Source organism: Nycticebus coucang, chromosome 6, assembly GCF_027406575.1.
Source record: "Nycticebus coucang isolate mNycCou1 chromosome 6, mNycCou1.pri, whole genome shotgun sequence".
Lineage (NCBI taxonomy): Eukaryota > Metazoa > Chordata > Mammalia > Primates > Lorisidae > Nycticebus > Nycticebus coucang.
The window spans coordinates 67,880,256-68,100,368 of record NC_069785.1 but is presented as its reverse complement, the minus strand read 5'-3'; the positions used below and the strand labels follow the sequence as shown (position 1 = coordinate 68,100,368).

At 45.7% G+C, this 220,113-nt stretch overlaps 3 protein-coding genes, 1 long non-coding RNA gene, 1 other non-coding gene and 1 pseudogene across 16 annotated transcripts; 4 read left to right on the top strand and 2 right to left on the bottom strand.

Annotated features, from left to right (window-relative positions):
* Positions 1 to 10,774: 10,774 nt before the first annotated feature.
* Positions 10,775 to 82,681, top strand: DPP8 (dipeptidyl peptidase 8). Of its 2 annotated transcripts, XM_053595402.1 has the most exons (20): positions 10,775 to 10,981; positions 15,250 to 15,519; positions 21,269 to 21,381; positions 24,314 to 24,487; positions 26,448 to 26,616; positions 35,781 to 35,891; positions 36,416 to 36,544; positions 37,679 to 37,740; positions 39,735 to 39,835; positions 41,509 to 41,686; positions 42,561 to 42,720; positions 48,783 to 48,862; positions 51,961 to 52,113; positions 52,538 to 52,673; positions 53,780 to 53,925; positions 61,194 to 61,340; positions 62,490 to 62,642; positions 74,248 to 74,390; positions 74,916 to 75,027; positions 78,214 to 82,681. In XM_053595402.1, exons 2-20 carry the CDS (start codon positions 15,261 to 15,263, stop codon positions 78,334 to 78,336), a joined length of 2,649 nt encoding a protein of 882 aa, XP_053451377.1. In that variant the 5' UTR covers positions 10,775 to 10,981; positions 15,250 to 15,260; the 3' UTR covers positions 78,337 to 82,681. The 2 variants fall into 2 exon arrangements, with proteins under 2 accessions (XP_053451377.1, XP_053451378.1); XM_053595403.1 differs by lacking the exons at positions 62,490 to 62,642; positions 74,248 to 74,390; positions 74,916 to 75,027; positions 78,214 to 82,681 and adding an exon at positions 61,743 to 61,917 and having other exon boundaries at positions 10,783 to 10,981.
* Positions 82,682 to 86,260: 3,579 nt separating this feature from the next.
* On the top strand, positions 86,261 to 93,755 carry LOC128588532 (uncharacterized). The gene is made up of 3 exons (XR_008380795.1): positions 86,261 to 87,261; positions 88,011 to 88,153; positions 93,016 to 93,755. It is a non-coding gene; the product is annotated as an uncharacterized LOC128588532 (long non-coding RNA).
* Positions 93,756 to 99,683: 5,928 nt separating this feature from the next.
* On the top strand, positions 99,684 to 146,214 carry IGDCC4 (immunoglobulin superfamily DCC subclass member 4). 5 transcript variants are annotated; one of them, XM_053595398.1, is made up of 21 exons: positions 99,684 to 100,240; positions 111,383 to 111,733; positions 112,398 to 112,539; positions 124,629 to 124,765; positions 126,294 to 126,434; positions 127,590 to 127,619; positions 129,989 to 130,144; positions 130,690 to 131,103; positions 131,637 to 131,801; positions 132,340 to 132,477; positions 133,293 to 133,463; positions 135,285 to 135,521; positions 135,672 to 135,773; positions 137,682 to 137,865; positions 138,680 to 138,807; positions 139,138 to 139,308; positions 139,554 to 139,691; positions 141,033 to 141,138; positions 141,554 to 141,782; positions 142,540 to 142,701; positions 143,356 to 146,214. In XM_053595398.1, the coding sequence occupies exons 1-21, from the start codon at positions 99,994 to 99,996 to the stop codon at positions 143,749 to 143,751; spliced, it is 3,945 nt and encodes a 1,314-aa protein (XP_053451373.1). In that variant the 5' UTR covers positions 99,684 to 99,993; the 3' UTR covers positions 143,752 to 146,214. The 5 variants fall into 5 exon arrangements, with proteins under 5 accessions (XP_053451373.1, XP_053451372.1, XP_053451375.1 ...); XM_053595397.1 differs by having other exon boundaries at positions 138,677 to 138,807; XM_053595401.1 differs by lacking the exon at positions 99,684 to 100,240 and adding an exon at positions 100,574 to 100,750 and having other exon boundaries at positions 138,677 to 138,807.
* Positions 119,414 to 120,680, bottom strand: LOC128588531 (60S ribosomal protein L17-like; annotated as a pseudogene).
* A 2,891-nt stretch (positions 146,215 to 149,105) lies between the features above and the next one.
* On the top strand, positions 149,106 to 195,063 carry IGDCC3 (immunoglobulin superfamily DCC subclass member 3). Of its 7 annotated transcripts, none has more exons than XM_053595409.1 (14): positions 149,106 to 149,470; positions 151,985 to 152,290; positions 185,925 to 186,069; positions 186,463 to 186,593; positions 187,000 to 187,137; positions 188,363 to 188,521; positions 189,715 to 189,880; positions 190,159 to 190,406; positions 190,593 to 190,757; positions 191,044 to 191,235; positions 191,395 to 191,499; positions 192,319 to 192,457; positions 192,616 to 192,823; positions 193,054 to 195,063. In XM_053595409.1, the coding sequence occupies exons 1-14, from the start codon at positions 149,365 to 149,367 to the stop codon at positions 193,252 to 193,254; spliced, it is 2,409 nt and encodes an 802-aa protein (XP_053451384.1). In that variant the 5' UTR covers positions 149,106 to 149,364; the 3' UTR covers positions 193,255 to 195,063. The 7 variants fall into 7 exon arrangements, with proteins under 7 accessions (XP_053451384.1, XP_053451379.1, XP_053451385.1 ...); XM_053595410.1 differs by having other exon boundaries at positions 149,169 to 149,470; positions 193,057 to 195,063; XM_053595404.1 differs by having other exon boundaries at positions 191,044 to 191,499.
* A 20,952-nt stretch (positions 195,064 to 216,015) lies between these two features.
* LOC128589296 (U5 spliceosomal RNA) lies at positions 216,016 to 216,131 on the bottom strand. The gene has a single exon (XR_008380892.1). It is a non-coding gene; the product is annotated as a U5 spliceosomal RNA (small nuclear RNA).
* Positions 216,132 to 220,113: the final 3,982 nt, after the last annotated feature.

The window sequence follows — 220,113 nt, the reverse complement described above, 5'->3', positions numbered from 1 at the left end:
AATTTCGTTTACGTCTAATTGAATAGGCACATGATTGACGGCTACCTGATGGATAGTGCAGCAGACCTGTCTCTGGTGAAATAGGAAGCTCTAACGAGAGACACTAATTTACGTCTTAAACTCTCTTGTCTGTATCCACAGTCATCCCCAAGTTCTTCTGCGATGAAGAACTTAGTAGGAAGCAACATTTCTATGAAAACCAGAACTCTGGGACAAAAGTGAAACGTGTAACTCAGTTCTGTTAGCATCCAGGTATTTACCATACGAATCCAGCGCTGAAGAGAAACGATGTCAGCTCTTGGGAAAGCTTTAGCTCAAGGGTGGATCTGATCGTATAAAATGTAGATAGTTTCAATACCACGAATGTGCTGAGCTCAAAAAGAGGTGGGAACGTGGGAGCTGAGGGTTGTAGGAACCTTGACCAGACATTTGAGAGCCAATCTTGGAGAGCTAGATGGTGACATGTGAGGAGGAATTTGACCCAGGAAGAAGCAGGTAGGGCAATAAAAGCACAGAGCACACGACCAAAGGTGGAAGATTCTGCATGTTAGGTATTAAAGCAGTGGTTCTCAACCTTTCTAATACCGCGACCCTTTAATACAGTTCCTCCTGTTGTGGTGACCCCCAATCATAAAATTAAAGTAATTATTTAATTAAAGTAATAACTTTTAGTGGATATGTGCACTTAATTCTCTTGAGTAAGTATCTTGGGAGGCAATTGCGAGATGATATAGATGTCGGTTTAGCTTTAGTAGACACTGCTGAGCAGTTTTAGAAATTAAAGTAATTTTATGGTTGGGGGTCACCACAACACGAGGAACTGTATTACGGCATTAGGAAGGTTGAGAACCACTGGATTAAAGGCATGGGAGAAGAGATGTTGCCCTGAATCTGGAAAAGCAAGGTAGTGAATTAGGCAACTCTTTGCTTGCTTCACGGAAGTGCTTATACTGTATCCCACACACATATGGGAGCTAAGGAAGTTTGTTAAACTGGAAATCAGCAAAATCAAATATGTAGTTAGCAAAACAACCTGCCTGCCAGTGGAGGAGAAATTTGTAGTAGGCAAACGAGTTAGAGACTGATGCAATCTGCCAGCTTTAAGATAATGTAAGCAAAAATCTTGACAGCCTTAAGTTTTAAAAAAGTATTTTTAAATGATAAAAGTATTTCTATTGCGTAATGTTTACTACATACAATGCACATGCAATATAGGGCACTTTTTTAAAAAATGAAGTATATCTTACATATAGGAAAAGGGCAAATCTTAAATGTTCAGCTCCAGCTGAATTTTTATATACATATATTTTATATCTGTGTAACTATCAAGATCTGAAACATTTCCAGCATCTCATAGATTGCCTCGTGTCAGAATACCTTTGCCTCCCATCCCTCCCTCCCCTCAAGAATTACTATCCTGGGCGGCGTCTATGGCTCAAAGGAGTAGGGCCCTGGCTCCTTATACCGGAGGTGGCAGGTTCAAACCCAACCCCAGCCAAAAAAAAAAACCTAAAATAAATAAATAAATAAATAAAATAAAAATAATTACTATCCTGGCATATCACCATAGAGTAGTTTTTGTCTGTTCTTGAATTTCATATACATAAATGGAATCTACAGTGCCTGGCTTTTCTCATTCAACGTAATGTGTAGGAGATTCATTCATGTTGCTAAGTGAGTTGGTAGTTCATTCTTTTTTCTGTTTTGTTTATTTTTGCTATGTCAGGTACTATACGAATGTACCACAAATTATCCATTCTCCTGTTGATAGATGTTTGCAATGTTTCTTGTTTTTTGTCTTGGCTTTTTTATTTTTTTTGAGACAGTCTTTTTTTTTTTTTTATTGTTGGGGATTCATTGAGGGTACAATAAGCCAGGTTACACTGATTGCAATTGTTAGGTAAAGTCCCTCTTGCAATCATGTCTTGCCCTTGAGACAGTCTTAAGCTGTTGCCTTGGGTAGAATGCTGTGTCATCATGGCTCACAGCAACCTCCAACATTTGGGCTTAAGCAACCCTCTTGCCTCAGTTTTTCTAGCTTTGGTAGAGATAGAGACAGGGTCTCCCTTTTACATAGGGTGGTCTCGAACTTGTGAGCTCAAGCTGTCCACCTGCCTTGGCCTCCCAGAGTGCTAGGATTACAGGTGTGAGCCACCTCTCCCAGCCTGTTTCTTGTTTTTAACTAGCTGCTATGAACATTTGTATACCTTTCAGTGGATATATGCACTTAATTCTCTTGAGTAAGTATCTTGGGAGGGAATTGTGAGATGTCTATTTAGCTTTAGTAGACACTGCTGAGCAGTTTTACAAATTATTTCAATTAATGTTCCCACAGCAATGTTTGAAAGTTCTAGTTGCTCTATATTCTTGATATTTTCAGTCTTTTTAATTTTAGCCATTTGGATAGGTGGATAATAAAAAATAAAATAGACCAGGCATATATAAAAATATACCTGTAATCCTAGCACTTTTGGAAGCTGAAGCAAGTAGATCGCTTGAGCTCAGGAGTTTGAGAACAGCCTGAGCAAGAGCAAGACCCCGTATCTACTAAAAATAGAAAAAACTAGCCAGGTGTGGTGGCACAGTGCACCTGTAGTCCCAGCTACTCAGGAGGCTGCGGCAAGAGGATCACTTGAGCCCAGGAGTTTGAGGTTGCTATGAGCTGTGATGCCATGGCACTCTAGCCTGGGGCAACAGAGTAAGACTGTGTCTCAATGAATAAACAAATAAATAAAAATAATTTTAATCTAGAATATCTGAAGCCTGAGGTTTATTAATTGACCTCTATCCAAGGTGAAAGCTACTAAATACACATGAAGATTGAATCTTGATGTATTGCCTCAGATGTTCCTAAGAGAGAGCCAGTGGAAGGTGGGGACTGGTCCAGCCTGACTTGACCACTACTACTGTACTATAAAACGACTTCTCCAGGACTGAGTTTCCATATCCATCAAATGAGAGAGTTAGATTGATTCAGTCCCCTGCAATGTTCTTTTTTTTTTTGAGACAGAGTCTCACTATGTTGCCCTTGGTAGAGTGCCATGGCATCACAGCTCACAGCAACCTCAAACTCTTGAGCTTAAATGATTCTCTTGCCTCAGCCTCTCAAGTAACTGGAATTACAGGCGCCCACCACAATGCCCGACTACCCTCCGTTGTTCTTAACAGCTGATTAAAAATTTTTCCGCAATGAGGCCTAGTTATTAGAGGTTCCTCTCTCCAGGGGAAATCCAGTAAGAAAAACATGAAAATGGAGAGGGGAAAAAGTATCTTCCAGGTGAACTATAAACTGGAAGATGGGTAGGGGGAGATACAAAGGCAGAGCCAAGTGGCAGTGCTACCCTGAAGTAGGTAGGGTTAAGGGTTAAGGTTTTTATGGTAATACCAATCAAATGAAAATGCAAATTAAGGGCAGCACCTGTGGCTCAGTGAGTAGGGTACTGGCCCCATGGACCCAGGGTGGCGGGTTCAAACCCATCCCTGGCCAAACTGCAATAACAACAACAAAAATAGCCGGGCATTGTGGCAGTCACCTGTAGTCCCAGCTACTCGGGAGGCTGAGGCAAGAGAATCGCCTGAGCCCAAGAACTGGAGGTTGCTGTGAGCTGTGATGCCACAGCACTGTACTGAGGGTGACAAAGTGAGATTCTGTCTCTAAAAAAAAAGAAAATGCAAATTAAACACTGTTTTTGTGTTGTGTCCTACCTTCTAGATGCGGACTTCCCAGCCTCGTTTGGCCCAGGGCCATCTCTGATTTCTCAGAATGCAGTAACCATCAGCCACAAGAACGATTTGCTGAGTGCTTGTCATGGATGAAGTTCCCAATGCTTTCAGCTAGTTTCCCGCCTTTGACAAGTGATCACATACTTCCTTGTTACTCACTTGTCACAGAATCTTCTATTCCCAGAAGAATTTTTAGAAAATGAGCTATAGAGTTCAGCTGTTTGATACCTCACCCAGCATCACCCAACCAGTTTGCCGTGACCAAAATCAGGTTTCACTATCCAGAAAGTGTAAAGCTAAGGGTAGAAAGAGAGAGTGACGAGCCCAGGCTAATCTAAAAAGGAATCCTGCACAACTAGATCCTCCACCTGTAACTCCTACCAACTATGCCGGGGGTGGAACTTGCAGCCAATTTTTACTGAAAAAGCTTTTCCCTCTGTCAGTCCGTGGTTTGGATTTCAGAAGAATATACAAAGATGTTCCCACCTTAGCCTCAAGTGGGAACCTGAGCCTGCCTTGGGTATGACCAGCGGCCTTTTCACAGTATTCAGTTGACCCCACCTGCTAATTCCTGGATCTGTGGGTTGCTTATGTGGTTGTCAGGTGCAGGCAGAGGTCATTATGCTGCCACTAGTGTAAATAAAGTGAAGTAGCAGGAGGAATTTTATATACATAAATATATATATACACACATATATATGCATTTCTTTATATATCATAAAATATTACTGGAAGTAAATGCAAGAAAGTAATAACATTTGTTTCTTCAGGGAAAGAAAACTAGGTACGTGGAGGAACGAGATGGGGCAAAAAAATTTGTATATTAAAATTTTTGAATCACGTGGCAGTATTGCCTATTCAAAAACTTAAATATGGGGCGGCGCCTGTGGCTTAAGGAGTAGGGCACCGGTCCCATATGCCAGAGGTGGTGGGTTCAAACCCAGCCCCAGCCAAAAACCACAAAAAAAAAAAAACTGAAATATGAAAAAGAAAGAGGGAAAGAGCTTTTTTGGTTATTGCAGTGTTTTGAACTATGCCTTAAAAGGGGGCAAAGTATGGGGGGAAGTGGAAAAACAAACCCTAGGCCACCAGATCCTGTAATAAACTACTGCTGGTGTATTGCGTGCTTATGATCTCTTTCTCCACCTAGGTTATAAATCTCCCTGGAGCACAGATAGCCTCCTTTTGGTATCCTCCAGCATCTCACCCAATGTGCTCCAGAAAGTAGATGCTTAAAATATACTTATGGATGATAACATCCAGCTCTAGAAACGGAAGGCTTTGCATCAATCCAGCCTTGCTATCCCATTCACACCTCATGTGCAAGACAACTTACCTTTTCCTTTTTTTTTTGTGATTTTTGGCCGGGGCTGGGTTTGAACCCGCCACCTCCAGCATATGGGTCTGGCGCCCTACTCCTTGAGCCACAGGCGTCGCCCAACTTACCTTTTCCTAATGGATCCCTCAAGTGCAGGGCAGCAGAAAGCAAGCCAGGCTTGGTCAAGTGCACATAGGAGACCGACTCAGCCAGTAAAGATACAATGAGCCCACTTCTCAATTCAGATAGTTTATTACTTACATAAACAACAAAAGGAAAAATGCACAAAGTTGCCAGCTGCCTGTAGTCCTTGTCCCATACACCAAAAAGGACAACGCTATAGGCCCGCCATATCTGCAAGTTCCACATCTGTGGATTCAACCTACTTTGGAAAATATTCAGGAAAAAAAAATTTTTTTTTTTTTGAGAGCTTTAAACCATCGCCCTCAGTAGAGGGCTGTGGCATCACAGCTCATAGCAACCTCCAACTCCTGGGCTCAAGCGATTCTCCTGCCTCTGCCTCCCAAGTAGCTGGGACTACAGGTGCCTGCCACAATGCTGGGCTATTTTTTGGTTGTAGCCATCATTGTTGTTTGTCGGGCCCAGGCTGGATTCAGGCTGGATTCGAACCTGCCAGCTCAGGTGTATGTGGCTGGTGCCCCAGCCACTTGAGCCATGGGCGCTGAGTCAGAAAAAAAAATTTTTTTAAATACAAATAACCAATACAGTATAACAATTATTTACATAGCATTTATATTGCATCAGTTATAATAAGTAATCTAGAGATGATTTAAAGTACTACATGTATGTGGTCCTAAGACACAAAGACTTAGAAACAAAAAATCAACATAGTACTATTTGGGAAGAGGATATGGTGGGTTTTATGCAAATATGATACCATTTTGTATCAGGGACTTGAATATCTGCTAATTTTGGAATCTGCCAGAGGTCCTAGAACCAATCTCTCACAAATACCTAGGGAAAGTCATACCGAAACAAAATGGGCCAGATGACTGCAACATGAGCTGTAGGATACCCCATTGAGGAAAAGCTAATTCTAGACTGTTGCCAAATAGTTTTTATATTCTGTGGTGCTCTTCTCATACCTCATCAGAAACTGGGAAGAGGCCAGGTGCTCATATCTGTAATCCCAGCAATTTTGGGAGCTGGAAGCAGGAGGATTTCTTTTTTTTTTTTTTTTGTAGAGACAGAGTCTCACTTTACCACCCTTGGTAGAGTGCCATGATGTCACAGGACTCACAGCAACCTCCAGCTCTTGGGCTTTTGCGATTCTCCTGCCTCAGCCTCCCGAGCAGCTGGGACTACAGGCGCCCGCCACAATGCACGGCTATTTTTTTTTTTTTTTTTTTTTGGTTGCAGTTCAGCAGGGGCTGGGTTTTGAACCCACCACCCTCCGTATATGGGGCCGGCACCCTACTCACTGAGCCACAGGCGCCACCTGCAGGAGGATTTCTTTAGGCCAGGAGTTTGAGACCAGCCTGGATGACACCTCATCTCTACAAAAAAATTTTAAAACTTAGCTGGGCATGTAGCGTACCTATGGTGCTAGCTATGTGCAGGGATCACTTGAATCCAGGAGTTCAAGGTTACAATAAGCTAGGATAGTGCCACTGCACATTCCAGCCTGTGCAACAGACCAGACCCTGAGAGAGAGAGAGAGAAACTGGGAGGAGAATAGAAACTGTCCCCTGACCTCCAGATCCTTATCAGCCTCCTATTCCTATGCTGGGAAGTTCACACAGCATTCTGCTAAAACTCAGATAAGCTTCAGTTCAAGCCTTTGCCTATGTGGCTTATGTGGATACATGCAACCTTACCAGGGTGCTATAGTAGAGTTATTCCCATACAGCTTTCTCAGAGTTTAAGGTTACCCAGAGGAGAAAAAATGACTGAAAACAAAACCAAGAAATCTGAATTCCAATCTCTACTTTGTGGCTTTTTTTTTTTTTTTTGAGACAGTGTCACTATGTCGCTTTGGTAGAGTGCTGTGGTGTCACAGCTCACAGCAATCTCAGACTCTTGGGTTTAGCTTCCTCAGTTTCCCCAAGTAGCTGGGACTACTACATGTGCCCACCACCACAATGCCTGGCTATTTTTTGTGGCAGTTGTTATTGTTGTTTAGCCGGCCTGGGCCGGGTTTGAACTCTCCAGCCTCTGTATATGTGGCTGGTGCCATAAACCACTGTGCTACAGGCACCGAGCCTGTGGCTCTTTTTTTCAATCTGTGAAATAATTTATATTTTTTGTTTGTGTGCTTTGGTGCTGGAGGATGGTAGGGTTCTATCTCCTCTTATTCAGATGTTAAGGGCACAAGAACAGGGATTTTGTCTATTTTGTCCACTATTGTAGTCTGAGAGCTGAGATCAGTGACAAGCACATGGTGTGGTGGTATAGGAGGTGGACTTTACCTGCCTGAGCCTTGAGCCAAAGCTTAACTCTGTTTACAATACTGACAGCTTTGAAAATAACATAGCAACCACTGCGACCATTGGAGAAGGAGTCCACCAGCCACAGTCAAAGCCAGCATAAACTGGTTACCACCAAGATAAGCCCACAGTAGATACTCAGAGGCCGGGCGCTGTGGCTCATGTCTGTAATTCTAGCCCTTTGGGAGGCTGAGGTGGATGGATTGCCTAAGCTCAGGAGTTTGAGACCAGCCTGAGCAAGAGCAAGACCCTGTTTGTACTAAAAATAGAAAAACCATGCAGGCGTCCTGGCAGGCACCTATAGTCCCAGCTACTTGGGAGGCTGAAGCAAGAGGATGTCTTTAGCTCAAGAGTTTGAGGTTGCTGTGGGCTATGATGATGCCACAGCACTCTACCCAGGGCAATGGAGTGAGACTCCTGTCTCAGAAAAAAAAATGCATGTTTATAGACCTTTTGCCTCATTTTGATATTAAAAATCATGCCCAATGGTGGAGATTTACATGCTAATGAGATATGCGATGTATGAAGAAGCATGATGCTGGATGGGCACCTGCCAAAAAAACTCTGCCTCTACGTGCTACTCCGATTTCAATGCTAGCATCAAACTTTCTGCCCTTTAAAAGTTCCCCATGGCCGGGTATGATGGCTCATGCCTGTAATCCTAGCACTCTGGGAGGCTTAGGCAGGTGGATTGCCTAAGCTCAGGAGTTTAAGAGCAGCCTAAGCAAGAGCAAGACACTCATCTCCAAAAAAAAAAAAATAATAACCAGGCATTGTGGTATATGCCTTAGTCCCAGCTACTTGGGAGGTTGAGGCAAGAGAATCGCTTGAGTGCAAGAGTTGGAGATTACTGTGAGCTATGACAACACAGCACTCTAGCCTGGAGCAACAGAGTGAAACTCTTTCTCAAAACAAAAAAAGGTTCTCCATCCCTTTGTTTGGAGAGCCAGTCTGGTTGTTCTTTAATCAATATTGTCTCTGTTTTGTTACATCCAGCAAACCCCTCCCTCACCCAAAGCCTTGCCTGTATAAATTCTTTTTCTGTTCTCCTGCCAATTTCTATTGACTTGGGGGGCAAGAACCGGGTGATTGGTAACAATAGTGAAGATTCAGTAAACTCTTGGATAAATGAAATGAAGTGCAAGGTATTTTAATGCATTTTGTTAGTATGTGTGTGTGCTTTTATAGACTTAAAATCTGCTCTCAGATCATTTGCAGAAAACTCATACAGGAGATGCAAAGAAAATGACTTTACCTTTTATTTAGGGAACTCAATTAAAACAGCTTGTGATAAGGCTCACTTAACCGCAGAGTGAATAATTACATGCTCTGGAGTAGAACCAAAATGGGCCTTTTATTAGTGGTATTATAATAAACCCTAGTGACACACAGCTTTGACATATGATTCTTTGTAATAACAGAAAACAGGGGGTCCAACTTTTCCACTGTTTTGGTCTATACCTACTAGTTTCCCAGTGATCTCCCTGGGCTCACTTTTTCTCAGGCAATGAGAAAATATAATGTAGAGTAGGAAAGAAACTGCAGGTCAAGGGAACTACCCCTGGTTCTGATCATAATAAGTCATTAATTTCTCTCTCTTGGGTCCGTTTCTTCATTTTTATATGTTAGTGTGTAAATGACATGTGCCATTATAGCCCTTTTATAAAGAGAACATGGCTCAAAGGGATGGAGTAAATTGCTGAAGATCACTAACTAACATTTAGAGCCTGTGACTTTGAGCAAGTCTGACTCCAAGTTCTACAACAACAATGAGCTGCTCAGATCTCCACGTCCTAGTCCCTTCCCTCTCTTTATCATCTCCTTGAACTGGCAGGTATTTTTGCCTGGTTTGCTCTAATCTCAGCGTCTACAACTTTGCCTGGGATATTGACAGGAATTTTGCCTACTTTGAAAAGTGTTCTGAGAGGTTTAGGGATAGAATTCTGTCAGAGTCCACAAGAAAGAGAGGAGACCAGTCCAGGGATGGAGCTTTCTTTTAAAGGAGCTCACCATAAGTCAGCTCAGTTCACTCAGTCTCAGGGCAATCTTATTAGTGCAGTTGGAATGTGGGACGGGGTCATGAGAGATGAGGGAAGTCAACTTTCTGAAGAGTGAAAGATGCTATGCCCAGACTGATTTTAGAATTACTGCCTTTACGGGCGGCGCCTGTGGCTCAGTGAGTAGGGCGCCAGCCCCATATGCCGAGGGTGGCGGGTTCAAACCCAGCCCCGGCCAAACTGCAACAAAAAATAGCCGGGCGTTGTGGCGGACGCCTGTAGTCCCAGCTGCTCGGGAGGCTGAGGCAAGAGAATCGCGTAAGCCCAAGAGTTAGAGGTTGCTGTGAGCCGTGTGACACCACGGCACTCTACCCGAGGGCGGTACAGTGAGACTCTGTCTCTACCAAAAAAAAAAAAAAAAAAGAATTACTGCCTTTACAAAAGGTGTTAATCTTACACAAAGACCTTATGTCTAGTTCCAGCCAGGACCTTGGTAGGAGATCCTGATGTTTCCCAGGAACACCTGCCCTAAAGCTTTTCAGAACGGTGGGGAGGGGGTGCTGTGACCATGCCATTTGGTCTCTGACCTGCTTTCTATCACTAGCTGTCTTCCCAGCATGGCCATACGCTTGTCAGGGTCATGAGGATTTACAGGTATGTGGGAACGGGGTTGCTGTAGTCATGCAGTTTGTTTTCTGGCCTGCTTTCTTTCTCTACCTGTCTCCCAAATAGCTGTACTTTTGTCAGATTCCCGAGCATTTCTTCCCCACATATTCAAAATAGAATTTTTTTTAAAAAAAAGTAGAGGCTCAGCGCTTGTAGCTCAGTGGCTAGAACGCCGGCCACATACATGGGGGCTGGTGGGTTCGAACCTGCCCCGGCCTGCCAAACAATGACAACTACAACAACAACAACAACAAATAGCCGGGCGTTGTGTCAGGCACCTGTAGTCCCAGCTACTTGGGAGGCTGAGACAAGAGAATCGCTTAAGCCCAAGAGTTTGAAGTTGCTGTGAGCTGTGATTCCAAGGCACTCTACCGAGGGCGACACAGTGAGACTCTGTCTCAAAAAATAAAACCAAGTAGAGCCGTGCCACAATTCGCCTTGTGACTTTGGGCAAGTCGCTGCTCTTTTCTGCATTTCATCTTTATTCCCCTCCCCAGCCAGGTCTCCGTCCCGCTTCTCCTTCGCTCCTCCCGCCACTCGGGGGCACTGTGGTATTGGATCCCGCCCAGCAGAGACAGCCGCCCTTCTTGGGCCGCCTGCGCCTTCCCCAGTCGGAAGGCCAGTCGCGAGGGACCGGAAGTGCCGTCTCTGCCGAGGCTGAGGCCGCCGCTGCTGCCTTTAAGTGGCCTGTTCACCGCCTGGGTTGCCGCTGGCGCCGCCGCCGAGGAAGCTGCTGCGTCCGGGACGGGAGTGGAGGCGGCGCGGCATGAAGCGGCGCAGGCCCGCTCCGTAGCGCGCGTCGGGACGGTCCGAGTGGGGCCGGGGGGAAGGTGCAGTATCCACCCCCTTCTCCTCCCTTTGGCCCGTAAGGTCTAGGGCCCAGCTCACGGGGCCCCTCAGCTCAAGGAGGAACCTCCCGGCACATTCTCCCGGTCAGCCCGCTCTGTAGTTCACCGGGCGCGCCGCCGTGCTCGGGGCAAAGCCGGTGGCAAGATCCCGCTTGCCGGAAGAGGAAGCCGGGGCTCCGAGATTACAAGTCAGCCAACGTTCACTGGGCGCCCCTTTAGAGCTAGACGCTGGCCTCTAGACTTTAACGTCCATTATCTTAATTGAGCCTCGCTGGGGTTGGGAGGCCTGGTATTGTCCTGACTTATTGATGAGGAAACGGAAGCCCACAGAGGCGAACGGATTTGCCTGATCCGACTGCAGCAGATGGGATCCCGACACATATTTTCTGGTTTTCCAGCTGGTGTTTTCTCCCGCCTGCTCCCTGTCTCCCTCCCATTCAGTTTCGCCCACCTGCAGCAGGATATTTTTCCTTTCCTGTCAGACCTCTTCCTCACACGCTTTTCTCTTAAGACTTGGCATCTCTCCAGTCCCCCTTCTCAGCTTTCTGTACTGTACTTCTCTTCTTCCTCATTCATAGTCTTAAGATCTTTTCCCCTCGGTGATAAAGAACTTCCCAACAATTTGTGGACCCCTGAAGAACGAAAAGCTAGGCTTCAGTGAGGCTTGGGCTTTTTAACGACTGTTTGGCCCTTAAATTAAAAAATTATGGAATGTCGTTTGAATGGGTCCAGACTATTTTCTAAGCATCTAACATGTTCTTTTCTGAGTTGAGAAGCCTAGGGCTATGAAAAGGTGTCTTGACAACTTAGTTTATTGTTGCCATGTTAGCATAATTTCACTATTTTTTCCTCCACTTGCCACTTAGCTTTTCTCCTCACATCCCCCAGCCCACCTACTTTATGAGAGCCCAGAATTAAAACTGGTAACAAAGTAAAAGGTATAATCACAGATCCTCTTTTCTTTTAAGCCAGAGTTTCAGCAAGCTTAATGCTTCTTTTTCCGTGAAAGTTACCTATTTCAGATAATTCTCAGGGTAATGCAGCAAGAAAAGAAGCGAAAATGGAACACACTTAAAATGAATAGAATGTTCTTTGTCTTGTGAAAAATCTTCAATTACGAAATTCAAGTTCTCTTTGCAAAAGGGGGCTGAGCTGTAGTTCTTACTGGTTATCCTACTGAGTTGAAGAACAGGAATAGGTATATAAACATAAATTTCATTAGTCTGCTGTTTTTGAGGATTTGCAGTAGCCACTGAGTAATATCAAATTTGTATGCCTTTTATAATTTTAAAGCTTTTCTGTAGTTTTCCTTTTAATGTGTGTCTGGACTTCAGGATTTACACTGTTTTTAGGGTATTATTTTGAGTCAATTGGGCTACACATTGCTGAAATAAAATAATTTTATAATTTTTATAATGTAAAATGCAGATGGAGAATAATTTAGGCATTATGTATTACCCCCAAAGAATGGTATTAACGTATCAGTTTATTTTGGGACTTTTTAGAGTTAATTTCAATAGTCTTCTATCTGATTATCATGGTAAGCAGAATTGTATAGTGAGAAAAAGAAAGATTCCTGTGAGGAGAGAATAGGATGAGCAGAAGGATCTATGCTTGTAATCGACTCACTTGAAAAAGAGCTCTTTGAATGAGGTAGGCACCGGGAAGGTCCTTAAGTGAAGAGGTAGGTGGGGCAGTGAAGTAAATGCATGTATTGTGCTGAGAATGTATGCTGACCCTGTTTTTGTATTTTTGAAATTAGAAAATTTAGGTCACATACTTGGTTGGATGATGTTAGGAAACTCTGGGAATTAATCTTTTTTTTTTTTTTTTTTGCAGTTTTTGTCTGGGGCTGGATTTGAACCCGCCACCTCTGGCTTATGGGGCTGGCGCCCTCCTCTGTTGAGCCACAGGCGCTGCCCGGAAATTAATCTTTTAGTTATACATTTGTACAAGTTACTAATATTGTATAATATCAGGTCTGTCCTAGATAATGCAGGAAATATATTTACTATAAATATGCAGAGTAGCAGAGTGTCATTTGAATTGTGTAATGTGAGCATGTGTAAGCACATGTACATGTGTTTAAGTGTATGTGAATAGAGAGAGATTGGGTAATAGTTCAGGGACATCGTATGATTCAGGAATACCAGATAATTTTTTTTTTTTCTTTTTGGCTGGGGCTGGGTTTGAACCCGCCACCTCTGGCATATGGGACCGGCGCCCTACTCCTTGAGCCACAGGCGCCGCCCGAATACCAGATAATTTTACTTAAATGTAAGCTGATGGATCTTTTACCAGGAGAGATGTGAAGTGTATGTTGGATCAAGAAGCTGGGCAGTAAGGCTTAGGAGGTCTTTCTGTTGAATTTCTCTGTTCTATTAGATGTAACTTGTTCCAGATGTAACAAGTGAATTTAGGAATAATGAGGCCAATTATGTGCATTCTTCTTTCACTTATCATTCACTCTATTAAATGTAAAATCAGGTCCATTGACATAACTGGTAGAAAGTGGGCCCCTAGTAACTTTTTGTCCCAAGAGCAATTACCACTCTCTCATTCTGTTATTTAATATCACAGTGTTGAGTACCAGTTGAGCTAAATAACTTAAATCTCTGCCAAGCTTCTTTGGATTTTAACCATTGAAATTGAATGCCTGGTTGTAATAATATTACATATATACTTTATATAACTGTCCAATTGGGTTTCTGGCCACTTTTGCTACTGTTACGTTGAAAATGATAGCATGAAAAAGGACATAATATGCTGGGCACTGGGTTCATTCAACTTATTTGCATGCCAGTATTGCATGCTTGATGGACTAATTCACAGCCTACACCTGCTAATGGCTTTTTCTCTGTAGTTACTTACCATGAATCCATGTTAACATGCAAAACAGCTTTAAAAAAGACCTTACATTGGGCGGCACCTGTGGCTCAAGGAGTAGGGCACCGGCCCCATATACCGAAGGTGGCAGGTTCAAACCCAGCCCCGGCCAAAAACTGCAAAAAAAAAAAAAGAAAGAAAAGAAAAAGAGCAGATTGCCCTAGAATTTTTATGTTGCTTCTTTTGGCAGTGTCATGAATAATGCATGTCAGAATACACACTGGTTATGGTAAAACTTTTATTTTTTCCACTGATGCTTTGTCCATGTTACATTTAAATTTTGGAAAAAATAAAGGAAGAAGTCTTTTGGATTTGTAAAATGAAAAGAGACATTATCAGCAGATATTAACAAATATTGGGGTGTAAACTTGTAAATTACATTCATACTTTCATCAAAATACTGTTAGTACAAATACACCCTTCTGCATCAACTGCTTCTCCTTAAAGCCACTTGAAGATACTATCTTTTTTCTATTATTTAATCAGTATAAGTAGTATAATCAGTAATAGTAGTCACGTAAGTTCCCTTAACATATAGAATTACCATAAGTGGTCATATAAAAGTGATGTCTAGGCAGGCCTCAAAAATACTAGCGAGTTAAGTGTTTTGTTGTTTGGTGTTCTATTTAAAAGGAAACTATATTATTTTGTGTAAGTGTCTTAAAAGTTATTACAAGTACTTTGTTTTCGACAATTTTATTCTGTTCTAATTGGTTATAATTATTTCTGTTAGGTGAAAAAATACACATTTATCAGATGTGTTGCTTTTTTAAATACAGAAACTTTTATTATTATTAAATCATAGCTGTGTACATTAATGTGATCATGGGGCATACACTAAATACAGAAACTCTTAACTCCCTTGGCACATTTAGCTTCACTGTTGACATGCTCTTGGGTGGAACATAGCAGCCAACTGGCAAATGGCCTGTTTCCTTCCAGTGTGGGAAAGAAAAAGGAATTTTGGCAAGAGATGCCTAAGGAGAGCCTTTTGTAAAAGTTCCCAAAGGGGGTTATAGTCACTGTGAAATAGGCATGACCTCAATTTCTTAAAAATCTCATTTTTAAGCTGAACACAAGAGAAGGGGAAGCTATTGCTTTTCTTACTAGGTTTCATTGCAGCTGTGTGAAACAGCATTTTTTTTTCTTGCCCATGTCCCACCCCCCTTTTTTTTTGGCCCTATCAGACTATCATTCTGATAATTTAAGAGAAGACAGGCCTGGGTGGTGCCTGTGGCTCAAAGGAGCAGGGCGCCGGCCCCATATGCCGGAGGTGGCGGGTTCAAACCCAGCCCTGGCCAGAAACGGCAAAAAAAAAAAGAAAAAAGACAGGCTTGTGAACAGCTTCATTTGCCTTTTTCTAGGAAAATGCAACATGGCAGCAGCAATGGAAACAGAACAGCTGGGTGTTGAAATATTTGAAACTGCAGAGTGTGAGGAGAATATTGAATCAGAGGATCAGCCTAAATTGGAGCCATTTTATGTTGAGCGATATTCCTGGAGTCAGCTTAAAAAACTACTTGCTGATACCAGAAAATATCATGGCTACATGATGGCTAAGGCACCACATGATTTTATGTTTGTGAAGAGGAATGATCCAGATGGGCCTCATTCAGACCGGATTTATTACCTTGGTGAGTATGAAGTTACAGTTTCTGCCAGAAAATGTTTTAAGTCAAACTTAAAAGCTGGAAATAATTGACACTCAACTTTTGGTGAATAAATAGTGAATCAGCAACTTTGGGTTCCATTAAAAGGGGGAAAAAAAGCTTTTAGTTTGAAAAACTTGGTTTTGGTTGCCCCATTAACTTTATTTTTACTTACAGGTTAAAAAAAAAAATCACTAGTTAATCATGATCTTTTTGCAAAGTCAGAATTAAAGATGTCAGAAATCACTTTATCTGAAAGTTTGAAATGCTTTTCCTTAGAAATGGTGCAGTTAGGAAAACAAACAACAAAACTATTAGTTTGTTCCCACTCAACAACTGCTGCTGTTACTTTCTTAAACTAAGGCTGGTTTTGGTCTCCTCTTCCTTAGTCCATTCCATTCGCTCCAGATGTAAGATCTGTCTAAATTAAATATATTAATGCACTGATTAACATTTTTATTAATTTTTTTTCTTTTTTTTTAGAGACAAGGTCTTGCTTTGGCTCAGGCTGGTCTTGAACCTGTGAGCTCAGGCAATCCACCTGCCTCAGCCTCCCAGAGTGCTAGAATTACAGGCATGAGCCACCATGCCCAGTCAATTTATTAAATTTTTAAAAACCATTTCCTTCCTTTCTAAAGCTGTTTCCAATATAAGTTTTATTTATTCTTATGTTAAGAATATGTTATTCTTATTCTTTCTTTCTTTTAGAAATCTTTTGTGGTATATTCTATGTATGAATCCATATCATAGTTATAGGTTGATTCTTTGTTAAGAACTTCAGAATGTCCGTTATGTAATTGTGCCATATTTTACTTAACCATCCTGCTTAATGACATTCAGGATTTTCTAATCTGCTATTACAAAAGATGAGGGAGGTAATATCGCTATATCAGATTATTATACACATTTGTGAACATACCTGTAGAACTAATTTCTAAGAGCAGAATCACAGGGACAATGGACCTATATATTCTGAATTTTAATTGATATTGCTTAATTCACCCTCCACAGAGGTTATGGGATTTATATTACCCTGAGCATTGTTTCAGTATCTTTTTCTCCACACTTATACCAATAGTGAGCAAACTTTGTGATCTTTCCCAGTCTAATTAGTGAACAAGCCTCTTGTTGTGGTTTTTATTTCTCTTACTATGAGTGAGATTGAGCATCTTTTCACATGTCTAAAAGCCATTTGTACTTTTGTAACCAGTATATTTATAATTTTTATCCTTTGGGCAGGGATAGGTTTCTCTTTCTTTCTTTCTTTCCTTTCTTTCCTTTCTTTCTTTTCTTTCTTTCTTTCTTACAAGAGTCTTACTTTGTTGCCCTCACTAGAGTGCTGTGGTGTCACAGCTCACAGCAACCGCCAGCTCCTGGGCTTAGGTGATACTCTTGCCTCAGACTCCTGAGTAGCTGGGACTATAGGTGCCCACCACAACGCCTGGCTGGTTTTTTGTTGTAGTTTTGCTTGGCCAGGTGAACCCACCACCATCGGTACATGGGCCCGTGCTCTACTCACTGAGCCACAGGCACCGCCCTCTTTTTTTTTTTTTTTTTTTAAAGATCCAGTCTCACTCTGTTGCAGTCATCACAGCTCACTGCAACTTAGAACTCCTGGACTCACGAAGTCCTCCCATCTTAGCCTCCCAAGTAGCTAAGACCACATACATGTGCTGCTATGCCTGGCTAAATATTTTTATTTCTTGTAGAGACAGGGTCTTGTTATGTTGCTCAGGCTGTGGTCTTCAAGTCCTGATCTCAGGTGACCCTGCCAGTTTGGCCTCCCAAAGTATTGGGATTATAGGCACAAGCTGCTGTGCTTAGCCAGGTTTCTTTTTTTTTTTGAGACAGAGTCTCACTGTGTCACCCTCAGTAGAGTGCTGTGGCATCTACTGAGCTCACAGCAACCTCAAACTCTTGGGCTTAAGTGATTCTCTTGCCTCAGCCTCCCAAGTAGCTGGGACTATAGGTGCCTCCCACAGCACCTGGCTATTTTTCGGTTGCAGTTGTCATTGTTGTTCAGTTGGTCTGGACCCGCCAGGCTCAGTGTATGTGGCTGGTGCCATAACCACTGTGCTATGAACGCTGAGCCAGCCAGGTTTCTTTCTATTAAAGATTGAAACATTTTATATTATGTATAATGAGGGAATTAACCCTTTCTGGTATTTTTCCCCAAGTTTTAATTTTTGCCCATAATGCCTTTTTTTTAGTGCCATTTGCTATGCAGAAATTTGTGATTTTTGGTAGATAAAGTTTTACTTTTCTATAGTTTTGTAACATACCTAAAAAAGCTCTCTCAACTCCAAGATTGTATTTTTAAAAATCTTTAGTGTTTCTTCTGTAAGTTTTTCATTTAATCTTTGTATCACTTAAAATTTACTTTTCTAAAGATAAGATGTAGAGAAATTATTTGTTCTCTGGATGGCTATCCCTTTTTTTAATGACATATTTTGAATAATTACCTTTCTTATGAATAATCAGCAGTGCCTTCTTTCTCATATGTAATGTACACAAGTATTTGGGTCTATTTTTGGACTTTCTGTTTTTTTTTTCCATCAATTTATCTGTTAAATCAAATTCCAATACTTTCTTGCTGTTATTACTATAGCTATATGTATTTTACTATTTGATCACTTTTTCATACTTTTCTTGACTATTTTTTGTTAGCTTGGTTTTTTTTTTTATTAGAACTTAAGTTTAGTTTGTGTAATTCTCCTCCCCATCCTATTCATACTACTTTAAAAGTATATTTATTGATAAGTTTAGGAGAAATTTGACATTTTTAAGATGTTGAGTTTTTCAAGAAAATTGTGTGCCTTTTCATTTGTTCAAGTCTTCTGTATCCATCCAAATTTGAAAGTTTTTGTCCATGTAAGTCTGTTGTTTTTAAACTTTTAATATATGTTAGACTTTTTCTGAGAGCCAAACTTTAATATATGTTAGACTTTTTCTGAGAGCCAGAAAGAAATCTTTTATAGGAAATTGTACATTTTTAAGAACCCTCATTTCAAATGCAGCATGCTTAGAAAAGGCCCTATTATTCAGTAACAAACATTTCTTACATTACCATTTTACTTTTTCACATGCTGAGTTTTGCCTCCTGTTCTTTATCATGCTATCCTAGAGCAGCAGTTCTCAACCTGTTGGTCGCAACCACAGGAACTGTATTAAAGGGCCGTGGCATTAGGAAGGTTGAGAACCACTTTCCTAGAGAAAAGACTCATTGATACTGTTTTCCTGAAGCCATTAACCCAAAGACACTATTGTGGCCCTGAATGCCAATAAATATTATTAGGTAAAAATGGGAGAAGCCCCCACTGGTGTGTCTGAACATAGAATGCATTAGGAAAAATGCGTTGGTCATAGATAAAACCAAGGAAGACATTATGGAACTAGGACTATATAGAAAAGGGCAACTGAAATGATTGTGGAGAATGGCTGTCTTTGAAGGTAGAAGAAAACCAGATTTTTTAATATTTGAGGGCTGAAGGGTCTTAGAAGAATGCTTATGGCAATGGTTCTCAACCTTCCTAATGCCTCCTAATGTTGCAACCCTTTAATACATACAGTCCCTCATGTTGTGGTGACCCCCAACCTTCATAACTGTAACTTTGCTACTGTTATGAATTGTAATGTAAATACCTGATATGCAGGATGTATTTTCTTTTTTTTTTTTTTTTGTAGAGACTGTCTCACTGTACCGTCCTCGGGTAGAGTGCTATGACGTCACACGGCTCACAGCAACCTCTAACTCCTGGGCTTACGCGATTCTCTTGTCTCAGCCTCCCAAGCAGCTGGGACTACAGGCGCCTGCCACAACACCCGGCTATTTTTTTGTTGCAGTTTGGCCGGGGCTGGGTTTGAACCCACCACCCTTGGCATATGGGGCCGGTGCCCTACTCACTGAGCTGCAGGATGTATTTTCATTGTTACAAAGGTGTCATGACCCATAGGTTGCGAACCACTGGCTTAAGGGAAGGATATGATCACATTTTGTAAAATTATAAATGGTATGGATACATGACCACAGTCTATAGGAAGCTGGGCACAGTAGCTCGCAGTTGTAATCCCAGCACTTTGAAAGACCAAGGCAGGAGGATCACCCGAGGCCAGGAGTTTTCTGAGACCAGCCTGAGAAACATAGTGAGACCCTATCTCTGCAAAAAAATTAAAACATACAGGTATGGCAGCTTCTGCCTGTAGTCCCAGCTACTTGGGAGACTGAGGTGGGAGGTGGGAGGATTGCTTAAGCCCAGCAGTCATTGAGCTATGATTATACCATTGTACTCTGGTCTGGGCAACAGAGTGAGTCCCTGTCTCAAGAAAAAATAAAAAAGAATTCTTTATCAGCCTTCATGCAGTGGATCATGCCTATAATCTCAGCACTGTGGGAAGCAAGGTAGGAGGATCATTTGCAGCTATGACTTTAAGATACAGTCTGATCAATATGGTGAGACCCTTTCTACACACACACACACACACACACACACACACACACACACACACAATTATCTGGAGCTGGGCTTGGTGGTACATGTCTATACTCCCATCTACTAAAGAGGCTGAAGTGGAAAGATTGCTTGAGCCCAGGAGTTCCAGGATACAGTAAGCTATGAGGCCACCTCTTTCCAGCCTGGTTAACAGAGCAAGACCTTGTTTCTTTAAAAGAAAAAATCCATACGAAACAATTTTGGAATATGCAAAATACGTTTTAGTCAAAATCAAGTGCTGAAGTAAATGTCAGCATGTCAGCTCATGTCTAACTTTTTGTTTTAAAGGCAACACAAACTTAAAAAGGTTTTTTAAAAAGGGGGAATAAAGTAAGATAGGGATAGTCAAGGGCTCATCCTCAACCTTTGCAAGGGTTAGCATGGAAATTGTCATGCCTTTCCACAAATTACCTTTTGCTACCCTTATCAGAAACATCGGGCTGAAGATCTGTCTCATTTGAGAGAAAATTTCTTGTTCTTTCTTTGTGATTTATTTTCTCCTTCCATCACTCTCCCCTGGATTTTTCAAAGTGATAACCTTTTTAGCACCTTTTAGAACAGAAGGACTTTGTTTTATTTTGTTCAAGTTTCCATTGGTTCAGTTTTTCATAACCATAGTGTCTGTTACTCGTTTTCTAAGGGACTAACAATTTTCAAAAAATCCTAAAAATGATATTGTCTTAACTTTCCTTACGTTGTCATACATATTTTTATATTTGCTTTGAGAGAGATAAATATCTGAATATTAAAATAAACCTCAGCATTTTTCTATAAGGCCTTATTTTTTTAATTTGTTTTAGTTTCTGGCCTATGCTAGAGAGTGCCTTGGTGTCATAGCTCACATCAACCTGCAACTCCTGGCTCAAGTGAATCCTCCTGCCTCAGCCTCTTGAGTAGTTGGGATGACGGGTGCCCAGTACAATGCCTGGCTAATTTTTCTATGTTTAGTAGAGACGCTGTTGCTCAGGCTGGTCTTGAACTCCTGAGCTCAAGTGATCCACCAGACTCAGCCTCCCAGAGTGTTAGGATTATAGGCGTGAGCCACTGTGTCTGGCCTAAAGCCTTAACTTTATTGAAGAAAAATTTCTATGGCATATAGCATGTGCATATCCTACTTGTTAGCATTCATTATAGATCCCATAGAGTACAAAATATTGCAACATATATAGAAGGCATTATATACTTACTATTATAATTGTAGTGAGAGTACTGTTTGAAAAAATAATAATTGTTTTCTTTTATAGCCATGTCTGGTGAGAACAGAGAAAATACACTGTTTTATTCTGAAATTCCCAAAACCGTCAACAGAGCAGCAGTCTTAATGCTCTCTTGGAAGCCTCTTCTGGATCTTTTTCAGGTAGAATTGTTATTCCTGTGCTTTGGTGTGTTTTCAGATCTTTTATTTAGAAGTAGAAATTTGAATGGTATTTTACATTTGGAGTAGATATGAAACAAAAGGAATTAAGACATTTTTATGTTTTTTTGCAATATGTGAATCTTAAATTGTATTTAATTTCCCATATCTAAAACTAAGGAATATAACAATTCTATTTTTAATTGCCTTTTCCCAGTATAACTGCCTTTCCTTTGCAACAATTTTCTAGTTATGTGCATTCTTAGTTTTATGGAGGGGTTATTCACAGGGTGTCCATAAAGTTTGTGTACAGTTTACTATGTTAAACTATTTTAATTTGCCCATGAACTTTATGTCCACCCTGTATTTTTAGAAAGGTTTTTTGTTTCTTTGTTTTGTTTTGTTTTTGAGACAGAGTCTCAACTCTGCTGTCCCAGAGACATTATAGCTCATAGCAACCTCAAACTCTTAAGCTGAAGTGATACTCTTGCCTCAGCCTCCTGAGTAGCTGGGACTACAGACACCTGCCCAATGCCCTGCTAGTTTTTGTATTTTTAGTAGAGATGAGTTCTTGCTCTTGCTCTTGCTCTTGTTCAAGCTGGTTTCAAACTCCTGAGCTCAGGTCATTTACCTGCCTTGGCCTCCTAGATTGCTAGGATTACAGGTGTGAGCCACAGGCCCAGCCTCAGAAAGGTTTTTATTTAAATCTTTAAGTTTAATTGGCAATTCGGAAGCTTAGTCATAGCACTAATTAATGAAGGAACTAAGTTCAGTTTTTGCTTCTAAATAGTATAATTTATATAATATTAAGGTATAGGGTTTTTTTCCTCTGCGATATTTTATCTTTAGACAAAACAGTCATACCAAGGACAAGGTGATAGTTTGGGTACAATTTTTTTGTTTTTTTAGTTCTCATTATTTTTACACTGAGTGGTTTTTTTTTTTTTACTGTGTAGCATGTGTGGGCTCAAGTGAACTAAAATGTGTGTAATAGGAATTTTAAAAATATAACTTTCAAGCCAGGCATGGTGGCTCGCACCTATAATCCTAGCACTCTGGGAAGCCGAGACAGGTGGATTGCCTGAGCTCACAGGTTTGAGACCAGCCTGAGCCAGAGTGAGCATCTCTAAAAATAGCTGTGCATTGTGGTGGGCACCTATAGTTCCAGCTACTCAGGAGGCTGAGGCAAGGGATCACTTGAGTCCAAGAGTTTGAGATTGCTATGAGCTATGAAGCCATGGCACTCTACCAAGGGTGACAAAGTGAGACTCTGTCTCAAAAACAAAATATATATATGTATATATTTATAGTTATATATAACTGTCATGGCAAGCAATCATTTTGATTGTTAACTATCTTATGATGTTATCCTTTTACATAGGTGTGTAATTTTTCTTTAAAAGTCTTTATTCTTTTATAACATTCTTTATTCTAAGAGCAGTTAAATAAACTGAAATGATGGTAATTTTCTCATAGAAAAAGTTTACAAATTAACCTCCGGTGCCTATAGTCCCAGCTTCTCAGGAGGCTGAGGCAAGAGGATCACTTCAGCCCAAGAGTTTGAGGTTGCTGTGAGCTGTAATGCCAAGGCACTCTACCTGGGGCAACAGAGTGAGACTCTGTCTCCAAAACAAAACAAATTAGTCACTAATTACAAATTAATTAGTCACTTTCTAAAACTTTTATTATGTGAATTTTCTTTTCTTTTTTTTTTTTTTTGGTAGAGACTGAGTCTTACTTTATCACCCTTGGTAGCGTGCTGAGAGGCACACAGCTCTTAGCAACCTCCAACTCCTAGGCTCAGGTGATTCTCTTGCCTCAGCCTCCCAAGTAGGTGGGACTACAGGCACACTATTTTTTTGTTGCAGTTCGGCCAGGGGTGGGTTTGAACCCACCACCTTCAGTATATGGGGCCTGTGCCCTACTCAATGAGTCATAGGTGCTGCCCTCTTTTTTTTTTTTTTCTTTTTTATGTATTTATTTATTTATTTATTTTTGAGACAGAGTGTTACTATGTTGTCCTCAGTAGAGTACCCTGACATCATAACTTACAGCAACCTCAAACTCCCGGGCTCAAGTGATTCTCTGGTCTCAGCCTCCTAAGTAGCTGGGACTACAGGTGCCTGCCACAATGCCCGGCTTTTTTTAGAGATGGGATCTCGTCTTGTTCAGGCTGGTCTCAAACTCCTGAGTTCAATCAATCCGCCCATCTCAGCCTCCCAAAGTGCTAGGATTACAGGTGTGAGCCACTACGCCTGGCTATGGAAATTTTCAAAACAGACAAAAATAGAATAATACGTGTACCATTTTCAACAGTTATTAAATCTTTACCATCAGTGTTTCATTGTAGCCCTACCAACTCCCTCTTGCAACCCTCACTGCTACTGTATGTGATATATATTATATATGCAGACAATATTCTGTGGAGAAAGAAGAAAGAAAATAGAAAATATAAGTTCAAGGAGAAAGAGAATAAAATAAAAATTTTCAACTATTAAAAAAAGTCTAAGTTCAGGCTTGGTGGCTCACTCCTATAATCCTGGCACTCTGGGGAAGCCGAAGCAGAAGGATCGCTTGAGGTTAGGAGTTTGAGACCACCCTGAAGGAGAGACCCTGTCTTTACCAAAAATAGAAAAAAATAGCCAGATATCTTGGTAGTCCACCTATAATCCCAGCTACTCAGGAGTCTGAGGCAGGAGGACCACTTGAGCCCAGGAATTAGGGGTTGCAGTGAGCTATAATGATGCCACTGTACTCTACCCCCAGGGTGACAGAGTGAGACTCTGTTTCGAGAAAAAAGATTAGAAAACCAAAAAGCTTAAAGGGAAATGTAGACTCATTAATGTTGGAGAGTCTAGGATTTCAGTGCTAAAAGCAAAACTTCAAAGGGAAGTTTTCAAAAGACTAGAATGTGCAACTTTTCCTTTTCCATTAGGCAACCCTGGACTATGGAATGTATTCCCGAGAAGAAGAACTATTGAGAGAAAGAAAACGCATTGGAACAGTTGGAATTGCTTCTTATGATTATCACCAAGGAAGTGGGACATTTCTGTTTCAAGCTGGTAGTGGGATTTATCATGTAAAAGATGGAGGGCCACAAGGATTTACAGTAAGTTGGAGTTACTACTGGTTCAATCTGTTTTAAGATCCAAAAGGTTATTTTTACCCAATCAGAAAGGTCATAAACAAATCAGAAACTTCAGTTTATCTACCAACTAAGAAATTAAAAGCAATGAAAGCAAGAAATATGGATATTGATCTCCAGTTTTAAAGGTTATTTTTTCTGGCAACATTAAGAGACATTTTTTTTTTTTTTTTTTTTGTGGTTTTTGGCCGGGGCTGGGTTTGAACCCGCCACCTCCAGAATATGGGACTGGCGCCCTACTCCTTGAGCCACAGGCACCGCCCAAGAGACAATTTTTTAAATACTAAAAATACTTGGCACATGGGAAGATAGAGTAAAGGGCATCAATTTCTATTTTCTGTGTAAACACCAAGGGGGATTTTGAAGGATAATGTTATCACAAGAAAATTCATTTTGGGGTTTCCTGAAAGCTGATTCATCTTAATTAATGATTGTATATGTTTAGTTTTAAATTTTAGGCAGTTCATTATGAGCTATTAGAACTATTCTTTCTTTTTTGAGACAGAGTCTCACTCTGTCACCTTGAGTAAGTACCATCATAGCTCACAGCAACCTCACACTCTTGGGTTCAGGTGATCCTCTTTTTTTTTTTTGGCCAGGGCTGGGTTTGAACCCGCCACCTCCAGCATGTGGGACCGGCGCCCTACTCCTTGAGCCACAGGCGCCACCCCAGGTGATCCTCTTTACTCAGCCTCCCAAGTAGCTGGGACTATAGGTGTGCATCACCATGCCTGGCTAATTTTTCTATTTTTAGTAGAGACAGGGGTCTTGCTCTTGCTCAGGATGGTCTTGCACTCCTGAACTCAAGCATTCCACCTGCTTTGCCCTCCCAGAGTGTTAGGATTATAGGTGTGAGCCCCTGCACCAGGCCTGAAACTATTTTTTTTTTTAGAGATAGAGTCTCACTTTATCGCCCTTGGTACAGTGCCGTGGTGTCACAGCTCACAGCAGCCTCTCTACTCCTGGGCTTAGGCGATTCCTCAGCCTCCCAAGTAGCTGGGACTACAGACGCCCGCCAGAACGCCCAGCTGTATTTTTTTGTTGCAGTTTGGCTGGGGCGGGGTTTGAACCCACCACCCTCAGTATATGGGGCTGGTGCCCTACCCACTGAGCCACACAGTTGCCGCCCCCTGAAACTATTCTTTTTTTTTTTTTTTTTTTTTTTTTGGCCGGGGCTGGGTTTGAACCCGCCACCTCCGGCATATGGGACCGGCGCCCTACCCGCTGAGCCACAGGAGCCGCCCGAAACTATTCTTTTGATAGAATTGCGATGATCCTCGCTTTCGTTATATTGTAATGAATGAGCTATTTTATATTGGTAAAATTAATTTTAAAATAGTTAATAAATAATAAAAATATTTAATTAACAATTTTCTGTTAAATAGGTTAAGGCAACAACATTTATGAAGTGCTATTTTATTTTTATTTGTTTTTTATTGAGACGGAGTCTCACTTTGTCACCCTTTATAGAGCACTGTGGCGTCACAGCTCACAGCAAGCTCAAACTCTTGGGCTTAAGCAATTATCTTGCCTGAGCCTCCTAAGTAGCTGGGACCACAGGTGCCCGCCACAATGCCTGGCTATTTTTTGTTGTTGTTGTTGCAGTTGTCATTGTTGTTTAGCAGGCCCAGACTGGGCTCGAACCCAACAGTCTCAGTATATGTGGCTGGCATCCTATTTGCTGAGCCATGGGCACTGCGCTGAAGTGCCGTTTTGTTGTCTTTATTTCCTCTCATATTACCCTTAGCTTTTTCATTCAGATTAAATAAATGAGTCCCTTATAATTGAAGGCAGTTGAAAGTATATTTTTGGCAGTTATCGTACTTGACATTATACTATTGTTCATCTTATGGGAAGGATGTTGGCAATATATCAGGATACGGTATATATCAGCCTGATACTTACTTAAAATGTTGTTTTCTAGCAACAACCTTTACGGCCCAATTTAGTGGAAACTAGTTGTCCCAACATACGAATGGATCCAAAATTATGCCCTGCTGATCCAGACTGGATTGCTTTTATACACAGCAATGATATTTGGATATCCAATATTGTAACCAGAGAAGAAAGGAGGCTTACTTATGTGCATAATGGTAAGGTATAGTTGTTCACATCTACTTTTCTGAAAAGTGTTTTTAAATTTGAATTTACTTTTGCTTACATTTTGAAATTTAAACATGCTTAGTTATCTTCATATTTGAAATTCAGGTCTTTAAAAAAATAGAAAAATATAGACAATAATTAATATGTACATATGTACTACCTGTATAATGCTTCCTTTTGAGATTGTGGGTGGTGGGGGGTCTCACTATGTTGTCCAAGCTGGATTCAAACTCTTGGGCCCAAGCAGTCCTCCCACCTCAGTCTCCCAAGTGCTGAGACTATAGGCACACCTCACTGTACCTAGCTAATAGTACTCACTAGTTTTTTTTTTTTTTTGTAGAGACAGAGTCTCACCTTATCACCCTCGGTAGAGTGCCGTGGCCTCACACAGCTCACAGCAACCTCCAACTTCTGGGCTTAAGCGATTCTCTTGGCTCAGCCTCCCGAGTAGCTGGGACTACAGGCGCCCGCCACAACTCCCGGCTAGTACTCACTAGTTTTAATGTTCATTTTTAAACAGCACAACAATAGTAGCTCTGACATGATTGTTCTTTCAGCCTAATAAGACTGTCAGAATTTTCCCAAAACTGTTCTCATTTTTGAAAACTTTTCATTTAAAAAAATTAGTCTTTGTTAGGGATACAAATAGAAAAAACAATTACACTCTATAAGAAACTATCTGAAAATTTGTCTTTCCATTTGGGAGTGCCTGCTTAGTTATTATTATCATAATAGGAAAAACAGAACTTTGTAGAACTATGTGTATTATGAAAATATTTAATTACGTTTTATTGAAGTGGCTATAATAGTACTGAACACTGCTCAAAGCCCAGAAAAGATGTGAGTGGTTTCCTCTAAAGATTTTGTAAATGAAAGATGGGAAATAGTGTATTGCTTTTTTTCTAAGCCTGTGAAACAGAGTTAAAGATTAAGCTACATAATGAAGGCTGGTAACTCTGAAAATTGATTTGTGCAACTTTTGCTCAATCTAATGTTCACAAAGCTGATTTGCTGATCATCTTCCTAAGTTATCATCCCCTCATTATCATCAATCATTAGTTATAAACATCCTTTGAGAGACATTGTAACAGGTAAGTTATAGATAGGAAAACAAGGTAAATTCTGTTCTCAAATTGTTTTTCATCAGGCTAGGAAATACTATATTGAAAAAGTGAAAAATAGGCTGGGCGCAGTGGCTCATGCCTGTAATCCCAGCACTTGGGAGGCCAAGGCAGGTGGAATGCCTGAGGTCACGGGTTTGAGACCAGCCTGAGCCAGAGTGAGACCTCGTCTCTAAACATGTCCAGGCATTGTGGTAGGCGCCTGTAGTCCCAGCTACTTGGTAGTTTGAGGCAAGAGAATTGCTTAAGCCCAGGAGTTTGAGGTTGCTGTGAGAGGGTGACAAAGTGAGACTCTGTCTCAAAAAAAAAAAAGTGAAAAATAACCACAGCTGCCCAGGAGTTGGAGGTTGCTATGAGCTGTGTGACGCCATGGCACTCTACCAAGGGCAATAAAGTGAGATCCTGTCTCTAAAAAAAAAAAAAAAAAAAAAAAAAAAAGAAAAATAACCACAGCCAAATAAGTGAAAGAAACTACTATAAAAATTTTGATCACAGTATACTATAGAGGATCAGGAAACTTTAATGTCTGTAGTTAAATTTAAGTTGAATTATTTAATTTTTTTAAGCTGTATTATTTTATTAAACAATAGTGTATTCATAGCAAACATGTTTTCATTATGACCATAATCAGCATTGTGGAAGCCTTTATCCAATAGAAAGAACACTAAATTAGGAGTCAAGAAATAAGTTCTGGTGGGCATAGTGGCTCTTTGCTGTAGTCTCAGCTTTTTGGGAGGCTGAGGTGGGAGGATCACTTGACGCCCAGAGTTCATGCCTGGGCTACATAGCAAGACCCCATCTGTTTAAAAAAAAAAAAAAAAGATAAAGAAGAAATCTGTTCTGACTTTTTAATCAGTTAACCACAACTCATTAAATTCTGGTGTGCCTGGCAGCATGTCAGATATTAAAGATACTGAATTAATGTTTATACTGATGTAGTCTTGACCCTCAAGGAAACTACATAAACAAATAACTGTAAAACAGAATGAGAAGAGATAAACATAGGACAATGAGGGACATTGGTGAGAGAAGGCTTCCAAGAAAAGATAACACCTAAACTGATCCTAAATAATTTCTGTAAGCCAGTACACTCTGGAAAAGGGGACTATGTGAAAAGGGTCTGGATCTAAAAGACAACATGGTGTATGTGAGAAATTAGAAAGTAGTGTGCTAATCGTAAAGCCTTAGAGTACAAGTCAAGAAGTAGCAAGCGGCTGGGGCAAAATAAGATGAACCAGGACACAGACAGGCTGTATCTCATGTAAATGAATATGAACTTTATCATGATACAGGGATCCATTGAAAAGATTTCAGCAGTTGAGTGGTATGGTCATAATTATATTATAGATAAATTGTTCTGGATACTTTATGGAAGTTATATTTCAGAAGCACGAGGCTAGATAGAGGGAACCAAAGTTTAACTGTTAGAATTTTCCAAGTTATGTGGCCTAAAACTAGAGTATAGGATAGAGAAAAAGACATGGAGTAGGGAAAAATCTTAAGTAAAAAGTTCAAGTTTGGCCTGGTACAGTGACTCACACCCATAATCTTAGCATTCTGGAAGGCCAGGGTGAGAGGATCACTGAAGGTCAGGAGTTGAAGACCAGCCTGAACAAGAGCAAGACCCCTTCTCAGCAAAAAATAGAGAAATTAGCTGGTTAGCTGGGCGAGGTTGCTCATGCATATCATCCTAGCACTCTGGGAGGCCAAGGCAGGAGGATCTCTTGTGCTCAGAAATTTGAGTTCAAGCCGAGCAAGAATAAGACCCTGTCTCTGTGCTCAGCTCCTGTATCTCAGTGGCTAGGGTGCCAGCCACATACACCTGAGGTGGCAGGTTTGAACCTAGCCCAGGCCTGCCAAACAACAATAACAACTACAACCAAAAAATAGCCAGGCATTGTGGCGGGCACCTGTAGTCCCAGCTACTTGGGGGGCTGAGGCAAGAGAATCGCTTAAGGCCCGGAGCTGGGGGTTGCTGTGAGCTGTGATGCCATGGCACTCTACCAAGGGTGACATAGTGAGACTCTGTCTAAAAAAAAAAAAAGGACCCTGTCTCTACTAGAATTAGAAACAATCAGCCAGGTGTGGTGATGGCTGCTTGTAGTCCCAGCTACTTATGAGGCTAAGGCAGAAAGGATCTTTTGAGTCTAGATGTTTGATGTTGCAGTGAGTTATGATGATGTTACTGCACCCTAGCCAGGGTGATAGAAGAAGACCTTGTCTCAAAAAAAAAAAATGCAGAGTTGGTGTTCAATGGATCTCCCTTTGAAGTGAGGAGATCAGAACAGATACTAATGGCAATAGAAAGATTATTGGTAGTTAGTAAATCTGTTTGGAAATGGTAACCTTATGCTTTCAACGAACATTAGACTCTTAGTATGTACCAGTTATTGAATCCAAGGCTTCGACTGCAAAGCTCTGACATAACTGTCACAGTTAACATATTTTTTTAAGTATTTTTTTCTTTTGTAAAATTATTTTCTGCACAGGATTTGCAAAGATTGGCAGAATTTAAAATTGAAAGCAGCGGAACTCTATAGGATGTTATAATAGTAATTTTTTTGTTTTGTTTTGTTTGAGAGAGTCTTACTATGTCACCTTCGGTGGAGGGCTGTGGTGTTACAGCTCACAGCAACCTCAAACTCTTGGGCTTAAGCGAGTCTCTTGCCTCAGCTTCCCAAGTAGCTGGGACTACAGGCACCTGCCACAATGCCTGTCTATTTTTGTTGTTGTTGTTATTCATTGTTGTTGTTGTTGTTGTTGTTGTTTTTTAATTTTTTTGTAGAGACAAGAGTTTCACTTTATCGCCCTCGGTAGAGTGCCGTGGTGTCACACAGCTCACAGCAACCTCCAACTCCTGGGCCTAGGCAATTCTCCTGCCTCAGCCTACCGAGTAGCTGGGACTACAGGCGCCCACCACAACGCCCGGCTATTTTTTTGTTGCAGTTTGGCCGGGGCCGGATTTAAACCCGCCACCCTCGGTATATGGGGCTGGCGCCCTGCTCACTGAGCCACAGGCACCGCCATAATCATTGTTGTTTTAGCAGGCCTAGGCGGGGTTCAAACCCACCAGCCCTAGTGCATGGGGCCAGCACTCTAACCACTGAGCTACGAGCACCAAGCCTATAATAGTGTTTTTACTGTGTTTTTTGCCATGCACGTAGGTACGTGATACATTTTCAGGATTAGTGTGGTGCTTGAGAATACAGTTAGATTACACTTGAATATTTATAGCAGCTCAATTCCTAATTGAATAGATAAACTGTGATATGTGTATGCCATGGAATACTGTTCAGCCATAAAGAAAGATGGAAACTACATCTTTTATATTTATCTGGAAGGATTTGGAGAACATCTTCCTAAGTAAAGTATCACAAGAATGGAAAAACAAGCATCCAGTGTAAATATATATGTATATATATATTTTTGAGACAGGGTTTCACTTTGTCACTTTCAGTAGAGTGCTGTGGCATAGCTCACAGCAACTTCAAACTCTTGAGCTCAAGCAATTCTCTTGCCTCAGCCTCCTGAGTAGCTGGCACTACAGGCACCTACCACAGTGCCTGGCTAGTTTTAGAGCCAGGATCTCTTGCTCAGGCTGGTCTCAAACCCTTAAGCTCTGGGCAGTCCACCTGCCTCAGCCTCCCAGAGTGCTACGATTATAGACGTGGACCACCGTGCCTGGGACAGTGTAAATATTATTATGAAAGTAGATGAACAACTTAATGTCCATACAAGACAAAAGCACTTAAATTCAAGAAGGGGCTACAGGGATTGGTAAGCTCTCACCTATCGGGTACAGTGTAGGGGTAGGTAGCATACCTCCTGGGTGAAGGGCTCAACTGCAACTTGGACATTACCTAACAAAGGTAAAAAAATGTAACCTAATGGTATATACTCTTATATTAATCTGAAATTTTAAAAAAGGAATATGGAGCGGCACCTGTGGCTCAAGGAGTAGGGCGCTGCCCCCACATACCAGAGGTGGCGGGTTCAAACCTGACCTCAGCCAAAAACTGCAACAATAACGACAAAACAAAAAAAAAGGAATATGGATAGAGAATATAGAATATTATTATATAATTAGTCGACTGGATTTGAGTCCCAGATGTACTGTTAATTAACTTCATAACCTTGAGCACATTATTTAACAAATCTTAGTTTCTACATCTGTAAAAATGTTAACTAATAGCATATCAAGATGAGTTTGATGTGAGGCTTTAATGAGTCAGTATTACAAAGTATTTAGGACACTGCCTGAAACACAGGAAATGCTATGTGCTTGTTTAATCAGAAAGATAGGTAGGGAGTGAGCATCATCAACATATTCCACTTTGTTACAGTACGGTTCTAAGAGAAAGTCCACTTTAGATGGGTTTAGTCAATCCCCATGTGCATGTTTTTCTTCTTTGCCTAGTATGATAGAGGAATTTAAAGTAATAAAATCCAAACTTTTGCTTTCAGTGACTTATTGGGAAAACAAGATGATAGCATTTATTTAATAAATAATTTAATTGACATCTGTAATAAGTGAAGAGCATATACGAATGAGTGGTACCTATCCTCATATCTAAAAGAGAACAAAATATAAATAGTATAGGGCATTTAATTTAAGGGGGTAGTTGATAGGTCCAAGAAAACTGAGCTTGGCTCTATTGTTAACTTCAAAATTCAAAACACTCTGAAAAATGAGTTTAGTTTTCATTCGTTTGGTGCTAAAGTTAATTTGGCAGTAAAACTTGACCTGCACTGACCTGAGGATATTTATAATCTTAATCCTACTTAGAGTGCCTATTCATAAGTGTGTTACAGGAATATTGGCGTATTTGATTACCGGGTATTTGGTTACCCTGCTGGAGATGTTATATAATATTTATATTTTTGGGTAAGGGATCATTGGTTCATATTGCTGTACTTCCATGTCAAACAGTATAGAAAATACAGATAAGCCAAAATAATAAATTAAAATTTGCCTATAAAATTAAAATCATAGCTGGGTGCAGAGGCTCACTCCTATAATCTTAGCACTTTGGGAGGCCAAGCCAGGTGAATTGCTTGAACTTAGGAGTTCAATATCAGTCTGTGTGGGTGGCGCCTGTGGCTCAAGGAGTAGGGCGCTGGTCCCATATGCCGGAGGTGGCGGGTTCAAACCCAGCCCCGGCCAAAAAAACAAAAAAACAAACAAAAAAAAAGATCAGTCTGTGCAAGAGCAAGACCCCATCTCTACTAAAAATAGAAAAAGCTAGCTGATCGTGGTGGCACATGTCTATAGTCCCAGCTACTCTGGAGGCTGAGGCAGGAGGATCATTTGAGCCCACAAGTTTGAGGTTGCTGTGAGCTATGATGTCACATCACTCTAGCCTGCGGCAACAGAATGAGATTCTGCCTCAAAAAATAAATAAGTAAAAATAAAATGATTTTAATCTAGTGTATTTGAAACGTGAGACTTATCAAATGACCTCTATTTAAGGTGAAAGGCAGGAGGATCACTTGAGGCCAAGAATTTGAGACCCACCTGAGCAACATAGTAAGACCCTGCTTTTACAAGAAATTAAAAAGAAAAATTAGCCAGGTGTAGTGGTCAATGCTCATAGTCCTAGTTACTTAAGAGGCTAAAGCAAGAGGATATTTTGAGCCCTGAAGTTTGAGGTTATAGTGAACTATGATTGTCATTGCACTCTAGCCTGGGCAACAAAGGAAGACACTATCTCTGAAAAAAAAAAATTTTTTTTAATTGCTAAAGAAATGTAGTATACAGTGGAACACTACTCAGCACTTAAGAGGAATGAACCTGACACATATAATTACAACATTGGTGAGTTTCAAGAAGCAGCTGATCATAAAGTACCTACTGTATTATTCATTTACATGAAATTCTGCAATATGTGGAACTAATCTGTGGTGATGAAATTCCGATCAGTGATTGTTTCTGAGGCAGGAGTGGGCATTGACTGGGAAGGAGAATGAGAAAACATTCTTAGATATTAGAAATTTTGTGTGTCTTGATAGAGTCTGGTCATACAAGTATATGTGTTTTTTAAAAATAGTACATTTAAGATTTGTAAATTATAAAGCACAAATAACTTTATAATTTTACTAGTTGGAGATAACTATATTTTGGTCTATATCTCAGAACTTTTTATTTTTCTTATTTTTGGGACAGACTCTCACTTATTTTATTTATTTATTTATTTTTTTGTAGAGACAGAGTCTCACTTTATGGCCCTCGATAGAGTGCCGTGGCCTCACACAGCTCATAGCAACCTCCAACTCCTGGGCTTTAGCGATTCTCTTGCCTCAGCCTCCCGAGTAGCTGGGACTACAGGCGCCCAACACAATGCCCGGCTATTTTTTGGTTGCAGTTTGGCCGGGGCCGGGTCCGAACCCGCCACCCTCGGTATATGGGGCCAGCGCCCTACCGACTGAGCCACAGGCGCCGCCCCAGACTCTCACTTATTAACCTTCGGTAGAGTGCTGTGGTGTCACAGCAACCTCCAGATCCTTGGGTTTAGGTGATTCTCTTGCCTCAGATATCTCAGAACTTTTTTACAAATATTTTTATATAACATTTTTATAAATGGGATCATACTGTACATACTATTTAGTAATGTGTTTTCTTTTACTCAAGTATATTGTAAATATTTCCCCGTGACATAAAATCTTATGTAATTAAAGCTTTCTGATTTTTTTTTTTAATTTTTATTTATTATTATTTTTTTTAGAGACAGAGTCTCACTTTGTCACTCTTGGTAGAGTGCCATGGGCACAGCAACTTCCACCTCTTGGGCTTAAGTGATTCTCTTGCCTCAGCCTCCTGAATAGCTGGGACTACAGGTGCCCGCCACAAGGCCTATTTTTTTGTTGCAGTTTGGTTGGAGCGGGGTTCGAACCTGCCACCCTCGTTATATGGGGCCAGCACCCTACTCCCTGAGCCACAGGCACAGCCCCCCCCCCCTCCTTTTTTTTTTTTTTTTTTTAAAGCAAGAGTTCCCTTTAAGCTATTTGCTGGAAACGTAAGTGTAGAACAGATAAAAGCTTAGGTTAGGGCTCCAGCCACATACACCAGGGCTGGTGGGTTCAAACCTGGCCAGGCCTCCTAAAAACAACAATGACAACTACAACAAAAAAATAGCCGGGCATCATGGCGGGCACCTATAGTCTCAGCTACTTCTCTTAAGCAAGAGAATCGCTTAAGCCCAACAGTTTGATGCCGCAGCACTCTGCGAAGGGCAACATAGTGAGACTCTGTCTCAAAAAAAAGAAAAAGCTTTGGTTAGGTGGGAAGGAAGGATGGTTGCAATATAGGACATGGCAGATTCATTCTAGGTCTAAAGATGTACTTCTCTGTGTAGGAGAGTTACAAGTTTCTCCTATATCACCATCCTTTACATGCATTCTTTTTTCATGGTCATAGCTAAATGGTAAAATAATAACTTTTATATGGAGCATGTACGGTGGTCCAGGCTTTGTTCTAAGTGTTTTATGTGAATTAATTAACTTAATGCTCGTAATAGCCTTATGAGGTAGGTAGGCTGTTATTCCCATTTACAAATGGCACACTGCAGTGGAGTAAGATCGGAAGATTTACCCAAGGTGATACAGTAGATAATGATGTAGCCCAGAACTGAACTCAGTTCATTTGGCTCCAGAGTTCTCCACCATACTCCAGCTATCTTTCCTTTTTCTTTTCTTTCTTTTTTTTTTTCCAGACAAAGTCTCAAGCTGTCACCCTGGGTAGAGGGGCTGTGGTGTCATAGCTCACAGTACCCTCCCTCCTACTTGGGCTTAAGCAATCCTCTTGCCTCAGTTTTTCTAGTTTTTAGTAGAGACGGGGTCTTACTCTTGCTCAGGTTGGTCTCAAACTTGTGAGCTCAAGCAATCCATCCATCTTGGACTCCCAGAGTTCTAGGATTACAGGTTTGAGCCACCGTATCCAGCCTCCAGCTATCTTTCAGAATAAACCGAATCATTTTACTTTGTATTAAAAGGATAGAGAGCTTTCTGTGATAATTCTGCCTTTTATATTTTACTAGAGCTGGCCAACATGGAGGAGGATCCCAGATCAGCTGGAGTTGCTACCTTCGTTCTTCAAGAAGAATTTGACAGATATTCTGGCTATTGGTGGTGTCCAGAAGCTGAAACAAGTAAGGAGGTTCAAAATAATGTATTATAGGTCAGTTAAGGTATTATTAGATTATACTGTCAATTAAGTGCACAGATGTTAAATCTTGGATAATAGATTGGATCTTATTGGTAGTTATTTAAAGTAGATAGCCTCATCATAATGAAGTAAGTAAATATACATTATATCCCTCCAAAAGGAATAACCTTTAACTAGTAAAAGTGGCTTAGCAGTAAGTTACCTTGCTATTGCATAGGCTACTAATAGTTTCATACTTAAAGGCAACATAGTTTATATATAAATTATTATATTTGGTAATGACTTTTTTTGTTTGGGATTCATTGAGAGTACAAAGAATTAGGATACACTGATTGCATTTGTTAGGTTACCATCCCCCTTATAATTGTGTCCCACTCCCAAGAGGTATGCCATACTATATATAAATTGTTTTTCACTATGAGAAATCTAATACTAAAGGGAATGGTCACTTATGATTATTCTCTGGGATAATTCTTCTACATTTTCAGTGTTTAAATTCTTTTTAAGCTCCCAGTGGTGGCAAAATTCTTAGAATTCTATATGAAGAAAATGATGAATCTGAGGTGGAAATTATTCATGTTACATCCCCTATGTTGGAAACAAGGAGGGCAGATTCATTTCGTTACCCTAAAACAGGTACTGTATCTCATTGGCATTTATATTCATTTATTCCTCCATTAAATAAGATTCTTTTAGCAGTCACCCAAAGACAGTCAGCATTGGTCATTTACAGCCTTAGTAAGAACAGTTTGTTCATAAAGTGTCACTGAAATAGATTCTTAATTAAAGTCTGGTCCTTTTTAATTATTTTATTTTCTTTTTTTGAGACAGAGCCTCAAGCTGTTGCCCTGGGTAGAGTGCTGTGGCATCACAGCTCACGGCAACCTCCAACTCCTGGGCTCAAGTGATTCTCCTGCCTCTGCCTCCCAAGTAGCTGGGACTGTCACCTGCCAAAACGCTTAGCTTTTTTTTTTGCATTTTTTTTGCATTTTTTGGCCGGGGCCAGGTTTGAACCCATCACCTCCAGTAGTATATGGGGCTGGCGCCCTACTCCTTTGCACCAGAGGTGCCGCCCTCTTTTTTTTTTTTTTTTTTGTAGAGACAGAATTTCACTTTATTGCCCTCAGTAGAGTGCCGTGGCGTCACACAGCTCACAGAAACCTCCAGCTCCTGGGCTTAGGCGATTCTCCTGCCTCAGCCTCCCTAGTAGCTGGGACTACAGGCGCCCGCCACAACGCCCGGCTATTTTTTTGTTGCAGTTTGGCCGGGGCTGGGTTTGAACCCGCCACCCTCAGTATATGGGGCTGGCGCCCTGCTCACTGAGCCACAGGCGCCACCCACAGGTGCCGCCCTCTTTTTAATTACTTTCAAAAGTGGGGATGTCCACAAAACTAGTTACTTCAAGGAATGAGTGAGAAGGCATTTTTGCTAACAAAGATTAAGTGATTTTATTCATAATAAGTTGGTAATTTTTCTTTCATTTTGCTGTTTACAGCATTTCAATTGTAAAAATGTACAAAATTTCTCTTCTTTATTTCATACTGACTCTCTGTTTTTCTGTTTCTTATATTTTGATACCTATATTAAAAAGTGTAAATTTGAGATGGGGCACTGAGATTTTTGTGCAGTAAGCTCTTGACTGTATACAATATTGCTGTCTTTTTTTGTTTTTGTTTTTGTTTTGCTGTCTTAACTAATGTGTAAGGAAGTTCGAAATTAGTCTGAGTGATTTTAGATATTCATTATATTCATTTATGTCTCATTCTAAAGGCACAGCAAATCCTAAAGTCACTTTTAAGATGTCAGAAATAATGATTGACTCTGAAGGAAGGGTAAGTATAAAATGTGGAGTTGACTTTCTGTGTCAATTGACTAGCCAGTCTAGTAGAAGTCTTTTTTTTTTTTTTCCTAAGGAGTTTTTATGCACTTTTTTTTTGTTTGTTTTGTTTGAGACAGAGTCTCAAGCTGTCACCCTGGATAGAGTGCCATGGTGTCACAGCTCACAGCAGCCTCCAACTAATGGGCTTAAGCGATTCTCTTGCCTCAGCCTCCCAAGTAGCTGGGACTACAGGCACCTGACACTTTAATGCACTTTTTAAATTCTTGGTTTGGTTAAACTTGCTGAATTATCTGTGGATCATCATTTTAGGTTGACCTAATTTTCTACTTAAAAAACTTCCTGCTAGTTCTCAAGATAGGAATATGAGATATGCATATTTATGACTCCTTTCCAACAGTTTTTTCTCTTTGCCAAAAAAAAAAAAAGTGGTTATTGACTGGGAAGTTACCTTTTGTGTTGGTTAGATGTCTGTGGTGGATTAAATATCCCACATTGTCTCGCACTCTGTTTTCCATTTGGACAAATGCTCTTAAGCTGTATTACAAGATTAATTACAAAGCGGTCTTTTCTGCTAGACTATTTTTTAATAGCTTTACTGAGATATAATTCACATACAATATGATTCATTCATTTAGAATTCAAAATTCAAGGGTTTTTTAGTGTATTTAGAGGTGTAAGACCATCACTACAATAAATTTTAGAACATTGTCATCACCTCAAAAAAAAAAAAAAAAAACAAAGAAAAGCCATAACCCTTCACCATTATCCTCCAACCTCCCCATCCCTATGTGACCACTAATCTACTTTCTGTTTCTATAGATTTGCCTATTCTGGACACTACATATAAACGGAATCATACATATGGTTCGCTTCCTTCACTTAGATTAATGTTTTCAAGGCCTATCCATGTTGCATCATGTATTGGTACTTCATTTCTTTTTATTGCCAGATAATATTTTATTATATAGATATATTACATTTTATTTATCCATTTATCAGCCAGTGGACATTTGAGTTGTTTCTACTTTTGGCTACTATGAAAAATGCTGCCATGAACATATGTGTACAAGCTTTTATATGGGCTTACCTTTTCATTTCCCTGAAGTATATAGTTAGGAGTATGAGTCATATGATAGCTCTATTTTTAACCTTTTGTGGAACTGCCAAATTGTTTTCCAAAGTAGCTGCACTATTTTATATTCCCACCAGCAGTTTATGAGGTCTCCAATTTTTCCACATTGTCACCAGCACTTGTTATTGTCCGTCTTCTCTATTATAGCCATCCTAGTGAGTTTGAGATGGTATCTCACTGTAGTTTTATATTTTCTGATGGCTGGTAATGTTGAGCATCTTTTCCTGCGTTTATTAGCCATTTGTGTATCTTCTTTGTAAGACTTTATTCTGATCCTTTGTGCATTTAAAATTTTTTATTTTTTAAATTGTGCTTGCTAGATTTTTAAAGGAAAAAAGTTTGCTTACCCAAGGCTATTCAATTGTTATTAATATATTACATAAATATATTTCAGGCTAAAATTCAGAGAACAAGGGCCTATTTTTCTCAGATACTAGTGTCTAATGTTACTAAAACTTGATTTTTGCCAGTTATTATCAAGGGTTCTATTAGTATAAACTCAGAGGAAATGACTTTTAGACTGTGTCAACTCTTGTGATTAGAACTTTTTTTTTTTTTTTTTGCAGTTTTTGGCCAGGGCTGGGTTTGAACCCACCACCTCTAGCTTATGGGGCCGGCGCCCTACCCCTTTGAGCCACAGGCGCCACGCGTAGTTAGAACTTTTTTTCAGCATGAAAAGTACCAGTAAAAGTAACCCACAACCTATCTCTGGTTTTGCTATATCCTTTGTGTCTTCTTAAATACTTAAGTCCGAAAAAGTATTCAGCTATTACATATAATGATTTAAATAGGCTAGCGAGTTAATTATCTAAATCATCTATCTATAACTAGATTTCCTATTTTCTTTTTAATAGATTATGGATGTCATAGATAAGGAACTAATTCAACCTTTTGAGATTCTATTTGAAGGAGTTGAATACATTGCCAGAGCTGGGTGGACTCCAGAGGGAAAATAGTGCGTATGTTAAATTGTCACTTCTTTATGACCAATTTAAGATCAAGAGCTTTAGAAATGATGCAGTAGTTATTTCTACACAGAAGATTTTTCTTGAACTGTGTGGACTTGAGGATTTGTACTGCTGTAGACACAGGTGCATTGCATTTCATTTCTTAGATATGGTTCACAGTTTTATTTGTGATTAAATTGTATGACCTGAAGGCTAACAGAAATGTGTATACATATTTTTTTAATTGTATAATTCAATCAGATTTTTTTTTTTTTTTTTTTTGTAGAGACAGAGTTTCACTTTATTGCCCTCGGTAGAGTGCCGTGGCGTCACACAGCTCACAGCAACCTCCAACTCCTGGGCTTAGGCGATTCTCCTGCCTCAGCCTCCCGAGTAGCTGGGACTACAGGCACCCGCCACAATGCCCGGCTAATTCAGATTTTTTTTTTTGAGTCAGAGTCTCACTATGTTGCCCATGGCATTACAGCTCACAGCAACCTCAAACTCTTGGGCTTACGCGATTCTCTTGCCTCAGCCTCCCAAGTAGCTGGGACTACAGGTGCCCGCCACAATGCCCGGCTATTTTTTGTTGCAGTTGTCATTGTTTAGCTGGCCCAGGCTGAGTTCGAACCCGCCACCTTTGGTGTATGTGGCTGGCGCTGTAACCACTGTGCTACGGGTGCTGAGCCAAGACTGGCATTTGTTGATACTAAAAGGAGAAAATACATTCAAAGGACAAATAAGGTTTTGCAAGTTTAAAGAAAACTACCTTTTTTTTTTTTTTTTGGTGTGTGTGACAGAATCTCACTTTGTTGCCCTGGGTAGAGTATAGTGGCATCATAGCTCACAGCAACCTCAAACTCTGGGGCTCAGGTGATTCTCTTCCCTCAGCCTCCCCAGTAACTGGGACTACAGGTGCCTGCCACAATGCTATTTTTAGAGACCAGGTCTCACTCTGACTCAGACTGTTCTCAAACTCCTGAGATTAGGTGATCCGCCTGCCTCAGCCTCCCAGTGCTAGAATTATAGGTGTGAGCCACTGCGCCTAGCTTACAGAAAACTACTTTTTAAAAACTCTGTTCAAGTTTAATTGCCAAAAATAATCACAAAAAGACAGGTACAGTGACTCAGACCTGTAATCCTAGCACTCTGGGAGGCTGAGGCAGGAGAATTGCTTAAGCCTAAGGGTTTGAGGTTTCAGTGAACTATGGTGATGCCATTGCACTCTAGCTGGGAAATTGAGTGAGATTCTCCAAAAAAAAAATTTTTTTTAAATTAAATATTAAAATAAGTATGGAGTTTTGGGGGTTTTTTTTGGGGGGGAGGGTTTGGCCAGGGCTGGGTTTGAACCCGCCACTTCCGGAATATGGGCCTGGTGCCTTACCCCTTTGAGCCACAGGTGCCGACCCAAGTATGGAGTATTTTTAATTAGCTTTTTTTTTTTTGCGGTTTTTGGCCGGGGCTGAGTTTGAACCTGCCACCTCCAGCATATGGGACTGGCGCCCTACTCCTTTGAGGCACAGGCGCTGCCCTTTAATTAGCTATTTATAAGTGATAACATATACCAAAGGATTTCTTTCATTGTGATTATAGAAGTAATTGAAAGGGACAGACTAGAGGAGATCATTCATTTTTCTGAGAGCGTGCTTTATTTCTGTTGCTTCTCTTTTTGTTTGTATAGTGCTTGGTCCATCCTACTAGATCGCTCCCAAACTCGCCTACAGATAGTGTTGATTTCGCCTGAATTATTTATCCCAGTAGAAGATGATGCCATGGAAAGGCAAAGACTTATTGAGTCAGTGCCTGACTCTGTGACACCACTGATTATCTATGAAGAAACAACAGACATCTGGATAAATGTATGCGTTTTTTCCTGTACTTCTTTAAATATTTCCTCAGAATGCTAACACCAATTAACTTTGATAGCACACTATCAAACTTTGATAGCACACTACCCTTTTAAAATTCAAAGGAACCATCAGTGTTATTTCTTTAATGTGAACTTTTCAATTTGGTGTAATGGTTCCAGAATGGAATGGTTTATAGATAGAAAGTAGATATCATTGAAATGGCATCTCCTTGGCTACAGATTTGTTCCTGGATGTATCAGGTATTGAATACACAGCCTAATCAGTGCTTCTGAGACAGTGTCAAGAATCCAGACTAAAAAAAAAGAATCTAGACTAGAAAAGAGTTTCTCTTTTTAAGTTGGCAAACTATACCAATACCAGTTTTTAATTGAGTTTTGTATTTTCCAATTTACCAGAAAACTTAAGATACGAAACAAATAAAGCCAGGTCACTTCCTTACTAAATATAGGCTTCATGTGATTGACCTAAAACAGAGGAACAGAAAATTTCTCTTTGGAAAACAAAAGTAAAAAGTTTTTTTCCTCATAATTTTAATAATAGGATTTGTATCATTAAACATACCTTGTACCATGTTTTAAGAATTATAGAGATGTTGAAAGAAAAAGCTTTTAGTTATATTTTTCTTTGTTTCTCTATTTGGAAACATTTATTTTTCAATGGATGAAGTCTTTGACTAAAGTAAAAGAAATATAAAAGGCCCAGGCAAAATATATTACTATGACTATACCATACTGATAGCACTGACAGTTATTTATACTTGAAAGTATGTTTAGCAAGTGATTCTTCTTTCTCTAGCTTAATTGTATTATTTGTGTAGTGTTTTCATTAATGCATATAGTAAATTAAGTTATTCATTTTACAGATCCATGACATCTTTCATGTTTTTCCCCAAAGTCATGAAGATGAAATTGAGTTTATTTTTGCCTCTGAATGCAAAACAGGTTTCCGTCACTTATACAAAATCACATCCATTTTAAAGGAGAGCAAATATAAACGATCCAGTGGTGCACTACCTGCTCCAAGTAAGAAACCCTTTTTTTATTTTTATTTTTTTCAGTGTGTGACACATCTTGTACCCCCAATGAATCCCCAACAATTAAAAAAAAAAAAAAAAAAGAAATCCGTAAACTAATCTGTTATTGTTTTTACCTTCCTTTTCTTTTTTTTTTTGGCCGGGGCTAGGTTTGAACCCGCCACCTCTGGCACATGGGACCGGCACCCTACTCCTTGAGCCACAGGCGCCGCTCACCTTCCTTTTCTTTTTCAGTGCAGAAATTGAAAGTATAAAGCACCATGAAAAAAAATCCTTTTTTTATTAAAAAGGAGAAAAAACAAAACTTTGAAGGCAGATGGGAGAGACGGAGAATCTAATGTCTCTTATATGCTTTATAAGCATCAGTCAGTTCTCTTTATTAAGTTTAATATATAAGTTAAACTAAAATATAAATATATATGCATGTATAAAAATATAGAACAAAATTCTTAGTAGATATACTATATTAATAATGAGTAATTTCTGGATAATGGGATTACATATTTTTATTTTCTACTTTAGCCTTGATTGCAATTTTTAATTTGTTTAAAGTGAGCCCATATTATTTTTATATTTTAAAAAAACTTATTTTTTGGCTCAGCGCCCATGGCACATGTTTACACTGCCAGCCACATGCACTGAGGCTAGCGGGTTCAAGCTCGGCTGCACCAACTAAACAACAATAACAACTGCAAGAAGAAAATAGCTGGGCGTTGAGGTGGGCGCCTGTAGTCCCAGCTACTTGGGAGGCTGAGGCAAGAGAATTGCTTAAGCCCAAGAGTTTGAGGTTCCTGTGAGCTGTGACACTATAGCAGTCTCCTAAGGGCGACATAGTGAGACTTAGTCTCATAAAAACAAAAAAAACCGTCTTAAAGGCCAGTCACAATGACTTACACCTATTATCTTAACAGTTTGGGAGTCCAAGGTGGATGGGAGGATTGCTTGAAGCCAGGAGTTAAGAGATTTGCCATTTTGCCTGTTTTTAAGGGTACAGTTAAGGATACACTTTTAAGGCGTTAATTTAGTGGCATATTGTTATGCAAGCATTACTACCATCTACTTCCAGAATGTTTTTGGTCTTCCAAAACTAAGACTGCCTGTAAAACAATAACTCCCATTAATTACCCCTTCCCTCCTTCTTCTGGCAACTATTTTCTGTCTCTCTGAATTTTAACTTCTCTAGATACCTCATTTGAAGCACAGTTTGCGCAGTAGCATTTATCCTTTGTGACTGGCTTAATTTTACTCAGCATAATGTAATCAAAGTTTAACCATGTTGTAGCATGTGTAAAATTTTCTTTATTTTATTTTATTTATTTTTATTTTCAAGACAAAGTCTCAAGCTGTTGCCCTGCGTAAAGTGCTATGGTATCACAGCTCACAGCAACCTCAAACTCTTGGGCTTAAGGGATTCTTTTGCCTCAGCCTCCCAAGTAGCTGGGATTACAGGCACCTGCCACAACACCCAACTATTTTTTGGTTATAGTTATCATTGTTATTTGGCAGGCCTGTGCTGGATTCAAACCCACCAGCTCTGGTGTATGTGACTCGTGCCCTAGCCCGAGCTACAGGCACCAAGCCATATATTTTTATTTTTTTGAAGCAGGGTCTTACTATGTCACCCTTGGTAGAATGCCGTGGCATCACAGCTCACAGCAACCTCAAAGTCTTGGGCTTAAGCAATTCTTTTGCCTCAGCCTCCCAGTTGCTGGGACTACTTTTTGTTGTTGTTATTATTGTTGTCATTTTTGTTTAGCAGGCTTTGGCTAAGTTCAAACCCACCAGCCCCTGTGCATGTGGCTGGTACCCTAACCATGGAGCTATGGGTGCAGAGCCTGCTTTTTATGGTTGAATAATGTTTTTTTCTTTTCTTTCTTTCTTTCTTTTTTTTTTTGAGACAGAGTCTCAAGCTGTCGCCCTGGGTAGAGTGCAGTTGGTATCATAGCTCACAGCAACCTCTAACTCCTAGGCTCAAGCGATTCTCCTGCCTCCACCTCCCAAGTAGCTGGGACTACAGGCGCCCACCACAATACCTGGCTATTTTTTGTTGCAGCCATCATTTTTGTTTGGCGGGCCCAGGCTGGATTCGAACCCGCCAGCTCAGGTGTATGTGGCTGGCACGCCTTAGCCAGTTGAGCCAAAGGTGCCGAGCCCTTTTTTTTTTTTTTTTTTGAAACAGCCTCTCTCATTTGTCACAGGCTAGGTCAGCCTAGCTCACAGCAACCTCAAACTTCTAGGCTTTAGTGATCTTTCTGCCTCAATGCCCCAATAGCTAAACCCACTGTGATGCTTAGTTTATTCTTTCTTTTTTTTTTTCTTTTTTTTTTTTTTGTAGAGACAGAGTCTCACTGTACCACCCTCGGGTAGAGTGCCGTGGCGTCACACGGCTCACAGCAACCTCTAACTCTTGGGCTTACGCGATTCTCTTGCCTCAGCCCCTGTAGCTGGGACTACAGGCGCCCGCCACAACGCCCGGCTATTTTTTCGTTGCAGTTTGGCCGGGGTTGGGTTTGAACCCGCCACCCTCGGCATACGGGCCCGCGCCCTACTCACTGAGCCACAGGCGCCGACCCTTCTTTCTTTTTTTTAAAGACAGAGTCTCACTTTATCACCCTCGGTAGACTGCCGTAGCGTCTTAGCTCACAGCAACCTCCAACTCCTGGGCTTAGGCGATTCTCTTGCCTCAGCCTCCCAAGTAGCTAAGACTACAGGCGCCTGCCACACGCCTGGCTATTTTTTGTTGCAGTTTGACCAGGCCCGGTTCAAAGCCACCACCTTCAGTATATGGGGCCAGCGCCCTACCCACTGAGCCACAGGTGCTGCCCTAGTTTTCTATTTTTAGTAGAGACAGGGTCTTGCTAGTAGAGGCTAATCTCGAATTCTTGAGCTCAAGCAAACCTTTCTCCTCATCCTGCCACAGTGCTAAGATTACAATTGTGAGCCACTGTGCCTGGCCATTAAATTTCATTGTGTAAAAGAAAAACAATTCATTGTGTGTATTTAACTACATTTTGCTTTTTCATCTGTAGAAGTAGGATTGCTTCCAGTTTTTGTCTTTTGTAAATAATGCTGCTAAGGACGTGGTTATACTAATCCTTGTTCCTGATTCTGTTGTCATTTCTTTTGAGTATATACCCAGAAGCGGCATTTTTGGATCACATGGTAGTTGTATTTTTTTTTTTTTTTTTGCTGTTTTTGGCCGGGGCCGGCACCCTACTGCTTGACGGCACCCTACTCCTTGAGCCACAGGTGCCACCGGTAGTTGTATTTTTCATTTCTTTAAGAACTACTATGGTATTTTCCACAGCAGCTATACCATTGGTATGTCAACAGTGGCTATATCATTTTACATTCACCAGCAATGCACAAAGATTTTAATTTCTCCACGTCCTCAACAATACTTGTTATTTTCTGGGGTTTTTTTTTTTTTTTTTTTTTTTGCAATTTTTGGCCAGGGCTGGGTTTGAACCTGCCTCCTCCGGCATATGGGGTCAGCACCCTATTCCTTTGAGCTGCAGGTGCTGCCCTATTTTCTGTTTTTTTTGATCGTGGCCATCTTAACTCTTTTTTGCTCCAAGTCTTCTTCCTTTCCCTTCATATGTCTACTTTGTTTTCCTTCTCTCTCCTCTTTTCTTCTTTAAATAAGCCATACTGTATTTATTATCTGTATACAAAATAATATTTTAATTTCTGTCATAGAGTTTAAAGCACTATGTTGAATTTTTGTACTTAAGAAAAATGAGTTGATTTTTTTTTTTTTCCCCAATTCTGTGGAACCCTGGTTACTGTCTCACCATCTGAGTCTGTCTTTGCCTATTACTCCACACAGCCACATAAAGAGAAGCAGCTAGTAAAAGAGAAATTATTTTCTTTCTACTTTCTTTTACTTTATTTTATCATTTTATTTATTATTATTTTAGAGACAGGATCTCACTGTCACTCAGGCTGGAGTGCAGTGTTACAGTTATGGGTCGGTGCAACCTCACATTCCTGGCCTCGAGTGCTCCTTCTGCCTCCGGCTCCTGAGTAACTAGGACTACAGGTTCACCCCTGTAAGCCTGGCTAATTTTTATTTTAATTTATTTTTAATGATCAGGTCTCACTATGTTGCCGAGGCTGGTCGCAAACTCTTGGCCTCAAGTGATCCTCCCATCTCAGCCTCCCAGAGTGCAGAGATGACAGGCCTGGTGACTGTGCCTGGGTTGATTTACATTTTTTTTTTTTTTTTTTTGTAGAGACAGAGTCTCACTTTATGGCCCTTGGTAGAGTGCCGTGGCATCACACAGCTCACAGCAACCTCCAACTCCTGGGCCTAAGCGATTCTCTTGCCTCAGCCTCCCGAATAGCTGGGACTACAGGCGCCTGCCACAACACCCGGCTATTTTTTGGTTGCAGTTTGGCCGGGGCCGGGTTTGAACTCGCCACCCTCGGTATATGAGGCTGGCGCCTTACCGACTGAGCCACAGGCGCCGCCCTGATTTACATTTATTTTTTTTATTTTTTTTTGTAGAGACAGAGTTTCACTTTATGGCCCTCGGTAGAGTGCCGTGGCGTCACACAGCTCACAGCAACCTCCAACTCCTGGGCTTAGGCGATTCTCCTGCCTCAGCCTCCCGAGTAGCTGGGACCACAGGCGCCCGCCACAACGCCTGGCTATGATTTACATTTTTTAACTTCTCAGTCCACTGGGAGGACCTCATCAAGATAGAATCCCATGAAGATAAATGGGGCATGTTGGCATTTACTATGGTAAAAACACTTGGTTTAATTTTTGGCAAACGAAGAATTGTATAAAATTTTTCTTCTATGGCTATTGGAGTAGTTTGTTGCATTGCTAGAAGAAATGCCTTGTCAACCATTAGACTTCTTCATTTGTCTTAGCCAGGGGTCCTCAAGCTACGGCCTGCGGGCCACATGAGGTGGTGTGATTTGCTCCTGTTTTGTTTTTTTTACTTCAAAATAAGATATGTGCAGTGTGCATAGGAATTTGTTCATAGTTTTTTTTTTTAAACTATAGTCCGGGCTTCCAATAGTCTGAGGAACAGTGAATTGGCCCCCTGTTTAAAAAGTTTGAAGACCCCTAGAAAGGTCCAAGATTGCAGGTGTATTGGAGTTCTTTACTGGCTTTGCCATCAATCTATTTTGATCTTTTCACATTATCTCCGTGGATCATCCCATCATTCTTCAAAAGTATTATGAAGATTCACAGCTTGGATTTTTTTTAACTGTAGACTTGTTTTATTGAAGCAAAATTTACATAGCATTAAATGAACCTTTTTGAAATAATTTGTTGATATTTAGTACATTCATTCACAGTGTTTGCAACCACCACCTCTATCTAATTCCAAAACATTTTTTTTTTTTGAGACGGAGCCTCAAGCTGTCACCCTGGGTAGAGTGCTGTGGCATCACAGCTCACAGCAACCTCCAACTCCTGGGCTCAAGTTATTCTTCTACCTTCACCTTCCAAGTAGCTGGGACTACAGGCGCCCGCCACAACGCCCAGCCATTTTTTGGTTGTAGTCGTCGTTGTTTGGCCGTCCTGGGCTGGATTCGAACCCGCCAGCTTCAGGTGTGTGTGGCTGGCGCCTTACCTGCTTAAGCCAAAGGCCCTGAGCCAAAACATTTTTATTACCACAAGCATAACTTTAATTTTTTTTTTTTTTGAGACAGAGTCTCACTTTGTCACCCTTGGTATAGTGCCATGGTGTCACAGCTCACAGCAACCTCCAACTCCTGGGCTTAAGGGATCCTCCTGCCTCAGCCTTCCGAGCAGCTGAGACCATAGATACCCCGCCACAATGCTCGGCTATTTTTTTTATTGCAGTTGTCATTGTTGTCTAGCTGGCCTGGGCTGGGCCCGAACCCACCAGTCTGGATGTATATGGCCAGTATCCTACCCACTGAGCTATGGGTGCTGCCGTATAACTTTAATTCTTTAATGCAGCTTCTTGGAGACAAGCGTTTAGAATTAGTAGTCTTTATTGTTTCATTTGTTTATAGTTTGTTATAAAGTACTAAGTACTAAATCGTAACTATATTTATCTTCAGGTGATTTCAAGTGTCCTGTCAAAGAGGAAATAGCACTTACCAGTGGTGAATGGGAAGTTCTTGGCCGGCATGGATCTAATGTATGTTCTTTTATCCTTCTGATATGTTGGTCAATATCTGCTGTGTGAATGTGATATTAAAAATCAGTAATGCCACTTAATATGACCCCAGTATTCTGAAGTATTAAGGGCCTAAAAGAATTCAGGTTGTTGGAAAGGAAAATTTAAATTTATAATTTAAATTATAAATTGTATCCATTTTATAGCCCTGGTTTTAGATGCGTTCTGATTACTAAGGGTCACCATTTTCAAATATTCATTGCTACTTAATAAGAAGGCGGCTGAGCTGTAATTTTTATAGAGTCTAGCAAAAGTTAGGATATAGTTTGAAAAATATTTTTAAATCTATTATAGATTACTTGTGTCTTCGTTATAAATTGCATTTACTACTCCTTAGGTAGTGATTGTCTTTCATTCACCTGTTTATCTTACCTCACAAATTTATACTTTAGTCCACCACTGTAAAGAGTGATTGGCATTTATACAGAGCTTAAAATGCTGGGCGCAATGGCTCATGCCAATAATCTTAGCACTCTGGGTGGCCAAGGCAGGTGGATTGCCTGAGCTCACAGGTTTGAGACCAGCCTGAGCCAGAGTGAGACCTCATCTACAAATAGCCAGGTGTTGTGGCAGGCGCCTATAGTCCCATGTACTTGAGAGATTGAGGGAAGAGAATCACTTGAGCCTAAGAGTTTGAGGTTGCTGTGAGCTGTGACACCACAGCACTCTACCAAGGGCAACAAAGAGAGACTGTCTCAAAAAAAAAAAAACATAAACAGAGCTTAGATTAATAGAGAAGAAGAAAGAAATCCATCCTTTGCTTAGCTCTCAGTAGCAACTCGGTAAATTCTTTTTTTTTTTCTTTCATCATTTTTTTTTTTTTTTTGGTACCTTGCATTTGTTTCATCTTTCATGTAGGGGATCAGATTCATGAGATCGTAAGAACTCCATCTTTTCTGTGTGTGACACATGCAGTTAAATTGTATGCTACCAGGATTTAGTGAAGGCCAAAATATGATTTCCTCAAATCGGTGTGGAGATTTATTGAAGGATTATATGCTGGCTACTGTAGAAATCACTCATAGTCCCTAAGATGATTAAGGGGAAAGAATAAAGATCCAGGTCCCAGATTTGGTAAAACTTTAGAATATCATAGGTTACCTTTGAAGTCTAATTTCCACTGAGATCCTCACATGGCCTTCTGGTTGACCATAGATGTTACTGTCACCTGAAAAGAAAAATCTAACTGTAGAAATATTAGGTTGTGTTAACAGAAGATTACACTAATGTAAATTCCATGCCATGTGATGGTTGGACTATAAGAGTCATTAGATAATACTGAGGGAACCCTAAGCATTTTATTTACGTAGGTGTGATCCTTATTTGGGCAACCTAAATGTCATTGTACTACTTGCCACTAATGTGTGTCAGTTTTTTTTTATGTCATGTTTATTTGACATGTATGTTACTTTTTTCCCTCTTTATGTTTTCCCTTTATTCTTGTTTTTGTTAGTTAGGATTTTTTTTTGTGAGGAGGGGGATTGTCTTTTTTAACAACTTAATTTTTTCCTTCTCTGCTTGTAAAAGTGACTTTATTCCCACGCAGAGATTCCTTCCCCACCCCGCCTCCCCCGACAGTTTTTGGCCGGGGCCAGGTTTGAACCTGCCACCTCTGGTATATGGGGCCGTCATCCTACTCCTTTGAGCCACAGGCGCCACCCAGTTTTTTTTATTTATTTATTTTTGTTGTTGTTGCAGTTTTTGGCCAGGGCTGGGTTTGAACCCATCACCTCTGGTATATGGGGCCGGCACCCTACTCCTTTGAGCCACAGGTGTCGCCCTTTTTTTTTTTTCTTTTTAGCTTTTTACCTAAAATGACACAGCTTTAGTTCTACCCAAAGATCTACCCTAAGATATTTAATGGCAGTAATTGGGTAAAGCTTTGAGATTTTTAAGTTCATGTGCTTCTTTTAGTTTGAGGGTAGTTCTCAAAGTAGTGGACCAGCAGCAAATCATCATTGTCACTTGGGAACATTTTAGAAATGCACATTCTTGGCTCATCACAGATCTTCTGAATCTGAAGCTGTGGTGGTAGGGCTCAGCAATCTGTGTAACAAGTGCTCTAAGTGATTCTGATGCATCTGTTGACTTCAGTTACATGAAGCAAAGAGAAGAACCATGGGGGAGTGGGGGGGAATTAGCTGGTTATTTTGTTGATTTTGAAAGGCCAGATTCCCAGTTTCTAGGTCAAGAGCAGAATCAGTCCTAACCTTTGTCAGAGATTAACACACACCTGTGAAGCTTTGTGAAGGTTGTTTTCCAGTCATTTGTGACATGGAAAAATACAGTATTTGTGTGTCTGTTTTCCTTGTAGGATAATTTAACTCATGCTAGTTTTGAGCCCAGGGCCTCATGAAGCATATGTAACTCACACATCCCTTGACCTAATAAAACACCATGAGTCTAAGAAAAAATTTTTTTTCTAGTATGGCGTCAATGTATTAAAGGATCACTAAAAGAAAGCCATTTATTCAGAATCATACTGTAAATCTATATGAATATTAAGTGAATTAAGCTGTGAGTTTACTTGTAATATTTTTGAGTTCTGAAAGACTAAAATCTTACCCATATTTAGCTATACCTGTATTGAAACTGTGATTGAGTTCAATTATTCCCCAACCCAATAGACAAAACACTTTATAAATTTATACAAAAGACCAAAAAAGTATTGCCTAAGATGTTAACTATACTGCTTAAATTAGATTCTTTCAAGTATGTATAAATGGTTGACCTAAGCTGCAATACAGGTTTTTTCTTGCCTATAAAGAGTTGTTATTTTAGAGAAATAATTCTTATATTTTAAGAAAAACATACATTCTGACTTTTCTATAGAAAAGAAACTATACACGAGGGTACAACTCAGGTGTCCTTTTTCTTCTGGACATAATCTATTCTAAACTACAAGTCATAAAGCAAAAACAACTAGGTTTATTAATAGGGTTAAAAAAGTAAAAAATAAAGGCACAAGTCAAATGATTCAGAATTGGGCAGTGTTTGTTAAATTATTGGCCTTGCCATGGTCATGTTAGCTATGGTTTTTTTTTTTGTTATTTTGGCAGATCCAGGTTGATGAAGTCAGAAGGCTGGTATATTTTGAAGGCACCAAAGACTCCCCTTTAGAACATCACTTATATGTGGTCAGTTATGTAAAACCTGGAGAGGTAACAAGGCTGACTGACCGTGGCTATTCCCATTCTTGCTGCATCAGTCAGGTATGAAGTCCCTGTTAGAAAAAGATTTCCTATGAAAATATGCTCATGTAATATGCCTTTTGAGTGATGTAAAATTTGGTGGAATTGACTGTAGAAACCTAATTCTCTTAGGGAAAATTTTAAAAAGCTCAGCCTTAACTTTCAACAATTAAGTTCACAAACTCATCCTAGAAAAAGTGTTTTGAAGGGTGGACTAGGTGCTGGTATTGGCATTAGCATAGCTTTCCAAGGGGAGTACTTCAAAAGTAACTATAGTGATATTCAGCAATGAGGTATATATCATTTTTTCTGGGATGAATTTGTGAACTTAATTGTCTGACCGCATATGTACATAGATACTCAAACTCTTACTATACTTTTGTTATATCAGATAACCTTTTTTATTTTTCCCTGAGGCAAATATAATTTTTTTTCTTTTCCTTAGCATTGTGACTTCTTTATAAGTAAGTATAGTAACCAGAAGAATCCACATTGTGTGTCCCTTTATAAGCTATCAAGTCCTGAAGATGACCCAACTTGCAGAACAAAGGAATTTTGGGCCACCATTTTGGATTCAGCAGGTACTCTTTTTTTTTTCCCCCCTGATCCCTATCTTACATAGGATTAGTACGTTAGTGCACTAAAGCTGTGTCATATGTCTATATTATCTGGACAGAGTCTTCCCATCTCACTGATGACTGTCCCTGAGCTACCTCTTACTCCCAAGCAGGAACAGGTCTGAAAGGCCCTTGGATGATTTATCAGATACGCAAATGAACTTGAAGATAATGTATTATAAAATAGTAAGACCCTTTGAGTAAGAAAGCTGTAGCTTTAAAGAATAATAAGCTAACAGCTTTCTTAAACTATCGAAGCTTTTTACAGTGGCTGTCTTTTTGAGGTGGAGTGGTTATATAGCTTTGGTGAACCAAAGACGGATTAATTTCTTTTTTCTAGGTTCTAGTTAGGCTTATTTGCTAATGATCAGAAATAAATGTTTATTGAACACCTGTGAGCAAGTTAAATTGACTAAGTTAAATATGTGCTTTCTGTTTCTTTTTTCTTCTCTTGCCTTTCAGAAAGTATTACCCATTTCTGGCTCGGTGCCGGTAGCTCAGTGGCTAGGCTGCCAGCCACATACACTGGAGCTGGCAGGTTCAAATCCAGCCTGGGCCTGCCAAACAACAACAACAAAAAAATAGCCAGCCGTGTGGCAGGTGCCTGTGTCCCAGCTACTTGGGAGACTGAGGCGAGAGAATCACTTAAGCCCAAGAGTTTGAGGTTGCTGTGAGCTGTGACAGCACAGCACTCTACCCAGGGCGACATAATGAGACTCTTTCTCAAAAAAAAAAGAATTACCCATTTCTAATCAGGTGTATGGTTTGACCATCAGTGAGTTCCACTGAACTAAACATGAAATGTTTGTATAATTCTCCACATAGATATACTTTCTAGGCTCTAAGGATTATTCAGAATAATAATCTGAGTGTCTGCTTCTGAAATAGGTAATTTGATTGTTTGGCTTTTATGAAGATGTATTCTTAATTTCTAGCTTATAATCTAAAAGACAGCTAATCAGTTATTTGTGTGTGGAGATCTGGATTTTAATGTCTTCTTCTTCCTTGCTCATAGATTGCAGAGCTTCCTTATGAACTTCTTTTATAGACTGTATTTTACTTACTCACAGGTCCTCTTCCTGACTATACCCCTCCAGAAATTTTCTCTTTTGAAAGTACTACTGGATTTACATTGTATGGGATGTTGTACAAGCCTCATGATCTACAGCCCGGAAAGAAATACCCCACTGTACTATTTATATATGGAGGTCCTCAGGTGGGCATATTTATATACACATGTACATACATATTTTTCATGTTCTTTATTTTTTAAGTGTTTGTCAGTTGTTTTGATTAAGATTTTGAGCATTGGACGGCGCCTGTGGCTCAAAGGAGTAGGGTGCCGGCCCCATGTACTGGAGATGGCGGGTTCAAACCCAACCCCTGCCAGAAACTGCAAAAAAAAAAAAAAAAAGATTTTGAGCGTTATTGGGAATCTGTTACCAACTCTACCTTACGTTCTGATTATCAAATTTAGAAGTTCAGGAAGCTTTAGTGAAGTATCACAGGAATGGAGAAGTATGCATCCTATGTATTCAACTTTTTTTTTTTTTTTTTTTTTTTTTTGTAGAGACAGAGTTTCACTTTATTGCCCTCAGTAGAGTGCCGTTGCATCACACAGCTCACAGCAACCTCCAACTCCTGGGCTTAGGCGATTCTCCTGCCTCAGCCTCCCGAGTAGCTGGGACTACAGGCGCCCGCCACAACGCCCGGCTATTTTTTTGTTGCAGTTTGGCCGGGGCTGGGTTTGAACCCGCCACCCTCAGCATATGGGGCTGGCGCCCTGCTCACAGAGCCACAGGCGCTGCCCTATGTATTCAACTTTGATATGAGGGCAATTAATGACAATTAATGACATGGTGGAGCATGGGGGAAGAGAGGAGCAGACAGAGAAAGACAGAGAGGGTGAGGGTAAGGAAAAGAAAAAAAGAAGAAAGAAAATAGTGACTAATTCTCACATAAATTGGATTCGATTTTGACTAAAGTACATTACTTAAACATTAATTTTTACTTCAACTTGTTAATATGTTGTTTAGGATACAGCATACTGCATCCTCATTTATTAGTGAATTATGTTTGTAATTTCCCCTTTATAATAATATATTTTTTCTAATTTTAAAATCAGGTGTATCCAGATTAAGTAGAATGATTTTGAAGTATTTCTTCTTTTTATGTTATCTATAAGATTTGGCATGATAACTTTTTTGTATGAATAAAAAGTTATAACAGATATTTTCAGAAAGCCTTAGCAGCCTCATAAATTCCTCTTCTTCATTCTAAAGTAATATCTCTCAAACTAGAATACTTTTATTTATTTATTTATTTATTTATTTGAGACAGAGTCACACTATGTTGCCTTTGATAGAGTGCTATGGCATCATAGCTCACAGCAACCTCAAACTCTTGGGCTTAAGCCATTCTTTGACCTCAGCTTCCCAAATAGCTGGGACTACAGATACCTGCCTGGCTATTTTTTGTTTTTGTTGTTGTAGTTGTCATTGTTGTTTTAGCAGGCCTGGACCCGTTTCGAACCTGCCAGCACCAGCACCTAGGTGTCAGTGCCCTAACCACTGAGCAACAGGTGCCAAGCCTAGAATACTTTTATTATTAAGGCAGCTATTGTACTACTATTCAGCACCATTAGAAGTTTACACTGGGGAGCGGCGCCTGTGGCTCAAGGAGTAGGGTGTCAGCCCCATATACCGAAGGTTGTGGGTTCAAACCCAACCCTGGCCAAAAACTGCAAAAAAAAAAAAAGAGGGAGGTTGCAGTGGGTGGATCACTTGAGCTCACGAATTCAAGACCAGCCTGAGCAAGTGAGAAACCCCCATCTCTAAAATATAGCTAGGCATTATGGCAGGCACCTGTATTCCCAGCTACTCAAGGAGGCAAGAGGATCACTTGAGCCCATGAGTTTGAGGTTGTTGTGATTATAAGGCCAGGACACTCTGCCAGGGGCAAGAAAATGAAACTCTGTCTCAAAAAAAGAAACAGTTTACATCTTTTTCTTTTTCTGGGTTGAATGATTAGGTAACTATTAAGTAAATGCTATTGACTGTCTTAGTAAAGTGGGTGAATTGGTTAATTGCTAGTTGTTTGTTTTTTTTTTGTAGAGACAGAGTCTCACTGTACCGCCCTCGGGTAGAGTGCCGTGGAGTCACACGGCTCACAGCAACCTCTAACTCTTGGGCTTACGCAATTCTCTTGCCTCAGCCTCCCGAGCAGCTGGGACTACTGGCGCCCGCCACAACACCTGGCTATTTTTTTGTTTTTGTTGCAGTTTGGCCAGGGCTGAGTTTGAACCCACCACCTTCAGCATATGGGGCCGGCGCCCTACTCACTGAGCCACAGGTGCCGCCCCAATTGCTAGTTTTTTAAATTATTAATTAGGTATCTTACATTGAAACTTTGAAGAAATTAAAATATAATTACAGTGCTTTCATAATTCTTAACAGTGTTTTCATAATGCAACTCTTAGACTCAGTAATATCCTTTGTAATTATACCCAGTTATTTAGTATCTGGAAATATATCTAGATACCTAGTTGTACAAAAAAAAAAAAAGAAAAGTAAAATGACTTCTACATAAGCTGTAAAATCTGAGGAACGTTGGTCATGTATTAAATCACTTTGCTGTAATTTTATTTTTACAAAGTGATTCACATTTTTATTATAGCCATCTACACAAATCATAAAAGAGTTAAATTAGACTTTTTTTTTTGTAGAGACAGAGTCTCACTTTATTGCCCTAGGTAGAGTGCTGTGGCGTCTCAGCTCACAGCAACCTCCAACTCCCGGGCTTAGGCATTTCTCTTGCCTCAGCCTCCCTAGTAGCTGGGACTACAGGCACCTGCCACAATGCCCGGCTATTTTTTTGTTGCGGTTTGCCCGGGGTGGGTTTGAACCCCCCAACCTTGGTATATGGGACTAGCACCCTACCCACTGAGCCACAGGCACCCCCCAAATTAGACTTTTTGAGGCCAATTTTTTGTAAACTTAAGAAAGCTTATTACAGAACAATTCAAGGGGGAAATTACAGGACACTCTCAGAAGCTTACGTGTGTAATATTATTTTGATAGTAAGGCTAAATGAGAATGGTGTTCTCCTTACCAGTGAAGAAATGATACAGTATATGAGATAGGTGAAAGACATCATAAAAACTAGATTTTAAGGCTGGGTACAGTTGCTCACACCTGTAATCCTAGCACCCTGAGAGGCTGACGTGGGAAGATAGCTTGTGCTCAGGAGTTTGAGGCCTGCCTGCGCAGGAGCAAGACCCTGTCTCTACTAAAAAAAATAGCAAACAAAATAAAATAGAAAAGTCAGCCAGGCATTGTGGTGGGCACCTACAGTCCCAGCTACTTCAGAGGCTAAGGCAGAAGGATAAGTTAAACCTAGGAGTTTGAGGTTGCTTATGAGCTAGGCTGGTATCACGGCATTCTAGTCTGGATAACAAAGTGAGACTCTGTTTCAGAAAAAAAAAAAAACAAGGCCTGAGGCAGTGGCTCATGCCTGTAATCTTAGCACTCTGGGAGGCCCAGACAGGTGGATGAATTGAGCTCACGGTTTCGAGACCAGCTTGAGCAAAAACAAAACCCCAATCTCTACTAAAAATAGAAAAAACAAACAAACCAAAACTGAGGCAAGAAGATCATTTGACCCCAAGAGTTGGAGGTTGCTGTGAACTGTGACTCCACAACACTCTACACAGGGTGAGAGCTTGACAGTCTGTCTCAAAAGAAAGAAAAAACTAGATTTTAAGACATAAAGGACTTCTTTTTTTTTTATTTTTTATTTTTTTTTGTAGAGACAGAGTCTCACTTTATGGCCCTCTGTAGAGTGCCGTGGCCTCACACAGCTCACAGCAACCTCCAACTCCTGGGCTTAAGCAATTCTCTTGCCTCAGCCTCCCGAGCAGCTGGGACTACAGGCACCTGCCACAATGCCCGGCTATTTTTTGGTTGCAGTTTGGCCGGGGCTGGGTTTGAACCGCCACCCTCGGTATATGGGGCCGACGCCTTACCGACTGAGCCACAGGCGCCTCCCAACATAAAGGACTTCTTTAAAAGCTAAGCCACGACAATTGCAATCAGTGTAACCTGGCTTATTGTACCCTCATTGAATCCCCAACAATACAAAAAAAAAAAAAGCTAAGCCACATTAGCCAGGTGTTGTGGTGGGTGCCTGTAGTCCCAGCTACTTGGGAGGCAGACACAGGAGAATCGCTTGAGCCTAGGAGTTGGAGGTTGCTGTGAGCAGTAATGCCATGGCACTCTACCCAGGGTGACCGCTTGAGGCTCTTTCTCCAAAAAAAAAAAAAAGCTAAGCCACGTGATAAGATGCTCAATATGTATATCACTAGTCATTAGGAAATGCAAACTAAAACTACAATGAGATACCAGTTCACACCCATTAGGATGGTTGTTATCAAAAAGAATAAAATCAGAAACATTGTACAGGATGTGGGAAAATTGGAACCCTAGTCCATTGCTGGTGGGAATGTAAAGTGGTGCAGCTGCTATGAAAAACAGTATAGCAATTCTTCCAAAGTTAAACATAGAATTGCCATATGATCCAGAAATTCCAATACTGGGTATATATCCAAAAGAAATGAAAGGCTTGGCGCCCATGGCACGGTTATGGTGCTGGCCACATGCAACAAAGGTGGTGGGTTCGAACCCAGTCTGGGCCAGCTAAGCAACAATGACAACTGCAACAAAAAAATAGCTGGGCATTTTGGCGGGTGCCTGTAGTCCCAGCTACTTGGGAGCCTAAGGCAGGAGAATCACTTAAGCCCAATAGTTTGAGGTTGCTGTGAGCTGTGATGCCACAGCACTCTCTCTACCTAGGGCAACATAATGAGACTCTCTCTCAGAAAAAAAACTAAAACAAAACAAATGAAAGCAGGGATGGGAATAGGTATTTCTTTATTTTTTTTTTATTTTTTTTGAGACAGAATCGTACTGTGTCACCCTGGGTAGAGTGCTGTGGCATCACAGCTCACAGCAACCTCCAACTCTTGGGCTTAAGCAATTCTTTTGTCTCAGCCTCCCAAGTAGCTGGGACTACAGGAGCCCGCTACAATGTCCAGCTATTTTTTGGTTATAGTTGTCATTGTTGTTTGGCAGGTCCGGGCTGGGTTCAAACCTGCCAGCTCCAGTGTATGTGGCTGGTGCTCTGGCCACTGAGCTACAGGCGCTGGACCAGGAATAGGCATTTTTATACCCATATCTGTAGCAGTGTTATTCACAATAGCCACAAGGTTGGGCAGTGCCTGTGGCTCAAAGGAGTAGGGAGCTGGCCTCATATGCTGGAGGTGGACGGTTCAAAGCCAGCCGCAGCCAAAACTGCAAAAAGAAAAAAAAAAAACAAACCAATAGCCACAAGGTAGAAGCAATCCAGGTGCCTATCAACAAGTGAATGGATGAAGAAAACATGGAACACATACAATGGAATGTTACTCAGCCTTAAAAAGGAGAAAGTTTTCTCATGTGCTGCAATATGGGTGGAGCTTGAGGATATTATGTTAAGTGAAATAAGCCAGACACAAAAGGACAGATAGTGGAGTATTCCACTTTTATGAGGTACCTGTAACAGGTGAATTCATAGAGACAGAAAGTGGAATAGAGGTTGTAAAGAACTGGAAGTGGGGAGGATGGGGTGTTTCAATGGGTACAGAAATTCTCTTTGGGATAATGAAAAAGTTCTGGAAATGGATAACAGTGATGGTTACACAATGTGAATATATTTAATGCCACTGAATTTTACATTTGAAGTGATTGAAATGTTAAATTTTATCTTATGTACATTATACCATTACTTTTTATTTTATTTTATTTTTTTTTTTTCAAATGTTAAATATGTGATTTTTAATCAGACATTTTAGGAAGGGAAACAGCCATAGCTTTAATACTCATCACATTTTATTTTTTTTTTTTATTGTTGGGGATTCATCGAGGGTACAATAAGCCAGGTTACACTGATTGCAATTGTTAGGTAAAGTCCCTCTTGCAATCATGTCTTGCCCCCCCCTTGACACACACCAAGGCCCCACCCCCCTCCCTCCGTCCCTCTTTCTGCTTCCCCCCCCAAATTTTAAATTTTATTTTATTTTTTGAGACAGTGTCTCTTTCTGTCACCCTGGGTAGAGTACTGTTGCATCATACCTTCCAGCAACCTCAAACTCTTGGGGTCAAGAGATCCTCTTGCCACTGTCTCCAAGTAGCTGGGACCACAACACCCCGCTAATTTTTCTATCTGTAGTAGAGACAGGGTCTCCCTTTTGCTCAAGCTGATGTTAAACTCCTGAGCTCAGGTGATCCACCCACCTCAGCCTCCCAGTGTGCAGGGATTACCGGCATGAGCCACCTCGCTGGCTATCCCGTAATTTCAAAAGTATTAGCTAGTTCAATTAAAACAAAATTAATTGTTTAGAGTACCTTGTGACTACAGCTATACTTTTTTGTACTTATAGAAACAATCATATTTGAAATGCTATAAGTGGTCGGTAGGGCGCCGGCCCCATATACCGAGGGTGACAGGTTCAAACCCAGCCCCCGCCAAACTGCAACCAAAAAATAGCCAGGCGTTGAGGTGGGCGCCTGTAGTCCCAGCTACTCGGGAGGCTGAGGCAAGAGAATCGCTTAAGCCCAGGAGTTGGAGGTTGCTGTGAGCTGTGTGAGGCCACGGCACTCTACCGAGGGCCATAAAGTGAGACTCTGTCTCTACAAAAAAAAAAAAAAAATGAAATGCTATAAGTGAATTCTACCATGTGGCTTTTAAAAAGCTGTAGGTCACTTAAGATGATTTACTGATTTCTTTCTCAAGGTATTCTTTGGAGGCAAATTTGATGAGGCCATAGAAGAATCAGGTGTTCGTTTAGCAGGGAGATTCACGTGATGCAGTGCCTTTGGCACTTCAGCCCATCGCAAGATCTTTTATCCTCTTGCTTGATGACTTCATTTGTATTAATTATAAAGAAAGAGACTCCTTAAAATAAGACCAAGTCTCTTTTTTATTTTTTTTTAATTTGTTTTTTTTTTATTTTTGCAGTTTTTGGCCGGGGCTGTGTTTGAACACGCCACCTCCGGCATATGGGGCCAGTGCCCTACCCCTTTGAACCACAAGTGCCACCCTCTTTTTTTTTTTTTTGCAGTTTTTTTTTTTGGCCGGGGCTGGGTTTGAACCCACCACCTCAGGTATAACCCTACTCTTTGAGCCACAGGCGCCGCCCTCCACCCTCTTTTTTTTTAAGATGAGGTTTTGCTCTGCCACCAAGGCTAGAGTGCAGCAGCCTGATCATAGTTCACTCTAACCTCAAACTCCTGGGCTCAAGCAAGGAGCCTCACCCTCCTAAGGAGCTGTGTTTATAAGCGTGAGCCACTTCATCTAACCTAAGCTTTCTATTTTTCACAGCGTCTGTCATCTTGTGTTTTTGTATGCCATCATATGATAAATTTCACTGAAATTGTATTTCTTCCTTAGGTACAGTTGGTGAATAACCGATTTAAAGGAGTCAAGTATTTCCGCTTGAATACCCTAGCCTCTCTGGGTTATGTGGTTGTGGTGATAGATAACCGAGGATCCTGTCATCGAGGGCTTAAATTTGAAGGCGCCTTTAAATACAAAATGGTGTGTGAGCATAAAAACACTTTTCTTTTAAAGACATTTACATATTCTGGTGCATTGTTTGATGTGAATCCACAGAGAGAGGCTTAGGTGAAGGGGCCATGGTGTGTGTGTATTTTTGTGTGTGTGTATGTGTTCCAGTTTAGGGGTGGGGGTGAAGAAGCATCTTGATAGACACTAAGCTAGCTCATGTCTACCTGTTTGTAACTTTGGGGAGTGGAGATAGAGCCATTTTTATATAGAAATACCCTCTATTTTGAATGTCCACCTTATCCATAAGGCAGACCATTTGGCTTTCGGCATCCTTTACACTATAGAGGAATAATTGAGATTTGTTCTGTCCTTTGTAAAGAGGGAATCCAATGGTTAGTGCCTTCCTTGTGACAAGCCTCTTTCTCTCTACAGGAAGCTTTAAATGCTACCTTTTAGAGATGCCCCATGTCCTTTCTGCTGCTTTGGGAAATGATGAGAATCCGATGTTCCTTTTGCACAGTAAGGCAGTTACTGTGTAGGACATGCTGAGTACGACATGGGGATTTTCTCCCACAGCCAGTTCTTTGATCTTATGTTGTATTCTCATGTAAGTTTATTTTAATTTTTGTTTTAGGCTCAGTGAAGTGAGATTGTTTGCACTGGCAGGCCAAGTAATATGGACAGGGTGGTGGTTGTAGGAATTTAGGTCTTTAAAAAAATAGTATGGTCAGTTCCTAGAGGTAGTATGACTGGGGAATAGGAAGATAAGGAAGATAGGGCCTACAGAGTGATTCCCTCTGCTTTACTACATTGAGTATTTAAAAAGAAAAGTAAAATTAATAAACTACTGAAGGGGGCTAATTTTTTGTCTTTGAGTATAGGAAGGCTTGTTACAAGGAAGATGCTGGCCTCTTAGCAGATGACAGAACAAATGGAAATGGGAAATACCCAAATATCAAGGGACAGTTTGGATAGCGACAGGAAAGAACTTCATGACTAAGGAGTCCTAAACTCTAGTAGGACAGGCTAGCAACAGAAACTCTAGGCCTCTATCTCTAAATGATTTTTTAAAAACTTTCTGGGGCAGTAGAATTTCAGTTGATAAGGAATTCTAATCTAAGAAAACAGGAATTTTTAGTAAAACATTTATCAACTTAAATGTTCTCCCTTTTTTGACAGGGTCAAATAGAAATTGATGATCAAGTGGAAGGACTCCAGTATCTAGCTTCTCGATATGATTTCATTGACTTAGATCGTGTGGGCATCCATGGCTGGTCCTATGGAGGATACCTCTCCCTGATGGCGTTAATGCAGAGATCAGATATCTTCAGGGTATGTGACTCCCTGTCATACTCTTTTTTTGCAATTAAGGGTAGAATTTTCTATAAATTGAGGATATGAGAAAAATACTTATTTTCTGAAAGTTTACAGAGTTGGCAATATTATAGAATGTTAGGGTCTATGTATTTAATAGCCATGTGAAATGTATGTATATCTCAAGTGGTGTGTGTATATATATATTTTTTTTTTTTTTAAGTTTTTTAAGTTGTTTTTTTTTGTTTGTTTATTTTTATTCTTTGAGACAGTCTTGTTCTGTCACTGAGGGTAGAATGCCATGTCATCATAGCTCACAGCAAAATCAAACTCTTGGGCTCAAGAAATACTCTTGCCTCAGCCTCCTGAGTAGCTGGGACTACAGCGCCCACCATCAGCACACCTAGCTAGTTTTTCTATTTTTAGTAGAGACGAGGTCTCACTCTTACTCAGGCTGATCTCAAACTCCTGTGCTCAGGCGTTCTGTCTGCCTCAGCCTCCCATAGTGCTAGGATTACAGGCATGAGCCACTACACTTGGCCTATATATGTATCCTTTTTTTTTAAACACTTATCAACTTGATGACCTGTTATTAACTATTTGTAGACATATGCGAAAGATAATGGGAAAGTTATGATTAATAAAACTCACACACATATATATTGGGGTGTAATTACTTGTTTGTTTTTTGTTTGAGACAGAATCTCACTCTTGTGCCCTGACTAGAGTGCCGTGGTGTCATAGCTCGCAGCAACCTCAAGTTCTTGGGCTTAAGCAATACTCTTGGCTCAGTTTTTCTATTTTTAGTAGAGATGGGTCTCTGGGTGGTACCTGTAGCTCAGTGGGTAGAGCGCCGGCCTTATATACTGAGGGTGGCAGGTTCAAACCCGGCCCTACAAAAAATAGCTGGGCATTGTGGCTGGTGCCTGTAGTCCCAGCTACTGGGGAGGCTGAGGCAAGAGAATCGCCTATGCCTAAGAGCTGGAGGTTGCTGTGAGATGTGATGCCACAGCACTCTACTGAGGGCAATAAAGTGAGATTCTGTCTCAAAAATAAAAAATAGAGATGGGGGTCTCTCTTTTGCTCAGTCTGGTCTCTAACTCCTGAACTCAAGCAGTCCACCCACCTTAGCCTCCTAGAGTGTTAGGACTACAGGCATGAGCCACCATGCCTGGCCTTGTAATTGTTTAATTTTTGGACTACATGCTCCAAGAGCAGGGACCTGTTTGCCTTCCATACCACTGTATCCTCAGTAGTCAAGCATGGTGAATGGCTTATTAAATATATAAATGCTTATGATTCTGGAAAAAACTCTTAGAAATAGGCTTGGTGCCTGTAGCTCAGTGGCTAGGGCGCCAGCCACATACACCAGAGCTGGCAGGTTGGAACCCATCCCACACCTGCCAGTAAGGACAACTACAACCAAAAAATAGCTGGGCATTGTGGCAGACGCCCGTAGTCCCAGCTACCTGGAGGCTGAGGCAAGAGAATTACTTAAGCCCGAGAGTTTGAGGTTGCTGTGAGCTGTGAGGGCGACATAATGAGACTCTGTCTCAAAAAACAAACAAAAAACCCCCCAAACTCTTAGAAACATATACTAGAAGAAAATAACATAAAGATGATAATAATTGTTAAGAGAGTAGGAATTACAAGTATTTTTTGATGTTTCTAGTAACACGATTTTATAGTGAAAAGTTATTTTTATTTTTTAGAATATAAATAACAGGGTTTTCATTCTTGCACAAATATTCAGGTAATCTTTGTAAAAACCACAAATTAATTCTGAAAATTCCCATAATTTTGCCAGGCTTACGGTTGTCAAGAAAGTAATTAGAATATTTAAATATGAACCTGTGTTTAAAAATGAAGCAAGTTTGCTGTGATTTTTTGGTTTTTGGAGTTTTTTTGAGAAAAGGTCTTGCTGTCTTTCCTGGGATGGACTGTAGTGAGATACCATCATAGCTTACTGCAACCTCAAACTTAAGACTCAAGCAATCCTCCTGTCTCAGCCTCCCAAGTAGCTATTACTATAGGTGTACACCACTATAACCTGACTAATTTTTAAATTTTGTGTAGAGATGGCATCTCATTATGTTGCTCAGGCTGATCTTGAACTTATGCCCTCAAGAGATCCTTCTGTCTCAGCCTCCTAAATTGTTAGGATTACAGGCATGAGCCACTGTGCCCAGCTAAGTTTTAGTACTTAAATATGTATGTGTATGTGTGTGTGTGTTTTTCTTTTTTTAAGACAGAGTTTCACTTTGTCACCCTCGGTAGAGTGCCAAGGCATCATAGTTCACAGCAACCTCAAACTCTTAAACTGAGTAATCCTCTTGCCTCAACCTTCCAAGTAGCTGGAACTACAAGCTATTTTTAGAGAGCTTAGGCTGATCTCAAACTCCTGAGTTCCAAGTAGCTGGAACTACAAGCTATTTTTGGAGCTTAGGCTGATCTCAAACTCCTGAGCTTAGGCAATCCATCCACCTCATCCTCCCAGAGTACTAAGATTATAGGTGTGAGCCACTGTGCCTAGCCATTCAGTTACATTTAATTCATTGTTTGGGATTTTTGGTCGTTGTTTTGGATTATTTTGAGATAAGAGTCTCGTTCTGTCCCCTAGGCTAGAGTGCAGTGGAAACATCATAGTTCACTGCCACTTCAAAATCCTGGGCTCAAGCAAATCTCCTGCCTCAGTCTCCTAAGTAGTCGGGACTATAGGCATGTGCCACCACATCCAGCTAACTTTTCTATTTTTAGTAGAGCTAGGGTCTTACTCTTGCTCAGGCTGGTCTTAAATTCCTGACCTCAAGCAGTCTTCCTACCTCAGCCTCCCAGAGTGCTAGGATTACACTCTGAGCCACTAGGCCTGCACTCATTCATTATTTTAAATTCTGTACTGCCAACAGAGGCTTAAAAGAAAAATGGGGCTCAGTGCCTGTAGCACAGTGGTTACGGCACGGACCAAATGCACCGAGGCTGGTGGGTTTGAGCCCAGCCCTGGCCAGCTGAACAATAATGACAACTGCAACAACAAAAAAATAGCCCGGGAAGCCTCTGGGAAGATGGCGGCCGAGTAACAGCTTCTGTGCAGCCGGCGCAGTGAGAGTGGCGAGAGAAGACTCTAGGTATCTCTGGCCGGTGGACTTTGCCCAGAGGCTTCCCTTTGGTGACACAGAAAGCCAGTGAGAGACTTCTGGACCCACGAGGACAGAAACAATGGAAAATCTGGCAAGTGGTAGGTGTGTTTGTTTGGTCGGAGGCTGCCTGCAGCTGTACCCATAGCAACAGTGAGATTGCAAGCAGGAAAAGCCTTACCCGTGAGCTGTTTTGGTTTTCTTGGACTTGGGCACTCGATTGAACTGCCTTGAGAGATCCTCGGCCAGTGTGTGCAGACGACTTTGGACGTTGTCTGGGGCCCTGGTCTGAGACGCTGAGCCAGAAGGGAGCTAATATCATTCAGCTATGGGCTGCCCGCACAGCTGTTGTAAGAGCTGCCCCTGTGTGTTGCAGCGTGGAGATCAGCTGGGAAACCTTGGGCGAGCAATCTAGTGACTGAGCTGCCCAAAGGAGAGCACTGAGACCCTGGGGAAGTGCGGAGTTCCAGGTGTGGCAGATGAACTTGGCCCTCAGGGGCATAGTGGGAGTCTGGACTTGGTGCACTGGATAAGCAGGCAGCCACACCAGGAGAGATCCCAGGAATAAGTGCTTTCCTTGGAAAGCTTCTGCTTGGCCAAGGTTAATAATTTGGAGTGTCTTTCAAGTGGGCTGAGGACATTTTTGGGCTCCCAAGCCTGCAGGGTCTGAGAGATCAGCAGAGGCTTCCAGTCTCCATCTTATTATACAGCTGTATTAACATCTTATACCTCAGACGATCACCTGCTGCCCGGACAATATTCAGCAAGATGTATATACTATTTGGTTCTTCAGTTTTGGGGTTTTGCTTTTTTTGTTTTTTTGTTTGTTCAGTTTTTTCTTAATTTCAACATTTTTCCCTGGTATTTTTCTTGTTTGTTTGTTTTTTCCCACTATCCTAGTTTAAATATAATTTTTCATTTTTGCCTTCTTTAACAATTAAAATTTCATTTTTGCCAGTGTTTCTGCCCCTATTATTTGTTTTTTTTTCCTCCAGTGTTACCCCATAAGGGTTCTTGCTTGTTTGTTTTGATTTGATTTATAGTATTTTTGGCTTTCCTCTCTACCTGGTGGAGGTGGGGTACTGTGTTTGATCCAGCTGGCAAAGAGCTGTTGACTTCAAAGGAATCACCCAACCCAGCACCCCCAGAAGTTGGGGGTCTTTAAGGTTGGGTCATAGTACCCTACTACCCTGTTTCCCTAAAAATAAGACTTATTTTAAGGTGTGCTCCCAAAGATGCGCTAGGTCTTATTTTCAGGGGACGTCTTATCTTTCCTGTAAGTAGGTCTTATTTTCGGGGAAACAGGGTGTACACTTATATTACTCCTGTGTCTTTCTTTCAGTGCCTTTCCTTTTTTGTCAATATTTCCTTTTACTCACCCCCTCTTCTTTCTCTTTTTCCTTTCTTTTTTAAATCTTTTTTCCCTTCTTGCTCTTCAATTTTCTCATCCTTCTGGTCCCCTACCAAAAGAACTCATTAAAACTTTAAAGAGCAAGAAGAAGTGAAAGAATAATTAGGGTAAGGAAACAGATACAAAAAAGCACTCATGAAAAAGAATCAGCAGAAAAATCCTGGTAACACGAAATACCAGTTCAGAGTAACCCCTTCTAGGGATCGCAAAGTAGCTACAGCAGAGGACTCCTCCTATAAAGAAATGTTAGATGGGCGGCGCCTGTGGCTCAGTGAGTAGGGCGCCGGCCCCATATGCCGAGGGTGGCGGGTTCAAACCCAGCCCCGGCCAAACTGCAACAAAAAAATAGCCGGGCGTTGTGGCGGGCGCCTGTAGTCCCAGCTGCTCGGGAGGCTGAGGCAAGAGAATCGCGTAAGCCCAAGAGTTAGGGGTTGCTGTGAGCCATGTGACACCATGGCACTCTACCCGAGGGTGGTACAGTGAGACTGTGTCTCTACAAAAAAAAAAAAAAGAAATGTTAGAGGCGGCGCCTGTGGCTCAGTGAGTAGGGTGCCGGCCCCATATGCCAAGGGTGGTGGGTTCAAACCCAGCCCTGGCCAAACTGCAAAAACAAAAAAATATCCGGGTGTTGTGGTGGGCGCCTGTAGTCCCAGCTGCTCGGGAGGCTGAGGCAAGAGAATCACATAAGCCCAAGAGCTGGAGGTTGCTGTGAGCCATGTGACGCCACGGCACTCTACCGTGGGCAGTAAAGTGAGACTCTGTCTCTACAAAAAAAAAAAAAAAAAAAGAAATGTTAGAAATGACAGAAGGGGAATTTAAAATACAGATGATGAAAACAATGAAGGAAATTGCTGAGAAAGTAGAAAATAACCATAAGGAAATCCAAAAACAGAATCAAATAAGAGATGAAAGATACAAAGAATATAAAAAGGATATAGCAGAGCTGAAGGAACTGAAGCAGCCAATTAGGGAACTTAAAGATGCAATAGAAAGTATCAACAATAGATTAGATCATGCAGAAGAAAGAATCTCAGAGGTAGAAGATAAAGTTCTTTAGCCGGGCGTTGTGGCAGGTGCCTGTAGTCCCAGCTACTTGGGAGGCTGAGGCAGGAGAATCGCCTAAGCCCAGAAGTTGGAGGTTGCTGTGAGCTGTGTGAGGCCACGGCACTCTACCGAGGGCTATAAAGTGAGACTCTGTCTCTACAAAAAAAAAAAAAAAAAGTTCTTGAGATAACTCAGATAGTTAAAGAGGCAGAAAAGAAGAGAGAAAGCAGAACGTTCACTGACAGAATTATGGGACTCTATGAAGTGTTCAAACATACTAGTTATAGATATCCCCGAAGGGGAAGAAGAAGGCCCCAGAGGAATGGAAGCCATTCTAGAGAATATTATAAATGAAAATTTCCCTAATATCACCAAAGACTCTGACATACTCCTTTCAGAGAGATATCAGTCCCCTGGTCACCTCAATTCAAATAGAGCTTCTCCAAGGCACATTGTGATGAATCTAAAGATAAAAGTAAAGATTTTGCAAGCTGCCAGGAATAAGTGCCGCCTAACCTACAGGGACAAACCCATCAGGGTCACTGCACACTTCTCTAATGAAACTTTTCAGGCCAGAAGACAATGGTCATCTGTCTTTAATCTACTGAAACAGAACAACTTCCAGCCCAGAATTTTATATCCCACTAAGCTAAGCTAAACTTTAAAATTGATGGAGAAATCAAATCTTTTATTGATATGCAGACATTGAGGAAATTTGTCACAACAAGACCAGCCTTATAGGAAATATTTCAACCTGTTCTACACACTGACCATCATAATGGATCTTCAGCAAAGTAAACACCCAGAAATTAAAGGACAGAACCTAGTTTCCACAATGATGCAAAAGACAAAACTAAGCAATGGACTTTCACAAAATAAGATGAATAGAATGCTACCACACTTATCAATTATCTTAACGTCAATGGCTTGAATTCCCCACTGAAGAGGCATAGATTGGCTGATTGGATTAAAAAACAGAAGCCATCTATTTGCTGTCCGCAGGAAACACACCTCACATCAAAAGACAAATCAAAACTCAAGAGTTAAAGGTTGGAAGTCAATTTTTCAGGCAAATGGAATTCAGAAGAAAAGAGGGTTGCAATCTTATTTTCAGATACATGTGGATTTAAAGCAACTAAAGTCAAAAAAAACAATGATGGTCACTTCATATTGGTCAAGGGAAAAATACAACAAGAAGACATTTCAATTCTAAATATTTATACACCTAATTTAAATGTTTCTAGATTCTTGAAACAGACTTTGCTTAGTTTGAGCAATATGATATCCTATAACACCATAGTAACAGGGACATTAATACCCCTCTCTCAGAGCTGGACAGATCCGCTAAACAGAAATTAAAGATTTTGGAGATTTAAATGAGACCCTCGAACAACTGTGCTTGATAGGCATATATAGAACACTCCATCCCAAAGATAAAGAATATACATTCTTCTCATCGTCCCATGGAACATTCTCCAAAATTGATCATATCCTAGGACACAAAACAAACCTCAACAGAAGCAAAAGAACTGAAATTCTACCTTGCATCTTCTCAGACCACAAGGCACAAAAAGTGGAACTCAACTCCAACAAAATGCTCAACCTCACACAAAGGCATGGAAGATAAACAACCTTATGCTGAATGACAGTTGGGTGCAGGAAGAAATAAAAAAGGAAATAATTAACTTCCTTGAGTATAACAACAATGAAGACACAAGTTATCAAAACCTATGGTATACAGCAAAGGCAGTCCTGAGAGGAAAATTTATCTCTTTAGAAGCCCACATTCGAAAAACAGAAAGAGAGCACATCAACAAACTCACAAGCCCATCTGATGGAATTGGAAAAAGAAGAACAATCTAAGCCTAAACCTAGCAGAAGAAAAGAAATATCCAAAATTAAATCAGAGATTAATGAAATTGAAAATAAAAGAATCATTCAGAAAATTAATGAAACAAGGAGTTGGTTTTTTGAAAAAATAAATAAAATAGATAAACCTTTGGCCAGACTAACTAGAAATAGAAAAGTAAAATTTCTAGTAACCTCAATCAATCTCTAGTAACAAAGGGGAATTAACAACTGATGCCACAGAGATACAAGAGATTATCTCTGAATACTACCAGAAACTTTATTACTACCAGAAATTTGACAATGTAAAGGAAATGGATCAATATTTGGAATCACACCCTCTCCCTAGACTTACCCCACATTAAACAGATCTCCTAAACAGACCAATTTCAAGCACTGAGACCAAAGAAACAATAAAAAATCTTCCAACAAAAAAATGCCCTGTTCCGGATGGCTTCATACCAGAATTTTATCAAACCTTCAAAGAGGAGCTTATTCCTATATTGCAGAAATTATTCCTTTTTTTTTTTGCAGTTTTTGGCCAGGGCTGAGTTTGAACCCGCCAGCTCTGGCATATGGGGCCGGCGCCCTACCCCTTTGAGCCACAGGCACCACCGGGGGTACAGAAATTATTCCAAAAAATTGAGAAGGAAGGAATCTTCCCCAACACGTTCTATGAAGCAAACATTACTTTGATACCAAAACCAGGAAAAGACCCAACTAAAAAGGAGAATTTCAGACCAATTTCACTAATGAATATAAATGCAAAAATTGCCAACAAAATCTTAGCCAACAGATTACAGCTTATCATCAAAAAAGTCATACGTCATGATCAAGTAGGTTTCATCGCAGGGATGCAAGGCTGGTTTAATATACGCAAGTCTATAAACGTGATTCACCATATCAACAGAAGTAAAACTAAAAACTATATGATCCTCTCAATAGATGCAGAAAAAGCATTTGACAAAATCCAGCATCCTTTTCTAATTAGAACACTGAAGAGTATAGGCATAGGTGGCACATTTCTAAGACTGATGGAAGCTATTTATGACAAACCCACAGCTAGTATTTTACTGAATGGAGTAAAACTGAAAGCTTTTCCTCTTAGAACTGGAACCAGACAAGGTTGTCCTCTGTCACCTTTACTATTCAACATAGTGCTGGAAGTTCTAGCCAATACAATTAGACAAGACAAGTAAATAAAGAGCATCCAAATCGGAGCAGAGGAGGTAAAACTCTCCCTTTTTGCTAATGATACGATCTTGTACTTAGAGAACCCTAAAGACTCAACCATAAGACTCTTGAAAGTCATTAAAAAATACAGTAATGTTTCAGGGTATAAAATCAATGTCCACAAGTCAGTTGCTTTTGTATATGCCAACAACAGCCAAGATGAGATGTTAATTAAAGACACAACTCCATTTACCATAGCCCCAAAGAAAATGAAATACTTAGGAATATACCTAACAAAAGAGGCGAAGGACCTCTATAAAGAAAATTATGTAACCTTAAGAAAGGAAATAGCAGAGGACCTTAACAAATGGAAGAACATACCATGCTTATGGCTGGGAAGAATCAACATTGTTAAAATGTCTATACTTCCCAGAGCAATTTACCAATTCAACGCCATTCCTATTAAAATACCAACATCCTATTTTCAAGACTTGCAAAAAATGATTCTGCATTTTGTATGGAACCAGAAAAAATCCCGTATTGCTAAGGCAGTTCTTAGCAATAAAAACAAAGCCGGGGTATCACCATACAGGATGTTAGGCTGTATTACAAGGCCATAGTGGTTAAGACAGCATGGTACTGGCACAAAAATAGAGACAGACATTTGGAATCAAATAGAAAACCAGGAAATGAAATCAACAACTTACAGCCACCTAATCTTTGATAAATCAAACAAGAGCGTCCACTGGGGGAAAGATTCCCTATTCAATAAATGGTGCTGGGAGAATTGGATATCCACATGTAAAAGACTGAAACTGGACCCGTACCTTTCTCCACTCACAAAAATTGATTCAAGATGGATAAAGGACTTAAATTTGAGACATGAAACAATAAAAATCCTCAAAGAATAGGAAAAACACTGGAAGATATCGGCCTAGGGAAAGATTTTATGAGGAAGACTGCCATAGCAATAGCAACAACAGCAATAATAAACAAATGGGATTTAATTAAATTGAAAACTTTGTGTACAGCCAAGGAGACAACAACCAGAGCAAATAGACAGCCTACCCATTGGGAAAGGATATTTGCATATTTTGAATCAGATAAACACTTAATAACCAGGATCTATACAGGACTTCAATTAATTCACAAGAAAGAAGTCAACAATCCCATACATCAATGGGGAAGAGAGATGAATAGAATCTTCTCCAAAGATGACCCATGAAAGGCCAGCAATTATATGAAAAAATGTTCATCATCCCTAATTATTAGAGAAATGCAGATTAAAACCACCCTGAGATATCACTTAACCCCAGCGAGAATGGCCTATATCAAAATCTCAAAACTGCAGATGCTGGAGAGAAAGGAACACTTTTACACTGCTGGTGGGACTGCAAACTAATACAACCTTTTTGGAAGGAAGTATGGAGAAACCTCAAAGAACTCAACCTAGACCTCTCGTTTGATCCTGTAATCCCATTACTGGGCATCTATCCAGAAGGAAAAAAAACCTTTTATTATAAAGACACCTGTACTAGGCTGTTTATCGCAACCCAATTTACAATTGCCAAAATGTGGAAACAACCTAAATGTCCTTCAACCCAGGAATGGATCTGTAAGCTGTGGTATATGTATACGATGGAATATTATTCAGTCATAAAAAAAATAGAGATTTTTCAGCATTTGTACTAACCTGGATGGAGGTTAGTACACATTATTCTTAGTGAAGCATCACAGGAGTGGAGAAGTATGAATCCTATGTACTCAATTTTGATTTGAAGACAATAACATGGTGGGACATGGGGGAAGGGGAAAGCAGACAGAGAAGGAGAGAAGGGCTGAGGGAGAGGAAAAGGAAAAAAAAACAAGAAAAGAAAATGGTGACTAATTTTCACATAAATTGGTTTTAATTTTGACCAAAGTATATTACTTAAATATTAATGTTTAACTCAACATGTTAATATGTTGTTTAGGATATTGTATCCTCATTTATAAGTGACATATGTTTGTAATTTCTCCTTTATAATAATATATTTTCTCCAACTTTAATATCAGGTATACCCATATCAAGTAGAATGATTTTGATATGTTTCTTCTTTTTCTACTGTCTGTAAGATTTAGCATGATCTGTTTTTTGAAATTATCTTTTACTTTTATTTATAAATATTAGTTGTCTATTTTTTGATACTTAAAAAAATAAGTTAACTGATGATTAAACTGAATCTCAGAGTCAAAGCATGCTATAATAGACATACTCTTATTTGACAATGTGAATGTTACTTTCTTTGCATGATTATTATTATTATTATTGCTTAATATTTCAATGAAGCAATTGTCTGTTCATTAGTTCTTTACAAGGTTTTTGTTTCTAATCCTTAAACATTGTTATTGTTATTAAAATTTTAAGTCTTTTTAATTTTGTGAAGGTAAGAAAATGGAAACCTAATTAACACATGTATATGTAAAAATTAAAATAAAAAAAAAATAGCTGGGCTATTGTGGTGGGCACCTGTGGTCCCAGCTACTTGGGAGGCTGAGGAGAGAAAATCACTTAAGGTCATGAGTTTGAGGTTTCTATGAGCTGTAACGCCACAGCACTCTATGGAGGGTGACATAGTGAGACTCTGTCTCAAAGAAAAAAGAAAAAGGAAAAATGGCTGCCTTTCCTATATAAAGCTGACAGTTCTCACATATTTTTTTCCCAGTTGCAGGAATGAGTTTACACTGAGGTATTCATGTGCTCTGGTTCACTCTCCCCTTTTAACAAAGGGACCCATGTTTGTTTTTCAGCTAGCCCAGGTTAAAAGTTTGATAGGTGGCATGCCTGCGGAACATGAAACTTAACTGACTCGACCTTGGCACTCTTTGATTTTCTTGAGATTATGTGTGCCCTAGTAGTGGGGCTAAAGCCTAAGGATAATTTTAGCCTGCAAATTTGCAGTTGTAAATTCTCATTACTAGCCACTCTTTTTCTGGACAGCACTTGACTGCCAATGAATGTTTTCTTGTGCAGGTTGCTATTGCTGGGGCCCCAGTCACTCTGTGGATCTTTTATGATACAGGATACACGGAACGTTATATGGGTCACCCTGACCAGAATGAACAAGGATATTACTTAGGATCTGTGGCCATGCAGGCAGAGAAGTTCCCTTCTGAGTAAGTTCAAGCTTTAATATTAAGATTATAAATTTTCAATTGTATTTTTAAAAATTATCTTTTGTCATAATAAAAATTCAAATACTAAAAGACTAAGACTGTTTTATAGAATACTAGAATGGCATGGCTATTTCTTGAAGTTGAATTACAGGCTAATTCATACAATTTGGGTTTTTTACAAGTTGTAGTTAAAAGCAGTTGCTTATGCTAAAAGAAGCACATGACTATTTTAAGGTGGAATAAATTATATATCTGTTTAAATATATTTTACAAATAGGGACATGCTGTAATTATTGATGTGTTCTAATATTTTAATGAGAAATTAAACACATGATCCTTTAAATTTTTTGTTACATTTGGCATCTGATTACTATATTACAAATTTAAATATTGAAAATATCGAATATTCTAACATTACAGTATAGGGAAGTTAATATAGTTTCATGTGATTGTTTTAAAGGAGTTATGTGGTTCCCCAGATACTCTGCTATTTTGCCTCATCCCCTAATATTTGCATTTTTTCAGACCAAATCGTTTACTTCTCTTACATGGATTCTTGGATGAAAATGTCCATTTTGCACATACCAGTATATTACTGAGTTTTTTAGTGAGGGCTGGAAAGCCATATGATTTACAGGTGAGTTATTCTACTTCTAATTAAATGCAGTTATTGATTACTTGGACATCTAATAACTGGAGTAAGGCCAAATTCTCAGCTGTGACTACCCTCTGCTTAAGAGAACTAAATTGATAGAGTTACTAGTGCCTAGAGTTGAATAAAAATTGAGATTCTGTTAAAGTCAGGCAGATAACTAATTTGTGTTTTTGTACCTGCTTTTAGTTTGTAAGCAGAGAAAAGATGACAGGGAATCCATTTAGTATTCTCCTTTGCTTTTTACCCCTTGGAAGAGTGAGGAAATACTACCCGATTTCATTGTTATAAAGGGATTTTTAGGACCTGATTACGTAGACTTTCAGATTTCTTGTTTTACATTGACATGGGAGCAGAGACCAGCAAATTGCCTTCCTCCATTGCTCCGTTACTCAAAAAATGGTCCTAAGAGAAACTGTTCTTCCATTTTACTCCTTAAACATATTATGTGCTCGCAAGAAATGAAAAATATTGCTTTTTTTCTTTTTTATATTTCGGTTAAAGCTATGAGATATTTGTCTACAGCAGCAATTTTCTAGTTTTTTGGTCTAAAAGAGCTTTCTTTATGTAGATTGTATCTATCGCTATTTCTCATATAAGATCTTAAAATTGGGTGGCGCCTGTGGCTCAGTGAGCAGGGCGCTGGCCCCATATACCGAGGGTGGCGGGTTCAAACCCAGCCCCGGCCAAACTGCAACAAAAAAATAGCCGGGTGTTGTGGCAGGCGCCTGTAGTCCCAGCTACTCGGGAGGCTGAGGCAGGAGAATCGCCTAAGCCTAGGAGTTGGAGGTTGCTGTGAGCTGTGTGATACCACGGCACTCTACCCGAGGGCGATGAAGTGAAACTCTGTCTCTACAAAAAATAAATAAATAAATAAATAAAATATCTTAAAATTGAGAAAATTTTTAAATATTTATTTAAAATATAAACTATTACCTTTTTTTTAAGTGGCAGGATAGAGTTTATTGACAGAAAGATTAATAAGCATGATAAGCAAAAGAGGGAAAATAGAGGGACAATAGAACCTCTGCAGTGGAGGGGGGCGTTTGAGTAGGAAGTGGCAAGCTATTACATGTTAATACATTTTTATGGGAAAAAAATACTATATAGTAGAACCTCCATAGTTGATCACCTCCCTACATTGACCACCTCCTTAAGCTGACCATAGATGGGACATGCACCACATATTTCTGTCAGTATAGTAGGCCTAGTTCCTTATGTTGACTAATTTGTTACAGTCCCTTGGGTGGTCAACTTACAGAGGTTCTGCTGTATTCCAAAACAAAAAAATATAATTTACTGAGAAAAAAGAGCATTATTTTATATTTTTGTAAATCCCTTTAATGTCTGACTTAATAAAGAAGACACTTGAATTTTTATCTCCTTCTACATTCAATCTGTTGTGATATATTATTTTGGCTAAAGTATATGAAGATAAATTCAGCCTCACAGAGTAGCCTGTAAGAAGGAGCTAAGAAGTAGGAGGAGTATTTTAGCCTTTTAAGATAATTGTGGATGTTCTTTGATACTATAACAAAAGTGGACAAGTGGTATTTTCTTAAAAGGCGGGGTTTTGTGAAGATTTTTCTTTTTTAATTTGTGTATGTGTGTGTTTTGAGACAGTCTTACTTTGTCACCCTGGGTAGAGTGCCATGGTATTTAAGCTCATAGCAATCTCAAACTCTTGGGCTCAAGTGATTTTCTTGCCTCGGCCTTCCAAGTAGCTGGGACTACAGGCACCCGACAGAATGCCCAGCTATTTTTAGAGACAAGTTCTGTCTTACTCAGGCTGGTCTGGAACTCCTGAGATCAAGCACTCCACCCACCTCAGCCTCCCAGAGTGCTGGGATTACAGGCGGGTACGGGCTGTGTGTGTGTTTTTTTGCGGTTTTTGGCCGGGGCTGGGCTTGAACCCCCTACCTCCAGCATATGGGGCCAGCATCCTACTCCTTTGAGCCATAGGAGCCGCCCCTGAGTGTGTGCTTTTACAGGCAAAGTCTTGCTATGTTGCCCAGGCTGGACTTGAACTCCTAGGCTCAGGCCGTTCTCCCACTTCACCCTTCTGAAAAGCTGGAACTACAGGTGTGCACCCTTGTACCTGGTTTAAAGCTTGGTTTTAGTGTGGAATCTGAAGCCATATCTGTAAACTTTCATATGCTATCACATTTAAATCTATTGAATCTGGTATTTCAAATGGTTCATTGTGCTATGCCAGTCTTTCAAATGTTGATTCATTTTGTTATACAATTTTTAAAAAATCACATATAGCAATGTTACTGCTGATTTCATCAGAAAAGTAAGTGTTGGGGCATTCATGAGCTAGTAGTAGTAGAGGCAAGGTTTCCAAAATTTTAATTTTCACTCAAAAGCTCAACTTTTATCACTGGCAACAAATACTGTTAATGTCCTTGAAGTGACCAACTCACTTCAATTCATTTTTTGAGAAAATGGTTACCAGATACTCAGCCTAAATAACCATTGTTGTCAGTCATTTTTTGAAGTTAAAAGTGGAATTCCATTTAACAAGTAGCAGTTGAACTTACAACTGGGTTGCACAAGTACTTTTCCTTGAGCCTTCCTATAGCACAAGCACTTTATGCATACTTCTCATTTCATTAACACAGAATGTTAAAAAGACTTCTACTCAGGGGTTGCAATTTAGTAAAATTCTAATTTTTACTGCTACTTTAGTGAAACTGACATTTTTCTTTTCTACAGCAAATGTGTGGTGTTGACAAACACTGTGACATGTAGTACATTTTAACGACTGCCTTGATTAATGCTAAGGCACCAGCAGTTTTACTCATCATTGCTTTTGCATCATTAGTGCAGATGCCAACACAGTGAATAAAGACAGATATGTGTTAGTATTGTTCTGATAGCAGTTTTGACCTTGGTGTCCCTTGAAAGGGTCTCTAAGGACCTCTCAAAGTCTGCAGATCACACTTAAGGAATGAACTGTTGGTCTACAGATAGGTCTTTCATTAAGACTATATATATTAGAAATTACAAGGAGAGAAAAGGAGCCTTTAGATAGAATGTATTATATAATATCTTCGTGGAGGCTGTTCTTCATATTATTAGTCCCGATAAAAATCTCTGGAAAACCGTGAAAACAGATACGTTACTACATTCTTATTTTTGTGTATTTTTATTTTTTTTGTTGTTAAGATCTATCCTCAGGAGAGACACAGCATAAGAGTTCCTGAATCTGGAGAGCATTATGAACTGCATCTTTTGCACTATCTTCAGGAAAACCTTGGATCGCGTATTGCTGCTCTGAAAGTGATATAATTGCGACCTGTGTAGAACTGTGGTATACACTGGCTGTTTAACCAAATGAGGAGGTTTAATCAATAGAAAACACAGATGATCATCACATTTTGGTACCTGCCAAACATCTACTCCTGAAAGTAAATTTGGTGCCATGCAGGCGTCTACAATTTATGGATCATAATCTGATACCTTAACCATACATATACAAAACTGAATGATAAATATTTCTAAAGGACCCAGAAATACCACGAGAATTACTGAAAAAAATAAGACATTTGCACCATGTATCCGAAATATCCTGTTTTCACTTTTAATAGCATTATAAACCTCATGGATTTTATTAGTGTATTTTTACAGTATTATTCTGAGTTTGTTAAAATATGATGATATTAGTGATTGGTTTGGTTCAATTCCAAAATCTGACTAGTTTCAGATTTGATAGCACTTAAATGTAATTGAATAGCTTATGCTTCATTGCTTGGGTGTATCCAGCATGTTATGAACTAATCACTATTAAACCTAACTTAACCAGTCATTAATGATTTTTCAAGGATAACTTAGTGGCCTCCTAAAGACACTTATTTTGGCTCTGACCATTTTTAGCCAACTTAAATTGTATTTAGTATAAATAATTCTCATTTTCTTTTGATGATATGACAGAGTGGGTTTTTCCTTATGCATAAAGGCAAGTAACTGTATATGTAGCATGAATTGAATTAGTCTTATGATATTGGTAATTACAGGCAGAAAAATTTGATTAGAGCTTAAATATTTGCAGGCAAGTTTCTTTTTTTCCTTTAGGAAAAAAAAAGGTACACATTCACTTGTATTCTTCAGAAAGTTTTAGTGATGCCAGTTTCCATTTTACATTTCCTTATTAAAATGTTCTGGAGTTTAGGAAGGTTGAAGTCCCAGAATCGCAGTGGGGTGGGGGAGACCAGGGTGAGGGGAATGACAGGGAGAGGAGGTGGCAGGGTCTGCTTAAGAATTAAGCAGAAGTAGTTAAGTAGTTTTAATAGAAAAACTCATGAAAATGTTTGGGAAATGAAATTTAAACTCACAGAATGTCAAGAAAACCAGAATTAAGTAATAGCTCTCTTGCCATTACAGTTGCAGACTAACATTATTCAGGGGAGGAAAAGTTGCTTAGAGTTACTTTTATAACTTTAATTTTTTTGTTATTTTTATTTTACTTTCAGAAACCTTGGAAATTTAAGCTTACCCTTTTAAAATTATTTGAATATAATTTAGATAGCTGTGAGCTTAAAATAAAAAGGTTTACAGACAACCTCTTTGTCATAAGCTAATCCCCAGCAAGCTATGACTCTTTTGTGGTTAAAGCCTACAAACAGGTTTCTTGAGTGGCCATGACGTTTTCTTGGGTAAGTCCTAGCATTTGGCTATGAAAAGAGTTCATAGGCTTTCGGGTGCTAATTGGGAACTGCATTGGCAGGAGTCTTGGGATGCTAGATGGGTCACATTGGCACCACTGGCAGAGACGGCATCTATGAGTTTGACCCTTTTTATCCCAAGTTTCAGTGTTGAGAAAGTTGTTGTACTTTTAAACAACACTCCAAGAAAAATTGCTCTCTTTCTTTGTCATCACTACAGAGAGAGCAGATTTCTCCAATAGAGAGCACGGCCTCTGTTAGTAAGGATAATGACTATGCATGAGAGGTGTATTTCATCATTTAGGGCCAGGTGGGAGGTGGGAAACCCCAGAAATGGAAGGCTGACTTAGTGGTTCTGTCCTTGGGAAGATTAGGTTTTGCTGTGTGTATTTATACTGTATAATAGATACCACAGTTTTTCTTATTGTCTGTGTATGTATTGATTTCCATGTTTATATTTTCCCAATGCAAAATTTGTTTATATTTTCCAATGTTAAATTAAATTGATTTGGGTAACTTTTCTTCCCCAAGAAAGTATTTTCCCCCTTGACTTAAGTATATATCTGACTGTTGAGGGTTTTTTGAGGGTTGTGGGAAGGACTAATTGGCCTCAAAGAATCTGTCCTTATATGAAATAGAAATGGTAGCTTTTAGACAGCTACTCATTTGAAATCTTTCACTCATTAAGGCTGTTTCTTCAAAAATGACTTCTCTTATTTTACCAAAACAAACTTAGAAAACCTCATGTACTCTTGAATTCAGAAGTATTTTCCTTTTGCATCTTGCCTTCTTTCCTCCTATCACAAAGGGTGCTGCTTTTATCACTCCCAGTCACTTACCTGCCGTTCTACTTCTTTAGGGGGAAAAATACCTGACTAAATTGCAGAAGATGGCTTGACTGAATTTTGTTTTTGCTGCCAGTGTGGAACATACCACAGTTAATTGAAGCAGTTACTAACTAAAGCTGTTTGTACCCTGGCTATGGGTAAAAAAAAAAAAGCAAGAATGTATAAAAGAAGCAACATTTGGTGAGAGCCAAAAAGCACTAAGTTCAACATCATAGTAGGTTTTTGTAGGCTTGATAAATGGGTATACTTGAACAACCATCAAGAGGCATATTATAATTACTTGAGCATTGTAGAACAGTGGAACTCAGAATCTGAAATTCATCTGGGATGCTTAATAAAGGAAATAGAGTCTTGAATCTCGCTCTTAGAAGATTCCATTGATTTGAGTAGAGACCAGAAATGTGTATTTCTAACAAGCTTTCCAGGTGATTCTAAAATGAGTTACCTGTGGACTACTTTAAACAACTTTTCTTTATGAGACTCTGTCTCTAAAAAAAAAAAGAAAGAAAGAAAGAAACTCTTCTATAGGGACTAGAGTTGCATTAGGGAAGTAATAGGTGAATTTTATACTGGACTATAAGTAGAACCTAAAACAATAACTATTAGCCCCTTCTCACTCTGAAAGCAGCAGAAGATATTGTTTGTGTCCTCTTTGTCTGGAGATTCATTTTGGAATGAAGGTTTTTCCCTCTATGCCATTTCTGGGTCTTTCCCAAAGTTACACACAAGAGGATGAAGTCACAATGCATGTGTTACCTTTTTTTATTAAAGAGACGGGGTCTCACTTTGTCACCCAGGCTGTAGTGCAGTGGTACAGTCGTAGCTCACTGCAGCATCAAACTTCTGGGCTCAAGTGATCTTCCTGCCTCGGCCTTCCAAGTAGCTAGGACTACAAACATGCACCACACTCCCAGCTAATTTTTTGTAGAAACTGAATTTTGCTATGTTGCCCAGGCTGGTCTTGAACTCCTTCCTGGGCTCAAGTGATCCTCCTGCCTTGGCCTCCCAAAGTGCTGGGATTACAGGCGTGAACTACCACAACTGACCTGCATTACCTTTTAAAAGAATAAGATACACATATTGATGCTTACTTTTTTTACTACCTTATTTCTTATAGAAGGTATATCCTACCTCTCTATACTATCATTCTCTTTAGGTGGAATGATTCCTATAAGATCTCTTGTTAGTATTAGGGTCATACATTTTTCAAGCTGGAATAACTATTTGATTTAATCTAATCTAAGGTTATCATTTGTTAGAAAAGCAACCTGCATACTAGAGACAGGAGGAAATATACCTATGGCCACCCAGCCAGTTAGTATTCATGGTACTAGACTCCATTCAGATATCCTGACTCATAGTAATCAAATGATATATAGAAAAGGTAAATTTTTAAAGAAGTATTTATTAATATATTCCTATTAAACATTTTAAAGGTAACCACATAAATGGTTGGTTTTTCCATTCTAGAGTAAATGCTAAGCATGCTTTTTAATAAAGCAGTACTTCTAATTAGTATATGACATTCTGAAGTTAATTAAAATCTTTGCACTAAAGGTGTCTTCCTGGATGTGTGGGGCATTTGAGGACTGGGATATAGAGTAGAGTGCTTGCTTAAGCCTGGGAGCCCATCTTACAGCTACTTGATGTCTGGAGAGACATGGCCATATTTAAAGTAAAATATGTAAGGTGAGTATTCATTCCCAGCAGATACAAAGAAAGAAGGAAACTTCCTGATTCCCACCTTTGCAGCCCCATCAAGCCCTCCATCATCATCTAGCCTAAAATAGATGTTAGTGTAAGATGCTGAGCTGTAGGTAATCATTTCACAAGTCCTTCACAGAGAAAGAAAAAGTAGTACGTGTATATTTGTTTTTAAATAATCCAAATACAAACTTATGTTGTATTCAACAAAATTGGGATTCAGGTCTTTAATTTTAGAACATAAAGTGCCTGCTATTTTGAGCATTGACTTGTATAAAAAGAATTGCATGTCTCACTCCAGTAAGTTTATTGGTTTTCTCATTTTCGGCTACATGGCTTTTAATCATGTAAAGTGAAACATTAGTTTTGTTGCATTTTATTACAGGTTCTTTGTTGCAATAAAGCTGCTGCTGAAATTAATTGATTTAAATGTTCCTTCCCCTCCCCCATAGACAACCTTGCTGGGATTAGTGGCAACTGTGGAGTGATTAATACCTATGAACAAAGTCTTGTGCTTGTGGTGAAGAAGGGAGAGTGCAAGGTGAAGGATTACATGGGAGTTTCAGTATAAATGCTGATCAAAATGCATCCAAACCCAAGAAGAGATGTACAGAAAACTGCTTTGTAGTTAAAAGTGGTTCCAATAACCCAGGGTTGATACTACAAGGGTAGATGGTGCTTAGAGCCAGTGATTAGTATATCTCCCCCCACCTCCCAGCAGCTAGGGGTTTGTGGGAATGCTACTTGGAGTTGATAATTAGTTTTCTGCATGTTGCCCAGGAAGTTTGGAGGAAGTTCAGTTAATAACTTTTTCCAGAGATTTTTTTTTAAACAATCTTCTGAGTTTTTGAAGCTATATTAGAGGAGAGAGGCAGGGAAGCAGATGAACACCTCTAAAATAAATAAACTTGAGTTTATGTGATAATCCTTCCAGAACAGACTTAGTCTGGATTCTGTAACCCTTTGAAGTTATGTGTAAAATAGTGCATGAACAAGTATTGGTGCGTTATTCTGAAGATATGCTCTTGAGTGTCATCAGACTATCCAAGGGATAATGGTCCAAAAAAAGAGGATATAAAAAAAATTGAAAGATAGCCATGCTCATGGACTGGAAGAATCAATGTTGTTAAAATATCCATGGTACCCAAAGCAATCTATAGATTCAATGCAATCCCCGTCAAAATATCAACAATAGAGTCAGCTTGGTGGCCATAGCACAGTGGTTACAGTGCCAGCCACATACACCTGGGTGGGTTTGAACCTGGCCCAGGCCAGCTAAACAACTGCAATAACATCAACAGCAACAAAAATAGCCAGGCGTTGTGGCAGGCACCTATAGTACCAGCTACTTGGGAGGCTGAGGCAAGAGAATCACTTAAGCCCAAAAGTTTGAGGCTGCTATGAGCTGTGACTACGGCACTCTACCAAGGGCGATATAGTGAGACTCTGTCTCAAAAAAAAAAAAAAATCCTAAAATGTAAGTGGAACCACAAAAGACCCAGAATAGTCAAAGCCATCCTGAGCAAAAAGAACAAAACTAGAGGAACCACATTACCCAATTTCAAATTATTATACTATAGAGCTGTAGTAACCGAACAGCATGGCATGAAAACAGACATAGAGAACCCAGAAATCTACGGTGAACTTCGCCCAAGTTGCCAAGGACATATATTGGGAAAAGACAGTCTCTTCAATAAAACGTGCTGGAGAAACTGGATATCCATATGCAGAAGAATGAAACTAGACCTTTATCTCTTGCCATAACTACAAAAATCAGAATGGATGAAAGACTTAAAAATTTAAGATGTGAGACTAGTGAAAGAAAACATTAGGGAAATGCTTCAGAACATTGGTCTGGGCAAGGGCTTCTTGTATAATAACCCCAAATCACAAGCAACCAAAGTGTGATATTGGACAAATGGGATCACTGAGCTAAAAAGCTGCACAGCAAAGGAAGCAAGAGAATAGACAACACAGAATGAGAGAAAATATTTGCTTACTACCCATCACATAAGCACTTTTTTTTTTTTTTTTTTGAGACAGCATCTCATATTGTCGCCCTGGGTAGAGTGCCATGGTGTCATAGCTCACAGCAACCTCCACTTCTTTGGCTCAAGCAATTCTTTTGCCTCAGCCTCCCAAGTAGCTGGGACTCCAGGCGCCCGCCATAACACCCAGTAATTTTTTTAGAGACAAGGTCTCACTCTTGCTCAGCTACTCGGGAGGCTGAGTCAAGAGAATCACTGAAGCCCAGGAGTTTGAGGTTGCTGTGAGCTGTAACACCTTGGCACTCTACCCAGGGTGACATAATGAGACTCTGTCTCAAAAATAAATAACTGGTTTTTGTCATAAAGGCAATAAATTCTAGTAAGGATATGGAGAAAGGGGATCCTCTCATACACTGTTGGTGGGAATAGAAATTAGTGCAACCACTGTGGAGGGTCCTCAAAAACTAAAAGTAGGGTGGTGCCTGTGGCTCAGTGGGTAGGGCGCTGGCCCCATATACCGAGGGTGGAGGGTTCGGACCCAGCCCCTGCCAAACTGTAACAAAAAATAGCCGGGCATTGTGGCAGGTGCCTGTAGTCCCAGCTCCTTGGGAGGCTGAGGCAAGAGAATCGCCCAAGCCCAAGAACTGGAGGTTGCTGTGAGCTGTGACGCCATGGCTCTCTACCAAGGGCGACAAAGTGAGACTCTGTCTCTAAAAAAAAAAACTAGAGTGGCACCTGTGGCTCAAAGGAGTACAGCACCGGCCCCATATGCCGGAGGTGGCGGGTTTAAGCCCAGACCCGGCCAAAAAAAACAAAACACTAGAACTACCGTATGACCCAGCAATTCCACTGCTAGGCATATATCCAAAGGAAGGGAATCCACTATATTGAAAAGGTATCTGCACTCTCATGTTTATTGGGGCACTATTCACGATAGCCAAGATTTGGAATCAACCTAAGTGTCTGTCAGTGGATGAATCGATAAAGAGATTGTAGTCTATATACACAATGGAATATTAAATAGCCATCAGGATGAAATCCTGCCATTTGCAATGGATGGAACTGGAAGACATTGTGTTAAGTGAAGTAAGCCAAGCACAAATCTCACATGCTCTCACATGTGGGAGCTAAGTATTAAGAACAATTAATCTCATGGAGACAAAGTAGAATGCTAGTTATCAGAGGCTAGGAAGGATATTAGAAGAGAATAAAGTGGAGATGGTCTGTGGGTACAAAAACATAGTGATATAGTTAGATAAAATGAACAATATTTGATAGCATAACGAAGTGACTATAATTAGCAAGTAAGGATATACTTTAAAATAACTAAAAGAGTAGAATTAGAATGTTCCTAACACAAAGGTTCCTAAGGCGATGGCTATCCCAATTGCCCTGATATGATTAATTCACGTTGTATGCAGATATAAAAATATCACATGTACTCTATAAATATATGCCATTTATGTACCCATAATAATTTAAAAAAAATTTTAAGGGCAGCGCCTGTGGCTCAAGGAGTAGGGTGCTGGCCCCATATACCAGGGGTGGTGGGTTCAAGCCCGGCCCTGGCCAAAACTGCAAAAAAAAAAAATTTTTTTAAGTTTAAAAAAGTTTAAACTTTTTTATACAAAAATTATTAGGAATAAAGATCATCTATAAACAAGCTAATGCTATAGACCAGTGTTCCTAAAAATTTCACCTTGTGATACAAAAAAAGACATTCGATGAACACTCTGGGAAAAATTGAACAATCCATTGAGGCTGCTTGTGCCAGAAGTGACTAGCCAGGCCCACTCCAATTCTTTTTTTTTGGCCGGGGCTGGGTTTGAACCCACCACCTCCGGCATGTGGGACTGGCGCCCTACTCCTTGAGCCACAGGCGCCACCCCACTCCAATTCTTTTTTTTATCAGTTTCTGAAAAGGCTGAGGCTGGGCTTGAACCTGCCACCTCTGGAATATGGGGCCGGCACCCTACCCCTTTGAGCCACAGGTGCCACCCAGACCCACTCCAGTTCTAAAGAGATGAGTATCTTGGCATACATATAATTTACTTATGGCACTATGGTTGGGAAACTTTTTAAAGAGTTGGTCTCTTTAATTAAGCCTGGGCTTAGTACTAATCAAACATCAGCTTTCACCCTAACCATAGCATCCTGCATAGTATGATAGTGGGGCAGACTTCCAGTGGTTATAGTGCTCCAGTGCCCTAGAATCATACGTGTATCAGAGTTCAATTTCCCTTTGGCCTAACCTCATCCACTCAGTGGACTTGAAGAGGCAGTTATTCCTTTGTGCTTTTGTAGGAAGCAGTGTTAAAATCACTGCAGGATGAGAATCTCATACCCAAAGGATAATTTTTTTTTTCTGAGACAGAGTCTCATTTTGTCACCCTCAGTAGAGTGCTATGGTGTCACAGCTCACAGCAACCTCAAACTCCTGGGCTTAAGTGATTCTCTTGCCTCAGCCTCCTGAGTAGCTGGGACTACAGGTGCCTGCCACAACGCCTGGCTAGTTTTAGAGACAAGGTCTAACTCTGGCTCAGGCTGGTCTTGAACCTGTGAACTCAGGCAATCTACCCGCCTTGGCCTCCCAGAGTGCTAAGATTACAGACGTGAGCCACCATGCCCAGCCAACCAGAGGATAATTTTATTTGATGTTTGGTGTGGTTGGGGGAAATTACCAAGATTTAAGTGTTGATCTGTTTGATTCTGTCCACTGATCTGGTGCCCTGAAAGAGGTTGAGCTCCCACTGAAATGGATTAGAGGAGTTTCAGCTCCAGTACAGTCAGTGAGATTGTTGAGTTTGCTGTTTGGTCCTTAGTTTTTTTGTTTTGTTTTGTTTTTTAGACAGTCTCATTCTGTCGCCCAACTTAGCATGCAGTGGCATCATCATAGCTCCATGCAACTTCAGTCTCCAGTGCTCAAGCAATCCTCCTGCCTCAGCCTACCAGAGTGCTAGGATTACAGGCATGAGCCACTGGGCCCAGCAAAACCGTACTCCTTACTAAAAGGTACTTTCTCTGAATTGGCTTCCAGACTTGAGTTCTTGAAATAGAAGTTTGGGGAAGCAATTAGCCAAGCATAATTGTCCTTAGCCAGCTCCAGGAATTCCTTAATCTTCACTGGAAAAACACCTTGCAGAAGCGGCATAGTTTAACACTCTACTCCCAGATGGTAATTCTTTGCAGGAAGGTCCTCTGGCCAGAATGATTCTGGAAACCACACTGCTCCTTTGTAATATGAATCCTCTATATTGGCTTAGTTACTGCACACATACATAGTCATAGTTACATCCTCAAGAATGCACGTGAATACCACTGTCTAGTTGAGTTGTGCACTTGTGTTAGACTCAGTCTCAAAAAAATAAAAGTATCCTAGAATCAAAGAAATAAGGTATTGTTTGCCTGAAATCTGAGTTCATTCAAGGACTGAGCTTACGCTGAGCTCAAAAAGCATGTACTGGTTGGGTCTTGGATGTAAATCTCCCTGAGCTTGCCCAGAGAAAGAGAGAGAGCATGGAAAGAGAAGGGAATTTGGAATCTATCATAGAGGGTTCAGATCCAGCAGCTGTGATTTTGAACACTCCCTCTTCTTCTCTAACCCTGGTTTCCTGGACTCTAAGATGGTGTTCTAATGCCTTCATGGAGTTGCTGTGCTGCCAAACTGCCAAGAACAGGCCTGGAATGGGATGGGTGCTTGGAAGAGGTGCATGACGGTGAACTTGGCACTCCTGTTGTTGATCTGACCCTACTCCCTCCAGGGCTGCCAGTGGGTGCAGTCTGCTCTTCAGGACCTGAGCTGTCAGGCCAAACTCCTGGGAAGAAGACAAGATGCTAGAAGAGAGGAAGACAACTCATTCCTAGGGGCCTTGGAAGAACAGCAGGTTTTGGACCATGAGCAAGGGTGGGTACAGAAGCCTCCCATGGGGGTGATGGGACTCTGCCTTGGCCTAGGCTGCTTCCCACCTGCCTGACCAGGGGCTGATCTTCCAGTATTACAGTCTACTTTGTATGAAGGCATCATTAACTATGAGCCACTTGTAAAGGATTACATTTTTTACCTGTGGGCCAGGTGGCATGTTTCCCTTTGAAGACCAACTGCTAAGTTCTGTATGGTTAGTACCCCACCACTTAGAGCAGCGGTTTTCAACCTGTGGGTTGCAACCCACAGGAACTGTATGTATTAAAGGTTTGTGGCATTAGGAAGGTTGAGAACCACTGACTTAAGAGGATATTTCCTAATGATGTCATATTCAAGATGCTAGTCACAATAAAATAGGGGGCTTGGCGCCTGTTGCACAGTGGTTACATGCCAGCCACATATAGCGAGGATGGTGGGTTCAAATCTGGCCCAGGCCAGCTAAAAACCACAATGACAACTGCAACAAAAAATAACAGGATGTTTGTTGTGGCAGATGCCTGTAGTCCCAGCTACTTGGGAGGCTGAGGGAAGAAAATTGCTTAACCAGTGGTTCTCAACCTTCCTAATGCCGCAGCCCTTTAATACAGTTCCTGTGAGTCATGACCCACAGGTTAAGAACTGCTGGTAAGCCCAACAGTTTGGGGTTGCTGTGAGCGGTGATGCCATATTACTCTACTGAGGGTAGATAGTGAGACTCTGTCTCAAAAATAAATAAATAAATAAAATAGGGATGTTGGGCATTTATTTTTCCCAGCACATCAAGCAACATAAATTGAGCAGCTACCATGGTTCTGACTCATGCTGAAAGATCAGGGATTTGAGAAATGTCAGAAGAGCTAGGCACATTCTCTGCTCTAAATCCAGAAGTGGAGAAAGAGGGTCAGTGCAAAGAAAGATATGCTGAGTCCTGTCTGAGCCCTGGGAGGCAAAGCAGGACAGCAATTAGGAGTGTGAGCGTTGGGATAGGTGTGGTGGCTCATACCTGTAATCCTAGCACTCTCGGAAGCTGAGGCAGGTGGATTGCTTGAGCTTAGGAGTTCCAGACCAGCCTGAGAAAGAGCAAGACTCCATCTCACTAAAAATGGAAAAACTTGCCCGGCATTGTGGTGCATGCCTATAGTCCCATCTACTCAGGAACCTGAGGCAAGAGGATTGCTGAAACCCAGGTTGCTGTGAGCTGTGATGATACGGCACTCTACCCAAGGCAACAGAGTGAGACTCCGTCTCTAAAAAAAAGAGAGAGAGAGAGAGGCTCTGCATCTGTGGCTCAGCGGCTAGGGCGCCAGCCACATACACCAGAGCCGGTGGGTTTGAGCCTGTCCTGGACCTACCAAACAATGACAACTACAACCAAAAAAAAAAATAGCCAGGCATTATGGTGGGCACCTGTAGTCCTAGCTACTTGAGAGGCTGAGGCAGGGGAATCGCTTAAGCCCAATAATTGGAGGTTGCTGTGAGCTGTGACACCACGGTAAAGGGTGACATTCTGAGACTTTGTCTCAAAAAGAAAAAAAAATAGCTGGGCGTTGTGGTGGGCTCCTGTAGTCCCAGCTACTTGGTTTCTGCCCTCAAGGAGCTTCGAGTGTCGTTTGAGACACAAAACTGAGACATATGAATTCTATAAAAGAAGAAGTCAGGGCTGGGCACAGTAGGTTGTAATCCTAGCACTCTAGGAAGCCGAAGTGGGTGGGTTGCTTGAACTCAGGAGTTCAAGACCAGCCTAAGCAAGAGTGAGACCCCCATCTCTAAAATATAGTCGGGCGTTGTGCTGGGTGCCTGTAGTTCCTGTTACTTGGGAGGCTGAGTGAAGTGATCGCTTGAGCCCAGGAGTTTAAGGTTGCTGTGAGCTATGACGCCACAGCATTCTACCCAGAGTCTCAAAAAGAAAAAAAAAAAGTCACTGGACCAGGTGCTGTGACTTATGCCTGGAATCCTAGTGCACTGGGGGGCCAAAGTAGGCCCATCCCTTGAGCTCAGGAGTTTGACACCAGCCTGAGCAGCAGTAGAGACCCTGTCTCTACTAAAAATAGAAAAATTAGCTGGGCATTGCTATGATGCTACAGCACTCTAGCCTGGACAACTGAGTGAGACTGTGTCTCAAGAGGAAAAAAGTCACTGTGTGAGAAATAATCTGGTGCCTGTTGAGCAGCACAGACATATTGGTGAGGACTGGAGTTGAGTTTTAAAGGATTATATGTTTTCATATTGTGGTAAAATATACAGAACATTGAATTTACCATTTTAGCCAATTTGGGGGGGTTTGGGGGGGTTGTATGTTTGTTTTTTAGAGATGAGGTTTCACTATGTCTCACCAGGGGCCTCAAACTCCTGGTTTCCTGCCTCAGCCTCCTGAGTAGCTGGGAATACAGGTGCACACCACCATACTTGGGCATTTTAGCCACTTTTCAGTGACATTAAGTACATTACATTGTTGTGGAATTATTACTACTATTTATCTTGAGAACCTTTTCCTCATTCCAAACTGAAGAGTATTATGTATTTTTTTCTCCTCTAAGTTACATTTATGGTTTCTGCTTATAAAAATGTGTTCAATAGAGATATTTTGGAAAAAAACATAGAAAAGCACAAAGAAGAAGCTAAAAATAGCCCATGATTCTACAGATTGGTTAGGGACCTGCTGAGAAAGATGAGATCAATCTCACTGGCTTAGAGGGTTTGAACAGGGGAGCAGCGTGGGATATAATTTTGAATATGAATGCTGAAGATATTATAAACATTATCTTACTTTTGTATTTTCCTTAAAAGGGGCTAAAAAAGAGGAGGGAGTAAAGGATTTTTATGACAAACCCCGTCCCAGTAAAGACTTCAGCAGCTGTTCTGGTTTTCTATTACTATATAACAAGTCATCCCAAACTTAGTATATAAAGCAACAACAATCATTTGTTATTATTACTATATCTCATAGTTCTGAGGGTTAGCTGGGCTCAAGGTCTACTAAGTGAGTGTAGTCAGACAGTGGTTGGCCAGAGCCATCAGGAAGGCTTCCTCACTCACACATCTAGCTCTTGGCCTGGAAAGACTCAAACAGCTGGGCTCCTCCAGCATCTCTGTCTACACGTGGTCTCTCCAGTGAGGAGGCTTCGAGGTGGCCAGACCTCTTTCATGGTGGCTCAGGGCTCCAAAGGCACTTGTCCCCCAAGAGAAAGCTAGGCAGCAGCTGTATTCCCTTCCATGACAAACCAATAAGACATATAGTGTTGGGTGGCGCCTGTGGCTCAAGGAGTAGGGCGCCGATCCTGTATGCCGGAGGTGGCAGGTTCAAACCTAGCCCCAGCCAAAAACCAAAAAAAAAAAAAAAGACATATAGTGTCACCGCCACCACATTCTATTCTTTAGAAATGAGTCACTAAAAAAAAAAAAAGTCACTAAACTAAAGGCAGCCAAAAGAGGGGAATTAGACTCTACTTCTTGAAGTTAAAGAACCTGTAGACCTGTATTTTTTTTTTTTTTGACACAGAGTTTCATTATGTCACCCTTGGTAGAGTGCCGTGGCATCATAGCTCACAGCAACCTCAAACTCTTGGGATTAAGTGGATTTTCTTGCTTCCGCCTCCCAAGTAGCTGGGACTACAAGAGCCTGCCACAACACCCAGCTATTTTTTTGTTGTAGTTGTCATTGTTGTTTGGCAGGCCCTGGGGCCGGGTTCGAACCTGCCTGCCTGAGTACAGGCACTGAGCCTAGACCTATATTTTAAAGCCGCGACAGTGTGGATTTTTTTTTTTTTTGTAGACAGAGTTTCACTTTGTCACCATTGGTAGAGAGAGTGCGGTGGCATCATAGCTCACAGCAACCTCAAACTCTTGGGCTCAAGTGATCCTCTTGCCTCAGGCTCCCAAGTAGTTGGGACTACAGGTCCCCATCATAACACCCAGCTAGTTTTTTCTATTTTTAGTAGAGATGGGCTCTTGCTCTTGCTCAGGCCAGTCTCAAACTCCAGAGTTCAGGCCAGTGGTTAGCATGTTGCCCCCTGCCCCTCTCCCAGCACACAAGGTATGGCAAGGCTGGCTTGGGCAGGATAAACAGACAAAAAAAATTTTCAAGAACTCATGAGCTCAAGCTATCCATTTGCCTTGGCCTCCCAGAGTGCTAGAATTACAGGGGTGAGCCACCGTACCTGGCCTAAATTCTTGATTTAGAGTCATAGAGCCAACAAGATTTTAGAGATTACTCGGGCAAGCACTTTCCAACATGTTTTGATGTTCAAATCCTTTTGACAGTAGTGTGTTCTCTTGACTCCTCTTAGTGATTTACTATAAAATTTTCATCCTTTTGCATGGCTTATGATAAAGGAGTAAACTTTTTTTAACATTCATTTAGAAAACATTACTTGGGATCTTACCATATTCTATACACTGTGATAGATGCCTGGGAGACTGGACTGAGCAAAATACAAATGGCCCTTGTCATAAGCAGCTTACCGTTTAGCAATGGAACCAGACAATTTAACAAAGAATTATAGGGAGGCCTATATAGAATTATAGAATATAATATAGAATTATCCTAGCATTCTGGGAGGCCAAGGTGGGTGGATCGCCTGAGCTCAGGAGTTTGAGACTAGCCTGAGCAAGAGCAAGACCCTCTTTTTAAAAATAGCCAGGTTTGTGGCAGTTGCCTGTAATCCCAGCTATCGGGAGGCTGAGGCAAGAGAATCACTTGAGCCCATGAGTCTGAGGTTTCTGTGAGCTATGAGGCCATGGCACTCTACTTAGGGTGACAGAGTGAGACTCTCTCAGAAACAAAAAAATCTTAATAAGGTGGGTTAAATGCTCAGATAGGAGAAGTACCAACTCATAATTTCTCTGGTTCTGATCTCTCTGCTCAGATTAAAACTGTAAGGTTTCATGTTTCATGCCTCTGGAGCCCTGAGCCACCATGAAAGAGGTCTGGCCACCTCGAAGCCTCCTCATTGGAGAGACCACATGTAGACAGAGATGCTGGAGGAGCCCAGCTGTTTGAGTCTTTCCAGGCCAAGAGCTAGATGTGTGAGTGAGGAAGACTTCCTGATGGCTCTGGCCAACCACTGTCCGATTGCACCCACCTAGGAGACTGTTCCAGCACAATAACACCATATGGGATCCTCACCCTCAACGTGTTAAGAAATCTAATGGTCTTCCCTTTCCCCAGTCCTGCGCCTCCCTGTGTTTCCTGCCTTTAATAGCATCCTATCCACCTGGTCAGACCAATGGAAGACGCAGTCTTCTAGCCCTGTCCAGTTCTTTCAATCTCTACATTGACCTGTCCTCAAAATGTCACTTCTCTCCTAGAACTGTCTCAGAGAAGTTATTTTAAGAAAAAAAATTAATTTTATAATATAACACACTGTTAATGCAAGGCAATTTTTAAAATTTCTAAGTATTAAGGGGATACAAATATTTTTGTATTTGGATACGTTTTTTATAACGTATAAGTAAGGGATTTTGGTGTGCTCATCACCAGAGTAGTGTTCATTGCACCTGACAGGTAGGTTTTCAAGGCAATTTTAATATATTTAATAGATTATTTAAAAAACTTCCTCATTTAACAAGTGATACATGCTGACTTTAACTAGGGGGAAAAAGCATGATTTGCCAACAAACAAAACTATATGTAAATTTGGTTTGGAGACCAAATATGCATTGAAATTTAATCATGTGTTATAGGATAAAAAATAGACACTTTCATGATATGATCACTTTATGTGCTATTAAAAAAAAAACTTTAGGCCAGGCTCAGTGGCTCATGCCTATAATCCTAGCACTTTGGGAGGCCAACGGAGGTAGATTACTTGATCACAGGATTTTGAAACAAAGCTGAGCAAGAGTGAGACACCTTTTCTACTAAAAATAAAAAAATTGGGGCCGGGTGCAGTGGCTCATGCCTGTAATCCTAGTACTATAGGAGGTCAAGGTGGGTGGATTACCTGAGCTCATGGGTTCAGACCAGCCTGAGCAAGAGCGAAACCCCGCCTCTAAAAACAGCCCAGTGTTGTGGTGGCCGCCTGTAGTCCTAGCTACTTGGGAGGCTGAGGCAAAAGAATCACTCAAGTCCAGGAGTTTGACGTTGCTGTGAGCTATGATGCCAAGGCACTCTACTGAAGGAAACAAAGTGAGACTCTGTCTCAAAAAAATAAATAAATAAAAATAAAAAAATTAGCCAGGCATGGTGGTGTACATCTATAGTCCTAGCTACTTGGAAGGCCAAAGAAAAAGGATTGCTTGAGCCCAGGAGTTTGAGGTTACTATGAACTATGACACCATAGCACTGTATCCAGGGTGATAGAGTGACACTCTGTCTCAAAAACAAATTTTTTAGGGGTGAGGGGGGCCCTAGCTCAGTGGTTAGAGTGCCGGCCCCCTGTAGCAGGGATGGCAGATTCAAACCTGGCCTGCTAAATGAAAAAAAAAAAACAAAAAAGAAAAAGAAATTGTGTTTCCACCTTTAAAAAAAATATTTTTTTTTAGTTTCTTTTGTAGATTGACAGTCTGCCTTTTCAGTAAAGAAAAAGCCAAATTAGATTGAATTGTCATCAGATTTTTTTTATTTTTATTTTTATTTTTTTTGTCATCAGATTTTTTTTAAATATTGGTTTTTGACATATTAGTGACTAATGGTTTTTTCTTTTTTCTTTTTTTGAGACAGAGTCTCCCTTGTTGTCCCAGCTAGAGTGCAGTGCCATGATCATAGCTCACCTTAAACTCCAACTCCTGAGCTGAAGTGATCCTCTTTCCTAGTCTCCAGGTAACTGGGACTACAGGCATGTGCCACTACATCTGGCTAGTTTTTCTATTTTTTTTTTTTTTTTTTAAGAGACAGAGTCTTACTTTATTGCCCTCAGTAGAGTGCCGTGGCCTCACAGCTCACAACAACCTTCAACTCTTGAGCTTAGGCATTTCTCTTGCCTCAGCCTTCCGAGTAGCTGGGACTACAGGCGCCCGCCACAAAGCCCAGCTATTTTTTTGTTGCAGTTTGGCCGGAGCTGGGTTTGAACCTGCCACCCTTGGTATATGAGCCACAGGCGCTGCCCTAGTTTATCTATCTATCTATCTATTTATTTATTTATTTATTTTTGTAGAGACAGAGTCTTACTTTATCACCCTCGGTAGAGTGCCCTGGCATCACATAGCTCACAGCAACCTCCAATTCCTGGGCTTAGGTGATTCTCTTACCTCAGCCTCTCGAGTAGCTGGGACTACAGGCACCCGCCACAATAGTATTTTTATTTTTATTTATTTTTTTATTTTATTTTATTTTTTTTGTAGAGACAGAGTCTCACTTTATGGCCCTCGGTAGAGTGCCATGGCATCACACAGCTCACAGCAACCTCCAACTCCTGGGCTTAAGCGATTCCCTTGCCTTCAGCCTCCCAAGTAGCTGGGACTACAGGCAGTATTTTTATTTTTAATAGAGACGGGGTCTCACTCTTGCTCAGGCTGGTCTTGAACTCCTAAGATCAAGCAACCCACCCACCGTGGCCTTCCAGAGTGTGAGCCACAGCACTTGGCCCTAGTGATTTTTTTTATTTTATTAACTTAAAATTTTTTTTTTTTTTTGAGACAGTCTTACTTTGTCACCCTTGGTAGAATGCCATGGTGTCACAGCTCACGCCTCAGCCTCCAGAGTAGCTGGGGCTACAGGCGCCTGCCACAACACCTGACTATTTTTAGAGATGAGGTTGCTCTGGCTCAGGCTGGTCTTGAACCTGTGAACTCAATCTGCCCGCGTCGGCCTCCCAGAGTGCTAGGATTACAGGTGTGAGCCACTGTGCCCATTAATTTATTTTTTTAAAGACAGTCTCACTCCATTGCCCTGGGTAGAGTGCCGTGGTATCATAGCTAAAAGCAACCTCCAACTCCTGGGTTCAAGTGATCTTCTTGCCTCAGCCTCCTGAATAGCTGGGATTACAGGCCTGCCCCACACCTGGTTAGTTTTTTCCATTTTTAGCAGAGACATGGTCTCACTCTTGTTCAGGCTGGTCTTGAACTCCTGAGCTCAAGCTGTCCATCAGTCTTGGCCTTCCGAGAGTGATAGGTTTACAGGCATGAGCCACCTTTCCTTGGCCCTCTAATGATTTTTTTATTAAACGACTATAACATAGTTTTCTGATGAGGATCAGGTTGAGGCAAATTTGCAAAACTATCATGTTTTCCTCAGCATCATATTTTTGTAGTTTACTCATCAGTGTTCCTCAGACTTTCTATCATATATTTCTCATGGTCCAACATGGATATAAATGGAACAGTATTAAATAGCCAAGACTGAAAATAATTTAAAGTGGTTTAATGACAAAAACTAATAATGGTGAACCATGTTCATCTGAGTGTGTTCCTTAGCTCTCCATTGACCTCCACCCAAAAACGTCCTGTGGATGCTTTGGATGCTTTCCATGGTACCATTTGAAAGGGGAAAATAATAAAGTATTTTATTGATTGATTGAAAAAGAAGTTAAAACTGGTGGTACATCTACTTTTAATGATGTGAACTCTTTGGAATCCCCAGTTAGAAATGTGCGTCATACCCCAGCCCTTTTGTCTCAGTGATGAAGCTGAGGTCCAGAGAGAGCATAGAAGTTACCCAAGGTCACACAGCAAGTCTGCACCCAAGGTGGGACAAGAACCATGGCTCTCAGTCCTTGTCCTGGGTTTGGCTAGCCCCAGCTTATAACTCTGCCTCTTCTCATTTCACATGTACATTGGGCCCAGAGCCTGAGATAATGAATGTGAAGAAATTATTTGGATTTTTCTGAGTGGCTTAATGGATTTTCTGTGTCGAATTAGTCTCTTTATATGGCAACACCTTGCTTGTTTGTTCATTCAATTGACAGCTAAAGCATCAACTGCTTTCTAGATGACATATAAGGCTGGCCGTCTGGCCCCTGCCTCTCTGTTTAGCTTCATTTCTGGAGTCCGCCCTCCTGCCTAGTTCACACCTGCTATCTCTGCTTATACTGGGTTTCCTTGAGAAGCCTTCTCTGCTTCTCCCAAGTCTGGCCTAAGTTCCCCTCTTCCCTGTACCCCATCAATTCAGTATCACGTGGCACTATAATTGCCTATCTACTTCACCACTGTGCTCCCAGTGCCTGAGCAGAGCCTGACCACAACAGGTGCCTTACGAATCAATTGGATCTTCCATTTGTGGAATACTTCTGGTCTTCTCACAGCACAGGGCCTCTGCAGAGTGTTTCTTCTACCACCCCTATCAGTGCTACCCTCCTTAAATTATTAAGACCCAGGTTAAACATTTGAAACGATTGACAGTTCCATAACACCTTCTTCCTGAACCTCAACATACATCTATATAACACACAAATTTTTTTTTCTTTTTTTTTTTGCAGTTTCTGGCCGGGGCTGGGTTTGAACCCACCACCTCTGGCATATGGGGCTGGTGCCCTACTCCTTTGAGCCACAGGCGCCGCCCTATAACACACAAAATTAATCCTTCCTTCTCTTGTTCCCATCTTCCTTGCTACCCCATGCCACTTAGGCCACTATTGTCCCTGTGGAAAATGGTTCTTATCTTTCATCCTGGCCCTCTGGCACCTCCATGTTGCCAGATGCTGGTTTAGCTGTATAAAATTCAGCAGTGATGGCTCAGCACCTGTAGCTCAGCGGCTACCACATACACCAGAACTGGTGGGTTAGAACCCAGCCTGGGCCTCCCAAATAACAATGATAACTGCAACAAAAAAATAGCCGGGCATTGTGGTAGACGCCTATAGTCCCAGCTACTTCGGAGGCTGAGGCAAGAGAATCACTTAAGCCCAAGAGTTGGAGGTTGCTGTGAGCTGTGATGCCAGGGCACTCTACCAAGGGTGACATAGTGAGACTATGTCTCAAAAAAAAAAAAAAAAATCAGCAGTGAGCCTAGCAAACAAAGATCCTTGTTCTCATGAAGCCTATATGCAGTTGGAGGGTGAGGGAACAGACCATAAGTAAAGTGCAGAGCATGTTAGAAAGTGGTGTTAAGGACAAGCTCAGAGCAGAGTTGGGGGATAGGGAGAGTGAGGGGAGTTGGAGATACAACCTGACAGTATCCAGTATGGGAGAAGAGAGCTCCAAGCTTGCCCAGGCTGAGCAAAGGTCTTGAGGCCAGAGGGGAGGAGACTGCCCAAGATCAAGTTACAGCAAGGAGGTGGTGAGCAAAGGGGATGGTGCAGAAGGGGAAGTTAGAGAGGTAAAACAAACTCACGGACCATGTTGACCTGTGGGTCATAATAAGGACTTTGGCTTCTGCTCTGAGATAGGAGCCCTAATGAGTTTCAAGCACAGAAGTGACATGGTCTCATTTTAACAGGATCACTCTGGCTGCTATATTGAGAACAAGACTAAAGGGGGACAAGGATAGGACAGAAACAAAGGGACCAGTAAGGAGGCCACTGCAACAATCCCAGTGAGAGGTGATGGCTCTTGGACCAAGGTGGTAGTGGGAAGGTGGAGAGTGAAATCTCAGAAAGTGAACAGTAGAGGGTGACTCTCCATTGACCAGAACAACAGGAAGAATGGAGCTGCTAGGAACTAAGATACCTGGGAGCAGCAGGATTGATGGAGAAGATCGGGATAAGTTTGTATATTAGACAGCTAATGAACTGTTGAACAGACAGCTGGAAACACAAGTCTGGAGAATAGATGGTCCAGACTGAAAGTATAAATTTGGGCATCATAGCATAAAGATGCTTTTTAAAGCCCTGAGGACCAGATGAGATCACTGAGAGAAGCAAGTGTTTGGAGGAAGAGGAAGTGATCTAGTAACACAAATGCTGCTGATGGGCCAAGTACAGATGAGGTCTGGCAATGAATGAATGAAATGCCAAGCTCTGTTAGATCTGCACCTGCAACATTGGGTACAGAAATGAAATGGCCCTAAGTCACAGGAACACTTAAAGGCACAGGAATGGAAGAACTATGGCATCTTGTTGGTGTTGGAAGGGACCTTAAGTAGGTCATTTAATCTGAACTCCTCTCCCCACCCTAGCATGACAATTGACTCTCTGGCTCTAGAACAAGATATATTTGTGGGATATTAAGGCAAATTGTCTGGCTAGGTCAGTTAGAGAAAGTACAGTTGAAGAATAAGAGAAAGGGTAGGGTAGTTCAGTAAATGCTGGACAGCAGAAGCAGCGTCAGAAAACCATGGTTAAGATCCTGCCTCTGCTGCTCCCTAGCTTCCTGTCTTTAGTCACGTCACCTCCAGCCTCAGTTTCCCAATATGTAAAATGGGAGCAATGAAATCTGCCTTGTTCCTCCCAGGGTTGCAGTGAGGTCTGAGTAGAGTAGCTCTTGGGGCAGAACAAAATGCCCTGCCTGGATTGCCTACTGCAAGAGCAAGGCAAGGAGGCCAAGAGAAGCCCTCAGCTTGGAATGGAAATGGAAATAGGATGAGGAGGAAGCTCAGTCCTCGGTGAGCTGGCTGGAGCAGCATGTGGAGAAGCCAACCATATTCAGCCCAGAACCTGGACTGGAATGGACTGGGCTTTGATGGCAAGGGGGGCGCTCAGATAGAGACCAAGGCCTAGAACCTGCGTCCACTGAGTCTGGAGCAGAAATGCAGGAGATCCTGAGGCAGCGACGGAGAAAAGAAATGGAGACACCGAGGCAGAGAGATCAGGAGACTTTCACACAGGGAAAGTCAGAGACAGATCCAGAAACGAGCGGCCCTACAGGGCCCAGAGGCGATCCGGGGAGGGAGAGGCATCCGGGCGCAGACCCGGGCAGAGTAGAGGAACCGCGAGGCGTAGGGTCTCGGCGCGCGGGCGCGGGAGTCGGTCCCCAGCTGGGCCCGGGCGGCCGCACTCGCTGGGCGCCCCCTCCCGGGCTGCTCGCCCAAGATGGCGATGGAGGGGCGGGAGAGGAGGCAGCAGCCCCGGCCCCCGCGCCGGCCCCAGCTCGGGCCCGGGCCCCCGAGGCCGCGCCTCCCCGGGCCACTGACGCCCAGCGCGCCCTCCCCCCGCGGCGGCGGCCGAGGCGCTGGGAGGCGGCAGCGGCGGCGGCCGGAGCCCGGCCCCATGGCGCGGGGGAACGCTCGCCGCGGCCGCGGGCTCGTCGCGCTGACCTTCTGCCTGCTGGCCGCGCGCGGTAAGGGCGGGCGCCGCGGCAGTGGCGGGAGCGGCTGCGGTGTGTCGGTGCGTCCGCGCCCGGGGCTGCGCTGGGCTGTGGGGCTGGCGTGCATGCATCCCTAGTCCCAAGAGAGTGCGGGTGCTGAGCGGCGCGGGCTGCGCGTCCTTGCGCGGGTGATGCCTGCGCGTGGGGGGTCTGCGAGCTGCGGTCGGGGGGCGTTTACAGCGCGTACTTGTCCGCAGGGGGTGTGTGTCCTTGGTTTGCACAGTCTGAAGTCAGAGTGTGTGTGTGTGTGTGTGTGTGTGTGTGTGTGTGTGTATACGCGCGCTCGTGTCGCGTGTGCTCCTGCGGGCGTACGTGTCCGCAGTGCGTGCCACGGTCGCGGCGTGGCATTGGCTGGGCGGGTGGCTGTGGTGTTGGTGGCTTTCGCAGGGCGGGCTTTGCCTTGCCCGCGCGTGTCTCTAGGTTGAAAGTGTGTGTGAAAGAGGAGCGGACCGGGGATGTGTGTCTGTACCTCCGTGGTGTCGGGTGCGTGTGTAATTTTGTTAACCGGGCTGAGCTAATATTTGGCCTTGGCTTTTGGGGAGTGTCCTTGCCGAAGGTGGGAGAACAGAGGAGTCGATTCCGAATTGACTGGTGGTGGGGGTGGTGGTGGTCATAAAGCAACACTCAACTTTGCCAGTGGGTGTGGTCCCTGGGGCCCCGGGGGCGGCGGCGTGGGGGCATGTGTTGCTCCCCCAAACCTGTGGCCCAGAGTGAACTGGAAACCAGTTGCTTTCGTGGACATGTCCAACACTCGTTTTCAGGACGGGACGTGTGTCACTCCTGATCCACCCCTCAGGAGCCGACCAGGTCATCAAGGCCTCGTCCAGTCCTGCACCTCAGTGTGGAGTGGGTACAGGGTTAAGAGTCAGAGTTGTCCGAGCTGCAGAAAGGGCAGGGGAGGGGATGACAAAGTCCCCAGTGTGTGTGTTTAGGGCTCCTTCTTCCACCCCCAGCCCTGGCGCTTTCTGTCCTGCGTGGGTTTGGGGGCTGCCCAGAGGGAGGGTAGGTGGTAGGGCTGGGAGGGGGATGGGCTGCCCGCTTTGTTCGCCTACCGCCTTGCCTGCGGTGGGGGAGCTGAGGATGTGTCCGGGGAGAGTCGGGGAGGGACTTGGAGGTGGGGGTGGGGAGGGGGATTTCTCTCCAGCTGCTGCGGCTTTCCAGAGAGACTCAGCCAGGCCACGTGGGAGGGAGGCGGGGAGGGCGGCAGGCGAAGGAGCCTCCGCCTGGCCAGCCCCAGGCCCATCTCCAGGAAAACCAAACAGCGGGTGGGATAGCGCCTGGAACTGCTGGGACCCCTTCTGTGCCTACAAAGACACGCCCCTTTTCAGCCCAGATAGCGGACTAGGGGCAGGATCTGGGCGGCTAGGCCGGGGGAGCTGGGGTGGGCCCCGGTTGTCAGGTGAAAGGGGCGGGACGTGTCAGAGAGGCATCTGTCCTCTCGGAGCTTGGGGGATTAAGGTATAGTTGTACCCCACCCTTTTCCGCTCTTCCAACAGCTCCAGAAACAAGCTTAGGGTCACCCAGCAAAACAGAACCAGGGCTGGGAACCGCATCCTTGCATTATCAAATACCACTGGGGCCTCTGGCAAGGGGCTCAGCTTCCATGCTTCGGAGACCTGGCCTCTCCCTGGACAGGGGAGGGCCCAAGCTGGGGCTCCTCTTGGCTGCAGTGTGAATGGCTGTAACAACTACTCTGCTTGTTCTGGTCCCCTTTTCTTTGAGTGCAAAGCACAGAGGGCCAGGGAACACTCCAATAGGTATGACTAGCTATCCCCATGTGTACCCAGATCGTTCATTCATTCAAGAGTAATTGTGCTAAACATGGAGGGAGAGTTAGCCTTGTAGAAGGAAAATAATAATGAAGAAAGTTTTCCAGAGAAAACAGCACGTGCAAATTCAGAGGGATTTAGTTTAGATCACTGAATTAAATTAAGTCTGGCTGGATTTTAGGGTACAAGGAGTGGGGGTGGGGCACATAGGGGAAAGATGGATCAGGAGTCAGGGAGAATCAAGGGAGGAGGATGAAGGGGGCGGGGCAGAGCCAGCTCGAGAAGGGCTTTGTAAGCCCAGTCGAGGAGTCTGGCCCCAGCATCTGAGTGATCCCTTGGCAGGTTTGAAGATCAGCTTTGCATCATCTCACTTTGTCCAGTGTGGAGAATTGACTGGGTGGGGCTGGAGGCAGGAAGCTCTAGCTCCTTGGAAGACTGTTGTAATCCAGAAAGAAGGATGGTAGCAACTACCTTCGAGGCAGAAGAGGTGGCCAGAGCGGCTGGATTCCAGAAATAGAAAATACAGAGTGCCTACACTTTTTAAGCAAGGAAAAAGCTGTATTAAAATTATAATAGTCAAGTCACATTTGACTTATGCAATTTTTTTTTTTTTTGGAGACAGTCTCACTTTGTCACCCTCAGTAAAATGCCATGGTGTCATAGCTCACAGCAACTTCAAACTTTTGGGCTCAAGCAATTCTCTTGCTTCAGCCTCCTGGCTTTCTTTCTTTTCTTTCTTTCTTTCTTTTTTTTTTTTTTTTTTTTTAGAGGCTATGTCTCGCTCTGGCTCAGACTGGTCTCAAATCTGTGAGCTCAGACAATTCACCCACCTTGGCCTCCCAGAGTGCTAGGGTTACAAGGGTCAGCCACCTCACCTGGTGACTTCTGCAATTATAAGAGATACAATATGCAGATAACAAATATCATTGGTGTATATTATTTCAATTTGAATACAGTTTTTTCCTTTCTTAAAATGTGTATACATATTTTTGGCACCCTCTGTAGAATTGGTAGGACTTGAGGATTGAGTTTGTACAGGGTGAAGAAGAGGAAAGTAAAAAATAAAAAATAATAGACTTCTTAGTAACCTCAACATAGGGCAGAATAAAGGGCTCGTTTGGGGGTTAGAGAGATGCCAATGCCTGCCCACCTTCCTCCCAACACTGCTCTCGAGTCAGGGATTAAGGAGTGGTTTTGTAGTAAAAGGACTCCTGTCTGAGGGCAGAGGTGGAAAGCTGAGCTCTATATTCACCTCATGCAAGAAAGTGGGGCTCGGCTTAACACCTGTGGCTCAAGCGGCTAAGGTGCCAGCCACATACACCTGAGCTGGCAGGTTCGAATCCAGCCCAGGCCCGCCAAACAACAATGACGGCTACAACCAAAAAATAGCTGGGCGTTATGGCGGGCACCAGTAGTCCCAGTTACTTGGGAAGCAGAGGCAGGAGAATCACTTGAGTCCAGGAGTTGGAGGCTGCTGTGAGCTGACAACACTCTACCCAGAGTGACAGCTTGAGGCTCTGTCTCAAAAAAAAAAAGAAAGTGGGGCTCTTCCTTCTACCCAAGTCAGAATTTGAAGGGTAGGGAATCTAGATGTCAGTAATAGAATGGCTCTGAGAATATGAGAGCGTTCTCCTCCCCGGGGAATCCCCTTTTTCTCCCTCCCCCAATCCCTTTCTTAGCCCAGAGGGTCAGAAGCCAATCTCAGTCATTTGGGGTAGCTCTCTCTGACCCCTCTTCAAGGTTAGGAACTAGGTCATACACTGGGAATATCTCTTTTTTTTTTTTGCAGTTTCTGGCCAGGGCTGGGTTTGAACCCGCCACCTCTGGCATATGGGGCCAGCGCCCTACTCCTTTGAGCCACAGGTGCTGCCCCGGGAATATCTCTTAATAGAGAATCTTATCCAGAAGTTATTTATTTATTTATTTATTTATCCATTCATTTTAGAGACAGGGTCTTGCTCTGTCACCCTGACTGGAGTGCAGTGGTGTTATCATAGCTCACTGCAACCCCAGACTTCTGGGTTCAAGTGATCCTCTTGTGCTGGGATTACCAGGAATGAACCACAGTGCCTGGCCTAGAAGTTATTTCACTGATCTTGTATGTACTTTCATAACTAATCACATATGCATGTAAATTAGTATTTCCTTTCTTTTCTCTTACAGCGTTTCTTTCAAGTTAAACAAACAATCTCACAATTAGAGCATCACTGAATGTCAGCACTGAAAGGAATTTAAAAATAATTTCAGCATGAATCTACTTTACAGATGAGAAAACTGAGTAACTTCTAAAGTTATGTGATTAGGGACTGAAATGGGGCCAGAACCAGTCTCCCAGCTTTTGGACACCGTACTGCAAAGCTGGAGCAGCCACCCTTTCCAGGGATCTGGTATATACATACCCAAGTTCACCCACTCTGTACTCCTTCACCACTGTTTTAAAGAGATGGAAAATCCCAACTCATGAGTAGTTATCAATTTGGGGCCTCCCCCCCTCCCAGTAGGTCTATCTGGGCTCTGGGATACACCCTCCTCCACCTACCTACTAGCCGCCTCCATCTAGTCCCTCCAGTGTCTCTGAGGTTTAGCAGCCAGAGACAGAACTCCAGATGCAGAGCAGATGTTATTGCTAGGGGTGGGGGGTGGGGGGGGCAGAGGGTGCCCAGCTGAGGTGGGTGGCAAGGGAGGGGAGAAGTAAGTGGCTCTGAAGGAGAGGACCCCAGCCTGGTCATAGGGTGATGATGGGAGCAGGGTAGGCCAGGCAGGAAAACCAGAGAGGATGTTCTAGGACTCTGACATGCAGCACAATTGAATCTTGTCTCTGGGCCAGCCAGGCTGCCACCTACTATTGCCTCAAGTGCTGAGGCCGAGGCATCCTCTGGATGTGGGGTCATTGGATCAGGAAAACGGAGGATCAATATGCTTTCTCTCAGATGCAAATCCAAGCCCCGTGGTCTGATAAGGGGCCCATTACTCTGTTACACAGTTTGGAGGACAGAGCTCTGATGAGTGAGTGGAGTGTACAGGCAGACACGGGTGGCTGTATGAGCCATACAACAGCAGAACAGGGGAGGTAATGAGCTCTATGGCCTTGGTAATGTTGGCCTGGGTAGAGTGCCATGGTGTCACAGCTCACAGCAACCTCAAACTCCTGGGTTCAAGTGATCCACTTGCCCCAAAGTGCTGAGATTACAGGAAGATCCCCTTGCTTCAGCCTCCCAAGTAGCTGAAACTACAGGTGCCCACCACTACACACAGCTAGTTTTTCTATTTTTAGCAGAAACAGGGGTCTCACTCTTGCTTAGGCTGCTCTCGAACAGAGCTCAAGCAAACCTCCCACCCAAGCCTCCCAGGGTGCTGGGATTATAGGCGTGAGCCACCTCGTCTGGCCTATGTTAGTTACTTTCAGTGTGGGTTTGCCATTCTGTTTCTGTGCGTTTTAAGCATTTTATTAGGTGTCTGCTAGGTGCCATACAGCATGCTAGGGAGTTTCCACATGTATTATTCACATCTATCTTTCCCAGCCCTGAAGGGAGTTACTATAATTTTTATAGATAAGGGGAATGAGGTTTGGAAAAGCTTAAGAGACTCTGTATCTTACCTTTTTTTTTTTTTTTGTAGAGACAGAGTCTCACTTTATGGCCCTCGGTAGAGTGCCGTGGCATCACACAGCTCACAGCAACCTCCAACTCCTGGGCTTAAGCGATTCTCTTGCCTCAGCCTCCCAAGCAGCTGGGACTACAGGCACCCGCCACAACACCGAGCTATTTTTTGGTTGCAGTTTGGCCGGGGCTGGTTTTGAACCCGCCACCCTCGGTATATGGGGCCGGCGCCCTGCTCACTGAGCCACAGGCGCAGCCCTGTATCTTACCTTTTTGAGCCTGGCTCCACATGGTTACTTATCCATCCAAGGAATATTTATTGAGTATGTGCTATATGACAGGCACTGTTCTGGGTCCTGAGGATATAACCCCAGTTAGAAAGGCAAGTCAGAAATCCCAAGAGATAACTGCTATGACCGAGGTGCCCGGGGTCCTAGACAGTAGAAACAGGAGAGGCGTCTGAATCAGATGGGGGTGGCACCAGCACCACCAGCACATGGAACGACAACTGTGTGTTTTCGGAGAACTAGAAGCAGTGGGGTATGAATGGTGGGGGTAGGTTTCAGGGGAAGAGGAGGTAGGCAGGGCAAACTGAGTGTGGCTTTGCTGTCAGCCACTGAGGCTGAGCTTCTCCCGGCAGGATTGCAGATTAAGGGAGGGCTGAGACCTTCCTTGCATCCTAGGCAACCATCTCAATTCTCCTTCTAGCTGTTGGTGGGAGGGGTTTAGTAAGGGTGGCTAAGATGGGGGTGCAGAAAAGGAAGTTTCTGGGATACACTAACTTGTGTCCCCTGGGAAAGGAGAATGGTGATGGTGTCATGGAGAATTGCCTCTAGACTGAAAACAAATAGTAAATCTGTTGGGCCCTGAGATTCAGAATTGAAGAGGCATTGATGTTTGTGGCAGATTCTTGGCTTAATGAAGGAGACATCTTGGCCTCATTCCCCGCCCCCAACTACTTGCCTCTTTCCTGAGAGTTTGCTGAAGCATGGAACTGGCTTCTGGAGGCCCTGCTAATCCCACAGCAATGAGCTGGCCCTGGGGCTCCGCAGCCGAATCTCCTTTCTGTCTGGGTTCTAATTGGCCTCATAAAATCTAATTTATCCTGTAAGTGGGTAAAATAATCTGTCAGAAGAAGGAGATTGAGAGATAGCCCCAGGCTTCCCAAATGCAGAAGCTCCGTGTCTCTGGCAAGGTCTCACTGAGAAGACTGAGGAGGAGGGATTGTGGGAGAGGGCAGCTCCCTCCTGCCAGAAAGCTGCCAGGCACAAGTGCCATGTGTCCACCCCAGTTCTGAGAGAGATGGCTAACAGTGCTTGTGGGAAGGGGTCTAGGGGTCAGCCATGGCCATAGGCTCGGGGTGGCAGGAAAGGGGTAGCCACAAAGCCACTGGACAAACAAGGTCCACTCCCCAGAGCATTGCTTTTATGGAAAGATTTAGTGGTGGAGGAACCACACTCATTGAAATAAGCATTACTGTGTTACAGAGCAGAATACAAAATGTGCTAAAGGTTTAAAGATCAAAAGCATTTTAGGTGGTCAGGCAGCCTCTTAAGTATGTTCTGTGCTATTGGGAGAATTTTGGTGGAAGTGAGAAATTTGGGGATTCCCCATTTTAAGACTGGAGAATCTCTCTACTTTCTTTTCAAAAAAAAGATTGGGGAAACGAAGGCTGAAAGGAGGAAAGTAGCTGACCCAAGGTTGTAAGACAAATGACTGGTCCTACATTGAGGGCTCTGACTCCAAGGCCAAAGCTCGGTCCCACCACAGCCCCTTCTGTGTTTAGGCAAGAGGAGGGCTGAGTAAGTACCTCTAAGTGGCTTTTGATGTGAGATTTAGCAAAAATGTCAACTGGAGAAGGCAGGAGCGGCCTCACAGAGAGACTGGCATCTGAGCAGAGTCCCTAAGGATGCGTGTCCTTGGCACAGAGGTCAGGTCTGGCATTGAGGCAGAGAGAATCCTTTTTTCTTTTTTTTAAAGTTTAGGTCAGGTTTATTGAAAGGGATAGTGACCTGTTTGGAGAACCCTCTTATTCAGGTGCAATTATCTCCTCAGTGCTGGGTCCATCTCCCCAAAGCCAAAAAAGGGCAGCTTTTCCAGACTGTCTCCCAAAGAGATGACACCCCTCCGCAGGGCTCAGTTTCCTCATCTGTAGAATGAAGATTCTCAGACTTCACAGACGAATGAGTTGTCTTGAGCTCCTGGCACTGCACTGTTGCTCTCTGAGGGGACTCCCTCTTCTCTCTGCATCTACATCCCTGTAGGTTTCCCAGTTCCTGCCTTGCTGGGCTCCTCCGAGGTGGGGGAGCCAGACATCTGCTGATCCATGAATATTCAGGAAGGGAATTGGAACCTCCTCTGGGCTCCCCAGCCAGCCGCTGGCCCCCTGGCTGCAGTCCTGCCGGCCTGAGCCCAGGCTGCTGACGTGCCCAGCAGCTGCTCGGGCCCCAACTGTTCACATTGTTTGTTCAGCGCAGCAGGGGATTTTCCAAGCCCCGGACATGCTTAGGGGGCAGGGAGGCTCAGGGATTGGTGTCCTGTGGGGCTTTTCTCCCATGAAACCCAAACCCATTGCTTAGTGGCTGGAATGGGCATTTGGAAGTCGCTGGGGCTGAGAGCCTGGGGTTGCCTTCCCTTCACCCTGTGTTTGAATCAGGGAGTCTAGGGCCTTAGTGATGGAAGGGTAGATGATAAGAATAGCAAATAGCATTTGTACAGCCTTTATACTTTACGAAGCACCTTTAAAGAATGGGCTCCCATTCCTTGAGTGATGTCCATTAGGCTGTGGGCTGGAGCCCTGTTACACATCATCTTGTTTAATCCTCATAGACTTGGTAATATCACCTTCATTTTGCACATCTGGAAACCTCTCTGACTCCCAGAGAGGTTAAGTGGCTTGTCACACAGCTGGTAGGTGAAGCAGCAGGACTGAAACCTTGATCTTCTGCCCCAAGGTCAAGTGCTCTTTTCCATCACAGCATACACCTGTGGGAGTGTGAATGCCAGTTTGGTTTCCCCAATTGGTTTCCATTAGAATGGAAACTTGGTGAGGGCAGTGGCTGCCTCTCTCTGCTCTGCTGGCTAGTAATGCTGAGGCCAGTTGTATGCTGGAGGTGTGCAGTGGAGCCTATCTGCTGGACTAAGAAGGGCAGTGGCCCCTCTGTCCATCTATTTGTCATACTGCAGTATTAGAGCCCTGGCTTCCACCCTAGCCTCCTTATCTCACCCACTTGTGACTGCTCTTCTCCCTTCAGTCTTGTTCTTCCTCTTTGGAGGTGGTAGGAAGGGAGCCTGGGGACATACCAGTGTTGTAAGTGAAGGCATATATGTGTCCAGGTGTTGCAGAGTGTGGCAGAGACTGAAGCCTGTGTGTTCAGGTAGGCAGAGTTATGTCTACTAGTATTGTGTGTGTGTCTAGATTTTCATATGTTTGGTGAGGAATGGGTATGTCCATCTTAGCAAATAATCACAGAATTGTAGGATCTCAGAAGTTACCTGCTATATTTGAGTAAACTGAGGCCCAGAAGGGGAAGGGACTGGGCCAAGGCCACAAAACCAGACTGCAGTGGAGCTGGCCCTAGAATGAGGGTCTCCTGATTCCCTAGCCATTGTGTTTTGTGAATACCTCCATGTGGCTGTCAGCCCAGACCTGCCCTGTAATAGTTATGGGCCATTGTCCTCACCTTTGTCCCTTGTTTACTCCTTGAAGAAAGGAGTCAAGCCAGAGTCTAAGAAGGGACCTTGGGCCATTGAGCCTTTATGAGACAGGGAGGCAGGAGGTCAACCTTCTGGGAGACACAAAAGGAAGAAGCATTTATTTCTCTATGAATAATGGTGACTGACACCTGCTGAAATGTTGGTTAAAATAATAAACATTCACTTTGTGTGTTTTTGCCTTGACCCTGGATGGCATTCCCTTCTTCCACTGTTCCCCTCCTCTTCCCTTTTGTGGCAAGGGGTCTGTAGGTTCTTCTGGGGACTCGGAAGAAAAAAAGAGCCCTGGATTGGGTCAGGAGAGCTGGGTCCTAGATCTGGCCTCCTGCATGGCCTTGGAGAAATTTGCTGCAGGAAGGATTGCTAAGCTTCCCTAGTCATCAGGGCTGCTGACCACCAGCGCCTGGACTGGGCTGTGGGAACCTTCTCTCCCACTTGCTCTGGATCCAGCGTGAGTCCCGAGTAGGCATAGAGCACTTAGCTCTCCCCAGCAGGATCTGCCCACTTCGTTCATTGTGGAGAAGGAGGGCAAGTCTGATGTCGTTTCATCCAGGTGGCTCCACAAACCAGCTGGGACTTATTTTCATTTTGTTTATTCAAAATACATAGTATTCTTATACACACACACACACGCACACACACACTTTCTCACCCTCACAATGCACTTTAAATGTTTCCTGTCTACAGTATTTTTCTAGCCTGTGGTGTGTTTTTTTTTGTGTGTGTGTTTTTTTTTTTTTTGGCCGGGGCTGGGTTTGAACCCGCCACCTCCGGCATATGGGACCGGCACCCTACTCCTTGAGCCACAGGCGCCGCCCATGTGGTGTGTTTTTGATTGGGTAATAATGGCCAAAATGATCTGTTAGGTCCCAGGGGAGGGAATGAAGTCCCTGAACCCCCATTCTGAGCCAGGCACTGTGCATACTCTTCTCACACACAATCTCATTTAATGCTCTCACAACAGGGCGGCACCTGTGGCTTAGTGGGTTTGGACGCCGGCCCCATATACTGAGGGTGGCGGGTTCGAACCCAGCCCCTGCCAAACTGCAACAAAAAAATAGATGGGCATTGTGGTGGGCGCCTGTAGCCCTAGCTACTCGGGAGGCTGAGGCAAGAGAATCGCCTAAGCCCAAGAGCTGGGGGTTGCTGTGAGCTGTGATGCCACAGCACTCTACTGAAGGCGATAAAGTGAGACTCTGTCTCTAAAAAATAATAATAATAATAAGGCTCACAACAGCCCTATGAAGAAGGAATTACTGATTTTTTTTTTATGGTTTTATTATTATTATTTTTTGTGTGTGTGTGTGGTTTTTGGCTGGGGCTGGGTTTGAACCCGCCACCTCTGGCATATGGGACCGGCGTCCTACTCATTGAGCTACAGGCGCCGCCTACTGATTTTTTTAATTGAAATACAATTTACACACTGTAAAATTCACCATTCGTGGTGTACAACTCAGCAAATATACTAGAAATGACAGCTCAGTCGTCTCTAGAATATTCACAGTTATGCAACCATGGCCACTGTCTAATTCTGGAAGATTTTCATCACCCCCCAAAGAACCCCTTACTTATTAGCAGTCATTACCTGTTCTTCCTCCTCCTGCCCCCCAGTCCCTGGTAACTATTAATCTACTATCTGTCTCTATGGATTTGCCTCTTCTGGGCATCTCATAGAAAGGAGATTATGCAATCTGTGACATTGTGTAACTGGCTTTTTCGCGTAGCATAAAGTTTTCACGTTGTAGCATGCATTGGTACCTCATTCCTTGTGATGGCTGAGCAGTATATTTATGCATATCAAGTGATGGACATTTGGGTTGTTTCTACTTGGCTATTGAGAATAAAGCACAGGGAAGTTGGGCATAGGGAAGAGCAGCTGTTTGCCCAAGGTCACAGTCAATAAGGGGACAGCTGGGATCCAGATGCAGGTCTTGCTCTATGATTTGCCCCAGCATGGGCAGGTGACTCTGGAGCAAAGGCTGTGAAGCTGAGAGGACATGCCCTGATGGCCCTGGTGCCCCTTGTCTACACAGGGGAGCTGCTGTCACCCCAGGAGACAACTGTAGAGCTGAGCTGTGGAGTGGGGCCACTGCAAGTGATCCTGGCCTCGGAGCAGACTGTGGTGCTGCACTGTAGCCTGGGGGCTGCTGCCCCTGGACCCCCCACCAGGGTGACGTGGAGCAAGGATGGGGACAGCCTGCTGGAACATGACAACCTACACCTGCTACCCAACGGCTCCCTGTGGTTGTCTCAGCCATGGGCACCTGATGATAGCAAGGAGGCAGTCCCTGCGGCCATGGGGGTCATTGAAGGCAGCTATTCCTGCCTGGCCCATGGCCCTCTCGGAGTGGTGGCCAGCCAGACCGCTGTGGTCAAGCTCGCCAGTAAGTACCTGCCTGTGGGGCTGGGGCTGAGGATCAGGCCCGGGAAACTTGGGGTATGGGTGGTGAGATCTGCAATTAGGTACTTGCACAGATGCCAGCCTTGAGCTCACCGCCATTCTCCCTGTCTCCCATTCTGTTCAGTAGGTCCCTTGCCGGTACTGCCTGCCCTCCCTTTGCATTACTCCATGTCTCCCCACTTCTCCACTGCCCCGTTCCTCCCCCTTTTCTTTCCTTTGAGTTCTGGAGTCTGGAGTTGTGCTGTCCTCCAGGAAGCCTCCTAGAGAGGCTGGTAATAGTGTTGGGGTACAGAGGTGCCTCCTCAGAGCTGGATTGTGGAGCCAAACCCCACTGCCCAGCCCAGCCCTCCGGGGGCTCCCAGAAGGCACAGATCACCAGGAAATAATTTTCTGGCAAAAAGAAGCATGCAGCTTACTGTAATTTGACCGTCGTGGTGATGTTGAGTAGGGGGACATTGGAATTCATTCGGCTGGCAGCATCTGACCAGTAACCACCACTTCTTATCCCTTGGCTGTCTCTTTCCAACTGTGTCTTCTTTTGTCCGAACTTGCTCTCTCTTTATGTGTGTTGCTGTCTGTGCTTGCTGTGGCCCCTCTCTTGTGCTTTTCTCTTGTGCCTGGCGATGTCTCACTGTCCTCATCCCTAGCACTCGCAGACTTCTCTCTGCACCCGGAGGCGCAGACGGTAGAGGAGAATGGGACAGCACGCTTTGAGTGCCACATTGAAGGGCTGCCAGCCCCTACCATTACTTGGGAGAAGAACCAGGTGACGTTGTCTGAGGAGCCTCGGTAAGTGCCCTGCGGGGAGTGGGCCCCCATAGGTAGGCCAGTAGGGGCTCTGGGACTCTTAGAGTAAAGGTGGCTACATTTGCCTACACTGACTTGAGAGTCACCCATTACCTGACTCCCAGCTCATTTTGGGTCCCACAAAGAAGTTGGACAAGAAGTTTTTGCTCTGTGGGAGGAAAGCCACAGTGAGGTGGCTTGGGTGTGGAGTAGTTCTAGAACTTTCCAGGCCACATCTCATCTAACCACTAGCTTTACTGAGGAGACCAAGAGCCAGAGAGAAGCTGTGGTTTATCCGAAGCCACAGTGGCAGAAGGCTGACTGTTTGTTCAGGACCCTGAGGCGGCTGCTGCAAGCGTTTTTTTCTTTTTAGGGTCCTTCTAGACTTTCCGCCTAGACGCATAACTTCTCTTCCTCTCAATTCTGTCCTGTGGGGCACAGGCATCTGATAAGTGGGCTGTAGAGGTCTTCCCTTCTCCACACTTCTCTCTCCCTATGAAGGCAGTGGATAGGTGGAGCACTCCCAGGGAGGAGTTTCCAGGGTGGAAGAGAAGCCAGACCCAGGACTTCTTATTGTGGCTTCATGGGGTGTTCCAGATGTGTACACACTGGGACCAGAAACCACTAGTTTCATTTGCATCTGTGGTCTCTGACTTGGTCCTGTGACTCAGTCATCACCCTGCAGATTCTTTTTTTTTTGCAGTTTTTGGCTGGGGCTGGGTTTGAACCCGCCACCTCCAGCAATGGGGCCAGCGCCCTACTCCTTTGAGCCACAGGCCCTGCCCAATTCTTTTTTTTTTGTTTTTTTGACACAGAGTCTCACTATGTTGCCCTCGGTTGAGTGCCATGGTGTCACAGCTCACAGCAACCTCAAACTCTTGGGCTTAAGTGACTCTCTTGCCTCATCCTTCCAAGTAGCTGGGACTACAGAGGCCTGGTGATTTTTGTTGTTGTCGTTGTAGTTATTGTTGTTTAGCAGTTCCGGGCTGGGTTCGAACCTGCTAGCCCTGGGTGGCCGGTGCAGATGCTTATGAATCTTAAGAAATGTGGCTCCTGCTGTGAGCTGTGTGAGGCCACGGCACTCTACCGAGGGCTATAAAGTGAGACTCTGTCTCCATAAAAAAAAAAAAAAAAAAAAAAAGAAATGTGGCTCCACGGCCCCTTTCCCAGCCATCCTGCAGTCCTCTTCCTACATTTCTGTAGCTGTCTCTACCAGATCTTTCTCCTTTTCTTCTGGATGTAAGTGGGGTTCCTTAGGCTCTGAAGCACTGGTTTCCAGATATCCTTCCCCTGGAGAGAACTTCTTTTGACTGCTTTAAGTTGTCCTAACTCCTCTGACTTTTGGGCCACTGGGTAGGGTGGGGTGGAAGATGCAGGAGAAGCTTCTGGTTAGAAAAGCCACAGGGATAGTTGTGAGGGATGAAGAAGGGTCAGAGGTCCTTGATAAGTGATCCTGTTGACTTTGGTGATAGGTTATGATGGGTTAGCCCTACTGGTGTTCAGCAAGTCGCTTTTCACCCAGCCTTATTCTCCCCATCCTACATGAAAGGGGAAAAAGTGAAAGGGTTGAATTAGATCTGGATTTCCCAAAGTATGGTTTTTGTAGAACATTAGTCCCTTTAAGTGCTTTCTTGAAAAAAAAAATATTCTGTGATTAAATGAGATCAGGAAACTGTCTATAAAATTACGTCCTGGAGCTGGCAGGACCCTGAGAAGTACTGGAAGTACTGTATTGAAAAACCTGTTGAACTTGTTTAGCCGAGCACAGCCTAGGCTCATTTGCTCACAAACCCCTTTTGCACCTGCCCTGTTAACATCCTCACGAACCAGCTTTGTAAGGACTGAACCGCCACCCAGCATTTCTAGTGCAGTTTTATGTTCTGTGCCTCTCCCTCCTTCCTTCCCGCCTTTCTACCTTCCTTCTTTCTTTCCTTCCTTCCTTTTTTAGACAGAGTCTCACTACGTTGCCCTGGGTAGAATGCCATGGCATCACCCTAGCTCACTTTAACTTCAAACTCCTGGGTTCAGCAATCCTCCTGCCTCAGTCTCCCGAGTAGCTAGAACTACAGGTGCCTGCCAAAACGCCCAGCTAGTTTTTCTATTTTTAGTAGAGATGTGGTCTCGTGGGAACTCTTGAGCTCAAGCAATCTACCTGCCTCAGCCTCCCAGAGGGGTAGGATTACAGGGGTGAGCAACCATGCCTAGCCAAGCTCTGTGCCTTTCTAAATGTGGGGCCTCTCACCTGAGAATTTTGTGAACCCAGAGCAGATGAGTGAGCAAGAAAGAACCAAGGGTTACTCCTGACAGCCCTCAGAGAAGGTAGGAGAGAGCAGAAAAATCTCCCCAGCTTGAAAATGAAAGTACCATTTTGGTACTTGGGCCAGGCACTAGGCTAAGTCTATTCCATGTTTTCTCGCTTAATCCTTTCTGTCATCTTTCAGGGTAGGTATTTCTTATTTTTCATATTTTCCTCTATTGACTTTTAATTTATATTCCTGGCAGATACTTTTAAAAGATTCAAATATTTTAAGGGCGGCGTCTGTGGCTCAGTCGGTAAGGCGCCGGCCCCATATGCCGAGGGTGGTGGGTTCAAACCCGGCCCCGGCCAAACTGCAACCAAAAAATAGCTGGGCGTTGTGGCGGGCGCCTGTAGTCCCAGCTACTCGGGAGGCTGAGGCAAGAGAATCGCTTAAGACTAAGAGCTGGATGTTGCTGTGAGCCTCATGGTGCTGTGAAACTCTGTCTCTAAAAAAAAAAAAATAAGTGCAAAAATGATGCATTATCCTATAGCCTAAACCACTGTTAGTTTTGTTGTCTATCTAGACTTTTTCCCTATGTGTTTATAAATATTCTGTTTAAAAATTTGGATTATGGCGGCGCCTGTGGCTCAGTCGGTAGGGCGCCGGCCCCATATGCCAAGGGTGGCGGGTTCAAACCCAGCCCCTGCCAAACTGCAACCAAAAAATAGCCGGGCGTTGTGGTGGGCACCTGTAGTCCCAGCTACTCGGGAGGCTGAGGCAGGAGAATCGCTTAAGCCCAGGAGTTGGAGGTTGCTGTGAGCTGTGTGAGGCCACGGCACTCTACCGAGGGCCATAAAGTGAGACTCTGTCTCTACAAAAAAAAAAAAAAAAAAAAATTTGGATTATATTGGTCATATTGGTTTTTCTGTTCAATCTTTTCTTTAAAACAAAAGTGAGATTAGATTAAGACTTTAAATTTGTTTTTCATTTTACACAAAATGAACATCCTTCTAGGTCAGTGCATATAAATGTGGTAGATACTACTACTGGGATTGTTAGATGAGGATCTGAGGATCAGAGACAGAAGTAACTTGTTCCAGGTCACACAGCTAATACCCAGATTATCTTATTTATTTATTTATTTGTTTGTTTGTTTGTTTTAGAGACAGAGTCTCACTTTATTGCCCTTGGTAGAGTGCCACAGCATCACAGCTCACAACCTTCAACTCCTGGGCTTAGGCGATTCTCTTGCCTCAGCCTCCCGAGTAGCTAGGACTATAGGTGCCCGCCACAATGCCTGGCTATTTTTTTTTTTTAATTTAAATATTTTTTTCTTTTTTTAAATTTCAGTGTGCTTGTTTATTCTTCTTTGTTTGAAATACTCCTTTTTTGTTGATTTTCTTCTTCCTCCTGCAGTGCTGGCTGTTTTTGATGTTGTTAGTAGAGACTGCTGCTCATACGGGTCTTGAACCTCTGAGCTCAGACAATCCACCCGCCTCAGCCTCCCACAGCGCTGGGACTATAGGCGTGAGCCACCACGCCCGGCCCCGGCTATTTTTTTTCTTGCAGTTTAGCCAGGGCTGGGTTCAAACCCTCCGCCCTCTGTGTATGGGGCTGGTGCCCCACCCACTGAGCCACGGGCGCTGTCCTTATTTATTTATTTATTTTGAGACAGAGTGTCAAGCTGTCGCCCTGGGTAGAGTGTCGTGGCATCATAACTCACAGCAACCTCCAGCTCTTGGGCTCAAGCAATCCTCTTGCTTTAGTTTTTTCTATTTTTTTTAGTAGAGATGGGGTCTCGCTTTTTGCTCAGGCTGGGCTCGAACTGTGAGCTTAAGCTATTCACTCGCCTTGGCCTCCCAGAGTGCTGAGATTACAGGCGTGAGCCACCACGCCCGGCCCAATACCCAGATTATCAGACTCTGGAGCCCTGGTGGGGATAACACACAGGCCTCCCATCGGTGTCATTTGGTGGTTGGGTGGAGAAGCTATGGAGTCTGAAGGAGTTTGTGCTGCAAGTGGATTTTAGAAATCTGTAGTCCAACTGTGGCTCAGAGCAAAGACGAAACTTCCTCAAAGTTTCTCAGCAAACCAGTGAGTTTCAGTCCTCCCCTCCCAATATCTAGTTCAGACATCATCCCACGAAGCCACAGGCCTCACCCAGGAGGCCCAAGCTGCCAGTTCCTGGACTCTGGGAGTGTTTGCCCCCAAGTCCTCTGAAAAGTGATCCTCATCTATAAATAAGCTAGGCTCATATGTCCCAGCACATTGTGTGGGGGGAATAAAGAAATGTCTAAAACAGCAACTTGATTATGCCCAAGGTATGTGTTTTTACACATGCCCTGATATAGTACATGTACAAATATGCTATTCATAAGCTCAGCCCAGTGGTCTGAAGGAGACCACGACCTGGTGTAGTATGTGTACATTGTAGTGAATAAACATACTATGTCAGGGCTTATGTGCATATTTTGGAACTAACAGTAAAGACTGGACCCCAAGGCAATTCCTTGGTACTTACGCTAATTTCTAAAACTAGGAGATAATCTAGGGAATAACTTTTCTTCCACAGGAACCAGAAGAAATATTCTTCTTGTAAATATCTGGAATTTTCCAAATTCCAGATATTTACAAACCACCTTCATAATTTTGACCATTCTTATGCCATTTATACAATCACTTAATACTTTTCTTTATATCAATTTACTCTTTTGTAATTTTAACACACATTAAAAGGAAACATTGAAATAGAAAGCCAGAAATACTTGCCATAAATAGAAGACAACCATAAAAATAAATACATAACTATTATAATAAAAAATGTGTATCTGATCTACTTGAATTCATTTTGTTATCATTCATTCACATTTCGAGAAACATGGAACTAATGGACTTAAATAACACGAGCTACCTCACCCAGTGTCCCCTGTGTCTATCAACCTCATGTGACCCTTGGCTAGTGTCCCCTTCCCCTGTGTGGATTTCTCAAGGGCTTAGGGTGGGGGCTTCATGGTCCTTGGGAAATTCAGAACAGCTGTCATTCCTTCTGTGTTCTTGAATCCCTGTCCCTAAGTGACTTTGGGGGGATGAGGATAGCGGACTCAGGCTTGGACTTGGAAAAGAGCCCTTTTCCTTTTGTTTTTCGTTCTATAAGTAGCTTTTGTTTTATTTGAAATTATTTAATTGAATTTATTTTAAAACGGTAAAATACACCAACTTTACAGAAAGGGAAGACAAGTCACTTACCAGCTGAACATAGCTATTAGCAGGGGTCCTCAAACTTTTTAAACTGGGGGTCATTTCACTGTCCCTCAGACTGTTGGAGGGCCAGACTATAGTTTAAAAAAAAACAACTATGAACAAATTCCTTTGCACACTGCACATATCTTATTTTGAAGTAAAAAAACAAAATGGGAACAAATACAATCACACCACCTCATGTGGCCCACGGGCCGTAGTTTGAGGACCCCTGATTTAGAATGTTCCCTTTCGTCTTTTGAAATATGTATATGGGGGCGGCGCCTGTGGCTCAAGGAGTAGGGCGCCAGTCCCATATGCTAGAGGTGGTGGGTTCAAACCTAGCCCCAGCCAAAAACCACAAAAAAAAAAAAGAAATATGTATATGGTTTGTACCACTGTGAATGTGTGTTTAGAGCCTGGGGTTCGGTTGGGCATGGTGGCTCACATCTGTAATCCTAGCACTCTGTGAGGCCAAGGTGGGTGGATCGCCTGAGCTCAGGAGTATGAGATTAGCCTGAGCAAGAGTGAGACCTCATCTCTAAAAAACTAGCTAGTGTTGTGGCAGGTACCTTTAGCCCCAGCTACTTGGGAGGCTGTGACAAGAGGATCACTTGAGTCCAAGAGCTTGAGGTTGCTGTAAGATATGACGCCATGGCACTCCATCAAGGGCCTCAAAGTGAGACTCTGTCTCAAAAAAAAAATAGAGCCTGAGATTCATAGATATGGTTATGTCCATTATCTAATGTGAACTCATCAGATATTCAGAGGTCATGAAGTAGGCAGGATGAGAAAACTATAGCCCAGATATGTAACATCAGTTGCTAAAATCACACACATTGGAACCAGTACTCTCTACTGTGCCACAGTGCTTCTATGTTACAGCCTAGAGTTAACAAAACAAAGTATAGGAGCACATGCTATTAAAAAATTATTTATTTATTTGGAGACAGAGTCTCACTCTGTTGCACCAGGTTAGAGTGCTGTGGCGTTAGCTTAGCTCACCACAACCTCAAACTTCTGTACTCAACTGATCTTTCTGCCTCAGCCTTCTGAGTAGCTGGGACTACAGGTGCACACCACAATACTTGCCTACATTTTTTTTAACTGTTATTTGTGTTTATTTATTTATTTTTGAGACAGAGTCTCATTTTATCGCCCTCGGTAAAGTACTGTGGTGTCACAGCTCACAGCAACCTCCAGCTCTTGGGCTTAGGTGATTCTCTTGCCTCAGCCTCCCGTGTAGCTGGGACTACAGGCGCCCGCCACAACGCCCAGCTATTTATTTGTTGCAGTTTGGCGGGGGCCAGGTTCGAACGCTCCATTCTTGGTATATGGGGCCAGTGCCCTACTCACTGAGCCACAGACGCCACCCTATTTGCATTTATTTTATGTTGCATCTATTCCTGTGCAATAAGTTTTTGTTTCTTCAGTTTTTTCTAGGATATCTTTTTCTTCTGTGCTACCTCCTATTCTGGTTTGGGAACAATTTGTTCCTTTTTGGTAAGGATCATCTCGATGTGGCACGGGAAGCTCATATACAGGCTAATGTGACCATGGGCTCTGTAAGGTCAACGATGCATCTCAGGTGCTTTGTTCACTTAGATATGCTCGATGACCAGAGAATCCACATCTAAACCCTTAAGTTCATAGTTGGGCGTTGTGGCGGGCGCCTGTAGTTCCAGCTACTTGGGAGGCTGAGGCAAGAGAATCGCTTGAGCCCAAGAGTTTGAAGTTGCTGTGAGCTATGATACCACAGTACTCTACAAGGGCGACATAGGGAGACTCTGTCTCAAAACAAAAACAAAAACCTTAACTTCAGCATTATTCTCTGCATTTTTAAGCATGTGCAGTAAAAAATTCAGCACTGTTTTTGGGCCACCAACCCTGTATCCAGCCCCACTGTTTGGCCTGGGTACACCTACTAACTCCACCATTGTAACATTGGAAAGGTTCACGCTGTTTCTTTTAAGTGACATCCTTGCCGGCCGCCAGTGATCTCAGCACTTGGGAGGCTGAGGCAAGTGGATTGCCTGAGGTCACGAGTTGGAGACCAACCTGAGCAAGAGCTAGACCCCCCATCTCTAAAAAATAGCCAGGCATGGCTCAGCGCCTGTAGCTCAAGCAGCTAAGGCGCTAGCCACATACACCAAAGCTGGCAGGTTCAAATCCAGCCTGGGCCCGCCAAACAACAACAGCTGCAACCAAAAAATAGCCGGGCGTTCTGGTGGGTTCCTGTAGTCCCAGCTACTTGGGAGGCAGAGGCAGGAGAATCGCTTGAGCCTAGAAGTTGGAGGTTGCTGTGAGCTGTGATGCCACAGCACTCTACCCAGGGCGAGAGCTTGAGGCTCTGTCTCAAAAAAAAAAAAAAAAAAAAAAATAGCCAGGTGCTGTGGCGGATACCTGTAGTCCCAGAGGCTGAGGCAAGAGAATTACTTGAACCCAAGAGTTTGAGGTTGCTGTGAGCTATGATACTATGGCACTCTACTCAGGGTGACCAAGTGAGACTCTTGTCTCAAGAAAAAAAAAAGTGACATCTTTCAGGCTTTTCGTATGTGCTTACCCTTGACGGCCTTCATATGTGTTCTTAAAGTGAACACGAAGATTTGAACCTCTTGACTTGCATGACTTTGTGGGGTTTTCTGGGTCAAGTGAATAGCAAACCATTTTCTCAGATCACCTCAGGCCACTTAGGGGAAGAGGAAGCTACATTTTCTATTTTTACTAGAGATGGGGTCTTGCTTTGCTCAGGATGGTCTTGAAATTGTAAAAAATTTAAGTTAAAATATTCTGTCTAAAAATAGAAAAAACTAGCCAGACATCACAGCATGTGCCTGTAGTCCAGCTATTTGGGAGGCTGAGGCAAGAGGATCACTTGAGCCCAAGAGTTTGAGGTTGCTGTGAGCTATGATGTCAGCACAGCTCTCTACTCAGGGCAACAGAGTGAGATGACTCTGTCTCCAAAAATAAAATTCTGTTCATTTCCAAATTAATACATATTCATTGTAAAAATTTGTTAAAGCATAATAAATGAGAGTGCTCAGTAATCCCACTCCCAGAGAAAACCTCCATGAATTACGCAAGCATGCCCACTCTTGACATCTGTGCATATCCTAACCTATCATTTATCTATTTTCTGAAACTAGAATTGCTTCATAAGCACTGTTTTGTGACTCCCCACTCCCACACTAGCCAATATATCTTGGACATCTTTCCAAGGACAGAGCTTGTAAAAACACATTTAAAAAAACTCACAGAAACAATTTTATTGTTTTGGTTGTTTTTTTGTTGTTGTTTCATTTTTGTTTTTGTTTTTTCTTTGAAACAGAGTCTCACTCTGTTGCCCAGGCTAGAGTGTAGTGGTGTCAACCTAGCTCACAGCAACCTCAAACTCCTGGATTCAAGTGATCCTCTGGCCTTAGCCTCTCAAGTAGGTGGGACTACAGATGGGCACTGCCCAGCTGATTTTTATATTTTTAGTAGAAATGAGGATCTCACTCGTGCTCAGGCTGGTCTAGAACTCCTGAGCTCAAGGGATCCTTCCTCCATGGCTTCCCAGAGTGCCAAGATTGTAGGATTGAGCCACTGTACCTGGCCCAGAAATGATTTTAGGTGAACCCTAGAAGTGGTTCCACCTTGCTATATTGGCTGTGGCAATAGCACCATGTCTGGGGTGCTAGGTATTCATTGATTCATTCAACACACATAGTTAAGGAATGTTATTTACCACAGGAAGTATTAGCTCTTGGGTACTTAGAGCACTATTTCCCTGGAAAGACCAGAGAACTTTGGGGTTAGGAAGTGTGGGGTGCTCCTGGGAGCACAGCCAGCTGGACCAAGGGAGGAAGGGCCAAAGAAGAGGGGGGGGTCTTAGAGCCAGAACTTATTAGGTAGAGCAGACCTGGAATGGGGGAATGTCTCCTAGATGGGACCGCCTCGTCCTTTCCCATCCATTGTTCCCGGCAGCAGGCTGGGTCCTGGCCTGGGGTTTTCCCTCTGACTAACCCTAGCCTCCCTGTCCCCTTCTCCCCTCTGCCCCAGAACTTCCTTTGGCAGCTGTGGGTGCTGACAATAAGAGGCTGGAGGCAGAGGCAGTTTTGCCTCAAGGATGAGGATGAGGGAGAAGAGATGCAGGTTTATATACTTTTTCTAAGTTTTGGGGTCACAGTAGGTTTCCAGGCCCATGTCCAGAATTCTCTCTCAGTACCCTTGCTCTCTTAACCCTTGAGCTACTTTCCTTCTCCCATGTTTAGATTTTCTCAGACCCCACATCCCCAGGATCTAAGGGTTCTCCACCAAGTACACAGCTGCCCGATTCTCTCTCTCTCTCGTTGTTGGTGCAGTTTTTGGCTGGGGCCAAGTTTGAAGCCACCACCTCCGGTATATGGGGCCAGAGCCCTACTCCTTGAGCCATAGATACTGCCCTCTCTTTTTTTTTTTTTTGACCGAGTCTGAAGCTGTCACCCTGGGTAGAGTGCCATGGCGTCACAGCTCACAGCAACCTCAAACTCTTGGGCATAAGCAATTCTCTTGCCTCAGCCTCCCAAGTAGCTGGGACTACCAGCACCTGCCACAACACCTGGCTATTTTGTTGTTGTTGTTGTTGCAGTTGTCATTGTTTTAGCTGGCCGGGGCCAGGTTTGAACCCACCAGCCTTGATGTATGTGGTGGGCACCATCCCCATTCCCTCTCTGGCCCTAGCCCAGCCTACTTCCCAGAGGCCAGCTCCATTTGCTTTGTTGAGAAACTAGGACCCTTCCTTGCAGGGATCTCAGTCAGGAGATTCAGGAGGGCTCACTCATTCTATGCTTGGGCCAGAGCCTGCTCTGCTCCCCACCATCCCAGGCCTTGTGGAGACCTTCTTGGCCTGATTAGATCTTTTTTATTTTTTTGAGACAGAGTCTCATTTTGTCACCCTCAATAGAGTGCTGTGGTATCACAGCTCACAGCAATCTCCAGTTCTTGGGCTTAGGCAATTCTCTTGCCTCTGCCTCCTGAGTAGCTGGGACTATAGGCACCCGGCACAATGCTCAGTTATTTTTTTGTTGCAGTTTGGCTGGGGCCAGGTTCAAACCTGCCGCCCTCGGTATATGGGGCTGGCGCCCTACTCACTGAGCCACAGGCGCCGCCCGGATTACATCATTTTTAAAGCAGGGTCTCTGGACCTTTCTAAACAAAAGGGCAGAGAATACCACCCTCGTCCCATCAAGCCCCTCCTACATAACACACATGTAGACTGGGGCCTGCTGGTGGCTGTGTCCCTTCCACCGGCATACTGGGCCATCTAATGGCCACTGAGACAGGCAGGTGGGATGAACGTGGCATTTGGTACCAGTAGACTTGGGTTCAGGTTTTTTTTTTTTTTTTTTTTTTTTTGGCCGGGGCTGGGCTTGAACCCGCCACCTCCGGCATATGGGACCGGCACCCTACCCGTTGAGCCACAGGCGCCGCCCGGGTTCAGGTTTTAAGTATGCTCCAGCTATGAGACCCTAGAAAATACCCTGCTCCCTCTGAGCCTCTGTTTTGTCTCCAGTAAAATGAAGGTTATGGTCCTCTCTATCTCTTGGGTGTGTTTCAAGGGTCAGATGAGATAATGTGAATAAAGGGTATGTTTTTTTCTTGTTTCTTTTTTTTTTTTTTTTTTTTGTGGTTTTTGGCCAAGGCTGGGTTTGAACCCGCCACCTCTGGCATATGGGACCGGCACCCTACTCCTTGAGCTACAGGCGCTGCCCCTTTTTCTTGTTTCTTTTTATTTTATTTGCTGTTCTTTACAGACCTCTTGCATAAAGAGTATTTTATCAAGGGAGGAAGACTGTAATACAGGCAGGAGGTAAAAACTGTATTATAATTAAAAGTAAGACTCCCCCTTCTCTCAGCCCCCAGGATCCCAGGTCCCCTCCTCAGAGACAACCAGGGACATTCAGTGCATATGCAAACGTATAAGTGTCCACGTCAATACACATGTTGTTTTGCATCAAAACTAATTTGAAGATCATCCTCTGTCAGCACACATGGAACTTCGTCCTTTTTAACAGCTGCCTAGAACTCCATTGTATGGATGTTCCCAAACCAATTTAGCTAGTTCCCACCCTGCAGGTGGACATGAGTCGTTTCTTAGTCTTTAGCTATTACAGACAGTGCTGGATTGAATATCTCTTGACATATGATTTTGTGAGAATATCTGTGATAAGAGTCAAAGGGTCAAAAAGTCCATGTAGTTTTGATGTTGAGATCTCACCAACTTGCCCTGGAAAGATGGTACTGACATGGCCACCAACAAGGCAGGCATGACTACCCCCCATTCCCTCATCCATACAGGGTATTATTAACACATTAACTGCCATGTGAGTTGTATCGAACTTAAGCTAGTTTTCAGCCCGGGCCCCATGAAACATACTATATAACTCATGTCTCTTGACCTAATAAAACACTGTGGCCTCAAGGAAAAAATTTATTTTCTAGTGTGGCAGTCAATATGTTAAATCTTTTGATTTTCACCACTCTAATTTGCGAAAATGCTTCCTTATAGTTCTAATCTGCAATTCTTTTATTATAATATACCCTCCCTATGGGTCCCCTGCCCACCTCACAGTTGCCCTGTCGCCTCTTCCCAAGGCTCATCACTCTTTCCAATGGCGTCCTTCAGATCCTGGATGTTCAGGAGAGTGACAGGGGCTTCTACCGCTGCGTGGCCACCAACTCAGCCCGCCAGCGCTTCAGCCAAGAGGCCCTCCTCAGCGTGGCCCGCAGAGGTAAGGGGGCTGGCATTGAAGTGGGGAGGAGGTTTCTGAATTCATCCACCACAGGGCTGGAAGGGGCTCTACTTCAAATAGATGATGGGGTTTATTCCTATGGACAGATGAAGCCATGAAGCCCAGAGAGGGCAGAGCCACCCAGAATCGGGGATAGAATTGAGGTGGAATTCAAAACTCTGAACTCCCAATGCAGCGTTCCTCCCTTCCTGTGGAGTCTGTCTTCCCTTGGGTTGGATGGCACATCTAAGGCCCGGGGCAGGTGGGAGGTGAGGTGTCTGAGGAAGGGTGTCAGTGCACTGAAGCCCTGGCCCCACCTTTCCAGCCCCTTTGGGTGCTCAGAGTGCTGCAGCTACTGGGACATTCATCCCTTTCTGCTCACCGTGCATCTGGCTCCCTGTGACCTAGCACTCCTGTCCTTTCTGTTTCTTTGAAAAGCTCTGTCCTAGTGTGATAGAGGCTTTGGGTGGGAAAACCTGGCTTAAAATCTGGCTTCTTCCCCCATTACCTGCACGACCCTGGGCTCTTTATCAAATGTCCAGCTCAGAGAGGTTGTAAAAATCCCGAGGTAAAAAGGGAAAGTGCCTAGCACCCAGCACGTGCTCAACAGATCTCACTTTTTTTTTTTTTGAAACAGAGGCTCATTTTGTCACTCTTGGTAGAGTGCCATGGTGTCAGTGCTCACTTTTTAAGCAAACTCAAACTCGGGCTTAAGCGATTATTCTCTTGCCTCAGTCTCCCGAGTAGCTGAGACCACAGGTACTTGCCCCAACACCCGGCTATTTTTAGAGATGGGGTCCCGCTTTGGCTCAGGCTGGTCTCAAACCTGTGAGCTCAGGCAATCCACCCCTCTGGGCCTCCCAGAGGGCTAGGATTACAGGCATGAGCCACCGCACCCTGCCCAGATCTCACGTCAAGGACCCCTCCTTCCCACTGCCCCCATCCCTGCCTGCCTCCATCCTGGGCTAAGATGGTGGGCTGCTTGCTCCCAGTCTGGGTCCCTCTCACTCCTAAGCTTGGGGTCTCTGCCTCCACCTGCTGGACAAACTAAGTATTCACCATTCTGCCCTGGAGGCCAGGGTCATGCTAAGAACTTAGCAAGGGCATCAGGGAGCTGCCAACACGGGCAGAAACTCAAGCCTACCCTGCCCTTTCCACACGGGGACTCGGAGGCCCACCAGGGAAAGGCTTTGCCTAAGGTCACACGGTGCGTTAATGGCAGTGCTGGAACTAGAAACTATACTGTTGACTCCCAAGTCCAGTCCTCTACCCAGAGAATGGGTTATACTTGGGAGGGAAGAAGCGGGTAGGTATGGGTCTGTCCAGTCATTTCTCTGGTGCTAAGAGGCTACACCGTTCTCCTGACTCCAAGAGAAAGAGCTCCAAGGTCTGCTTCCAGCTCTGCTGAAGTCTGTGGCTACTTTCCCCATCTGTCAGGTGGGGTCACTGCTGCTGCCTGCTGCACCCACCTCGCCAGGTTACCGGGACACCAGGTGAGGCATTGTCTGCTGGCCTGTCTTCTTTCCAGGGTCCCTGGCATCCACCAGAGGACAAGACGTGGTCATCGTGGCAGCCCCAGAGAACACCACCGTGGTGTCAGGCCAGAGCGTGGTGATGGAATGTGTGGCCTCAGCTGACCCCACTCCTTTAGTGTCCTGGGTCCGACAGGGTGAGTGAAGAGGAAGGGGCAGGAGGAGGGTGTGGGAAGGGAGGGGTGTGGCATCTCACATGGTGTGGCAGAGCCTTTTTCAGGACTAGGTGTGGGCAACAAGGTCGGAGGCTACACGGGGAGCTGGGACAAACTTCATCAATCAGTGTAGTGTGTTTCCTTTATAAAGCACTTTGGGTCTGCCACTCACAAAATTGTGATTACAACCCTACTGAGGGCAGCCACAGGGCTGGGTTGTCTACTTATTTCTGTTCCTTATAACAATATTGTAGGTGAGTGTTTGAGACATGGGAGGTGCCACACAGCCAGCAGGTCAGGTGGAACCAGGATCCCACTGCTGGTCTGTGTAACCACAAAGTCATCCCTCGGCCCACCCCCGTGTGCTGCTGCCTGCTGGAGACAGCAAACATAAATACACTGATGAGCTGGGTGGGGTGTCTCACGCCTGTAATCCTAATTATTATGGAGGCTGAGGTAGGAGGATCATTTGAGCCCAGGAATTCAAGAGCACCATGGGCAACATAGTGAGACCGCATTTCTATAAAAAAATGAAAATTAGCTGGGCATAGCTGCTTGTGCCTATAGTCCCAGCTACTTGGGAAGCTAAGGCAGGAGATTCCCTTGTGCCTAGGAGTTCAGGGTGGCGGTAAGCTATGATCCAGCCACTACACTCCAGCCTGGGCAACAGAGCTAGATCCTGTCTCTAAAAAACAAACAAATGCAAGAGGGGAAAAAGAAAAAATAAAATAACGGAGATAAGAGAGGCAAGGATCCATCCCTCTGAACTCATAATGGGGTGAGGGAGAGAAAACACCCACCCATGAAGAGAGGTTTGGCAGTATCAGCCTGCAAGGTGAGAAGTGCCAAGTGGCACTAAGTTACTGGAGATGCTATCAGGATAATGAGAGTGCTGGGCCAAATGTCATGCTGCAGTCTCCTGAGCACTTCACACCCCGTCTCCTGTCAGAGCCTCCAAGAGCCCTTTGAGGAGAGGAGGGACCACAGCTATTCTTTCCACTGGGCAGATGAGGAATCTGAGGCTCAGAGAGGCAGGTGGAGAGCTGGGACCCAAGCTATAGAACCTGTTCTCTTTCTGGTACAGTTTCCCGAGAAAGAAAGAAAGCAAGTGTTATTTTTGTCTCTATTTATTGATAGGAAGTGACTTGTCTCAAATTGATGGCACAAGTAAGTCTTACATCCAATTCTCTTTACCCCTCCTTCCCTGATTCATTCTATTGCTCTATAACTCCTCCTTTTTATTTATATCTCACACTCAAAAGGGCATATAATGAATATGCACACGTAGAGTTTCAAAAAAAATAACAAATTGAACAATTATGTACCCACTATTGATCTAATGAAATAGAACAGTGAGGGTATCTTCACATCTCTCTGATCTATTAGACTTATGACACTTATTAGACCTCCTTATTAGACTTATGACACTTGACTAGTTAGGGGGATCCTAGAGCCCACAAGACCCTCATACTATCAGGATAAGCTTGTGATATCGTCCAGAAGTTCTCATACCAATATTTCTCAATTCCTAGTCGTGTATTAGCATCACTCAGAAAGATTGTTAAAACTGCAGACTCCCTCCCTTCACCCCTGGAGAGTCAGGATCTAGGAATCTTAATGCTTAACAAGTGCCCTAGGTCCTTGTTAATGACCTTGCAAGGTGGTCTTTGGATCTACCACCTAGCTAATTAGAAATGCAGAATATGGGGCCCTGCCCTAAGCCTCTACATACTGACAAGGTCTCCTGTATAAGGACTTGAGTATTGAGGTCTCAGAGGATCCTGAAACCTAGAAAGAGAAGGGCTGGGTAGGAACTTCATTCAGCCAGACATTGCTGTCTTTCTGGGAATTTACTCCACTAAGACAGGGAAAGGGCATGGATTTTCTGGGGTTTGTTTTGTTTTCTGACTGCAAATGTAGTATATTTTCATTCTAGAAAGCTAGGGGAAAAAAAAAAGTAGAAAACATGCTATCACTCAGATATAAAAACTGTTAACATATGAGTATATTGGCTCGGCAGCTGTAGCACAGTGGTTATGGTGCCAGCCACATACGCTGAGGATGGAACTCTGCCCGGGCCAGCTAAACAACTGCAACAAACAAAATAGCTGGGTGTTGTGGCAGGTGCCTGTAGTCCCAGGTACTTGGGAGGCTGAGGCAAGAGAATCGCTTAAGGCTCAGGGCTTGTAGCTCAGCGGCTAGGGCACCAGCCACATACACAGGAGCTGACGGGTTCGAATCCAGCCCGGGCCTGCCAAACAACAATGACAACTACAACCAAAAAAAAAAAAATAACTGGGCGTTGTAGTGGGCACCTTAGGCAAGAGAATTGCCTAAGCCCAAGTGTTTGAGGTTACTGTGAGCTGTGACGACATGGCACTCTACCCAAGACAACAGCTTAACACTCTTGTCTAAAAAAAAAAAAAAGAGAGAGAGAGAGAGAGAATCGTTTAAGCCCAAGAGTTTGAGGTTAATGTGAGCTGTGACCCCATGGCACTCTACCAAGGGCAACATAGTGAGACTCTGTCTCAATAAAAAGAAAAGAAAAGAAAACATGTGAGTATATTATCTTTCAGGAATTTTTCTATGCATATGTACATTTTCCCCCAAAATACAAAAAGCATGCTGTATTTGTAGTTCCATGTCCTATTTTCATTCAACAGTATGTCATAAACATTCTTACATCTTAAAAACTTTTTCTAAAGGATTTTAATGACTAATAATGTACTAAATGTAATTTACCAGTAAAGTCCTTTCCAGTCGTCCACTATTACAGTTTATACTGCAGCGATCTGCCCTGTTCACAAACACTAGTCTATAATTCTGATCACATCTCCAGGACATTGTCCCTTAACTGGAATCCTTGGCTTCAAGGTCTAGAGAGAGCTCTTTCGTGGCCCTTTCTCCAGCATTACAATTTACTGTTTTTTAAAATGTTCCACATTTTCTGAGTGAAAATTAACATCTGTGTTTTGCAGTGCATTTCTTTGATTACATAAAGTTGGAACATTCGTGTGTGTGTGTGTGTGTGTTTCTAAGCCATCTGCATTTCTTCTTTGAATTTTCTGTTCATCTCCATAGGCAAAGGCTTTTACAATGGTTTTTATTTCACATCAATAAAGTCTCTATGCATATTCTAACCTTTGTTTTGGTCAGACCTTACCAGCCCTATCCTCATTACAGTACTGGGCTGAGACCATAGGTGATTGAGTGTGTCTTAATTGAGAGAAATGAATTTAATAATAATGCTAAGAGTAATAACTGACTAGTGTGCTGAGCACCTGTTCCATGCCTGCACTGTGCTGGGGCTTCTCAGACCCTGTTCTTTCCACCTCGCAGAAGCCCTTTCTATAGGGACCTCCTCCCCTCACAGACAAGAGGGTAGGGCTCAGGATATCACCCAGCTAGCAAGAGGAGGATTCCAACAAGGGACTGTTGGGTCCACTTTACTCGGGTGGAGAGGGCTCCGAAATTCGGAGAGTGAATGGAGGCCCAGGGCCAGCGTCCCCTCCAGCACATCTCGCTCTCCTCCCTAGACGGGAAGCCCATCTCCACGGATGTCATCATGCTGGGCCGCACCAACCTGCTCATCGACAGCGCGCAGCCCCGGCACTCCGGCGTTTACGTCTGCCGCGCCAACAAGCCTCGCACGCGCGACTTCGCCACCGCGGCGGCCGAGCTCCGTGTGCTGGGTGAGGCGGGGTGAAGGCTGCAGGGAGCAGGTGTGGGGCAGACTAGATCGGAGCGGGTCCGCGGGGGCTGGGGGAAGAACCGTATAGCGGGAGGTGGGCAAGTGAGTGTGTTAGAGGGACTGAGGCTGAAGGATGGACAAGGGGGACGGCTAGGGAGGAGCTCCTGGAAGGACTGGTAGGAAGCGGGGATGGGAGATGGAGAATGGGCGAAGTAATTGGAGGATGGAGTAGGGGGCAGTTGAGTTAGAGATAGGAGGAAAGGAGTGATTTGGGCCTGGCTTGGGTGACTGGGCGGTGGGGAGGGGGTGGGACCTAGTTAACTGAGAGGGGTAGGACTGAGGTTCTGGGGGTGATAGTGGAGTGATCTGGGTGGTTCCAAGAAAACTGGGGGACCAAGTTGCTCAGGGCTGGGATAATGGAGAGGGGTGAGCCTGTTAAGTGTGGAGACATTGGCGAGTAGGGGAGAAGGAGATGGGTAAATGAGGGAAAGGGCGGAGCCGCTAGTGGCTGGAGTCTGCGGTCATTGTCGTCCCTCCTGCCCCTAGCGGCTCCTGCCATCTCGCAGGCGCCAGAGGCGCTGTCGCGGACGCGCGCAAGCACCGCGCGTTTCGTGTGCCGCGCGTCTGGGGAGCCGCGGCCCGCGCTGCGCTGGCTGCACGACGGGGCGCCTCTGCGTCCCAACGGGCGTGTCAAGGTCCAGGGTGGTGGTGGCAGCCTGGTCATCACGCAGATCGGCCTGCAGGACGCCGGCTACTACCAGTGCGTGGCCGAGAACAGCGCGGGAACAGCGTGTGCCGCCGCGCCGCTGGCGGTAGTGGTGCGCGAGGGGCTGCCCAGCGCCCCCACGCGGGTCACAGCCAGGCCACTGAGCAGCTCCTCTGTGTTGGTGGCCTGGCAGCGGCCCGACCTGCACAGTGAGCAGATCATCGGCTTCTCCCTCCACTATCAGAAGGCACGAGGTACATCCGCCCTAGGCCTGAGATGCCCCACCATAGGTCGCAGCAGGGCACAGTGGGGAGGAGGACTGGCTGGGCAACTGGAGGGTTGCCTGAGGCTACCACTGGGGATGAAATGGGGTAGGAGCCCGCAGGACAGACCCACGTAGGTATGGATTAGGCAGCGGTCTTCAGCTTGGTGCTAGAATCCCTGCAACACTGCTTCCCCTCATTATGGAGAGAAGGGGAAGGATGCTTCTTCCATGGAAAATGCCTTGGTGGTCCTGGAGCCACCTCCCAACCAGAGTTAACTAACCGCAGCAGGAGTCATTTCAATTAGATATTGGAAAGATTCTCCTAACCAGCGGAGGAATTAATACAGTGAGATGAGAAGCTGAGGGAATTTATACTCTGCAGCTCGGCTTATCAGGGATGATTTAGCTTTAAATGGACTATTTCGGAGACTGGATCAGTATGAAAGATTCCTAGACAGACTAACCAGCCAGTGCTGGCATTGGCCTTCTGACAATCTCCTTGTCCCTGTGTCACCGCTCCAGGCATGGACAATGTGGAATACCAGTTTGCAGTGAACAATGACACCACCGAGCTGCAGGTTCGGGACCTGGAGCCCAACACGGATTATGAGTTCTACGTGGTGGCCTACTCCCAGCTGGGGGCCAGCCGTACCTCCACCCCAGCACTGGTCCACACGCTCGATGATGGTAGGGTCTCTGAACCTGCAGTGGGCAGCTTAGGACCCAGAGAATTCTCTGGGGATGATAGGGAATTATTTACCAATATAAAGGCAGCCTTACTGCTTCATGTCATCTTTGTGCCCCATAAAAGCCTGAGTGGGGTTCTTCTCCCAGTTTAAAGTTGGGGAAACTGAGGCCCAGAAAATGAGAGTGACTTGCCCAAGGTCAGTAGTACAGCTGGGATTTGAGCCCAGGTCTTGTGATTCCCTGTATCATGTAGTTCTCCTTGGCACCCAGGTATTATCCATTGTGATAGGGGCCAGTCACCCTAACTCACTGAATGTGGAAGATTATGGCCCCCCAACTTTTTCTAGCTTCAGGGTGGGACGGATGTTCCCTCATCCTCCATCTTGGAGCTCCCCTGAGAGGCTCCCTTTCCTCCCTCAGATCCTGGTTCTGACCTACTTCTGACTTGCTCTGTGACCTGGGCAAGTCTTTGACCGCTCCTGAGCCTCACCTTCCACGTCGGTGGAGCAGAACTCATGCTGATGTTCTTCTGTCTCAGTCCCCAGTGCAGCGCCCCAGCTCTCCCTGTCCAGCCCCAACCCCTTGGACATCAGGGTGGCGTGGCTGCCCCTGCCCCCCAGCCTGAGCAATGGGCAGGTGGTGAAGTACAAGATAGAATACAGTTTGGGAAAGGAAGGTGAGTGGGGGCAGGATGCAGGCATGGTTGGCAATGGTCAGTGTGAAGGTGTGGTCAGAGCCACTGAGACCTGAGCGGAGTGGGGCGTCAGGAAATTAAGTTGAGTGGTGGGGTGAGGAATGGTGAGTGCAGGCTGGGAGCAGAATGAGCAGGAGTGAAAAGGAAAGATAGAGGGCTAGTGAGAAGCAGACAGAGGCCTGGCTCCTGGCTCAACCTCTTCTATTGAATCCCTACCTCAATTTCCTTTTCTGGGAAACAAGGCAGGTAGCCTAGGTAACTCTGGAGTCCCTTCCAGCTCACAAAGCAGAGGAGGGAAGGGGAGGCAGAAGATATGCTTATGGGGATGGGGAGCAGAGGGCATTGGGGAGGGTCTGTTAGGGCAGAAGTAGGTAATCCTGGGGAGGGGTCATAAAAGGAATAAAGAGTTAGGGACATGAGAGTAGGGGCTGGGGTGGGGGTGACAAGAGACGGAAATGTGAGAAAGTAGGTATGGGGTGGTCATCGGGGCTCTGGAAGCCAGATGGTGCTTGTTGGCCTTCATGGCTAGCCTCTTTGGTCATTGACAGTTGGTGAGGAGGGGTCAGCTCATGCCAGAATTCTTCCTGCACTGAGCCTAGGCAGATGCCCTGTATCAGCCAGGGTTGGAGGCTCAGGCATCAACCCTGGAGCCATGGAGTCTGCCCAGGCACTGAGGGCCTTAGGCTGCAATGAACACTGAGGAGCCAGGATCTGAAGTGGAAGAGTTGATGTAGGGGCTTTTAGGATCTGTGATTCTCAGGTGATCACCCAACAGCCCATATTTGCTGTTCCTGCAGATCAGATTTTCTCCACTGAGGTGCCAGGGAATGAGACACAGCTTACGCTGAACTTGCTTCAGCCAAACAAAGTGTATCGAGTGCGGATTTCGGCTGGCACAGGGGCAGGCTTCGGGGCCCCCTCCCAGTGGATGCAGCACAGGACACCCAGTGTGCACAACCAGAGCCACGGTACGGGGTCAGAGGAGACAGGCAGAGCAATATGTGTGTGACTGTGTGGGGTATATGTGCCCTGGGAACCCAGTGCCCTACCAACCCCTCCCATGGCTCCCCAGCTTGATAGGTAAGGGAGGCCCAGGAGTAGGGGTGAGGGGCTGGGAGGGCTCTAGTGTCCCTTTTATTCGCTGTGTGACCTTGGACAAACCATTCACAAATCTGAGACTTCATTAACTACCAGAAGGGTGGTGTGAGGATTACAATGTATTGTAAATAAAGTGCTTAGTACATTGTAAGAACTCTTTAAATAGTAGCTATTTCTCTCCTTTTCTTTTCTTCTTTTTTTTTCTTTTTTATTTTTTAAATTTTGCTTTCAAGGCTCGGCGCCTGTGGCTCAAGCGGCTAAGGCACCAGCCACATGCACCTGAGCCGAAGGGTTCAAATCCAGCCGGGGCCCGCCAAACAACAATGACGGCTGCAACAAAAAAATAGCTGGGTGTGGCGGGCGCCTGTAGTCCCAGCTACTTGGGAGCTGGAGGCAGGAGAATCGCTTAAGCCCAGGAGTTGGAGGTTGCTGTGAGCTGTGATGCCATGGCACTCTACCCAGGGCAACAGCTTGAGGCTCTGTCTCAAAAATAATAATAATAATTTTGCTTTCAATTTCAACTGGTTTTCACTCATCTTAGTTTGAAGTTTTTTTTTATCTTTTCTTCCTTTAGCGATTCTCTTGCCCTTTGCCTCCCAAGTAGCTGGGACTACAGGCGCCCGCCACAACGCCTGGCTTTTTTTGGTAGACATGGGGTCTCACTCTGGCTCACTGCGGCTCATGCTGGTCTTGAACCTCTGAGCTCAGGTAATCCACCCTCCTTGGCCTCCCATAGCTCTAGGACTACAGGCGTGAGCCACAATGCCCGTCCTTTTTTTTTTTTTTTTTTTTTTTTGAGGCAGAGTCTCACTCTGTCACCCTGGGTAGAGTGTCATAGTGTCACAGCTCACAGCAACCTCAATTTCTTGGGCTTAGGCAATCCTCTTGCCTCTGCCTCCTGAGTAGCTGAGACTACAAACACCCACCACAATGCCAGGCTAGTTTCTCTCTCTCTCTCTCTCTCTGTCTTTTTTTTTTTAGGAGAGACAGGGTCTTGCTCTTGCTTAGGCTGGTCTTGAACTCTTGAACTCAGGGATCCACCTGTCTCAGCCTCCCAGAGTGCTAGGATTACAGGAGTGAGCCAGGGAGCCCAGCAATAGTAGCTGTTTCAATGATTATGATTGTTGCTTTTGTTGAGAGACTCAATAGTAAACAATCAGAGTGATAAATGCGAGAAAACCTGGCACGCGTACTATCTGTGCGACAATGGGCAAATTACTTCTCTGAGCCTCAGTTTTCTTATCTGTAAAATGATAATAGTAGCAATACGTATTTTCACCATTTTAGAGGGTTGTGAGAATAAAGTTATAACACATGTGCAAAGTGCTTGGAACCATATCTGATGCACAGAAAGCCCTCAGCAGCCTCCTGCCTGCTTTTGTTCCTTCAGGATATTTGTAGAGGCCAAGGTACTGTGAGCCCAGCCCAGAGGTGCTCCTTTGCTGACCCTTTTGCAGATGCCCAGGAGATGCCTCTGTATTCTCCATAGTCTGTGATTACAGATTAGTGAGTTCGAAGCCCAGGTCCAGTGCTTAAGGTGGTGATGGCTGAGTGGTGATGCATTGAGAGAATGCTGGCGAGGCCCTTACGGAATGCCATCTTCCTGTCTCTTCCCTGTGCCCCTCCCTGGCCTCCTTCTCCTCATTCCCCATTCTCTTCCTTCTTTACCCATCCTGCTCCTCTGCCCCCAGTCCCTTTTGCCCCCACAGAGCTGAAGGTGCAGGCAAGGATGGAGTCTCTGGTTGTGTCATGGCAGCCGCCTCCTCACCCTGCCCAGATCTCTGGCTACAAACTCTACTGGCGGGAGGTGGGGGCTGAGGAGGAGGCCAACAGTGATCGCCCCCCAGGGGGCCGTGGAGACCAGGCTTGGGATGCGGGCCCCATCCGGCTCAAGAAGAAAGTGAAGCAGTATGAGCTGACCCAGCTAGGTGAGGAGGGCTGGGGAAGGGAGAAAGACAGACGTAGCTTCAGTGGGCACCAGGCAAGCTGTGCACTGGAGTGAGAGGTGGAATGCTCTTTGTGATGAGAGAGTAACCCCAGAGGGCCCTGTAACCATTGAGCCTTGTAACCCTCTCCAGTCCCTGGCCGACTGTACGAGGTGAAGCTTGTAGCATTCAACAAACATGAGGATGGCTACGCAGCAGTGTGGAAGGGCAAGACAGAGAAGGCGTCCGTGCCAGGTGAGGGTGACTGGGGAAGAAGGTGGAGGGCTCAGTTAGGCTCCAGGCGCTGCTTCCTTTCCCTTTTCTCTGGGCAGGTGGGCAGGAAGCCTAGTAGCCTCGGCTTACCCCCAAACCTATTCTCCAAGGGTCAGGAGTCTGCTTCTAGCTCCAGACGGCTTGTATCATAGAGAGAAGCTCTGGTTTGTACACTTTTAGGCCCAATACCTATTTGCATCATTCATGAACAGTGCTAATTTAGGAAATCTGAACAGAGAGAAACCTGATGGCTAATTATAACTCCTAACCCCAAAGTTTGGACTTAAGACAATTTTTCTTTTCTTTTTTCTTTTTTTTTTTTTGAGACAGAATCTTACTCTTTTACCCTGGGTGCAGTGCCGTGGCGTCGTAGCTCACAGCAACCTCAAACTCTTGGACTTGAGCAATCTAAGTCTTGCCTCAGACTCTCGGGTAGCTGGAACTACAGGCATGCACCACTACACCCAGCTAGTTTTTCTATTTTTTATTTATTCATTTATCATTTTAATATTTTTTTCGAGACAGAGTCTCACTCACCCTTGGTAGAGTGCAGTGGCATCACAGCTCACAGCAACCTCAAAGTCCTGGGCTTAAGTGATTCTCCTGCCTCAGCCTTCCAGGTAGCTTGGACTATAGGTGCCCATCACAACACCCAGCTGTTTTTATAGATGAGGTCTTGCTCTGGCTTGGGCTGATCTCTAACCTGTGAGCTCAGGCAACCCATCTGCCTTGGCCTCCCAAGTACTGGGATTACAGGCATGAGCCACTGTGTCCGGCCAGTTTTTCTGTTTTGAGTAGAGACAGGATCTCACTCTTGCTCAGGCTGGTTTTAAACTTCTGAGCTCAAGTGATCCACCTGCTTTGGCCTCCCAGAGTGCTAGGATTACAGGTGTAAGCCAGTGCACCTGGCCTTTAAAACAATTTTTAAAACACCTCTCTATGTCACGCTATGAGGTTATCCCTCAACTCTAGACAGGGAAAATATCTCTATGTGGCCTGTTGGGAAACTGCAGCTCAGAGAGGTAAAGGGACTTGTCCAAAGTTACCCAGAGCCTATACTAGAGCCACAATACCTGGCTCCCAGACAAAAGTCTTTCCACTGCCTTGGGCCCTGTGTTGGGCACCTCAGTTGCCTGTCATGATGCTTTCCGGGCTACTTTTCAACCATGTGGAAAGAGCACTCAACCAGAAGCCATGAAACCTGAGTTCTAATTCCAGTTTGTTCATTTATTCATTCAGCAAATATTTTACTGGGTATCTACTATGTGCTAGCTCTATTCTGGGAATTTAGTGCTGGACAACACAAATAAGGTACCTACTCTCATGGAGTTTATTTTATTTTATTTTATGTTTATATAATAAACACATCATCATATAGTATTCACTATATTCCAGACACTTTCCTGTGCACTTTACAAATATTAACTAACTTAATCTTCATAACCCCATGAGGTAGGTATTATCATAAGGTCCACTTACAGAATAGGGAATGCAGGAACAGAGGGGTTAAGAAACCTCTCCAGGGTCACACAGCTAGTAGATGGCAGAGCTAGAATTTGAACCAAAGCCGTCTGGTTCCGGAGTCCAGAGTCTGTGTTCTTAATTGCCGCAACTTGCTATTTCCCTGTCTGTTACATCTTACATACTAGAGTGCCACAGTTTGCTATATGTATGACCTTGGCAAAAATCACCTAAATTCTTGGAGGTTCAGTTTCCTTATCTGTGAAGTGGGAATGATGCCACCCAACTCACAGGATCAAAAGAGATAGTCAGAAAAAAAAAAAAAAAAGAGATGGTCAGAGAAAGAACCTTGGGAACTGTAAACTGCTGTCCGTATCTAGGGATGAGTGTCCTCCCTCCCTTTCCCACACTCTAATTTTCACCTCCTAGACCTGCCCATCCCGAGGGGACCACCCTTGCCCCCAGCCCATGTCCATGCAGAATCAAACAGCTCCACGTCCATCTGGCTTCGGTGGAAAAAGCCAGACTTCACCACAGTCAAGATTGTCAACTACACTGTGCGCTTCAGTCCCTGGGGGCTCAGGAATGCCTCCCTGGTCACCTACTACACCAGGTGGGGAAGAGGACTAAAGGTGTAAAGAAGGGAGAAAGAGGGTTGCCCCTGTGGCTCAAGGAGTAGGGCGCTGGCCCCATATGCCGGAGGTGGTGGCTTCAAACCCAGCCCCGGCCAAAACTGCAAAAAAAAAAAAGAAAGAAAAAAAAGAAGGGAGAAAGAGCAGGTGGGGAAGGGGGAAGGCAGCAGGTGCTGATGAGAGTGACCCTGGGTTTGGGAACATTTCATGGCTCACTGTTACACTGGGAGCACACTGAGGGCCTGCATAGGATCCACCTCCTTACCTGATGGTAGCAGGTAAAAAAGCAGAGCCCATACCCTCAGGACACAGCCCTGTGCTAAGCCTTTGGGGAATGGGACGCAGGAGAGACCTGTTTCTCCAACCTCAGAGGGCTCCCGATCCGATGGGAAAGAGAGCTCTGCCACTGTCCCCAGACAGTGGGAGACTGAGCCGGAGGAGCTGCTGATTCGGCAGAGGAAACATCACATTGAAGGGAACTGATGTATACAGCTGCTGCTAAGGCAAAATTAAGCCCAGGAAAAGATGCATCAGAGATGGTTCCTTGGGTGGAGAATAACTTGGATTAATCCAGGGAGGCTTCCTAGAGGAGGGGGCCTGACTTGGAGATTGGACATGGAGCAACATACATCTACATCTCTCTGTAGGTCCCCTGGGTGACATTAATGACCCCCTGGCCAGGGAGTAGCTTCCCTTCCCAGGATAGGGGCTGAGGACTGGGGAGTAGATTTAGAGGAGTCTGCCCTGCTGGGAGAGTGTGCCTGAGAGCACTAGTTATGTTTCTTGCCTCAGTAGTTCAGGGGAAGACATCCTCATTGGCGGGCTGAAGCCATTCACCAAATACGAGTTTGCTGTGCAGTCCCACGGCGTGGATGTGGACGGGCCTTTCGGCTCTGTGGTGGAGCGCTCTACCCTGCCTGACCGTGAGTGGCCCCTGTCACCCTCACCTTCCACCTATCTTTCATCTTACTCTTTCTTACTCTAGCAGCTCTCTTTTCTGAAACATCCCTCAGAGCCCTAAGATTCGGGCAGAACTGAGTACAGGTTTCTGGGAGGGAAGGAATGGTGGTAACCCCCTCCCCACTGTTTTCCAGAAATTCCCCAACTAGAGACCAGACCTTATTTTTACTTTGTGGTTTGTTCCAGGGAAGAAAGAAAAAGGGAGGCCAGGCCCTTACCCTGTGTCCCAGCTGCCCTCAGACCTGAGGGTCTCGGTGACCTTGTGCCTCTTCATCTCCTCCCTTGCACCCCAGGACCCTCCACACCCCCATCTGACCTGCGCCTGAGCCCCTTGACACCGTCCACTGTTCGGCTGCACTGGTGCCCCCCCACAGAGCCCAATGGCGAGATAGTGGAGTATCTGATCCTCTACAGCAACAACCACACCCAGCCCGAGCACCAGTGGACCCTGCTCACTACAGAGGGTGAGGGCTCCTGCCGCAGGGCATTTGAGCAAATACTTTCCAGCCTTTCCCAACTCCAGCCTCTCCAGTGGCTGGGTTGGCATTGAGAGTGGTACTGAGGTTTGTTCCAGGGGCTTCTGGGAGGAGCAGGCAGAAGCCACTGCCTGAGTGAGAGGAGCAGACTTCCCCAGTTCTGCCACCCTATCCCTGCAGCACCTCCCCACCCTATCCACCGTCCCTGCTGTCCCTGCTTCCCTCTCCCCCAGGAAACATCTTCAGTGCTGAGGTTCACGGCCTGGAGAGTGACACGAGGTACTTCTTCAAGATGGGGGCACGCACAGAGGTGGGGCCTGGACCCTTCTCTCACCTGCAGGATGTGATCACTCTTCAGGAGAAGCTCTCAGGTATGAGAATGGGGAGGACCCCAGGTGGGGTCCACCTGGGGCAGTCCTGGGTTCCTAGAGACCCCTGGGCTTGACTTCTTTTTTTTTTGGCCAAGGCTGGGTTTGAACCCTCCACCTCTGGCATATGGGGCCAGCACCCTACTCCTTTAAGCCACAGGCGCCACCCCTGGACTTGACTTCTAAGCCTCTTCCTGCCTCTAACACTTTCATTTGTTTTGCATAACTGCCCTCCTGGTTTGGTGAGGTTAGGGTAAATGTGAAGGCAAAATAGGTGTGGTTTAGTAGTGACTTGGCTGAGAGGTCAGATTCATGGTAGACTGGCTTGGCTTAGAGATCAATCTCTTTGGGAGATTCCTTTGATGGGCAGAGTGGCTTGGTGAGGTAATGAGCTTTATGGGGTAGAGATGGGTAGCAGCCTGAGCTATATAATTTGCAGAGTCCAGTGCAAAATGAAAAATGCAAGGCTCCTTATTTAAAAAATGGGTAAGAGCTCATGCATATAATCCTACCAATTTAGGAGGCTGATAGGAGGATCCCTTGAGCCCAGTTCAAGAACAGCCCAGATAACATAGTAAGACTCTGTCTCTACCAAAAAGTAAGTAAAATTAGCTGAGGCAGGGTGTGGTGTAATCCTAGGACTTTAGGGGGCTAAAGTGGTAGGATTCCTTGAGCTCAGTTGGAGCTGAGTTGGAGTTGGAGATTAACCTGAGCAAGAGCGAGACCCCATCTCTACTAAAAAGGTAGATGCCTTTAGTCTACCTGGTAGGTGCCTATAGTCTCAGCTGCTTGGAAAGCTGAGGCGGGAGGATCGTTTGAATCCAGGCATTTGAGGTTGCTGTGAGCTAGGCTGATGCTAGGCACCCTAGCCTGGGCAACTGAGTGAGATTCAACCAGAAAAAAAAAAAGGAAAAATTAGCTGCATGCAGTGGTGGTGGTACACACCTCCTAGGTACTTGGGAGGCTGAGGCAGGAGGATCACATAAGCCCAAGATGGTGACAGCAGAGCATTAGTCCCAGCACAGGACCCTTCCAGCACAGGCCCATGCAGCTGCACGTGTTACACACCCTGAAACAAGCCATGGCAGGCAGACAAGAGGTGTGTTTACTGAAAAGCCATTTTGATGAGGAGACACTATGACTTCTAGATGTGTTGCAGGGAGAACAGTTAGAGGGAGAGGTAGTGGTAGTCCCTGTGAGGTCACAGGGCCCACCTCTCCTTGTGTCAGAAGATTATAAATGTCTAAAGATGAGACTCAGGCCAGTGGGCACCTAACGAAGCTGATTTAGGGCGCCTGTGCCCTTTCTCTGTCCCTGACCTGCTCTGTCCCCTCTCTCCCTCAGACTCCTTGGACATGCACTCAGTCACGGGCATCATCGTGGGTGTCTGCCTCGGTCTTCTCTGCCTCCTGGCTTGCATGTGCGCTGGCCTGCGCCGCAGCTCCCACAGGTGGGCAGGGGAGCCAGTCTGGCCTTGGAAAGGGGAAATTTCCAGGAAGGGCTGCAGAATGGGCAAACAGGGAAAGCAGACAACGGAATCTGGTGATGACCTCCTGAGAATCGGGAGTGGATTTAGGGGAGCCCCAGCCTGTCCCCTCAGCAAGGCCAGGCAGAGCTGCCTTCTCTCACTTCCTCAGTAGCTGCCAGTATCTTGGAAGAGGGGCCGGAAATCTTCAGATGCCTGGAGCCAAGGAAAGAGGCTGTTTTGAACAATAGCACCGTTTCCTCCTCATTTCACAGGCGGGGAAACCAAGTCCCTGAGGTGGGCAGGAATGGGCCCAGAGACAAAGGATGGATTAGGTCCTAGTCCTGCCTCCACCCCCACTCGTTGAACACTGTGCCTTGTTTTTCATTTTCCCCTCTAGGGAAGCCCTCCCAGGACTATCCTCTACTGCTACCACTGGAAATCCCACGCTGTACTCCAGAGCCCGGCTTGGCCCTCCCAGCCCCCCAGCTGCCCATGAACTGGAGTCCCTTGTGCACCCCCACCCCCAGGACTGGTCCCCTCCACCCTCAGACATGGAGGACAGGGCTGAAGTGCACAGCCTTATTGGTGGCAGTGTTTGCGATGGCAGAGGTCACGCTAAAAGAAAGGTAGGTTAGAGCCCCGCTCTGTGGCGCATCCCTCCGGAAGACACTGGGGGGCGCCAGAGCACAGTGTGTGACTACAAGCGCTTCCCCACCCACAACCCTTTTTGAGCCAGCTCTGAAGAGAAGGCACCCTTCTGCCTCCTCCGTGAAAGGGTTGGCAGGGCAGGGAAGCATGTGGGCCTCTGTCCTCTGGCAGAATAGATCAGCCTGGTTCTTATGGAGAGGAAGGCCCCCAGTAGGTATCTGCAGGTGACTCAGGGTAGCCAGAACACCCAGAACCCTCCTTATCCCAGGAGCCCTGGTCTCTCCCACCCAGGCCTCCCCAGCATGGGAAAAGAGGTTGGTCCACTTGGCTGTGGCTGGGATAAGGTGGGGCCCTGCAGCACAGGTCCCTCTGTGTTGTCAGTCATGGCACACCCCATCCGACTCTGACCAGCCCTTGCCTCACCCTCTCCCTGCCTCTGTGGTAAAAGAGAGCCCGCCTGGCCCAGAAGCCTCAGGTCTTGCAGAGCAGCTGGCACCAGGCTTGTCTGCAGGAGGGCTGCATCCTCAAACTCCCCTGCTGACTCTCAGCCCTTTCCGGGCTTCTCCTGTGAGCCTTGGGGAAGTGGTTTTGCAGGGAACCTGTCAGAAAGGAGAAAGACAGGGACCAAGTCTGGGCCCTGCTTCCCAGTGGCCCTCTCTACTTCCCTCCCTATGCCTCCCTCTTCCAGTCAATTCTGGTTGTGCTCCTCAGTGTCCCCTTCTTTCCCCTGAGCAGATCTCCTGGGCTCAGCCACTTGGGCCAAGCTGGGCAGGCACCTGGGCAGGCTGTGAGCTGCCCCACGTAGGTCCCAGGCCTGCTCTGACCCGGGCCCTGTTGCCCCCTGCTGGAACTGGGCAGACGCTGTTGCTGCAGGCTCTAGTGTATGACGCCATAAAGGTCAGTATCCTGGGAGGAAGGGGTGAGACAGGAGGGAAGGGATCCCCACACTTGTGAAGAGAAAGTAGTGAATTCTCTGGAGACCCCTGGGTGGTAATTTCCCAGGGGTTAGAAATTTATGAGCGGCGCCTGTGGCTCAAGGAGTAGGGCGCCAGTCCCATATGCCAGAGGTGGCAGGTTCAACGCTAGCCCCGGCCAAAAACTAAAAAAAAAAAAGAAATTTAACAAGGCGACCTCTGGAGCCTCCAAAGGTTGAGTAGGTGGAAGGCAATCCAGTTTGCAGGACCCTGTTTCACCTTGCAGTCCCTCCCCTACCATGACCCAAGTGAGCCACACCACAGTTACTGTGGATCTGGGGCTGGCCTGAGTACATTCAGCCCTTCCTTCTCTCCATGGAGCCCCTGACTGAGTCTGGCACTTCTGGAACTCCTAGGCAAGGGAAAAACGGGTTGTATTTCATTTATTCCTGCTTTCACATGGGTCTGAATATCAATCATCTCTGGTAGGACAGTGCCTAGGTCTCCTTTACCAACTCAGTGTGGTATGTACTCTGATGGAGGGTTGGCTTCTCTCCACCCCACATATGTTGGTCGTTCTTCTTATACCCACTCTCAGTAATGGTCACCTCGTCTTTGTGTTCTCTGCCCTGGGCAGGGTAATGGGAGGAAAAAGTCACCCCCAGCCTGCAGGAACCAGGTGGAGGCTGAAGTCATTGTCCACTCTGACTTCAGTGCATCCAAAGGGAACCCTGACCTCCATCTCCAAGACCTGGAACCTGAGGATCCCCTGCCTTCGGAGGCTCCTGATCTCATCTCAGGTGTAGGGGATCCAGGGCAGGGGACAGACTGGCTGGACAGGGAGCTGGGAGGGTGTGAACAGGTGGCCACTGTGCCAGACAGACTGACCTGCCTGCCAGAGGCAGCCAGTGCTTCCTGCTCCTACCCAGACCAGCCTCATGAGGCTCTGGAGGAGGTCCCTGGAAACAGCTGTCAGCCTAAAGCCCACTCCCCTCTAGGAGCCAGCCCAGGCCTGCCCTCGTCCTCTGCTTAGCTCCCATAGAGGGTGCAGTTTGGGATAGGCTGGTGTGGATCCCAGGACATGACATGTGTGGTCACACATGTACACATGTGTCCCTGCAGATACATCATCAAGCCCTTGGGAGCCTCCTAGGGTGCTTTGGCCGAGGACAGAGGAAGAGATGGATTATTCACTCCCTCTATGCTCTTTGTAACACATATGTGATATGTGAAGACATATGAGACACGGCTACATGTGATGTACTCACATGTGAAGCACATATGTGCATACTGGTTTGTGAGCTGGGAAACGTCGGCCCAGGCAGTGGGCACTACGGCCTAATTGATCCTCCAGGTCAGGACAGTGCCCCAGAGTGGTCATTCCCCAGCCCTGTGGGCCCCCACCTCTATCACCCACTTTTATTACACACTCTGAGAGTGTCTCCAATGCCTGTCTGACAGACAGCCCCAGCCCATGTTCCTGTCGGGCTGGGTCAAGTGCAACTAGGCCCAAGATGCCTGGTATTTTAGCTGCATCACCTCCTTCTCCCCATTGTCCAGATTGAGAGAGTGAGCCTGGCTCTCCTCAGAGCAACTCTGCATTTTCATTTTGTCATTTAGGAAGTTCCCTCTCCCCTCTGTCCTTTCCCTCCACTGCTCCGGTGGCCTATTTCCCAGCCAACTTGTCTCTTGCTCTAGGGCCTCCTTCCTCCCTGATATTCTTTTCTGTCCTCTCTCCTGGTTCCCCTTCACTACTGTCTCCCATGCCTCTCCCCGACTGTGCCATCTGGTTCTCCTGCCTGGGTTCAATCTGCAACCCTTCCCTAGCAACATGACTACCTCATGCATGCTTCAAGGCTATTGTGGCACTCCTGTGTCCACCACTGTTCACTTTGGCTGTCACCACCTGTCCCCTTTCTCTCAGTGCCCCCACTTGCCTCCTCCCCAGGCAGACTGCCCTACCCCTAGTGCAGGTTTAGAGAAGACCTTCTGGCTTCCCTGCATCCGTCTCCTTGGGATCAGGGTAGGAGGGTTCTCTTTGGAGGTGATGAATCTAAGTCCCATAGGATAATTTTTGAAACAGAGAAGAGAGATTGTGACCCAGAGTCTCAGAATAAAATGATCCCCTCTCTTCTATGCAGAGAGGCAGGTTTGCTGGGTGGCGATGATTGCACACCTTTCTTCCCAGCAGAAAGTGAAGGGGGAGAAAGGAGGTGGGAGTTAGCCTTGAGCTTGATCTGGGATGGGGTTGTGAAGCGTTCCATTTTCTGGGCTGCTAGAAGGGGGCATCTTTGCCCAGAAAAAGGGCGGTTGGTTTATCTCATTTTGTTTTTTCTTGAAATGGGATCCTGAAGTCATTTCCTGTTGACTGTCCAGGTTGGATGCTCTTTCCTGTGTAGTGAAAGCAATGTCATTTATTTGATTTTTCACCTTAGCCCTCTCATAGCGCACAGAATGCAGGGGCCTTTGCTCCCTAATTGCATCTTTTTAACCGATCGGCACAGCCAGAGTTAATTCTGGCTTCTGGGCCAGATTAGAAATAACCAGTCCATCGTTCCTTTTATTTTTGTCATTTAAATGGTGAAATGTCTCTCAGCAGAGTTGCAGCTCCCTGAAACCCTGAAAGCATCTGTGTTTATTACACTCGGGTGTCACTCACGTTTGACATCCGCACCTACATTTCCACCTCCTCCCCCTCCTTCAGCCAGCCTGTGATAACACTAAAGATTATTAATGTTGGTTTTGAATCTCGTTAAAGACAGAATTGTCAACTTGTACTATTTCTGTAGCATTCAGTGTTGCTGTGGCTAACACCACTGTGTATGTTTCATCATGGTTCTGAAGGTCAAAAGCCTCATTTTATTTTGCTGGTTTTATTTTATTATTATTATTTTTTTTTTTTTAAGAAAAAGCTGCCCTGAATTAAATGGCTGTTTTAACAGTAGGCTCTTAGCATTACACCACATAGTCATTTTTCATGTTCTTGTTTAACAGGCACTGAGGTTCTGGTTTAAATTAAATAGCTGCAAATGAGACAATTTATAACCCATTAGGTTGGGTGGAAAATTGTTTCTCAAAAGCAAATAAGTAATAAATCTGGTATCTGCCTATAACTCACAGTTGATAAGAAAGTGGCCATTACTCACTAGCATTATATATGATTTGGGCTCCAGGTAATTTGGAAGTGTTAGGTTTGTGTCTTTGTAGCAGTATTTTTTTTTAGAAAAGAGTCTATTGGCCTTTTACAGGGTATTAATCCTTTTGTCACCTACCATTGATGCCTTAAGTTTTTTGAGTCTCTTTTTAAAAAAATCTTCCTCTTCTTGATGCATGACAAGTGTAATCAATACTTGCTCACTTATTTGTCTGTATTTAGTTTATGCTGTACTATTTAATTTTTCCAGCATTTTTTCCTTATAAATATGATATTCTTTAGTGTTAAGCTAAGGCATTGATCATGTATCTGTCCCTATAATGCATTAATAAACTATTTTCCGGAAGTGTGGAATTCTCTTTAGAGCCAATGACTAGAATTTCCTCAGCCTTCCCACCCTAGGGAGTTCGTTTCCTACCAGGATAGAAAATGGTAGTTTTTGAGGGTAGACAGCAGGTGATCGTGAGAAAGAACTGAACCATCTTCCTCCCTCAACAGGTGCCTAGAAAAAGACAACACTTTAACTTAGGACAGATACCTTCTTTTTATTATTATTATTATTATTTTTCTTTGAGACAGAGTCTCAAGCTGTCACCCTGGATAGAGTGCTGTGGCGTCACAGCTCACTGCAATCTCAAACTGTTGGGCTTAAGCAATTATCTTGCCTCAGCCTTCCAAGGAGCTGGAACCACAGGCACCCACCACAATGCCCAGCTACTTTTTGGTTGTAGTTGTCATTATCGTTTGGCAGGCCCGGGCTGGATTCGAACCTGCCAGCTCCAGTGTATGTGGCTGGTGCCCTAGCCACTGAGCTACAGGCACTGAGCCTTTTATTAGTTGGTTTTTTTTGGTTTGTTTGTTTTTTTAAAAAGATGGGGGTCTTGCTTTTTCTTAGGCTGGTCTTCAACCCCTGAGCTCAAGCAATCCACCTGCCTGGGTTTCCCAGAGTGCTAAGATTATGGGTGTGAGCCAGCGTGCCTGACTTAAGATGTATTCTTTGATGGTACTTGCTTAGGCTCCCTTTCCATCTGGGTGTATACTTTTCTAACCTTTCTTGGTTAAAGGGAAGAGGGAACAAATCCAAAGATTTGGGCTCCACAACTATTCTGTATAATGCTGATCACAGGAATTATTCATGGCTGCACATTCACACACATACAAGCACTGTGTCTGCAAGCTCAAAGAACCACGAGTGTACACCCACCTTCACAAACACCCTTGTGTCCATTAATTCAAATGTGCAAACAGCTTAATACACAAGATTACACACTCTTGCCCCACATATATCTCAGCTTTATGGTCAGTAGTTACTCTCTGATAGGATCTTTACAGAGTCTGGAACGTGCCTTTCTGTTGGAGGAAACCAAGAGCCAGGGGCTGCCTTGCTCAGGACCACCCCCAAAGTGACTGGTGGGCCAGACCCAGGTTAATTGACAGATCAGACAGAGAGATACTGTACATTTTGCACTCAGCAGAATAGCCATTATTTGCATATCACTCTCAGACCAAAGGTTGCGGTAAAGAAGAATTAAACACTTGTCAAAATGAATTTAAAATGACAGCAATTCCAGACACCAGTTTGCCCTCTCCAGAATCTAGGACAAGCCAAGAAGGAGTTGTTGAGCATTCAAGCTCTGCAGGAGGGAGTTCCAGGACTTCAGGCCCAGGAAGAGCCCCTCCTGCCCTCCCTTTCTTATGGCCAGTAGAAGCCCATCACTCCCACCCTTCCTCACAGTGAAAGCCAATCCAGACTTTGGCATATTGACCTTGAATTTCTCCCTTGCCTCCTACTGTTCACATGTGTCGAGTCCTGCTTCTCAGGCTCATCTTCCAGTTGCTACCTCAGAGTGAGGCGTCCCTGGGCTGTACAAGCCTCATTATTAGTAAACTTGTCCACCTACAGGCAGTCTGATTTCTGGACATCCTCACTTTGTCTTTGGTGGGAGGAGTGCCACCACGCCCAGCTAACTTTTTAAGTTATTGTAGAGATTTGGTTCTCACTATGTTACCCAGGATAGTCTCAAACTCCTTGGCTCAAATGAGCCTCCTACCTCTGCCTCCCAAAATACTAGGATTACAGCTTGAGCCACCACATCTAGCTCTGCACTTCTTTACTCCTCTGCACTAAAAATTAGTTTCATATTCAACTCATGTTAATTCCTGGTTCCAAAGTTCCACAGTTGGTATCAAAAGAGTTATCCCTCTGCCATTGCAGTCCAGTGCAAGAAGAACAAGCAATTGAGTGAGGCAGAGACTGCCACCTCTAGATCCTAGAATTTAGCTACTAGAATTTAGTAGCTGCTTGATAGTTTTGATGGGCTAGCCCATCATGCTGGGCTCAACAGAAGACCACTTAATAGTGACAGGTCAAGACTCAAGATCTCTAAGGACTGACATGGGTACATTTGCAAAGAGACAAGCCTACCCTACATAACATTCTCATGTGGGACCTACATGTTCTCTGAAATGTAACATTGAAGGTCTTCCTTGTGGCATAGAAATGTTACCCGGAATTTTAACTTTTGGTGTGCTTTTCCAGTTACCAGGTCATTTGCCTGGACCTGGTCCCTGGGAGTGAACGGGAGAGATATGCTTATCTTCATCTTTTAGATGAGCTCGGTGAGAGTGACTGCCGGGGCTGGCTAGGCTAGACGGCAGGCAGAACCCGGGATGCTTCAGCGTTCCCTTGTCCGGTTGGGTCTGTTCTCCCCAGGCAATCTACCTAAGCATCAGAACGCCGCAGTCTAGAGGCCAGTCTTGCAGCTAAGGGATCTATCACAGCCAAGGGATCTATCTTTTCCGTGGAAGGACCAAAACCCCGCGGAAAGCTGAATCTTTGACAACTTTGTACAGTTCTTAAGGAATTATCTCTAAATTATAGACTCGGAGGAGGGCACAGCAGAAAATCAAAGCAAATCCCTCAGCTTTGCGTGTTTCCCCGCAGCCCGGACACACTCCCCAGTCCTCTGGGTCTCCACTTCCCCAGCCCCACACTTCCCGGGTTGACCTGCAGGGAGTGGATACTCGGCTGCAGCCCGGGACGGGGCCGGACGCTTCAGCCACAGTTCAAAGCACAGGGGGCGCGTCCGCCGCGCAGCCGGGAATGTCCGGCCGCGTAAAGCGCTCCCCGGCTCTTTTGTTCCCCAGACTGGGCCTCCGGGGAGAGGGGGCTGGGGGAGGGGACCGGGAGGAGAGGGGGCGGTGGGCAGGGGAGGAGGGCGGGGCGGGCGCTGGCCGAGCGATTGCGGAGCGCGCTCCCCGGCGAGGCTGACAGATCGCTCCGGTGGGTGCAAGATGGCGCAAGCGGCGCTCCCCCTGCGCGACCCGCGCTCCTAGGAGGCATGCGGCCCCAGCCCCCAGCCGCCCGGGCTCGGCCTCGGCCGGAGCCCCGGCCCCGGCCCCGGCCCCGGCGCCGGCCCCGTGGGACTCTGTGAGCTGCCAGAGGCCCGGAAGCCGCGCGTAGCCGAGCCGAGCCGAGCGGACCGAAGCCCCATGGCTGCGCCCCGCGCCGCGTCCCGGCGCCGCCAGCCTGCGCTGCGCTGGCCCCGGCTCCTGCTACCGCTGCTGCTGCCGCTGCTGCTGCCCGAGCGGAGCTGGGGTGAGCGAGGGCGCCCGCGGCCTGGGCGGCGGCGGACCGAACCCGGGAAAGGGCGAGAGGGGAATAAACGGGCGCGAGGGGGGGACCCGGGGAGAGCGGGAGGGACAGGCGGACGGAGCGGAGCGGGACGGGGAGAGGACATCAGGCCTGGCTACTGGGGGCCCGATGGGGGTGCTGAGGATGGAGCCCCCCGGGGGAGGTCAGGGCTCTCTCCGCTGCGGTTTCAGGGCTCGAGGCAGACCCAGAGCCCGTACCAGGGGTAAGAGTGCAGCCAAACAAGAGCTTAGGGGGCGGGCTGCGTTGGGGACAGAGAGAAACCAGCCAGGGAAGATCGCACAGAGGAGCTCCGTCCCAGGTGGGCGAGCTGGGGTGCCTGGTGCCGGGTCCTGGACATTGAATAGCCGGAGGCGGGAGACGGCAGAATGTGGGACCCAGCGGTCTGCGTCGGGCGGAGAGGGTACGTCCTGGATTTGGAGCTGGGACTGGGCGGAAGGTGCGCGGAAGAGACCGAGGATGAGCAGGAGAAATAATGCCAACGGACGGCTCGTGGCGAGTGGGTGACCCGGGAGAAAGCCTGGGGTCCAAGAAGGGGAGGAGAAGCCGCCAAAAGCGAAAGCGAGGGAGCCGGGAGATGCCCACGCACCCCTGCCTTTCCCGGAGTGTGCACGCGCGGAGCGACCTTGGCGCTAGCCCGCAGGGCTGTATCGCCACCGCCCTGTTCCCTCAGTGGCTGTAATGGGCTCATCTCATGGGAGACCGGTGAAAATCTAGTTCCTTTCCCCTTCCACCTCAAGTTCTCAGCAGACACTCATCTGAGAGGCTATTCTCTCTCCTCTCCCTTCTTAAGAAGTAGAATAGTGCGTTCGCATCCAGGAAAAACTTTATCCTCCCCATTGCTATTCTGGAATTGGGATTGGGGGCTGAGGCGACTGAAACTCAGGACTTGGTGATTTGAAGGTGTCCTCAAATGTCTTAAAACATTACTCATGGTGGGGGCATAACCCCAACGCCCCTCCCTCTTTCTCCCAACCCACTTCCCCAGCTCCCCAGCCAGGGAGAGCTCTGGTCTGCTGAGAAGGGACAATCTCCAGGATTACGAGTTCCCTGGTAATGTGAAGAGGGGGTCTGTGGCTGCCCTTTCAGACTGGGTGGGTTCGTTCCTCCTGGAGTGAAGTTGTAACTGGTCTGGTAAGTTGCCTGCTGGAGAAGTTGCTTCTTGGCATCAGGCCTAGGACTGGAGTGCTTGTGTCTCTCTACTGATTCCCTGACAAGCCTCTTCCCCACCTTCTTTTTTAGCTCATTTCTTCTGCAGGAGTGGTAAGGTTGCCTGGGAGGAAAGAGTCTAGGAACCCCCTCTTCTTGGAAAACCTTCGTTGGTGCTTGCTACTCCTCATCTCTCTGTATGACAAAGGCAAAAGGCCAAAACCCGGAGCATCCTAGGAGAGGGGCAGTGGGCCACAGCCTCTGCCTATACCCTGGGTACTGAGACCACACCCTGCCCCCTGCCAAGCATCAGACCAGATCTTAGATGGCTTTGCCAGCGAAAAGAAGCATGATTTGTTACTATCTCACTCTGTATTTTTTTTTTTTAGAACTTTAAACTTTTCTTAGTGCCTTTGAGTCTGTTGATCAGATGGTACAATCCTTATAACACAAGCCACAGTGTTGTTCCTTGATTTAAACAGATAAGAAATGGGAATCCAGGACACGTCAAATACTTTACCTGAAGTCCTGCCCTGAAAGTCTGGGAAACATCAGTGCTTAGCCAGCAGCAGCTGTGTTAGAGTCAGTCTTGCTTTTGGGTCCTGGATTTGAAATCCTGGGCAAATCACTTAACATCTCTGGGTTTTAATTTCTTTATCTGTGAAAGAGGAAATGGGACAAATAATATCCATCTTTCTGAGATGGTCTGATGATTGAGTAAAATATCACATGGGATGGCACTTTGTAATGCATAAAATTCTGTGTGTAGGCTCAGCGCCTGTAGCTCAAGAGGCTAAGGCACCAGCCACATACACCGGAGCTGGTGGGTTCAAATCCAGCCTGGGCCTGCCAAACAACAATGACAACTACAACCAAAAAATAGCCAGGCATTGGGGGGCACCTGTGGCTCAAAGGGATAGGGCACCAGCCCCATATGCCAAAGGTGGCGGGTTCTAAGCCAGCCCCAGCCAAAAACTGAAAGAAAAAATAGCCAGGCATTGTGGCAGGTGCCTGTAGTCCTAGCTACTTGAGAGGCAGAGGCAGGAGAATCGCTTGAGCCCAGGAGTTGGAGGTTGCTATGAGCTGTGATGCCACGGCACTCTACCCAGGGCGACAGCTTGAGGCTCTGTCTCAAAAAAAAAAAAAAAAAAAAAAAATTCTATGCATAATAGGGATTCCTATTAGCATTCCAGAAACATGGAGATGGTGTATATAGACCCAGGGAACTTGGAATCTTTGTGTGTGTTCTTCCAGGATGCTTATTGCACACTAACATCTCCATTTCCTCCCATCTCCCCTTCCCTGATGCAGGTCTTGGCCACTCTGCTGAACTGGCATTCACTGTGGAGCCAAGCGATGATGTCGTAGTCCCTGGGCAGCCTGTAGTGCTGGACTGTGGGGTAGAGGGGACGCCTCCGGTACGAATCACCTGGAGGAAGAACGGGGTGGAGCTGCCAGAGAGTACCAACTCTACCTTGTTGGCCAACGGGTCCTTGGTAATCCGTCACTTCAGGCTGGAGGCAGGAGGCAGCTCTTCGGATGAGGGTGACTATGAGTGTGTGGCTCAGAACCGCTTTGGGCTGGTAGTCAGCCGGAAAGCTCGCATCCAAGCTGCAAGTAAGTGGACACCCCTCACTTGTTTTCCCTGGTGATCCAGGGTCAGCCTAGGGATTAAGGGTAAGGGGAGCAATCCCATCTATGCAGCCCTCTGGAGGACTTATTTCTCAGCACTGGTCAATTGAGAGGTCTGTCAGGTACTGTGATTTGTGGTGATGGAATTATATCATATGCCTGCTTAACTGATTGGAATGTGAACTAACAAGAATGTAGCTAAATACTCACAGGAGAGTGAGGGACAAAGCTTTACCCCATTTTGGTTGGGGTCTGCATGTATAAGTTCCCATATCCCTGTTATACTCTGAGCATTGCAGTCCATTGAGTACGATTCTTGTGTTTAAAGATAAACAATTGCCATACTTTATGAGCGATTTAAGAGATTTTTGAAGGGTAACTTGGGCTACATGCAATTTTTAATTACGTGCTTGAATTAATTCAAACCTTTTGAGTAAGGTAAGACCTCAGCAATGAAGGTCTGAAGCTTGTCAACGGTTTGCTTTTAACCAATACGGTAGGATAATTTCAGGATTATGTCAGTGATGACAGTCCTCTTCTTCACCTTCATACTAATGTGATTTTTTAATAGGAGAGAAAAAGCCAAGCAAGGTGTTTCAGATTTGTGCTTTGCTTGTGCTGTTGAACCACCAGTTGTTGTGGTGTTGACAATGATGCCTGTGCTTTGACTGCCTGTCCTGGAAAAATTCTGTTGTTGTTGTTTAATCTATGCACACTGAGAATGTGTTGCATAAATCAAAATTTTCCATGTATCTTGGGAGGTGGCAAGCTGGGAGCAAGGGAGGGCAGAGGGAGGGTCAGGGTTGAGAAGCACTGCTCTTGAGAAAGGGCAGAAGTTTTGGCAAGTGGAAAATGTTCCCCATCCCATATCTTTATGCTTCTGGAAGGAGGTGTCCCTTAAAGAAACTGCATGCTGGACATCCTGCTCAAGTGCTTTTACGTGAAGGATCTCGTTAGTCTCACAGAGACCCTGGGAGATTGGGAGATAGGTTATAATCATCTCCCTTTTACAGATGAGAATACTGAGCCTTAGGGGGACATATGACATTGGCATAAGCAGGAGAGCCAACACTGCAGTCTAGGCAGCCCGAATCTCGCACCCTTCTACTTAACTCCTAAGGCAAGGTGCCTCTTTCTTGTCTGATTGCTGACAAGTTTCTTCCTGGCTCTGAGGGCATTTGCACAGTTGCTCTGAACGGCTGGTGAGTAATGCGTCAGTTGGAGGCAGGAGTCTTCTGGCTGGTTGAAGATGCCCCTTTGTTCTAAGGAAGGCTGATCCAGGCCCCCATATGGAGCTCACTGGGAGGCAGCCCTGGACTTTGAGACTGAATCACTTCTGGCTCAACCACACTCATCTCCTGGCCCTCCCGGCAGTGTCAGCAGTGTCAGAGAAAGCTGGTGCAGCCTCTGAGCAGATGGCTGAGTGTGAGGAAGAGAAGCATGGAACGAGGATAGGGACCCCAGGAAGATTTGCAGAGGGAGGGATGAGACTCTTCAGGGAGATGCTCCCTACACCCGCCACAGCCTGTGTGAACACTGAGAGATAGATGGCTCCTGCTGAGGCCTTTGCAGCACCAGACTAGAATCCTGGGAGATAAATTCCCAGGGTCTTATATAGAGAGTTGATTGTAAATGTGCTTTTCTATAAATGGTAATACCTTCAAGATGTTTGGTTTCCTTAAACTCTTAACAGTATAGTATAAGAAACTGAGTTGTGGGTGGGGTCAACCTGGTTAATCCTTTGGGGTCCTGGAGACAGCTAGGGAGTTTGCTTCTAAGCACTGGCAGTCTGACATGGCCTCTTTCTCCCCCACAAGGCTGTGGCCCCATGGGGAATGCTCGGATGCCAAGCAACCGTGTGGCTGGATCACCTTTTCTCACTTCACAGGCTGATGTCCCTAGAAACCTCCAAAGCTGATTAGCTGCCTGAGTTTCCTCCTTTGGTAATAACTCCCTGCCCCCGTGCCTGCCAGCACTGCACATGTTGTGTGACTTGGCTGAAAGGTGTGAGGAGCCCTCCAGCCCCTTGACACTCCCTGCCTGCTCAGCAGGGTCCCATGAGGAGGGGCGTGCTAAGCATCCCTCAAGACACACAGCCCACCAGCGGGGCAGACTGGCATCCGGGTATACTGGGCGGGTCTGCTGGAGCATCTGAACTCCAGGCCAGAGTTTGGTGGCTGGGAATGCAGCCCTTTCCATCCCAGGGGGCTCAGATGCTGTCCTTGAAAGATGGCCTGACCAGGGTGGCTGAACCACAGGCTGGTTTCTTGGGGCTTGCATTTACCTTTTAGGACGGAGGAGCTCAGGGTCCTAAGTCCCAGGAACCCTGGATTCTCTGCCTTGGAGCACCACATGCTTATAGTTCGGGGGCAGAAAACTGAGATTTGTTAGCAATGAGACCCTGGACAAGTTCATGTTCCATTAGCCTCATTTCTTCACCTGTGAAATGTGCTTGTACTCCTATTTTGTAGAAAGTCTGTGAGGACTAGCACACCCCACACTTTGCCTGGCACATAGGAAGCACTCGTAATGGGGTGGGGGAGGGGCAGCACCATATTCTTCAGTTAAAGGCAGTTTCATTGACCCAGCCTTTATATGTAATCTTGGCTGCCCATTGGAGGTTAATCTCCAGGAAAAGCAAACTGCCTTATTCTGCTCCCAGCCCCCCAGCTTTCTTCCTCCCTGGGCTTCATTTAGGGAGTACTCCAGGGAAATCTATCAGGGAGTGGAATATTGGAGCCAGAGTGCATCTTGTTCTGTTTTAACCCCTTCCTGGGAGGGCTTAGGGGTTCTCCCAAGCCTCAGGGGATGGGCTAAAGCCAGGCTGGCCTGTGTGACACTCAGCTGACCCTCTGGAGGTACCAACCCAGTAGGAACAGCTACACTGGCTCACACCTGAGGTTCGTGTGCCAGGATTTCTAAAGAGGGATGGGATAGCTACAAGGAGGAGGATTTGGGGGTGACCCACTCCAGGATCCCTTTTGCCCCTCACTTCCTAGCCTTAGTTTGTTTGTTTGTTTGTTTGAGATGGAGTCTTGCTTTTCTGCCTTTGGTAGAGTGGCCTAGCGTCATAGTTCACAGCAACCTCAAACTCTTGGGCTCAAACGATTCTCTTGCCTTGGACTTCTGATTAGCTGGGACTACAGGTGCCAGCCACAATGCCTGGCTATTTTTAGAGAGAAGGTCTCACTCTGGCTCAGGCTGGTCTGAACCTGTGAGCTCAGGCAATCCACCCACCTCGCAAAGTGCTAGGGTTATAGGCACGAGCCACCCACCGCACCCTACCTCCTAGCCTTAGTTCTTGAGTAACTGGAGTGAGCAGCTCTGTGATCAAGCTCAGGGCTTCCCAAGCTTTACTGAGCCTGCAGATCACCTGGGAAGCTGGATAAAATTCAGATTTTGAATCCATAGTTCTTGGCCAAGTGGTAGATTTCCTGCATGTCTAACAAGAGCCCAGGTGATGCCATATTCCTGGTGCACGGGCCATATCTGAGTAGCAGGGTGCTAGAGGAGAGACCACTCCCAGATCACAATCTCTGGTTTGGGGGTCTGTGGGCAGCATCATAAAGTCCACAGAACAACAAGGGCTTTGGGGCCAGACCTAGGTGGATTTGAACCCCAGCTCTGCTTCTCCCTGATCATGTGCCTTTAACCCTCTTGAGCCTCAGTATCCTCATCTGAAAAAATGGGCGTAATTCCATCAGTCCAATCAGGGCTGTGGGAGGATTAAATGAGAAATAGGTATAGAGAACCTGGCACAGGGCTCAGCATCTGGGAAATACTCAGTAAGTATTATTTCTAGTGCTAGGTATTGCCTGCTCATTTGGGATGAGGGTCCAGCCTGTCTCAATCCTGGCCAGGATTTCAATTCAAGTGCCAGAATTGCCAACTCTTAGCCTGGGGCTATCTTGAGTGGGTGAGCCCAATAGTGGTTATAAGTTTGGGTTGTGGTGGCAAACAGACCTGGGCTTGGGCCTTCACCCCACCACCCAATAGCTGTGGGACTTTGGGCAAATCACATAACCTCTCTGAGCCTCCGTTTCCTCATCTTTAACATGGGAGGAAGTACTACTTACCAGAGAGGATCACTGTGAGGACTGCCTGTGATAATTTGTGCACGGAGCTTAGCATAGAGCACGTGGACAGCATTCCTTCACAATCATTAAGGAACTAATAATGTTAACTATTATTATTAACTATTGTTATTCTGGGGAGGTAACAGAGATGAAAAGTGTTAAGTTCTGAGCTCTTTTAGTTGCCGTATGATTCCCAGGAAGACCCCAGGCTCCTGGGAAGAGGCAGTGGGGTATAGCAGAGAAGAGAACCGTCCTGCTCTCCCCACCTCAGTAAGTCCCCTGTCTTCTTAGGCCCTCAGCTCCTACTGCTGAAGTTTGAAAGTTCTCAGCCTGCGTGAGGGGAATACTTTAACCAGCTACTCTGGAATCCCTGTTCAGCAACAAGATCCATGGCTATATGGACCTGGGAGCGGGGTCTGGGTGTAGGTCTGTAGAACCAGGTCTGGGTAGGGTCAGCACAGTTTTGGGCAGGAGCTGCTAGGGAATATAGCTTGGTATTTGAGGAGCTCTGGGTTGGGCATGGAGGGAGGTGTTCCTGGCACAGCTTCCCTCTCCTGCCTGAAGGGCTGTTTAGTTGCAGGAGCCCAGGGGGAGTCTCCCCCACCACCCCTCAGACACATCTGCCCACCCATTAGGGAAAGAAGCAGGTACTGCAGCTGAAGTGCCACTGGTGTGATGAGTGAGTGGCCATACCTAGGCCTGCCCTCATGCCAGGAGGTCACCTGTACTCAGCTGTGGCACAGAGGTAGGTGCAAATGGGTGAGGTCTGGACCCTTTTACCTGCCAGGTAGCACTCCACAAACTGACCCCTTCTGACACTCCTGAGAAGCTGCGGAGTGTGACAGAAAGGCCCTTGTGTGGACACCAAGGGTCCTGTGTGGCTGTGGATAAGTCACCCATCTTCTCTGGGCTTCCTTTCCACGTTGTAAGATTGTGGGGTTGGACCAAGGCACAGCTCAGCTCTAGGGCATTAAGGCTTCCTTAGGGCACACCTGCCTTCGCTTGGCCCCTTCCCAGTCTAATCGTGCCCCTGTTCTTCCCATATCCCATTCCTCCCCAAAGACCATTCAGCACATGGTCATTTCTTCCCCATCCTAAGGCAGGGAGCATTTGTGGTCTGTGGCATTCAGGCTAAACCTTGCTCTCAGGGAGGGCTGCTTGCGCTAAGTAACTGTTTTGTGGCCGGATCCATCTGTCTCCTCAACTAGATTTTAAGCTCCTAGAGGGTTTCTCTTTCTTTTGTGTTTCTCGTGTCCCTTGCCTATAGAGCTTGGTAAAAACTAAATGAACATGTGGCCTTCTGGGACAAAGCTGTCTCTCTGTCTCTCTTCTGTTTCTCTTGCTGCCTCTCTTTACCTCCCCCCACCCCCCCACCCCACCCCCGCCTTGTAATTGATAGCACAGCTCAAAGGAACAGAAGCTTGTGAACAGGGAGGATGGGCAGGGAATGTAATACGCGCGGGGCAGCATCATGGGGCGGCTGCCACTGTGTGTTTATCTCTGGAGGAACTGAGACTCTCTCTCTTCCTTGCCAGATGGGGTGTGAATCAGAGACTAGATGGCTCGGGACCCCCTTCATGCCAGGGTCTTGGGTCTCCTGCCTTGGACTTTACTCTGGGTGGATGAAGCCTATGTCCACAGGCTCATGAGCCCCAACTGTGCAGGGAGGGCCCCCCTTACCCTCTGTGTGCAGGGCCGCCCCTCACCCCCACCCGCAGGACTTGAGTGTGGAAGTCGAACGCTTCTGGTTCCCACACCTTGGCTCCACTGTCGCAGGCAGCCAGCTGGCCCCTTAAACACAATGTGCAAATCTTCTCTGTTCCTGTTCCCGGTATTGTCAGCGGCCAGGCGCCTTGGCTGGGAATGTGGGCCGGTGAATAGGAGAGGCATTTGCAGCCTGCAAATGAAACAGGCCCCCGCTCCCCCGCCCCCCCAACCCTCTGTCCCCTCCCCAACCCCAGGGAGAAAGGACTTTTTCACTCCTGGCCTTCTTGTATTGCCTTTCCCTCTCCTCTCCAGAGTCCCTGCGGACTGGTGTGTGTGTGTGTGAGAGAGAGAGAGAGAGAAAGAGTTTTCTGCAGCAGCTTCACAGACTTCAATAAAAGCAGAATGAAACAGAAGGGTACCCAGGACAGAAAACCAAACAGCTCACTGCCATCTTTGTTTAAACTGGACTGAGTGATTCCACCAAAAAAGTCTGCCTGTGTAACTAACCTATGGGGCCTTAAGTTTCTCTGGCCTTGACCTAGTTGCAAACAAGAAATGTGGAGACCAGCAGTGAGGGAGTGTGTGTGTTGCCACACTGACCTGCGTGGATACCTGAGCATTAAGGATGCACATGGGGCCTAGGGTTGGGCTCCATCTCCATCAAAGAGCTTTCCTGTCGGAACCCCTCTTTCCTTCAGAGCATGGCCAGCTAGAGTGTAGACAGAATCACTACAGGGCAAGAGGCAGCAATAGGTCATCTACCTAGGGAGGAGAGAGGCAAGTGGAGGGTGGAGCGTACATTATGGGCATGTGGGAATAGTCATAAGCACTTCCAGGAGTCCAGACCATGGTTTTCTTAGTTATTAGGCAGGTGCCCCAAATCTGGCTGCAGTCCCAATGACCCTGCTGACCTGCACTACTCCATTCCCCCCAACTTCTCCTTGATTTCTGTGTGTGCTCCCCCTGCCCCCAACTTTGTTCCAAGAAGTGCTAACTGTCTGTTACTGCCTCAAACATAAGGAGAAAGCGGAAGAGAGGGATCTCCATGGGTTTCCCGAGGAGGGGCACCCGGACACAAGATATGGGGCCCAGTGAAGGTGGAAGGGCAGGTGCCGAGTCAAGCCCTGAAAAGTGGCAAGGAGGGGCTGCTGGCAGACCCCAGACTGCAGGGAGATGCAGGGATGGGCCGTGGGTGTGATGCAAGCAAGCAGGGCCAGGGAGGGAGGGAAATGTGATGCAGAGGGCCCACATCCCAGTATCTCCTACCGACCCTTCTCTCTCTCTTCTCTGGATCTTGGTCTTGATGCTCCTTGGTCTTTGACACTGCTTCCCACCTCTGCCTTCCACTGAGGCCATATTTCATAACTCTTGGTTCTAGTTTTTCCTGTCCTATCCTCCAAGCCTTCTCCCTCCCTCAGCTCTTCTTTCTTTCTCTTATTCTATCCTTCCCTCTTCCTCCACCATCTTCTGCTGTGCTTAGAAGGGGATCCCTGGGTTTCAGAGGGCAGAAGTAGGTGAGCTCAGCTCTCTGCAAAGAACAAGGGGAAGAAAAACTGAGAAGATGAAGTTCAAGGAGGACCTCAGAGGAAGGGATCCACAGCCTTCCCAGCAAGTTGGAGGCTCCCTGGGGACAGACCTTCATTGAGAGGAATCTGAGAACCCTGGACCCTGGTGGGGCCTGCCTCTGAGCCTGGACACTGACACTGACCACAGTGGGTGGGGGGGCAGCCCTGGGCTGCTCTCTGGAATGTTGGTGTTAGGTTGCAGTGCAGATGCAAGCAGTGATAATGGGCAGGAACTGGACTTTCTGGTCTGGCTGCTGCCCCCAAGGCCATTGGAATGTGAGGGGGGCCTATCAAGAGGCCCCAGGAACTTGGGGTGGGCAGATGGAGACCAGACCACCTAAATGGAGAGGAAGGGGCAGACCACCATGACAGAGACCCAAGTTCTAGCCCTTTCAGAGTTATAGGCTGTAGCAAAAGAATCCTAAAATTCCCAGAACCTTAGAGGTTTTCCCAGTGGGATCAGAGTTAGGGGAGAAACCTTGGGGCTCATCTGGTCCAAACTTCTCATTTTATAGACTTTAAAACTGAGGCCCCAGGGAGGGGTGGTGGTGGTGGTGGTGGTAACCTGCCCAAAGGCATGGCTGGTCCTCCAGCCTCAGCTGGTGAAGGAGTCCCTCTGCTTTATCAGGCTTCTGGACATTGGCCTGCCCCAATGCCTTACTCTTCCCTGTCCTCTGGGTCAGAAAAGGGGAGGTTTCTGTCTGCTCCCTTCCCCTGGGGTGAGTGTTTGGGTTTTTCTTTTGTCTTGCCCTGCTTTGTCTGTGGCTGGCAAGCCTTGGAAGCAGGGTCTTGACATCCATGGCATATTGCAGAGCACCTCTGAGTTCCAAAGCTCTGGGTGCCGAGCTGACCAGGTGTGAGGGCTGCCTATGTGCTAGTCCTCATAGTGAGCTAACTAGTACTAGTAGATCTAGTCCTAGTAATATGAGGCTGTGCTGGTCTATGCCCTTTATGTATTAATTTACTTAATTCCCACAGTTCCATTAATAGGAATTACTAGTCCTATTTTACACATGGGTAAATAGAAGCCTAGAATGACGAATTAACTTTTCCAAGGGTGCACAGTAAGTAGGGAAGCTGGGATTTAAACCCAGGTCTGCCTGACCAAATGTTCACCAGCCTAAATGTCTTTAGAGGAGGCTGGAATCCCTGGAGAATATATCAATTTTAATGCCTCAAAAATAAAGTCACATGCCTGGGGCATGCAGGGTAGTGTTGGGAGAGTGTGGGAAACAGAGAATAGCTTAGAACCCTGGTCAAGGTGGAAGCCACTTCTGGCTGGGCCAGCAGGGTTACATGAACAGCCCCCCACCCCACCTCCTAGCCACAGCTGGATATCCCAGCTACAATCATTCTGTGTAAGAAGTCTGGCTGGATAGGTGCTGTGGCTGAAGGGGTTGTTGGAAGGTTGCTGGGGCTGCTAGGGGTGGAGGTGGGAGCTGCTTCTTCCCAAGGAGGAAAGACAAAGTCCCCTCCCCCTCTGGGGTCCTCTCTGTTCCTTTCCCTTTCTTATTTCCCTGCATAATGATGCTGATTGCTCCACATCTGTCATAATTACTCTTTGTTTGAAAATTCAGAACAAATCACAGGAGAGGAACTGGCATGGCTTGAGAAGGCTCCTTCTCCCCAGGGGTCTTGGCAGGAGGGGCGGGTGTGGGGAGTGGTAGGGAAGAGCCATAATCAGCCTAGAGAAGCGGAGGATGCTGACTGTCCTTGTCCTGTCCCCTTGCCAGGGCAATAGCCACAGTTCCCTTAGGTAAAATGGCCTACGGTCTCAGAGAATGACATCAGCCCCGTAGTTCCAGCTGCCATAGAGACCGTGAGAGTCTTCCTCCCTTGCCAATCCAGAGGAGGGGTCTGCAGTGGGTCCCCTGCCCTTTTGCACCATTGAACAATGGACTGGATAGTAGGCTGCCAGGGAACCTAAGCAGCCCAGCAGGAAGGGCGGGCAATGCCTGTTGGGAGGGTGCCTGCTTCAAGGACTGGGGGAGAATGGAGCAGTTGTGGCTGAGAGGCCATGGGACAGGGCGGACATTGGATCTCTGAGATGAGAGCCGGGAATGGAAGACCATTGCTTCCAAGGAGCAACAAACCAGACCTTCTTGGTGATCCAGCAGGCAACCCTAGGTGCTCAGAGCTTCTTCACACTCACTCCCCAGCAGCCTGGCTTCTGGTGAGGGGTATGGCTCCCACCCCCAACCCTAGCTTGAAGGTTCTTGGTTTGGGGGCTTCATAATTCCTGGGACACAAGCCCAGGCTGTGTCCCTGTCTGCCACGTGCACATGCCCATGTTCCCCATCCCTGGCTAGCCCTTTCCTACCAGGGATTATGTCCACAAAGACTCTGCCAGGTTTTATGGGGGAAAATCAAGACTTCATCCTAGAATTCACCCCAAATATTACTGCTAATAAAATCCCATGTGCTAGACTCGGTGCCTGTAGCTCTGGTTAGGGTGCCAGCCACATATACTGAGGCTGTTAGGTTCAAACCTGTCCTGGGCCTGCTAAAACAACAATGACAACTGCAACAACAACAATAACAACAAAAATAGTCAGACATTGTGTCAGGTGCTTGTAGTCTCAGCTACTTGGGAGGCTGAGGCAAGAGAATTGCTTAAGCCCAAGAGTTTGAGGTTGCTGTGAGCTGTGACACTACAGTACTCTACAGAGGGTGATATAGTGAGACTCTGTCTCAAAAAAAAAAAAACAACCATGTGCTCTTGCCGTGTAATACACCTGGGACAGGATACTGGTGAAACTATAGATACCTCACGTTGCTGGACCCAGGGCAAGATGCAGATAGATATTCCTGTGCTAGGATAGCTCTGGGTTCAAGCTCTGTTTTTCCCTGAATTCATATTGCAGGACCTGTTTGTCTTTGTGGAACACAGGAGGGAGTGTTAACTCTGCCCTGCCTATCTCTTAAAAGGGAAAGGGTGAGTAGAGTCCCATTTGTGGAGTGTAGGGTCTCCCTGCCCCATCTGTCACTGGGGGTGGGGGTGGGTGCCCTTTGTTTCAGTTCCATGGGCTGTGGTGTCAGCAGGGCAGAAAAGCTGGAGTGGGGCCTGAGTCCCAGAGACAGGAGGTGCCTGGCTTGGACTGGCTTGGAGGGGACACCTCTTCTGGCCCCAGCATTAATGACTGAGAATCATGAGAGGAATTTGGACTTGACCCTCATATCATCATTCTTACCTCTGCCCCCTCCCCGGCTCCCACTTCCACAAGAAGTTGCTTTAAAAAAATTTTTTTTTCTTTCAATTTCAGCTGGCTTTCGCTCTTCTTAGTTTGAAGTTTTTTTTTATTTTCTTTTTTTCCCTTTCTTCCTTTAGCGATTCTCTTGCCCTTTGCCTCCCAAGTAGCTGGGATGACAGGCACCTGCCACAACACCTGGCTTTTTTTTTTTTGGTAGAGATGGGGTTTCACTCTGGCTCACTCATGCTCATGCTGGTCTCGAACCTCCATGCTCAGGAAATCCACCCACCTCGGCCTCCCACAGTGCTGGGACTACAGGCGTGAGCCACCATACCCAGCCAAGAAGTTGCTTTTAAAATGCAAAATTTCTTTTCTTTTCTTTTTTTTTTTTTTGTAGAGACAGAGTCTCACTTTATTGCCCTCCATAGAGTGCTGTGGCATCGCAGCTCACAGCAACCTCCAGCTCTTGGGCTTAGGCGATTCTGTTGCTTCAGCCTCCCAAGTAGCTGGGACTACAGACACCCGACACAACACCCGGCTATTTTTTTGTTGCAGTTTGGCCAGGGCCAGGCTTGAACCCGTCACCCTCGGTATATGGGGCTGCTGGCTCCCTACCCACTGAGCCACAGGCACCACCCATAATGCAAAATTTCATTTCATCCCTTTGTGACTTCAGACCTATCTGCTTACCTTTCTGGGCCTCTAGCCTCCTCTTAGGTGGAATGTGGTATGGGGAAAACCAGGTTAAAAGGTTCCTAAAGTCCTTTCCCAGTTCCTAAATTCTGTGACACTGCCCTCTTTTGGTCTCCAACAGCCTGCCCCCACTCTTGCTCTCCCGCCTCCCTCCTGGACCCCCAGTTCACCCTCCACCTCCCTCACTCATCTCTCTCCCTCTCAGGGCACACTGGGTTGGCCTCCTCCTTTTTAAAATGTCATGATGAAAGTTTTTTTTTTTTTTATGATGAAAGTTTGAGAAAAGCTTTCCTGTCATTCTCCTCTTTGTCTTCCTAGACCCCTACCTGTGTGCCAGTGGTTGAAGGGGCAGAGGGGTTTCAGGATGTGATGCTGTGGCCGTCCCCACATGCATGCACACTCCACACCAGGCTCTCTGCCAGGTTCTCTGCCCTGGGAGGAGTGTGGTAGGTGGAGTGGCCTGGGAGCAGCCTCAGCTCCAAAACTAATTCCTCTTCCTTGAAAATGATCCTTCTTCCTTGGCAGGGAGGAGGGACAGGACATCCCTACCTGCCCCCTCCCGACACTGCAGTGGAATCCTGTGTAATTAACCCTGTGCAGGTGGTAGCTGTCAAGTCACCACAGTGGCGGTAGCACCCAGCTGTGTGTGTCTGTGCAGGTGAGAGTGAGAATGGGTGGAGTGTGAGTGTGCAAGGGTGTGCATGTGTCCTTGCTTCCCAGGCTTCTGGCATCTAGAATGGGTACCTCAGGGCCACTATTCCCGTAGGCTGCTATGGTCAGGGAACATTTTTATCTGGAGACTTGGAGAACTCACCTCCACCAACTGGGAGCCTAGTGAGCAAGGAGAGGGGAAAATGGAAAGGGGGGGTGGTTCTCAGATTCCCAGCCCCACGTCCTCCCAACTGGCTTGGGGTGTGGGCAGGGATTTCTGACAAGGGGCTGAAGCTAGACAAAAGTTTGGGCCCGGCTCGGCGCCTGTGGCTCAAGCGGCTAAGGCACCAGCCACATCCACCTGAGCTGGTGGGTTCAAACAACAATGACAGCTGGGGTGGCGCCTGTGGCTCAAGGAGTAGGGCGCCGGTCCCATATGCCAGAGGTGGCGGGTTCAAACCCAGCCCTGGCCAAAAACCAAAAAAAAAAAAAAAAAAAACAATGACAGCTGCAACCAAAAAATAGCCGGGCGTTGTGGCAGGTGCCTGTAGTCCCAGCTACTTGGGAGGCGGAGGCAGGAGACTTGCTTGAGCCCAGGAGTTGGAGGTTGCTGTGAGCTGTGATGCCACAGCACTCTACCCAGGGCAACAGCTTGAGGGTCTCAAAATAAATAAATAAATAAATAAATAAATAAAATATAAAAATAAAATAAAAAAGTTTGGGCCCACCTTGAAATGAGCCAGCTCTCAGAGGGAAGGAAGCAGACAGGGTCCCAGAGCCTTCCTGCTGTGTGCAGATGTACACACAGAGGGGGGTGTTTATCCATGACAGTGCTGTGAGTGTTCTCAATCCAGAGCATACACAAATGGGAAGGGTGCTTTCTCAGTTTGGCTGATTCACCCTGACCCTCTACTCCCCACTTTCCCGGTCTCCTGTCTTAGCCCATGTTTCTTACATGACTGCTGTGGAAATGGAGGCCCAGAGAGAGGGCTTTGTCCCAAGTCCTGGTGCACAGAGCTGTGACAAAAAGGGTCCAGATGTGTTTTCCAATATGCTGCTTGGTCAAATGGGACTTAGGTTCCATCTGAGAGCCGGAGCAGAACAGACCTTAGAGAATTGAAACCCAACATCTGGCTTGTGGCAAACAACCATTCTTGGGTCTTGTCTTCAAATATGGCTTGTCCGGCCAGGTGCAGTGGTTCACACCTATAATCCTAGCACTTTGGTGGCCGAGGCAGGTGGATTGCCTGAGCTCATGAGTTTGAGACCAGCCTGAGCCAGAGGGAGACCTTGTCTAAAAATAGCCGGGCATTGTGGCAGGAGCCTATAGTCCCAGCTACTTGGGAGACTGAGGCAAAAAAACCACTTGAGCCCAAGAGTTTGAGGTTGCTGTGAGCTATGATACCACGGCACTCTACCAAGTGGGACAAAGTGAGACACTGTCTCCAAAATAAATAAATAAATAAATAAAACAAAACAAAACAAATATGGTTTGTTTTTCCTCACTGTTCCTCCTTTAGGTTATTTTGTTTTGCCTCTCACATCCCAGTTTATATGAAATGTCACCCTCTTTCTGCAACAAGTCCCTTCATCCTAATTTTTCAAGGTCTCTTAAAGTTGTATTCCAATTCTTTAGCATCTTAGAGAAGCCCTCATTTAGTCCCACTTGCAAATCAGATTAAAATATTCTTGATTTTATTATCTCAGAACCCCAGTAATGATATTACAAAGAACAAGCCTCAGGATTGAGCCTGTTTGTTATTCCTGCCATCCTCTCTTTCTGATTTTGCTTCTCAATTCAGTTATTTTCCCATCCAACCGTGACAAAATCAAGATCATTACAGGCCAGCTGCTGTGATATTGATGAGATCAAGGCTTTCCTGTAATGAAGTGATACTGCTTTTATCACTATCAATTCAAGAAGGATCCACTGGGCTCTATGCCCAGCTTTGCTTTTCTGTGGGTGGGGGAATCAGAAGACAGGATCTGTTCTGGAAAGCAGTTACATAGCTTGTCCCTCCCACTCGCTGGTCTGCAAACCGGGGGTGGGGCTGGCTTCTCTCTCTTAGCCTGGAGTTAGTGCCACATGAGGGTGAGAGAATGGGGAGCCAAGTGGGTAGGAAGATAGGAATCCCTCCTGCCTGCTATGGGTCACTCACTTTTAGGAGCTCTGCAGGCTACAATTGGGGGAGGGCAGATAAAGCTGAATCAGATTATAGGAGTGGTTTCACCTAAACCGTTCTCAGCAGGCTTCTCAATCCCTACCATTAGGAGCTGAGAATGGCCAGGTCTACTGCTCTTGACTTGAAGATGAAAAGGTTTCTTTCTTTTGTCTGCATCTGACTATACCCTAAGTGCCCTGTCTCAGCCTCTCCTTGTCATAAAGGGCAGCTCCATGTCCCCATTCTAGTTTATTCCCCCAAAACACCCTTCTTCCAAGGTCTGGCCACTAGCCAACCGCAAGAGGTAGAAGGCTGGGGGTAGAGATTAGAGTAAGTCACAGGTAGCCCCTACCAAGTGCTGAATGAAAGGGGTGTGGCCTGGTAAGTTCAAACCTCAGTCTGTCACCCCAGGAGAGGTACAGAGGTTTGTGTCATTTCAAGTGGGACACCCTCTCAGGAAAGCTGGAGAAATCTCCAGGATGCCAGACCACCGACCTCACCCTCAAAAGAACTAACAGGCCAAGTTCAATGCTCAGAAGCATCCCTCTTCCCTCCAGCTTCTTGTATATTCTCTGTGGAAAGACTGTCCCTGGGGGAGGGGGGGCACCTGCGGCTCAAGTAGTAGGGTGCCAGCCCCATATACTGGAGGTGGTGGGTTCAAACCCGGCCCCAGCCAAAAATTGCAAAAAAAAAAAAAAAAAAAGACTGTCCCTGCATGGGCATGCCTGCCTTCCTGTTATCTTTAAAAGTCATAACCACACTGATAACAAAGCATCCTGTGAATTTGTGTTGCTGTGGAAATGGATAAGGGGAGGGAAAAATACTCTCATTATTATCCTCATTATCTTCCTATCAGAGTACTCACCCCATGGAACATTATTTTTAAAGTTATTTATGGTCTTGGGCTTGGGGGAAAAAGAGATATGAGAAGAAATAGGCTTCATTTGAAAGCATTTTTTTAGTTAAAATGTTGAGTCTCTAATTTGGGCCTGGAGGCTCCTCTTTTGGAATGTACTATTTTCCAGAGTACAATTTATCTGAGGATTAGACATACTGGCACCTTTACTGAAATCTGGAGAAATCATAAAGGCATATATATGGTGACATATATTAACAATTATATTTGTAGTTTCTGTTTGAATGGTCATCTTTCAGGCTTGCAAAACGAAGCTAGTGGCCTATATAGCGTTAAAATGATCTTTGATCTGCTACTAACTAGCTGTTGTTTTCTTGGGTAAATCCTTTTTCTCTCAAAAACAGGGGACTTTAAGCATCATCCTTAGAGTCCTTGGGTCTCTGAAAGGAGCTTAGGGACTGGAGGTGGGGAGAAAGAGAGAGGTCAAATTGATGGGGCTCCAGGCTTCCCACATTGACCCCACCCACAGCAGCTCTGCTTTTATCTTTTTGTGTGGTTTTGTTCTGGAGTTCTCTAAACTGACTGCCTGGGCAGACTGCCCTAAGTGGGAGAGAAATTCAGCAGCAGCAGGTGCCGGGGTGCCAAGAGGGTTTAATATCCTTGAGCGTTAGGCAGAAGAAACATAACTCTAAGATAAAGATTTAGGAGAATTGTAAAGAAAAACATTTTGATCACATTTGAGATTAGGGCCAAGGTTAGATGAAACCTTGATTCAGGATTGAGTCAGGAAAACAATTAGCTATACTTAAATTTTTAAAGCTTCTTTTCCAGCTTGGTGCCCATAGCTCAGTGGTTAGCGTGCTGGCCATGTACACTGGGGCTGGTGGGTTCTAACTCAGCCCGGGGCCTGCTAAAAACAACAATGACAACTACAACAAAAATATAGCCGGGTGTTGTGGTATGTGCCTGTAGTCCCAGCTACTTGGGAGGCTGAGGCAAGAGAATCGCTTAAGCCCAAGAGTTTGAACTGTGACACCGTAGCAACATAGTGAGACTCTGTCTCAAAAAAAAAAAGAAGCATCCTTTCCTTGAATCATTGTTACAAGTGGTGCTTGGTGAGGTTAAATACACTTAGTTGGGCAGAGAAAGGGACAATTTGGCTGCTGCTCATTAGGTCCCTCAATATGTGTTGTTCATTCTTTAATTTTTTTTATTTTAATTTTTATGTTTTATTTTTGAGACAGTCTTACTTTGTTGCCCTCAGTGGAGTGCTGTGGCATCAGAGCACACAGCAACCTCAAACTCTTGGGCTCAAGTGATCCTCTTGCCTCAGCTTCCCAAGTAGCTGGAACTATAGGTACCCACCACAACACCCGGCTATTTTTTTAGAGATGAGGTCTCACTCTTGTTCAGGCTGGTCTTGAACTCCTGAGCTCAAGTGATCTACCCACCTCCCAAAGTGCTAGGATTACAGACATGAGCCACTGCATCTGGTTACATTCTTTAATTATATTCTAAAATAGACAGATAGATAGTTGGATGCTCCTGTTCAAGTATTTGACTATGGGCTGCTAACAAAGGATTTACAATCTAATTGTGGTGACACAGCTCTTAGAAAATATTGCAGTCTCAGAAAGAGCTCTGAGATATTGTCAAATAAGTGTTGCTTAGGGCTGCTGGTTTAGTCTAACAGCCTACTATTGATCTGGGCAGTGGATCAGACCTTTTTATCACTTGATACACTTGATAGAATGCTGGGACATACAAGTAACATTCTTCTTTAAGCAGAAGTAGTCTAAGAGCCCATCAGAAGGAATAATAAGGAAATATGTGTTTCCAAAAACATGATGTGCAGAATTGAGGGGGGTGAAAGCAGGTCAGGTTTCAAATCAGCAAATCTCAAAGAGCAACTCTCCTGTACCTACCTGCTCTAAGTACTCTGAGGAATAGAACACTTCCTCATCTTGAAGGTTGCAATCTCTCCCACCCCCTTAAAAAAACTGCCTTACTAGGTGGTGATGGTGAAAAGAAGGGAGGATGAATGTAGCACAGAGAATCTCTCGAATGCCCAGTGTGACCACCAGCCTGTCCATCGGCATCACAGTCCATCTCCATCATTACTTCTGATGGATTACTAAGCTTAGCCTCCTCCTGTCCTTACACTTGAAAAAAGAAATGGCTTGGGCTCATCTGGCTTCTGAGGGTGAATTGGTCCAGTCAGCCCACGGACTCTCCTCCTTGGGACCTACTTACCTTGGATCAAAACAGTGGCTTCAGTGCTGGGGGCATTAGATCCAGATTCTGAGGCCTGTCTTTGCAGACCTCTGCCTTCTAACCATTTCCCTCCACCTCCCTGACGTTAGCCCTTTCACCAGGCCAGGGTCCCCACAAGCCCCATCTTCCTATCTCTTTCCTGAGTCTCTCTCTCCTGCTTTCTCTATCCACATCCCTCCCAGCCATTCCCTAAACTTCTCCAGTCCGTTCAGGTTGGTGACACACAGGTGGGCGCTAAGGTATACAAATTACAATTGATTGGTTCTCCAATTCAATCGTTTCCTGTTTTCCCAACGAAATCTAGTTATGCTGTTGAATTCAGGGCCTTGGGTGGCCTGTGTCAAGGACAGAACTGGGCGACCGGGCAGGGGCCCCTAAGGATCTGCTGGTGAAGGCTCCATGAGGCATCCAGAGGAATGGGTGGGAGTGACCCCTGGGGCAATGCGTGTCGCCCGTCTTCCGCAGAAGGGGTAAGGATTTTTTCCCCTACTGCTTCCTCAGTTTCCCTCCGTCCGCAGCCCAGTCCGCGGGGGGTCAGGCCCAGCTGGGGAATTTGAACCGCTGGGGGGAGGAGGTGGCGGGAAGTGGTGCCTCGCTCGCCCCAGCGACATCAAACCCTCGTTTGGCGCGCGAGGACAATGACTGTCTTATTTTCTCCATTCGCCGCGCACAATGCCGGATTCTCTCATTCACCCGCGGTGGTGCGAGCGAGGTAATTAGCCAGCGCCATTCAGCGCGGACACTATTGCTATGCGGGGGGGCGGGGACGCCCGCGTCGGGGGGATTAGCCGCGGGGCGGGGTGTGCAGCTGCGGCCACTTCAAAGGGGCCCGGCGGCCGGCCGGCTGTGGGAACCGGCCCCGCCGCGCAGCCCGCGGCCGCCACCCGCGCCCGCAGCCCCTGCCGCCGCCGGCCGCGCTCGGGCCAGGGCGGCCCCGCTGCTCGGCGCGGAGCTCCGGCGGCCGATGTCGCTCCCCATTACTCTCCCACTTTCATCAGGACCTCGAGTGCTTTTCTCTTTGAGTCCAGGAGTCAAAGGGCAAAGGCGGGGAGGTGGGAGCGGAGCGAGGGGGATGGGAGCCTGACACACAGCGCTGACCTCTGAAGAGTGGAGCAGATGGTCCCACTTACTCCCGCCGCCGAGCGAGCGCGCGGCTCTCAGGGCCCCAGGCTCGAGCCCTGACCCCGCCCGCCGCCTGAATGCCGGAGCTGGGGCCCCGCGGGGGCTGGGCTGCCCCCGGTCCCTCCGCCCGCCCCATCGGCTGCCCACTTCGGGCCTCGCCTCCCGGCGTTGGAGTCAGGCTGCCCGGACCAGCCGGCCTCGAGCAAGGATGGAGGGTGGGCTGAGAACCTGCCCTTGTCCGGATTCTCAAGAACCTGCCGGGCCAGGGGTTCCCAATTCTGGCCTGTGCATCACGGTCACACGCGCACACTCAGCACCTTTAACAGAAATAGGATGCACCCTTCTGGCAGTGGGGTCCAGAAATCGGCGATGTTAGGCAGAACCCTGGGCTACTCTGATCCACAGTCAAGTTTAAGAGCCAGGGCCTCCACCTCCTTCATTTTCATTGGAGAAGGTGAGATTCCAGTAGAGGAAGTAACCCAGAAGATAGCTATTGAATTATGGTAGGTTGGGGACATGGAAGGCAAGATGATGAGGAATGACCCCCCCAAGACGGTAGAACTCTTAAAGCCAGCATTCAGGAACCAAGTAATGAGGACTCATTTACCTAGTTGGTTCTAGGAGCAGGAGGTGGTAAGATAAATTAGTCTGTTCTTTGCCTTAAGGCATTCATGACCTGTAAGCAGGTAGGTGGACCTCTGTGTGAACAATCTGATAAGGGCTAGGAGAGAGGCGCAGGCAACACAGTAGAGCCAGGAACTAATTCTGCTTCCTTTGGGGGCTATGGAAGATGAAGGTGCTTGTAGACAGCAGAAGGGGACAGCAGAAGCAAAGAAATGTAAGGATGATAGGTCCAGGGAAGGCAAACTTGCCTCAGGTGGTCAGAGAACAGATCATGTGATGACAGAATTAGCTGGCATTTCTCTCTGGAAAGATGAAACAGAACCTAATAATGAAGACCTCGAATGCCATCCCAGGTAATGTTGTACTCTTGGTTCAGGGCAATGAACAGCAAAGGTGTTTAATCATCGTATTGGATACATATTCAGGAAGATAATTATTATTTCAGAGTAGAGGGAAAAGAGGAGGAAGAAAGAACTAGAAGTGGAAGGGTGGGGGTGGGGAGCTATTGCCAAAACAGATGGGAGTGAGGAGAGCCTAAACCATGGCAGTGAAATGGAAAAGGGAGATGGACCAGTGTGGTGGCCGCTGGAGAGAGGGAGAAGGAGATGGAGCGACTCTTCGGTTTGAAGCTTGGGTGTTTAATTGGTGCATGATTAGGCTGTTGATAAGAGACACAGGAGAGGAAGAGAGTCTCCATTGTAGGGTGGGGAGATTCCTTCCAATTTATGGGAAAACTTTTGAAACCCACTGCAGAAGATGATTCCTAGGGCTTTCAGAGATCTCTGACCAGTAGAGGGCAGCAGTTATAGTCCCCAAATAAGTCTATCTTAGACTTGGCAGCCGTGTACTGGCCAAGAAACTCCATGATACTTCTGGCAAATGTAACCCACCCTCTTCCCCCAAACTGGTAAGGCTTATTCTGGACAGTTATTGGGGTGGAGGGCCTGCAGGCCTCACTCGTTGCAGGTTGGTGTTAGCCACCAGAGATTCATGGAGCAGTAGGGTGCCATGAGATGCTGTACAGACCAGATTAGCATTAGAGGATGTCCTTTCCTGATTGTAGAGGAACAGTTTTACTCAGTTTTATCCTAGAATCTTTTTTTTTTTTTTTTTTAAGACAAGAGTCTTACTTTGTCGCCCTCTATAGTGTGTTGTGTCACAGCTCACAGCAACCTCAAACTTGGGCTCAGGCAATCCTCTTGTCTCAGCCTCCCCAGTAGCTGGGACTACAGGCCACAATGCCTAGCTATTTTTAGAGATGGGGTCCTGCTGTTGCTCAGGATGGTCTCAAACCTGTAAGCTCAGGCAATCCACCCTCCTTGGCCTCCCATAGTACTAGGATTACAGGCATGAACCACTGCACCCAGCCCTATCCTGGAATCTTAATTTTGATATGGACTTTAGAAATTATTTTGTCTATCCTGCCCTGCTCCCATTTTACAGGTAAGAAAACTGAGGTCAGAATTGACAGGTCACAGAGGATTTGTGACAGAGCCAAGCCTGATCCCAGATTGCCTTTCCATTACCTAAACTCCAACTATATTAGTTCCTACAGATCTTAATGTATGGCTCTGGAAACTTGGGGGAAGTGTCTGTTTTTGTTGAGTTGTCCTCGTAGTCATGTGAAAGCAATTTACTTAATAGCTCCAGCCTGGGCCCCCTAACCAGACTCCTTTCCGGGAGGTGTGGGAGATCCGGTGTCCTGACCAGAACGACGGAAGTTAAGGATATTGTGGGACTGGGCAGGTTTACATAAGGAAGATTAGTGACCCTGACAGCGGCAGAGACGTGCAGTCTGTGGAGAGGGGCTCTGCTGGGCCTGCACATTTTCAAGTCCAATGCAGAGAGAGATTCCAAGTTGACTCCCCACCTTCTGACCCTGCACGGTTGAATCCTTCTCTGTATTGGACTTTGTGCCTCAAAGGTTGCAGCTAGATGAGACTCTGTAACTAATCCAGTTGCCCAACTCAACTCCCGCATTTTACAGAGGAGGAAATAGAGGCTCAGAGAGGGGCTTTGACACTACCAAGATCACACATCCAAGGCCAGAACAGTGGTTCACATCTGTAATCCTAGCACTCTGGGAGGCCAAGGTGGGAAAATCCCTTGAGCTCGGGAGTTCGAGACCAGTCTGAATCTAGCTTTTAGGAGGCTGAGACAAGAGGATCACTTGAACTCAGGAGTCTGAGGTTGCTGTGAGCTGGGCTAATAGGACAGCTCTCTAGCCTGGGCAACAGAGTGAGAGTCTCAAAAGAAAAAAAAAAATACACATCCAGTTGCTGAAAGACCTGAGTCTTATGGCCACCCCTTAACCCTATAGAAGCCACTAGCATTTCACAGTGCTTAGCTCCCCAACTCCCCCAAAACTGGAAAATAAATTACCCTGTTTTATACGGTCTAACAAGCTAGTCCACAAGAGGAGTCCTGCAGGCCCCACCCTCTGAAGGCCCTGCAGCTCAGATTTCCCTGAGGGCAGAGTTGGAAGTGTCAAGGAAGAGCTACCCACAAGTATATTGGTTGTTTATTTACCTGTGTTAATAGAATTTAAGAGACATTCGTGGGCACAGTGACCATTAGCAGGGGTGATAACACCACCTTATCATGGTGCTTATCTGCATTAGTTACACTCTATAAAACCTAACGCCAAATCCTGGGGGAATTAAATTAAAGTGGAGCCTGCTGTGTAATGGGTGTCTCTTGAGTGTGAGTAGGAAGGTTGGTTGTAAGGGTCTAAGATGTTGTGTGCCACTATGTTTTTCTATGTGAGTGTCTGTGGGCATCATCAGTCATGTTTGAGCAGCATCTGAATATGTGTTTCCCCAATGAAGGCTGTTGTGATGCAGGGAAAGAGGACTGGATTGGAGTCAGACCCCTGTAAGTTCAATTGCCTACCTTAACACCATTGATTGGCTGTGTGACTATGGGCAAGTTACCTAACCTCTCTGAGCCTTAGAAGGGCTAAGTATTCCCTACCTCTCAGGATTATACTGCTGTAAGTAATACATGTTTCTAACCTTTGCCTATCAATGGCTTTTGTAAGTTTCTGTTTTCATATTACTGAAATAGGACCTAAGCCCTGGTGCTTTTACCTTTCTGATGTTTCTAAGGAGGTTGGGTGGGAACAGCTAAGGATAGGGCTTGTGGGATGAGAGACTTTGCTCCTCGGTGCCAGAGCATCCTGTTTGACATCCTGTTTGACACTGTGTTCAGTAAGTGTCTGTTGAATGAATCCTTACTTATGACTCAGTGGTCTGCTGTGTAAATAGGACAGGTGGCTGCATTTCACCAACTAAGAAACCAGGACAGGTCCTCTGACTCATTGCCTGGTATGTGGGATGAAAACAGCAAAATATTTGCAATTGGGACTGCTTTTGAAAACCTAGCAGTGAGGTTGGTGAAATGATCACATGGTGATCAGGAGGTGGTTTTCTCCCTTCCCCTTTTCTCTCCTTCCTGAGTGTGTCAGAGGCCATCACAGCCTGCAGTGCACCCACACACACATACTTCCCCTGTGCTGTATAAAGCAGGGTCAAGCCTGTAGTGCCAGTGCACCCCCCGGGCACACTTCACACCCTCCACCAAGGCTGAAGGGTGGACAGAGGAGGAGCTCATGGCTTGATCTGGAGGAAGAAGTGGAGCTTTCAAACAATGGGCTGGGTGATTAAAAGCAGAGCTTCTAGAGGTTTCAGTCCCCTTGGGTTATAAAAACCCAGCCCAGAGGCTGCCAAGAGCCCCCAGATTGCCTCCCCTGCAGGCCGGCCTTTGGCCTTATAGTCCATTTCACTTGGCCTTACAGCTGGAGGCATGGACTTTCCCAAGCTGAATTGAGCCCCCCCACTGTCCCCCAACCTTCCCCCACCCAGGCCCCCATTTGTCAGAGGTGGCTGCTGAGAAGGGAGAGATGTGGATTTATGGCTGCTGACTTGAGAGACAGAGTTGCCTTTTGTGTTAGAATTAAGGGGGTGAGCTGGTGGTGGAGTGGGAGGGAAGGGCTGGGGTTCAGGGCCCCGAGGTAGGGGGTGAGGCCCTTGAGGAGGCCCAGGAGGCAGGCAAAGGGATCCAGAGGCCTCTCAGAACAGGGTCACCAGGCAAAGGCCCAGCTGGATCAGTCTCACCTTCAGTGAAGTTTAGCAGGGCTCTGAGCCACCGCAGCTCTCTGAGGCTATTTGTAATTGCCAGGCACCCGTCCATCCACCTTCACCCTCACCCACACACCTGATCCAATACCCAACCCTACACAGCCTCTCCCTTTGCAAAACCTGCTGTTTGGATCCAAAGCCTTAGGAAGGTAAATATGGATCTTCTAAGTTCATGCTTTCCCACACCTCAAATGACCACAGGCAGTCAGTGTAGGGCTTCCTCTCAAATGGAGCCAGTTAGGGGCTAAGTGGGAACCTGGATCTGGATGGTGGAGAATGGGGCAGAGTGTTGTGAAGGGTGAGCCTGGGCCAGAGAACCCTGATGACCAGACCAGTACCCTCCAGGGGACTGTGAGCAAGTCATCAGCCTCCCCAGACTCAGTTCTCTGCTGTCATCTTCTTACAGACTTTTAGAGATGGGACATTTGCAAATGCTTTGAGGAGTTTAAAGAGCCTGCGAGGAGGACTTGGCTGGCTTCCTTGTCTTCTGTGGGCCCTTCTGCCCCAGCTGTGCCCCTTCAGTCTTCTGCCTAGTGGCTCTGGTAGGCCTGGATAGAGGCCCTGAGTTCAGCAGGTGTTTTAACTATACCTCAGAGAGCCATATTCAACCCCTGGAATGAGCCTGGCCAATAAAGACATGGGTTTATGAGCTTCATAAACATTTTACTAGAGAAATCAAGGCCTCAATTACCCAGTGGCCTCTTCCAACTGACAGCTCATCTGTTGGGGCCTCTATGAAGCCCCCCAGCAGAAGTGAGACAGAGGAGGCCAAGCTCTCATTTATACCCAGCTGCTCCCCCCAGCCCCGTACCTTCAGGCCTTGTAGAGTCTCTTTCCTCACTTCTCTAGAGGGCTTGGAGCTCTGACAGGTACTCCCTGAGTCTGATCCTCTCCAAGGGACAGTGGCTGCCCCTTGGAGAAGATAGCTGCCACCTCTTCCAGCCCTGCTCTTCTTCTTTTTATTTTTTTCTTTTCATCCCTGCTCTTCCATAACCCCTCAGCCCTCTTTTAACTCCAGATTCCAGTTTTCCCTGCATAATAGACAGCAAGGGTTACTATTTGCCAAGGACAATGCTAAACACTTTACAAAATACATCTCATTGAATCTCGAGCTGTGATCTTCCCTATATTATAAATGCGAAAATAGAGATTCTCTAGCACTTGGGAGGCTGAGGCAGTGTATTGCTTGAGCTCACGAGTTTGACACCAGTCTGAGCAAAAAGCGAGACCCTGTCTCTACTAAAAATAGAAAAAAACGGAGGCAAGAAGATCGCTTGAGCCCAAGTTGGAGGTCGCTGTGAGCTATGACACCACAGCACTTTACCCAGAGGGACAGTTTGAGACTCTGTCTCAAAAAAAAAAAATAGAGAGATTCTGAGAAATTCTTTCACTTGCCCAAGGTCACACAGCTCGTAATGGTGGTGTTGAGATTTGAACTCAGAACTGTATGATTCCAGACCCTTTACTGTTCATCTCGCCCCTGTACCACTACCTCAAAAGGTTCTTAGCAAGTGTTTCCCCACTGGGAGCCCAAATCGTCCCAAGCGAGGCCTTCTTTTTTTTTTTGGCCGGGGCTGGGTTTGAACCTGCCACCTCCGGCATATGGGACCAGCGCCCTACTCCTTGAGCCACAGGCGCTGCCCAAAGGCCTTCGTAGCCATGCATGTGACAGACTTCGCGTGGGATCAGATATGGGCCTTGTCATCAGTCTCTGTGTCCACAAAGCCAAGAGGGGAGAGTGCCTGCAGCGACAAGGCTAGCAATGATGATGGAGAGGAAGGGTCTCGCTGCTGGGGCAGCCAGAGAGAGCCAGCAGGAGAGAAGGCAGCACCAGCTCTGAGGCTTTGCCTCTTGGGCCTGGAACGGGGTTGGATCCGGGCTGTTGGAAGGAATTTTCTGTGATGATTGAAATTATTATTGTGGTGCTGTCCCATAAAGTATCCAGTAGCTACCTGTGGCTGTTGAACATTCGAAATGTGACTTGTGAGTCTAAGGAACTAAGTTTTACAATTTTGTGTATTCTAGTTTAAATAGCTAGTAGCTACTCTATTGCACAGCACAGAAACAGTATAGTTGATGGCTGAAACTTATTCAAAGTCTTCTGGTGATATAAGGCCCCGTGGGATCAAACTATCCCCAAAGGGCTGTGGCCACCTCCAGATGCCGTGTTGTAAGTGGCCTTGCTCACTTGGCTAGAGGAGGGTCTCCAGGCTTGAGCCATCTGAACATCATCTCACATCGCAAGTGGCTGAAGGAGTTATGGGTGTTTCACCTCAGAAGATGTTTCTCAGGAGCCAGCCCAGCCCCCAGGTATTTGAAGGTCTGTCATGTGAAGAATAAATTTGTGTTTCTAGAACAGCCCATCCAGAGAAAGTACAATCTGTGTCACATAGGTAATTTCTAGATGTCACATTTGCAAAAAAGTTTTTTAAAAAGTGAAGTTAAGCTAAGGCACCAGCCACATACACCTGAGCTGGCGGGTTTGAATCCAGCCTGGGCCCACCAAACAACAATGACAGCTGCAACCAAAAAATAGCCGGGTATTGTGGCAGGCGCCTGTGGTCCCAGCTACTTGCGAGGCTGAGGCAGGAGAATCGCTTAAGCTTAGGAGTTGGAGGTTGCTGTGAGCTGGGATACCCTGGCACTCTACCCAGTGTGACAGTTTGAGGCTCTGTCTCAAAAAAAAAAAAAAAAAAGTGAAGTTAAAGCTTGGCACCTGTGGCTCAAGCCGCTAAGATGCCAGCCACATACACCTGAGCTGGCAGGTTTGAATCCAGCCCGGGCCTGCCAAACAACAATGATGGCTGCAACCAAAAAATAGCCGGGCATTGTGGCAGGCGCCTGTAGTCGAGGAGGAGGCAGAAGAATTGCTTGAGCCCAGGAGTTAGAGGTTGCTGTGAGCTGTGATGCCACAGCACTCTACCCAGGGTGAAAGCTTGAGGCTCTATCTCAAAAAAAAAAAAAAAAGTGAAGTTAATTTTGATAATGAATTTTATTTTACCTAATATCACCTAATATGAAAATACTATCATTTCAACATATCATTATTTAAAAATTATTAATAGGAGGCGCAGTGGCTCAGGAGTTTAATCCTAGCACTTTGGGAGGCAGGTAGATCACCTAAGCTCAAAAGTTCAAGACCAGCCTGAGCAAGAGTGAGACACCGTACCCAGGCATTGTGGTGGGCATATGTAGTCTCAGCTACTTGGGAGGCTGAGGCAAGAGCACCGCTTGAGCCCAAGAGTTTGAAGTTGCTGTGAGCTGTGATGCTACAGTACTCTATGGAGGGCAACGAAGTAAGACTCCACCTCAAAAAAAAATTATTGGCCGTGCCCATAGCTCAGTTGGTGGGGCACCAGCCACATACACTGAGGTTGGTGGGTTAGGGTTAGGGTTAGGCCCAGGCCTGCTAAACAACAATGACAATTGCAACAAAAAAATACCTGGGTGTTGTGGTGGGCACCTGTAGTCCCAGCTACTTGGGAGGCTGAGGCAAGAGAATCACTTAAGCCCAAGAGTTTGAGTTGCTGTGAGCTATGACACCACAGCACTCTACTCAGGGCAACATAGTAAGACTGTCTCCAAAAAAGAAAAAAATTGTTAATAATATTTTTACATTATCTTCTAGACTAAGACTTTAAAATAAAATATTATTGATTATTTCAACCTATAACCATTATTTTTATCTTATTTTATTTTATTTTTTTGGAGACAGAGTTTCTTTTTATTGCCCTTGGTAGAGTGCTATGGCATAATAGCTCACAGCAACCTCCAACACTTGGGCTCAAGCAATTCTCTTGCCTTGGTCTCTGGAGGGGACTCAGTCTGGCTCAGGCTGGTCTCAAACCTGTGAGCTCAGGCAATCCACCTACCTCGGCCTCAGAAATGCTAAGATTACAGGCGTGAGCCACCGTGCCTGGCTATAACCATTATTTTTCTTTAAAAATTATTAATCTTTCCCAGCTCAGAGCCTGTAGCTCAGTGGCAAGGGTGCCAGCCACATACACCAGGGCTGGTGGGTTCGAACCCAGCCCAGGCCTGCCAAACAACAATGACAACTCCAACCCAAAACTAGCTGGGCGTTGTGGCGGGCACCTATAGTCCCAGCTACTTGGGAGGCTGAGGCAAGAGAATCACTTAACTCCAAGAACTTGAGGTTGCTGTGAGCTGTGATGCCACGACATTCTACCCAGGGCAACATGGTGACTTGCTCTTTCTCAAAAACAAAACAAAACCCTTGCTCTGTCTCAAAAAGAAAAAAAACTATTAATCTTTCCCAATTTTTTTGCTATAGTAAAATATACATAACATAAAGTTTGCCATCTTAACTTTTTTTTCTTTTTCTTTCTTTCTTTTTTTTGAGACAGAGTCTTGCTCTGTCACCCTGGCTAGAGTACACAGGCATCATCGTAACTCATAGCAACCTCAAATTCCTGGGCTCAAGCGATCCTCCTGCCTCAGCCTCCCAAGCAGGTAGGACTTCAGACATGTGCCACCACTCCTGGCTTATTTTTATATTTTTTGTAGAGACTGGGCTTCCTATAAAACATCTGTTCAGGCTGGTCTCAAACTTCTGACCTTAAGCCATCCTTCCATCTCAGCCTTGCAGAGAGCTAGGATTACAGGTGTGAGCCACTGTGCCTGGCTTATCTTAGTCATTCCTAACTATACATTTCAGTGGTATCAAGTACATTCAAATTATTGTACGAACGTTACCACCATCCATCTCTAGAACTCTTTTCATCTTGCAAAACTATAACTCTATTCCTGTTAAGTAGTAATAATATTTTCCATTAAATAATAAATAATTCTCATTTCTCCCTCTTCTCAGTGCCTGGCAACCACTACCTCACTTTCTGTCTCTATAAATTTGACTACCGGCTCGGCGCCTGTAGCACAGTGGTTACCACGTCAGCCACATACACTGAGGGTGGTGGGTTCGAAACTGGACTGGGTCAGCTAAACAACAATGGCAACTGCAGGCCGGGCGTGGTGGCTCACGCCTGTAGTCCCAGCACTGTGGGAGGCCGAGGCGGGTGGATTGCCTGAGCTCAGAGGTTCAAAACCCATATGAGCAGCAGTCAGCCAGAGTAAGACCCCGTCTCTACCAACAACATCAAAAACAGCCAGCACTGCAGGAGAAAGAAGAAAATCAACAAAAAAGGAGTACTTCAAACAAACATGAACAAGCACACTGAAATTAAAAAAAACAACAAAAACAATGGCAACTGCAACAAAAAATAGCCAGGCATTGTGGTGGGCACCTGTAGTTCCAGCTACCTGGGAGGCTGAGGCAAGAGAATCACTTAAGCCCAGGAGTTGGAGATTGCTGTGAGCTGTGATGCTATGGCACTCTACCGAGGGCAAGATAGTGAGACTGTCTCAAAAAAAAAAAAAAAATATATATATATATATGTATAAATTTGACTACTGTAGGTTTTTCTACTTTTAGTAGAGATGAAATCTCCCTCTTGCTCAGGCTGTTTTTCAGCTCCTGAGCTCAAGCAATCCACCTGCCTCAGCCTCCCAGAGTGCTAGGATTACAGGCATGAGCCACTGCGCACCTGGCCTGGATCATGGTGATTCTGTTTTTAATTTTGAGGAATTGTCATCCTGTCTTCCATAGCAGCTACGCCATTTTATATTCCCACCAATAGTGTACAACGGTTTCACTTTCTCCACATCCTTGTCAACACTTACTATTGTCTGTGTTTTTCGTAGTACATGTCCTAATGGGTGTGAGGTGGTATCTTATTATAGTTTGGTATGCATTTCTTTAAAATTAGTATCTTTTCTTTTTTTATATATATAACATGTCTTCAAAATCCTAGGTGTTTTCTATACTTACATCTCAGTTTGGATTGGCCACATTTCAAGCGCTTAACAGCTGGCCACTTACTGGAAAATGTGCTTCTGGAGGGAAAAGTTGGGGGCAAAAGGTAGAAGTGTGTGGGACTCAGGCATGTGTCTGGTGTCAGCAAGAACATTTGGATCGGGGCGGCGCCTGTGGCTCAGTCGGTAAGGTGCCGGCCCCATATACCGAGGGTGGCGGGTTCAAACCCACCACTGCAAACTGCAACCAAAAAAAATAGCTGGGCGTTGTGGCGGGTGCCTGTAGTCCCAGCTACTCGGGAGGCTGAGGCAAGAGAATCGCTTAAGCCCAGGAGTTGGAGGTTGCTGTGAGCTGTGTGAGGCTACGGCACTCTACCGAGGGCCATAAAGTGAGACTCTGTCTCTACAAAAAAAAAAAAAAAAGAACGTTTGGATCATCCAAGCTGCCTGAGGAGCGGCTGGGCACCTGGGAAGCTGCTGCTCATCCTTGGCAGCCTGGACTTTATGGGGGTACTGGCCTCCAGCCTCAGGAGGTATCTGTGGTTCACAGCCACTCCTCTTAGATGGCCCCATGAGGTGGAGGCAGCCGGCCCCTCAGAGCCCCATGGCCCCTGGCTTTTGCAAAGGTTGTTTTGAACTCTCCATTCAAACATGCCCACAGATCTTTCTTACCATCACACACGGGATGGGAGTCTGGCTGAAGCCAAAGGGTGAGAGGCTGGAGCTTCCTTCCCAGTGCTCTGTTTTGACCCTCCCACCCACTGCTGCCCCCTGCATCCCCCTGGAGCCTGTCTAATCAGATCCAGACCTGACCTTGAGAGAGGTCCTGGGCCAGGAGGAAAGCCCCCCTCCTCTCTCTGAACGGCCACAGATCTGGCCCTCAGGAGACCCCTCCCCTAGGGCTGATTTATGGGGGTGTCCAGGAATGGTTTCCTGCCTGTTTTTGTTCTCTTCCAAGCCGCTGGGCTTCTGGGCTCACCCTCTGCCCCTCTGTCTCCCCACAGCCTGGTTGTACCTATAGTGGGGGCAGGGAGGGCTGGAGATTCCTCCCCAGATTGCTGGGGGACAATGGTGCTTTCTTCTTCCCTTCTCTCCACTGCCCCAAGCAGGCCTTTGTCCTTCCTGGTGCTTTCTCTAGCCCTCACATCTGGAGGGCCTGCTGCCACTGCCTATTACTTCTTCCCATCACCTAGCTTGAAGTTAGGGACCCAGAGCTGTCCCCACCAAGCCCACAGGTGTCTGCAGGATATAAAGCCAAAGTCACAGCTCCACCTTCACATACACCAGCCACAGCAGCAACTCATTTACCCTGTCGTCAGCCACATAGTAGCCTCCAGCATGACTTACTCAGAGCTCAAGGTGTTCAGAGGTTCAGCGCTCAGCCCCACATACCCAAGTTTACCCAGGGACCCTCTCCCCAAAGAGACGTGATGAGGGAAAGTCTCCTCAGCTCTGTGGCCTTGCGGACTGTGTTTCACCCTAAGCGCCTAGAGAGGATTCATGCAGCCCCAAGATCCTTTCTTCCTGAGTTCCTAAAGAAAAAAATGCTGTTGCTAAGAACAAAGAGTGGGTGGAAGATTCCAGCTGATTCCAGCTAAGCTGAATATGCTGGCTCAGACGTTGCAGGTCCTAACAAGGGCCTGTTCAGGGTGGAGAGTCAGGAATAAAGGGCTCCGAACAGTACCTCATCCATCCTCTTCACTTATCGCTGAGAGGATGCTGTGTGCCTAGGACCTCACAGCAGCCTCTGGGATGCCTAAGGATTACTCAGTGCTGACTAGAGGGTGGGTAAAGTGTGAGGAGGGGAGAAAAGAAGGGGCCGTGGATGAAGAGGACCACACCCTCCTCTTGTACTCACCTCCCTGGAACCCCAGCTGCGCAGCCAGCTGGACTCCCAGGGGTGGGGTTAAGAACCATCCCTAGGGCTCATTACTCTCCCTCAGCCAGCGAGAAGCGTCTATTCCAACACAAGGTCCACTCTGGCTCCCCTGCCCTTGGAGAATGAGAAACGTGCCGGAGAACAAAGGGACTTAGGCCTCAGTTTTCCTTTTGTAAAATCAAGGGTTTGGCTTCAGACTAGTGGTTTTCAAGCAAAGCTGCACTTCAAATTAAGTATTTGTCAGAACTGCTACCTGTGAGAGGTACAGCGAGGTGCTGCTCTGATGGGAGGGAAACGTGGGCGGAAGTGTGCGCAGGTGCATCTGAGGGGCCCCAGGGGCCCTCAGCCTCCAGTCGCATGCGCTGTGTAGAAGGCATCAGCCCAGCTCCTCACCTGTAATCCTTGCAGCTGGAGCACCCCTCTCTAATATCACATTCAGACATGTAGTTGTTTAGTTTGGGGGGAAGAGGAGGGAGCTAGTCAGTAGAGAGCAGACTTTCTCCGTCACCAGCGCTGCTAAGATGCTCTTTCCCTGATATCTTTCCTCAGGCCAGCTCTTCCCAGCTCTGGGTGCCTCCAGGGAGCCCAGAACGGGGGCTGGAAGCACAAAAGGATTCAGTTCCTTAATGAGGAGGCATCTGTAGTCAGCAGTGCCATTAGTTGCCACCCAGGTCCCCGGGGGAACTTGGAGCTCCTCTCCAGCTGGAGTGAGGAGGGGACAGGCCACTCCCCAGCTTCCAATAAGCAGGGCCTCGGGGGCACAGACAGCTGACCCAGGAGCCTGGGTGCCCTCTCCACTCCCCAGGCCTGCGGCCTCCAGCTCTACCCTCCTGGAAACTGAGGCTTGGAGGTAGCACAGGGTCCCTAGGGGCACCTCAGCCCTCTACTCTAAGCCCCTGTGCTGACCTGCAGGCCCTTCCAGACACAGCCTTTGGCCTGAGACAGGGAAGGCTGACCTTGCAGTGCTCCCTGGGGATCCTCTCACCAAGCATTATGGGGACACCAGGTGGGACACCCGTCTCCACCTTCTACGCGCAGGGCCCCAAGGTGCTGAGTATAAGGGCAGGACCTACATGGAGACATTTGTGATTGATCACCTGCACAGTACCAGAATCACACACCAGCCACACAAGTTGATGGCTTCAAACCCCCGTTCTCATCCTGACGTGGACACTAAGACCACATAAGAGAGACACTTGCCGGCAAACGCGCAGCAGCCCTTCAGCTGTACAAAGAGGCACACACACCCATCATCGCGCTCCCAGGAGGCCCTCAAAGAGGAGGAGGCAGGGTGGGGGATTTTATGCATGTTTATATTTAATGAACCACATGCAAATGAGATGGAGAACATGCCACAAAAGAGACAGCCCCAGAGACTCTGGGGAGAAGGGCACAAAGGCTCGGCCTTTTGGGCTGCCCTGGAGGCCAGATCAGGCCAGTGGATTGAGGGGGCTTGAGATAGGCCATGGGGGCTATGGGGAGGGTTGCCTGCTCACACCAGGGGGCCAAGAGCAGGAGCCAGGACGAGCTCCAGCCGCCCTGCTGCTGTGGGGGGAGGGTTCCTTCTGGGAGAGGAGCAACTGTCCCAGTTGATGGAGTGCCTGAGAGGAGGGGTTGCCTGCCTGGACAGATGGTGTACCGCCTTCCCGCACTTGAAGCAAAGTGGATTTTAATGAAATTGCAGCTCTGGTGCTGAAACTGGGAACCCACGTGGGAGGGGCCCCTTCCCCAGGCTTTACAGGGTGGGGCTTGGGGATGGGTGGGAATGGGGTGGGCAGGAACACTTAACCAGCCTAAAACTGGGAGGGGGAAGCACTACAGCCTCCCCCCCACCACTTGTCTCTGTAGACCAGAGTTCAAGCGGTTTGTTCAGATCCCCAAAAGGTGGGGAGGGGACCTTGAATATTTATGACACATTGAAATGTAGATTGCTAGGTCTGACAGTCTTCTGAGAGGCTTGTCACCTTGGACGGATACATCACTCTCCTGGGGCATATTGAGAAAGTGCAGAAGAATTGGGGGTGGGAGGTGTGATGAGGAAGAACCAAAAAAGATATTGGGTCCTGGTAACCAGGGTTTGATGACCAGTGTCTCTGCTAGGCAACATTGGACTAATTGGGTCCCCTCTCTGGTCCTTGGTTTCCAATTCTGTCAATTGTGATGCATAATACTTAGGCCTTGCACACCTTAGAGAGAGTTTATGAAACTAAATGTGAAAGCATGGTCGGTGGCTCATGCCTATAATCCCAGAGTGCTGGAGGCCAAGGTGGGCGGATTGCCTGAGCTCACCGGTTCTGTACCAGCCTGAGCCAGAGTGAGACTCCATCTCTAAAAATAGGCAGCGTTGTGGCAGGTGCCTGTAGTCCCAGCTACTAGAGAGGCTGAGTCAAGAGAATCACTTGAGCACAAGAGTTTGAGGTTGCTGTGAGCTGTGATGCCACAGTACTCTACTGAGGGCAATAAAGTGACACTCTGTCTCAAAAAAAAAAATCCCAAAGCAGCTGAAGAAGCAGGGAGTGGGACTTGAGAGAAGGGCCTTCTCTGATTGGCCCTCCTGGGTCAGTTTTAGGGGACCGAGGGAAGCCCAAGTTTTTCTTATTGGAAGTTTGTCATGGAGGAGTTTGTTAGAACCTTTTGTAAATGATATCCCAGTCTAGCCTGCACCACCTCTTAGGGGAGATATTTCCTAGCTGTGGGAGGCTGGGGTAAGTGCTGATGCCCCACAGAAAACTCCGCCCCCAGGTCGGGTCAGCCCCAGATCTCCATGCCTGTGACCCAGTTGCACCTCACTCTGGCCTGCCCTCTGTACCTCAGTGGGGTGCCACACCTAATGCTTCTCTTCCCCCAGCCATGGCAGACTTCCACGTGCATCCCCAGGCCACCATGGGTGAGGAGGGCGGTGTGGCCCGTTTCCAGTGCCAAATCCATGGGCTTCCCAAGCCCTTGATCACATGGGAGAAGAACAGAGTCCCCATTGACACGGACAATGAGAGGTGAGCTACATGTGGGAAAGTTGTTGGGGAGGACAAGGAGGCGGCCAGTAACCTTGGCCTTGAACGACTGCACACAGCTCTGGTGGCCCCAGCTAGTGCCCACAAATGCCTGAACCTATGGTGTTTGTACAGCCTTAGTTGAAACTGGTATCCATGCGCTTGCTGGGCCAAGCTTCTAGGCTCATGGATGTGTCTGTGAGGATTGTGTGCAATTGTTGTTGAGGCTGGAATTGGGGGTGCATCCACTTTGAGAGTCCTGGTGTGTGTCTGTGATGACGTCCGTGACGTGGCAACAGCCCTGGGGTCCTAAGCAGAGTCTCTGTTGCTCATGTCCCTGTGGCCCATGGTGTCAGTGCCTATGCAGGTAATAGGCTGTGTTCCTCCCCTCAACAGGTACACGTTGCTGCCCAAAGGGGTCCTGCAGATCACAGGACTTCGGGCTGAGGACAGCGGCATCTTTCATTGTGTGGCCTCAAACATTGCCAGTGTGCGGATCAGCCACGGGGCCAGGCTCACAGTGTCAGGTGAGAGTCCTTTGGCCCTTCACCCAACCACTCCAACTGGCCTCGTAGGCCCACCCTTAAATCAACCCCCCTTCAACTGGCCTCTGAGACTTGGCCCAGGGGTACAGAGTGCTTCCTGACTGCAGAGCTCTGCTGCTTGCTGCTGTGGCTGAGAAAGCGTCTGTGGCCAGGGCTTTGGCTCAGTTCTACCTGGCAAAGCTTATCCTCTGCCCATACTCTGCTCATTCCCATTGCTAGAGTACCTGCAAGGCCAGAGGGACAGGTGTGAGGGATGTCCTGGACCCCGTGGTGTCTCTCTGCCCACAAGCCCTGGTTTCTGGACTGCTATTGCAGATCCTGGGTTGTGGGTGGAGTAGAAAAGAGAAAGTTCCCAGCTGAAGTGAGAAAATGTGGCATCTTCCTCTAGGCTCAGGCTCTGGGGCCTACAAGGAGCCAGCGATCCTTGTAGGGCCTGAGAACCTCACCCTGACTGTGCACCAGACCGCAGTGCTGGAGTGTGTCGCCACGGGCAACCCACGCCCCATTGTGTCCTGGAGCCGCCTGGGTGAGCCCCATACCCACAGCCCCTGCCCCTCCCACTCCACCCCACCCCCAGGAGGGCTCTCATCACCCAGCTCTGGGGGAACTTTGAATCCTATTTGTTCTCTGGGGCATCAGGGTCATTCTCTTCCTGTGACCTGGGAAGGGGACCAGCAAGTCCTCCTGCCTGCTAAGAGCTCCCTTTTCCTGCAGTGATGGCTTAGCTCTCTGGGTTACCTTGTCCAGTTCTGGCATCTCCCCATCCTCCGCCCTGGGCCCTCCAGTACCCCAGTCTCTTTCCCCTTCCATTCACCCCTGCCCTCTATACCCTGGCCATGCTCCCCACCAATCCCAAGCCCCTCAAAATCTCAGTCAGTTTTCAAACCCTCACTCTGGGCCCCTCCAGTCTCTAGCCTGGCCCCTAAGTACGCAGCCTAAATCCCTAGGCAGCTGAAGGAGAGAAATGAAAGGGTGCAGATGGGCCCACATTGTCTGAGCAGAAAGGTCACTCAGGGGAAGGAAACTCCAGAGGGGGTGGGGTGGGGTCGCATTCACAAGGAGACTGTGCCACATTGTAGCAGCTGAGTGACTGGGGAAGGAGGGGGCAGCAGGCAGGATAATGGAGTAGATTTCACCACTTCAGGGGCTGAATGGGGAGCTGTCTCCTTGTATTCTGACTGTGCTAATCTGATCCTGATTGGGGAGGGCGGGTCCCTAGGAGAGGCTGGGAAGACTGGCCTCACCATTAGGAGGAGCCTCTGGGCACTGCAAGGACCATCTGGTCCAACATTTCCCAAAGTGTGATCTGTCGGGCGGGAAAGAATGATTCAGTAGTCTAACAAGTTTGGAGAATAAAGTTAACCAAGTCCCCTTACTGCAGGACTTTTCAGAGCCTTTATATTCACGGGCAATAGGACTGACCATCCTGGAGTGGAATGCATATTTGACCATGGAACTTTTTAAGAAAGACAAACCAGCTTGATGATGGAACCCAAACACCTGACTTTATGGATTGTGAAATAGAGGGGAAGGGACTTTAGGATCACCAGTGAGTCAGGAATGATGCTAGGACTGGGCCCTCGGTCTCTGCTGCCAGGCGAGCGTTCTGTGCAGCTCTCTGCCCCCTCTATGATGCTAAGGTGCTTGAGAGGGAAGATGCAGAGCCCTGGAAGGCTGGTGGAAGGTGAGCCCTCTGGATTCCACACCTCTCTCTCTGACCCTTGCTCATCTCCCACTCCCTTCCTTCTCAGACGGCCGCCCCATTGGGGTGGAGGGCATCCAGGTGCTAGGCACGGGAAACCTCATCATCTCAGATGTGACCGTCCAGCACTCGGGTGTCTATGTCTGTGCAGCCAACAGGCCTGGTACCCGGGTGAGGAGAACAGCACAGGGCCGGCTGGTGGTGCAAGGTATGGACCAGCCAACCCCGGAAGAGGGAGGGGACTTTCTTCCTCCTGCCCTGCTCCTAGCCTCATCAGCATCCCTGGCCCAAGCCCAAGCCCAGTTCCTGTCTCATGCCAGTCCTGTGCCTTGCCCCTCACCTGGCTCCCAAGCCAAGCCAAAGGTGGCATCTCCCTGCCCTAGGAATGGGCCACCCTGGAGTCATTTTCACTTTCTTATCTCAGCTGGCCCCCCACTTGTATCGCTCACACGTGGCCCCCCATGTGCTGCTTTCATTGATGCATGTGGCACATCATTGCTCACACCTGCCTGCCTGTGCACCCCCTGAGTGCTTGTCATTTTCACATGGCACTGCAGCTCCCCCAGCCCACACACGCAGAGCCTGCCTCCATGGTGCCGCTGATTAGGTCATTCTGTCCAGCCCTCGGCCTTGGGGCTCAGCTGTCTCTGTGAACTGGGCTTGGATTAACATTTTCGGGGGAATTTCTGTAGTTATTCCCTCCCTGAGAACAGGGGAAGGGGAGGGAAATGGGAGAATTAGGAACTTAAATGCTCGTTTGTTTAGCATTCCGTGTGCTGTTAATCTGTCCAAATGAAGGTGATGGAGCATTTCATTTCTTGGGTGTTAATAGAGGCTGGAGGCCTGGGATTGGAGGAGAGTGGAATTGAAAGTGGGAGCAAGGAGGTGGGGCTAGGGCTGAGGACTCATCCAGCTCCCCATCATTACCACCTTCTGAAGGTGCAGCCAAACCTATTAGCACATTTATTTATTTAACAATTTCCTGAACTGAGAGCTCAGCTTCATTGCTCTGAGATACAAATATCAGTCTTTTGGGCAGCGCCTGTGGCTCAAAGGGGTAGGGTGCTGGTCCCATATGCCGGAGGTGGCGGGTTCAAACCCAGCCCCGGCCAAAAAAAAACACACACACACAAAAAAAAAACAAATATCAGTCTTTTAAATAGTCATTAAAATGGAGTCCTCTCTTGGGTCTGCCTGGGGCAGGGAAAGGAGGGAGGTGGCCATCACCTGAGCTGGACTGAGCTCCACCTGGAGGTGGGTGTGTGTTCAAAGGCCACCCTGTGCCCTGTGGACCCCAGGCATCCCCATGGCCCCTTCCTCGTGCCTTCACTCACAGCCATCTCTTTCCCTCTCCCCTTGATCTCACGACTCCACGTGCTTCTCTGTGCCCACCCTCCCTAGCCCCAGCGGAGTTTGTCCAACACCCACAGTCCATCTCCAGGCCAGCTGGGACCACAGCCATGTTCACCTGCCAAGCTCAGGGTGAGCCGCCCCCTCATGTCACATGGCTAAAGAATGGACAGGTGCTGGGGCCAGGAGGCCACGTCAGGCTCAAGAATAACAACAGGTACATGAGTGGTCTATGTTGGGGTGAGGATGGGGAAAGAGATGGGGGTGGGAGGCCCACAGTGGGTGGTTGACCCTCTGCCAGGGCAGAGCATGGAATTGGTTGTCTGGAGACTTGGGTTTGAGTCCTAGGTCTGCCACTAACTGGGTGGGAGAACTCAGACAAGTCATTTGTCTCCTGGAAGAATTCAGTTTCTCCATCTCTCAAATGGGAGATCTGGTCCATTTCCAAGGATGCTCTGAGGGGAGGAGGGATCTGAGGCTCTCCCTCCCCCACAGCACACTGACCATTTCTGGAATTGGTCCCGAAGATGAGGCCATCTACCAATGTGTGGCTGAGAACAGTGCGGGCTCATCACAGGCCAGTGCCAGCCTGACTGTACTGTGGGCCGAGGGGCTGCCCGGGCCGCCTCGAAATGTGCGGGCTGTCTCTGTGTCATCCACTGAGGTCCGTGTGTCCTGGAGTGAGCCCCTGATCAACACCAAGGAGATCATCGGCTATGTCCTGCACATCAGGAAGGCTACCGGTGGGTGGGCCGGGAGGGCAAGCTTGGCTCTGCCACTCCTTGCCCTAATTCTCTATTCCTTATCCCTTTCAATCCTGCACATCCTGACCCAATACCTTCCCCTCATGACTGCCCTCATGTCACCAATGCCAGAAGGACTCTCCCTCACGTCCCTTACCCTCCTCCGCCCCGCCCTTTGCCTCCCAGACCCACCAGAACTAGAGTATCAGGAAGCAGTCAGCAAGAGCACTCTTCAGCATGTGGTGAGCGACCTGGAGCCCTCCACGGCCTACAGCTTCTACATCAAGGCCTACACGCCTCGGGGGGCCAGCTCAGCCTCCATCCCCACCCTGGCCAGCACCCTTGGTGAAGGTGAGGCCTGGGTATGGAGTGCAAAACTATAGACACTCGGGCTATCAGAGCAGACTCACTATGCACATTTGTTCAGGTTGTGCCTGGCCTTGGGGCCAAATTGGGGCTGGACCTACGTGAAGGAAAAAGATCTAATTCATGGAAAGGTGCTATTTGAGCAAATGCACACCCTGGATCTGGGCCAGAGAACCGTCAGGCTCCTGGGGGTCTGGGTCACAGGTGGGAGGAGGAAAGCTAGAGCCTTGATCGAGAGCCCTCACACCTTGGCTTCCTTCTCTGCCGGCAGCCCCTGCTCCACCCCCATTGTCCGTGCGGGTCTTGGGCAGCTCCTCCCTGCAGCTGCTGTGGGAGCCCTGGCCCCGGCTGACCCAGCATGAGGGTGGCTTCAAGCTGTTTTACCGCCCAGTAAGCAAGGCCTCCTTCACTGGCCCCATCCTGCTGCCTGGAACTGTCTCCTCCTACAATCTCAGCCAGCTTGGTGAGGCAGACACAGCACTGGGCCTGGGGAGCTGTGTGGGGGGTGTGGTGCTGGGGACCAGGAGGTGGTGTGCCAGGGTCACCTCCCTTTCCCTGCCAGGACAGAGCTGTGCCCCTGTAGGGGCAGGGGCAGTCACTCAACCCCCCTGCCTTCCCCTAGACCCCACGGCAGTGTATGAGGTGAAGCTGCTCGCCTACAACCAGCATGGAGAGGGCAATGCCACAGTCCGCTTCGTTTCTCTGAGGGGAGCATCTGAGAGGACAGGTCAGGGTTGGGGACGGAGTGGGGAGATGAGAGTGGAGAGGAGGAGGAAGGGAGGGACAGTGCATGCAGTCTTTGAGAAATAGGCCTCAGTTTGAAATTTAGCTGCACACCATTCTAGCTCATAACCTTGTTACTTAACCTCTCTAAGCCACAGCTTTCTCCTCTATACAATGAGGATAATGATACCTACTTTATAAAGCTGTGGCCAGGATGAAATGGTTCGTTTATGGTGCTATTCCCAGCAGCTGACACGAAGTTAATACTCAGTAACTGGCAAAAAGAAACAGAAAGGGTTCGGCACCTGTAGCTCAGTGGTTAGGGCACCGGCCACATACACCAGGGCTGGTGGGTTCAAACCTGGTCCAGACCTGCTAAACAACAATGACAACTATAACTCCAACAACAAAAAAATAGTCGGTGGCGGCGCCTGTGGCTCAAAGGAGTAGGGCACTGGCCCCATATGCCAGAGGTGGCGGGTTCAAACCCAGCCCTGGCCAAAAACTGCAAAAAAAAAAAAAAGAAAAAGCCAGCATTGTGATGGGTGCCTGTAGTCCCAGCTATTTGGGAGGCAGAGGCAAAAGAATCGCTTAAGCCCAAGAGTTTGAGGTTGCTGTGAGCTGTGATGCCACAGTACTCTACCGAGGGTGACACAGTGAGACTCTGTCTCAAAAAAAAAGGAAATGGAAAGGCTGGCTGGGGCCCCGGTGTTGCCTCTCCCTCTTGGGGGTGACAGCAGTAGAGGGAGAAGTCCCTAGAGGCTGGGGGTCTAGGGGTGCTTCAGACCTGGAGAGCTGCAGCCCCCAACGACTTGCCCTCCAGTCCTGAGCCCACCGTGTGACTGCCGGAAGGAGGAAGCCACCAACCAGACATCCACCACAGGCATTGTCATTGGCATCCACATTGGGGTCACCTGCATCATCTTCTGTGTCCTATTCCTTCTGTTTGGCCAGAGGGGCAGGTGGGTTCTGCTCCTGGGCTGGTGCGGGGTGGGAATAGGCCTGCAGAAGGGGGCTTCCAGGGGAAAGGGTTTGGGGCTCGCTGCCACTATCTTTTGTCTCTCTCCTTTTGTTCTTTCTCCCTCCCACATCTCTCTTCCAACTCTTGGCTCACCCTTAGGGTCCTCTTCTGTAAGGATGTGGAAAACCAGCTCTCCCCTCCTCAGGGTCCCCGAAGCCAGAGGGACCCTGGCATCGTGGCCCTGAATGGGGCAGGACGGGGAGAACAGGGCCACCTTGGCCGGGACGGGAAACTTGTGGATGTGAAGGAGCTACAGCAGCTATTCCCCCCAGCTGGGGTGGCCGGGCAGCCTGGCCCCAGACCCATGGTGAGTGCCCATGCCTTGAGCAAAGCCCTTCCTTCAAGCCCCCCATGGTCATCAACCTTAGCCAAGCTCCTGGTCTTTTCTGAGCACAAAAGTCATGGCTGGTGCTTCTCCCTATGCCCCCAAGTCAGGCAGCAAGTCCTGGAGGCCCTAGCCCTGAGTAGGCTTGAATACAAGCCCAACCCTCTGGCCCTCAAGCCGACACCTTTGTGACTGACTATCCCTTTCCCCAGCAGGATACTGCAGCCTCTGCCCCATGCGAGGAGACCCAACTTTCCATGCTGCCATTTCAGGGGTTCAGCCTTCTGGAGGGGAGGACGACGGAGGCCCTGACCTCGTGCATGGGCCCCATGGCTGCCCTGACACCCCAGGATGGAGGCACTGGCCTCCTCAGTGAAGGACCAGCTGCCTGGCCAGCACGCTCGGCACAGTAGCCAGTGTCTGGCAGGCTCTGGAGGGGCACACCCCCATTCTCAGGTTAAAGCAAGAGTTCTCCTGTCATGTGGGAATCACAGTCCTGGGGGCTCCCCAGCATTTCTGTCCTGACTGCCCCTTGGGTTTCAAGACCCAAGGCAGCCTCAGCAGGGACTCACCTCTGAGGAGCAGGAAGGGTCTCCGCAGGAGCCCATCCCCCTGCTGCCCTGCAGGGCTAATACCCCCTCACCTCTGCCTGGTACCCACATGACTTGGAACTGAGCTAACATTTTCTTTTCCTTCAAAAAGCAAACCTTAAAATCAAAAAAGACAAAAAAAAAAAAAAAAAGAAGAAGAAGAAAGAAAGAAAAGAGAGAGAGAGGAAGGTAAATTAGACTCCAAAAATATGCCCCTGCTGTGGCTGGGCCCTGAAGCTGTCACCCTCCACTGACCATGTTTTCTCAGGATGGATTTTTGCTGTTTTGGCTCTCAGCACCTACCTCAAGCCGGAATGAATGTCTTTGGGGGAGTGTGGCGCTAGCCTCCGCCCCTTACCCCACGGAGCCCGAATGCACTCCTACCTCAAGCTCCCTTTAATGGGCACCCCCTCTCCCTCCCCACGTTGTTGTCCGGAGTTAAAAAAAAAAAAAAAAAAAAGCACTTCCCCCTTTCCAGGTATGAAAGAAAACGTCTACCTCAAGGCTCGCTGGCTTTGCGGCCTGTGTTATGTCACTGGACCTCCCTCCCTCCCGTCTGCTTTACCCAAAGCCCCACCTGCCTCTCCCCCAGAGAGGAGACTGGAGGCTGAGTCACCAAGGGGGCCCCCTTGGGGCCTGCAGAAATGAAAATGGGATTGGTCAGAGAGAAAATGTGAAAAAAGCCAAAAATGAGAGGAAATTTGTTCCTTGAAGTATAAATTTTTATCCAAACAAGCCACCGCCCAGCACGCTGCCTGTACTCCCTCTTGTCTCATCTGTCCACTGCCATTTCAACCCTCTGGGTCAGCCCATCCTTGATGGGGATGCTGTGACCCTCCCTGCCTGGGCCTTGAGAGGGTGGGACGTCACCCTTCGGCCTGTCTCCTATCTTGCCCAGAAGCAGAGCTCCCCTGTGCAGGCCCAGCCCTTGGAATGTACCACATGTGTGATGGGTGTGTGGGGGGTGGGTGTCCCTGGCAGAGGCACCCCAGCCTTCTGTCACAGGGGACATAGCTGGCCTAACCCACCCTCTGGATAGTGGAATGACCACTGTCAGCAGATGCAGCCGAAAGCTATTTTTATACCAGGTGTGTTTTTACGTTCTTGGGACTTTCTGTTTCTCTTTTCTGTTGTTATTCTTTGAACTACTTAAAGAAGAAAAAAAAAAAAAAACCAAGGAAACAAATGCCTATTTTTGGTTACACTCAAAAACATTTTTTTAAATAGCAGAAGAAAAAGTTTTTTTTAATGAAAAAAAAGAGATAAGTGTATTCCTTAAGAATGAGATTAGACCAGAAAATCCCCAACCCCCGACCCTCTAGGGACACCCCACCCTAAACTAGTTAATTAGCTGAAGAAGGTAGAATTTGTGGTGTTCTCCTAGAAAACTAGAGTTGTATCCATGTGGACTTGGAAGGGCCATTCCCTCCCTTCTCCCATATGGTGGGCCCATACCAAGGGTGCCATCAAGCTCTGAGGCAGCACCTGTCTGACCCCAAAGCAGCTTCTCTCTGGAGACCCTAATCCCTTGGGGAGAGTGGGACTGGGACAGGAGGGGGCTACCTGGCCTGACCTGGGTTTTGTCACACTGTACTCATTTTGACTGAATAAAAGTCCTGTTGCCAAAGTGAACCCTGAGTTTTTAGTGACTTATGTGAGGTGCTGGGCGGGCTGGGCCCTCAAGGGTCAGAGCCTGGGGCAGTAACACTCCGGCCCTGTAGGCACTAAGCAGATAAGGCTAGTGACTATCATTTGCATTTTACAGTGTGTGAAACAGATTGTAGAAGTGAAAAGCCTCTGGCTGGGCTTCTGTAACTCAGTGATTAGGTGCCAACCACGTGCATCAGGGTTGGATTCGAATCCAACCCGGGCCTGCTAAACAAACAACAAAAACAGCTGGCGTTATGGCAGGCACCTGTAATCCCAACTACTAGGGAGGCTGAGGCAAGAGAATCATTTGATTAATGGGATTACCTGCGGTGCATCTTACAAGGGTATATGTGAATCTTAGTAAATGTGGAATGTAAAGGTCTTAGCAAAATAACTAAGAAAATGCCAGGAAAGCTATGTTAACTAGTGTGATGAAAATGTGTCAAATGGTCTATGAACCAAGTGTATGGTGCCCCATGATCATACTAATGTACACAGCTATGATTAAATAAATAAATAAAAAGAGAATCATTTGAACCCAAGAATTTGAGGTTGCTGGGAGCTATGACACTACAGCACTCTACAGAGGGCAACAGAGTGAGACTCTGTCTCAATTAAAAAAAAAAAAAAAGTGAAAAGCCTCCAAAATCTCCAGTCACTCTGGTCCTCACACAGGACCAGAGTTTGCCACAGGGCCAGCCTGCCTGGCTCCAGGGTCTGCATTCTGACCGTCACCCCTCACCACCTTAGCTGGCAGTGAGGAAACAGATCCGGCTATGGGCTCTGTATTAAGAGTCCACCTGTATCAAGCCCTCGCCAGGTGCTGGCTAAGTAGGACTACATGCTGTTTTCCAAATGATTCTAAAGTTGAAGAAACTGGGGCTCTGAATGACTCAGGGTACTCTGCCAGGACCCCCAGTCAGCCAAGCCTCTCTATTCTTCCACTATCTCTGAGTTTGGGTTCCTAAAGCCAGGGGTCTGGGGCTGCTAAGGCTTATGATGGGCCAAGAGTGACTCAGCTTAATAGCAGTTATGTTAACAAAGATCTGGAGGTCTCAGCTGGCCTCAAGCTTAGAAAGAGGCAGCCGTACGATGTAGGTGCTACTGGACTGGAGCAGCTGGGACTCACTGCTGGGAGGCTCTTCCAGTCTAGAATGCCAGTTTTATACCCACAGGCACCTTTCGAAAGGAACCTAGTGGTTCAGTGGTTTGTAAACTGGGTTCCTCAGTTGTAGCTGGGGCTTTGGGGAGCTCTCTAGGGACCTCACTCTTCCTGTCCACTATCACCTGGAGCAGGTCCACATTTAGTTCATTATATTTTGCACTCTTCATGAAGTTTCATTTGACAATAAGTTTCTGCTCCTAGGGCGCTGGCCCCATATGCTGGAGGTGGTGGGTTCAAACCCAGCCCCGGCCAAAAACTGCAAAAAAAAGAAAAAAAATAAGTTTCTGCTCCTAAAGGAACATTTGAAAGCTCCTGGCCAGGCACTTCTGGAAGAAGCCTGGTGGGGTGGTTGGGGCAGGGCAGCTCAGGACCAGCGATGCTGAACCAAGCAAGAGAAGACTATGGCCCATGTCATCCTTGTCCTGAGTCTCCAGGGAGGCTCCTGGTTTGCCCTAATGATCCCATAGAAGAGAACTAAGCTTGAATCATAGGCACAAGACTATGATTCTTTATGCAAGACTTTGCACACAGGAATTTTTTGCCAACTCCAGTCACCCAAGGGTTGCCTGGGGAGACAGGGGTTCCAGTAGACCCTACACGGTTGCGGGTAGACCAGTAACCTCCAGGGCTCTGGCCCTCCCCCAGGAAGACTACTGGAAATGTTTAGAAACCGCTTAAATTTATGCAAATCACATGCAAATGTAGACAAGGCCTGTCCTAACCATCATGAGGCTCTGAGCTGGACTAAGGTAGATGACAGAATAGTGTTCTAATTAGGAAGGGTAGCAGAAATAGGTGTCAAAACTGAGTGGCCTGGCTGGAATCTGGGTGCTGAGATCTCACAAAGCCCAGAGGCCTCAGGGTGAAAAAGGAACCTTCTCACATCTCCCCCAGACACAAACCATCTTTGGGCAGAAAGCAGCAGCAGCCAGGGCTGCAGCCTGTTCCAATTATCTAATGCTCTGTAACAAGTCACCCCTAACCTTTATTTGGTCACAAACTTAAAGTTTGGGTGGGGCTGGGTGGGGACAGCTGTCTCTGTTCTCCTGGGGACCTGCTAGGGCAGCTGGAAACCTAAGGCTGGAATCATCTGAAGGCTGCCTCACTCCTTGTCTGGTGGCCGGTGCTAGCACGTGGCCTCTCTGTGTGGCCTGGGCTTTCTCACAGCATGGGCGCTGGGCTCTGAGGACAAGTGTCCTGAGAGAGCAGGTGGAAATTACATCATTGTTCCTGACCTAGCCTTGGTGACACAACATCACTTCTGCTATATTCTGTTCATTAAAAGCAAGTCACTAAGGCCAGACATATTCAAGGAATTGGAGGGGAATTCAATTTTACCTTGGATGGTCACAGAACCACTCAGACTGGATAGACGGGAGCAAAGTGAGCTGGGACGCAGGGAGAGCAGGGAAGCTCACCCCTGGGGTGTGTGTGCAGGGATTGAGGGCACAGCTGAGTGGCTGTTGGGGGGCTGCCGGAGACAAATGGTGCTCCCAACTCCTACACCAGGCCCAGTTTCAGGGTCTTATCCCTATTATTTGTGAAGATCAGTCTTGAGGGGATCCGGTCTGAGGCCACTAGGAGGGGGACTAGGCCCCTGTGAACATCCGGAAAGGGACTACTTTGCTGCCTGCTTCCTGTCCCTGCACACGAGGGCTGATGAGAGGCCTAGAATGGCTGGAGCAAGCCTGAGATCCCCCCGCCCCAATCTGGGATGGACGACCCCACAGAGACAGGACTGGAGGGGGCCACTGACCCCTCCTGAGACACATGAAGTAAGGAGAGGGCCCAGGAGGAGTGTGGGCACCTGTAGATCACAGGGAAGTGAGAGGCACAGCCAGGGCTGGACAGATGAATGGACAGGCAGGAGCATCAAGGAGGAGCTGCCTTGAACTCTGGGTTCAGGCTAGAGTCAGAGCAGGGGACATCTAGGCTGCTTCCTGCGGAGATATTATGGGGGTTCTGTGCTTCCCTGGGCTCTCCGGAACCACTTTGGAACAAGGAGGGAGTGGGGAGAAGAGCAGGCCAAGAGGAGGCCCACGGGAAAGCTCGGCTTGCTCCTTGGGCTCCAGAGGGATGTACGCTGGGCCCTGAGTCCCAAGGACACAGATGGCCTTTTGGTTATGGTGTACCATGTGCCACTGCCACAGGGTAGAGTCTGGCCCTGGCTATCCAAAATGCCCACATCTTGGCTGGACTCTGCTTTTTACAGTTTCTCCCCATCTCTGGGTCTCCTTCTCAGCTCATGCTCACTTGGTAACTATTGAATGAATGCTTGCAAGAACAGGGTCTCTAGCTGGAGGACTGGGGATGCTGCCACAAAGCCACAAAGAACTCTTTGCTCCAGTCCCTGGCTGTTATGGTATAGTGTTGGGTTAAGCAATAGGGGAGTTTTGTGCCTGGAAGCTTGAAGTCAACTCTACCATGGCCACTAAGTCTCCAATTACTGGGGCTGAGGCTGAGGTAGAGAGAACCAGAGCCTCAGGAGGAGCAGAGAACGGTGAGGATTCTCCTGCCATGCCCAGCTTAGATCCTTTTGTGGGGGAATCTTCTCCAACTTCACTTGGTGGTTCACTTGGCCAGCTGCCTTCAGCCCTTTGTCATCTGGGAGCTAGCAAGGAGGTTGAGCTCTGTTGTTCCATTGTTCACTATCTCCTAGTGAGACACGTGGCACCCCTGGAGCTGAGAAGACTGTGGTCTTGGCACAGAGCGTGAACAGTGAAGTCTAACTGATGTGGTTTGAACCTCTGGCTGCCATTTCCTAGTCATGTAACCATGAGCAAATGATTGAATTTCTTTAGGCCTCAGTCTCCTCATCTGTAGCATAGGTATAACATGCCCCTACCTCAAAGGCTTATGGATGCAGGTGGTGTCTTTGCAGAAATTCACAAGCTGGTTCTAAAATTCATATGGAAATGCAAGGGATCTCAATAGCCAAAACAATCTTGAGAACAAAGACTCACACTTTCTGATTTGCAGACTTACTACAAAGCTACAATAATTAAAACAGTGTGGAACTGGCATATGGATAGACACATATATCAATAAAATAGCATTAAAAGTCCAGAAATAAACTATCACATTATGGTCAATTGATTTTTTTTTTAGAGACAGAGTCTCACTTTGTCACCCTCAGTAGAGTGCTGTGCCGTCACAGCTCACAGCAACCTCCGGCTCTTGGACTTGGGTGATTCTCTTGCCTCAGCCTCCCGAGTAGCTGGGCCTACAGGCACATGCCACAACCCCCGGCTATTTTTTGGTTGCAGTTTGACCAGGGTCGGGTTTGAACTCGCCACCTTCAGTATATGGGGCTGGCACCCCACTCACTGAGGCACAGGCACGGCCCTGGTCAATTGATTTTTTTTTTTTTTTTGGCCGGGGCTGGGTTTGAACCCACCACCTCCGGCATATGGGACCGGCACCCTACCCCTTGAGCCACAGGCGCCGCCCTGGTCAATTGATTTTTGACAAGGCTGCCAAGACAATTCCATAGAAAATTAATAGTCTTTTCAACAAATGGTGCTGGGACAACTGGATATTCACATGCAAAGAAAAGAATTTGGACTCCTTACACATGAAAAAATTAACTCAAAATAGATCAAAATCCTCTATAGAGGGCAGCGCCTGCAGCTCATGGAGTAGGGTGCCGGCCCCATATGCCTGAGGTGGTGTGTTCAAACCCGGCCCAAAACTGCAAACAAACAAAACAAAAACCCTCCATATAAAAGCTAAAACATAGGCAAAACAAAGAGGAAAACATAGATGTGTATTTTTGTGACCTTGGATTAGTTTCTTTGATATGACACCAAAAGCATAAGCAACAAAAGAAAAGATAGATTGACTATCTCAAAGTTAAAAGCTTTTGTGCTTCAAATGACACATCAGGGAAATACAAAGACAAGCTGGGTACAGTGACTTACACCTGTAATCCCAGCCTTTGAAAGACCAAGGTGGGAAAATCCTTTGAGGCTAGGAGTTTTAGACCAGCCTGGGCAATATAGCAAGATCCTATCTCTATAAAAAGGACAAAAAGAAAAATTAGCCAGGCCTGCTAGCACGTGCCTGAAGTCTCAGCTATTCGAGACGCTGGGGCAGGAGGATCACTTGAGCCCAGGAGTTCAAAGTTAAACATTGAGCTATGATGAGGCCACTGCACACTAACCTGGGGGACAGCAAGACCTGGTCTCTTAAAAAAAAAAAAATTCTGGGCGGCGCCTGTGGCTCAGTCGGTAAGGCGCCGGCCCCATATACCGAGGGTGGCGGGTTCAAACCCGGCCCCGGCCAAACTGCAACAAAGAAATAGCCGGACGTTGTGGCGGGCGCCTGTAGTCCCAGCTACTCGGGAGGCTGAGGCAAGAGAATCGCTTAAGCCCAGGAGTTGGAGGTTGCTGTGAGCTGTGTGAGGCCACGGCACTCTACCGAGGGCCATAAAGTAAGACCCTGTCTCTACAAAAAAAAAAAAAAAAAAAATTCTGGGCGGCGCCTGTGGCTCAGTTGGTAGGGCGCCTGCCCCATATGCCAAGGGTGACGGGTTCAAGCCCGGCCCTGGCCAAACTGCAACCAAAAAATAGCCGGGCATTGTGGCGGGCGCCTGTAGTCCCAGCTACTTGGGAGGCTGAGGCAAGAGAATCACTTAAGCCCAAGAGTTGGAGGTTGCTGTGAGCTGTGTGAGGCCACGGCACTCTACCGAGGGCCATAAAGTGAGACTCTGTCTCTACAAAAAAAAAAAAAAAAATTCTAGGGCGGTGCCTGTGGCTCAATGGAGTAGGATGCTGGCCCCATATGCCAGAGGTGGCGGGTACAAACCCAGCCCCGGCCAAAAACTGAAAAAAAAAAAAAAAAATCTAAAATTGTACCAACAGTTGCACAATTCTGTGAATATACTAAAAACCATTGAATTGTACGCCCAAATGAGGAATTGTACAGCATATAAATTATCTTTTGATAGAGCTGTCATTAAAAAAAAAGAAGTTGAGTGGATTCATTATGTTCATGTAAGTGAAGTGTGCAGTTTAAGTGTTCAAACAATTCCATTTTAATAGGCAAAAAAACTGGAGAGGACAGAGCAACCCTAAGAGTGTGTGTTGGGTGGGGAGGAGGAGTGTATGGGTAGAGGAGCAGGATAATGAAGGAAGTGAGCTGGAAGGGCCATCCGCACCTGGCTTGGCCTCCTAGAGCCTGGCCAGGGCTGTCACTCAGGGGACAGCCCAGAGCCCCTGAGAAAAGGGCAATGAGGGGACTTTGCTGCTACCCTGCGGAATGAACAAAAATTACACCAGAGGATCGAGGCCTGACACCAACCTGTGTCTAACTGGACACAATTACAAGATGTGCTCAGCCCATAGCAGAGACCTACCCAGCCCTCAGTGAGCGCCCTGTCTCTGCAATCTATCCAAATATTTCTTTGGATAGGACCAGCAACAAACTGTAGAAACAGAGGACAAGGTCATCACTAAAGTGCTGGATTAAAGAGGGCTTTGAGAGCAAGAGTGAAAAGGGGGGAAGGAAATCTCCCAGGCTGGAGGCACAGCCTGAACAGAGACTTGGAAGGGGGGACACATGTAGGCTGAGCTCATGAGCAGCCCGGAGGCCATCATCGGCTGCACGGGGCCAGCATCTAGTAGATGGTGGGTAAATGTATGAATGAATAACTACCAAATTTCTAGAGTATATCTTTTTTGCATGGTTGATGCATCTGAGGAAAGTCTTATGTGGCTTTCCAGGTTAAAAAAAAAGTCATTGAGAGGATCAGGTAGCCTGGAGCTTCCTCAGAAAAGGCAAGAAGCTTCTATGGAGTCCTTATATACCAACAATAATGGTGATACTTCTGCTATTACTTCTAACAGTGTTTTATAAAACATGTCCTCGTTACCCCATCTGAGTGGGCAGGGCTACACTTACTGTCACCCTCCCATTTGACAGATGAGGACACCAAGGCCCAGAGAAGGGAGGTGGAGGAGCTGGGACTTGGCCCCCAGACTCCTTGTTCTCAGCACACGTTATCTGTTGACTAACATCTGTGTATTGAGGAGAAGGGAGCAGGGGGCCTAGGCGGTGGGTGTCTAAATTAGCTGAAATGGAGATTTTATTTTTGAAGAGTGAGGAAATACCCAGGAGTAACAGACACCCCCCACTCTGAGGAGGGTTGAGGAGGTTGGGCATTTCCTGAAATCAGGTTAGATTAAGAACCCGCCATGGCTCCCCATTTCTCCGAGAGCAGTCCAATGCCTTTGGGCTCGTGTTCCAGATCCTCTCACAAGAGGCGGTGCAGCCCAGGACCTGTACTCCCCACTTGGCTGTGTGAACGAGTGGGCACTCTTAACATCTAGTGCCGCTGTCTCCCTCTCTGCAGACTGTGTGTAAGGACAGCACCTACTTCCCAGGCTGCTACGGGTGGTAAAGGAGTCAGCACCTAGGACTGCACTTGCTATTATTATTACTATTGTTATTAATCAGAGCAGAGCTCAATTTTCTACTCGTGTCATCAAGTCCGACCCTCCAAGTTGGGCTTTTGGCTTCTCTCAAATATGCCATGCACAGGGGTGCCTGTGGGCCTTTCTCCAAGTTGTTCCTTCAGCCTGGAACAATACCTCTTGCCATCTCTTCTTTCCGGATCCTTGCCGACATTGCTCCTCCTGCTGTCGTTCCCAGTCCTCTTCAGCTAGAACCACTTCTCCCCCTGGCCTTCTCGCCCATGGAACTATTTCCTTCTGCAGCTCATTAAGCATAGTGTGAGTGTCACCCTGCTCTGAGAACTGAGGATCAAGCTTTCTAAGGACAGATACAGGGTTTTTCTTATTCCTTTTTTGACCCGACCCATCAGTGCTGGTAAGGAGCAACATTAAATTCTCAATATTTGTGGAAAGAAAGCAAGAAATCAGGAAAGAACAGAGGAAGGGAAAAAGGGAAGGAGGAATAACAGAGGAAAGGAAAGAGGGAAGGGGGGAGAAAAGAGGAAGGGAAAGAAGGAAGGAGGAAAATAAAGGAAGGGAAAGAGGGAAGGAGGAAAACAGAGGAAGGGAAAGAGATGAAAGGTGAACTAAAGATGAAGCAAGAGAAATTTTTAAAAGAAATCATCCCTGGCTCCATTTAACGTCTAACAACTTTAGGGGAAAAGGACATGAAGACCAGAGACTTTTAATGATTTGTAACTTTTCCTGGGGTCTTATTTTCTTTTTTTTGGCCGGGGCTGGGTTTGAACTCACCACCTCCGGCATAGGGGCGGCACCCTACTCCTTTGAGCCACAGGTGCCACCCTGCTGGGGTCTTATTTCCATTCCTTGCATCACATTGAAAACGGGCCGAAACCTCAGATTGGCTCTGCATCTTCAACCTGTCCTGAAGCTCAGTTTCCTCACCAGTAATAGGGATAATAATGATACTTATCTAATTGGGTTGTTACAAGGCTCAAATAAGACAGTAACTGGAAAGTCTTTGGCACCTGGTGCAAAGTAAGCACTCAGTAAACGCTACATATTGTGACAGTAATGGTTGGCCGATTCTAAGGATTCCAGGCGTGTCCAATGAAGGACTGCACACCGCTATGGGAGGAAGGTAGGAGCTTCCTGGGCCTGAAGAGATGCCTATTGTCCTAAAGCCTGGCCCAGGCGGTTACTCAGGGGTCACAATGCTTTCTCCCAGCTCCCCCCAGCCCCCACAAGATATGCAATAAAGACTCCTGATTGCCTGATTAAAGGAAACGGATGCACAATTAATTTCAATTTTTGACCTAAACCCCCCTCCCACCTTTCAAAAAGAATTGCACACTCTATTTCAATTTACACACTGAACCAATGTGAAATTTTCCAGCGAGTTCTATAGCCTTTGAAGTGACCAGACCAGACTATTGATTTATTTCCAACTAACCTCTCTCTTTGAACCCAGAAGGGTCAAGGTTAATTATATAATAAAACATACTGTGCCCAGCTGCCCCTCGAAGGGTGCAGGGAGCCCCCCGACCTTTCCATGCAGGCAAGCAGCGGATCATATTTCTGATCCCTTCCCTGCATTCATTTCCTTCATCAGGGCCCATTAAAAAGAAGAAAAAAAAAATGACCCCTCATTTCCTCCCTGAGAGATAAATTTTAATTTGCTGGAAACCAACAAAGGGGATCTAAGCCAGGCTGCTCCCCCAGGCTGTAAAATCTTGCTGGGGGCACCTACTCTGCAGCCGACTGGGAAGTGGGGTGGGGCTGGGAGTGGTGAGGGTGGCAAGAGAGTGCAGCACCCAAGTCTGGATCTCTCACAAAAAGGGGAAATCCCCAGAGGGACTCTACTAAAGCTGCCACACGGCCAGGTCCCGCTAAGCCTAACTTACTGATTGTGGTGACAACCAACTGGCCCCAGGCTTGCTTTCTCTGCCTTTAGCAGCACCTGAGATGGGCACCACTGTCATCCCTGCTTTCCCTGAAGATGAAACTCTGAGTGGCTCCAGAACTGGCTGCAGGTGTCACAGGTAGGAGATAGAAAGGCCAGAGGTAAAATATAGGCCTTTTTTCTGCTTTTAAAATGATGGATCCTCCCCTCCCTGCAGGAAAAAAAAATATGAGAAATGTTTTCTCTCTCTCTCTCTTTTTTTTTTTTTTTTCCTGAGGCAGAGTCTCACTCTGTCTCAGCACTCAGAGTGCAGTGATGTCACAGCTCACAGCAACCTCAGACTCCTGGGCTCAAGAGATCTTCCTGCCTCAGCCTCCCGCATAGCTGGGACTACAGGACCCCTGCCACAACACCCGGCTAATTTTTCTATTTTTAGTAGAAATGGGGTCTCGCTCTTGCTCAGGCTGGTCTCAAACTCCTGAGCTCAAGTGATCCATCCGCCTTGGCTTCCCAGAGTGCTAAGATTACAGGCATGAACCACCACGGCTAGCCAATAATGTTTTGTTTCCATTAATAAAAAAAGGAAAGAAAAGATTCAATACTATTATCTAACATATAGTCCATTATCATTTGTTCCTAATTGTTCAACAATGTCTTCCTCAGCCATGTTTCCCTGATCCAGCCAAGACCTGAGGACGATATCAGGTGTCATTTCTCTTTCTCTTACTTTCCCCTGCTCTAGAGTGGCCCCAACCTTTCTTATTTTCCATGATATTGACATTTCTAAAGAGACAAGGTTAGTTGTCATGCAGAGGGTGGATTTGTGTCGTTTCCCTAACCAGTTAAAGAGTCAGATATTTTTGGCATAAACAGTTCCTTAGGAGGAAATCCATCCATCATAGCCTGAGATGCACTTTCCCAGTCCTTCTCCCTAGAACATTCCCAGGTTGTATCAAGGCCCACCACCCATGTCTCTGCTCTCAGGAGACCTATTGGGCAGTCAATTGCTCCTTCTCTGCTTCCACAATCCGTTGCCTTATTTATTTACATGAAGCTCTTACTGCCCCTCTCTCTCCAGAAACCAGTATAGAATATCTGTCAGATAAATTGTAACCCAAAAGCTGGGTGTGGTAGCTCACACTTGTAACCCCAGCTTTTTGGGAGACCAAGGTGGAAGGATTGCTTAAGGCCCTCCTGTCCTTCTAAAAAATTTAGAACTGGCCAGGCGCAGTGCCTCGCACCTGTAATCCTAGCATTCTGGGAGGCTGAGGCAGGTCGGATGGCTTGAGCTCATGAGTTCAAGACCAGCCTGAGTAAAAGCGAGACTCCATCTCTACTAAAAATAGAAAAACTGAGGCAAGAGGATTGCTTGAGCCCAAGAGTTTGAGGTTGCTGTGAGCTAGGATGCCACGGCACTCTATCCAGGGTCACAGCTTGAGACTCTATCTCAATAAATAAATAAATAAAATAAAAATAGAAAAACTGAGGCAAGAGGATTGCTTGAGCCCAAGAATTTGAGGTTGCTGTGAGCTAGGATGTCACGGCACTCTATCCAGGGTCACAGCTTGAGACTCTATCTCAATAAATAAATAAATAAAATAAAAATAGAAAAACTGAGGCAAGAGGATTGCTTGAGCCCAAGAGTTGGAGGTTGCTGTGAGCTAGGATGCCATAGCACTCTACCCAGGGCAACAGCTTGAGACTCTGTCTCTAAAAACAACAGCAACAACAACAACAAAAAATTAAAACTTACTCAGGCATGGTGGCACATGCCTTTCAGTTTCAGCTACTCAGGAGCCTGAATCCCAGTAGTTCAGTGCTACAGTGAGCTATGCTTTTGAACAAGACCCTGTCTCAAAAAAGTACAACAAAAAAATCCCCCAAAAACTATTACATTGTAACCCAGACAAAACTCTACCTGTGGTCAATCTCAGTTTTACCGAAAACAAAGGCCAACATCCAAAAATGAACTGAGAAACTATTAAGTCTTTGCTGAATACCCTGGAAGATTCAATGAGAGAGCTTTTCATGTCACACTGAAAAGTCATTATTGGCTCGGCACCTGTAGCAGTGATTATGGTGCCAGCCACATGCACTGAGGCTGGCAGGTTCGAGCCCAGCCTGGGCCAGCTAACTGACAATGACAACTGCAACAAAAAAATGGCCGGGCGTTGTGGCAGGTGCCTGTAGTCCCAGCTACTTGGGAGGTTGAGGCCAGAGAATCGCTTAAGCCCAAGAGTTTGAGGTTGCTGCGAGCTGTGATGCCACAGCACTCTATCGGGGGCAAGAAAGTGAGACTCTGTCTCAAAAAAAAAAAAAAGTCCTTATTATTCTCTGTAATTACCCATCTCTCTCCCTGTTATTTAACGGCTCTGCCTTCACCTCTAAACCCCTGGTTCTTCTCCCCACTAACTCCAGCATATGCTAAATTTTCTCTCACTGTTGCCTCCCACCTTCCACAAGTCACTTGCTGGGAGTCACACAGCTAGGAGGTGGAAATGCTGGGATCAGAATCAGGCAGTGTGTCTCCAGGATTGGGTGCCGATCACTAGACCACTGGACTGCGCTTTTGGCAGGTTTTTTTGTTGTTGTTTGTTTTTTTGAGACAGGGTCTTGCTCTATCATTGAGGCTGGAGTGCAGTGGCATCATCAGAGCTCACTGTAACCTCAAACTCCTGCCCTCTATTAAGAAACTGATCCTCCTCCCTTTGCCTAACATTTTTTTTTAAGACACAGGGTCTTACTATGTTGCTTAGGCTGGAAAGCAGTGGCTATTCACAGGTGTCATTCCACTACTGATCAGCAAGGGAGTTTTGCTCTGCTCTGTTTCCAGCCTGGGTTGGTCTACCACCTGGTGGTCCCCTACTCTACGAGGTCACCATATTGATTGTCATTTAGTGCGGACACCCCATTGGCATAGTGCACTTCAGCCCGGAACTCCTGGCTTTAAGTGATCCTCTGGCCTCAGCCTCCAGAGTAGCTAGGACTACAGGCATGTGCACAATGGTGAGGATGATATGCCCACTGTAAAGCTACATTATTTTGTTTTTTTTCCTTTTTTTTTTTTTGTTTTTTTGAAACAGTCTCACTCTGTCACCCTGGGTAGAGTGCTGTGATGCCACAGCTCACAACAACCTCAAACTCTTGGGCTTAAGAGATTCTCTTGCCTCAGCCTCCCAAGTAGCTGAGACTACAGGGGCCCGCCACAACGCCTGGTGAGTTTTTCTATTTTTAGTAGAGACAGGATCTCCCTCTTTTTCAGGCTTATCTCAAACTCCTGAGCTCAAGGGATCTACCTGCCTTGGCCTCCCAGAGTGCTAGGATTACAGGTGTGAGCCATCTTGCCTGGCCTAAAGCTATATTATTCTGTTATTTTACTTGAATATCTCAATGACTGTACGAGGGAAAGGAAGGCCCAGTTTCCAGATGGGAAGACTGAATCTCAAAGAGAGATTGCCCAGGATCATGGTATAACAGGGATACCTTTCACAGGTACCATAACAAGAAGAAATGAGAAGGAAAAGAAATGTCTACAATTCAGGGTGGTGCCTATGGCTCAAAGGGGTAGGGTGCCAGCCCCATATGCCGGAGGTGGTGGGTTCAAACCCAGCCTCTGCCAAAAAAAAAAAAAAAAAAAAGAAATGTCTACAATTCAATGGTCTTTACCAGACTCTAAAGTAGGCATCCTCAAACTTTTTAAACAGGGGGCCAATTCACTGTCCCTCAGGCCGTTGGAGGGCCGGACTATAGTTAAAAAAAAAAAAAGACTATGAACAAATTCCTGTGCACACTGCACATATCTTATTTTGAAGTAAAAAAAACAAAACGGGAACAAATGCAATCACACGGCCTCATGTGTCCTGTGGGCCGCAGTTTGAGGACCCGTGCAAAGTGTTGGTCCATCAACTCCTTTTAAATTAAGATGTAAAAGGAAGCTTCTCCAGCCATCCTGCCTCCCCACCTGTTTATCCATCTCCCTCTCCACACCTTCCTCTCTCCCTATCTTTGTTTCCTCATCTCCCTCACCCTCCCTTATTTTCCTCTAATCTTCCCCCTGTATCCACCCCTCTAACACTGCTTCCTCATCCATCTAGTCATTCATCCCTTCATCCTTCAAAGAAACATTTCTTGGCCAGGTGTGGTGGGTAGCTCACGCCTGTAATCCTAGCACTCCGGCAGGCCGAGGCAGGTGGATTGCCTGAGTTCACGGGTTTGAGAGCAGCGTGCGCAAGAACGAGACCCTGTCTCTAAAAATGTGTGGGGGTTGTGGCAGAAGCCTGTAGTCCCAGCTACTCAGGAGGCTGAGGCAAGAGGATCGCTTGAGCCCAAGAGTTTGAGGTTGGTGTGAGCTATGATGCTACGGCATGCTACTGGGGGGTGACAAAGTGAGACTCTGTTTAAAAAAAAAAAAGAAGCATTTCTTCAGCCAGGGCAGTGGTAGGCTTGGCAGTAAATGCTGGAATACAGATCAGATCAGCTGTTCTCGTGGAAGTCCTTACTGCCTTGGCTCCAACACCTGCCTGCTATCTGTTCTTCTCCCTTCTGCTCTCTCCCCACCCACACAGTCAGTGACAAGCACTGTTTTGATGCCCACCTCTGTCTCCAACATCTATGGCAGATGGTGGAAGATGATTAAGTTTCATGAAATATTAGCAAATGGGAACCAGCAGCAGAGACCCAAGCAGCACGTTTGCAGAGGAAGGCCTGCCGCCCCCACCTGCTGTGGCTCACCCCACAAGGGCCAGCGGCAGGCCCCACACCTAGCCTCACAGACAGAAGCCAAGTATGGCAGTGACGACCTAGGGTGGGCGGGACCCGGGTGGGCGGGGCCCTGCAACGAGAGTGTGTGCGCATGTGCGTGCATGTGTACGTGTGTGGCGGCAAGCACGTGCCAGCTTGCCCAGCCCGGCCACCTTAGTGTGTTTCCAGGGCCTTGCAGCCCTGCTCTGGCCCTTCTGCTGCTCTCATCCCCACAGGGAGCCGAAAGGCGGCCAGGCCTCAAGTAAACAAGAAGGCAGGGTCAGTACTGCTCATAGGCTGAGCTGTTTGTTTCTGTCCCACTTTTATCTCCTCTGCCCTGGGCGCAGAGCTTAGTCTTAAAATGTCAGAGTCTGGGAGGATATTTGAAGATTACCTAACTCAGACACTGTGGGGAAACCAAGCCCCAGAAAGGGTTCTGAACTCACGTCGATAGGAGGTCCCCCAGCCAGTTAGTGGCAGAGCTGGGGCAAGAACTCGCATCTCCCCATCCACTTTCATACTCTTGCCACAAGCTCAGTACCAGGTCTGGCAATGGTGCCAGGCTGGGGCTGAGGATGCTCAGTGGCTGGAGAAGGTATCAGGGAGCTGGGAACTGTTCCCACACATCCTTGTGCTTGGCTGTGCCCTCTCCACAACTGATGCTCTCCCAGAGTTCTCCTCTTGGGTGGGCTGAGGACCAGAACCCCAGCTGGTGGTCAACTATGCTTTGATTGATTACAAATGGGAACCGAATAAATCCTTTACTTGATAAATGCACTGGGCAAAACTGTCAATATATGGGGTTCATGAGAAGAGAATAAACTGTGTCTTTTTTTTTTTTTTTTTAGAGACAGAGTCTCACTTTATCGCCCTTGGTAGAGTGCCGTGGCGTCACAGCTCCCAGCAAACTCCCGACTCCTGGGCCTAGGCGATTCTCTTGCCTCAGCATCCCAAGTAGCTGGGACTTCAGGCTCCCATCACAATGCCTGGCTGTTTTTTTGTTGCAGTTTGGCCGTCCGGGTTTGAAAGCGCCACCCTCGGTGGGGCCAGAGCCCTACCCACTGAGAAAGAAAGTATAGCAGGGGCCCCGGAACAGATTGAACTTGAATGGTATGTCTTTCATCAAAAGAAAGAGTCACCTCAGGAGGTAATTTACCTTTGAGGAAATAAAGGTATGAGGGGGAAGGGAATCCATTTAGAGCAAAACTCAGTTGTCCTGGAAAAGGTGTGTAATTAGAATTTATGTGTGTTCTGGAAACCATGCTAGGGCTACCCCTAGAAAGGCCAATGGGAAGGGGATCTTAGGACCAGGCCTTTGGAAGGAGAGGCAACTGGCTTTGACTGGTGTGGGGACCCAGGGCTGTAATTCTGGGCTATGAGGTGACTTCCCCGAACTGGTTCTGATTTGGGTCCTGAGGAGGCTGAGAGAAGTGCATGCGTTGGGCTGCCTTCCTGACCCTGAGACAGGCTGACATACCTGAAGTGAGGTGCTCTCACTGAGAGGCGGTCCCAGTTCTTAGCACGAAGGTACTATCTGTGCAGTGATGCCATGGGCCATCAGCATCTGCCGTGCTGGCTGCGGGGACTGACTGGACAGGGGGGCCTTGATGCAACAGGACAAAGTACCTCAAGCCTCCAGAGTTTGAAGTAAATGGAGAGAAAGAGAGAGAGAGAGCAAGTGAGAGCCTGTTGTGGACACTCCATCTGGTTCTTACTGTATTTTCCTCTGCCTTTCTGGGACAGGTCAGGAGGACACAGGGGTGCTGTAGAAAGTCTCTGCAGATACCCTCTAGTTTTAGAAGATTACAGCAATGTTCACTTTGCATTATAACTTTCAAACATTTCCTTTTTGTATTTTTGTTGTTGCAGTTGTCATTGTTGGTTTTAGCAGGCGCAGGCCGGGTTTGAACCTGCCAGCCCCCGTGTATGTGGCCAGTGCCCTACCCATTGAGCCACAGGCACCACCAACATTTCCTTTTTGTATTCATCCTCTCATCTGCTTCTCACTTCACCTCATGAGGCAGGCAAGGAGACACCTCCATATTCTCATAAGGATTGGCTTCTCCAGAGGCTACCTAATGTAAGATTGTTTCTCTCGTGCTGCTCCCTTCCGCATTTCCCTGGACTATTTCCATGGCCCTGGCCAGGAAGGAGAGATGGGCCATGGGGAGGAGCTTCATGTCTGATAGGAAAGCCAAAACACAAGGACAAGGATGACACCCGACAAGAGATGCTCATTATGATGATTTATAGTATCACTATGATAGGGTCTTCTTCTTTTCCAAATGAATTTTGAAATCATAAAAATTCTTACTGAGTGGCCAGGCGAGGTGGCTCACGCCTGTAATCCTTGCAATCTAGGAGGCCGAGGCAGGTGGATGGCTTGAGCTCAGGAGTTCGAGACCAGCCTGAACCAGAGAGTTCTCTAAAAATAGCTGGGCATTGGCGGGGCCCATAGTTCAGTGGGCAGGGCGCCAACCACATATACTGAGGCTGGCGGGTTTGAAACCGGCCCCACCAGCTAAAACAACAAGATAACTGCAACCACAACAACAACAAAAATAGCCAGGCATACTAATAGTGGGAACCTGTAGTACCAGCTGCTTGGGAGCCTGAGGCAAGAGAATTGCTTAAGCCCAGGAGTTTGAGGTTGCTGTGAGCTGTGACTACACCACACTCTACCAAGGGCGACATAATGAGACTCTGTCTCAAAAAAAAAAAAAAGCCAGGTGTTGTGGCAGGCGCCCATAGTCCCAGCTACTTGGGAGGCTGAGGCAAAAGGATCACTTGAGCCCAAGAGTTTGAGGTTGCTGTGAGCTATGATGCCAAAGCACTCTAGCAAGGGCAGCAAAGTGAGACTCTGTCTCAAAAAAAAAAAAAAAATTAAATTCCTGGGCGGCATCCATAGGCCTCCTAACCAACAATGACAACTGCAACCCCCCCCTCAAAAAAAAAAAATAGCCGAGCATTGTGGCAGGTGCCTGTAGTTCCAGCTACTTGGGAGGCTAAGGCAAGAGGTTCGCTTAAGCCTAAAAGTTTGAGGTTGCTCTGAGCTGTGATGCCACAGCATTCTACCTAGGGCGACAGCTTGAGACTATATCTCAAAAAAAGTTCCTATTGAAACAATAAAAAAACCGTGCGTGTATGTGTGTGTGTGTGTGAGAGAGAGAGAGCTGTTCTGCAAGTATCCAGCCATAGTCAACACTATCTTTTTCAGTATATATGGCTGTATACTTTCTGGACGACTCTCATTTATATCATGTAGTGATTTGTGCCTGCAGTCCCAGCTTCTCAGGAGGTTGAGTGTGAGGATTGCTGGAGACCACAAGTTTGAGGCCCACCTGGACAATAAAGCAAGACCTCATCTCTAAAAGATAAACAAATAGACAAATGTTAAAAATATACCGCAATCAAATTTGGTTTATAACAAAAATACAAACTGGTTCAACATTTGGAAATCAGTCAATGCCATTCACCATCTTGACAATCTAAAAGAGGCCAGGATGGTGGCTCATACCTATAATCCTAGCATTCTGGGACACTGAGCTGGGAGAATTGCTTGAGGCCAGGAGTTCTAGACCAGTTTGAGCAAGACCCTATCTCTATAAAAAATGGAAAAATTAGCTGGGCATGGTGTTGTGTGCCTGTAGTCCCTACTTCTCGGGAGGCTGAGGCAAAAGGATAGCTTGAACTGAAGAGTTTAAGGTTGCAATGAGCTATGATGCCACTGCTTTAGTCCAGGTGACATAGTGAGACTCTGTCCCCCACAAATAAAAAAACCTTCCAAGAGAAAATTCATGTGATTATCTCAATCAAAACTCAATAAATTGGAAATGCAAGCAAAATTAAAATCCAGCATAAGAAAAGATGTCCACTATGATTTCTACTTGACAACATTTTAACTGCTCAATAGTGTAAGAAAAAAATAAAGGCCAGATGCAGTGACTCATGCCTGTAATCCTAGCACTCTGGGAGGCCAAGGAGTTCAAGACCAGCCTGAGCAAGAGTGAGATCCTAGCCTGAGCAAAAGCAAGAGCCTGTCTCTAAAAATAGCTGGGCGTTGTGCCCGGTGCCTGTAGTCCCAGCTACTTGGGAGGCTGAGACAAGAGAATTGCTTGAACCCAAGAGTTTGTGGTTGCTGTGAACTATGACGCCATGCCACTCTACCCAGGGTGACAGAGTGAGACACTGTCAAAAAAAAAAAAATATATATATATATATATATTTTTTTTTTTTTCCAAAAGGAAGACTTGGAAAAAAATCCTCAGATAATAAGATTATACAGATAGAAAACTCAAAGTAATCTATATACAGATTATTGGAGTTAATGAGAGAGTCAAAGGTAAGGTTGACAAATATACTAAACAAGTATAATTTCTATAATATAATTTCTATAATATAATTTACAGTTAAGAAATGCAAATTTAAAAATTAATAAAAAGTATAAGACATTTATTTATTTATTGTTTGAGTTAGAGTCTCACTATGTTGCCCTCGGTAGAGTGCTGTGGTGTTACAGCTCACAGCAACCTAAAACTCTTGGGCTTAAGAGATTCTCTTGCCTCAGCCTCCCAAGTAGCTGTGACTACAGGCGCACACGACAAGGCCCAGCTATTTTTTGTTGCAGTTATCATTGTTGTTTAGCTGGCCCAGGTTGGGCTCGAACCCTAGGTGTACGAGGCTGGTGCCATAACCAGTGTGCTAGGGGGACAGAGCCTATAAGGCTTTTTTTTTTTTGCAGTTTTTGGCTAGGGCTGGGCTTGAACCTGCCACCTCCAGCATATGGGGCCAGCACCCTACTCCTTTGAGCCACAGGCACCACCCCTATAAGGCTTTTAATAGAAACTGACAACACTTTATTGAAAGATAACAAAGGGATGGGTGTGGTGGCTCACACCTGTAATCCTAGCACTCTGGAAGGCTGAGGTGGAAGGATCCTTTGAGCTCAGGAGTTAGAGACCAGCATGAGCAAGAAACCCCATCTCTACTAAAAATAGAAAAAACTAGCAGGGTGTTGTAGCAGACACCTGTAGTCCCAGCTACTCAGGAGGCTGGAGCCCAAGAGTTTGAGGTTGCTGTGAGATGCCATGGCACTCTACTGAAGAGTAACAGAGTGGGGGGAAGGGAAAAGGAAAGAAGGATGAAAGGAAAGGAAGGAGGGAGACCTAAACAAATCATGTCTGCAAATAAAATAAAGGTTCAACATTTCTAATTTATCTATAGATTTAATGCAGATGCATAAGCATTTTCACAGAAATCCACAAGGCAACTTCTAGATGAATGAAGCACTTTGAGAAGAAGAAAGAGGAAAGGATAGCCAAGCTACTCCTGGAAAAAAAAAAAAAAAAAAAACAGAGAAATGACATCTATCAGATCTGAAGTCTTATTAAAAAGCGATAGTATTGTGGTTTGCAATATTAGCTCAGAGACAGACAAACAGACCCAAGGAACAAAACAGAGAGCCCAGAAATATTGGCATGCCTGTAAAGAAAGCTGATACAAGAGTACGTCAGAGTTGTCATTGCAGACCAGAGGGGAAAGGAGACACCGTTCAAAACGTAGTGCTGGGTGAATGCCAGCCATTTCCGTTAAAAATAAAAATGGATCCACACCTCATACTACACACAAAAATAACTTCGAATCAAGGACTTAAATATGAAAGACATAGTTAAATGATACAGAATTTCTTTAATAACTTGAAGTAGTGAATTATTTATTAAATAAAACACATAAAAGAACAAATAAGAACCAAAACAAACTTTCACGCTTGTAATCCTAGCACTCTGGGAGGCCTTGGTGTTGGAAACCAGCCTGAGCAAGAGACCCGGTCTCTACTAAAAATAAGAAAATTAGCTAGACTACTGTAGTCTACTCGGGAGTCTGAAGCAAGATCGCTTGTGCCCAGGAGATGGAGATGGCTGTGAGAGACGTACAGGCCATAGTACTCTACCTAGCCTGGGAAACCCACACAAACTGTCTCAATCTTTTTTAAAAAGTAAAGAAAAAAAAATCAAGATCAAAAAGTGAAAAATGAGGCCGCGTGCGGTGGCTCATGTTTGTAATACTAGCGTTCTAGGAAGCCACGGCGGGCAGATCACCTGAGCGGACAAGTTCGCGACCAGCTTTAAAGGACAGTGAAACCTTGTTTCTAAAAATAACCGGGGACTCGGCGCCTGTGGCTCAAGCAGCTAAGGCGCCAGCCACATACACCTGAGCTGCCAGGTTCGCATTCAGCCCGGCCCACCAAACAACAATGACGGCTGCAACCATAAAACAGCCAGGCGTTGTGGCGGGCGCCTGTGGTCCCAGCTACTTGGGAGGCGGAGGCGGGAGACTCGCTTGAGCCCGGGAGTTGGAGATTACCGTGAGCTGTGATGCTATAGCACTCTACCCAGAGCGACAAGCTTGAGGCTCTGTCTCAAAAAAACAAACAAAAAAAAACCTTGTCTCTAAAAATAATCGGGGTCTGTGACGGGGGTCTGTAGTCCCAGCTACTCTGGAGGCCGACGCAAAAGAATCACTTAAAAAAGTTCAGAGTTGTTCGAGGATGAGACTCTGTTCTAAAACAAACAAAAAAACACTTAGCAACAAGAAACAATTAAAGTATTTTTTCTCCAGGGTTCTTCATAGCGTAAAGCATACAACGACTTACCACCACATGCCACTCTCATTTCAAGAATCAGTTTTTTTCTAATTTTTAACAATTAAAAGATAGCCTTGCCGAAACAAGGCCTCAAAAAATTGGTTTCAGACTCAGAGTTGTTCCTCTCCACGGAAATCTTTAGTAAAAGGCGAAAGATTTATACGATCTGAAGAGAAACCAGAGTATGCTTTCTGTCACCCCTCTTTCAAACCTGGGACAACAGAAACTCCTAGTACATTGATGGTGCCTAGTAAATGCCAAGACTCTGTACATGAAAGAAAATTTCCGATAATTCTGTAAAGACAAAACTAAACTTTAAAAAATACATTTGAAAGAAAAATTTTTACTATTGCCGTTCTAATTTGTACCTCCAGCAGTGCATTGTGGGTATGCAAATAGGGTGAGTCACCCGGGGGGCTGGGAAAGTGCGCGTAGTCGCACTGTGCCTCTGTGCCACCATTAGGGGGCGAAGCGGAGCGTCGGCCAGCTGCGGTATAAAGGCAGTCCAGGTCAGAGACTTGGGTTTTATCTGTATTGTACGTTTGTGCCTTCAGAATTTCAGTGCTTTTAAATAAGGACTGCTGTGAAAAGGCGGGCGCGGTGGCTCACGCCTCTAATCCTAGCACTCTGGGAGGCCGAGGCGGGAGGATCCGTTGAGCTCAGGGTTGGAGACCAGCCTGAGCAGGAGCGAGACCCCTTCTCTACTAAACATAGAAAAATTGAGCGGAAAGTGAGACCCCCGACTCAGTAAAAAAAATGAAAAACAGGGCGGTGCCTGTGGCTCAAGGAGTAGGGCGCCGGTCCCATATGCTGGAGGTGGTGGGTTCAAACCCAGCCCTGGCCAAAAACAAAAACAACAACAACAAAAAAAAAACCAAAAAAAAAAAAATGAAAAACAAACAAACAAAAAACAGTCGGGCGCGCGGCCAGCCTGTAATCCCAGCGGCTTTGGGGGGCGGAGGCAGCAGGATGCCCCCAGCCGGAGTCTGAGGTTCCTGCACTCCGCTCGGGGCAAAGGGTGAGACTAAAAAAGGGAGGGAGGGAGAGAGAGAGAGAACAGGCAGCATGTAGATGCTCCTTCCTAACAAAAGTGCTGACTGGGCAACCTTGGAAGGGAAACTGGCTCAGTGATTTTCCCACCTGCTTGTGTAAACATCCTGTTTCTCACACCTCTGAACCGAAACTTTCTTTGCTGTTGTCCTTTGCTAGCAAGTCAACTATATTTGACAATATATGTGATTTAAATTTGTATAGTACATTTCAAAAATAGATTTATTGGATATAATTTAAAAGCCATGACTCGGCGCCTGTAGCTCAGCGGCTAGAGCTGGGGTGGGGGGTGGGGTCTGGCCGGTTCGAATCCAGCCCGGGCCTGCCAAACAATGACAACTACAACCAAAAATAGCCGGGTGTTGTGGCGGGCGCCTGTAGTCCCAGCTACTTGGGAGGCTGAGGCAGGAGAATCGCTTGAACCCAAGAGTTTGAGGTTGCTGTGAGCTAAGACGGCACAGCACTCTACCAAGTAGACACAGTGAGACTCTTGTCTCAAATAAATAAATAAATAAAAAAGAAAGAAAAAAGGGCGGCGCCTGTGGCTCAGTCGGTAAGGCGCCAGCCCCATATACCGAGGGTGGCGGGTTCAAACCCAGCCCCGGCTGAACTGCAACCAAAAAAAAAAAAATAGCTGGGCGTTGTGGCGGGCGCCTGTAGTCCCAGCTACTCGGGAGGCTGAGGCAAGAGAATCGCTTAAGCCCAGGAATTGGAGGTTGCTGTGAGCTGTGTGATGCCACGGCACTCTACTGAGGGCCATAAAGTGAGACTCTGTCTCTACAAAAAAAAAAAAAAAGAAAGAAAAGAAAAAAGCCATGTAATGCACCCAAAGCGAATGTCTTTTAATATATTCACAGAATTGTGCAATCATCACCACAATCGAATTTTAGAACCTTTTTGTCACTCCTTCCCCACCCAAGAATAAACACTAATTAGCGGTTAATTCTGGTCTCCCCAATCTCCCCTGCCTCCCAGCCTCCTCTTCTCTCACTGGACTACTCTGGACATTTCATATAAACAGAAGCATATAACATGTACCCTTTGTACTGGCTTCTTTCACATGGCATGTTAGCAAGGTTCATCCACTTATGCGGGTGTTTGATACTCTAGCATGCTTGCTCTATTTCACAATGTGATGGGAGGTTAAAGAGACCCATAGAGAAGCAAAGTGCCCATCTTGGGATAATACTGCATCTCACAGGGCTCAGCTAGGGGCTAAGGGGCTCTGGGAACAGGAAAGGGATGGGGCTTTGGGGAGAGTTTCTTTGAAGTGCTCTCTCCATGAGACTTGAGAGTCTCTATTCCTAGGTTTTAGGGGACATTCATCTTCTGGTCTTTGCTCTGAAAGGGTCCTGAGCCGCTTGTACTCAATAGAGAACCACAAGGAAGGTTAACTTGCTTTTTTCCTGACAACCTCAAACTCCTCAGTATCCCAAGTAGCTGAGACTATAGGTGCCTACCACCACACCTGGTTACTTTTTCTATATATATAATATATATATATAATATATATATTTGTTCTTTTTTTTAGTAGAGACAGGATCTCACTCTTGCGTTCTTGCTGAGGCAGTCTTGAATATCTGAGCTGTGGTTATGCACTTGCCGTGGCCTCTCAGAGTGCTAGGATTTCAGGCATGAGCCACTGTGCAAGGCCAAAGGTTAACTTGTTTTTATCCACACCAGGCTGCCTAGAGTCAAGGAGCTTCTAGGGCTTCTGGAACCAAAGTGTGGACTCACCCCTGATTGTCATTGTGTGGTTTGAGGGGCTAGATTAGTTTCGTTGCTTATTGTGTGGCCTGTGCTTCCATTTCTGGCAATGATTCATGCTGCTATTTAATTCAAGAAATAACCTAGAAACGAAAAAATATGAAACATAAAAACATTTGTTGGAATTTCTGATTGAAATTGCTTTGAACTTATAGATTACATTGGAAAGGATTTTCCATCTTTTTGATACCAGATCTACCATCTATGACCTTGATGCATCTTTCCATTCATATCTTTTGTTTTCTTTAATCTTGCTATAAAGCTGTATAATTCACTCCATAGAGGTCTTTGTGTGTATTTGTACATAATATCCAAGGAATATTTTCTCCTATTATAAATGACAGGTTAATATTTTAATTGATTATTATAATTAGAACAATTTACTGTTTGTCTAAAAATGCAATTCATTTCTATATTATCAGTCTTGTATCCAACAACTTTGCTGAGCTATTGTTTTAATTCTAAAGGATTGTCTAAATCTAAATCAGCACTGTTCAATGGAAATATGTGAGCCACATATGTAATTAAAATTTCCTAGTAGTTTTATTAATAAAGTAAAAATAAACAGATAAAATTACTTTCATTTTACTTTTAATGATGTTTTTATTATTTTAAAATTATACTTATTTAACATATTTTATTTACCAGGTGTACCCCCAAAATTTAATAATAATATAAAAAAATATTAATTATTCACTTCTAAAATACAAAGTCTTTAAAATCTTGTGTGTAGCAGCTCGGCGCTTATAGCTCAAGATGCTACAGTGCCAGCCACATCCACCAGAGCTGGTGGGTTCGAATCCAGCCCAGGCCTGTCAAACAACAATGACAACTACAACCAAAAAATAGCCGGGCGTTGTGGTGGGCACCTATATTCCCAGCTACTCAGGAGGCTGAGGCAAGAGAATTGCTTAAGCCCAGGAGTTGGAGGTTGCTGTGAGCTGCAATGCCAGAGGACTCTACCCAGGGCAACAGCTTGAGGCTCTGTCTCAAAAAAGATAAATAAAAAATAGAATCTAGTGTGTATTTTAGATATACAGCACATCTCAATTCAGACTGGCCACATTTCAAATGCTCAATATCCACATGTGGCCAGTGGCCACAGTATTGGACAGTGTCCTTCTAGATTCTTTTGATCTTCTGTGAAGATAATCATATGGACTGAGAATAAAGATAATTTTAGGCTGGGCTCACGCCTATAGTCCTAACATTCTAGAAGGCCAAGGTGGATGGGTCACTTGAGCTCAGGAGTTCAAGACCAGCCTGAGGAAAAGCCAGTCTCTACTAAAAATAGAAAAATTAGCTAGGGTTGGTGTCAGGAGCCAGTACTCCCAGCCACTCAGGAGGCTGA

Coding starts and splice junctions, on each gene's coding strand:
- IGDCC4 (XM_053595397.1), top strand. CDS start 99,994: ATGGCGATGGAGGGGCGGGAGAGGAGGCAGCAGCCCCGGCCCCCGCGC. Junction 126,435..127,589: donor AGTGTCCTGGGTCCGACAGG/GTGAGTGAAGAG, acceptor ATTTATTGATAG/GAAGTGACTTGTCTCAAATT. Junction 131,104..131,636: donor CCACTATCAGAAGGCACGAG/GTACATCCGCCC, acceptor TCACCGCTCCAG/GCATGGACAATGTGGAATAC.
- DPP8 (XM_053595402.1), top strand. CDS start 15,261: ATGGCAGCAGCAATGGAAACAGAACAGCTGGGTGTTGAAATATTTGAA. Junction 37,741..39,734: donor TGATTGACTCTGAAGGAAGG/GTAAGTATAAAA, acceptor TCTTTTTAATAG/ATTATGGATGTCATAGATAA. Junction 39,836..41,508: donor TGGACTCCAGAGGGAAAATA/GTGCGTATGTTA, acceptor TTGTTTGTATAG/TGCTTGGTCCATCCTACTAG.
- IGDCC3 (XM_053595404.1), top strand. CDS start 149,365: ATGGCTGCGCCCCGCGCCGCGTCCCGGCGCCGCCAGCCTGCGCTGCGC. Junction 189,881..190,158: donor AGGCTCAAGAATAACAACAG/GTACATGAGTGG, acceptor CCTCCCCCACAG/CACACTGACCATTTCTGGAA. Junction 190,758..191,043: donor GGCCAGCACCCTTGGTGAAG/GTGAGGCCTGGG, acceptor CTCTGCCGGCAG/CCCCTGCTCCACCCCCATTG.